The sequence below is a fragment of the Coturnix japonica genome, chromosome 10, assembly GCF_001577835.2.
Source record: "Coturnix japonica isolate 7356 chromosome 10, Coturnix japonica 2.1, whole genome shotgun sequence".
NCBI lineage: Eukaryota > Metazoa > Chordata > Aves > Galliformes > Phasianidae > Coturnix > Coturnix japonica.
Genome location: NC_029525.1, coordinates 8225426 through 8513783, shown reverse-complemented (window position 1 = coordinate 8513783; position 288358 = coordinate 8225426). Strand labels below are relative to the sequence as shown.

Here is a 288358-nt window from a genome sequence, read left to right as displayed (position 1 = left end):
ACTGAGCCCTGGGCAGCTGCTGAATACCATAGGAAAAGCAAAGGAAAGGGAGAGAAACCTTCGGTCAGGCTGCTATGAGGATTAGCTAAATGAAAAAGAAAAAAAAAAAGAGCTGTGTATCACTGAGATGAGGATTAAGTAACATACCCAATACTAATGTAAGGCATATTGTGCAAGAAGGAAAATGAACATAATGTGAGATTCAACAAATCATTAAACATTCGTGTTGGATGTTCCAACACATCGGCATAAATTTCAAAATCAGCCATAATGAAAAGTCTTTATGAGTAAAGAATCAAATCAGGAGTCAGCATTGGCCATTAGGTAACAAACCAGAGTGAATGGTTGGCTGGTGACAGAAAATCCAAATGGCATGAACTCAAAAGAATGCTGAAGGAGGAACGGATTAAAAGCAAAAGGGTGAAAAAATGCAGAGGCCAAAGTAGTTCAGACAAGCAGAAGACCACCATTAAATATGGGTAGACAGATCTCCATGGAGAGCATAGATCACTAGGAATGTCTTTTTTATCTGGAACATACGGTGCTAATTTCTTTGTACTTGGAACAAGTACAGAAAATTCAATTAAATTGGCTGAACTTGGATGTGTCTTTAGCAATGCTTCCAAGATGTTACTGTTATTTTGTGTTCCTCAGTCGACAACATTGCAGGTGTCAGACGTCATGGGGGTGCTCAGAAGAAATTACCTCTTAATTTAAATAAAGGTAAAAAAGAAGCCTGATGATCAAGCTATCCTCTTATCAAACGAATTTGAAAGTAAATCACTTTCTTCTGAATCTGTGGCCACTTCCAACAGCAGAGGGCTCCCTGGGGCAGGCAGTCTCACTGGGACTGATGCCCTGGTGACCAAACAACCCTCATCACTGATGAATGTTGACCCCAAAGTAAGTTGCTTAGTCACAAGTATTTCTGAGATGTAATAAATGTTGTACTGGTCTGGCATTTTTCATGCAGAAAAGACCCCTCCAGAGTGACAAAGGATCAAATGTGCTGTCTGGTTCCAGTGAGGAATATCAACCTACTGTTCTTACCCAGGTGCTGATGCAATACATACTTCCAAATCAAGAGAGCTGCATTTGGCTCAGGCATTGCACTAGATGAAACAGATCTGCCAAACATCTTCAAAAGCATACATATACTTGAAAAAGGAAAAGTATTTTGTTTTAGGAATTTTAGAAAACTTCACATTTCTTAACTTTTGATACTTTTGGAGCCAAAGAATGAGTCTTTACAGAGCTAAAGTGAGAGTCTGTAGATGGTCATTACCAAAATTAAAGCCAGCAGCAACTTTAGCTGAAGAGCTTTGCTGGATAATTTTACTCCTGTAAGTAGTTACAGTTGATTGATTCAGGTTCATAAAATGGAGAGATACATTCATACTTGATTGTAGCGAGTCTGCAGTGGTGTCTTAACCAGGTCTTTTAGTAACTAATGAGTCACTTATTAATTATTAGTCCCAGACTTGGAATAGTAACTGGACAGCTGTGTCTGTGTTCAGGTAGATACATGGGGAACTGTCAGTACAAGCAGCAAACAGTCTGTAATGCAGTCTGAGTGAAAAGCAGCCATGAGGCTTTGCTTTACATTTCTTTATATTTTCAAGCAGTAATTCTGTATCATAAATACAGCTGCTGTTGTAACTGCATCTCCTGGAGCTGAAGCAGATCTATGAATATCCTTTTCCTAATATCCTACTTCAGAGACACTCATACGTTGTAATCAGTGTTTTATATAGCAATATTTTGTAAGTTTGCAACTAAATGCTTGTGTTTGTTTTTAGAATAACAAAGAAAAGCATTCTCTGAATATGCCCTAACATTTTCTGCTCTCTTTGCTCCATTTTTACTTTGAATGACAACAAAAAAAATAAGTTATTGTAACTCAATCTTACCTCAGACAGTCGTGACTACAGAAAAAGGTATTATCCTATAGGATAAGAGAAAGACTTTAGATCTTTTTAGAAGTAGCATTTCAAAAGCTAACTATAGTTGGAAACAGACATTTTTTGTAGTAAGTGTTGGTCTTTGGTAACAAAGCTTTGCTCCAGTGATAAAAGACTCCCAAACAGTACTTTAATTGAAACTTTTTATCTGAATGTTGCCTGAACCTCTGCTAAATGCTACTTTCTTGCTTCAATTCAAATTTTCTTAATCTTCATTTTCATGTTGAATATTGGTACACTGTCTGCCTCATTATGCTAAAGAAAGATGAAGTGAGCTATTAACATGCTGAACAGCCTACGAGATGTTATGATATAGAATGTCATTCATTTTTATGAGTTGGCTGTCAGTGTGTGCGGCAATAAAGTTATAATTTCTCACTGACAATATGTGATGTCTGGAGTCGCTGCACATTCCTTATTAAAATTTCAATAATTGTAAATCAAAAGAAAGCAAATACAACTTCTATGAAATGGTCGCTTCTGAAAGTCAAGGAATACAAACTGGTGGAATGCACAACCAAGACATTATTCTTGTGGTACTCTAAGTCATCATCATCATCATCCTGTAGTTTTTCTTCTCCTCATGCACAAGGCAGGGCGTGCTTGGTAATGTGCATTGTAACATTTTCAGGAGTGCTACGCTTCTCTTGCTGTCAGTTCAGCCACGGTGAAGTATTGCATGGTTTTAGCTCTTCACCATCTATACCTTTATGCGGCTCTGAAAGCCATCAAAATATATCTGGAACTGCTTATTACAGCTGTTCATCAGTAAAGTCAGGTATCTCTGGAAGCAGTTATAAGGCTTGGACAGTGAGAAAAGTTAGGAGAGGTTTCTGACAGCTGACTTGCACACACCCCCAGGCAGGGGTTTCAAAGCATTGCTCATGGCTCTGCACAGCTGTGGAAAATGGCAGGGATGGATTTATGGCAGGGTCTTTAAAGTGCCTCAGAAGTTTGAACTACTATTGGACAGTACACAGGGAAATGAATCTCAAATTCCAAGTAAATATCTCCTGCATACATATAGCTGTGTAAAGGCTACATATATATATATATACTTTTATTGCTTTTATTATTATTTTAAGTCAGAAATGTAGGAAGTCTCTATCACTGTCCAAAACACACTGATCTTTCATTTTTAGCTTGAGATATCCCAGATGCTCAGAAGCTACAGTTGTTGTAAAACATGCCCTCAAAAGAACAACTTCGTGGAGTTCCTAGACACAGATCAAAGTGCCCCAGTCACTGAAGTCACAGCACAAGGTCTTGATGCTGTGGCATTTGGAATTTTCAGTTCCATTCCAAGTGGTGACTGCAAGTCACCACATGACAAGCTGAATAAATACATTAATCGTATGTTTATCAACAATGTACATGGGATAAATAATAAAATGGATACGTTCATGAACTTCCTGCAGGGGCTTTTAGGTATCTAGAGTTAGTCAGACTGCTGAGGTGGTATATAGGTATGATACAAATGTTGTGTAGCCTCTGCTCTGTCCAAACATCAGAAATGTCTGCACTACAGAGATGTATGCCAACAGGCAAAACTATGCTTTAATAATTTAATGTGTAACATTGCTCTACAGCTAATACTTAGCTTATTGTTCATTATTCAATAGTTTACTCAAATATATTTCACAGCTGCATCTGTCATGCTTTGTAAGTGTTAACTAATATCTTATTCTTTACTGTGCTTCTCTTCTAAATTGACTAACTCTACCGCAGCTAAAATTTACAGTGTAACAGCAACACTCACATGTCAGATATGATATATATCCATCAGTGTCAAATTTCCAGCACATCAGCATCTCAGATGTATTTCCTCTAGGCAGAACAGACAGCATGTGTCCATGCACAGACAAGCTACTGAGAAACTCACATACTTTTCATAAATAGAAGCATTTGTGCAGAATTCAAGCAATTATATTGGAAAAGGTGTCCCTTCACATCAGTTGTGTATCAAGTAATACGTTCTGGTTTTCCCAAATTTGATTTACTACCACAAGTGTCCTACCACTGCTGGAAAAGTTTTATAGCTACTAGAATAAGTCAATGGACAGCTGTCCATGTCTGTTAGAAAGTTCTCCACTGGAAAAAAAGTCACAATGGACTAAATCAGCCAAAAGAAAGACTCTACAGGGGGTTTTGTAATATTTTATCACTTCATACACTCAGACTATCATATAGAAGATTCTCACCTGCATACCAAGGCAAAATATGAAACCTAATGTTACAGTGAGATGAGACTGTTAGAAAAATCTAAGGAAATCTGGTGCACAATGCATGGTGTGTACCAGTTAAAAAAATATTCTGTTTTAAAGATGTCAGCTGAAGATAACTGTTCTAATGAGAGATATGACACCTTTCAGTTCTTTAGGGGTAGTCAAAAGATCTCCTGCTACCTGGAACAGCTGGGATGCTAAACACAGTCTGATTTGCTTGAATATATTTGATAGATCACCATTTGAAACAAAATACCTGAAAGCTCACTCTAATTAAGAATAAAAAAAAACAGTAGGTGAAGAGCCAAGCTTTGATGCAGAACGATAAACTGATGTTTGTACTGACATTTTGATATTTGGCAATACAGAGACTGCGTAAGTCATCCAGAATATCTGACTTTCATGCTTTCTGTTTATGTTGCTTCTTGGAAAAGATTTTTGGACAAAATTTTAGTGATCTCATTGTTTTTATGATGCTGTTTTTCAAAGCATTTTTAAAAGAGATTTAGTTACTGTGAAAAGACCTTGGAATGACAGAAATATTTATGATAAAAAATTCTTTAAGCCATGAAACAGATCTAAAATCATTTTCTTGTATACCAGCCTGTCATTGTTTTATGATCTGGTATTTTCTGAATGGCCCAGTCTAGAAACAAATGCTTCTGTATGATTGAAAAACTGGAAATCCTGTAATCCCAGCTGTGTTATGCAATATAATAAATGTGTCAAACCCAGGTATTAGTGGGGATATTCAATTTAGGATCCGTCAGAGATCTGAGAAGGGAAAGATGCATCTGCCTTAGGTCTGTGGCATATATAATTTGGTGGGAAATATCACATATTTTAAGGAGAAGGTAAAGAATATTGTGGTTTCACATTTTTATCCTTTGCATAGAAGGATGTAATACAGGCCACAGAATCAGGAAAGCCAGTGGGAAAGGTGATGATGAAAGAATGCTTATTGTAAGTCTCTGTACATTATGCCATAACTATTGAAACTGAGTCAATTATGCCCCCAGTGTTAAAACACACACACACACAAAGGTATGTATATACACTCAGGGTATCAGGGCACACATACACACAACAAGTACATACACACTCACACCCTAATGTACTTATTTAATCAGAAGACTTCCTCTGATGTTATCAAAGCCAGTCACAAAATTACAGTGTATTTCATTTGGTACAGAATGACCTATTTAATAGCAAAATTACTTGTGCATAATGCAGATATTTTAAACTCAGTTTAGTAAAAGCTATCTGAGAGTACAAGTACACTAAGACACACGCCTAAACAGAGAGGAGGTTTTAGCTTTGTAACTCTGCAGTTCCCATTATTCCTTCTCCCATGCCTCTGTGCTACTTGCAGAAGCCATCTGCCAGCCCAGGTTAGGCATATCTGCAGCCAGCACCTAATCAGACAGTGCAGTGCTAATGACTGACACCCAAAAGCACGACACTGACATTTTTCCTTGTTTTCAACCTACTTCCTAAACATTTCATTGACTATAAATTTGTAAACATCTAAGGTTAATTTTAATGCAATCACATGATGACCAGAGTAAAATCAGATCTAATATATTTGACTTACAGGGCTGTGTACCTTTTATGACTCCTCAGTTCAGTATGGAACAAGCATTTTACAAGATGTATAAGCATAATTAGTTTGGTCTTTTAACAGAGAACACCAAATCTTTGTTGTACTCAGCATTTAAGCTATCAAAGAGAAATCATGTATACAACAGCTAAATCTTTTCAGACTGAAGTACTTAGTATTCTTCCATTTAGCAGCACGTTATGAAGTTTCATTTAAAAGGCGTAATTTTACCAATTAGCTCATCCTGCTCAAACACACACATACTGTTGGGAAATATAAAAAAGGTTTATTAAATCAAAAGATATGGCTGCACTTCAACTAGCACATGGGCATTAGAGATCAAATATTCCCTATAGATTAATCCCCATGGCATCACAGGCTGATTTGGCTTGCCAGTATTACATTAGTAAACCATCTAATCCAATTTAGAACAGGCCAGGAATGTTCCATCCATTACAGTATTTCTAGTGTCATTAGAAGCAGACTGATCGAATAAGCATCTTAAATCAGCCTGCAGCATGCAAGTAAATCACCGTGACTTACCCAATGAGATTTTTTTTTTTTCAAATAAAGAGTTTTGCAAATTAAGAATAAAATAATAATAAAAAAAATAGAGCCATCTCCTAAGATGGCAGCTCTCTATGATTTTCATTTCTGAACACTTCCAGGCAGCAAAATTTCAGTGAGCATGATTACGCACTCTGTAAAAGCAGCAGTATAGAACACCAGGGGTTTAAAGACATGAGAAGCTCCTTATTCTTTAGCAAGCTTATTTTTATGAAAGGCAATGGAAAAAATACCACAATAAAGAGTAATAAACAAAGTAGGCTGATCAAGGGCAGAGTTAGGTACTACTCTCACTAAGAAAATCTGCTGTACAAAATAGAAGTAGCCATAGTAATCAAATCTATCAATCAAATATATTGCAAAGGTTCATTCTGATAGAAACGATTAAAAGAGAGCCTAAACTTTGTATCCACACAAAATGAGAAACACCGAAGTGCATCACAAAAGTAATATTTTCATTCTAAACTGGTACACCTGAAAACAGTTCTTCAATAAGGTAGTAAATACATGAATACATTTTTGGCAATAGTTCCTTGAGATGACGTAGCTATCAAAAAGATTTCAGAAAAGGGATAAACCACAGCTCTGAAAAGCCACATGTCAAACTGAATAAAATCATCCAAATAGCATGTAACCTTTGCAGCCCTCTGAGACCTATCACGTTCCACTGACTGGACTACACAGGGCTCAGTCGCACCATTTAAGCAATCAGCCATAAAGAAGAAACACTGCACTGATGCACAAGTTGGTGAACACCTGTTCCTATATTCTAGATAAGGGCTCTTGTCTATGTGAGTGATTCACCTTTGTTTAACTGCTCAGCTGTCAGTCAGACGGCTCCTAATATTGACTGGATTTCCAGCATAGCTGTGTTAGAAAGGAATTGGTTCTTTGTTTACTGCTACAGAAAAAGTAACAGCTACCCAGAAGTGAAGAAATGGACCCAGCAGGAATTGTTTTCACTGCAAATTGTCATACATATGGATCAAAGACAGTTTTGCAATGAAATTGTGTACAGATCCAGGACATGACTAATCCTTGCAAAGTGTATTAATGTTTAAAGCTTATAAGTTTTCATTCCTTTAATGAAAACAGATCTCCTTTACTTTTGAAGGAACACAAACACCTTCTGTGAGAGAAAAAGTTGAAGATGATTTTCAACACGGTTTACACAGAATTCCACACAAATTTCACTTCAAAAGTTAAATCTTTTCACAGTGCTACATTGAAAAGATCCAAGTCTCAAATTAAATCCATCTGAGAGAAATAAAATAGGAGAAATCCTAACAAACCCAGTAATCCATCCTTACACACAGTGACAAGCTTGCAATGAGTCTCTGCTCTTGCTCTTCCGTGTCTTTTTGATTCCAACAGGCCTGGCCCCTGCAAACCCTTCTCAGTAGGACATGAAAAACCATACTCAGCCAGCCAGAGCTTGGGAAATCTGTTCTATCCTTTGCTTACACCACTGCCAAACATTATTATTGTTATTAATAGAACAAACACAGATTGCAGCAGTAAATCATACTCCTCCCAGAGCTGATTACTTGTCAAATGTTTATCATCAGTGTAAATGACCAATGTACCTGATTAACAAAATCCAAAGGCTTGCTCTAAGGTAAAAAAGCCTTAGCGTTGCAATTTCTTTAAAGAACTTCCATTCTGTTTCACAGAATATGTCAGATCTACCAATTCAATTTCTGAATAAAAGCACAAATGCTTTGTCAAAGCAGGGAGTGAACCCTGGCTTGAATTATGGCCACATGTTGCTTTGCTCTACCACATGGTGATTAGGAGAGACACACTTTGTTCTTCCCTTCCCTTTTACTAGTCTTAGGCATTAGTCTGAGATGGTCAACAGGGAGATAGAGGGAAAGAAGTTCTTCTGACAGACAATGCTGTCTGCTACTAATGAGTCTTCACTACAGCTATAAAGTCATAGCAGTGACATTCTGGGCATTGAACAATCAACCTAAAGCATCAGATAAACGCACAGAGAGTAACTGAGAGAACTGACTTATGTGTTCAGCCATTGATCATTAGAATTCATGTAATAATAACTCCATTCAGTGCTCACCCATAAGATGGATCCTTCCAGATGTCGATGGAGTTGATAAGATTTGTTGTTTTTTCTCAGTATCTTCAAAATTCAAATTCAGGAAGACACAGGGTGGGCATCTGCAAAGAAAAAGCACAAATTCAGCATTAACATTCTTGAAGAGATATTTCCTGGTATAGAAACAAATGACACTTCTCCAGCTTTATAAAGTGGTTACAGTTCTTGCTCAGGAGACTGTATAGAGATAAATCTAAATTTTCTTCTGACATGACTTCTTCTAAGTTAAAGAGAGAGTACCAGAACAGGATTTTGTCCCGTGTCCATAGTACCAAGAAAGTTATCACATAATGACAGATTTTATATACAGCACATTGAAAGGAAAACTAAATGTTGCCATGACTGAGCTTACATCTTCAAGACTTACAAAGGCACTTGCTTCCCAAGGGAGAGAATTAAACAAAGAGGCAAAGGTTACAATTCTACACACATAAGTGCTGAATTTCACTTGTAACGAAGAGTATTTTTTGCTTACTACAGATGCAGCATCTCAAAGGAGTCAAGGTGTACCAGTGGGATGTTTCAATTGCTCTTCTACAATTTTGCAAGCTCCTATAAATTCAAACTAGAAGTTGTTTTGAAAAGGTTATGCTGGGTAAGTGCAAGGGGAGCACACACACACTTTTTGGTCAGCAAGGCAATTTCCTGGGGCAATGCACTGATCAACACATTGAACTGAAACATCTGCAGGATAAAGGATTGTGTCTGAAAACCTTGTGTTTGATGCCCATAATTGTGACAAAGTCATTGCATATTCTGTTCAATGCTTTTTCTGTTTCAGCGCTTTGTTCCTGTACAAAGAAGCTCCAGCAGCCTCTTAAATGTGGTTGGTAACTCAAAATACATTTGGGTAATCAGCCAGAGAGAAAGGCTCTCCTTCTGTATGTTTTGCTGTCTATCTATGAAGAGATAGAAAAATTAATTAACGCATATTTGCCATCTTTTCAAGGTTTTTCCTTGGAAAAAAAAAATAATAATAGAGAGAAAGAAAGAAAAAAGGAAAGCTTGAAATACTTTCTTTTAGCATTAGTCATTAGGAGTTAGTAATAGACAGGCTTAAAGTCACTTAAAATCCGTCACGTCTCTATCCAAGTAGTCAGTTTTACAGCTGCATACCGTTAACTTTTTAAACTATAGTAATGTAAGAATCTATTTTATCTCAAAATTGACTCTGCAGAGCTGTCAAATATGCTTTTCCTCTGTGCTAAACACAATAAGAAATATGTTACAAGCCAAAGGATTTGCTCTTATTTACAAAGCACTTTGTGCTAGAGAACATGCAGAAGGAAAGTAGACTAAGGCTCAGACACAAATGCACTCAGCCCTGGTAACACAACTCACTAATCTTGGTTAAAAAGGGAGTTCACTGGAGACTGCAGACCAAAGGACAAGACACCTAAATGAATGAATAGGGAATGTTGAACAGAAAATTCTCTCCAAAGGCCCACTTCTTCTGAATACCAACTCCACATATGAAGGTACCAGCAAGGACTATCTAAGCTCACACTTTGTGCATTGCTTCATCTTCACGAAGCAGCTCTGCAGAGAAGTATCATTGCTACCATTTTTTCAAGACTGAAGCCTTTGTCAGCATAGTTAGTGTTCTGCCCAGGTGTATCCACTCCATCAAGGCCTCTGCAATTTTTCTCTCTGCCTAAACTAAAGAAAACTTTTTGTACAGTGGAGCAGATCCTGTTTGAGGGGTGAAGGCAGCCAGCAGTGTGGACGCTGTTTGTATTTCCATTGACAATGTGGCTTTCATCTTCCTCACCCTGGAGAAGGCCTAGGGAATAACCCCATGCTTTCTGAAACAACACTCTCAGCTGTTCAAATGATAAATAGAAACTGGGAGCAGCCATAGCAGAGCAAGATTTCTATGCCAGTGGCTATCACTTGCTAAACTCAGTGATGCCCCTGTGTGCTTGTGCTCTGCATAGCTCTTCATCTGGAACAGCCAAGTGCAAGAACACCTTGTGTGCCCTTCCAGAATGGCTGCAGGGAGAGGAAGTGCTCAGCTCAACCAGAATGGGCAAACTGCCTTTCAGACTGTGCCAAGGCTCCCAAGGCATCGAAGAGGCTAAGCCAGGCTTTTGTGCCATTCAGTCATTCAGGTTTTCATCTTGGGGTACAGAATTCTTTTTGATGGTCTTAAAACACTTCTGAATGTAAAGAGCTAAATTTCCAGGCACTGTAACCATCCAGGCATTTTCCCTGGCAGCCAAACCTTACTGTTAGCCTTGCAGGTGATCTTCAGCACACAAGATGGTTCTCCATTGCTATTACAAACTGGGATGTTAGTGCACACAGGTGAAAGTACCTCCATCAGGACCATAGATTGCTAAACCTTAGCATCCCGTTTCATTTTAAGAACAGTCACTTCAAATACTTATGAGAGACAAACAATCTCAAAACCCTTAATTGCAGTGCTCATGTGAGATTTGGTCTATCTGAAATTTTTTTTTTTTTTTTTTTTTTTTTTTTTAATTTAAATGGTAGAATATATTTGTTGCAGGGGCTGGAATCCCAAGTGGAAAAAAAAAAAAAAAGAAAGAAAGAAAAACAAACAAAAAACATTTTATGATCTGATATGAGTCATGAAATCAATTAGAAAGCCTTCTACTGACCTCAACATACATTTCTATCAGAAAATGTTGCTGAGAACACATTTTATAGCTAAATTAGAAACCTTAGAATCAAAATCTTGTAATACAGAGATTTCAACAGATATTTTATTAGGGTCAAGCTAAAAAGGTGCTATTATAAACCTATTGATCTCTTACCTTTCAAATCAAGTGGTGCCAATAGGAGCAAAAATGACAAAGGTGCTCTGCCAGTGAAAAGGAGATCCCTTATGGGAGGCCACATGTACTAATCCTGTTTGTCTCGCTTGCAAAAGAATTCTTCAAAGTTAAAGCACTCTAGGGATTTATTGAGCACTTTTCAGTCTTCAGCTGGATTTAGCAAGTGAAGCAGTTTCAAAGCCTGTAGATTAGTACTACACAATCAGCCTCATATAAACGGGCATGACAAGGCCCAGCATGATGTTTCAGGCAGTGACAGTTTACATGAGTCTGAAGACAAAGGTACCATTCCACTCACAAAATAAGGATAAAAAGACTGCTCTAGACTGTGTGGGTAGAATTTCTTAGGAAGACAAGGCTTTACCCTGCTGCCTGTTGTCAGATGACTCCTACTGCACTTGTGTTCATCACAATGATGTTAACAGGATTGGCGATGCTTAGTAGCTTCTCTACAACTTGGAAGCTGCCTTGCTGAATAGTTAGATTAGTTATAAAGACCTTCACAGGTGCAGACTGGGGCATTTTTGTCATCAAATTCTGTTCCCAGGAAGTGTAACTGAATCCACGGGAGCCTTCAGTGGGTCTAGGATTTCACTACATAACCTTTGAGTACCAAAGATTTTCTCTCACAAGAGGAGCTGAAAGGAGCTTCTGAAGCCAAGACAATCTATGTTACCATTTACAGTCACTATTAAATTCTGTGTTCTCATGCCTTAGGCAGAAAAACTTAAATGGTGACAGGAAGTAAAAGGTTTTAAGAGTTATTTATTAGAAAGACAAAAGAGCTATGAAATTGTGGAATATGGAATGTATATTTTTAAAACTTTCAAACTTGAAAAAGGAGATTTACATAATTTTCATAATTAAGCAAAATGAGTGGAGGAAAAACATTAACAAAAAAAACCTGACATTTTCTTCTGTTTAATTATATTCCATATATTTTGGAACTGAGAGAAGTTCAACCACCTCCACCTGTTGCACGGATTCCTAATCAAGCATAAGAATATTAAAATCCCACAGCTAATTGAGACAGAGAATACAGTACTTTCTTACTAAAACAAACCATCCTACCCCTGCTTGGGATTCTTGGAAAGTCTGAGTCAACTGTTTCCTTAGATATGTGAGTAACAGTTCCACTGCCTTTAGAGAAAGAATTCTCAAAAAGATCAGTATTTAGTTCTTCAGTCATACAGTGAGATAAACTTCAAGCTCTATTTCAGTGTACATGTCTTCAGGAAAGCACGGAATCCTCAGTTTCCAGCTGGACACTGAATACTGCTGAGTATTACAAAATATTACGTCACATACAAGGCATTTGAGTCAAAGGGCCTGAGTTAGAGGTACCAGTATGGCATGTACAAGAAGAGTGATAGAGCTGTTCATCTCTCATTAGGTACACTGTCTACATCTCTACTGTTTTCTTACCACTTATGCCCATAAACATTAATATGATGTTAACATACTTCGCACATCTTTCACTTCTGCTTTGTTACAACTCTTGGGGTACCAAACAAGCTCAAAGAAACACCATTCTGAAAAACACTGCCTGCCATTTGAAAGACTGAAATGATCCCAGTACTACAACACAGCGCAGATTAACTAAACTACAATAGTTCACTGATTAGCAATCACTCTTACTTTTTACAGTTTATTTCTATTAGCCTATAAGCACACAGCCTGTGGTTTAAGCAGACAAGCTTACAACAACAGTAATGAGCAACACGCCGAGGTACTAAAGGCTGCTACAGACAGGAACCCTCTCACTCTTCCAACAGCAAAGACTGGGGCAGAATTTCCAATTGTTCAGGGGGATTCAGACTAAGTGGGTCACTTCATTTTTGGAAAGGAAATTAGCTGGATCACAACATTACTTCCACCCCTGGCTACATTCTAAATAAAATAGTTTGGAATTATGCAGTCAGGCTTGCAGATATATCAATAAAATGGAACTTTATCCTTTTTCCTAGTTACACTTTTGCAATCAGTTTGACAACAGTAGGATTACAGGAGTGTAACTGAGGACTGATTTTGCACAGTCAAAATAGATGACTTTGAACAAAAACAGTCATTTGTCAGTTAAAATTGCCACTACCTGTTTGTAAATGTTCACAAAGTTACAGTGAGTTTGGGAAGAAAGTTGATTAGGCAGTCTTGGCTAGTTGAAGATTCACAGCTGCAATAGCAATAAAAATGAATACTTATTTTTCAACTTAGTTTTCAAATGATTGGATGTCTTTTGTACAACATATGACTGAAAGTCATGATGCAAAATCACTTTTGGCAGCAATTTCCCATAAAGGTCCTGGTTTTAGGTAATATTATAAATGTACAGTGAAGTAGGGCAACATAATAATATGGCATGTCACATTTATTTGTAGCTGTAGGCAAAGAAAAATGAAGAAGAGAGAACAGATTCCACATAGTATTACAGCACAATAAAAATCTGCTCATTAGGTTTCATAAATTTCATTACAAAGTTTAATGCATACGTTTACATCACTAATACAGGCTGAAGCCTGTGTTACAAGGCTTTCAGCTGGAAATTGCATTGCTTTACAAATTTTCATCTGAAGCCCTTTAAACAACTATGTCAAAATGTGGGAACCAAATATGAGCAGCTACAGCATTCTGCCAGCCTCCAGAACATATCTTTATTATTGGGAGTATGGTTTGTAAAACATCAAAATCTGGTTGTTATACAGAGATTAAGGCTGGGATTTTTAGCAGAAGCTAAGGGAGTTAGGCACTCAGCTCCTTTTGAATTTCAATGAGTCGGGAGCATACATCTCCCTTAGGCTTCTTTGAAAGTCTCAGCATAAATATTAATAACTAACTTTTAACAAGCATTTGGTCATTGGTTTCAATCATCTCAAATATGCCAATGGCTATGTCCCTTTCCCACAAAGATCTTTTCCCATGTGACAGTTTTTGGCAATGCTCTTATATGTATAGTATCACAAAAAGGATCTTCTAAATTTCTCTCTATTCAGGCCCAACAGAATTTACACATGCTATTTATTGCTTAGATCTTTTGTGCTCTTTCTTGTATCTCCCTGAAATGCTGCATTTTAAGATTAACAGTGAAGTCACATTATGTAGTACGACTGATATTAATCAGAGTGAAAACAGGAAAGAAAAGTCAGAATGCAGAGGAACAAGGTGATATGGATATTCTAATCACTCCATGAAAACATGCACCTTGCAAAAAGTTAAATGCTGACTCGACAACTGCATTTAAAATGAGATCCAGTTTCACTTTAATTACATACTAGAACTACATTTTTCATATCTTTCATTTTTAATTCCAACACTACAGCTAAGCTCTAACACCTTGAAATGTGTGCGATTCCATGCAGTATGTGATGCTGAGAGCTATAAGCCAGCTCAGAGTTGTGCCAGACCACCACCTGAGAAGGTGCACTGTGCATGCGTGCTGTGATGGATCCAAGTTCTCCTGCAGTTTTGGAACAGCAAATATAATGCAGATTGTACTTGTGTGGGTATAATGCAGACACAAATTATGGTTCTGTATTGCTCCACTCTACCTTTTGTATCAGGGAAGCAGCTTGCTCCTAGGATGAAACTGGATGCAGTGCTCATGCAACTCCTTAGCAAATGTGATGTGGATGGAAGCACATTCCATCACTATTTCCTTTGGTATCTATTCTTCCTTTCTCAGAAGTGTACTGAGAGGCACCGACCCCACTGGGAGTGCTCAGATTTATCACTACAGGATGATGGAACCACATGCAAACACCGCTCTGCATGTCCTCATCTCTTCTGGCTGAGACTTCTGAATTCCAGTTTCACCCTTCACAAGGTGAAATATCAATAACTCATTTTAATAAGAAGGTGTTAGTCCTGGTTTTCTATGACCTTTATTCCTTACCACTTCTGAATGATGCTTCTGTTGTTCATTACTATTCTTCTTCTCTTAAGTTACTCCATCAATTTACAAATTTTAAGATGCATTTCTACTTACCCTAGTATTTCTTTCTTTTGATTCCATAAGAGGATTCAAACTGTGTCTCAGAGCAATAGCTTGCAGCCCTTGCTAAACACAGAGCAGTTTATCTAACCCAGAGTCTGGAAAATCCCACAATGCCAATCCCCCACAAATTGTTTCACAAATATGCTCTGTTTTATTAACTGTGCAAACCGGAGTATAGCAACTAATACTACTCTAACAGTCTCAGTTTACTTTCTATTATAACAATATTTCCATAGAACCATACATACATATCCTTGTATGCTTTGCATTTTCATGGAGTGTTACTGGCAGGAGATTTGTGGCTGTTGCAAATATTATATAACCAATATTGAGGAGAAAAGACAGTTCAGACTCCTGATAATTCAGTACATCTCCAGTAAGTGCAAAGAACTGCATCTGCTCACATTAGGGATAGATTTTGCTTTTTGGAAGCTATAAGGAAATAAAATATTTGCTTTCAAATTTGATTCTTCCACAGGTTCAGCTTTTGTTCTGTTTAAACTTGTAACTGTGACAATATAAAGACATAACAACATATAAAATTTTGCATCGCAGAGGACTGTGTAATCAGAATGTAGAAAAGCTGATCAAATCTACTTTACGTAAATAACAGAATCAATACATGATTTCACATTGTCATCTCCAAAACTCAACAAGCTATTTGCTGTCCTTAACACATTTAAACCATTATTTCAAGGGAAATGCCATAAATATTGAAGAACTACCTTGCCTGGGCATGAGATAGCAAACCACGAGTACATACATGACTGCCACAAAAAGGAAGATAAAGAACTTCTCTCCTTTTCAAGTAGGATAAGACAAGACAGAAAATAAAAGCATTAGAATGCAAAAGGAATTATTTAGACAGCACAAACTCTTCTCAGCTATTAGGACAGTTAAACATTACAAGAGCTACTTAGAAGGGCCGATGCGCTTTTAAGAGCAGATGAGTCAAATATCTGCAAAAAACACTTCAATTTTAATCTGCCAAGGAGTGGGCTAGGATGCCTCTCCACATTCCCTCTACACGTGATGCTATGATTAATAACCAGATCACATGCTAACTAGGTGTGTTACAGAAGGATACTGAAGTAATGCAACACAAGTAAGTTAAAAATTCTGCCTCTATTCTGAGGGCAACAGCCCTGATCAGAGTGAGCTGTCTGCAGAAGCAGAGCAGACCTCCAGGGAGCTCCCACACCAGTGCTATCTCTGAGCTGCACCTGCATGCAGGCTCAGCCTGCCGCTCCATGGCCTGGCAGGTATTTGCAGTTACACCATTCACCTTCTGCTCTGTGGGTGCATCACTCTGCAATTCAGAGAATCCTTAGACTGCTGGGGTAGGACACACAAAATCTCTGCTACAACATCATTATAACCTCCTGAACACCAGTGTGGCAAGACTGTGACTGTATTATGCTCAGAGACTTGGCGGAAGGGGTATATGTCTTTGTAAACAAATAGAGTAAGTCAACTATGACTAAGATTACAAAGATTCTATTGCATTAAACAGAAAAGGTAAAAAAAAAGAAAAAGATTGAGGTCCCAGAGGAGAAGAAAAGAAAATGTTAGAGAATATTTAGGTAATTAAGGTGATTCCAGACAGTCTAGACCTGATGATTTTCATCATAAAATATGCAGAGAATAAGCTGAAGGAATCTCTGAAGTGATTATCTATGGGAACTTGGAGAGAAAGAGATATTAAAAGGATAAACCCAGTTCTAATATTAAAAAGTGTGTGTATGTGCTGAGGGCTGTGGGGGGCAAGAGTAGCTGGAAAAATGTTATTGAATAGCTTAAGTTCAACTGCTAGGGAAAAAGAAAAAGAGTAAAAATCCTCCATAAACATCTGGAAGATTATAAGGAAGGCAGGTAACAGCCAATGCACATTTTGCAAGAACAAATTGTGGCCAGCAAATCCCATTTCCTTCTGTATGGAGGTAACCACCTAAGGGAGAAGCTGAGCTCTGTTTGTCACAGGTCTGGCTGTTTTCAAAGCTTCACAACAGGGAGATGCTTTCTAAGCTCATAGATGGCACCAAAGAGGGGAGGTCTGTAGGTACGTTGAAGAATGGGAATAGAAACCAAAATTCTGACTAGCTGAAATGGTAGTATACAGGTGGAAGGGAAAGAAGATAAAGCTGAACAAGGCCAAAGAGAAGAACTTTGATTATGCAGGAACAAGCAGAATCAGAAACGCAGGACTGAGGACAGCAAGGGAGTTAGGTAGTAGATTACAAAATGAGTGTGAACCAACTGCATCATGCTGTCTCAAAAAACAGGAATTGCTGCCTGAACTGCATCAGCATTCCCTCCCCCCCCACACCAATAATGTGCAGTTCTGAGGCCTCAGTTTTAGCACCATTCCTGAGTACTGCAGAGAGATGTGGACAGACTGAAGGTAATCTGGAGGAGGGCGAGAGTGAAAACGACCAAGGGACCATAAACTATGAGAAAGAATTTGATTTGTTCAGCCCAAGGAAAGAAGTGCGTATGGGACGTTTGAGGAATGCAAAAGCCTTAAAGAAGACAAGTGTCAGTTGCCAGAAGGAATGAAATAACGTTTGGATCCAGAGAAACAGTGCATATAATAGTGTAATATTGCAGGAAGGAAGATTTTTCTTAATGGTAAGGACACTAAAACTTGGGAATAGCCTCTTTAGTGAGACTGGAAAGTTCTTACTATTGGAAGTCCTGACCATAAACTTAGAGGAATGTCTGTCAGGGCTGATGTTAGTATCCTGCACATCCTTCAAAGGACACAGATGGACTGCAAGATGAATTAAGGTACCTTTTACCCTATTTATCTATAATTAAGGGATAACTGACGGATGCCATTATTCTATCAATTGGCATGAGATTTCCTAAAGCCCAAAGCTTTGTTTTTCTTATAGCTCTGCAGCTGTAAATAAAATCTTTTTCTTTCCCTTTACAGTTCTAACATATTTCAAACTTGGAGGAAAATACATCCATTTCTTGCTTTCCATTGAACCATGGGTTCGATGCTCTAAATCTAACACTTTTTCTTGTTTTGCATTAACATAAAATACTTCAAGCTGTTCAGAGATTGAATTTAATCCTCCTTACAATAATCCAAATTCAAATCCTCATTTCAATTATCTCTATATTCTGTAGAATCCCTCAAATGATTCAGTGCTGAAGTATTATATGTGTTATAATTTAAAACTCAGAAGTTATGAATGGAAGCAGATTATATCTTATTAAAATGTTAATTCCAGTCCTTTGAGATAATTGTAACTACAAGCAATTGGTTAATGTGTCAGAAATAAACACTGTCAGAAATAATTGAACAAAAATAAGCATATGGACCTCATTCACTTCAGAAAAATGATAGGAAGGCAGAATTATAGGATCGATTTCCAGCTGCACAGGTACAGGTAAAGACCTTGTCTCCCCCAAAAAAAATTTTGCATACTTCTTTAAGTATCTATATTTCAAATTTCAAACTTAATTTTCACTTCTGTATTTAGATATTGAGCTGAAATTCTAAGGCTTGACAACACAATATGCGCAGTGCTGAGTGATGGAGTAATGCCATCCTGACATTAACTTACTGTGACTGTACAACCAACACAGTTACCAGATACACAGGGCTAGAAAACCCTTATTTGTCCAGCTCAACCCTAGGCAAACAGTGACCAACTAACAGAGCATTTGGTGAAGGAACTGAGATTGCCCCGAATTATCTCATGACAAGTAGAGCTGAAAACTGTAAAAGTGAATATGAAAAGATAAAAGTTATTCTTAACAGTATCCTAACCAAACAAAATAAGAAAGGGAGAAAAAGTAAGATATGAAAAAGATGAAGTGTATTACTCTGAAGATGAATTCAGCATCTACATACAGATTTACTGGAGACAGTTATATTCAACACGGCATCAAGTCCAGATCCATTTATTGTCATGAGCAGCTGCACCACAATCAATTATATTACTTGTGTGACTAAGCAGAGAAGTTGGCCTTTACATAGGTAACAACAATTTCCAATTATTGTTAAAGTAGAAGTACATAAATCAATCCTACAAGATACTTTGAATAACGATATATGTAGGTTTTCCTGCAAGTAATGCCTCCTATTAATTTCCACATGGAGTACAACAGATACAAAGAGAACAATAACACTTTAATAAAATAGTTCTCAGATAGAAAATGCTGTTTTTTCAACATGGTCACCACCATTTTTACCAGCCATGATCAAAAGCCTGCATGTCATACTCATACAAATCTGCATCAGCAGAGATGACCTGTTGCCACTGCCAAAACTCATCACCCACAGCCTCACTGTGCTCACTTCCCTGTTTGGTCTCCAAAGATGTTTGACACATGAATGTCAATGGATGCTGTTTTTTCCACTTAGAAGAATCCATTTCCAACCCTTTGCTTCATATGTATTTCCATGTCAGACACCATTCTGTCAGACTGCCTTTCTGCTGCCATCTGTCACACAACAACAACAGGTAATGGAATACTGGTGAGAAATTTCAGCCTCTGCTGCCACACCACCAATACGCAGCTCCACTATCGCGGGCCAACATAATAAAACAGGACACATTACTTCCAAAGAAGATCCCATATGGAGTACTCACTATCTAATTCCCATCAAATGATATTGCATATAGAGTGGTCTGAGGTACCATATCATCCCCTCTTGACAGTCTTTTACAAACAAACAAACAAATCAACAAGTCAATGGTCAAAGCAAAATGCAAGTGCTAAAACACATTATTGTGATGCATCCCAGCACACTAGTAGGAACAGCAAAACAATGAGCAAACACAGCATAATCCTGAGGAGTGAAAGGTTTAAAGCACAGTGTTTAGAAATCCACACAACAGAATAGCCCCTGAACTCTAGACTTATTTTAGCATATATTTTTCTTCAAAATCTTCACTTAAACAGAAAATGCACACAGTGCTGTGCCTTTTTCCACTGAAAGATAACCTTCAGAATGTAAATCAATGCTCTTTTGCCCTGGTAATCCAGTCTTGCAGAAAGCTGTCTCCAGCTAAACAATATCAGCAGAAAAAGGCATATTAAGCCTTCACTCTTCAGTAGGGTATTCACCCCAGTGAAGTGCTCACTTCAAATCCAGGCTGAGATAATTTTAAATGCTACTAGCTCAGCCAATCTAAGAAACATCTGACTGTCTGCCTCAGTTGTTATTTAAACAGAGAACACAATGAAATTGTAAAGTTTTGGTAGACCTAATTATTAACACTTTAAAAAGGCATTAAATCATTGAGCTACTTTTGCCCCTGAACAAGCCAGTATTGGCATACTCCCTTCTATTATACCTTGCCTCTCACTGCAGAGGACATTGCAGGAGTGTTTCTGTGGAGGTCCGGAAGCACTCTGCATTGACCAAACGTATGTTGGAGGAGAACACAGCAAAGCAAAAGGTACATTCATACCCCATCATAACCTCTGGTTAAAAGCAAAATTGACAGAAAATGTACCATTCCTCAATTTACAATTACATGAGGTTACAAACATAACGGGAATATCTAGCAACTCAATCCATGGCTCTGTGGGATTCTGTATCATGGTACTCAGCTTAACAGCTGTAGAATTAACACCTCAACAAACGGTGTATCTTAAGAAAATGGAAACAGTTATGTATAAATAAATAAATATACATATACGTAGCAAGCTCTGTAGCAGCAGTGAGGTTTTGTACTAGCTAGCAGCTTGTTATTTGGAAAAAGAGTAAGGAGATCACATGCTTTCAAGGCCAACTGAACTGCTGCCATACTGCAAGATGCTTGAGCCCCATCCCAAGTATAGGAATTGCTGCTCCTACTCTGTTCTGTTTTCTCATAAGATGCAAAAGCCTGTTCCCTCCCACCCATAGTACGCTGCACAAGGCTCAAGGGTTTAATAACGGTTTCCTTTGAGCTTAACGTGATCAAGCCTTTATATAACTACCTCTCTTATTTATGTTTCAGGATTTGAAATGGGACACCTACAGTCAAACCCACACATTTTACAACCCCAGAAGCATCAAGGAAATCATCCGACTTCCTTGAAAGAAAACTGAAACAGTTCTCATTTTTAAAACTTCATATAAAACAAGTGAACTTTTCAAAATGACATTATTCGAAGAGAACACTGAATCCTAATACAGTGAGACAAGGATTCCTGAGGTCAGAAACATCAGCTTTACAGAAATGTCCTAAGGGATGCCTGAATGTATTATCTCAAGACCTTTAACCTCTCACTTAGGCCCTACTGCCCATCACTCCACTATCAATCCATTTCTAACATTTTACTTGGCTATGAACTTCTTGGAATGACAAGAGGATGATTCATAACATATAGTAAGGCTTCCAGGAAGCTTTTTCACTCAAGCTACAGGGTAAGTGAATCAGCCTTTTGCTTTCTCCCAGGAACTACTTATCTTCAATCTTTCAATTAAAGGTCAAAAAATGAAAGAAGACAGCTCAGTCATCTATTATCCTTTCCCCCCTTTCTTATTGTAAGCAGCTCTGTTCTTTACATAGCTGTGTCTTAACCAGTTTGAGATTGTTTTCATTGGTAGAAACACAAAAAAATTGTCTTGCAAATTTAAAGAACAAATGGAAAAATGTACAGAATTATGGCAATTCCTCTTGTGACTCTCTTGGACATTAGGTAGCTTAGATCCTCCTGACAGTAGCAAATCCAAAGCTTTTATCATAAATTATCAAATATTTTTTAGAACATCAATTTGATAGACTTAAAGAGAAATATCTTTTCCACCTACTTGGCCAGAAATGAAAATGCAGAAATGGGAAGTATGACTGCTCTTTGGCTTTGTTGTCTGAATTTCAGGGCAGAGGGGAGTTGGTTTCAGATTTTACCAGACATGCACATGTGAAAAGTAAGCAAGGATGTGGATTAGCATACTATGCCTATTTCATCATTGCCCTAAGGCCCTGTTGTATCAGCTCAGATGGAGCTCAGGTGGGTCACTGGGCAGACCTAACCCTCATTAAAGAATACACTTGGCACTGAAAGCCTCCATCAGGTCAAAGAAGTGGCTCCACTTGCCCCATGCCAAGCCCAGGCACAAGCTTAATACAAACACAGGATGATTCTGAGGAGGTCAGAGTCACGGGAGAGGAAAGCACGGGAACAAAAAATAAATGAAGGAAAAGCTGAAAAAAAATGGTGCTCTGGTTAAACCAAAACAAAAAACTGTTCTGGCATTCATAAAAATCCTTTATCTTGTCCCCAACTGTATTTTTATTCCTCAGAAACTCTAATCATTGCTGAAATAGGAGACTGCTGAAATAAAAGTGCTGTAACACTACACTCCCTCAGTTAGCTGCTTGTAAGTGGGCAAAAGCTGGTTAAATCCCCAATAGCTTTGGCTCTCTGCCCCAGACAGAGCTCATCATTGGTGAGGCTCTGTGAGAGAAGCAATGGGGAACCCCCACCTCTGTCAGTTTGTGCAGGCACCGTACATACTGCCTGGATAGGATGGATTACTGTGATACCTTAGGGGAACCACCCCCAGTCCCATCTCTGTGCTCACTAACATTGCGCTGCGGCCCAGATGTGCAGCCCCAGCAGGTGAGAGCCAGACCCCTTCCCCAGGAAGGAGTGTCTGGCAGAAAGGCTGGGGGCTAGTTCACATGGTGAACTACAGCAACAGACTCAGGAGAACTATGATTTACAGCAACATGATCAGCTTGTTTGACAGACGAGCCTATGAAGAATAGCAGGAACCAGCTGCTGAGCACTCAGTGCAGCCTGGCACGGCACCGAGCCCTGTGCAGGGGCTCAGCAGCATCCCTGCCGTTGTGTCTGCATGCCCAGCTGAGCTCACCGAGCACAGCCATGCTCAGTTCAAAGGTAATCTTGCATATCTGGTGAGGAAAAAATGATTAATGGTTAATTCTGAATTAAACTGTGAGCACAAGATTGAATTTCCTTCATGAATGACACTGTGTGTTAGTGTTAGTAGCTGTGTCACAAACCAGCTCTGTCTTGCTTGTTCATTACAAAGCCGATAATGGGACTAACAGAGCATGTGCACCAAGTGGTTGCTTTCTGCAGCTCCTGACTCGGGTTCAGCACAGCGTGCCCAGCTGACAATGGGAGTACTCAGGCACAGGCTCTGGATTTGTCACCTGGCTACCCTTGCACACTGCTGTACCTCTTGATATAGATGAAACAGAGCTGCTGTTTGTTCCCTTTCAAAGTGGGAAATGTTCTTTTAAATCGGTAAATGATCCTTGGCACAGTTAAAGGAAAAAGTTTACAAAGAAAATGAGTCCTCTCCATGACCTGAAAAAAGCCACATTCCTCTGCACCAGCTCTTCACAGCACTTTGTGAGGGTGAAAAAGACCTGAGTGAGAAGCAGGGCCCTAGTGAACTCCCTGCAACCATAGCACAGCTCCCCATCACCTTTCTAACATTTACAGACTTATTTTCTAGATGATTTAGAATCTAATCTTACACCTCCCCTCAGCCATGTGTTCAAACCTATGCACTTATGGTTGTGTATGCATCATTGAGATTTTTGCACGCTGATATGTTTTTTAGGGGTACAGTGATTCATTTCCCATCACTTGTTTATCATTTCCCATCATATTTCTTGACCTAGTACAAGCAGTCAATGGAACTGCACATTTACATCACATATGCCTCTGGCTCCTCTCTTTATAAGAATGGCCTTCTTTGAATTGTGCAATTGAAAACAGAAGTTCAGATGACTGAACTTTTCAGAGCTCATAACAACTCCTGACTGATACCCATATGTCATGGAATAGGAATCAGAAGCAGCATTTTGGTCTACTGTTCTTATTTCTTCTACATGTTGTGAGGATAAAACAGAGGGATAAATTACAAAGATCATATTTATTGCAGCGGTACTGAATTGACCCCATGTCTTTCTGTGGTGCTTTCCAAGTGTGATTTGGCTTCATGCTAAAGGAGTCACATCATCAGCACTTCATGGGGGCCTACATGGGGGCTGCAATGCAGTGGTTTCCTCTGTGCCCTACAATCAGAAACATGTATCTGCACCTTATTCGGCAAAATAAAGAAAAAATAAAATAAATATCAAATCAAAATCAATATTTGCTTGCAAATCTCTGCTCCAAGTCTAAGGAAGCCACCAAATATTTGTATTTGAAAGAGCTTCTAAGGATCAAAGAAGGTGTGGAATGAGGAGATGCAGCTCCCAAAATAGCCTATCAAGTGCTCAAAATCTGAAGGCACAAGGCTGGTGAAGTGAAACCTGTTCATCTCTTCCCATTTGTAGCTTTCAAGCTGGCCTCACCTTGACAGTATTTTGAAGGCCATGTGTGACTGGGGATGTCAAGGAAATGAATGTAGGGAAGTTATCCTAAGGATGAATTATTTAACAGTTTCAGAGGAAATGAGTAAAAAGCTCAAAGATGCAATAATATAATCAGCAATTTCATAGCAGGTTGCCCAGAATCAGGCCCAGTTACAACAGTGTAAGAAATATAACTGAATTCAGACAGGAAAAAAACCAAAACAAAACAATAACAACCTAAAACAAAAGAGGGACCAGAGCTATGGCAGGATAAGCAATAAAGGGTGAAGAATCTTTTGCTGTCTTTCTGCAGTCAGCTTTTTAGTAATCTGCTTTTTAAAATACATTGAATATGCTGGCAGACATCCACACACTTTTATATATCACCCACAGAAGAGTCTACCAGTCTATCATTCTCAATAGGCATTGAAAGGCAGTAAATGTCTCCTTGTTGTGTTCTGAAAGTCTTCCAGGTCCAAGCTATCACTTACACTGAAGGTTATATGACATTTGAGGAATGGAACATTTCCAAAACAAACAAAACACTCAGAGAAAAAGTACAGGCTGCGGATACATCGGATACATCCTTGGTTGTAACAATGCTAAGAGGACTCTGAAAAGAGAACAAGGTGTTATTCAATTGCTGGATTATTACCATCATTTCAGGATAGGCATAAAATTACATCTGACCACAGGTCAGACACACCACTGTCTGGAGCACAGTGTAATTACACCAGCAGTTTTCTTCTTCCTAGCACAGCCCAAACAGACCCACCAGCTCCTACGATCTTCCACATGGCTTTAATTTATCACATCTCCCTAAAGCATTTTATTCTTTTTGATAATGAACACCAACAATAAAGACAGCAGCTTCAAAGTGAACTGTCAGTTCTTTTACCCTAATAGCTCATGCAGACACCATAGGCTTCCTGTCAACTTTCAGAGTTCTTAAACGTAGAAAAAAGTCAAGGTCGCTCAAGAGAGTCAATCTCTACTGACAGGGAAAGGACTAGCAGCACATTATAAGAGTGGTTTGTCATTGCAAAAAAAAAAAAAAAAAAACCAAAAAAACAAAAAAAAACTTCACGTTTTCTTGGAACTAAAAAGTTGACCATGTACTATTTAGATATTCTGCACATCACAGTCATTGAGCTTTCCCCTGAATGCATATTTATACAGCAGGTGGCATTGTTAGTGAATGAAGAACCACACAAATGTTGAGTGACTCACTTTCCCAAATATCAAGTTGAAACCCCTTTGATCAGATGTTTCCTGCTTTGCTATTTCATTTTGAGAACAAAGTAAGAACTACTTGTAGCAACATGAGCAAGCAAGGCTTTCACTGAGTTCTAATGAATTAGTGTTTTGCTAAGCAGCTTTGTATCTTGTTCTTGGCTAGTGTTAAATATGAATGGCAGTGACAACTTAATATACACTTTCCCAGATCCTGAACATTAGTGTAATTTGAAGGGCCAGAAAAATGATTTCTGGAAAATACAAAGAGAAAAATACCTTGTTCTGAGCATGGATTATAATATATATTTTTTTCTTTAAACACATAAAAAAGTAGATGCAGATCCTCAGTTGTTCTTAGTAACAGTGGGCATGAAACAGCCAAGGAAAGTGCCCTAAGACAGTTCTTTGACATTTCCTGTGATATAAGAGGCTGTTTGGGAAGTATACTCCCAGCCAGCTGTGCATCACCTGCATTCTGCCAGCCACAGGCAGGGAAGCTGCTGGGTGTTCAGGAGCACGTGGTGCTCCAGGCAGCCCCACACCAGTGGTGCCCTACAGGACTCATTAGTTTGCTGCTTTCTGCAGCTCTTTCAATCGCGTCTCCCTCCGGTGATGTTGGAAGACTGGAAGAACATACATGCTAAACTCCTTCCCAGTCTTTGTGAGACACCCCGAGACTTTGACTTTCCACACATTACTTGTAAAACATCAGTGGCCTGTTTCTCCCGTTGCCCCTTTCGGAGAGGAAGTAATTCCATGGGCGAGAGAGAAATGCTGTGGCAGATGAGAAGGGCTGTTTCCAGATTTTTCTTTTCAACATACATTTGTCATTTTACACTTGTATTTCAACACTGCTTACCTGCTTTTGACTTTAATTAACTTCTGCTACTAACACTTCATATATTGCTCTGAGTTTGAGGGCACGATAGGCAAACATTACAATAGTTAAGCAGGTGAAAAATATCAACAATAAGCAGGGGATTTATTGTAATCAGTCAATATGCTCAGCCTTGCAACTGCTCAGTACTTTATGCTCCATAATTACATGGTTGCCACAGTGTAGCCATTCAACAGTGTTATAATTAGTGAGTAATTAACTGAAGAATTTGATGACATGCTGCAGAGCACAAAGCATGTGTGCTGTTGATAGCAAAAGAATTCATCACCTGTCTTCATAACAATTCTCTGAAGCCACCATGAAAACCCATTGTTTCTCATTTGTGATTTTCAGAACTTTCTGGGTGCTGTACAAAATCAGAGACATTTATAGATGATTGAGATCCTAGCACAGCAGTTAGGCACTATGCTGTTATTGAAATCGGCCATATCTAGTTGCTTCTGTGAATCTCAGCCTTACGTGTACACACGTATAAGGCTGTTTCAATACATCCATACAGTCAGAGCTATATATCTCCCTCTATTGGTGTGTGTGTGAATATATATAAACATATATATGCTTATGCCTGCAGGATTATGTTAATATAGCTGAAACATAGTGAGCAATAAAATAAAATAGCTGATCTGTTAGAAAACAGTTGAGTTAAAGGCAACGTTCTTTTCTTTAAGGTTTGTATATTAGTAATATTCGTCAACATACCTAATGAAGTTACTGTAGCAGAAATGCAGAGCAGCACAGAAAGCTTGTGCAAGCTTCTGAGCAGGAGAGATGTGAAAAGGCACAGGGAGGTCCAGCTGATCCCTGGCAAGGAAGTGCAGGATGTACGTGGATAGTAGAGAAGGGCTGTAGTTTTCATGCCAGCTGAGGGGAAAAAAATCTGCATGAGAAAAGCTGAATGCCACCCTGAAAGCTGCTTTCCGTTTCTTGTGCCAACTGCTGGCCTCTGCATAGGACCAGTGACACATTTCACTTTGATATTTTCAATCCATTGTTTTTCTGAACATGTTTGTTTTCTTCCACAGATTTTTAGGTTATCCAAATATTCCAGACCATTTAAAGTCTCTTCCTTATCCTTTTGTTAGAACAGCAGCACTGCTCGCTGTGTATGTCTGTACATAATCTCCAGTAATCTCTGCCAGCAGAGCGCTGGAACACCTCCCACTTGTGTTTTCTTTTAAGAGAATTATTTTACATTTTTTGGTTGTGGTGCCCAAAACATTTAGTCACACATATACTGGAAAGTAAGACATCCCTTATGGAGTGACTGTGTCAGCTTGAATTTGACAGAGTAAGGCAATGCGAGCTATTTGCTCTCCTGAACCGAATAACTGAATAAATAAATAAATAAATTCATCAGAAAGCTATCAAACATTGCAAAGCAATTACAGATGTAAACACAACAGTCTATAATTTCCCAGTGAATGTCAGGTTGGAACAGCGTAGGTGGTGCTAAAAACCTACCTGTGACTTTCTAATTAAGCCCTCATTACTCCAGCCTCAATTTTGGATTAGCCAGGAGTTCCTAAAATTTACTGCCATATGAAGGGAATGTGATCCAGTGCAATACCATCTCATCAGCTGTTTCACAGGCTGATTTAGAAAGCCCTGGTAGACGATTTTAAAGCAAACTTGGTTTGGTGGCCTGCTGACTTCAGGAGATGTAACTTTCCTACTTTCACCTTTTTAGAATCCAGATTTAGAAATTAAAATGACAAATTAAATGTTGGCATTCTGAAAAATTTACTCTGCAGTCCATAAAGCTCCAGCCATCGCTGTGGCCCTGGTGCAGCCTTCTGGGCAGGTTGGACACTCTGTGCCAGTCTAAGGGGCTGGCATGCCTTCTGCAGCAGCTGGCATTTTGAGTTGCTTTCTGCCACATGGTATGGCCAAAGCCCCCTGACCAGATGTGCTGCCCATGTAAACCTAAAGTGCACCTGCCTCTGCCTTGGGCACAATGATTGGATGCATAGAAAAATTACACTGAGCCCTCTGTTACCAGAGGTGGGAATACAGGAGGAAAAAATAATAATGTTTCTTACATTTAGAAGCAAAAGAGCCTGCTGTGTGTGAGGGATATCAGCAGGGCAGTGTGATAAGCAGATGCCTGTGTTTATTTGCAAAGCAGATTCCTCAGGAAGCCAGGCTGCCCTTGTGCTGCCCGGCACCACACCTCAGCCTCACCTTCCTGATAACCCGGCAGTGAGAGAGATTGCAGCCTTGTTCTCACTCTCCTTTTACAACCTACTCTTTGCTGTGATTGCCAAGAGGAGGACCTGTCTGGTAGTACTTAACAGGATTTCCTGTCAGCTTTTCATATCCGTTAGATACCAGAATAAGACTGAAACTCTCCTGCAAGCCATCACACAGAAATAACTGGTCAGCATTAAACCCAAGTGAGTCAGATTTTCACCAGCGACCCATGAACAAAAACCCACAGCCATGCAGCCCCCTTCTGCCTCCACCTGCAGGAGATGGAGGAAGGCTGTTTTACACTTGTTGTTAGCGGTGATCTAACAACCTCCAGCAACCACACTGAGGACGGGCCCCTGCCCGAAATGTGCACACAAATTGAGATGCATTCCTCCCAGCATGTCAGATTTATCATAGCTTCTCCACAAAGTGACTGTCACTTGCTTGCAGGCTTTTTGGCTGAGTATGAAGCTGACCTTAATTGTTTATAGGTGTTTCCAGATTAGGGGGGAAAAGTGCTGCCCAGACGATTCTATTAGCAAGCTAATCAAAAAGGAACACAGGGTCTGATGGCACTGGCGCTCAGCAAGCAAGGAGCACTTGGCCATACCTAATGCTTCACTGAGGGGGGCAGGGTGTATAAACCCAGCAGTACATCAATAGCAGGTGAATCAATTGATACAGAAATTAGATGTCATGTACAGCAACTTGGCCTTTATTGCTTTTCCAATATAGCTCATCTTTTCCTCTCTTCATTACCATTAAATAATACTTGGGATGTAGAGCTCTTTTGCAGTTTCTCTATTTAAAAGGTGGACTTTTATTGCACAGATATATATATTTCTTTTGTTCTTGACAAGAGTTGAGAACATCTATTTGCGTTTATTACTTTGGGTAATAAAGCATTTAGGGAAACAAATGCAGAAGACACTGCTTTAATCAAAACTGATAGCACTGAAATCTTCAGGCAACAGCAGTAGGATGCTGACAGAACTCCAAGTCTTTCAGCAGCTCTGTGCATCCAGACCAAGTAGCATTGGCTACAGAAAACAATGAGGCATTTCTGAAAGGTTTCTGACATGGAATTGACAACATGTGTGTGTCTTGTTTTTACTTAAGCAAATGTTCCCTGATTTCAAATGGAACACGTGTTTGTATACACATGTCTGCGGGACAAGGGGGACTTTTTCACTGCCCTCAGGCAGATTGGAAATGCTGACCTTTCTGCCAAACAAGGGTAAGAGCTGCAGTGAGCTCAGGCACTGTGCCTTGTCTTTGTCTCCAGTAGGTGGACAGCTGTCCTGTAAGTGCAGGTTTTCTGTCCCAAATACATCATTTCATCATATAGTTGGTCTTTAGTACAAAGTTGACTTAGACAATCTAAATGTCAGATACACACTACACTGTCTTCTTTTTCAAAACAAAATAAAACAAAAACCACACCCGTTGAGTAGTTTAACATCCTTAAGATCCTTAAGTCAACCAAGCCTAATTTCTGTGATGGTACCTACATAGTCTATAACTTCTGTTTACTGTGTTGTGAACCCAGGGAGTGTTAAAGCTCAAAGTGCTCAGAGATTAGAATAATCTTAAAAAGAGTATTCTCACTTCTAAGCATTATTATTGAAAAAAACAATGTATTTCCCCCAGGGACACACAGTTGAAGCGCAGGGAGGAAGCTGGAGGAAGTCTTGCCACAAGCCAGGCACCAACATCCTGTGCCATGTCCTATTTTCAGCTACTGTGTCTCTGAGAGAAGAATATGGGCATATACAACATCTCGTCTGGGTACCTGGGTTTGTCAGAAGATAAGAGATAGCACCCAGCTCATCATTTCCTATTCCCAGTTGTTTAGGTAACAATTCTCCACAAAATTTGCCTTCCCCGTGTGAAAGGAATTGGGAAAGAATAAGCAGGCATCAGCTGAAAGTCATTATATCTTCAAGATCTTCTCTGTGGATTCACACAAATAGTGTTCTCTGTCCTAAACAAAAGCATTAGGGCAATTACATTTCTGTGACAAAGCTCACAGCATGCCCATGGAGGGATCTGACACTAGTCCAGCTACTGGGCCTTGTAGAACAGTGCAACTTTAGATCTTTGTAATCCCATTATGGAAATGACAAGGGAAAACAACCCTACCTCAGCCTAAGTCAATGTCAGTGTCAATTTCTAGTGACAGCTTTTCAGTAAAATCATCTTTTCTAGGACTGGCAAGAAAAGAAGAACTACAGGACATTGATGCATCCTCCAAAGAAAGAGTCTACAGAGACAATTGGCATGTACTGTACTAATTTTACCACTTACAGGGAAATCTGAGCTGTAACCAAAAGATTTTCAAGGGCTAAAGATACATAAACACAACTGAAAATTTCAATATAAGACGTGATTTGTGAAACTTACTGAAGCTCAACTCATGTAATTTGCACAGGATCTATTCATTTCTCCTTTTTATGTGAATTTATTCTTTGGTTGTAAATTCACCTACAAGGCCATATGAAGAACAGGGCAATGTGCTGTACAGTAAAGATGAATAAGACATGGATAAAATTGCACTCGAATGTATTAGATCTTACCCAAAACCTATTAAATGTTTAACATATCCTTGAACCTGTCTATAAAACAATATTAATTTCTCCCTGTTTTTCAGGAAAAGACTTAAGGGCACACTGAATGAAGACAGTGAAACCTGTGGATTCTCTTCTAAGAATTTCAGCATCAGACTTCAAAATCTCTCTCTCTTTCTTTTTTTTTTTTTTTGGTAAAAAATTCCTTTTAGAGAAATGCAACATCATATACAGAAAATAAACCAAATACCTGCTGAAAACACCAAGAACCATTTATCCTGATTCTTTTGACTAGCTTGCATGCAGCAAAATAAATCAGGCAGATGTCCCACCCATGACAACCAGGAAAGGACATTTTTCGAACTGTATGAGCAGCTCAAATGAGTTTCAAGCTGGTGAGGGAAAAAGTGTGTGTAAAATCCTATTAGAAAATAATGGGATTTGTGTGCCTACTGTACTTCAAAAGACGAAAGCTCCCGTACTTCATTTCTTTACCAGTCGTTTTATCTTAAGCAATCTCTGAACCCTTTCTAATGCTCTGATGGGTGGGCTGATCTCATTTAGTCATATTAGCTGAGCACTGACAGTGCTGGCAGCTCAGACTGTGCACTTCCTCTGCATATTTGAAAATTTTCCCCCTTTCTCACTTTGTAAAGTTGTAAAACACATTTATTTCAGCTTAAGACCATTATTTCCTTTCTTTTCAAAAGCTATGCAGCCTGGTGAGATTCATTTCTCCCTCCCCACACCCCAAAAACATCATCATTGTTCTTTTGTTTTTGTTTGATCTAGAGGAAAATCTACACATTCACATGAGCAAACTGCACCCTCAGCTCTCAGCCAGCTACATAAATCTACCATGTCTCATAGTATAATTATGTGCCACACGTCCTCTATATGATGATATAGTAAAAGGCAGACAGTTTTGTAACTCATCAAAAAATGGCATCAATGTTAATTAGGATTAGTATATTAAGCCATGACCTGGCATACTCTCTGATTCAATGAACACACCGATGTTACCACTCCTAAGATTGCTCTCACACCATAGCAGATCTTCTGAGAAAATTGTCCTGAGATCAGCAAGCAATCATGTTTCTGCTGCCTCAGCACCAGTTGCAGAAGTACGAGTTTTGAAATGAGAACAGGGAGAAGTAAATCTAAGACTGCTGTTCTACCTCTAAGGGCAGTGTACCTTACTTTTTGCAGGAAGATCTGCCTTTAAAGAGCACTTAATAGATCAATGAGAAACAGTAATTTCTTACTGCTCTTAGCAATTATCTCTGGTCAGTATCAGTGTCAAAGGTATACTTCTACATTCAGTATCCATAAAAGACACATAGAAGCCATCATAAGGTTACCCAGAACAGAAAAGGAAGCAGTCAACCTTCTAAGAAATGAAATTTCACTACTATTCATTTCTTGTAGATATTCTATTTCCATAGCTTCAATTCTTGAAGGACATTAGGATTAACAGCATCACCTGGGGCAAAGACACTTCCATACAAATGACACCATGGTAATGCCCACAACACAACACCGGGGATTATCACTGATCTGGGAATGGCTCTATGCTTTCCATCATAATACCAAGGTAATTTGTAGCAGAAAAACCAAAGTACTGTGCACTGCTAACACACGTGCCTATGCCAGTAGGGTATTTCACGTCTAGGAGTATGTTAAACATAGTATTCTGCTTCTCCACTGCCTGTGACACGTATTATGTATCACATGCCTACTGGAAAGTTTAGTCTGATTCTTCCTATTTTTTTCTTCACAGGCTACAATTAGATGCTGTACATATATTCTGCTCAAAAGACTATGGTTTGTGTGCAAGGAATAAAAAAAAAAAAAAAGATGTTTTGCTTCCTGTTAGAGTCTGGAGAACTGTCTGGAAGGGATGACAGTAAACCTCAATGAAGTGCAGTTAAGAATATTTGCCTTTGGAAGTCCTGCTGGAGCAGAGATCAGGCTAGGTGGTAAAAAGGAAACCAGAAACCGGTATGTAAGAAAGCTGGGACGTGAGAAAAGACTATGAACACCATTGAGAAATGCAGAGGGGTTTTGGGGGACACAGCACTGAATGTGCCCTGGAAAGCAATTGTTAGAACAAAACTACTCTAGGGATCTAGAGTTCTGCAAATGTCTATTCAAAGGACACAGCAGAATTTTTGTAACCCAGGGAGAAAATGAAAGCTGATAGACTGAAAACCAAAGCTGGAGGAATCAGGTCACCCTTTTGTCCTTAGCAAGGGTAAGTTTGTCTGCAAACCTTTTATTCAGTTTTTCTCACCAACTGCATCCGAGCTTTTCCTGTTTAAAGAATTCTCCTGTTGCCATGTTCTACTTTGGTGTTCTAATAAAATGCAGTTGTAAGCGATGAGGATCATTTTGGATATTCCCACTTCCAAGAAACAGCCAGACAGGACCACTACTGTGCTCAGGCCATGTGGGCGCTTGTCAGAACTGGCATGGTTTGTTCTGTGCTCTGCACAAGCTGAGAAGAAGTGAAGGAGATGCAGATGGAGACCACGTGGGTGCATCTGCACTTGGCTCACTCCAAAGCACTCATTTTGAACACCTCAGCTCTCAAGCTCTGTTGCTAAAGGAAATTTGCTTGAATTACTTTATGTTGCTTCAACCCTATTGAGGCCTAATCCAGCGCCCACTGAGATGAGATAATTCCCATTGATTTCAATGGGCTGTGAATTACATCCTTTATTTCCTTTTTAAATCTCTTTTTATGTTCTTCTCTTCTTTATCGCAAGGCTCAAACCTGCATTTTCCCCCAAATCACAAATCTTGCTGCCCATGCACATCCCTCAATTGGATCATACTTGCTCTGAAAAGCAGTGCCAGCTGCTCAGGACTCACAGCCAGCCTTCATCACTCCTCCTGCACTTTCTGCTTCATTAATAAAAACTGACATTTTGCATTTCGATTGTAACATACCTAACAAGATATTTATTATATACACAGAATACCAAATATAGCGTTCTCTTTCTCCTGCTCTACAGCGTGGGCTTTTCTGCCGATAAGACATTTTATTATTCTTTCCAAACTCAAATGTGCTGAACCTTTTTTCAGGTCCTCTCAAGCATGCTAATTGCAAGTGGGCTTTATTAGTGCTCACAATTGAATTCTCAGGAAACATCAGTAGCTGTCATGATCAGTAACGTGGGATCAATGCCTGACCTTTTGCCTCTAAATTTGATTACGTGGTATACAGCTGAACAAAAAGAACTACAATAAAAAATCCACCAAACAAACACCGAAACCCAATAAACCAACAAACCAAAAATGAAACAAACAGGCAAGCAAAGACTTCCCAAAACCAACCCCACAACAGTCCATGTAACAACACAGAGGCAATTCTCTTCTATATTTGGTGGTTCTGATGCTCTACATTCCCATATCCATGTTGTTTTGATTACCAGGTTTCTGGTAATCATGCCCAGATCCAGCAAAAAATATAACTACATGCCCAGACTTCTACTGCAGCAATAAAATGTGCATAGAATATACAGTCTAGGAAAAAAAAAAAAAGTATCAGAACTGCAAAAACTGACCTCACATTTAGCAAACATTGATGTCAGCACAGATCCATGCCCATCCCAAGTTTTGCTCAGTCTTTTAGGGGCACAGTTCAGTGAATCATGACTGGGGGCTGCAAGAAAACCAACAGGAGGAAGGTCTGAGCCATTTTGTTGAACCTGGAAATTTCTCCACAAGCGCTGAGAATCAGAAACTGCTGAAAGCTCTTCAGAGGCTTCTCAGATTTGGCCAGGGTAAATGTGGCTGCTTCTGTGTGGGCTGGCTCCTGGCATGGGACAATGCTAAGACAGAGACAGCAAAGCTCCTGATGGGTCCCAATGCTCTGCCAATATGAATGGGCATGGAAAAAGGGGCATTATGGCAATTCATGCTCTTTGTCTTAAGCAAAATATAGCTTTTGACAGAGGTCAGCATGGCCTTACAATGGGAAGTTCACCTCTGTGTATTTTTCTGAGTGCTAGAGTTATTTCACAAGTTTGGCTTAGTTTCAACCCAAACCAAAGACTGTGGCGTAGTTTTCAGGTCCACTCAAACCAACAAATAAACTCAGGTGTGAGTAAAATTTGGCTGAAAGCTCTGGGTTTTGTTTCTTACACAGACACAGCACCACTCCCACCACTCCACAGGTGCCAGTCCTTAATTGCACATCCCCAATAGCCTAATCACTTCAAGTCACTTTACAGCACTGAGCTGCCAAAGAAAATCTTTTCTGTACAGCACTCTTGTCTTTCTGCACAAGTAGCAAACTTTGCAAAATCCCAAAGACCCTGAAGTCCACAATATCGTAAAAATCCCAAAATGTTAGCAAAGCTTCCCAGGCAAAGAAAAAACAGTTTTCAAAATAGGATTCATGATCCCAGATGAATTCAGTGCCATTTAAAGAAAGAAAAGAAAACAAACCTACACACTATTTTTCAACTACAGTAAAAATGAACTAAGTCTGCTACAAGATTTGCACTTAACCTCCAGGGTTCAGTACACAGGGCCCTGCAGCACTCCAGTGGCATGAAAGTGTCCCAGGATAGTCACCCAGATCTCATCACACATTTGCGCTCACCTACAGGAGATCTCAAGTTCAGAGACTGCCACATTTATTTACTTCCTTGCCTGTCAAATTGATGCGAGTCTCCTTCTTCTGCCTTTCAAGTGCTGTCATCTGAGCACACTGAATCAATTTCAACAAGTAAACTGCATTATGTACCTAGCTACACTCCAGTTTTGTTTTCTCCAGATTTCTAAGTCCATACACCATATTTAAGTAATAATATACACCAGGCATTGGTGAATGAGTGATTACTGTACTCTTCAGGTACTGTTATGTAGTATGAAATTGAAGGCCAGAATATTCTGCCACCTGAAAGGTGCAGTAATCCTGTAGAAATGCACAGAGGGGGATGCCCTCTATAACAGAATTCAGGTTCATAAACACAAGAAGCCAGGAACACTGGATAATAGCGTAATGTCACTGTGAGCCAGTCAGAAATCACAGTATCACAGTCTGGTGCGGGTTGGAAGGGACCTTAGAGATCATCGAATCCAACCCCCAGGATTCGAGCCTCCTGTGTAGCAGAGCGGCACTTCTACCACTTGTGCCACAGGGGGGATTTGAACCCGGGTCTCCAGTGTTGCAAGCGGTATTCCTACCACTGCGCCACTGGAGGCGCCCGCTTAAAAACTTTTCAAACAAATTAGCAGGATTATGAGATCTGGATTTTTATATAAAGTTTGTCAGAATCACTTGGACTATTTTACCTACATAAGATGATGCAGTCACACATTACCCCAATTGCAGAAAGATACTCAAACCATTCTGGAATAGGAGGAAACTGGTAACAGGAACAAAGAATACAAGGTCTTTACAAAGACTGTCCAGCTTCTCGAATAAGATGCTGCTGATGAGGAAATAACACATTAGACTCCTTTCCTTCTCCACTCAGCACTGTTCTCAAACAACAGTGGACATGCAGAGACGCCATCAGCTTTAGAATGTTTCCCATTTGGCTTGGCATCAGAGGTGCTTGCTGCTTTCAGTGCAGCCCCAGCCTCTTAGCAAGCAACTCAGGCCTCTTGGCAGGCAGCTACTTACAACAGCTTTAATGGTCTACTGCATCATACAAAGCAAATTAAAGAAATAGCTCCTCCCATTTTGACTTTAAACACCAAAGGTGGTCCCTGTATGCAACTCCACCATTGAAAGGACAGTCAAATTACTAAGTGTTTATTTTTTTATAATAAGTAGATGATATGAAATAGGATGACATAGTCTTAAGGACCCTGCATAAACACAATTAACTCATTAATCCAGGTATCTTCTAATCAAACAGAATGCTGCAAAAGAATAGCTCATTTATTCAGTTGACTGCTCAACCACTGTGTTTGTAGACATACAGACACTATTGCAGCATGAGGATATTCTGTTGCTGCACTGAGAGCTCAGCCCCAACCTACAGGTGTCCCATGAAGCCAGGATGCACTTGTGGCATCAGGGTTTTTGGGCTGCCTACTTTAGAGACGTGTCCAAAGGGTGCTGGTGCTTGTTTTAGCAGCTGAGCCAGAGTGATTCTGTTTAATTTAATGGAATTCAACATCAGAGAGTAGAGTTTAAACCAGTAAACAATTTTGAAAGTTGAGTAACATTTTACCATTTTAACTTCATTTCTTTTAATGATCTTTTCATTAGTGGAAGACAAAGATCCTGTATCTCTTCTCATGCTAAGCTTCCACTTTGTTTCCCAGCTTATCTTTAGCTCCTGCCAATACGTATAGGCTGAACAGATGCTATTTTTCCTAAATCCAAATTAGTACAGACAGTAATACAAGCACCTTGTCCTCATTCCCTTTCTCCCCAAAGATTACTAATAAAGAGTCAATTGCTTGGCTACTGATTGTACCACGTGCTCTAATTACTTGTTTAAATGATGGCAAACACATTAAATGAGTATTAAACAGTATTCCAATCAGAGATTTTTGAAGAGAGAAGGACAAGCATCGGAGGCATTTATTAATCATTAAACTAATCCTAAAATTAGCATGACTTTTGAGAATTTTGCAGAAACACCACCCTGAGTGAAAATAAAATCTCACAACAACTTTCAGAGCAAAGAGCTCTAAACAGGTCAGTTCACGTTCCCTACCGCCCAGGGGACTTCTACGGGGAATGCTAATGTAATGAACCAACAAAACCACAAATCTGCCTGTTCTGCAAGCTCACACACAGCACACATCCAAGTACCAAAATGTGCTTTGGTTTGAAAGGCTGTAGTGAAATACACATGTCACACAGCTTGCCTACATCAGACACACAGATTAGAGGACTAGAGCCTCAACCCAAAGAGCAACAAAAAACAGCCCCAGCAGCACAGGCATGTTTGCATAGTGACCCCTGGCACATGGGCATAGCCAGTGTGCCAACATGGGAGTTGCCCTCGACAAAGGGGACATAAGTGGACATATCAACAACATCTGCCTGCAACATTGTGGCCCAACAGAAGACATTACTTTCAGAACAGCCCTCACTATTTATCTTTTAAGAGAATACAACATATGTAATGATATGCACTTTTATTTATCAGTTTCCAACACAACAAAGTGCATACGGAGCGTTAGAATCTTCACAGCACATGTACAAATTACTACCTGGTGTCAGTCATCTGTCAGCTTAGTAGGCATTGCTTTCTTGTGGGCAGGAAGTCTCTGGAATTCTGTGGAACACATGTGTTCCTTTTGTTATTCTGGGGTAGTGGAGGTAGAATTGTGTCATTGCTTTTTCCTGATGCTTCTTAACACTTCAAATCAAACTGCAATCAGAATAATGAAGTGTCACTGGTTGAAACCAAAGCTGTTCTACATATTGTCAAAGATTGTTCACACTAATCAACAAATAATGGCATTGCTTCCTCCTCCATGCTAAATAAAATTCCCCTGGTTTTGGAACACAATTACTACTAATAACCATAGAACACTCAATGAGTTTAGGGAGACCATTTCAGTGACTGCCTGGAGACTTATTTTAGGATGAGCTGGGGAAGATAGATCTACCAGATGGAGATTATTCTTTAGTAATTAACTGGATTCTGTTCCTGTGGGTTTAGGGTATTTTCCAGTATCATGAAGTATTTTCCTTCTAATGATGCACCTGCATTAGAATGGTACTTTTTAAGCTTATGAAGAGTAGCTTAAATGTTTTAAAACTTTAATAAATTCACTACATTAACAACCATTCTTTAGTCTCAGAAAGAAAACACAGGAAATGATACTCAATAAACAATCTGATTAAAAGATTAAAGGAGGGATGATGAATACAAATTTATTTTCTAACAAAAACACACTCTCAAGTGAGTCATACCTCATGACTATTAATACAATTGTTTAAAAACCAAGCCAGCACAAATGCTGAAAACACTTTGTGCTCTCCAAGTCAGGAGCTAAACCACTTTGAAGGCTGTAAAAATTACTTGCTTATTGAGCTAAATTTCACCCAGATGCAGCAACATTTTTCTACTCAGATGACAAGTGAGAAGGCATAATTGTTACAACACAAATGTTGCATGACTTATTTTTGAAAACACTAATAAGAAGGAGAGGAGTGCAGGGAGGAAAGAAGAGCAAGATCTGAAGAAGCAAGTGAAAGTCCCAAGGTCAAATAAATCTCCACTACATTAAAAGTAAAGGGAAGGAGGAAGATTCCAATCTTAATTACAGACAAAATTAATGATTTGACTGACAATTATGTTCTTGCCTGGGACATCTAAGGGCACAGTTTTATCGCCTTGTCAAATATATTTGAACCAGACTTCTTAAAAAAGAAAGAAAAATTCAGCCAACAACACAAGAGAAACTCACACAAGTCCAGTTCATTATAGTGCATCTCAGTAGTATCCTGATTTATAAGACTGAAACCACATCACACAACATACATTTGAGAGGAGATGGATGAAATATTTCAGTACAGATAAGACCTATACCTAACCAAGTAGAAAACACCGTCCCAGATCCTTCAATCCAATTATATTTGATGGGTCCCTTACAATACTGCAGATCACCATCATTGCACAAGGTACCTTCAAAACACAACCTGGAATGCATATTTTTCCTCAAAATAAGATGAACAAAACCTATATATTTTATGCAACTGCATTTCTTTCTTGATGCATGAGGTTGAAACCGAGTTATTTCAGGCTACATTGCAACATAACATGGGCAGTGGTAGAGAAAAACTCTAAAACACCTGATTAAGCCTATTCCTTTTTAGCAAAATAATTAAAATTGTGCTTAACTTGAAGCATTTTGCTGAACACAGGGTTTTGCTGAATCAGACCTTTCCCAGATGCAAACTTTTCAACTGCCGCAACTGCAATCCTCCAGACTTCTGTAGGCTTATCTGAAGTGAAACTGAACTGAATTCCTTCCAAGTTTTGCCCATTACTGTTTCTTAATGTTTTGTAAGTTGTGCCAGTGACTCCTGGGATCCAGATTTGGAATGCATTTTGAATATTTTAAAACACAAATTTCCCCTTAAAGGAAACAGATGTATGCATGTATTCACTTGAGTTCTTCATAATTTGAAACAGTATCATTCTAAACCAATTTTACTACATACAGATGAACGTTTAAAATTATTATTTTTTTTTATCATGGCAAACTGCTGCTTTTATTATACTTGTCGTTTAATTCTAGAAATCTTCTTGCATAGAATTCTGTTTTCTTGAAGTGAATAATTATTTCTACTCTGCCATCTTGAGAGAGACAGAAAAAAATTGCCTATTGCTACATCCAAATGAACTATTTAAATATTAGGCAAACACAGTAAAAAATGGACTCCTAGAGGCTGACACTAATTTACATGTCTTCCATGTAGATGTGACTACAGGTATTTAACTCTGTTATCTCCAACAGTTCATGGTCTTGCCTCCTCTATTTTCTTTACCCATATTGCCTCCAAGGTCAAACTCATGATGATGAAAGTTCTTACAAAACATAAGATGGTTGGAGGTACTTTGTGCAGTATCAAACCAGGTCTTTTTAAATATAATTTATTTCCTCATCTGGAAGACTCCATGGAAGCACTTACAGATGCTGATCTAGTCTCTTTGAATAATCAGAATCAAGTGAAACACTGGACTAGAATCAGTGATCCTGACCAGTGCACAGATGAATGCCTATAGCAAACTAAGCCTTCACAGTGCAGTATGGCTCTTGCTCTTCTCCTTCGGTGTCTGTCTGCAGCTAACATCTGTTACAAGTTACAGTATTAACAAAGGCTTCTCCTCTAACTGTTATTAACACACAAACTCACAGTACCACTGGGGTGTACTTCTACAGAATGGCTGGCAAGGGAAGTCTGACAGGGTTGTTCACAAAAAAAGGCAGTTTAAATCACATCTGTGTGCTTAACTACTCTGATACTTCTTCTGGCTTCTCTTGGTAAACCAGAATGAAGGAGAAGCACAACCATTGTAGAAAAGTTTGATAGCAAGATCTTCCCACAAAAAGAGAAATTTTATCCTAACAAAAACAACCTTCCAAAATACTCATAGAACTCCAAGAGTGCTTGGAATCAAGATTTTGGGTATTTGGACTTCAAAGGATTTCAACAGTTTCTAAATTCTTGGAGACTTCTGAGACCCTATATCCCAGCAGTCTAACATCACTAGTCACACTTCTGCCTCTTCGATCTGCTTTCAATTCTTTAATTAACAACCTTCACGTGAATACCCACTCTTGGTAGTTGATGTCTTAAACACTGGGGAAGCAACCAGATACTTCAGTTTACAACAACTGGCTAATACAACTGAAGTTGTTATCTTGACTCTGCTGTGAACAACACTACACTTTATCAGCAGCAATTTTTAAAAATTTTTTTTCAATCTCCCAGTATTTTTCAGAATCATTCCCTCCATCACTGGTATTTTGGGAATGTGTTTACTCTCATAATCCAAGCTAGAAAAGAACTTTCAAAGCTAAGGAAAAGGTAAAGCTCAACACCATGCACAGGGAGCATGTGCTTCTTTCAGAAGCACTGCAAGTAACCTACCACTGCCCTGCTGGTAGGGAACATGCCTTATAGGAAATGGAGAAGTGAAACACTTCTCTCAAGTAACACGTTTACAAATTCAGAGCTGCCCACTCTGTTCCCATCATAGCTACATGTGCCTTGCATTATGAATTCTCCCCCCTTCCCTTAAAGAAGCACTAAGTACATTCCTTTCAATGAACATCCCACTCAGCAACAAACATCTGAGATACCCACTGACGTGGAGCACCGAGAAGATAAAACAAAGTCCACAGGCCAACCAAGAAGAGAACTAGTGAAGATGTCAAATTGTCAATATTTAGTAAACTTCATTAAGAAACCACTTGACACATATCTAAGCAGTACACTGTGCTTTACCAAGATTTGGCATCTCCTTAGACGAGCAAGTGAAAAAGAAAATTTCCATCTTTCACCTCTGAGGGAAAAACAAATGAAGGAAGAGAAAGAAAGGAAAAAAAAAAAAAAAAAAAAAGCCTGACAAAAAAACCCACAACCTCAAGAAGTTCCCAGGAGTACAGTAGGATTTTATTAACATGAATTCATTTTGTTTTGGAGAAAGTTACAGCAAAAGCATTCCTTTAGCAAGCACAATGCGAATTACATTTCTCTGGCATCCACCCACGTGTCTGGAAGGTGCCTCGAGAAAGAGGACATGTAAGTATCAGTGTTGAGGTCAGTATTTTACAAGTTCATTTCCTGAGGGAATTCACAACAGTGATTTCCTGCATCAGTTGACAGAAACTCTTCAAATGTATTGAACTATTGGACCCACCACACATATCTTTGGACTGTCACTGGACAGGGAGCAATTGTGGTCATACATGGCATTTCAGCTAGGGAAAATGCTGACAATAAGTTATACCTCCTGGGAAAGCTATGTGCAAGAAGATAAATGACCCAGGATCAAACAGAAAGCTTGCAGGAACAATACTAGATCTTTTGTCTCTTAGATTATCTTTAGCCCTGAGAACATCTAATTTAGTCCCTTTCTTACTGGTGTATACTAAGGAAATAACACTAAATAACATGTCGTTACAATCATACTAGTGAATTTACTGTGTTTTTCATTAAGAACTAGACCAAACACAAGTGACTTTTACAAGGGTAGCAGAAATTTCTTATACGAAAAGCAATAGCACACCATGTGCTGTTTTCTTTATACTGATTCAGTAAGTTGTCAATGATATCAGTTACAAAGTTTTGACAAGTAATGACTCTTCTGGTTCCCAATATCATTGCAGTGCTTGAAAAAATGAATTCTAATGAGATACTACAATAACAGGACATAAACAGAAGTCTGTGTAAACAGATTTAGAAAGTGGAGGAGAATGACAAAGAGCATACTTAAAATTTTAGAAAATAAGAGAACCAGGAGTTTTATTTTCATTACTCAGAGAACATCAGCTAGCTGGACAGCAGATGACAATGGTGGAGATAGCAAAATAAGCAGAAGTCCATGGCTAGGGTTTGAGAATATTCTGCTACAAGTGCTGCTTGAAGCATATTTATATAACAGAACCTGGCAGAAACTGAAAGACATTTAAAGCAAGGAGAGAGACCAATTCTGGGTAATAGTAGGAAAGCTAACAATGCACAAACAAGGCTTCTGAGCGGAAGAAGATGCCATTTCCACACAAGGGAATAAAAAGGATGAGAAGAATGGGAAGTGGAAATAGGGTGGCATTAAGCAGAATCTATGTAATTAAAAATGCTAATAGCCTCTTGGAGGCTGTTTCCAAAACAAGCTATTTCCTTTAGACAATCAAAACATCATCAAGTTAACTATGTGCAAAGCTCGATCTCTGCTTATTGCAGAGAAAAGATTTGAATGCTCTTGCCTTGAGGGTGGGTGGTGGAGAAGGAAAAGGAGCTTCCTATTTCTCTGTTCTATTGGCATCACAGCCAGCGAGGACAAATTAATACTTTGACATTCTATTAAATAAATATCTCCCTAAGCTCTTCCTTATTCAGCTTGACTTAGTGACAGTTTTAGAGAAGACAACCCTGAATCTTTGTCACAGCTGTAAACATTTTTTTTCCCCTCTTCTTTTTTTAAATACTATTTCAGGACCATAAAAACCAAAAATACATGTAAAAGAGACAAAAAAGTGAATTTTAAGTTAGAATATTCTTGTAGATTCATGAGTCTTTATCAAGGATATGAAACGGTGCATGCACCAGCTGCAGCTTCCATAAAAATACACGTTAGGATGGGCCTTTGCATTAGATTGGAGATGAGTAAAAATGCACCATCAATAGCACGGTAACCTCAAGGGTCTGTTCTAAATCAGACGATGTACAGAAAAGGTACCAGTATCTTTTCTAAATCATATTGCTTCACTTGAATGGATGGCAATGCTGTCTAGAAGTGGAGACTGGAACTATACAATTTTGAATCTTAGCATTAAATCAAAGTATTTGATTTATTTCAGTGATACCTTTCAGGATTATTTGATACAGCAAAGAGCTATACATACTAGAAATAGAAAAAAATACAATTTTTGGCTGCTACACAAATGCCAAGAAAAAAAAAAAAAAAAAAAGGCTTTGCAAATTTGAAAGATTCAGATAAGCTAATACAAGCATATGCTGCCCAATATAGTAAAGCTTCAATAAGAATAATAAATTTTCCCTTTTGTCATCTAGAAAGAAAAAAGGTGTTAACTATTTTCACAACTGAACCCCAGCCTTGCCCCTTCTTCCACTTCTCTTCTCCCACCCCCTAGAACTGTACAACCAATACTCATTCTGTCCTAAATTTTCCCCAGTCTTTCAGTTATCATTGTCTGGGTTCCTCAGGCAGCTGCTGATTTGTTTCCCTCCCTTCACAGAAGTGTGGTTGCCTTTCCTTATTTCTCTCTGCTCTTTCCTTCTCAAATAGTTTCCAGGTCTGATTGTATGCAGTTCTCAAATTGCATCAAAGTACAACTTCTTGTTCTCTCTCCTTCAATAAAATTTGTAACTGGACACTTCCATGAGCCATGAATTGGCTCATGAATATTTTTGCTCCACTCTTTAAGCGGTCTAGAAAACAAATACACCATGCAGCCCATAGTATCTTATTATGATAATCAGTGTAAGATAATCAGATGGGATTTTTTGCATATCTGTTGGCGTAACATTAATATGGATGGTCTGGTTTAAATACAGTTGATTCTAAAATGTGATTAAAGGAGGTGCCTGGTCTGAAGAAAACAGTATAATATATTTAACCGTGAAAGGAAACATATTTTCCTCAATGAAAGGAAACATATTTTCCTCAATGAACCTTAGAAAGTAATTATTCATTTCATCAAAGCAGAAAACGGATTAATGGCATTACAAGAACTCATGGGTTTTGGGGATAAAAGCAACAGAAAATAAGCAGCCCTTTCACTTAAATTCATGCAAATCTGCAGTCATTCACTATAAAACAAACAGCATTATCTAATTTCAGCCACTTCAGGTTGTACTGTACATTTGTACATATATACATGTATATGTGTCCTTTAAAAGCTTTTGAATCACCAGAAAATTTTTATTGGTACAACCTACTACTTGCCAAACTTGCTCTCCCCCCCAGGATTGTGTACATTTCCATTAAATTTTTTTATGGAGAAGAAAAAGGCTCGTGACTATTTTTCATGAAAAACTGAGAAACATTTTTCATTACACTGATGTCTTTCAAAATTACTTTCATGGAGAATCTGGCTTTTGTTCTGGTAGATGTTTTGAGATTTACAGAGGCCTACAGATATCTACACAATTTGTGCTTTTTCCATTCAAGTCATTTTTCTTTAGACAATTAGAAGTCATTTTTGAGAATATGACAAATTTTAGGACCCTTATTTGTGGATTCTGGTATACTAAATACAGTACAAACACAAGACAAGAAATAGCACCTTGCCATGTATACTTTGCAGTGTAATGAATTGCCATTCAGTCATTTGCTCTGACCTCTGATGGCAGTTCTTTACCTGGCAAATTTCCTTTCAGAAACAAGCTTGTATGTGGACTTGGACAGTGATGGTGTTATTCAGAGAGAAGCAAAAGACAGTTGTAGCTCTGTAGCACACAAACCAAAAATAAAATAGGTATTGAGCTTTCTATAATAGAGACATAATAAAATAATAAGCTCACCAAATACAGCATAAAACTGTTACTAAGAGAGCTTTTAATCTTTATTGGATCTTGTTGGCTCCAACTCAAATTAGGAGCAATTTCATGGATGTCAATGGAGTTATTCAGGTATAAATCTGGTTTGAAAGCAGAATCTGGCTTAACATTCAAGCATTTTTAATAGAGAGAAGGAAAAAACATCAGTAGTAGTTCTGAATGTTCTCATAATTAAATTAATATTGCAATTCACCTTGCTGAAAATGAGTTAACTTCTTTTTTTTTGTACTGAACTAAAACCCTACCTACTTCCATTCTCATCTGTGTTATCACAGAAAAACAGATTGCAGTTGACTCTTACAGCTGTAAAAATTCTCTCACAAATATACAAACGTAGATCTAGTTGCTGAAGCACCCATTTGAGCTATCCAGACTGACTAAAATTTCCACTTCCTGTGTAAATAAAGACTAGCCATATAAATGGGAGCTGAAGGACTGATTTATAACTGCCAGAATCAAAGTCTTTGCCATATCCATAGACCTGCACTTCTGTGATAGAATTTGCTTATGACATTTCCAAGGTTCAGCCAAAGTGCCTTCCATTAGGAGCCTATTAAAAGATACTTAAGAATTATCTTTCTTATTGCTTCCATATACCTATATTTCATTCTCTGCTTTCAATTACTCCAATGCAAATCTAAACTCACCTATAAGAATCTATGGAATAAACCTAGATATAAAAAAAAAGAACTGGGGACAGTTTAATCTGTTTGAATTTAAAGTCTAACTCCTGCTCCAAAGTTTAGGAAATGGGCTATGTATCACTTTAATATCTTCATTGTCCAAAGTGGTTCCTATATGGAACTTTAAGTATAATTAAATCATCTTGATTGCTTTATGGAAAAAGAGGCATATAATAGATAACACTTATTTTCAGAACTACAGACTCTGTAGTACTAATTTCATGAAAATGTTCTAGGAAATTATATTCTGTAATGCCCAAAAACATACATTGGCAGTGAATATTTAAAGCCCATACATCACTTTGTGTAGGCCATAATCCAGACACTAGTAAGCTTTTCTCTTCATCATCAGAACATCTCACTAAAGTTTGATCTCAGCTTTCAAATGTGGAATTTGAGTGAACCAGGTTAGGTGGGAGTGTTGATCTGATTTAGGGTAGAAGACTCTGCAGTGGTATTTGAATAGGCTGAATTGATGGGCTGCATCTGATTGTATGGTATGCAACAGGGATAAGTGTCAGGTGCTGGACTTGCAACATAATAACCCCATAGAGTGGTATAGACTTGGGGAAGAATAGCTGGAAAGCTGACCAGCAGAAAAGAACCTTAAAGGTCTAGTAAAAAACCCACTGAACATGAGCCAGCAGTGTACCCAGGTGGCCAAGAAGTCCAATGGCATCCCAGTTTGCATCAAAAATAGTTATGTCCTGCATGACCAGGGAAGTGATTGGTGGAGTCACCACATCTGGAGGTATTTAATAGATGTGTGAACATGGTGCTCAGGGATGTAATTTAGTGGTAGACTTAGTACTATTAAGTGATGGTTGGATGTAATGATATAAAGGGTCTTTTCCAACCTAAACTTCTATGATTCTCCTTCTGTCTAGCAGTAGCTTGCTTTAGCATCTTTCTTCCTCTGCTACAAATTTATGAATACCAACATACTGCTGTTAGGACAAAGCAATTTCATTTATTCTGCCCAAGATCAGAAAGTACTGTGGGGACTTTAGAAACTGAGTCTCCTGATTTTCATTTAGTGTGAGCTCCCCTATTAAGTCACACTGACTCCTCACAGAATATGAACAGAGGTGTTCTGAAAGGCAAAAGCATTCAAGCATGTGTCTGCTTAAACTTGATGGGACTACTCACATGCTTAAAGATATGCACGAGTTTAAGTTCCTTGCTGTATTAAGGCCAGCCTGCTCAGCTAGAATCAAATCTTCAGTCCATTAGGTCACTGCAGTGTTGTTTGCTTTTCACATTTTGGGTTTACTGCCTGTACTCCAAGTCTTAATTTCCTTAGTTTTTGGGCTTTTGGTAAAGCCCCTTCACCTGATGCTCTAATGTCTGCCCAAGGCCCCATTAACAAAAAGCCAAATACAAACTAAATAAATAGTGCAAATTGTTGCTACCTAGTTTTAACCCTTCTTCCCACTCTTTTGTCTCTGTCATATTTTCTCATTTACCATACTTCTCCCCCGAAACACACTAAAAGACATGACATTAATAGCTAAAGAGTCTGTTAGCAAATTAGCATAATATGAAGTTTGCTCTGAAAATAATGTCATCTATTAATTTCCATGCAGACTAGAACAAAGAGCACAATAGCAATATTTGGTAGAGCAAATTCTCCGCTACAGAGCACTATGTTTCAACATAGTATCCACCGTTAGCTATGTACTTTCACCAGTGATGAACAAGAACATACCTGCCACTTTTGTAAAAAATCTGCACCCATTTTTGCTTCTGAAGTGCATCATCCACCACCCTGCATCCACTGTTAGGTCTCCATTCAACAAAAGTTGATGAATGTCAATGGGTTTCCACTTTTCCACTTGGAGAAATTCAATTTCACACCTTTTCTTCCTGTGTACTTCCACCTCAGACCTCATTCTATCAGACTGCCCTTCTGCTGCCATCTGTCGCATGGCAACAAAATGCAACCGAGTATTGGTGGGAAGGTTTATCCTCTACTGCCATACCATCACCATCTGGCACAGATTTTAATTCCAGATCAGCCCTCGTAGATACAACACTTACATGATTCTCAAGACCTTTTATATAAATCCACTTAGCCATTTGCTAAAGAACCTCTTCAGCCTCACCAAGCAAAATCCAGGAAGAATTAAAATAGAGGGATTCACAACAGTTGTTGCCTTTTTACATTCCTTGATGACAAAAACCACTCCTAAATGACAACATCAGATACAAACAAGGTAGGTTATTATTTAGAATATCATGCTCAGGTTTCTAGGATATTTAGCTTGTACAGGTTTACTGCCACTTTGTCTGCTGGGAGGCCTTTATGTGAGTTGAGTGGCTTTCCCAGATGAAAGCAAGTATAAATAATACTATGAATGTATGTCAAGGGAGTCAACACTGTATTATAATGTTGCATTACAGAATGCTGTGTTGTCCTTTGCTTAAGAGACAAGATAGTAGCAGTCTTGAAGGAGAAAATAGAATGTTATTTTAGCTAAAATCATATTTTGAACAAAAATTTTACTTTCAGTTAATGCAAAGATTTTTGCAGTCTAAAACCAAATTAAGCAAAGGTGCTGCAGGGATGAGTTCCATGTAATTCAAATTTGTTCCTGCATGCTAATGCTCACTGAACTTTTGCACTGAACAAACTGATATAGCTTTCCCCAGAAAACAAAACCCAAAAACATCTGTGATAACAGACTCAAAACAGTAAGTTAAGACACAAAGTCTATTAGATAAAAACCCTGAGCCCTTTTAATGCACCTCACCTCCAAGTTCCTGTTTTCTTTTCTATGAAAAGATGCATGAGTTATGGGAACTATAATGTCTACACAACATACAAACTTAATTATCATTAAGTGCTGTTTTGCTAGAGTTATGGAGTACTCACTTGTGTTTTGATCCCTGCCTTAGTTAAAATTCAGAGGGAACTAAATGAAAAACAAAATCAACATTTGCTGTTGTCAACTAGTACATAAATTATATTTTTAGGTGCAAAATACTTTAGAGATATTACTTGAAAATATCTTCTAAAAATTGATGAAGATCAGATTTTCCACCATGATGTTTAGCTTCTTTGTAAAAGAACTCAGAATGGAAATCTCAGCTTCCAGACTATTTTGTTCTAGCAAGTTTTGGGCTACTACTGCACTAGCTCACACAGTGTAGCTTTTCTGAAGCAAATGGAATCATGTCCCCCTTAAGCTGCTGTTCACATCCCAGGAGCAGCTGCAAAGCTCCCTCTCTATTTGCCACAAAGCCTCCTTTCAGAAGAATTCCTATTAAAAAGAAACAGATAAAATTACAATAGCCACCTGAACAGCTTCCTATCCTTCTGACTGGTATCACCAAGTTGGTCCTCCCTTGTGTTTCTTCTCTCACTGTCAGTTTTATAACACTCAACTTCTACTGGCTCAGCCAGCACACTTATTCTGAGTTTATTTGGCACCTACGACTCAGAATACTAAGTCAAGAATGGTATCAAAAGTTTATCCTGATACACAGTAATAATAAAATAAAATGTTGGAGTGCCAAATTTGAGAATATATGCATACAAGCTGGAAGGTCTGCCTGAACAGTGGTATGCAATGTGACTTTAGCTGCTCTATGACACATGCATAACTATAAAAAAGTAAAAATCTGCTGTAATAAAACTCACAGGTACTACATGGTACACATATATTAACTACCACATGGTATGGAATAATGTTTATTGCAAGAGTTTATTGTCATCGATCAAAATCAGATGTTTTCACTGACTCAAGAGAACTAAAGCTGACAAACAAGAAAAGATAATATTGCCCAGTTCTGAAGGGCATTTACTCTGGGATATGTCATGTGAGAATGAGGAGGGAAATATGTTATGAATGTTACAGGATTATTTATTTCTGAAAGAAAATCACCAACATCTTTTCATTCATGGATTACCATTTCCAGGACCATTCAGAAATCAGTGTTAGCCTGCCTAAGTTTAAAATACTAAAGGCAGTGTCTGCAAGAACCCTGTACACTCATCACATTGATGGGTGGAAAGAAGACAGTGCTAGAAAACATCTGTTCTGTCAGGATAAAGAGATCCTAACTTGACAACAGGTAGATAGCATTTAGAAATATATTTTATGGCTTCTAAGTACCAGTCAAACTCATTGTGGTCACAGTTCATAAATCCTCTTTAACATACTTTGCCTTTCCTGAGTAACAGACACAAAGAAGAGGTGGTATGGGTTGTGGTGGCTTTTTCTTTTTCTGACAGATTTAAAATGCTTTCAGCAAGAAACAAAATCTGAGAAAATTTAAACAAATGTCAAAAAAGATTTCCACTTAAGAAACAGCCATTCCAAGCACAATTTGCATATAGCTGTTGGGTTACTGAGGAAAACTTATGTTTTGAATAAAGAATCTACATCTAGGTAGCACATTAGTGGAAAAGTAACAACACTCAGACTGACTTCTTCCTATTCCAGCTGATCAGAGAAGAGGATGCAGAGACATGGTATCTTAGCAATTCAATCCAAGCAAATACTTGCATAAATGCAAGTACAATTGGACCACATTAAGCTTCATCAATGCCAAAAAAGAGTTTGTTTCAGGAGGCTTATGAATGGCATGTATCCCAGCAACTACAGAATACATAAGAGGAAAACCTGGTAGAGGTTGTTAAGAGAGACAGCTAAATGAAGAGTTACAAAACAGCTAGAGGACAAAAGCTTATTGTATTTCATGATATTATAAGCATATCCAATTTCAAGGTACTAGGAAGTAAAAGTTTAGGCCCTAAATCACCACGCATTTTTCTAATAACCACACTGAACCAAATCATTCAGGCTTTTCTAGAAGGTTTTAAATGAAGATACTCTCTCTGTCTATCCTTTTTGCTGCTAGGATCAGAGCTGAGAGAAATACATAGAACACTTGTGTTCCCTCAGGAATATATGGAAGTGTTCAGAGATGACAGACACAAACAGTTCCTTCTGCCCAACACAGCAACCTACTAGAAATGCCCCTTCCTGAAAATACAGTAGACAATATTTCAGCTACATGACAACATGAGCCATAGAAGAAAGAAATGCAGATTCCTCTACATTATTTAAGTTAAGGGACTGCTTTCCATCTTAACAACTTGTCTGATCAGTTATTTTAATGGGCAGAGTTTCTTCCAGGATGCGAGGGAGTGATTTGTGGCTACAGCAAGCGGAGAATCTAGTAGGCTAGATTCTTCTGTAATATCAATTACGATGGCAGGAAATCAAAGTTGATGACAAGACCAAACCATCCAACTCTATTTCATACGCCTAGAAAGTCTGTTGTGCTGCCAAATATGGATCTTAGAAAGCAAAAAGGATGAAGTAATTTGGCCCTGATGGATAACACTGGCTGTTTTCTTACGCAGTGAAAAGAAAAAATAGTTGAAGGATCTATTGCAGCTCATTCAACAGGTTTATTCAGCTGGTGCTTCATGAATTCTGAAGCACTCTGGGGATACAAATACAAGAACCAAATCTAATTTTAATGTAAGATATTTACTTGTATGAGTATTTCCCTGTATGGAAAAGAAGCTTTCACTTGGCTAAATTCACGAGCAGTGAAAACAAAGCATCAAGGAATCCTTTCTATTCAGGAAATAACAGGAAACTTTCTCATAACAGACTTCATATGCAACATCTCCACATGGTAAACATATCACAGTATGTTGGAAATATGTTTGATGATCTTAATACATTTAGGACTCATGACTGGTATTTAGGACTCAAGAGTACATTTGATTCCTTGACGTTGGTGACACAGACAACTCCACTAAAACAAAAGATTATTCATACACATCACCAAGCTCACAGATAGGTAGTTTCACACTTGTACCAAGGATTGGTGGTACACTGTTATAGGTGAGTTAGCATACAGATTGCATGTAATTAATTTTCATTTCAACTTCCCTAATTGAGATGTAGCGCAATGCTCTATAGTACAGTGAAATAAAATGATTCCCCAATACATTTTATCAGACTCAAAATGGAACAAAACCTCATAGTAGTGATTTAGAGAAAGTAAACATGCAACTGGTCCTATACATATGTAGTATTTCTCCATTTGTGTTTACTTAAAAGATAGAAGTAAATGTTATTTTTATAAAAGAAAAAAGAAATTAGCTCACTGAGGGCTTAATTATCCTTTCTTCTCCAATGGGAATCAATGCTATTGGCAGCTTGCAAGCCTGTTCTCTTGACAAATCAAGTTGTTGGCTGAGGCGTGAAGTGTTAGATTATGATCGACTCAGCGTGACATTGTGATTCATGGCTACTATATTACAGAGGGAAAAGGGGGATTTATGCTTCATATCCACTTTGAATTCAGAGTGAAACAACTGAATCATTCTGTTCAACCTCAAGAGTTCATGTTCTACACCTTGGGGCTGAACAGCATTACAGACTTGAACATTTTATGGAACAAGTGTGATAAAATACGACTGTGAAATATTCTCCTCATATTATATATGTTTAAAGAATTACACAGAGTAAAGATTTAATGAGTGATTTTCATTAAAGTGAAGAAGGAATAAAAATGGAGGCAAGAATGAAAGAAAAAGGTGTATACTGTACAAGTGGAAAAAAACACTTTCAGATGGATAAGTGCAACTTTAAAATAGCTATGCACAGTCTCTCCAGAAGGCCAAACTTGTAAACCTAAATGATGTACGGATATTTCTTCTCCCTCATCTATCTCCCTTTCCTCACCTAACTAGCCATTAATAATATAATACAGACGCATCGCCATGTTTGAACAATGAAATAACATTAACTATGCCTGAAATTGTCTTATTTCCTATGTACTCAGATCAACATCTGGAAGCAACCACAGACACAGCAGAGGTCAGTGTAGCTGCTAAAATGATGAAAGGTATTGGTACCAGGTTCTATAGACCCATGATAAAACAAACAAACAAACATGCACTGTACAGGATTGTATTAATAGGGCCTACATCTCCCTCTATTCCTTCTGGAAAGTTTATGGCTGCAATACACCTATCATCATTTATCTGTGTACACAAAATGCATTTACATTTCCATAGGTTAAAAGAAGGTCTAGTTAATCCTACAGTTTGACCACGAAAGTAGAACCAAAGTCCATCTCCGAAATGTCAGAACTAAATTTCTATTTCAATATCATCTTTATAACAAGCAGAATCAAGGTGTAGAAAGTGGCACAGAGAAAACCCAGACACTTATTCCACCCCCTTTACTTTTTTTTTTTTTTTTCAGTGACCCAGTGAAATTATTTTCTCTTTTCTAATTAAATACAAATGCCTTTATGAGTTTGACTCAAAAGAATGAATTCTCTTCACCTAAGATTTGTTATAGTTTTTTTTACAGAGAGGAACCAATCATCTGAAGGACTTGGAGAAAGGCCAGCAAAGATAAGAAAGGAAAAATCTCCCCCTAATTTAGATATAAGGATTTTCTTCTATACATGTGACTTTTAACAGACTTTTTATTTTATTTCATTTTAATCTGTTACTACTATTTAGAAATGGTAAGGAAAGGGCTTATTGTTATTCACATATGAACAGCTTCTGGACAGCTAAAATGAGAAAGTATTGCTTATCAAAGTTTGATATTTAAAAAACTGTTAACACAAAAAGTTTTAAAAAGTAAATCTTAAGTTGCTGTTCAAATGGCATTGGTGTGAACATCCTAGGCTGGTATCAGATAATTCAATTTTAGCAGTCAACAGATATTACCCTCTAAGTTGTATGTTAAAATTTCATCATAGTACAGCTCATAATTTCTATGCATATAGAGATTTATATATTTGTGAGTGTATATACATACATGTATACTATTCATACATGCTTCAGATCAGTCATAGAAGGTCTGGAATTGTTCACCTTTAAAATTATTTAAAGCATAGTCTTATAATAAAGAGTATTTCCTTATTATTCTTTATTCCTTATAAACAAGACATCTCATCTCTCTATATATTTTCACATGTATGTCAAAGCTGACAATTTCTTTCCTGATTTTTTTGCTGCCTCAGCTGTTGTTTCAGTGAGTTGGATTATGTCTCTGAATTATTTCATTATAGCATCCAGCTGCAGAGAACTCCATCCAAGAAACACACATGGCTTTTCTACAAGGAAAGATAACAGCTCACCTTATCTGTGTTTATGATGTTTATATGTTTACCTTCTCCCATTACAACAGCAACTACCATCTATTCTCCATGGACAACCACAGAAACATTGCTGGGCAGTCTATTTAAATTGAGAACTGTGATCTAAACCATGTAAGAGGTAAAAAAGACTTCGCTATGACATGCAGATAAATCATTAGACATTGCTATTAATTTTACTATTTTGTCTTTTTCAGCACAAAATATATGTTGAGGAATTTTTGATAAATTTTCCAATTATATTTGTTCAGAAGCACTGGTAAGACAATCTGTGCTATTAATGAGATGTTTAGTGCAAATTAATCATTAAAATGGACAGTCTTTCCACTGAAATGAAATTTGATTTACAAAGTGTTTATTAGTACAGTCAGTCTTTGGAAATTACAGTGTTTCTTGGAAGATCTTCATAATTGCTTTTATTTAAGTTGTTATAAATGTTGTAAGTAATTTGTTACAAATTTAGTAATGCACAAAATGATCAGATGGACTGTAGTCTACCTCTGCATACCTCACAAGGAATATATAGAGAAGCAATCTCTAACTTCCTGTGTTGGGATGGTGAGCAAGGCAAAGTCCAGCAGAGCTCTGGCATTTTCTGTGATACTGAGGAAGGATGTGACAGTCATCAAATCAGAAGTTTAAAAGAACAAGAGCACTGATTGTCTCACTGGAAATAAGCTCTCCATTAAGAGCTCCCTGGTTACCTCCTTTCTTTCCCACATTCAGCATAAGATAAGGTAGAGAATTTGCTGCTGTTTTTTGTTTGTTCATTTGTTTTTTATTTCAGTTAAATAAACTAAAGTCTAATGTAGCAATTGCAGCTTCTGAGGAGGGGCAATTGTGAACACATTCTCCACAGACATGCTACTCACACATAGGTTTGTCCAACATGAGCACAAGTTAACAACTTATCAAGATATGCAAACACACACTATTGATGCTTCCAGTATAGCACAAACACATTAGTATCTCTTAGCAGAAACAGCAGTTCTTGCTTAACAGAAATATAGTTAGTCTAAACACACAATTTGCAAGGGAATTATGAAATCAGAAGCAGCCACCAGATCCTCTTGGCATCAATGCACTGTCTGGAGCTAATTGCTACATGCCACAATTATGTTTTTTCCCCAAGACATTTGCCTAGCCCTATTTTTTCTGTGATGCATTTTCAGATCATTGCCATATTTTTAATACAGGACAGCTATTCTCCATGCACAGACACACTCAACTCACATTCCTTTAGGAATTGACCCTTTCTCAGCTTTAGTTCATGCTTCTTGTTCTTGCATTTGACACTAGTTCAAAACATCTTGTAACATCTATCCTCTTAAGTCTCTTTGGAATATGGACCTCAAAAAATGTTGCTACTTTCTCTCTGTATTCCACACAATCTAGCCTTGTTTTGGGGGTTTTTTTGTTGTGTTTTTTTTTTTTTTTCTCTTTTTTTCAGGGGAAGAGATTAACTAAAAGAAAGTCACTACATTCTTGCAACATTATGCTTGCCATCTGCTTAATGTATTTTCCTGATATCCCTCAAACCAGCCTATAATTACTGCATTTCACTCACATCCTTATAAGTTGCCAATATCGTGATAGCAATCTCCTACTTGCCAAAGATAGATAATCACAGCATGACTTCCTTTAAATCAAAAAAGCAACAAAAAGAGGGTTGGTCCTTGATTCCTTTTAACAGCTATTGTCTTCAGGGTGACAGAGACTGCTTATGTTGGCCCGGTATTTAATGCAAAGTCCTAAGCAGGGATGGTGCAGTTCACCCATGATAAAATCCATCAGGAAGCTAAAGTTGCCTTAGCTCATCATTCATATTTATATAATCAAGTTTATTTAACAGACCCTGCCATATGCCAGTTATGATGGTTTGGTTTTGTTTTTTTAACTGGAAACTTCTGTAATTATGATTCTGCAAAAACACATTAAGAGCCAGAGCATAACAAAACCTCTAGTTCTTCCACTCATACCAATGTAGCTCACAGCAGACAAAATATCTAGCCTTTAGATGCCTATACCTGCTGATACATCTTCACGTATATATAGGGACTGAGATTTTAAAATGTGATTATTCAGCAGAGAAATAATTCTACACTGTCAGAACTTCATTGCACTCTAAACTCCAATGCTATACTTCAAAACATAAGCTTATTAAAACTCAGTAAGCTTTGACAGGAATTTATGTCTAAAGTCAAGGAAGAATGAAGATATAGTACCAATCTTTATGATGAATCAATGTTGTATGTGAGAAGAAGGTAAATAATGCATCTTTTATTCAGTCAGCATATAGTGTACCTTTACTGCAGAACAATTCCAACCCAAATTGTATCTCTTCAAATACAAGGAGCATTTAAAGGGCTGCATTATCTGTTCACTATAATTTGCATAAATACAAGAACAGTTGAGAACCAGTCTCTCAAGGACTCATGGCTGCATACTACAGAATACAGAGCAGGACTTAGTAAGAAAGGAACCAGTTTTGCAGATGTGCAAAATCCTCAGGAATTAAGAGCCCACAGCGCCAGGCTCTGAACTTCACTATGGTCTCTGGACAGAGCTTTAGTAAAGATTGTTAATCAATAATAATTATAATAATAATAATATCTGGAAAGAAAAGGAAAACATGCAGAAGATAATCAATTCTTTACACAGTGAAGAGACTGATATAGGGCAGCGCAACACCAGTAGACTTCTCCAATTAGCATAAGGCCTCATCATTTTTTCTCTCATCTGCATTAGTAAAAACATTATGTTGGGATTTTACTGCTTCCCCATTATTTTTTTTAAGCAGAGAACTGCTATCAAATGGTATATGGGATTCTCTGTGGGTTCTGTATACCAGTTCCTGAAGGAACAATATGTTGCATTCTGCCTTTGCTAAGGCGATGCTTCTCTTACTTTTCTGTGTTGCAAAATTGCTGTGTGAAAGAGCAGATTGCTGTGTCATCCACACTGCACAAATCGTCTGTAGCCATATTGGTGCTCACCATGAGCATATGTGAGCATTTTTCAAATGTCACAATAACTCGCCATCTTAAGATTAATATTAAACACCTTGTACCATATGGAGGCACATGAGAGAGAGCCCTTATAGATTTTACCTAGATACTGTAAGATTTGCTAGAGAGGACTTTGCTGTAAGAATCTTTAGTGTCTGCAGATAATAGATATTCATGCGGTTAAAACCAATATCTCTCTCCACAAACCCAGCTTAATTAGGTTTGCTGCAATTTTCTGGGATAATTTAGTTCTGCCTTTGTCTTCTGGCTGGCAGATTGTCCCTGGAAACCTCTTACAGAAATTCCCATTGACTGCAATGATTCTCTGTTAGGACAAAACTGATCACTGCTGCCGTCTCTGTTGTTGAACTCAATCAACAAAAGCTATATGTAACTCTTAACAAATAAAAAAAAATATCAGTAGGGTGAGAAAAGCAAAAAAACTGGCTGTTTGACACCAAAAACATAAGAATAATGTAATTAGCTCTGCCAGGACTTGTATCAAAGCGTAACAGATGAATCCTTCCCCATCCACTGAGTCACCTTGCCAACTTTTTCAATTAGTTTCTTCCTTATAAATCAATAGTGAAAGATTACTTCTCATCTAGAAGGTATTCAGTGAATCACCAATACACCATTACCAGCAAGGAGGCAAAAACATGAGGAAAAAGGCAACAAAATGCTTTTTGCTTTCTTCCTTATACTTGAGACTATTGTTTTTGTATTGTAATAAATGTTCCTCCTCCCTGCCTATCCTGATTCAAATGGATCACTACTGCACAGGGCATGGATGAAATGTGTTTGTCTCCTCAATTTTTGCTTACCTGTGTTCATAAAATTATGGATCTCTTCTCACTGTCCTTAAGATCTGTCTCCTTTTACCCCATACCTCCTGTCTCCTTATACCTTGGTCAACAGGACTCAGTTTTGATCCAGCCAGCTTGAGCTGTTGTTCTGCTATTCTTGCACTACCCTTCCTTACATGTAATTCCTTTCACATTTAATTGGAACTCCAGGGTGATTTAAGCAGGGTGAAATTCCTTGCAAAACTATCAGGTTGCTTATGTGTAATGTACAGCCCTACGCTGCTCATTCTGCTGCTTTTCAGGTCTGAGTTCAGTTCTGTTGCTCAAGACTTCTGCCAATATACAGTAAGACTAACATTCTCAGTTGCCCCTGTGGATTTGTACCTTGCATGCTCCTGCTGTATCATTTCCCTGTTCCCCTGCAGTTTCCTATTGTGCTTTCTGTAGCATTCTCCCCACTGAGGGCAGAGTGCTTTGTAGCCCACCTCGGGATGTGCAAGTGCCAGGCAGTCACTGCCTGATGGCTGCCAAGCAGAACCTACAGCATCTGTAGTCTTACAGTCTCTCTTGTACTACCTTCTCCCTATTTTGCAGCTCATTTTCAGGACCTACACAAGAACTTAACCTCTAAGACTTTAGCACTTCCTTCCAAGTTGGTTGAAATTGACCAGCAAATCTAAAAGTTACCAAAGACAGAGGAGGCAGCATACATAGTAATGTCTCATTTCTATTTGGACTACACAGTGCCTCAATTCAGATAGTGTTCCAAACAATTTATACATCATCTTGCTGCTTGGCTGCTGTAGCTCACATTATGCTGTCTTCAGTGTATTTGTTTCACCAGCATACATTTACCTCAACTTATTGAGTTCCACCATTCCACTACAGTTTTCAGGACATTAAATACTCCATAACATTAGAACAAAGTATTATGGTACAAAGCAAGAACATCACCTTTATTTACAACAGAATGCATGTTTTTGATATCAAAAAGCTGGCTAAAAAAATGAATTACCTTATGCAATCAAAAGCTAGCTCTGCCTTGTCTTATCTTTGATGCTTTTCAGTCTTTTTCTCAAAGATCAATAAACTCACTGCATAGAAATAACAAAATACAATACAGAGGCCTGGAAATGCTTAATGACAAAATGGAAAACACAGCTATTGAAGAGTGATTGTAAATTTCATTTAAGTATCTTCAGCTAAATAATGTCAAAGAGAAAACTGGTGTGCTAATTATTTCTTCAGTCTGTCTACATGGGTTCTACATAACATTCTAATAAGAATTGGAAAGGCTACGGTCTAAATTGCACACATTTTCTTGATTTGAATGTTACCTGATGAATAAGAGTATTATAAGGATTATGCCTCTTAATGACAAAGCTAATCTCCTGTGTAATAGCTGATGGTGATCACTGCTTGTGTTATTCAAAGTAAAAATGAATTTTTCTGTGCACTCAACTTCAAAGGATTTCAATTGACTAAAAGAAAGGGAGAAAAATACAAAGAAGACAAGAGCATGAACTCTGAGTTGAAAAAGGAGGATAAGCTCTGATTATGTCAATGTTTTGTGCAATTCAAATCTGTCAGAAAAATAAGAAGCATTCCTTATATTAAATAATTGATTTGAGATGAAAATGCTCACATTTCACAGTATGCAGAAGGACAAGTGCAAAGCTTTCAGTAATGAGAGCTCGTAAAAATAACAAAAATATCACAAATCCACATATCAAGTCAAGACTGCTGAATTGCCATTGTTAGGAACCAATAATACCATAGGATTTATTTCTCATTTGAAGAAATACTGTATTCTGTCCACAGCAAGCTATGTTCAGAGGCATAGCATATTATGTAAAGTGTTATGATTCATACCTCCCTCTCTCTTCCCCCAAAGTCTTACTGTTTTCTGTGGATAATGTACCTCACATCTGATTTATCTTTAGCTGAGAACAGCAGCGCTGCTTACTTGTACCCCTTCGACTCCTGGAAAGAAGTGTCCAAAGAACTCCCTGCTTTGAGAAAGTGCACACAACCCAGGAAAACAATGCAGACCTGTAGCTGCACCTGTTTTCTCTGTGGACATCATCAGTTAAAGATACAGAAATCTTCAACATGGGGAAAAGAAATTTAATAAATAAATGAAACAATTAAATGCAGCTGTCTGAATTCGGGCCAATTTATTTTCTGACTTAGGATAAACTCTCCTTAGAGCCCTTTGACTTGCAAGCTCCTTCTCTGGAAGGAAGAGGAGGGAAGACAGAAAACAAGAGTAAGCACAAGCACACTTGTTAAGTAGGATATTATGAAATACTGCAGCTCACAGTCTCAGAATGTCTAAAATGAAAACTTGTTGGAAGAGCATAATAAAAATAAAGCTGATAATGTGCTCCCCTAGGAAGAAGGAGCACATGCTGATCCCTGGTACCCAGAAGCCATTATTTCCACTGAGAATAAAAACAACTTACACAGTAAGATTCATCTCCTGCTTCCAGAGTTGATTTAGAGCTATCAGGAAACTTTCAAAACAGGCATGGCTTACCATGTAATTAGTGCATGGGAAATGCTGCTACTGAAACATTCCTATTTCATCATTTACCTCCTCACCCAAGAGCACTCATATCTGATCCCCAGCCCTGCAGTGCCCTACTCAAGTCACATTATTATCAAAGCAGAGCAATCAATCATATCTCACTACAGGTGACCATCAATAAGCACTGGAGAACAAGTCCTTGTTAGTTATGTGAAAATAAGTATGTATTACTGTGAACTTTTTTCCTTGGACACAATCATCTAATAACTCAAAAAATAAAATAAAAAAGAAGAGCGTTAAGAAGTCAGCATAAGACTGACCCATTAACTTAATATCCCTCCTAAGACTTGAAATGGATTTACAGGTACTGTAAGCAAACTTTAGGTTCAACATGATATCCTAATTAACTGGCTCATCGTCATTTAGTTAACATTATGCCTCATTTTATTTCTTTCATACTATATTAAATAATCATCTACACTAAAACTAGTAATCTCACTTTTAGGGAGAAAAAAAAGTCTAGGTTCAGAGCCTCGCCTTTCTGAAAATGAGGAAATTACACCAAATCACCATGTCCAGCAGATCACAGAACATGTAAGGATAAAAAAGCAAATGACAGCCCTACCTGATTAGAAAGAAGAAATTATTAGACGCAAACAAATACGAAAAATTCCAACTATCCATCTATCTTTCTTCTCACTAGCATTTCAACAGTCAAAGGTTTCCTCATAAGAAGCTTAGGATCTGCTGTGGAAAAGAGTACTGTTCCCACCCTCTCAGTAGGTTCTTCCTCAGCATTCAAGGATGGTAAGAAGTTGAGCTTTGCTGTGCTAACAAGTAATATGAATATTTCCAAAAAAAGATAGAAATATAATTCTATAAGAATGCCAATAAAGTGAAAATAACTAGGAATCCTTACTAAGAATTTTTTTAAGAGCAACAGAAAAATTAAGTTACAAACATGCATGGCATACCATGATTACACTTCAGTACAAGACAGTATTACTAACACAGCATTTTCTTTTTTTTTTTTTTTTTTTTGTGGTTTATGAGAATTCTCTATAATCTGAAGTTCTTTAAACTGCACTTCAAAGTTTCATTTACACACTGTAAAAATGATATAGTTAAGTTTTCAACAGGGAATGAATTATTCATTAAAGAATATAATGGTGTTAAACTCATCCAAGGAGCTATAACATTAGCATAAAGAATGCCTTATGTCACATTAATTTTAAAACAGAAAACATACAATACAAAAGATATTGAACCATGGATTTGTTTTTGGTTACATTAAACAAAAAGCAATTATTCTTGCAGCAACCTTTTCATAGCATTTTAATCATACTGGTAGGTATTTTACAAGCCATTTGATCTTAATTATTAATTGCATTGGGGTAGGCTGGGTAGAACATGCATCTATTCTAATTTTATCTCTGCTTGTGATGTTATGCAAAGATCCAAAACAGGGAAGTGTTTAAAAGGGAGAAAAAAAAATTTTTCTTTCCTTTACTTCTCAGTGAAGGGGGAAATACAGTTGTAAGAACAAACAAATCTTCACTTCTATGGAAAATTTAGAGTGATGAGATTCCAAGAGTTCTGAAGAGATAAAATAAGTGAAAAGAAATATTATTTCCAAAATTTAGTTAGTTGTAATAAACAAACATGGTTGGCTTTACAACTGTATATACATAAGAAGTCACTTTATTTGTAAAACAGTTCCTGTTTAATTCAATCTCCAGTTAGTTCTATTTACTGGTAGAATGCTTGATTTCTTAGTCCTCTTCCCTGACACAATGTCTGTAAAATGGACTGATTTCCCAGTTATTTTTCAGTCTTTTTAAACTAGCATTACTCGATTATTTGGGTAAATGGATTTAAAAATCATAATGAGAGATCTCTGCTTTCTCACAAACCATCCATCTTCTCAGCTTACTCATTCCTGCTGTTGTACAAAATGGGTACTTCATCAGATTTCTAATAGAATTTAATGAAAAGCTTTTATACCTGTTTTGTAATTAAAGCTAGTTTTTGAGGTCTTTTACATGTTTTGGACCAATCTAAAGGCAGGCAAATGTTCTTTCCAGTCAAGCAAAAGAATTGCTGCACTAGAAACATGGCAACAGCTGTAGCTGTTACTTACATTTAATTATTTTATTTACACTTAAGTATTACATTTACTTTGCTTCATCTATTCTACAGTTATATCAACCTCTGCAGTTTTAGGGGAAAAAAAAAAAATTAAAAAAAAAAAAATGATTCTGCAAAGTTGCTGAGGCAAAATTCAAGATAACCATATAAAATCTTGGAATTGCATTAAGGAATGAGGTATTTGGATGGCATCTGTATGGATGGCAGGTTACTGCTATTACAGTGCCTGATTCAGTCTTACAGTTCATCTCACATTTTCATCCCAAAACCTTTGTAGAGGTGGTAGTTACTTGCTCTTGTTGGAGTGTGAAGTGATTGGGCAAGCTGAACTCCTGTCCAGCCTAAGTTCTTAAAGTTTGCCTCAACCTTTAAGCCCTTCCCAGAAGGTTGCACTTTCATTCCCAACATACAATTGTAGTGTTTAACATAGCTGTTCCCTTGAAAACCACATGAACAATAAAATCCACTATCTCCCAGCTATAAAGAAAAATTGATGCCAGGGAATAATGTCTTCTGCACTTACTGTGGCATAAGCCTATGGAAACAACTTTGAGAAAGAAACTGGGAGTAACCATTAAGTAGTGCTTCAATCTGTTCATCTTGCAAGCAAAAATGCATTTTCCTTTTCCACAAAAACCATTCCATAATACTGATTATTTACTTTAGGTGCATTCCAGATCCTAAATCTCTAGTTGAAACCTCAAAAACATGTATTGCATGTAAACTCATTCAGCTTCCCCCCCCCCCATCCTGCAAACTATTTGAAACGATAGCCCTGGAAAAAAGAAAATAGTCCATTTGTCAATTATTTTAAGGAAACATTTGGCCTGCCTGGCCCTCCTACAAGTCCATGACAATGTCACTCCTCCCCCCAGATACCAACCTGCCCTCCCCCGCTAATCTCTCTCCTTCTCAGCAGTTTTTGAGACATAATAATTAATTGCTAATGCTTAAGACATGCTGGCATCAAAAATGGGGAAGGATAAAACCGATTCTATTTAGCAGCTTACAAAACAGCGCAGCAGCCATGGTGCCAACTGCAGTATATTTTTCCTCATTTAATTAAGAATTTCATCTATTTACAGAAATCTGCTATACAATTTCAAAGGCAGGATCAAACAATGAAATCTAAGGCTGCTTATCTCTTGGGGAGTACAGACTTTCCCCACAGTAAATAATGAATGCTCCAGTACCTCCAAAAGAACTCCAGGTGTTTCTGCCCAGCCTTCAGTTACTGCTATTCCTCCCTGGTAATTACTACTCGGAGACATCTTCAATCTAATATTTTAGCACTATTATGGGCATTATGTGAATCCTAATTCCACAGAGATTTTCATGGGTTTGAACAGACATTAGATCAGGTGCTAAACATACAGACTTGGAACTGAGTAAGGACACAAAATATAACCAAATCTGTTTTATGTTGGATGGAGGATAAGACACAAATTACATATGATGGGAGAATTTAATATTTCTTCTGCAAGATGCTCAATACTTTGAGAGAAAGTAATAATAAAAGCACATGATATCAGAGTCAGGCATATAGCAATCTGAGTAATACAGATGGCTAGTTGAAATTATGAAGAGATATCAATAATGGATAGAATACTGTCAGTGGATAATACTTCTGTGTTTCTAGATACATAGCAACGACAGTTGGTTTTCAGAGTCAGAGACTCAAATAATTCCCTTTTTCTATTGACTTGAGTTCTATTATACAAAATTATGGCTGTTTAGATACAATCTTTGTATCTGATAGATAGCAGTGCCATGGAACAAGAGTCACTTGTTCCTCCACTATTGAATGACCATAGATTCATGACTTGAAATTTATCTCAGTTTAAACAACTGTCACACATGTGGGGATGCAGAATCATAAACAAACGTACTTTAGACTCATTCTGAGGTTTGGGGACCTAAATTTCTTACATAATAACCTTGGATATATACAGCTGGGGCTCCAGTTTGTTACATTTAGATCAATCTTGCTCATTCAAAAACGGTGACCTTTAGAACAATGACTCACAAAGACAAAAAGGGAACATATACTGTGCAGAAGCTCACAAAGTGGAGATTAGGTAGCAATACGTAACAGAGAAAAGTATAGGCTAAGAAAAAAATATACATATTTTAAGAACTTTTAGGTTAGGTTTATGTTACTTCTCAAGCCTCTATGGGGTAAAAATCTGGTTGACCATAGCAGAACCAAGAAAAACAGAATAACCTGTCTCATTGTACTGTATAACAAAAGAAGGAAGAAAAAAAACCTCACAAAACTATAGAAAATTATATGAAGAAGGCATCTATATCACTTCAGTATGCACGAACACTTGGTTTCTTCTCCTATCATTCTCAACATTTGCTAGTTTCCAATTTCATTTTCAACTCACAGCAGACAATTATCAGTGTAAGAGGTAGAAGGGAAGAAGAGAGAACAGAAGTAGACCAGTTTAATTATCACACAGGTAGCAGAGGTTTATTTTGGTACTCTAGCCTCTCCTGAAGAGACAATGCTCCTGCTATCAGGCCCTATTAAAAATGCATTTATTTCATATTCTCTCATAAATCTCATTGTAAGAAAAGGAATGAATCATGATGCATATTTTGTGAATGATCTATAAAATGGCACTATAGACGTATGATCTGAATCACAGGTTCTTGTGGAACTGCATCATTACTCCTATTAAATGGACCTTAAAGTGGTTAATTTTTTTTCTTCCTCATATTATTTGACACTGAGGGAGTACACCTTCAGACTTCAGCATTATGAGCATCAGAAATATCAGATTCTCTATGATAGGTGAGAAGGAGGGAGACTTGTTTGATGTAGTGCTCTGAGGAAATTAAAGCAACTTAAAATTGTTGGTGAAAGTTTACATTTGAAGGAACCTCAGAAGCTGCATCCTAAACACAAACTTCCCAGGATGCACATGTTAATTTCAGCCATCATGTTTCCTTACTGGCTATGGATTTACTACAAAAACCTGATGATATAATATACTTCCTTTCTGAGGAATGCTCACTCATTAAGTCAAAGGGACAGAGTACCTTATAAACACTTTCTGTAGAAAGGTAGCAAGGATCAATTACACACCATATAAATAACACAGCATGGTTGCTTTCAAAATTGAAAGCAAAAAAATATGTTCAGTGAGATGCCCATGGCTCTACCAGGTGGATTTCACCTGAGCTACAGAAATATGGAGCTTTTGGAAACAAGCTACTAAATCACAGGAGTGAAAGCACACCTCTTACAGCTTACACTTTGATAATGCATCTATAAGCCCCATCTCTTTGAGCCTTGTGATTTCATAGGAGATGACCTTTCCTTATGAGTCAAGGGAGCTGCATAAAGCTCAACCCCTGAGGGCCACTGAAAATTAGCAGGTGTGAAGAACAGTCTGCAAGCCCACTTCCCTCCTTTATTAAGGATAAGCAAGCTCCCAGGAAAAAATCTTTGTTAAGGGAAAAGTACATATCAGAGAGAGAACAATCACAAAATGCTTTATTGCTACTGGGAATTACTGAGTTGATTGAATTCAGTCTTCCCTACCTTCTACTTTTTATATAAAAATTTTCATTTTTGAAGGTAAGAGAGGGTAGAGAGAAACAGGTGTTGACATAAAAAAAAAAAAAACAAAAAAAAAAACCAACCCAAAAACCCAGAGATTGAACAGAGCGAGGCCTACGGCTCAGCCACTGTGCTAGAGAAGTAATCAAAACCAGTACGGTCACACTCACACACACCCACACCCCCCTATCTGCTATCAGTCAGCAGTGAGAGATCACCTTATGTCTGAGAGAAAGAAAAACTTCCAGTTAGGACTAACTTCTACAAAGCTGGCTGTATTCTACCACATTTTTCTTTCTGCTGTATTTGCTCTTTATATGAAATTAATACTACCATACAATTACCTTCTGTAAAATCTTTTTCAAAAACGTAAAGAAAATTGAGTTCCTTTGTGCATAGTTTCCTTCACTATTTTTGCTTCTCTTCCTACCATTCCAGCCTGCATATGCACCTGCCCTTCAGTGTGCACCACCAAAGTAAGAATCTGTATCCTCTCGGATTCCTGCAAGAATTGGGCTGCGCTATGCAGGAAGAGTTTAGTCTCACTCAGGATCAGGGCAGCTGACCATACATTTCCTGGATGATAGCCTGTTCCTGAAAGGCTCTCTTCATATGAGATGCCTTTAAAAACAAACAAACAAAAAAAAAAAAACAAACAAAAAAACCCAAACAAACAAAAAGTCATATTCTTATAATAAAGTACTTCTTCCTTTAAATGGTTTGTTACTTTTTTGTATTAAAATACAAGAATAAACAAGAAAAGAGGAATGTACCTCAAGAATGCAGAGAAAAATGCATTATTAACATCCATAAAGTTACACTGCAACTCCAGATTGGATAGGGACCTGGACAGCTTGATCTAGTGCTGATTTAGTAGCTGGCAAACCTGCCTGCAGCAGAGGGTTTGGAACTAGATAATCTTTGAGTTCTCTTTGAAGTCATTCTATGATATGGTCGTACCATTCAGGAATGATCATTAAGCTGAATTCCTGATTCTATTAAAACCAACTCCGTCACTGTCTTAAGTGATACCAAGATTTCATCTACAGTGCTTTCATTACTCCTTCATGACCATTAACCAAAAGGTATGCAATACAGCTTGCCTCTGTGCTGCTGACCACCACATTCCCCTCCCCATGCTGTTCACCCTAGTTATACTAGAAATGTACAGTGCCTTTCTACAGAAGTAACATGAAAACTGCAGGCCTACTGCCTTTACACTGGAGCATCATAGCAGAACCAGATGAATTAGAACACACAAAGTGTGTCAAAGCACACATAGCCCTGTGTGCTTTGAGTAAATGATGTACTAGCTACTGAAATACCACTTAATCTGAAGAATTAAACAGAGAAATTCACTAGATGAACAAAGTGATTTTTGGTGTCTGCTGTCATTTCTGTTAGTTTGGTTACAGTACAGTAACTCTTGCAGTCTCCTCCTCCCACCCCAATCAACTGCGGTATAACTTGGCTCACCTCTTCTCTCAGCTACACAGAAGCAACTGCAAAATCAATAAGACGACCTCAAAACAGGAGAGAAGAAATTACATCTATTTGCTTTGGTCTCCCATCCGCTAAGAACAAACACACATTTCCAATATCATCAGCAAATCCTGATGTTTCATAAACACATTCTCCAAACCTATTTCTTTTCTGACAGTAGTGAAAAGGTTAAGAATGAAATCATGTCAGCTTAGCAGACTATTAAAGGTTTTGTCAATTTGGATCACAACCTTAACATTATTATTTAAATGTGTCTTTTGTATTTCACAGCATACAAAACAATATTATGGCGCATCGTATTTGCATTTATAATGTACCATAATTGTAAGAGTATGCCATTGTTCTGATGATAATGTTCATTGATCATTCATAATGCAGGTGGCTCACACCATGAATCATGACTTGCTTATCACCTTTCTCATTTCACCTGCTATTAGATGGCTTTATTGCAGATTGATGCCTTAAACTCACATTTTAAATTCCTAGATGGTATAATATGCCTCTTATGTACATCACTACATACTTACCTAAAAGTGAACTATTATTAAAGTCCTCATTTAGTTCTCATAACAATAATGAGCCTATTTTGTTCTGTATACATTTTGGTGATGCAAACTAATGTCAAAGGCATCCAGTTATCTTACACACCTACATACTTTAGACATGCCTACATAAGCCTAGAAATTGATGAAACCAAGAATTTCTGCATTATATATTTGTATTTGAATTTATTATTTATATGTAACATATAAAGTATATTTTATAAATATATATATAATAAATATAAATATATTATATTTAACATATGTATTAACGTATTTTAACATGCTGGTACTGTTTTTTTTCTCAGTTGAGACAAAATGCTCAAATATGTTTTTCTGGAGTAGAAGGTTCTTGGGAACAAATGAATAAGGGAGTACCAAAATGCTGATTGAATATTTGTGGACTGGAACTCAGTGGTGTGTTCATTCACTTGACTATTTTTTATTATTTTTTTTTTTTTTTTAAAAGCATCTGACAGTAATGATTGGGGTTCAGATAATCCTTTAGCTCCCTAACACCTAAATGACTGAGTCAGCCCTCTCAAATAGCTTTCCTTTTTCTTTCAGTTTATTACTTTCATGCTTGGATTCTGTGCCATTGTGCTCAGAAGTATTTGTTATATGAATCCTCAGAATGGTCAACCTCAACCAAGTGCACAGGTTAACATGCTAATAGGGCTGCATGCATGTTCCTCATAGTCACTCAGACATACCAAAGGTTATTTCTGACATACAAGTGTCCCAGAACAAGTTACTCAAACGACAGCTACTTGTCACATCTGTCTGAACTGGAATGTTAAAGTGACCTGAAATACCAATGCCCCTTGCAAGTCATTTTTTTGTCCAAAAATAGTTTTCATCAGCTCTCCATACAATGTTCAACTATGGTATGCATTACAAACATAGATAGGTATAAGCCTTCCATTAATCTTGAACTTCAAATGCTCATGGAAACTTCAAAGAGAAAACTGCCATAATTATTTTCCAAAGAGGAAAAAAAGCAGTCTAGTTTTAGCAAAACATAGGACTAAATTCCACAAGTAAGACTGATACAACATATAATAGCTACTCCATAAAGGTAAATTTATTGATGAAATCATCATTTATAGGAGACACTTCAAATGTTTTTGCTTTTACTGATGAAAATATTCTCACAGACCTGGATTAGAATCTATAGTTTTTAAATTTGGAGCATGTTGTGTTTTCCTGGGTAAACTGTTCACTAGTAAGACCTCTCATGCTAATAGGACCAAGTAAAACTAAGCTTTTCTCTAGTTTTGGCTGCATTTCTGAGAAGTCAGTCTTGATGCCCTCCAGCAATTACATTATTTCCTCACACTATTCAATTTACTTGCAAAATTAGCTTTTAAAGAGCCCCTGTTACAAAGCTTCTGAAACATTCATAAGTGCAGTGTTTGGGCTTTTGCCCTTAAATGACCAGTTGACAAAGGGGCTTTACTTACCCTGCACTGTTCTGTGAAAAGGGAGATTCTATTCTTATAACTTATGTACACAGCAATGTTTTGGTTATGGTCTATGAAACTGAAAACTCTCTTTATGAAGAGTTTGTGCTTGTTTATATATGGGACACTGTGGAGAAAAAATGGCAAGACCTCAAAAAGGGAAAGCTTTACCTTCCAAAGTCTAAGAATAGCATTTCAGACATGCTTGTGGGTTTATATATTACTCTTATAGCAATCGATTTTAGAACAGAGTTCTCCAAGTTGAAAGGGACCCACAAGGATCATCCATCTCTTGTCTCCACATAGGATTACCAAAAAAAAAAAAAAAAAAAAAAAAGAAAGAAAGAAAGAAAAAAGCCATATGTCTGGAAGAAAAAAAAATGTTTCTGGAAGAACCATAGAATTGAGCCAATGTTTTTGTTTATCTGTGTGATATCAAGGCTAATGGATGAATCTGGAAGGTATCCTTGTAGGAAAAGGATGACACTATTCAGCACTATGGAAACCTGGGTAGCTGGTCATCGTTAGAAGGATTTATCTCTATTTACACTGACTTCCAAAGAAAGTAGCAAGACAAGAACCTACAAGGATTCATGAAAGTTCATGTTGATTTTCTGATAGAGAATTCAACAAATAGACAATGGAGACATAAAAGCTCTTTAAAAATGGGCTTCCAGAGTAACTAAGTATATACACAACTTACTTTCTGCAGTGTTTTGGAGTCTGGATAGGCACTCACGCTACTGGGTTATTTGCCCTATACCATCCCACTTTTATTTTGAGTCTGGAGATTTACAAGCAACCAGAAATTGACAAGAGCACCAGTACTATTATTTAAGTTACACAGATTCTCAGAGACTTTCCCCTTGGAACTGAAAAACTTAGGTTGGAAGAGATTTCTGATAATTCAAATCCAAATTCCTGCTCAAGTCCAAGCTGTGGGCAAGTCCAAGCTCTGAGTATCACATCAGGAGAAAGAGGGGTAACTTTCCAAGAGAAAGGTTTTAAATAAAAGCTTTCACAAAAAGATATTGGTGGGTGGTGAGGGGGAATAAAAAAAATAAAAAATAATGCAGTTCTCATCCTGGCTTCATGACATACTTCACATGCATTGGTTTCTGTTGTAGCACTACAGCCACTAGATCCTACTGTCTCTCCAACTGTTTGTGCATATAAACAATGCCAAGACAAATCTCCCATTCAGCTTTTTTCCCTCCCTGTTAGCGAGTCCTGCAGTGGACAAACATCTCCAAAATCAAGCCAGTCTGTTTGCTCTGCAATGTATGTGTTCATCACCATTCCTAACCAAAACCAACTCTGCCATTTGAATACTCAGTTTCAGAAAGATATAAATAAACAAGGAGCCCACAGTAATAGGAATGCAATCTCATTGAAACAAATATATTTCATAAGATTTGTGGTGGTGATTTTTTTTTTTCCCAAGGTTAGCTGGATGCAGAATAAGGTATCTCACTTAGACTTAACTCTAAGAAAGAAAATAATTATTTACTCTGGAGAAATTCAGTGGCACCAGGACCTGCTGCTTAGTAGAAAGTGCTTTATTTGCATTTATTTTTCAAATAATAATACTAGGAAGAACATTGTAGCTGAGGAATTATGTTTGTATTACAGCTTATTTTCTCCAATCATAAGACTCGCTGAATTGTACCATGGAGGCTTAATTTTTCACTCTGATTTTCTTTTTCCACGGTTTGCAAATAGTCTATTTATAATTACTTTCAATTAACTCAGCCTTAGCCGATCAACAGACCATAAACTGAACTTAAACTGTTATGAGCTGTGCTTTGTGATGAGAATTTATCCTTACATTAAGTGTTAGTTCATTAGAAAATCTGAGCTCAGGGAATTACAGGAGCTAAATACAAGTTTAAAATTCATGGCAATGCGAATCTATCTAAAATGTTCAAATTTCATTGCAATTATCAGTTAAACGCAAGTCCACGGATGATAGCTGTTCTGCATAGGTCCTATTAGGATTCCTTGTATATTTTTCGTTTAAAAAAAAAAAACACAAAAAAACAACATGCTGAAAATTGAGACAGCACTAAAATTATGAGTACAGAGTTGTCCATAACAGACACATGGCTCAGCATTAGCTGTATTCTTCAGTAGGTTAAGAGAAGCCAATGACCAAAACTGTAAGACAGAGTCAATATTTTAAAACACGTATCATAGAAAACACAGAAGATAAAGGAATTGCCTTACAAATGTGATTATTGGGATACAACATAAATACTGGTTCCCTATAATGAGGAAGCCGTTGATAAATAAACAGTATTGGGAAGGAGGAAATTCTCATGCTGGATCAATAACATTTATTGAGGGAAATTTAGAAGATATTTATAAATAACTAATAGCCTCATCTGCTGGAGCCTTGGGAACAGAGAACACCTATTCCCATTAGATAGAACTGTTTGGAACTGAAGGACAGCCAGTACAATATCAATGACTAGAGCTGGCCACCTGTTGAAGAGAGTTTCCCAAGTCACCTTTGTATCCCTTTAGGATTTCACTGCTAATGCCATTATACCAGTGATCATTAACATCACATTTACTAATAGTGACCTCATTCTCCTTTGTTCAGAAATCCAGGTAGAATATACTCTTCTCTTAGTGCCACAGAGCTACATATATAGTGATAATGAAAAATTAACATGCTCAATAAAAAGTACTCCAGCACACAAGAAAACATAACAAAAATAAATCCTTTTTTTTTTCTTTTTCTTTTTTTTTTTTTTTTTCTTTAATCAATAATATGTGGTTTATCTGCTCTAAAGTTTGAAGAACAGAACCTATATTGATGGCATGGGAAATAGTAGTTACTTTTTGTTTTAATGACGTGTTTCTGCAGACATCAGCCAATTATTTATTTTTCTTCTCCTGGATGTCAATCCCCTTTCTCTTGGCATACATCCTTCACTATGGAATGTTTATAAGTAACTTTCTTCACAGGCAGCTGCAAGCAATCAATCTAGGCCAAACTGCCCCTTCTCAGTTTTATTCTTACCTACAGGCTCTTCTCCAAACTGTTACTCCTTTACATGTTCTACTCCAGTGAAGCTTGTATAGCAATTGAGAATAGAAACTCTAAATACCAAAACCTGGACAACAATTGATTCTTAACAGCTATCATGAGCTACATTGTAAATAAAAGTTCACTAAATTTTGTTGCAAAAGCAATTCTGTAGACTCTGTCCTCTTTAAAATTCATGCTGTATACCCCTTAGAATGATCAAACATTGTATCTAGAAGAGTCACATAAGTACATTCTTGTTTATGTTATCCATTGTTAAATATATTTGCAAAAGCAATTTGTCCCTCAAATGATCTATGGTTGGCAAAAATGTAATATGAATATCACAAACCGTGGATAAAATTGTCATTTACTAGTTTCAATAGTGAATCAAATTATGCCCCATTTGAAGGCCATAACAATAATTTTAGTTCTTATTACCCGATGTGAGGATAATACCGAACAAAAGAGACAAAAGGAAGGGACTGCACTTCAATTTCTGACGAGTAGGATAAATATCTAAAAGTTAATATCTGTTTGGTTTTTTTCCAATGTTGATATTAATGTAATGCTATTACAAAATGAACATTTCCATTTTTACTTAGAGATATCAGTGGCAACAATGAACCAAATAACAAGGTATTATACATGAATGCAAAGTAGTAGCATAAGCAAATTTTGCAGTGACTGAATTATACCAGTAAAAGGGTTAAGTCATTTGTAGGGCTACATTTCAAGTAGCCAACAAATTTCAAAACATTCATTTGCCATAACAGTTTTCATATTTGGCAGCAACTGCAGACAGATTAGCTAGTCTAATATTCCCTTCATATTTTCTAGTTTGTTTTCATTTGTAAAAGCTAAAGAGACACATAGTGAGACTAAAATCCAGTTAAACTAATGCTAGAACTTCAGTAACTTGACTAGGCTGTAAGCCTCCAATTTCTAGGGGATTAGAAACTTGAAGCAATCATCACAATATGTAATTAGAGAAACAGATTAATAAAGCAAGTGCAAGGCTGACAACAAAAGTAGCAGCAGATCCAAAAACAATAACAGCTTTAGCAGGGCAAGACAGCACACAGACTGAAGCTGTATTAACACCATGCCTTCTCCCTTTAGAAACAGTGGTATATACTCCTAAATACCAGAATTGCAACATCTTGTTTCATAAAACAAATCTCTAGCAGTGTCAGATCTTCAGTTAACAGTGCTGAAGAACATATGAACTTGCACCTAATTGTGTGAGGCTTACTTATCTCTGGATGTAGAAGAAACTTGATGACAAAGACCTTGTTTAACAGGATTTGAGAGTGAAAATTCCAGGGAAAGCTTCTGAAGTTTTAATAAAGATTCTAATAAATTATGGACTACACATCAGTAAAGTTGTTCAAGACCCTCCCTACTTCTAAAACATCTGCAACTTTAACTTAGTGCTAAAACTTTAGACATCAGATTTTGAAGGCCTGCAATTACAGATGCATCTTCTTGTTAGATCACTCCTTAAGTAACTGACAATATAAAAATTACCTCTAATTACTTTATAGAAAATGAACATTTTTACATTTGATCACAATGTTTAAATGCTGTGATTGGGATACAGCTGCAAAAACAAAAGTGCTACCAAAATGTGTTACCAGATGTCTCGCACATTCCTGACAATTCTTTGTACTACAAACAATAACTCCGTTGAAAGCACTGTGACAAGATACTGTATAAAATAAAATAATAATAAAAAAGAGAAGTGCTTGGTCTGTAGCCTCCTTTTTAATGTCTGCCCTTTTCCTTTGTTGGGTTTTTGACCTAAAGCAATTGAGAAATAAATACGAATTTTGTATTTTCAGAGGAAGGCATCAAGGTTTCAAATGAGTTTTAGGTAATGATACACTGTAAATAAAGTGATATAATAACTGACTGTACCAGTGTATAAACACACATATACATACATCTGTATGCATACATACAAGCTGTCACACCTAAATATATCTTTTAACAGAGACAACTTTGGAAGATGCTCTTAGAAGGGTCAGTCCATTTGTTTGGATGAAAACGTGCTCTCTGTATTTAGGAGACTAGTCTGAAAAATGCTTAGTACACGTGTTTTTTATAAGCATTTGCATCAGTGATTTTCATATGGTGTTTCTGAGAGTGACAATGTGATCTTGTATTCAAGTAGGTCTTAAAGTTACAGAAATATATCAAAGAACATCAGAAAACTATCAGCTCAGACTTCTGATCAACTCAAAATTTGACACTTTGGTCCTAATTTCATATCCTCTATTTACATAAAATTGAGTTAAACAAAAACTGTTTTTCCTATTAGAAGTAATAATTGCTATAGGGAATTTGTGGGAAGATTCAGAACAAAAGTCTGCTTTCACTTTCTGGTATTCATCTACTCTACATGTGAGGATAGAAGATACACCCCTACAAGTTGATGAACAAAGACTATGGAAAGACACTGCAGTATTTTTGGTGTCAACTGGAGGTGGGAAACACCAGGTGAATCCTGCCTTTCAGTACAGCTTACAAAGGGAGCTATAGGTAACCCAGTAACTGAGGACAGGGCAAGACCTGACAAGCAAGTTTTCCTTTGCCTACAGAAAAATCTAAGAAAAATATTAGGTAGAAGAGTTGATTCTTTCTTGCTCTTCAGATTTAAAAAACAAAAACAAACAAACAAAAAAAAAACACCAAAAAAACAAAACCAACCAACAAAATAAATAGATGCAAACAAGGAAATCAAAAGGATTTTATGCTAACAGCTCAGTGGATGTAATTTTTGTCCTGAAGTTTTGTACGGTTTTCCTCTGCATTGTGTTACAGACAGACTCTTCCCCTTCTGCTGGGGAACCCTACCTTCATGGGGTACAAGATGTTTTTGGATACAGCACCAATGAATCTTTACCATGGCAAACCATATAGTCATACACAGTTCCATTGCCAAGTCCTCAGTGTGAATCACTATTTCTAGGAGGCTCCTGCCTGCATACAGGAAGCATCTGTCCATACCACAATGTATGCAACATGTAATAATTTCTAGAAGTTTCCATTCTGTATTTTTTTCTACTGGCCGTCTTTGTTAAAGGGGCAAAAATCTTCCTATTTTCTTGATAAAACTATTCACTTTGTTTTTAAACAACCTGCAATGCATCTTCCTGCAAGACATAAGTAATTTATTAGGAAAACCATTTCTCCCCATCTTTCAGTTTATATTATGCTCGCGTGAAGGCTTGCATTTTCATTTTTACTTTTCCCTTTTCAATTTATTCAGGTGGATTCCCTTTATTTAGAGATCTTTCCCATAATAACAGAAGTCATAATGTGCAGAGTTCCACTTTGTTTATGAAAATACAAACAGACATTTCCCAGGTGGGCTGAAAGCCTGTTGCTTCACCTGAAGGCCTGACACCTTCAAGGAACACTACAAATGGTCATTGTCCAGATCCATTTTCAGCAGTTCATGAAAAATAAGGCAGTTTATCCTGAGATTCAGCTTCTAAAAGTAGTGAGGGAACTATATTCCTTTTCATTGTGAGCTTTTTAAAGTTGAAGTACGGCAAAGTGAGAGCAGACAGACAGAGTGCCAGAAGCCTTCCCAACCTGAGGCAGCTTTCAGCTGCTGTCATCTGCTATTGTTCGATAAGGCAGAAGTCCACTGAGAAAGTAATTATGTGTGTCAACAGCTATGCTTGGTTCAAAAGGAGAAGAAAGTCCATGACAGACAAGGATTTTAAATAATAATCATAATATTAGTGGGTTATAAGATTAAAGTGACTATGTACACAAATATGTATATATGTTTTAAGTGATCTAGGGAAAACTCTGCAAATCACAACCACAACATAAATTGTTTGCTGTAGCAATCTATGCATCATATAAAGAAGCACGATCAGCTTAAACTATAATGGGAGTGACTTAAACAACCTTCCTAATGCATAGCTGTCTCCATGACTATGAATTCAAAAGTACAATAGGGTACACTCAAGGGTTTGTCTGCATATTTTAAAGCAAGTCTTGTTATGGATCTTGATTCAGGTGACTGAATCCAAAGTTCAGTACTGGGAACAATGAATTACATTATTGAATTGAAGCAACTTTTCTTTTAAATTAATAGGATACTGTATGCGTGCTATTTATGACAGCACTAATAAAGCCAGCTTGAGCTCAATAGGCAAGCTGGTATTTTATCATCCATCTGAAGCTATCTTATACAAACATTAACAAGCAAGCCCCAAGATCTGGGCTGTTAGGACAGTGTTGTACATCATAATAAATATGCTACCTTCACACACATCAAACCCAACTTATCCCTTGCATTCAAGTCAAATATGCAACAACATTAAAACACATCTCTTCCCCTGCCTATTCCTGCCATTTCTTAAGTCTGTGGATTTATTTCCTTAAAATTTTTCTTTGGCTTAATGTATTGCTGATGCAATATATCCTTTCTCATCTTGGGAATTCCTTATAAAGATCCCACTTCAGTCCAAGAACCTGTATTCTTTGAAGGTAGAACCAGTATATGCTATAAGGGGCCTCAGACTGTCATAGTACCTATTGGTATTATTCATATATGCCTTCTCTTTACTAGCCAGTTAGTGTCCCCCTTCAAGTGTTTGCAAGAAGGTTATTTACTGGCCCAGTCTTACTTCTGCCATAGCAGAAGCCTTATCATTATTCAGCCTGACATTACCTCACTGTAAAAGATATCAAATTAGGGATGTAAGACAGATCTACAGAATTGCAATTCCAACTTTATATAAGCATTAGCTAACACAAACTCCACAAGATATGGCATTAGTTTTGCAGCAAATATGTGCTAAGTCCTGCTCTCTGAGCAAGAGTTATTTCAAAGACAGCTCTGTGCAGAATTCAGACTGACCTTGGCCTATCAGTTTTGCTGTAACATGTCTCAAGCTGAAACATGAGCTTAGATACAGCATCAACTAGAGAACAAATGATTTCCACCCTCTCCCTTAATTATTTATAGGTCACTGTCCCCTTCCTTTTTTAGTGTTAGTATCAATGTTACTGGAACACTGACTGCAGTACTCCAACTGTTATATTGCCTCATTGTGGAGCAAGAACCTGGAGACAGCACAATTTGCGCACGTTTGATCTCTGCATACAAGTACTTTCTCCCCTATTTGCCAAGAAATATAACAGACAGACAAACAGAACAGGGATGAAGGCAGAACAGTTCCTTATATGGGACTGCGGGGGGGAGGGGGAGATGGGGAAAGCTGGGGAAAAAAAAGAAAACAAACACAGGGTAAAGACTTCAGACCAGGAGTGGAAGAAAATGTAAAAGCCTCTTGTATAACTAAAACTTATGAGACATAAAAAAAGAGAGAGTTCCAAGATCAGAAACCTAGATCACATGATAAATGTGCTGCAACTGTACTATTCTCTACTTCCATTGCAGTCATGAAGCTCCATAATAACTTCATGAGCTGTATTTACAGAGACAGTGATTTAGTCAAGTCTGCATAAAGCCAAGAAATCATTACAAAGGGGCAAATATCGGAAATTAACAAAGAACATGTATAAACCTGGCAGACTAAATAGATGCTTAGCTATAATTCGGTGAGGGCTTGGGGACACATTAACACAGACCTGGGGAGCAACTTGTCAGCGGGCAAGTATTCAAGCATATGGTGACTTTGCACTGAAACAGGCACAAAGATGCCTAATGGTGTGTTAAGAGCAATAGGAATATTTTGCCAGCTTAAATATGTGCTATCTTCTCAGAAAGGACCCACAAAAGAACATTTTTAGGGACTACACCTGAAGTAATTATACAAGCACAAGGATAGAAAGCGGGATCTGGGAAAGTCCAAACAGTCTTGGGGCAACCATTTAGTGCTATTCAGCAGGTATGCTGACAGGTAGTACTATAGAAAAATAGATGAACTGATAGTGGTTGATGGGTCAGGAATTCTCCACTCCCAGGTACACTATTCCATTTTTCCATCTTGCCACAGTTTTCTTCCTCTCCTCCCACTTTCTTATCATAAATAGGAGTAGAATATGCAAAAGAAGGAAAGTCAGTTGGGTTGGGTACATTTCTGACCCAAGTCACGCTCCTGTACAATTAATGTGTATTGTTAACACCTCATCCCCCACACAGCTACAACACCCTTGCTCAGCCATATGAAAAATCATATTACTTCCCTGAAAACGTTAACTCAGCTTCTATATCAGCACGGTCTAATTCTGTTTTTCCCTTCAGCGCTCAACTTGTTCCCAGTACTGTCTGCCTTACATAAAAGAGCTAATTATCCCCAATCAGATCTCATATGTGTTGTGAAATATAGGGTGAAAGACTTGCTAATTGGAGAGTTCCTTCCCCTCTTACCCTGCCCCCAAGGCACGCACAATGCATTTGCCAGCAACTGCTTCCCCAGGTCCCTTAGTGGTGGAAAGCTGAAAATCACAGTAGGTTCAGCTGCCCCCAGCACTTCGAGTGATCCCTGAGCAGAGCTCCAGTTACTCAGAAGATACCAGGGGGCTGGATTATAGCTGAAACAAGCTTACAGAGGAGAGCACTTCCGGAAATATCATTGAGCATTCTGAGAAATGGTAAGAATGCTCAATGAATATGACAGTGGATCCTCCTCCATTCCACAACTGGAAAAAGAATAATGTGAATTTAACCTTGCACAAAATTTTCTCCTTTTTTAGTCTAATAGATCTCTCCACATGCATAATGTTACTTTTAAAATGAAAGTGTCTGACCACATAAAGAGAGCAAGGGCAAAAAGCATGGCATCTTTTAGAAGAGTCTGTCTCATGAAATCTTATTGCACCCTCAAAGAAAAAGATAAAGAAGAACTTAAGTAACAAGAGTTAACGAGCAGTTTTATTTTCTTCCAGCAAAGGTCATCAATCCCACAGCAGAAAATTAATCCCAATTAGTAATGATATTTTGTCTTGATATATCATGACACTTTTGATTTACTGTGTTTCCAGGATGCAGGCAGCAAATGTTAATGATTCGGTTTGCTGGGAATTTATACTCCTGCTCATTTCCCATTTGCTGATCAGTTGCAGCTCGTCAAGACTTGGCTGCTTCAACTAATGAACTGACGGCCTCGCAGGAATAATGGTGTGTTCTGCAAGCCTCATTTTTTTTCATGCCATCTGCAAAAATGCAGGTTCTTCTCTAAAAAACACCATCCCAGCAGCCAGGAAGGAGTGATTATGATCATATAAATGTCACTTGTAATTTGTATTTCACTTGTTTAATAGTATTATCATTAAATGAAGATTTCTGTAGAGAACAAAACTAATTATAGTAAATTCAGCATTTTTAGGAGAAACATGGGAAGGGAAGCATACCCAGCTTTGTTCATTTCTCAAGCAAATTTTAATAGCAATGATGTATTTTTACATGATGATTTATCTGCCCAGCTGGTCTAGTTTGAATTAGAGCTGCTCAAAATGCTTCTCTGGAGGCCTGTGCAGGCAGTAAACATCACTTTTCTTACACAGACTAAAAGCAAAACCCATTCAAAACTATGGCAAATATTGTACCAAAGGTGTGAGGAAACTTTCAGTACTTACAGCAATAAGTTTTATGGATGATTATTCTGTGAAATGGCTTATCTAATTGATGGTTACTGAGAGAGTTTGATAAACACCTTGTTAAGCCTATTAAAAGAAAGGTCACTGATTTTCATGCAGACTTTATGGCATACTATGCTTGTATTTAAGCAATGCTTAAATCAGCATTAACAATGAAGTTTAGGCACCTACATCCTTGAATCCCCCTAGCTTCAGTGAAAGGAAAACCACTAACTACATGTTGAAGATCTGATCTTTTTCTAACTACCACAGAAGAATTCAGTGGAGCTCTCACGGATTGCATCAGAAAAAAGCCTGCACTGGGCTCCAGAAAAAAAGCATCATTCTTGAAATTTCAGTTGTTTACTTGAGTGTTCTACAGGTTTCATTTCAAAACACAATTGAATTAGCAGTCACTTTCCCAACTGTATTAAAGCCATTTCTATTTCATGAATAAGGAAAAAGAACTGCCTTCCAAATTTTGGAGCCAATTTTCTCACGTGTTAAGGGAGCTGGATGGAAACTTTGCATGGAAAGTGAATTAAAAAATTGATATATATTTAAAGCTCATAAAAGGAAGAAGGTGAAAAACATTTGATAAGCTCTATTTCTCCCCACAAAAAAAAAAAAAAAGAAAACACAACTTTTTCCTGAATGCAGCCAAAACTAATACAGTGCTGCTGCACTGATATAAACAATTAATTACAGAGTGCTAATCTGCACAGTCTGTATCTTGAAGGTGATTAAATAGCTGAAACTCCAGTTCGCCTGCATTAGGCAAAGCAACTCTTGGTAAAGCTTGTGTAGGGCTCCCTTGGCCCCACTGATGTCCTTGGATTAACACTGTCTGTGTTTTAAGGTACAACACTCACTCAAGAGGATATATTCCATAGAGAGAAGGTGCTAGCAAAGGAAGGAAACTTCAGAAATATAGCTCTCTCTAGAAAGACACATCAAATCTCTACAGTATTGCACTGACATCAAGACAGTTACAAAATTATAAATAATAACTTCAAGTAATTTAAGCCATGAAGCAGTCTGAGCTATTGAGATCCCCCAAGCAGATGGTCTGACACAAAATGGGCATCCTTCAGAGAATATGCAAAGCTTCAGACAAAGAGCATCTACAATCACTGTTGCTTTTTTTTCATGGGATATTATTGCTCTGCTTTGCTGAAGATTTATGGGCTGAAGAAAAAAAATATCTGATTAAGATGCGCTTGATATGCCTCAGAATAGCAATTCCCAACCTTTTCATGTAATACTATATCCAAAGCCCTGGTTTCCATGAGATGCCCTCCAATCAGCTGCATTCACCTTACTGAAGGCTGAATGCTGCCCATCCTGATCTCATAGCTCCCAGCAGAAGCTGGCCTGGTTTTCTCCCTCCCTTCTCCAGCAGAACTTCAGGCAATGTCACACATTTGCAACTAGTACTTTTATACTAAGGCACCCCTTATATGTTATTAGAAACAACATGATCATCCTAATTACAGAGGATAGAAAATGTTGTACTGATATATACACATGTATGTTACAGGGGAAATATACATTTTTATTTTTTTTTTAAATCAAGTTCAACAGAAAGGAAGGCTGGATTTATAACCCCTCAAGGGGTGAGGACAGGGGCTTGCCATTAGAATAGAAAGAACAAGAAATATCACACAAAATGCATCCCTTACCATTTGGGAAACATTTTCTTTGAAATTACTGCTACAAAACCTACTATTCAATCTGTACAAGCAGAGGTCTCAAGAAAGGAGAACATAACACAAATGCAGATGCGCTGTATGGAGTATGCTATATTGCTTATGTATTGCTTTGGTATTAAAAATCTCTGCAAAGGAACCATGGGATGGCAGTAGTTAACACATTTTGAAAATCTTATTTTATTCATGTACCAAAAAAAGAAATCAGACTGGAGCAGGTTATACCCTTCATCAGTTATGGGAAGTGCTTCTTTCCCAGGACATAGCACAACCCTTACAAGAAATTCAGTTACTTCTTGCTGTCCACATCTCTTTAATAAAAAAATAGAAAACTAGAGGAACATTTTTGTCTATTAACATTCCAGGTTTCTATGTTTAGAAACTCAATCAAATAAAATATTTAACGATAAATACATACTACATAAGTAAGCCTTTTATTAAACTGTTTTCTTGGATTTCCAGTTTAAGAAAAATAATAAAGTTTAAAAAAAAATAAAATCAAGGAAATCTAGAATATAAAGTACTGTTTTTAAAAGTTTTTGACATTCACAATTCAGACAGCCTTCTCACACACCCCCAACCCAACAAGACCAATTAGTTTTTTTAAGCTTGCAAAAAATTCTAGGATTAAGTGGTACCTGTGTAACTCATGACCTATTTCTGAGAATAAAATGCTGCCAATATGCCTTTTTCTCTCTGCCTCCGAGGAGAAAATTCAATTTTTAATGCAAAATGTTTAAAATGTCTTAATGGAAATAACAACTTGAAAGTGTGAAATACCCTTTAAAACAATTTAAATTAAATATCATTGTCCTTCCTACAAGGCATTACCTTTAATTGATTTAATTTTAATTTGTTTCTTCCTAGCACAGTAATTGCCATTGATTCCAATTAATATTCAGCTGGCCTTTCTCTAGAAAGAATTACTGGCCAATTAATTTCTCTCAGATCAGACTTTCTTTTGCTGTAGCTGTTATTTGGGGTTCTGGGATACTGTATTGAGGCCAGTGGTAATGGGCAACACACTACCTGGGCAGAGGCTTAGCACCCCTACCTGCTCACTTTGGAGAAAATTTCCAGCTTCTCAGATCTGGCACATGGGGCAGGCAGAGCTGGAAAAGACCTGGAGCATTTCAGGAGTTGTGGATGAATTTACAGCCAGGATTAAAGTGGCTTCCATCCTACTGCTAATGACTACTGGAGGGCTTGGAGCATATCCTGTCCACTAATTCCTCTGAAATCCTAGTGCTATCCAGTAATGTGAGCTCTGTCATGGACACAAATGGTACCAAGATTCATCTTCCCATGTTCCATACATTTGAACTGACTGTTAATGAATAAAGATTTAATACCATAAACAAGAATATACCTCTTATGTTATGACGATTCCAGATTGTTAAAATACCTTACATAACTTTCAGCATATGAATAATATGCAGAATAATTATAATGGTTATTAGTAACCACCTTTGTTTTGAATTCTGGAAGACTTAGTTCTACTATCACTATCAGCCCCCCATAACAAAATTTGCTATTATCAAGCATTAAGTAAATTACAGAGTAGGACTTTATTGTCCTAGGACCTAAACTGACAATCTCTTTACCCAAACAATTTTCAGCTCAAGTCCTCATTTAAGTGAATTAATCAGTATTTCTAAGATCAAGATTAAAAACAGAATTAGACTCTCGGTGCACTCAGATGGTGCACACAGTCTTTCTGCAGTCACAATTCCTATCTTTTTTTCCAGCTGATGCAGGCACATCAGCTAAATTCCTTCCCTCAGCAGACATCCCTGTCTACAGAAGGAGGAAAGACCTTCCATTTGAGCCTTATATCCTCTGAAATAGCCTTCTCTTAGTTCACCTTAATGAAGCTGACCAATCTTTAAGTTCACAGCTACAAAAAAGAGAAAACCGCAACTGGAATCAATGGAGTGAGCAGAAGATGAACAGAAACAGTTTGCCATGTAAAGAAAACCACATGTAAATTTATTTGCATTTCAGATTTCCCTCTGGAAGCCTCTGACTTTTAGACAGGTGGACATGAACTCTGTATCCAAACCCACTGCAGACTGTATAGTGTTTTCCACAGTTCTGTATAATTAATTGCTGGAAGAAGACAAAGTACAATATATTAATCATTATTTGGGAAATTCAAGGTATTTCACAGACTGTAACAGTCTGGGGCTCTACTGTTTTATTCTGGACAAATTTCTAATGGGCCAAGCCAAGTAACCTGTAGATTGTGTACCAGAAATACACTCTTTCCTAGCCAGTTTCCCCAGAACCTGCTGAGTCTGTTGGTAGACAACTCATTCTCATACCTACAATCATCTATCTTCTAAACATCCACATCTTAATCATTTTTTACTCCCAGTTATGCTATTTCTCAACAGTACGCATAGGTTTAGCTATAAAGACACTTCTTCACAGTAATACAAATAAAGTGCTTGCATTTTAAAGTAACCTCTTATATCCTGGTACAATGAAATCTTCTTTCAATATAGGTGGGTAGACAGACAATAATACCAAGGTCAGAATGTTGGTTTTTATGAAAAATATCCAACTTCTATGAAATAATTTCACACACACATTATACATTCAGCCCCTCAAAATAACTGATACAAGCAAATGTGAATATGAAATGAGATGATGTGATTCTTTCAAGTCATCTCAGGAAATTGCAAGTCTTTTTGAAATGAAAAATCCTCACAAAGTCAATCAGCCATTGCTGAGAGGTCAGCAGGGAGCTATGCTGTGTCAGCCTCTCTGCTCACTGGGGCCAGTAGATGCAATAATGCAATGATAGACCAGAATCAATCACAGGGATCTTCATAAAATAAATAACCTCCTTACAATTATTTCAGACTTGCAGCATCTTTTCTGAGGTATTTTCTCACGACAACGTCAGGCTGAGCAATGATTCCATGAGTCCCATTACCTGATCTATAGATCATAACCCACCACCCAAAATAATTGCATTTAAATTCTTGTTAAATTTGCTTGAGATCAATAGAAAATCTGCTGTTGACTTTAAGAAAACAAGAGGAAGCACTAAATATGCCTTTTGTTCTATGTGTGTGACATTATTCAAACTAAGCTTACTGGTTTCTAAATTGCAGAAGTCTTCAAACATTGTACATACTGGGAGCTGACTGTAATTTGGTTTATGGGTATAGATTCACAATTTGCTTTCTTTCAGGCACATAAGGAGCTAAACACTATTACCTTGACAAAAAAGAAAAACAACAACAACAAAACCAAACCTCTCCAAAGCAAAAGACAGCAGCAGAGCGGAGAAAACTTTCAAATTAAGAAATGATTTGACACTCAGCTTGAATCTGCTAATGCAAATATCTTCCATTTCCCTTGGGAAATTCCACAAGGGATAGTGTCATTTCTAATTTCTTCAGCCAAATCCCATTACTCAGCAGTTATCATGTTTCGAGCCCTCCCCAGGAGATGGGGAACAGGCATTTCACACTATTGGTGCAACCCATTTCTGGGCAGACATGCCAGCAACTCTGGTTTCTGGGATTCATGCCAGCAAGGATAAGTCTGCTTGTCAGTATAAATCCTATGTATACATAGGCTATAAACTCGTGCCAGCTTTTTTTGTTTGTTTGTTTGTTTTTCCCTGCCATTCCAATTCAATGAAGCTCTCCCATTAGGTAGAGTTCTTCCTTTTTACATTGAATTGCCCTTGGAAACCACAAGGGTTTATAAGTTCAGGGAAAGAGGAATTATAATACAGTGTAGATCTGAACTAGCTTTGCAGACCCTGTGAACTTCAGCAAGAGTTCAGGTCATTAAACAAAAAACATAAAAATAACCCCATGCTCCAGAAGAATACCTCAATCTTCCTCAGACTGCAAAACAAACAGTGACATTTTACCCTCACTGGTACAACCTTTACTTCTTATAATGTTTTAGAGAAGTGGGGTCAGGTTTTTGTGCCTGCCAAAAGATATGTTTTGCACTTGCCACCCACACAGAAGTATCTGTTTGCATATGGTATTTATGCCACTTTTGTATGACATATGTTTGTGTGTTTAGCTCCCAGAATGGGAAGTCTTAGGCAATGGGTAGGAGGAGGAACAGCAAGCCAAACCTTCTGCTTTTTTTGGAGTGGAAGAATTATAAATTTCCAAATGGCTTCAGGTTTTTTTTTTGGTTTTTTTTTTTTTTGTTGCTCCTCCCCCCCCCCACCCCCTTCTTCCTCCTCCTCATGAAGGATAAACAAGGGCAAAGTACAGACAGGAAAGAGACAGCGACGAGTAGGAGGACTTTATGTATGCATATGCACACACATCTTATTCATTGAAAGCCAGTAACAAGAACACAAGATTTATCCAAGTCCTAAGTGTTAGAGGTATTAACAAGAGGAAAAAGTTCTCAACAAGGTGCCTAGACTAGAGACAGTTGCAGTAGCTTCTTAATTTTTAAATCTAATCCAATGCAGGGGAAATGTGAATAGGAAAGGACAAGTAAATCATATAAAAAAAATGAACAGCCTAGTTTTTTTTTACCCCCAAGAACACAGTTGAACAACTATTTTTACAAATAGCTTCAAGTAAATGCAACCGTGCTCAAGAAAATAAGTGTTACTGAAGGTCATTTCCATAACACACTACTCTCTCAGAACATTTCTGGCCCACAACGCATTTGCATAAACAAAATGAACACATTTAACGTTATTTCCCTGAATCCCTGAATCATACTTCTAGCACAGCTATCCATATCAGTATGGCTAAGCAGTGTGTCTACATGGTGATCAGAGGAACACCTCCCTCTAACCTCCAAACCAACCAAACATAAAGGAAAGCCAACACATCTACAGACCTCTCCCCTGTTCTTTTCACACCTGAGATTGCCAGCTAACATTAAGGTGACAGCACTTCATTGTAGGCCCATGTAGAGGGCCATAGAGTTTAAGTAACATGAGACCAAGCAGCCTATAGTAATTTAAAATTCTACCAAAATTACCACAAAATAAATAAATAAAAAAATAAAAATACTTTAAGTTGTGAAATTGAAGCAATGGCTTTGTTGTAAATCTCTTCATACTTCTTTTACGTAAGTATATAATATGTAAGGATAGGAGGCAGTAGATACAGTTGTCTTTAACCAGCTTCAGATCACCCAAGAAAGGCAGCAATCACAATTCAGTAATAAAAAAAAAAAGGAATAGCTTACCCATTCCAAGAGCCAGTGCTTGCTAGAGACTCTAACAGGTGCTTATCTCCACATAGAGATATTCCCCTTTTCGTTGCCAGCCCTTAAATGAGGTTGGGGGGGTGGGCCCTTGGTCCTTCTGGTTGCATAAATAAATTGCTTGCACCTGTGCTCCTAAGTCTGGCCATGCCCCTTCACCAGGTGCTGAATCACTTGTTCAAACCATGATCTAATGGTTTCCATACAGAATGTAAAGACAAAGAGAAAGCCAATACAGTTATCCCTGGTTCATGACGGGGAAAGTTGTAGCAGCCTATTGGATATCCAGTATTCTTTTTAAACATGTTCCATCATTTTTTCCCCTGTTCACTGCCTTTCTTCTGAATCTTTCCAAATCCCTCTATTCAGAGATTTTTTTCCTCCACACTTCTCAGCCTGGAATCCTCCTTTTTTAGAAAAGAAAGAAATAAATACTTTTTTTCTGAACCTCCTTGGAGTCTCAGTACAGAGTTACAGAGTTTCTTCCATTCCACATAAGTCTTCAGTCCCAAGTTTCCCATTCCCCAAACTCTCCAAAGCTGCCACACCTTTAAGGGGAAGCCCTCTTACTATTAAGTGTCTTTTTGAATGGTGAAAAACAATCTTCACAGCACCAACATATTCTCATTATGAAAGTAGATAAGCAAAACTGATAGTAGACAACAGTCCAGGAAATTCAGGAAAGGTTTGTGCTAGGCCTGTTTGCATATTTTCTAAGTTCAGTTTCCCATAACAATAACCAAAAACATACAGAGTTGAACATATCTATTTCTCCTTAAAATTCCAGAATTTCAGTACCTTATTTCTGGTCAGAGCCTCAGCTGGACAAGTGCCTGAGACTATTTTCCTCCCTGTCATATCACCACCGTTAACTAGGCAACTTCTACAATTTCACACTCCTGTGTGGGGCTAAAAGTGGAACTAACAGTATGAGGATAGGAGAGAATTCAGTTGCTGGAATTAAACATGACATGAAATCCAACTTGAGTCAAATCATGAATCATCTGTGCTGTTCATGTCATTCTACTTGTTTTCATTAGGTTATGACAGACATACTCTTTTCTCTGCAGAATTTTTCACATTAGAACTATTCAGTGTAGAATTCTGAGTAGAGAAATACTTCACTCAGTAAAATAACTTTTTATTTCATTTCTGCTGCCTGAAATCTATTGCATTAGAAGATATAAATAACAGAAGTAATGAATATCTAACAGCATGCTGCCTCATGGCCACTCCTGCTGGATGTACCTTTCCAGCTGTTAAGACTGTAAAACCACGTTACATTTAGCAGGGATACATGAATGTGCTGAACCTATATTGGAATAATTCCCCAAAAGGCACGGGCAGCATTATCCCACCATGTAAGTCTAAAAGATCTAAGTTGGCTCTGCCACCTGTCTTTTGGAAGTAAATCTGTGCATTATAATCTATTCACACAGTATTCTGTCTCTTCTGCTTCTGCTCATCTAGAAGCAGAAGGTTTTGCTGCCTACACTACAGTCTCTGTCACTATTGAGAAACCCACTTCATACTAAAGTTTCTTCACTACATCACAAATAGGCAGTGGAAGACTACATTGTTTTGAGTGCTTCAGTCACCAGTACATCTTCCACGCACTGGCAGTTCCACACACTGCCAAGTGAAGTCTCAGACCAACAACGAAGTTCTATTGTTCCACAGGTCATGGATTGAAGAACAATTTTTCCACGACTGTCTTTAGAAATCAATCTATCTTCTAGTTTGATTTCTATCTATTCAATTAGATATATGTTTTTCTATCCATCTTTAGCAAGAGTGAGCTTGTGCCATTACCATTCTTAGATCTGCATGCTCTCCATTTACAAGTGAGCATTTGAAATGAGTGGGAGGTATGTTAGGTGGGGTGAGGACAATATCTTTCTTTCTATTCCAGAGCTTGCCAACAGAAGCATATGTAGGCTGGGCAGACTCCAAAAGTCTCTCAAGCATATGGAACACCAGTTTACAGTGTGCTTAGACCTCCCGCTTGATTTGTTATGCTGGCAGAGCTCCCACCACCGGCACCTCATTTCACAGTCAGAATTCTTTCTACCATTACAGCTACTAGTCAAAGCAGCCATAACTTGCATGCAACATCACAAACAGTTTTGTTCCATGATTAATGATGTAGGGATTTATATACATCCAAGTTGAAATTACAAAGTATCACGGGGAAGTGCTGGTGCTATTTTTTATTTTATGATGGTGCTGACAGCATTAACTTCAACTTCGCAAGCATAAATAAATCCAAGAGGTACAAATGAGGATGAAGCTCACTTCAGACAGGTGCTGGAACTGTGGAAGTGAACTGCAGTGTGATCCATTTCAAAACTTTTAATAAATGAACCTAAACAGTTTGCAGTGATGCCGAGCCTGGAAAAGGACAAGGCACAACTGGCAGGTTGGTACATTCTCCAATCTGTTCATAACTGCCATCCAGCATTTAATCTGGAGTCTGTATATAGCACGTACTCAAGTGACCTTGAAGTCACTCCACAGTAGACAGGAATGAGCTAATGCTAGACCACGACATGGGGGCAGGCACTCATACCTGAATCCCATTTTCCTGATTGTCTCTTCTCTCTATGACTGTTCACTCTTTTGACAGCTCTAAGAATGTAGTGCTGAAAAATATCACTCCAGGGTTGAATTTCATCCCATAATTTCACCTCTGCACAGTGAAGTCCCTATTTGCAGATACTGCAAATTAGCATTTCTGCGTGAAAGCAGCCAGACAGTGTTGATGTACTCTAAATGAGAAATCACAGTGATCTTCCTCACCTAGTTCATGTACTGAAGAACAGCACATTAGATTTAAAGAAAGAATATATTTAAAGAACCAAGACCGTGTCAATTTCACTTATGATTTTTCCCATGAATTCTTCATATTATAGCTCAGAAAGGGCATCAACTTACTATATGCCAGACCGGTACTACTATTATAGACTCATGTTAGAGAAGGAATCCTGAAGGCTGAAACAGTTTCCAAAGCTGAAGTTATAGCAAACTATTTAAGAGTAGGAAACACCAAAGAAAACAACTTATTACTTCCTCTAGTCTCATGGCCATTAAAAGCTGTTAGGAGAAAGTGAATTCACAAGAAAATAATTTAGGTTTAAATCACCTGGTTTATTTGTATGGATAACATTGCAGCACATCTTTTCTTACTTTTGACTCAGTTCAGTTTCACCGCTATTTTGTGCCTCAGACTTCTTGTAAAAAATTTTATATTTTACTACCATCTCTATCCTTCCTCTCACTATGATGAAATCTTGAGCTTGCAAATGTTCAACTTCGCCTTCTATTACATTCTTAATTACTTTTTTTTTTTAAAAAAAAATAAATATGAAGATCAAAGTACCAAAGGTTTCAGAAGTTTAGGAATAAAATAGTGTTTTGCACTTGCAAAGCTCTGCTCCTAAGAGGTTTACAAGATACATTAATGAATTAAGGCTTTTTATAATACTGTGAGTGCTGAAGTGTGATCCAGTCCTTCAGTTAGGAGATAACAGCTTGGAGAAACAGCTTACTATATTTTCCTGTGTCTCTTTGGGCAAATCATTTAGTACCAGGCCCATAAAGATGTGGAGCCAATTAATTCCCTATTGAAACATGTGGTAAGTTAGACACTAATACAGAAGCCCAGCATTTAAAGACCTCTGTGGATCTCAGCCAGTTCATATTTAAAATAAAAGAATTCAAAAGGTGTGGGTATCAGGAAATAAATACATGAATAAATGAATACAAGACATTCACAGCCCAAGCCACACAAAGAATCAGAATCGTTTAGTTGGAAGAGATTTTAAGGGCCATCAAGCTGAATTCCCCTGCAATGAACAGACGTCCATGGCTCCATCAGGTACTCAGAGCCTGGTCCAGCTTGATCTTGAAAATCTCCAAGAAGGGGTATCTGACACACCTTTAGGCAACTTCTGCCAGTGCCTCACCACCTTTATCATAAAGAACATTTTTTCTTACATCCAATCTAAATCTTCCTTCTTCTAGTCTGAAACCATTTCCCCTTGTCCTGTCACAGCAGACCCTGATAAAGGATCTGTCTCCATCCTTCTTTTAGTTCCCCTTTAGATATTTAGATGCTGTTCTCAGGTCTCTAGAGGCCTCTAAATCAGGCTGACCAGCCCCAGCTCCTTAGGCTTGTCCTCGCCTTGTGTTTGATGCCTTATATTGTTTCTCTGGCCCTCCTGTGGACATGGTCCAACAGGGCAGTGTCTGTCTACTAATGAGGACGCCACATGTGGACACGGTTATCAGTGAGGTCTCACCAGCACAAAATAAAGGGGCAGGATCACCTCCCTTGACCCACACAGAAAAAATTGTGTGTACACAGATTAGATTTATTGAACTTGTAAATACAGTCTGTTCTGTACAGATTGTTCAGCACCAGAACAAATCTTGGAGTCAATATCTGAAGAACAGTCCCACTGTAATGTCTATCTAATACAGCATCTTACCCTTCAGCTGCAAGCAGACCTGAGTGGGAAAAAGCTCCCAAATAAGTTCAAACTTCTTTTGATTTTGTAAAAACTATCACCTTCTAATTGCCGTAATGTTCCCTAGCGCCTGCCATTTTGCACTCTGATGCTACTTCTCAAGTGATCAAAGGCACAAAGCTAAGTACACCCTCTGGGGAAAGGAATGTGTTTCTCAGTTTACCACACCACACCTTTTAGTCCCCTGTTGTCTTTATTATTAAAATCAGCCATTAGAACAGCCTGTGCTGCTGTGAACATCACCTCACACAATGTTATGCAATCAATTTATTTATTTATTTTTTTAGCTGTTCAGTAAAAAAAAAGAGAATAAAAATTTACTTATAAAACAAAAATATTGCAAATTCCATCTTCCTACCACATACTTGTATGGACGCACAAATTTTCACCTCCTTTCAAGCCATAACTGAGTCATTTACCTGGAGCTTCATAAATGGCACAAATTGTATGTCGTGTGCATGAGAATGTGTGTGCTGTGTTGATACAAAAACAAGGAATGGAAAGCAGAAATACGCAGCAGTAGTGTTCTGCTTTTCAGTATCAACACACTATACAAGATGGTCACTGGACCAACCCTTGTCATTTTAGTACTCTGCAAAGGAACACTTACAAATAACAACATTAAGATGAGTCCCCTCTTTCTCCCCCTTCTCACTGCAGTTAATTCACACAGAGAAGTCTGTCCTACTCAAGATCCATGAAGCTGCTGAGCTAAAACAAGGGCCCTGTTCTCAATGTGCACAAATCAATATACTTTCATCCATTTTAAGTGAGATGTACACACTCTGTCCAAAGAGTACAAACTGAACATGTCTCTCCTACAGTTTAACCAATAAGCCCCAGCTGAAATCTAACCTAATTGGGCTTACACATTATTTTTACAGTTTAGCCTCAGCTTGATATTTCATTCTGGAAGGAGAGAAATTTATAGAACAATATAACAGAAATCTCCCACACAGCAGCGAATATATTTGGACAGACAATGTAGGAAGTCTATCAAAGAAGGTAGGCAAAAAAGCTCAACAAAACAAAGGCTCAAACACAACAACAAAAACAAACGCATGCTTTTAAAAAAGCTCCATGTCATCACCATTCATTGCAAGTCAAGAAATACTCAGTCTAATCATCATATTACATAGGCATTGTCACTTTTACCCTGACAAACCCTCTGAAAATTCTTAGCTGTGGGAGTTAGGCAAATACACTGCTACTGTTCCATGAAAACAGAGCCTAAGGAAGTTAACTTTGAATCATTAATTATTTTCTTCTATGGAAACTGAGGAATAGCTGAACAACAGGCTACTATTTAACATCCTAACACTTAGCAAAGGTTCATGACAAAGCTGAAAATATTAGTATTTCATGTATGGTTCCAGTATATCTTCATTTGTCAAACCAATCACAAAAATCAGTAAATCAGAAGAGCTAGTAGGATCTCTGTAAATATAAACTAAAAGCTGTAGTCCCTTTGACCCCAGGCACTTCACATTACCAGAATTCCTAACAATAAATAGAGGGTATGACAGCATTAGCGAGCTTTGTAGCTTCCCTATGGATACTGTCATGGCAATTCGTAAGATGAAGACATTATTCAGCATCTGAGAAAAGAATTATTATCTCAAAGGAAAGGCTGGAGAAAAATTAGCCCAAAATGCACTTAAGCAGGATTAGGTAAGAGAGAGAACCCGGGGCACTTTGCAATCATATGCTGGTCGCCTTCATTACTCACTAAAGCAGATACACACAGCAGAAGATGAATTGTTCATGAAACCAAGGCTTGGCCAAAGTGTTAAATAATACATAACTATAGCCCACTCAATACCAAACCAGCATAAGATGCATAAGATTCTACAGGCTATCTGTGAAAAGATAAAAGAAAATGATGTCCCACTGGAGACTTCTGAAAATTAATGAGGCTGTGACTATTCCCATAGCTGAGAGGGTTGGTGGTTTTTTTGTGTGGGTTTTTGGTTCTTTTTTTTTTTTTCCTTCAAGATGGATTGCAAGTGTGCTAGAGCAAAATGTACAGCTAGTTTTATGCTCTACAGACTTATATGCTTGGTATGAGAAGTAAAGAGATAAGCCAGGTTGTAGCCATGAGACCCTAATTAAAATAAGACAATGTATTTTAACACTTGTGTGCATTTGCACTGCGTTATAAATCTGCACAGTATTTCACTGTAGGTTTTTTCTGCTGGTTTCTGTTATATTTCTGTGTGATTCATTATAAAAACAATAAACTAGCAACAAAAACAAGACCCAAAACATAAATGCAATTTTCTTTAGTCTGTGTTGTTTTGCAGCAGCTTATAACTACTGTTACTTTTCTACCAATTTTCCCTTTTCCATTCTGTTAACTGTGCCCCATTCCTTTTGTGTAAGTGGTGCTTTCACTTAAACTACCATCAACTGAGCTTCTTGTTCTTCAGACTGCTTTCTTACTTAGCGTTGATAACACTTCTAAAAAACTCTAGAAGTAAAGTTTCTTCATTAGTTTGTAAACATAAGAATAGAATCTTTACAATGGAAACAACAGAAAAAAAATACAAGCCATGTTAAAATACAAATACCCCTTCACACATACTTTGCCAGTATATCTCACATGAGCTAAGAGGTGAATGGCATGTCAAACTGGCCAGAGAAGGCCAGCAAGGATGTCAACCATTACGTGCCAAGGAGTACACACAAAAATCTACTGGTAATCCAAAACTGTCAATTCACTTAAGCCATTTGACAACCAACTGATAAGAACCTTTAATCATCACCGCTCTGCTCCAGAGTCAAACAAGCAGCTGCTTCAAATCAGACATTAAATCCACTTTCTAGTCAACAGATCAATTTGAGGTCCACTACTGAAGAAGCAAAAGATTAAAAGACAACATACACAGTCAGCGTTCAAAATAATAACTGTAGTGAACTGTTTTACAACACTGCTCTTGAAACACACAATAGCAATATATGCTGATTTATATCCTTCAGAAAGCAACACAAACAATTATAACTCATTCAGTTGTTGCTTCCTTCTATGCCAAGTCTTTGTAGGATTATCACATGAGAACGAACAAACTTTTGCCCTGAACATAAACAATGTCACAGCAAGAAGTAAAACATCTTACCAAAAAGAGGCAGCAGTGTTGAAACCAGCCTCATAACAACCCTCTGAGGACTGCAGCTGTTTCTCTGCCAAATTTAAAGGCATAGTAATCACATGCTGAGTAAATATGTCAGTGCTGTTAATGATTCAAATTCTATCAGTAAGGAATGCTGCCTTTAGATAGCTTTTTAATGCCAGAGTTCATTTTTGGGGACAAGGGGATGAAACAACTTATTTTAGTATTAGGAATTTTTACACTGTGTTCCTCTCTCAGGAGTAAAGCTACCAATTCCAGACTTGCCTTTGGCTATTTCCTGTTAGATGTCAATTTACCCAGTCTCTGCAAGTATCTTGTTTGATCTTCTCTAGTAGCCTATTTGCTCAGTAAGGCATGGAGGAGGACTGACCCTGCCATACTCTTCCTCTGTGCTACCAGATTTAGATCACAGAACATCCCACAGCACATTTCCCTGTACAGAATGCCAGGGGAGTGAGAAAAGATATAGGGAGGGGCTGTGTAGCACCATGGGCTTTGAAGTCAGGAGCAACCAGAGTTATAGGCACTTATGATGACAGAAATTTTACAGAGGTGGGTGAGGGGACATTTTAGCAAAATATGCAAAAACAAATATTTATTACTCAAGTTATGTAGGCATGTTTTCCCTCAAAAATAATAAAGCATGGACAGAATGGAAATCTACCTTTAAGAAAATGTCATATAAATGTTCTGGAGTATTTAAAACATCTGGATGCAGCCAGCAGATGTGGCATGAGACCCAGGGAAAATCAATACTTCTGGGACAAATGTTGGAGGCTCAGCAACTTCATGTGGCTAAAGGCCAGATTTAGGCAACTAAATTCCAAGCCAATGTATCTCTCCATGTAGAGATGTGCACTGTGGTCCTGTCTGAAAGTTATGTCTTGATCTGATGGCAGCTCTTTACTAGACTATTCATGGACCACACACAGCTGGACTAGGAAGTCAAAAGCAGCAGCAGCTCCTCTTGTTTGCTGCTGGCAGCAAAACAAGTATTTTGTTTTACATGCATTCTTACATATTTTTTGTGTACCAGTGACTTTGTTTTTGCACTGAGAACAGAGTAAAATCTTGACAGTCTAACAGGGAAAGTTGAAAAGCTGGAGCAAGATCATTCAATCGGAGTGAAAAACGATCAATTGAGAAAAAGTGATCTTTTTACTGACGTTGAAAAAAAAAAATAAAATGACACATTTACTTGGTTTCTTAAAGCAAACGATGCCAGAAAACAGCACCACCAATTCACTAACTACAATATACTTTAGTGTAATAGTAGTGTTGCTGAACTCTAATGGATTACAGTTACATTACACTACTAGGGGTCTTTACAAGGAGAGTCTACCAACATTGATTAATGTAACAGCATTAGTTTCATTTTATCCTGATTTTTTTTCTCATGCATATGCCTTCAAACATACAAAGCTGCTGCAAACAAGTACAGTGCTTCTTGCAATAGACTATTTATAGACATATAAAATGCATCAGACATTAAGACAGGTATGTTATACTGATAAATATGTTGACCAAAATTAAAGTGACACCAGTAATACACATGAAAGAAAAGCTACTTGCTGGGTTGTAAAAATAGCTGGAAAGGTAGAGGGCAATTACTGTGGCAAAGAGATGGCATAAGGCCAACTGTCTCTGGACAATACACCTCTAGATACTTGCAGACTAAGTATGTACACGAGTGACACAGACCTCCTTCCTCTCTCCAGCCACAAGACCCTTCTCCCCAGAATATAGCCCAGTCAAACTGACATTTTATTTTGGAAAGGAGTGGATGGAAGAATCTTTTGTGGTTCATACAAACCATTCCTTTAGTATTTTACAGTGACATAAGGCTCTGCTTAGACTGAATTGTGTCAGTTTTTTTCAACAAAAATAAAACCCTCAAAACCTCAAATATCTGTTTTAAAATATTTCAGCTTTTCCATATACTAATCAATTTCTGGTCTAAACTGTTCTGTGAATTTAACCTGCAGTGTGAAGTCTGATCTCTCCAATATTCCATAGTCTGTGACATTACTACTCATCAAGAAAAAATAATCACTTAGATTTTGCTACCAAGAAACCTAAAGAAGAGGAACAGCACCACAGTCATAGGCACTGCATGCTGTGGGACTGAAAACTAAAGAGAGATTTATATTAAAAAAGCTGTTAACCAATGTGACACCCACTACTCCTGGCATGAGGAAATAAGATCAGGAACAAAAGCCACGTATAAATAGGTACAGTGCAGCTATCAGTTCAGATTATAGCAAGACAAATTGTTTACTCCACATAATGTACAAGACTTGCTAGGAGAAGTAAAAGATGCGTAACACAAAGGCTGAATACAATATAATAAAATCACCCTGAGAATTAAATTATTTTAATTTGCATGAACTCCTGAGACACTCCAGCCTAGCCTCACTGGGGTAGGTTTTCACACTGGTGGTCTGCTGACACTTATACTGCCAAGGGCATAGCTGGAAAAGAAGTGAATTAGTTGTAATCCATGGCTCCTCTTCATCCTAAGAAATACAATCTGTAGGTTAATAACTGGAATTTTACCTTTCTGGACTTTGAATTTTCCCGAAGTCCTTTGATGGGTGGTGCCACTGCAAGCAGAATCTGACTTGCTTTCTAGCAGTAGTTTTCATCAGCATTTGGGTTTTTAGAGGCATTTGGACCTTATGAGACATTAAGGGTGCTGGGTGCTGGAGTGGAAAAGCTACAGGGACATCAGATTCCATGGCATTTGGTCACAACAGGCATTGCCAAAGATGCAGCAGAGCGGTGTGGGGATGAACAGACACAGTTCAAGTAGCTGAAGATTCAGTCTTTCTGTCATTCCCTGAAACTCCCACTCCTGAAGTTTAACTGTGTCCTTGGCCCAAATCTCCCTTCTTACAATTGAAAGACCTCAGTTGCTTGTGCTAAATATTGCTATGTGGCCACACAAATGCTGTCTTTAGGACCTCTGGGTCACCTCCGTTTCCCGTGCAATAGGCACACAGTGATGACAGTCATCTCTTCATCCTGGGAAAGCCCGTGGGATGCCAAGAACATTCTGGAAGAGGGTGAGCAGCTCCCTGCAGCCTGAGGGGAGATACCAGTAGCTGAGGGGCCCTTTGCTTTTCCCGCCCCCTGTACCAGGACTATGCATCAGCACTGGGGCTGCCTCTGCACAAGGAAAGCTCCGTCACACACTGAACAGAGCTTTGGCCTGGTATGTGGTGAACTCAGGCTTGAAGCTGGCTTTGAGTCTCTCACTGAGCCTGTATCACCTGCCAGGGCCATTTGTTTCTCCTTCTCAGAGAAGTGTCATCTTGCAGCTTATTGTGCTCAAAAACATCACCTGAGGGGCAGGGAATCACATCTGATGCTGTCGTACCTGACAGCAGTGGTTGAGCCATGTTGGGCCTGCACTGGAGCTGTACAGAACTGCCTGGTAACCCAGCAGGATCATGCAGGTTAGCCTTCACCATATCTCTGGTGAACACAGACCGAGCCCATGATTTATGTGGATGGAACAGGAATGTCTCTGATGCCACAGCATCCCATGCTGCAGGGTTCAAGAGTGACAGACTGCATGAGTGAGGAAGGAGAAGTGGCGGGAAGCGCAGAGCAGGGATGATCTGCTGAGGTGAAGGAAGGGCTGTGCTGATGCCCTTGTATGTGTTGCGAGCAAATGATGTGCCAGACTCTGATTAGTGCTTCCCCAGCCCAGATGGCATGTGGGAAAGCAGATGCTGTGTGATTCCACTCACTCCTGGAGAGGGCCATCCTTTCTATATGTGGCTGGGGCTGGGGAGAAGAGGTGACCCCAACTGGGGACTGTTTCACTGTTGGCAGCAGATCAGTGACTGCTCTCTGGATCTGCTCCGCTGACATAAGTTTCAAGCAAAGCAGTATTAATTTGCTTCATCTCCTGACGCTCAGTCTCATTATTCATACTGCTCTCCTCTTTATTTCCTTAAGTCATGTTTAACAACACAAAGTTCCAAATCTTTTTCACCTTTACATGTATGAGTATAAACACATCTGTCCAACTAGGCAGATGCCACTCCAGTGAAGACTGAGAGAAGACAAAAGGGAGCAGAGAAGTGCCCTTGATGCCAAATGGCATAACACAGCTTGTACTTCTTGATCCAGAACTCACAGAACAGAAACCACAGAAGACCCTTAGAGTGATTTAATCCAGTCTTCAGGCCAAATCACAGGATCATTCATCTCTTCATTGACATAACTGTGAGTAGTTTGTGTACCTAAAAAACTTCCAGTGTTCTCTTCTCTGTACCATCCTCAGGTAATCACTTTTCACAATCTACTTTTATTGCTGGAACATATTTCTCTATGTCTAACCTTAAATTCAGTCGCAAGAATCACACGTTAGTCCTTTTGCCATTCACTGGAGTTGTGGAGAAGATGTTATTTTCTCTATTTTTACAGCTTACAATAAATTGTTATTCTGTGAGATCAGCTTTCAGAGAGCCTTGTGTCACCAGGCGTAGGGCCACATCAACAGGCTGGTTCTGTCCTGCCCCAGTAGCACTCATTCGTCCTGAGATTTTAAGTTCCCCTGGGAGGCCATCAGCATGGGCAAACTATAGTCAGTCCTCTCTCATGTGCAGCTCCTGCAACTGACATAACACAATGGCAGCAGATACAGGAGAACTGTTACCTGGGACACCAGAAATGGCTATATCTTCCTCAGTGTGTGTTTTCCAAAGTGGTAGAAGTGGCTTCCATGGTAAACTGTCTTTGCTGTGTATTATCCAAAAGTCCATGAATTCATCTCATCTTCTTGGTCTGTGTACAAAGATACACATTAAAATATCAGTCAAGAAAACACTCCATCTTCAAAGTAGATCTGCTAAAATTTAGTAAGATATTTACAAAATTTATGAACATTGAATATATCCAACTTATAAATCTTTCTTACGCATTATGTTACTGCAAACTCCAACATGCTTCAGAAACTTACTCACTAATTGTGCAATCATTTTAAAAATAATTTTAAAATTGAATACACATACTTCACACTTAGGATGGAGGTACATATGTTATGGCTACAATCCTTTCTGCTGAAAGATTATGGCTGGGAAAAATCATTGAAAGGTTTGGTAACTGAAGGTAAGTTTAATAAATGTCTGATAACACTATAAAAATAGTTATCCATGCTTTATTTTAAGTACTTTCCATAGGAACGGTCTGTAGTAATTTATGTGGATATGGTTTTCAGATGTCTGTTTTTGCTTTTAAAAAATAACAAAAAAATCACATAAAAAGTAAGTTACTTGAAGGAAAAGGTTTCTATTAACCTCCATTGAAAGCAGAAGGTCTAAGGCCATACCACTGCGAAAGATCATCAGCTTCAGTACAGTTCTCCTTGTCTTCTCCCATGTCATCACAGACTGGGAGAAGAAAGACGGTGATATTTTCTGACCTCTTCAAAGGGTGTGTTGACCTGGTATGTGTCGATGAACAGGATTTTGGAATACTACATAAAAGCATCCCAATAAAAGTGTGTTGTTTAAAGAAAAGTTACTTTAAGAACATATGAGGGACTTCAGAACCCATATGCCAAGGAATACTCTGTTCTCTTTAAAAATAAAGGGTATGTTTACTGTCTGGAAATTTATGAACCATTAATAATTAAAGTTCACCTGACACATTAATTTTCTTCCTAATTTGGCTACCTCTACACTCAAGAACACCTAACCTTTCCTTGCACAGTGCAACTCATCAGCCTGTGAAATAATTAGGCTGAATTTTCAGAAGCACTTTTTTATCTTGAATCACAAGTAATGAATACGTACACATACTTGTAAACATTTCTATGCTTTGGCTTGTATTTGCAGTTCGATGCATGGTATGAAAAGAAAAAAACCTCTTAAAATAGTTAAATATAGTGATGAAATTGCTTCTAGAATTTTTTTTTAATTAATTTTCATTTGTATTTTGATGAAGCCCAGCTAAAAGTTAAGACCATGCACTGCCCAATTTCTCCACTCTGGAGACACTCTCTGTGCCAGTGGGAAGAAAGCAATGAATGCAAAATAACATTCAAACACTATTCCTAGGGGCTGAACTCTCAGCGGGGCCCTGAAGGCCCATGTTAGCCCTACAGAAAAATAATAAAATAAAATAAAATAAAATAAAATAAAATAAAATAAAATAAAATAAAATAAAATAAAATAAAATAAAATAAATAAAGGCTTGAAATGGGTGTGTATAGCGCCTACATCTGCTTCTTAGTCATAGTGAAGTAGTAAATGCACTAAAAATCAGATTGAGCTGTGCAGTCTTGAATAACTACAAATATTACTGATGGAAGTCTGTTCTAAATCTGCAGATGTCATTTGCCTGTTTAAAGCTACACTTACCTGCTTTGCATCTGGATACTCTTCGCCCAGAAAAGGAATTGTGAATAACTACTAATATTTATTTTGGAAGCTCAGATTTAAGACCTGTACATATCCAAACACAGAAGAATAACATTTGACAGACAGTGTTACAGCTTAAAATTTTGTCAATACTCACACTGCCAAATTTCACGTGTGAGTAGCCCCAGAAAAAAATAACAGCATCTGAGGAATTGTATAAAATCTGCAGTGAAGCGAGGTCACATTAATCAGTTAATCGCTTTCCTCTAATTACTATTATCAGGGTTTGTTCTATTTCTGATGTTCAATTTTTCAGTATTGTAGCAGTCACAGTGCTGGATTGAACCATGACTATTCAGTGCACAGGGAAACTGGAGCACATGAAAAGACAGATGTGTGCATGCATACACAAACAATTTCCCTTTAAAATCAATATTGGATCCCCTGTTATTAAATCTGAGTATCAAAATACACTCAAGACACATTTCTGTAATTCCAAGCAGCAAAGATGTTCACAGAGTGCAATGAAACCACTAGGAACATCACTAGTATTGATTAATGTGATATGACTGAGGGCAGAAATTAAGCTGGGGATAGGGGTCTCCATTAAAAATGTTTATTGCTAAGTGCTCATGTATCACTTCAGTTCCTCTGCAGATCTCAAAAAAACCCCAACAACATTAGAACCTTCTTCAGGGAAAAAGAAAGTCATTTAGCTGACATATTCATCAGAGAAATTTTGCTTCCTTTCTTTACCCCAATCTTATTCAGGGTGCTAAGAGTGCTAATAAAACCTGATAGAAGTACCAGTTTGGGAAAATAGTTCAGTATGTGCTTAACACAAAGCAACACTTTAAACAAAATATGTGCTTTTTTCAGTCCAGGATTCAGTAGACTGAATCTCAGAGTGGGAAAAACATTACCATTATATCAAGTTGGATACATCGAAACCGCTCCCACCCTGCCAGCCCTTGTATTATTCTTACCCCCTCGAATCCATTAACTTATCCAGCAGCTCCACAAGGCTGCAATCAATTCAGAAAAGCATCCAATAACAATTAATGTTACACTGAGAATAGAGAACTTATTGATACCATCCACTCACCTTGCCACCTCCTCCAAGCCTGACAGTAACTTCAGAACCTGATTGTCTGGCAAAGACAATTCACTAAGACTCACCTAGAACTGTGTGGGTATTTATTTACAGCTGCTCTGAGGTTGCTTGTTTTTACATCCAGGGTCATATAAAAGAAATAACTCAGATACGAACCTAAAATTTTGCAGTAAACAAACATCTGGGAAAGTAAGATGAGATTCACTTTTTAAAAGTCAAAAAACAGTTAGTGATTTTATTGTTGTTTTTTACGAGACAAATTGAGCTACAACAGCCTTGTAATGAAATCTGCTGTGTTTACCTAAGCTTCTAATCAGAGCCAGAGGGAGGGATGAGAATCAGGAAGAATTCTTGTGACCCTTTTTCTGACCTCCTGTGAGCTCTGGATTGGTTTCTGCTTGCTCCTTAGAGTTCTGTTGAGTACAGTTACTCTAAACACTGACGTTTGTTTCTGTTTCATGATTTCTACTTTCTCTTGGCATTCTGAGCAAACATCAGAGCAGCCTGCAGGAGCTCCACACCTGGCCTCAAGGTCCACAAGCCCAGCCCACAGGTCTTGATTAAGGGGAAGCAAAGCAGCCAAGAAGTATGTGCTGCTCCATTCATCAGAGTTGCCATCCACACAAATCAGGAAAAGAACAACTGTTATCCTCACTTCACCACTGATGAACTCTCCAAAGAAAAACTAGGCAAAGTAGAATTGTGAAGAACATATACATTTCTTCAGTCCAAAGCCAATAACATTAACTACAGTTCCCATTTTAACACATGCAGGCACACACACAAAAACAGAGTGAAATAATATTTACTCTTATTTTTTAGTATTTTTTCACATCCCTGAACACAGTAATCTGTTCAACTTGTTATTTTTTGTTAACATGATAACAGAGTCAGTGCACTGGTACCAGAAGAGTCAGCCCAGGGATACTGCCTGATGCTTGCACACAAGCCCTCAGTGCTTGTAGCAAGTACGGCAGAGGAAAGAAAAAGCTAAAAGGCTGGAAAAACAGGAATGGAAGCAAAGTATGTGTGAAAGAATGAGAGCAAGAGAAAAATCCAGTTGGGCCAAAATTTGCTGTTTGCCAAAAACAAGCTAAGAGATCTATTTCCAAGAGAAATGAGTCAAACCAGGGAAACAAAAATAATAATGCTGTGCAACTTAAAGCAGCAGCTGTTATCTGAGAGAAAACACGAGATGAGTTAGAAGACACAGAAGATTAGTCTTTTTTTAGTTTTCAAATAATTATGTTTGTGAAGCTTTTGGCTGAATAATGTTTGACCTAATCACATCTGTTTTGACAACTTAAAAGAAAGGCTCAGCAGCTGTAGCTGGCAAAAGAATCCTAAAATCTGCAGACACTATTCCAATATTTGGGCTCTTGTCTGAACAATGTAGGGATAGCATAAACTCCATACCCTAAAAGTGCCTACACAGTGCATAACCACTTACAGACTAATGCTGTAGTCATTCAGCAAACAAGTCTGCTTCTAAATTCAGCTGTTCATTGGCTCAGCCTCTGGAAATGGAAACCCATTATTCTGATGAATGTAAATTTACATCATATTCTTGCAAACAACAAATTGAAGCCTTTTTGATGACACCCAGACACAAAGGTAAACAGTGGATTCTGGGGAGACATGAGTGCTGATAAGCCAGAAGACAACGTAGACAATCTCTCAACTAAAGTGAAGCCAAGCTGGCTGAACTTTCCTTCAGTGAATACAGAATACAGAAATGACATCTTACAGAAAGATCAAATATAACACATAACTTTTCTTATTACTACACAACTAAACAAATAGCTAGTGAAAAAAAAGGAAACCACCAAAAAACATGATCTGGCTAAGTGATCTAAAGTTTTGTTGTTGCTGTTGTTTTGAACCTCCATAACCTGCTGGGTTTTATTTAGCAAGAATTTTCTGTCTGTCTAATTTTCATTGGCACATCAATTTTCTTGCAGTTCCTGATTCTTTTTTAACATCTGCTGCTCAGTTTGACAGTATTAATTTTGGATTTTTCCCCAGATCAGATTAGTTGAAGATTGTGGTGAATGCTGGCAAAAGATCTGAGTTTTCTGTCTGACATAAAAGTCGGTGCTTAGAAGAGACACAGCCACAGCCCATTTATTTGTCTCTCTTTCCTCATCTCCCTAATGAAAAAAGGCTTTCTTGAGATTTGTAATCATTGCTATTATTGTGCTTCATATTAAAAACCAGAAAATGGTCAGAGAATTGTTATACATACTAATAAAGGCAGATTTTCTTCTCCCACCAGATTTCTCTCCACCTTTGCATATGCATAATTTATCATAAATGGCTATTGTATCCAGTGTTTATAAGTAAAAGCTATATGCATACATGGTGAAAATGTAATTTTTTTGTGTGTGTGCATAAATGCTGAAGCACTATTCTGTAAATACTACTGAGGCAGGCAGGTTTGGATGGGGCGTACATGTGTTGATAGATTGCCTATCCAGAATCACAGAACACCAAAATATGAACATATGCACTACTACATCATCTTTTTTTTGTTGTAGCTAATAGTTACAGATGGGTGCTCTACTCCATTAACCACTTCTCGAACATAGCCCTTACACCAAGGAGTTTACAGTTTGTGTTTAAGGAAAGAGATGAAATGCTAGCAGGAAGAGTGAACTGCGATCCTCAAGAAATAATATTTGTCAGTACGATGAGTGGCAGCATCATACATTAACAACATGATGCTATTTTTGCATAGATGATGGCAATTTAGACGTTTGAGCAGAAGAATGAAGCAGCTTTGGGAAATCCATTTGACCATGTTGTCTGTTCTGATTTACCCTCAGCAAGCAGCACAAACTACTGCTCGCTCCCTTCACAGTGGGATGAGAGAGAGAATCAGAAGGTAAAAAGAGTGAGAAATCATGGGTTGAGATACAGGTAAAACAAAATCTGCACACTTATGCACAGCAAAACAAAGAATCCATTCACATCCCAACAGCATGGCAGATATTCAGCCACCTCTAGGAAAGTAGGGCTCATCATGAGTAGCAAGCTTTTGAGAAGACAAATACCAGGTTCTGAACATCCCCCACCTCACACAGCCTTGAGAGTGTTCTGACAGGCAAACTCTGACTCTGTTAAGTGTCTGCACATAATCCTTCAGACTTAAACTACTGATAAATCTGGGACTAAGAGTAGACCCGGTCATTCTTAAACTCCTCTCTCAGAAAAAGTTTAGAAAGCAAAGGTATCCTTCGTGAGCCTCGTGACTCACCAGGAGGGCTTCCCCAACTAGATTCACATCTGATTTGTACCCTTAATGTGTAAAAAAATAAATCAGGCTGACCTGAAAAATAATCTCTACAGAGACTAAGAAATCTTGATTTTCATAGAGGCTGATCTTGCCTGATTTACAAACAAACAAACAATAGACATCCATCATGCTGTTCCTACTGGTTCTGAAAAAGAATTATTTTGATTTTTAAACACATTGGAGGTGTTCAGACGCTGTTAACCAGAGAGATCTGAGAACTATCTGCTAGTTGTTTGTAATTTATTGCCTGCTATTGCATATTAGCAAAGTCTGTCATTTAACTTTGTGTAACCCATATGCTTTCACAAGGCACTTGACTTTTATAGCTATTCCATTTAAAGATCAGCTGTCCTCACTATGTCAGTTCTAGATCTTTTGATCCTTATACTTTAATGTACTGTGCTGTTGAAAGTTAGCAGAGAGCTGCTAAACATACAAATGATGTTTTAGCTTGATTAGCTCTGGCTTACCCTTCTTAGCAAGGACTACACATAAGTGTATGCAAATATTATTGATTCAGAGTGACTGATCTATAATATTGCTCTGGAGGTGAATTATCACAAAGAGCCAGAAGAGCTAAGTGCCCTGTCTAGGCTATGCCATTAGCAGCAAGACTTTGGGAAGGCTTATTTTTAAACTACAATATCCCTGGATTTGGGGGATTAACTTCCTCTGACTAGTCACAGACAGGCTCATTCACAGCACTACAGCTTCCCATTCATTTATGTATCCTAGTATGAAACATACATTTTCTATTTGTAGTTGAAATTTTACACGTCTTTCTCTACATTTTACTAATGATGTTTAGGCCACCTTCATTTATGCCACAGTCACAGTACTTACCTTTGTGTTTTCACTTCACTGAATGAGCATTTACAGCAAAGAATATGTCTTGCTCTATCTTTTTAAATGTGTGACAACTGCTTCTGTTTAGTAGCTGCTTTTCTTGCCATAATTCATTAAAAAACATGTGCTTTTGTCTCATCAAGTACTCTAGGAATTAGAAGGTAGATATTTTTGTGTGTATATATGAGATTTAAAGCTTGATTCAGAGCAATTCCTAGATAAAAGTTGTTTGCAATCCTTAAACACTGTTGCTGCTCAGTTAACCCTGCTGACCCACTCTGGAATGGGCAAAAGAACCAGATACAGGTGGCTGCCCTCAAAACTCTGACAAACATGAATCATTTAAGTCTGAAATTTTATTTGCATCACAGAACAGGCCATTCTATCTTCAGAGTAGTGTCTGGATGCTGAGCCATGAAAACAGAGCAAAGCACTGAAATATACACAGCTACTGCACTGAGCAAGGCTAAGTGGCAAAACTATTACAGTAAATGATAATGTATGTGCCCCAGGAGGAAGTATACAATATTAAAGAGAACCAGCTATCCAGGCTCTGGGAAGTCTAAATACAGAGTTTCCATCCCTGCGATTTGCTCTTGGTAACACTTTTTTTGTGTGCAATTAAGCATTGAAAATATTTGTCTATGTTTTCTTTGTCAATACTTTCAGCATAATTTAAAAATTCCATTTTGCTGGAAGAAAACATTACTGCAGGAAACATATAAGGCAGCAATATGTTGTGAGATGAATGTAGAAGGCTTGCAGCAAGACTGTTTCATGAGAAACTATGCCATCTGGAGCATTAAATATGGCCATGGCAGAAGTTCTTTCTAGCAGGTACCTCAAACACAAAGGATCACATTTCCCTGAAACTGGTCATAGCTGACTCCACATTTCTCAGTAAATTGAATGGCCTTTGCTTGCGGCTGTATCTGTGCCGTCACGCAAGGAACAGATTGACTCTGGCTTGTGACTGTTGGATTACTCCCTGGAGTTGACAAGTGCTCCGTCTTAGCCACATGTGCTTTGTTCAGTCTTTCAAAAGCCCTTTAAACTTTCACTGATGAGAGGTGGCTGAACTGCAAAAAGAGCCTTGCTTTGGTTTTGATAAGCAAAAAGTAGCTCAGATGCTTCTTTAACTTAAAGGTACACATAAAAGTCTAATCTGGGAAATTTACAGAAGGTATTAACTACATATATTTTGGGACACAAAGCGAGGAGTCATTTTTTATAAGCTCTTTATGTTAGCAATCTGGCCTGAACTTTGCTTTGAAAGGTGAAAATTTAACAATAACTCTGGATGCTTTGGTTTTGTTATTTTCCAGGATCTCTTCAGTGTGGAAGATGATGGTGGAGAGGAGCATACCATGTGGGAATGAATGTATTTCCCATTATTTTCTATCCTGCTGCACTCCAGGCTCTTTATCAGTTAAAGAGTTCATCCTGTTTTGTCACATAGCAGAGACAGCAAAGAATTCCCCACACTACAAACAGTACAGTTAGAATCAGTAATTCCTCTGGGAGTGCACTTTGGGTGCGGTCACTATGATGCTTATTTATTCACTAGAGAACATATTTTGAAAAATCTTTACATAAACAATGCAGTAAATATTGGAAGCTGAAATGCAAAAGACTAAATATGCCTAGGGAAAATGATAGGATGCCAAAACACACTTGTATTCATAAACAAAGGACTTACTGTCCAGTGATCATAGGTGTTAAACAGATCAGGAAATATCCCACAGTCAAGAAACTCATCACTGATACCCTTTAGGAAGAAAAGGCATTGTTTCCCATTCAATTAGGGAAAAAGTCTTGCATTTATTTTACAATTTCTTAATTTAATCTGAGGAGCTGGCTTATCACAGCATGAAATATTTTGCCTCAATAAAGAAGCTTCATACCAATTCCAATTCTTTTACAGAAATGGCACTTCATTTGCATCTGTAAAAGGCTCCAGAAACCTCTGGAGTAGAATTCTATGCATCTCAGTAAAATTTCACCCCTTTACATCTGGTTGGAATTTGGTCCCTGATATCATTTTCATGTTTGTCCTACATAAGTGAGGAACTGTGAGCAAGCACTTTCAACAGGGATCAACCATCTTTATCAATGCAGGAAGAGAATTACTTCATTCTTGTCATTAGACATGGTCTAAAATATGAGGGATTTCAGAAAAGGTTCCTCATTGAGAATTGTTCAGTGTTCTTGCTTTTTTCATTTGTCTGCAGACAGGTAAAACATATGCAATATGAAATTATAAGCGCTTCTTGTGTTGTTCTGTGAATGACTGAATCTTGAAGACCCAGAAATCCTCCTTGTTTTTCAGCAAGGTTTTCATCATCAAGAAGTCTAGATGGATCAGATAAGCTTTCTTACTTCAGGGTACTTAGCCAAACTGATCAAATGCGTTTGCAAGTAGACCCCTTTCAGACTACCAGCATTTCAGTCTTTCCCTGCCTGCTTGCGCATTGATTTTTTTTCTCTTCTTGAGTACATAAAATGTGAGCTTTTAGTCCAGGCTTTTGCTAAATTGCCACAGTTTCATAAGAGAATAACAAAAGTGAAAGATTTGGCAGTAAGCCTCACAGAAAACTGTTCCCTCAGCTCACGCAATATCATGAGTTGTGAGGACTATTTGAAAGTCATTAATGCAGAATTCAGCGTGCTGTCTAATATACTGCAGTCTGCATGTGATGAAGATGTCTGTCTCAAAGGCAATATCATACAGGGTAATATAAAGATATATTGTTGACTTTTTTCAAGACCGTAGCCAAGGGAGCTGTGAATGTTCAGTCTTGTTGTCTTCTTCAAATTTCATTGGTTTTTAAAATACACCTTTACTAAGCATCCAAGGCTAAGTTCATTGTGTAATACCAACTATCTACAATAGAAAAGACCAAGCATGTTTTGCACAAATCTTTTCCAAAAGCAATTGGAATAAGCATGTGATAATCATCAATGACACAATTTTTGGAGAAAAAATAAACACTTCTGGGTGAGCTCTCTCTCCATAAGAACAGGCCCATGAAGACCTGAAGCGCTCACAGTCCTGTATTTCCTGTTTGCCTCAAGTAGAAAACAAAAATTTCTGGAAAAGCTGCATATTCTAGAGAGTAAAAGGGTTGACCATGATTCATTTCCACTGATACTGATGTCTATGACACTAAAACCATTAATACCATCTCTATTTTTCCCATGATCTGAAAAAAATCCTATCACATGTAAGAACAGAATGTAGGCCCACAACATTATCAGCCCCCATAGAAAACCTGCCCTGGCAAGCAAACCTCTGCAATATTCTCACTGCTCACCTCTCCACTGGCTGCATTCCCTACATTAACACATTTTCAGGAAATGGTAGAAAACTACCATATCTGTGTAAGCCAGAAGAGCAGCTCTTTGTCAGGAATCCATACACAAGTACACAAAACTAGTGGAGAAAATGACAGACGCTTTGATATCTTCACATATCTTAAAGGCTTTTACTGCATCAGGCAGCCATAGTGCTTGTGTAGCAAGTTCATCTCCTTCAGCAATCAATCAATATCGATAAATCCATTTTGCTCAAAAAACACAGTCAAGTATTAGCTGTGCTATTTTTGGCAACAACAACAAAAAAAAAAAAAAAAAAAAANGTGTTAGCCTTCTCCGCCCAGGAGGCTGAAATTCCCCTCATGAAGGGCCCTCTAACATTAATTGCAGAGACACAACCTGCCTTTTTATAAGACAAATTATTAATTTCCTTAATCCATCATCAGGAAATGGAAGGCTTTGATGCTTTAATTCCATTCCTGTGACCATGGCAACAACAAAAAAAAAAAAAAAAAAAAAAAACCCACCAAAAAAACAACAGACGTTTTCCTTGAATAATACTTTCTCAAAATCACCATAATTTTCAGCAGTTGCGAAGTAATTAATCCTGCTAACAACCCCAACCCTCATTTTTACAGATAATTAGTAGGTGTGGGGTTGCTAGTCCTTTCTATCATAGTTGGAAAAATCCTTTGTTCTCAGTTTGCAGTTTACATGACAAAATGTTTCATGCTAAATTTATCATTGTTGATTATTTGCTTGAACGCTCTGGATGGCCTTTTGGGATTTTTCTGGAGTCTTGCTGGTCTGTAGCTTGACAGCTATACCACAGTAAAACAAAGCTATGATTATACACACTAGTAAACAACCCCCCTTCAAAGACAGGAAAAAAAGAAGCAGGATGGAGACAGGATGGAAAGCTGAAGACGATGCAGCAAGCCTGTTTCTAGACTGGGGATCTGTGTTTGGTTAGACAATGCCAGGGACAAAATCAGCTGCTGTGCCCTATTGCTGTCCAGACTGAGTGACTATTTTCATATTGGCACTTTCTCACAAGTAGCCCAATACCACTACCCCATCTCTGCGTGTAGATGAATCAAACAATACATTGATAGCTAATAAAATAACTGTAGCTTTGTAGTGTGCATCATGTTAATACTATAAATAAATAAATAAATAAATAACAAAGCATTTATTTCATTATTTCATTTTCAGGTGAAGAAAATACTAGGTTGTACATGGGTTGAAAAAAGTCTTTTTTATATAAATCTTAAGGAACTCATTCAAGTTTAAAAGTAAGTTTTAATAGTGACATAGCTTCTGAAAAGGTAAAAAAAGAATGAGACTGTCAGTTTTAAAGCAATTAGAGAAACTAGAAAAAATCCTAAAGCAATCATGCAAAAAAAAACCCACAAAAAACTAAAAAATATATGTATAATCTATACCTATTGACACTCAACAAGCCTTACACAATTTGAGCCCAAATTTATGCAAGACACAGTGTAATCAGACAATACACAGATATCTTTGTAATATATCTGTTGGTGTGGGTGCATCTTGGAATGTTTTTTTTTTTTTTGCAGTCTGTAATGAGTGAATATATCAAAATAAAAGAATCTTTTCTGTTTTTTTGTTTTTGTTTTTGTTTTTTTATGGTAAAGGTCACTGTCAGTGTCTGTTTATAACTTAGAGCTTTAACAATAAATCATCATACTGCTTTGTTTTAAATTAAGGCAAGAAGATTAAAAAAAACTAAGGCAATTAAGTGTAAGAAATTCAAATGCAGTATAATTGGGGCTGCAAAGTACCTTCAGAAAGGAGAACTTTACTCTTCATAAAATATAAAACCTTCTTTAATTTATATTAATTAAAATGCCAAATGCAGATATTCACAGGTTTATATACATTTAGAATGCAATGCAATGAAGCACACAGATTTTGACTCCAGCCCATACTCACAGTTCCTACTCTCTGCCTAAATTTTGGCCAGAGTTTTATTGGCCAGTGCACTAAACAAGTAGGCTCATCACTACACAAATCCAATTTAGAGCCAAGTCCTGCTATCCCTACTTTCACATCTGCATATAAAGATATAAGCTGTTTTAGGAAACAAAGGACATGAAAACTGTAGAAAATCTATATTTTGTAGGAAGAAAGAGGAAATCTGATAGCAACAGGCCTGGGAATAAAACAACATCTAACAACATCAAGTACTTCTTACTCAGCTGGTGAAGAGTTCCTGACATTATACATACAGAGTACATCAAATAAGTGCTGCATAAATTAAGACATATTCAGCCATCAGTTTTCCCATGGAAATTGCCAAAACTATAAGTGAAGCTAGATGCAAAAAAAGAGAAAAAGGTCTTCTCTCATTAGCCATAAAAAATGATAACTAGGCCTGGGTTTCTGCAGAACTCCCTTTCAGCTCAAGATTTCTGAAAAGAAAACTTGGCTGTTGCGGAATCTGGGGATATTGGAGCGTTAGCCAAGGCACAGAGGGACTGTAGAGAACAAAGGTAGTTCTTAGGAAACACAATAATTTTTCTGTGCATGCACACCAGCAGCATGTCCAGCATACTCAGAAGAACCATGTCGAGCCCAGTGTGCACACATTATCTGGACAAAAATTCTCAGAGAGAAACACTGGATTCACTGAAAGAAAGTCAATTTGCCTAGATATTATCCAGAGAACTTTCTTGATTATAGTTTGTTAATAGGTAGTTTGGTATTCATAGTCACAGCGTCTCAGATAAATATGAAAAATGTCATTGCTACTTTTAAACTTGCTTTTAATTTATTCTCAAAAGAAGAGAAAATCAGGTAGAATTCAAAAGAGATGTCTCAACTGACAACAAGAGTTATGTCTGGCTGAGTTTGACTGCACCAGTATACTTTTTCACAGGCAGTAAGGTGGGGATTAAATAAGCACCACAGGACTGACTCACTTTCATTCAAATTCATTCTTATGTAAAAAAGTAAAAAGTAAAGTGCAATTAGAGCTTGGATTTTCTCCAAGGAGTGCTAAATAATGACACATCTTCCGCCTTTCATTCAGATGTTTAAATAGCTTTCAAACAAAACTTGATAAACATTTTTTATATTTGGCTTTCAGATCCAAGAGAAATGGCATTATGCCTCTTTAACTTAAATCCTAAAAAAGTCCCAGCAAAACAACAAAGTAAAAAAAGCAGGGAGAAATATGTACCTTTCATTTAGGCAAGACTGGGCTTAGCCTAGCTTCAAAGGGTCTAACTCTAAGCACTAAAAAGCAAAGTCTATGTTAAAGGTATTTTCATCTTGTTTTTTTCTCTCTGGTCAGTGAAGGAGGGGACTTGGAATCAATCTGAGGCCTGCCTAATTTGTGGAAAATATAGAGGGATTATGCCCAGCTCCCAGTAACTTCTGACATTAGAGCTAAACTAATCTACATTCACCCCTCTCCTGTTCACCTGACTGCTCCAGTACTTGTTTGGCCTCACTGTGAGCCCTTTCAGGTAGTTAACTAAATCCTGCCATCCAAAAATTGAAAGCTTTCCTGTCACATTTAGCTCCTTAAATCAGCTAATACCATAGCAAGACGTCAACCTCAGACCAAGGCTAACAATGCACCTGGAAACACAGTTGGAGGTACATGGGGTAAAAGGGAGAAAGAGCTCCTGGCAGGAGCTAACTTAATTAGAAGAGAAAACGGACACCTCTATAAGTGACTTGAATCAAGGCTTTCCAAATGTAGGGTACACATAACAGAAATCCTTTCTTCCCATTCTTCCCTCCTCAAAGGAGGAATACTTCATCTTTCAACTTAAAAGGATGCTTGTCAAAGTAAGTCATCATCAGACCTCCAATAATTTCCAGGAGATATCTCCAGATGCTATGGGAACTAACACACAATTGGCTGAAACGGACCTCATGGTATATATATTGTTAACATGATTAATTAATCAGAATGTAATTAACACTTTGCACTTAATAATGTCCATCTTCCAAGGCACTTCAAAAATATAAATTGATTAAGGCTCCTGAGCTCATTAAAGATGTAAATACATGTTTGTCAGCTAAGACAACTTCTGCTACTTAATTTATTTCTTGTGTTTGGAGATAACTTTTATAACTGATTTATAAACCTCAAAAATAAATGTTTGTAATTGAAACACTGACATCTCCTTAATCTTAGTGCAACCAACAATCATTTCTGTAATTTATTTGCACAAAAACTGTAGAAGCATTGACCAATCCCTCTTACGTACTACACTATAGACAGAAATAGCTGAATTAGAACAACAACAGAAAGAAATTAAGTCCTTGAACACCAATTAATTGTTCCTCAATTAGTTTATAATGAACAGTTCTTGACGCATGCAGCGGATTTAAGTTCCAGTCAAATCTCTCTCTGGAAGTTGCATATTTAATGATTCTCTGAAAGCCAATACATACTGTATATTCTTATCTCCAGAACAGACAATTTCCTTTTTGGAACCAAATTAAACAGCATTACTTAGAAATACTTCCTATTTTAATATTGCAAGAACAGTAAGAGTTTGAAATTAAAGAAAACTCAAAGCATTTTTTGGCTTTTTGTCTTGATAACACAAATTCATCCGCACAATCAAGTACGTAATTATACCCCTCGTAAATCCCCATCTTCAAATAGCAAAGGGAACATATGTGTAATCATACAAAAAGTTTTGCTAGCTGTTTTTTCTATTACTTGGCAAATTCTAACAGCTACATTATTTTAGGTGATTTTTTAATTCTTAAATGGCATTAGAGCAGAGAAACAATAACTGGAAAGAAAGCATGTGTCACTTGTCATATAAAGAATAAAACAGTGTCCCTCTGCCTCAGAAAGTTTATAATCTGAACAAAATACACTATGTAAGTTGTCTACTGAACTGCTGCTACATTTCAGTGATGCTGGACAATTTTTTTCCATGAGATTTCTTAGACCTTTGTTTTCAAGCTCTGTTACAAAAAATAACCTATAGGCTTCACTATAAGCACACATTAAGTGCTAAGATTAAAAAGCTTAAATGCCATGTTAACAGAGTTTAAACACTCACCTTATATTAAAGAGCTGTAAAATCAATTTCATTAGGTTTGAGTGTATTTACACATAAATTGACATGTATCGACACACACATTGACACCTGAGGCAGTACTAGGAAAAATAAATAGTTGGCCTCATTGATTATAATCTCTGTGGATCCCTTCATCATTTTAATTACAAATTCATTTGATTTTTTAAATTCATCTAGAGTAAATGAAGATGTATAAAATTTTAAGTTATGGCATCAGCCCTTGGGCTCAGAACAGCTATGACTACTAGGGAACTCCAGGCCACAGCCAAGGGGCAGCTATTTTATGTCCTCTGCCCCCTAAGTTTACAAAAAGCCACTGCAGCTCCATGTAGAGTACAGAGTAACTTACAGTTTCTTTAAGTTACAACTGCCTAAAATATTTCCCAGAACTTTCAATGTGTTGCTATCATGTTTAAAGCTACCTTTAGTGATTTTTTATTTAGTAACCTCAATTCATTACTACATAGTTGGTTTAAAAGCACCAAAGGCCTCTTTCTGCGATGAAGCAAAGGAGAGACTTTTGGTGTCACAGCTAAAATGGTCCTTAACATGGAGGATATCATAGCATAAGAGCAGGGAAAGCAGACCCTCTGCTTGTTCTCTCGCCTTCACAGGGTATCTCCTAATGTTTGGAGGTGGGAAGGTGAACTTGGCACAGTCTGACCTTGAGTTTTCAAGATCTCTGTCTGGAATGGACTTGCTTCCACTTTACACTTCTGGAATGTCTAATCTAATTAAGCTCCAGCTGTCCTATCTGATCATACAGGCACTATGTCAAAGCACAAAATGTAGCAAGATCAACTACATTAGACAACAAGTTACCTCCTAATCACATTATTCTCTTATAATTTAAGGCAGTCTGGAACAAAAATATAGTTGCATGAATTTATTTAAATAGCAAGCCTCTGGATAACTTCTCATGAGTGGCACAGCTTTTAGCTGTTTTTTTTTCAGTCTGCTTTCTGAGATGGAAAATAAAGTTACTCAAGTTACTTTTTTAATAACAATTTGAGCAATACAGCACTCTCCACAGAAAGCTATTTCTGTTGAACGTGTGATTCACTCCCTTAGACACTTTAAATAGATTTTTATTCTTACTGTCACTGGAAATGAGAGTAAACATCCCTACAGTTGCAACATGACAACAGTTCTGAGTTAAGACAAGGGAACACTTACATGGTTCTTCAGTGGAGTCGTACAATTTGTTTAGATTGTAGTCAGTGCTACAACCTATTTAGCTTTGAAAAAGCTCAGCTTCTGATCACTATGTCACTCTCCGTTTACAACTTGATCCTGCATCAGCCCATAGAGGGACCTTTTATCTAACTAACAGAGCAGACATGGATATGTAAAGTTCCAAAGGCATCTTCAGTGTGCTTACATACTGCTAAATGTTGCTTAGCGACGCAAAACTCCTTAGCATAAAGATATGCCAAAATCATTCAAACTGAATTTTTGCTTCACATGCTGTGAAAAGGAAGGGCAGACAACTCTCCAGGAGCATAAGGCTCTCCAAACTTTCTTTGTAATACTCTCTTTTTCTTTCCTTTCTCTAAAAGAGTGTCCATGCCCCAACTTCACATGGAGAGAAGTTCCATTTGCCATTCATCTAAAAAACTCAAACAATGAGAAAATTCTATCTCCAGCACTTTTTCTACAGAGATTTTTGAGAACATGCATAAACCATGAAGTGCCTGCTCTCAGATCATTTCTGACTAACAGAGGGCTTAGAGCAGTTATTCTTATGCTAGAATGAAGTCTAACATACTCACAGTTCATACACTATTGCACTGGTCCATTTTTCCATTTCCTTGTTCACATGAAGGCTCCAAATTGAATAACACAAGGTGCTTGAGTTTTAGTCTAGGTCTTCATATAGGAATGCATATTACCTGATGACTTTAAGGAGAAATTTACATTTCTCTAGTAGTACGTACTCATGTAAAGAAAATAATGCCTCTACAGACACATTATGTATTGCAGGTATGTTCTAGACAACCCGTTCACGTGGAATATGTATTAATTTGCTTTAGACTTTTGGACTACCCTTAGTACTACTGCCACCGTTCTCTGTTGCATCACATACATCGTTTGCAGCCAGCTCTCTGTAGTTGGGTCTCAGACAGCTTTTAAAGGACTCTTGAAATTACAAAATTTTTACATAAGACATGTATAAATCATTTTAATATTTTAAAATACAATATACCACTCACCAGGCTTCCAGATCTATTCTGAACTGTATCTGTGCGACAGTAAAACATATTAGTCTAATGACATACCAATGTGGCATCAGTGAGAGACACCCAATTAAAATGTTTCATAAAACTTTCTTCATCTCTTGCTGGGTACAGCTAATGAACAAGGACAGGGACTTTCTAAGAAGAGAAGAGAAGAAGATAATCATTTCCTGATTCTGGCCCTCAGCAATTGTGGTCATCTGTGAAATTACCTTTTCTGTAAGCAGAAAATTCTCACTTTCAATATTTAACAGAAGAGTGATGGAAAATGGAAAAAGCTTCCTTTGTGAATCGGGATAGTGGTATTTAAAATGAAATCATTAATAAAGTATCAATGATATATAGAGGCTCAACTTCATTCCAGAAAGCATGAATACTTCATTGACTGTTAGATTTTTAAAAGAATCCTGTCTGTACTTTGCACATGATTCATAAAAGCTTTTGCTCTGTAATTTAGATGATTGCTATACAGAAATTGAAAAACAAATATGAGTGGTTTAAGGGTGTAATATAGCACAGGCAGAGACTTTCTCCTCCAAGGTACGTGGCTACAGATTGCTTCTCTATTTTTAAGTGAACTGTGGAAAGAGTTAGCCTCAGTCCAACTTATATCCTAACAAATAAAAGTTTCTGAAAGAACACAACTGCACTGGTGAGAACCTTCTCCAGTCTCCAGCTTGTCCTACCAAAAAAAGACAAAGAACTGCCACTGTCACTGAGCCAAGAAACAAAATTTACTATGTCTGATGTTTTCCCTTATATAGTAAAACAAACGAACAAACAACAACAAAAAACCTCGCACTCCCCCACCCTCCTTTTCTCTTTATATATATATTTTTTTTCTTCTGGTTTTGTTATATTAAGATGTAGTTTTGTTATATTAAATCACTGAACTAACTAGTAAATCTATCCATCATGTTATAACAAGGGTTTCATATTATGGAATTTGTACTTAGTATGACACTTTTTCCCATATTGTTGGAAGAAGGTCGTATGCTTGCAGCCTCATCAGCTGAAGGTCAGCTCTGGACTGTTTTGCTAAAGGGATATTTGCTAGCTGCAAAAACAGCAGAGCATCTAAAAAGAAATCTGCTGGTGTGGAGCCATGCATAAATTAATAGAACAAATTTTGTCCTTATTTTACCCTGTTCTAGGAGCAGGAATAAAGGTAAAATGCACAGCACTAATGTAGTTTGTTGGTGTCGCTAACTAATGCTCTATCCTTGTCATAACCACTTTCACCATTTGCAACTCTTGTTGGCTACAGTGAAAGCCAGTTGGAGCTGGGACTTAAGACATATGGAAAATTTTGTTGGTATGTGGGCAGTAATCCAACAAAAAAAAAGTTTTTTCCATTGCCATATGTGACTATTTTCTCTGCTAAACAACCCATCCATCCCATTAGTCAAATGGTGTAAACAATTTTCTTGACAATAAAAAAATGATCATACATCAATCAAAAAGAAAGTCAAATGTGTGCCAAATACCACTGCAGCTGCATATGCCTCTTTCTTAACTTTGTTTTAATTGATATAACTCTGGCAAAAGCATCCACATACTCAAACAACCTGACTGATGGAAGGACTCACACTATGGCTGATAAAGGGTCAGGAAACTTTCACTGGAGAAGAGTAATTGCATGTAAATGTGTGGGGTGTTCCTCTGGTAATGTAGAACTACTGTGGAGTTCCCACCACAGCACAGCTGTTCTATGCAAGATATTTTTAAAGTTCTACAAATTAAACTTTAAAAAAGTGTCCATATAATTACTGAAGAAAGAAAAGACACAAAGTAGGAAGTAATCTTTATAAAGGCCTGTAAGCTTCTTGTGGGGCTAATCTTCAGAGAAGAGAAGCATCAGCAACCAAATTTTTTGAGTAACTTTCTCATTCCAGAGAGCACTGAAATATCATCTGACAAAAATATCCAGTTTAGTCTTCATTTACTTTTAATGGTTAGATAATAATGGATCATAAGTTTAGTTTTAAGAACAACTGCAACAGACAGTTTTTTAGAAGATTTTGCAGGCTACAAGCTTGTCATTTGTCATTACAGTGATTTTTCAGGTTTAAATATTGCATCAATTTTTTTCTCTTCTTTTCTTTTTTTCCCTTCAGTTAATTAGGTTAAATAAATCTCAGTACTCTGTTTTCATCTTGAATTCTCTAATACTAAAAAAAGTAGCTACTTTGACCAGGTTTCTGAATTGAGCAAATCTTCTGAAAGACAGCTACTTAGAAAGCTCACTGAGTAGCTGTCATGGACTTATATATGACTGTTGTATATGTTTCTTGGCATTGTAACCATGGCTGCTATGCATTACTTCATTGGAAAAAGGAGAAACTACTACAAATACCCACTTAAAAAATTAGTATACTTTTTCTTTAGAAATTTGACCTTACACTCAGCATCATTCCTATAATACAGCCTTATGTTTTTCAACCTGGAACTGTGTGAGAACACGGGCAAGTGGTTAAATTTCACTTAAGTTTTAAACAGAAAAATATTACCATATTCTCCAGCTGTTTTTTCCCCTTGGGAGAAAAGGGGTGGGTGCTGTACCGTGCCAAGAATCATGTTGTGGGAAATGTTGGTACAATATCAATAGCAATGTTTTATTATTTGGCATGCAAGATTTTGGTAAGTGGTTTCAAAGAGTAACTGTAAAAATTAATGTACAACAATATTTCAGAAGTTAACGGTGCATAGAGTGCACTTCAATTTCAACTGTCACTTTTCAAATACTCTTATCAAAGAATGTCAGTCAAAAAAAGATACCAGTTGTAAAGATGAACATGTTCCAGTGACTTCCCTGATCAGAAAACATACACTAGACTGACGGGCTCCCTGATAAAGCAAAAAGGTTTGAAAATTAAATTTTTATATAGGAGAACCCACACCTGTGTAACTGCAGGATAATACTTGGGAGTGATATTATTATCTTCTCATTTCACAGGGCTTCTCTTTTAATGGCAATGGTCTGATGGATAAAAACAATCTCTCATGGAATCTTCACAGAGGAATACTGAGCCATCCTGTTTTTGCACCTAGTTATATTGCTAGTCAGCCATCTTGGCTAAGAATGAGGCTAGAAAATAAGAGCTTTAGGGCACACATCTTGTTCATTTTACTGTCTGCCAGAACTTCTCATCTTTCTAGAAACTGAAAATAAGATCAGCTGCAACTTTGTCCAAAGGAAGTACATTTACGTCTTAACATGACAGCGTTCAGTTATGTCATCTACTCACCCAGTCTGGAGGGGAAGATTCAGGTTGAAGAAGAATTTATTTTCAGAAAGAGTTGTTGGGTGTAGTAACAGGCTGCCCAGGAAGTGGTAGAGTCAGCATACCTGGAAGTATTTAAGGAAAAGGTAGATGCAATACTAAGGGACATGGTTTAGAGGAAGGTGGACAATTGGACTAAATGATCCTATAGGTCTTTTCCAATCTTATTGATTCTATGAGTACCAAGCTACCCTGAATTATTCTGGCAGGAACAGCTTGCTATACAATGATGGTAAATATTTTAAAGGTTTTCCTTAGTAATGAAAATTGTATTTCACCATATCTTAACTATTCACTTTTAGAGATACACAAAAAAATACAGTCTAAAGCAAGATATCTTCCAGGAAATGAGATGATTAATGTGACAGTGGTGGGTGAGTTTTGATATGTCAACAGTTATTCATTAATTTCATACATGTGCACACAAAAAAGTGAATGTATGTATATATAGATAACTATACTTAATTAATTGAACTAAAGTGTATTATATGGCTGTGATCTCAGATGATTAAGAGGGGTCAATCCACTCAATATTTTGCAGATTCATCAGAAACTATTAAGCAATTCTAACAGTTCAGTAGATGGCACTCTTCTAAATCAGCTGTAGACAAAGATCTTTAGGTAGTGGTTAGCCAGAAAAGCTGAAATAAATTTTGGGCATTGAAAAGTCCATCTGATTTATGAGGACAATAGAAATTTTAATCTAATTTTCCGAGTGGAATATGACTATATATCACTAGTTGTTGGACTTGTGTTTGCCTAAGACATGAATGCCTTGATGCCTTCAGACTGCATCTCCACACTCTCTATTGCATGTTCATTTTGTAGCAGAGGATTCAGTTTTTAACAGAAAGAAGATGAAGCAAAATAACTGTTATCCATTACTGCTGAGTTACTTATTCTTAAATGAACATAGGATGCTCCATCAATAAGAGTGGCAAATAAATAAATAAATAAATAAATTACAGAGGAGCTAAATTTTGGAAACAACTGCTTTCCTTCAGGTAATTGCTTATGTTGCAAACAGCACAAAGCTTCAAGTTAATACTTAAGGTTAATACTAACCTTATATGCAAGATCAGCAAAGTAAGTTGGCAAGACTGTCTTCTAAAAATGGTTTATTCTAGTTCAAACTCATCAGGTGGCAGAGATCTCAGATCAATAGCATTTTGTTTTCCATAGTCCTGGAACTGATTTTGTATTTTAAAAACAAATTGAGAAAAGGTTCCTTTTCTCAAGGAAGCTTTGTATCTTTTTTCTGGTACAAAGCTCTTGTGCCACGCAGTCTCTTAAGGAGATAAATCAGAAGACAGTACTTTGGTAGTTCCTATTAAACAAGTTTGACAAGCATATTTAAGTAAGTAGTAAATTCAGAGAGCTGTACAACTGATTTGAGAAAGCAAGCCTACAATGCCTAAAAATAATATTAAATGTGCATGAGCTGTAGCATGGTCATATGTCTGAGAAACTGGGGGGCAGAAGCAGCTATCAATAGCCATCTAGACCCAGTAGATCTAGAGACATCTTTGCAAATATGGGGGTTGTAGAGTCCCAAGAGATCAGTATTTTTTCAGATGGCCGTTCATGAAAGTGTGTCACTTTTCACTGTATCTTACTGAAACTATGGGGCAGAAAATATTTCCAGTGTCTCAAGGCTATCTAATAGAAAGTATGTAGTTAACCAACAGGAGTGATTTCAAGTTCTACATTCAAATGCAACATTTCAAAAAATTTTCCTTTATTGGTTAAAGGAATTACAAAAACCAGCAGGAAATGGAAGTTCTGAAGAGTTTTAAAAATCATCTCACTTTAAAATGCCTTTTTGCTAAATGATTGTGACCTTCAGGCCAAAATTTGTCTGCGGTTGCATCTGTTCAAGTGAAAACTGTGCAAGTGGAAACCTTAAAGGATAATAAGTAGTATTTTCAATTCTATAAAATTCTCAGGTAATTGTGAAATTTAGTTTAAGATTATTAGCTCTTATCAGTGCCATGTCCTCTAGCAAGTTTTCCAGGAAAATGTATTATTCTCAACCCACAGAAGACTCATGGATCTGTGGTTCAGCTCTTCAGTTCTCTATCTGGCCATGGATAAGGCAATAATACCATGTTTAAGGGCTCCAACTAATGTTCCTATTCTTCTTTTCTAAGTTTACAGATACTGCAAAACTTCTACAGTACAAATGCAAAAAAAAAAGTAGGCCAACTGCTAAGACAGAACACAAATGAAGATATGTTCAAATATCTTGTAGATATTTGAACTAGATAAAATTACGATGTGACTTGGGTGCCCAAAACTCAGAGGTTCAGAGACCAAAACAATTTCAACTTCCCTAAAGTTAGAAGGCCTGTAAAGGAATATGCATGGACCATTTCCTTTAAATTAGGGTCCCTTAAGTTTAATTCAGATATAATTTTAATATCTTACTTCGTTATATTTGTCCACTTTTAAGTTGTAGTGCAGTTTGTACCATTGCAAAGACAGTAACAGTGAACGTGGCATCTGCTCTCCTCAAGCCAGCCTCAGACTCTGACAACCACTTTAAAACATCTTCATTATTACATAAGATACTGATACTTGTTTATTATTTTATTAACCCAGGAGTAAGAAAACAAGATCTCACATAAACAATTAATGTTTTCCAAAATCTCATAATCTATAAGTACTTCTGAACGCACTCCTCTGACTGCTCATGCATGTATCTGGAGGTAAAATACTTGTCAGAAAATAGCTAATTATATCATTTCCCACGAGGAAGAAAATCATTAAATTTAATTAAAAGATTTCAACTCCAGTCCTGTGCACTGAGGTTTTCTTCCCATTGAATTTTCTGCTCTGTGACTTAAAGTGATAGGCTGAACACTCACATTAGGAATAGGTCTCATCCCCAGTTCTGCTTTTTGCACAGTATTTCTTGAAAGTTATTTTGATCAAATGAGTCTCCCAGTCAGCACCACATCTTTCTGTTTCACTTCTTCACTCACACAAGCTAATAAACAAAAACAATGTGAACTTTAAAGTTCATTTCTCCAACTTGTGCCAGTATGCCTCACACTCCAGGTAGCAAAAGTCTCACTCGGCAACATTTGGTTTGACATATTAATCAACATAATGGCAAAGGTCCCAGGAAAATCACAGAGGAAAACTGAAACAAAATGCTCAGCTAGAGCTGATCTGGGCATGTCGTACAGGATGAGCTGAATAGGTTCAGAAATAAAAATGCTTTTTTTCTAATCCTTCACACATTTTTGAAAAAAGGACAAATTGAATCATTTAGAATTTCCAGAAAGTTAAAATAATCAATGCTAGAAATCTACACAGTTCTTGCTTTTGTGGAACCATGCACTAGTTATTAAAAGTATGTTTAGCACTACTGATGCTAATACAGGTTTGCTCAGAAAATCTGGATATTAACAAACAGAGAAGTATCTTATACGTCAATGTGATGCCATTGCATAAGAGATTTTCTCTTTCTGTCTGATGAAGACAGATTGCCATAATTCTTTTATGTTGTTTAAAATCAACAAAAATTAATATATAATTGATAATAGTATCAATGCTATTTCATCTTGTCACTTGTTTTGCACTTCTGATACATATCAACCCAGACTAAAGTAGACACCTTATAAGTAAAGATAAGGTTTCCAATCAACACTTTTTGGACTGGATAGTATTCATGACAGCTCTGTTTTGTTAGGAACAAATACCCTCACACACATACAAAGCCATAACAAAATCTGGTTAAGAAAAGTAGGGGTTTTTGGAATATTAAACAAATTAAGAGAGAAATCCTGAAAAAAATTGTGGGAAATTATGCTTTTTATGGAGATGCTCTAACAAGGAAGCAGTAGAAATAAAAAGTAAATCCTACTCCTCACTAAGACTAGTGGATTCTTGACCCTTCTTGATAAAAAACTGAGTCTTCCTCACGACTCGTTAATTTCTTCGGCATGTGTGTAGAAATACTCACTTCTCTAAGGTATTGAATCACAGAAGGCTAAACAGATAACTGAACACCTGTAATCCTGACTGGTGCACAGCAGTTTGCTTTCAGGCAGGTTAAAATGTCATCTTCTGCCTTCCACATTTGAATATCAGAAAAAGGTAGAATTTTTGTTTGTTTCTTTGCTTTTGTGTTTATGCAACACAGCTAGAATATGCCAGGCATGTGGACTTCTCTCAAATAGGCAGTGAAATACTGAATTTACTGACATTCCTTCTTTCAGGTGAAGGACAGGAAGAATTCAACAACATATGGCCCAGCAGTGCACTTGAAACTCCTGCTTCTGGACTGCATTGTAGAGAAAGCTGTGGAAGTTGGCATTTTACACGAGGACCTCCACCTTAAAGGCAAAATAACACAGCACAGTGGAAAATCTCACAAGTGCACTGGAAAAATGCTGGAAGAATAAGAGCAACACAGAAAGACAGTTTTTCCTTAGGTGGAGGCTATATCCTGTAATTAATAACAAAAAGAAAGGAGGCAGCCCCCCACTTTATGTAATTCAGAGCATACACACTTAAATCAAAGTCAATCTCATTGTAACATTGCTGAATAACACTAGCGATAAAGTTAGGCCATAAATCTCAATACCATTGCCTGTTATGATGATGACGACTAATTTATTCCAGATTGAAGACAAGGGGTTATAAAAACAAATTTATGGCCACTGTATTTATTATAATTAATTCTCTCCACAGTGAAAGCACAATGTTTTGGAAAAAAAAAAAAAAAAAAAGAGTGACCTTTTTAGAAGTGCCTCATTTAATGGATCATTGTTGTATTATGGAGCCTGGCTGCATCCCACCTTTACGAAGTTAAACTGGGGTTCTTATGCTTCATAAAGTGATGATTTCATCAGTCACATCAGACCTGGGTAATTCAACATTCACACCTTGTTTCTTTTAAATATCCTTTTTGTCACCAGATAAACAAAGTTGGACACTTCTGATGTAAAGTAAGAATTTACATCCAAACCTGCTTGCTTATTCTTAAGCAAGTTAACCGATATTTCTTTCAGCAGGTGTGTTATTGCACCAGACTGAGCTGGCAGGGGAACACCAATCTCCTTACCAAGCCCTGCTTCTCTCAAGTATCAGAGCTCCATGCTTCCATACAGAGTAATTACTGCTCAGTCCTGCTGACATTAGTACTAGCTCTGTCTTTGACTGGAAAATAAGAACAACAAAAAACTCCAAAAAACAAAACAAAAGCAACAAAACCATCTCACAGGGATTCAATATGCAGGGGATAGTTGGGGTGTGCTCCTTCAGGTTTCCAATAACTGACTCAACTCTCTGCCCTCTGCTGTCTCAAAGCAGCAGATCAAGAAATTTGTGTTGTCTAATCATGATGAGATGGACTAAAAACTGTAAGAAACTTCCTAAAAACAATATTCTGACCAATAGCTCCTTTCCTACAATGTCTGAGATCATGCTATATCTAATAAAATAAGACATTTTTCTTAGAATTGTATGCAAACTACTATTTTACATAGATATGTACGTAACATGGATAGAATTATACTAAACACGTGAATTGGCTTGCACTATTTCCTCTCTAAAATCTATAGTACTGTCCTTCTAAAACAGTAGTAATTTCTGGGATGTGAATATGATTTTAATCAGCACAATCCTAGTGTTTGCAGCCTCTGCCAAAGAGGTAGCTCACTGTAATTACTTTCTCAATCATTCCCCATAAATCAAGCACTTCAGGCAATGCTCATCTTTGCTTAATCACTGGAAATAATTTAAATTATAAATTTTAAAAACAAGATCGTGTTAGAGTGCCATCTTTATGACTTATTTCCCAATAGTTCCATTTTGTACTAAATTTTAAATTGTGCTTATATAAAGAAACTAAAAAAAAATCAAGGTTTTATATGTAGCATAAAAGAAATGTTGCACTTAAGATGTTCTATTAAAGCTGTGGCTGAGTGAAAATATGCCAGTCTCCTAGCTATACATTTTTGCAGAGGAGAAAAGGGTGAACGGCTTACATTAGAAGTGTGCAGTAAACAACAGAAATAGAAAGAGAATGGATGGATCTGAAAAATGTCAAGAGTCAGCAAACATAAAACAATTTAGATTTTATGATCACTGGCTGAAAGTAACGCCTAATCTTCAGACCCTTGCTCTTTCAACTGCAAGACTTCATCTAGTACCTAATGTCAGACTACATCACAATCCAATTGCTACAAAGTCTGTGGAAATTATAGTTCAAATAGAGAGATGCCAAACCACAGGGCTCTGGGCCTAAGTGTTAGTTCATTAGAAAATAAGATCCTAAGCTGCCCCAAGAAAACCGTTTGAGAGAATCAACATCATTTCCATAATAAACGTCTGGCCTTAAAAACTAACAGAAATTAATACTCCCTGCCTATAGACAACTAATCAACAGTTAAAGACATCATGGCTTTTTTTTCTTTCTTTTTTTAATCTTAGTTTCATCTCATATGTAAGACTCCAATCTAAAATAATTATGTATTGCAGTGTTTCTAGCCTCTTTCTTTACTTTCAAGTTAATGTTAACATGTAGTAGGGAAATAAATAAACACCAAACAGCTTAAGGAAATAAGAATGAAAATAAAGATAGGAAAAATCCATGGTCGAGGTGGAAATCTTATTCTAATCTAGGTAAAAAGAAACCTGCTGTCCACACAGATTTGTGAGTTGGGAACCAGACTGCAAGAGCGGAGATCCAAGTTCTGTTCTCCACCTAGTTTGATGCCAATTAATTTCCGGCTCCATTTCACTGTTAATTAGGCCTGTTCAGAGTCCAACTTTCCCAAGTCACAGATTGCCAGTAACCATGTGATCATGCAAATGAAGCTCCGCTATTAATGTTGCTATTTAGCATGGAACAAAAATAACAACAATTTATACATTTCCACTTTTCATTCACTCTCAGTAGAAACAACTAGATGCAGATAAAGTGAAATCATCTGGGTTTTCAATAGCAAATTCTACCTATAGCAACTGAGAATCTGCCTTCATTAAAGACAAGGTTATCAGAAACCATAATCTTTTCCAGAGAGTCGATTATGTAAACTATTAACAATTCTTTTCCCTAGACAAGTTTCTGGCTCTCTGTAGAATGCAAAGTTTCATGGTGAAAATAAAATATCTTACCAAGCTACTTTGGGGAAAAAAAAAAAAAAAAGAACAAATAAATTAAAAAATTGGGAATTGCAATTCATAATAAGAATCAAAATCTTTATATTTGGAGATAGAATCAGTCAGCTATGTACCCTCCTCAACAGTACTGCATTACAGCAGGAAACAAGTGCTTTATTTTCTATAAAGGAACTAAGGGTTTACCTACAGTTCCCAGATCTCTGCAGAGGTGGATAGCCCTGTTTATTGTGGGGTAGCTGATAGCACTGGCTATTAACACTGAATTGCATTTTTTTCTGAGCACAAATCAAAGTTTGATTGCTATACTGTGAATATGAATCACTAACTTCTGCATCTTTTGGAAACACATCATTCCAAGTTCATAAAAACCAAGTTTCTCATTATTTTTCTTCTTCCTTTTCATAAATAAACTACTTTATCATAAGATATAGGCTAGTTGTTGGCAACTCTATTTCTACCTCTACTCTTTTGATTTCAGGATGAATCCTTTGACATAGGGCTTTATTATTTTTTTTACTGTATTTGAATGCAAGAAGGGATGCTAACTGTATCTCTTGAAGAAATGGTTATACCACATTATAATTTTTTACTTCATCCATACTGCGTTTACTTGTTGGTAAATCTCATACTCAGTTACTGTTATCTGTTATCATGTTATCTGTTGATGTTTTAAAAAGATTTTTCTCTTCAGAATTGCCATATTTAAAAACAAACAAACAAACAAAAAAACCTTACTGAATTCCAGGGAAGGATACCTATTCAAATAAATGGGGGACAATTCAAATGTTAGACATTAAAGAACATCCTTTAGGAGGATCAAAAACATGAAGTAAGTTGTAAAACCTAACAAATATTTCTCCACTGAATGATGTTCACTTGAGACATTTACAACAGAGGCATCTGTTGCAAACATAATGTTGAAGTCAGTATGTCCCTTTTTTTTTTCATTAAAAGCATTCAGGGGTTTCTGTTTGAAATCTAGTCAGTGGGATTCATGAGAAGATCCTTTTTCTACACTAAAGTAATAAATTAATTTTGCAAGTAAGAAAGTGAGAAGAATAACTAATGTGAACAAAACCGTCCGTAGTCATGATGGTTATTATCCAGCTACAGAGGAAAAAACCAAACAAACAAGAAAAAGAGAGAGAGAAAGAATGGCACTCAGAAATATATGTCTTTCTTCCTCCAAAGAAACTAAGATAACTCTAGATAGCCATTTTCCACACACAATATAAAAACACCATTGTTAGATGGGGTAATTCCAAGATACTGAATGAAGATTTTGAAATTCTATTCAGCAAAGACACTGCATGAAACCTTCACCAAACAAATGGATTCAAAAGGAGATCAAATGATCCTTGAATGCATGGACTCTCAAAGTTCATGTAACATGGGAACAATCAACTGAATATCGATTCAAGGATTTCTTGTGCATTTCCTCATATCCAGCCTTTCATAAACCCAGGGGACTGATTCTCTTTTTACACCCCCTCTGATCCATTTATATGCTTTTGCTTCACATCTGTCTTAATGGAAGGATGCTTCTAGTGCCAAGATTTTTATAAATAGCAGCACTTAAATCCATGACAAGCACAATTCACACTGCTGTAGTCAATGGAAGTATGTCTCTAAGGCTTTGTAAGCTGTGTATAAAAGTGTTTCTTAGGCTGAAACCTGGCATGCATAGATTTCATGAAAACAGGAATCTGTAGTTCTCTTTAGAGGACAGTTAGATGAAAGGAGTATGGTTTTATGCTTAGCCAGGGAGACTACTATCTCAGAAACACCAACTTATCAAGATCCCATTTATTTTTTGCTAGGTAATTACACATCTAGCATGCATGTGGAGGAGTAGAAGTACTGAAATGTGAAGTTCCTCTGGATGAGTTTTCAGATCTGGAAGTGCTTTGCCAAAATGAGACCACAAGGTAAGTAAATTCATGACCCTGATTGCCACCACAAGGTATATTGCCCTGTTCATATTCTGTCATGCCTATGCTTTCTGAAATAAGTAATATGCTAACAACCACAGTAGCTGTATCTAAGAGACGTTAATCTTCCTACTAACTCTCACAAAAGCAGAGAAATTGCATGCTAAGGTTAAAAACCTGAGCTATAAACACAGATTTATTTATGCAGGTAAGTATTTTCTATTTTAGCAGAGAAGTGCTTGCACTATCCTCAATTTTACACTTCCATATATTTTTTAACATACTGAAGACAGAGATTTGTAAAATGTTCTTCATAATTAAATTTTTTGTTTCTATTATGCTCTGGTTTTACCTCTGCTTTCAATAATTCTGTCAAAGATTCAATAGCTTGACTGTCCAAAAAATCATTTATGTCAGCCATCACGAACTGTTAATATTAGTACATAAATAAATAATAGCTCCTTCTCCAGTGTTCTTCAGTTTGTATTTAATGCACCATGAAACACCATTGGCCTTTGCCAACTTCACTGTTGAGTGGGAAGAACAAGGAATGTTGTGCTTATCCTGAGCTCTCTCAGGAGTCCCTCCTCATTGTCCATCTTGGGCTAAGTGCCAGTACATGTGCAGTGCTTCAACATCTTGGTATTGAGAAGGACTAATTCTATAGCAGATCAGACACACAACTGACCACGGCCTTATGAATCCAAATTCTATGCTCCCATGAGTATGAACAGACTGTCTCACCTAAATCACCAAAAACCCAAGTCTATATAGAGAAAGAGAACACACCTCCACATGCAGAGCTCAAGAGTTATTACAAGTGGAACTGCCGTGCTTTACACGAAACCTGCTGCTGTGTCAGGACTGACCTGCTTGCTCTTGTTGAATCAGAATGAGGGAGGAGAGAAGCTTCCCGCTGAGGTCTCACATGAGGTTCCTCTTCTCTTGGCATCCCCTGCTTCTGAAAGTTAATAAAAGAAAACCACTTATTATTTGGCAGTAATTAGTCCTGAAAAGTGCTTTGCAAATACAGCTAATTGATTAAGTAGCCTGTGCAAAAGAATCAAAACACTGGTTTTAATTAACGTCCTTAAAACCTGCATACTTCATTACTTCACACAGAGTAAAAGAAATCCTTTTCATCAGCCAGATGTACAAAAGAAGGGAGAAAAAAAGTAGTACAGGTTAATTTCTCAGTGAGTCTTCTGTATTAATTATGCAGCCTTTTTCATCACCCTGTGCAAGATTTAACATTAAAAATATATATCTAAAATAACTTGCCTACATAAACAAAAAAAGGCTTTCATAATCTTGGTTCCAAACTTTACATCTGTACCCATCTTTAGTTCAGAGGAATAAGTACATGGATTCAGTGTCTCTAAAAGCCATGCCTGCAGGTGAAACCTGTCTCCCACCAGCGATCTGGCACTGCCAGAAAGAGCCCAGAGCATCTGTGACAATTTAAGCCATCCTGGTTTTCAGCTCAGGTCATCTGCATCTGTTTTATCAAACAGGGCAAACATTCACATCTTTGACTTTCAAATACATGCACTTGGGATTGGTCAGCAGTGGTTATCTTTCTCAGGATCACAATGGTTGAAGTGTGAAGGGACCTGTGGAGGTCACCCAGTTCAACACCCTGCTCAAACAGGGTGTAAACCCAGAACAGGTTTACCAGGACCATGTGCAGATGCTGAAAATCTCCAAGGGAGGAGTCTCAAAAATGTCAATAGGCAATCATGCATCTAATACAAGTTAGAGAAACTGCAAGGCTCTACCATTTCTGCTCCCTATAACTGTAGACAGATACTAGTTAGTCAAATGAGGTTTGGAAGTGATCCAGACACAGCATAAGCCATAAGATCTAGTGGAATTCAAGAATGGCTTGTTAACACATTAAAACTTGCCTAGACGATGGAGACTACCCCACCACATGCAAATTAAATGATGACAAGCACTAGCTGACAAAAATTTGAATATTTGCACAATTTAAGCTTTTTTAAGTTTACATATTAGAGAGAAGACATCAAATACATACAATATACTCCCCCCCCCCCCCCCGATTTTTGCAACAACATATGCCAGAACACAGAATTTGGGAATTCAGCATAATTCTTTTTGAAGGCAATAGCATACATTTTACTTTTTCTCATGGGCAAAAAGTATAATACTAACCTACTGTGTACAGAATGAAGTCCTGCACATATTTCTCATGAGATTTGTTGTGTATAAATGAAGAGTTAGAAACGGTAATAGAGAAAATGTGCCTATATTTTCGTATACAGATATAAATCTTTTCTATAGAGATATTTGAAGGCTAGTAAATTGCCCCCTGCATATGAAGCTTTCTTTTTAAATCTTAAGTAAATTCCACTGCTTCTCTATTGCATAATGAAATAGCCAATCATGCTGAGGAGGTGATGTTAAGCTTGCCTGAGCTTGCAGCAATGGTTGAGAAGATTTCATACTTCAGAAATGCCATAAAATCCTTCATCACAAAAATTCAATTTTTTATAATCCCCAGGAGTCTGTATGCTGTATCTAACATTAAAATCTCAAAACAAGAAACCAAGCCCAGACACGTTCACCTCCCATTCAATCCTCTACCTTCATTTAGCTCTTTAAAACTTATTGTTCTTTTTTCTTCAGTGTTTTCTTTAAATTCTGATCCAATGTACATATGCACATGCATATAAGTATATGAAATTTATTATTTTTTTTAATGCAAAATGATATCTAGTCCCAGTTTTGCCTAAGAAATAATTAATATAGATTCAAGCTTTATCATCCAGGTTGTCTGAAGAATAGCACTTTCAAAAGACAGAATTCTATTTTTCTAAACAAAGTAAATTAAGAATCGATTATTCTATATGCAACATTTACTACAAACAGCCATCACTAAAGATCCTCAATTGCATTAGCTTAGTTCAGATGTATTTACTGTAATTGTTTTACAATATAAGGCTGCACTCCATTCTGACAAGCAGCATGTAGAGTTCTGACAAGCACTTGCAGTTTTGCTGCAGCGTGAGAGCCTGTGCTAGACTCCTCAGACTGAGCCTGCCTTGGTCTTCACACTTGTAGATAAAAGTACACAAAGTGAAGAAACGTGTATGAAGAATGGTATCAACAGGGAAGTTTTGATCATAGCATCATGCTTGAGACTTGTACAAAGATAAAAGTTATATGTTGGAATGAATTTAACATTACATCCACAACTGTTATTCTTTGATATTCCAGTTACCAGCGTTCCATGCAGCTCTCAGTTGTGATGGAATGCAGGAAATAAAGCAGTATTTACTATTTAACACTCATAGGATTCATTTGGCAAATTAGGCTGTCCATTGCCAATTGAAATAAACTCTTCCAAAGGAATAGAGCTTATCCAGTAGATAAGCTCATTTCTGGGAAGACTTGGGCATGAAACATCCTGTTTTTTAGGGAGGAAAAAAAAAACAACAGCCTCTGTAGCTAACAAGTGTTTTAATACTGCCCTTTTATCTCTTCTGTGGCCTTCACTCTTTTTTTACTTGTATTATGTCTTTCTAGATTTGTTTGTCCATTCTTTTCATGAAAGTAATAGCTATTGGAAATTTTTCCAGATTATAAATTGGCCAAATTACTTTCACCCAATGAGGAACAGACCTTTACCTTAATTCAATCAGAGTAATAGTGAGTTATATCGCAAATAAACACAAACTGTTCTTATGAGCACAGAGTTTAACATTATTTTCTAAAACATAATTGAATGCTATTTATGGCAGTAACTAAAATTCATTATTGATATTTATGTTATATCTCTCACCAAAGAGAATGTGATCAAACCAATACAGTCTCATTTACTAGATATCTCTCAGCAGAATTCAGATATTCACTATATACTGTTTTGATATTTTTATGTTTTACGGAGAGGTCATCGTGTTAAAGAAAGACCACTCTCTGAAAAATAATAAAAAAATTTAAAAAAAAATAAAAAATAAAGAAAGAAAAAGAAAGGAAAATCTATTTGCATTCTGAATAGTTTCCTCTCTGAGGTAAATGAGCAATTGCCAGTTCCACTCCAAATTCCAAAGTGTACACTGAAGTCAAATGAAAACTGGATGAATGATCAGACCCAGAAGATTGTGCCCTGTTGAGTAAAGTCCAGCTGGAAGCAAATCCCTAGTGATGTATCCAGGGGTCAACAGGTCAAGCAGTGCTGTTAAACATCTGCATTAATCACCTGGATGATAGGAAAGAGTGCACCCTCAGTAAAGTTGCAAATGATACAAAACTGGGCCAGATATGTTATGCTGCCATTCAGAGGGACGCGGACAGACTGTAGAACTTGGCAGAGAGTACTCTCATGAAGTCACAAGGAAACAAAAAGTCCTACATGCTGCAAGAGGCCAACTGGAAAGCAGCTGAAGTCTTCCTTGCACACAAAGTGGGTCTATACTATCACACAGCTACTTGACTGAGGAAGAAGAGTAGCAGGGATGACTTGGAGGCAGAACTGTTCATGTTCTTGCCCTGTATATACATGCTTTGCCACACTGCCCACCTGTATGTGTCACCCTCAGACAGACAGCAGCACCAGCAAAGAGAAAACTGGCAAGAAGTTGCATCAATCAGATGCTAATCACGAATCTTGAATGACAAATGTCAGATGTAGACAGACCAAGAATAAGAGATGCTCAGTAGTCAATTTTCCACTTAGGAATAACCCAATATTTTCAAACACTTAATGTATGCAGAGCTGAAGATAGGACTGTATATATATTTTTTTTCCTAACTACTCTCTTCCCTTTCTGAAGCATCTAGACAGGGAGAAGAGATAAAATGTGCTGTCTGAAAGGTGTATATCCTAGCAGCTTGCCCTCACATTGCTGGTCTACCTGGCTGAGTACAATACCTCACTATAGTTTCCATCAGTGCTGACGACATGTTTAGGAAAAAGACTTGAGATCTCTGAGGTTCAGTAATTGGATTTGGAGCCTTTAACCTCCTGGTCATAGGATCAGATTCAATTCCAGTTCATAGCATCTGAAAATCATTATCATCACTGATCTGTTCAGTGGCATATGTGAAATGAATGTGTGGTTCCAGTCTAGCTGCTAGTGGGAATGAGTCCCTTGTTGACCCTCTCAGTAGAAAAGCAGAGGATTAAATGAGTAAGGAACATTAGTTAGCTTTTTATCCAAAAGGGTGGTCTCTATGGTCAGAGTTGAGACAATTTATCTGGCGCGTTTTACTGCTGCTTGCTCTGCAGTAGTCTTGACGCATATAAAATTTCAGGCTGCAGTTGTACATGCTTGGAACCTTAGAGTTCCTACATTTATTTTGGATTAAAAGAAAAAAAGAACACACACACAAAGAATAAAATCTGCATCCAACTTTCGTTTAGATATTTGTTCAACTCAGCTGTGTTTGATTCCAGTGTTTCAGAAATCTCCACAGGCCAGGATTGGCCAGCAGCAATGTAAACTGGATCTGGTTAGGGTGCCTATATCCAGAAGTAGTTGTGGCTTACATAAAATTGAACTACTGAAAATGTCACCAGAACAGAATCCACTGCCTCTTAAGAGATCTTAAGATTTCCTCACAGGAAGCAGAGCATCAGTTTTCTAAAAAGAAACAACACCAAAACAAAACTAAAAAGATGTGACGTTATAAACATCTACCTGACCTTACAATCTCTTATACTCAAGTAGCTCTCGACCTGTGCTAGTATCTGCACCTACAACTGGGGCACATGCAAACACTTGTTAATAGAGAAGGAAAGCACAGGCAGCTGATGAACCTGGCTCTCTCATATATATGATAATAGCTTTAACCTTCAGCAAAAAAAAAACCAGATCACCACAAAATGTTTGCATTACATGCTAAACCCCCATAGCTTGTGGGGTTTTTTTGTGGTTACTGTTTTTTTTTTTCTTTTAAAGCAGATTATAAAGCCAGTCATAGTTCTCCCAGTGTCAGAGGTGGGCTAGTTTTTACAAAATACATGCTAAATTCAAACCTTTGGTCCTCAGCATTTTAGCAAAAAAATAGAAACAAAACAAAAATCCCCCACATTCCGGAATTTCATCATTCTTGTGCAAACTTTTTGACCTTTTGAAAGCCAAAGTTCAAAGACCACGGAGAGAGAAACAGATGAACTAAAGTGGAAAAACAATACTTCACAGAGATGCAGCGACAAGGTTTCAGAAGACTTAGGAACAACAACAACAGAACACTTCTTCTCTTGCCTCTTGCCTTACAAATCATTCACAGAATCCCAAATGTAGGCAAAACATTTGCTGAATCTCAAATGCAGTTCATATGGGTTTTAATGGGTTTTAACTTGTTTGGTGTGAATTTTTTATAATCAGTTTTTAGTTTATTTGTATTGGGTTTTGTTTCTCATAAAGCATCTGTTCTTGTGTTGCTTTTTACATGACTGGCACTCTCCTAGTGTAAATGAGTGGACTGACATTTGTTGGATTGAACTTCACACAGAGCACCTGTGAGCAATATGTGGTGCGTGTGACTTTCCTTCACAACTCTAGTAATTGTAATTGTTTTTGGCATGATATTCCCTGCCACATACTGTAACTTGACCTTTGCAAATAGTCATTTCATTTTTATGCTTATAAAATAGAGTAGCTTAATATTCCAGAAGAATCTAGTCCTGTTTACCCACAGAAATACAGATAAGTTAATAGCAGTAAATTTGTTTTTCAGTCAGAGCTCACTAGCAACTTTGGGAAGGCAAGTAGCATTACTATTTGAACAAGGCAGGAGGAACAATGTGGGAAAATATATATTTTTTAAAAAATTTTAGTTTTTAGGAAATAAATATAGTTTGGACAATATCTACTGTTTTTTTATGTTTACTCAAGCATATAACATTGTAGTAGATGTTACTATAGTAACACAGCACTTATATTCCATAGTAATATTTTTTAATAATAAAATGAATACCTTTTCAATAGCCCAACTGACAAGCTTTGCAAATGCAATATCTAACCCACTGATTAGATATTCCTTTTCTAGGGTAGAGCTGAGTTTTCCCCAACATTCAGCTCAAGGAATAAATGAGGGATTTTAAGCCAGCAGAACCTGAGTTCTTTTTTCATAGAAAGCAATTAGTCCATACTGCTTTATAAATGGTGAAAGATATGCAACAGCACTACTTCAGAATTAACAGAGGAAAAGAATTTCCTTAAGGAATTACATACACCCTGACAAGAATGTTAACCCTGTTAATAAATCTTCAAGCTTTCAGGTTGGTACATGCAGTGTGTCACTCCAGCAATGAGTAGAAATTTCAGCATCAGACTGCAAAATGTTGACAGCCATAGCCATTCAAGTGGTTGACTACAATGAGAGCCTATAGCTTCAAATGTTCTGAACAGGAATTTTTGCAATCTAGAAGTTTTTTGCTACATGGAAATAAACATTCTGAAGGTTTTTACAGTTTATTTATCCTTCCATCAATGGTAACTGAGCACTCAGTTCCTATCAAAGTAGGGGGAGAATACTAAGAATACTAGAGGACACTGGTTAAAGGCTGTCCACATCTCTTCTCTCAACAGGTAGTTTGATCAATAGCGCATAATTTATTGAACCTGTCACTGCTTTGTTCTGTAGTAAAAGAGGTCCATATTATGTAACCATCCTGGCAACACTGACATAGTACTTACTAAGAGACACTGCAAATGAGGTTTGGCAGTGATCGCTTTCTTCTGAAGTGCTTGGAAGCTACAAAGCCACAAGTCTGTGTTAAGAATTTCACCACTTAGATTTCCCAAAAGGAAACAATATAAAGGAAAATGGGATCAGACTGCAAAGTGCTTACGGTAAATGAAAGAGCTATGAGAAAACATGTGGTCTCATTCTTCAAAAGGTTGGGTCTATTTTATATCCATGATAAAGGAACTTTATAATGCCACAGCATCTAGGGGAGCTCTAGATTAAATGCGAATCTGGCCTGTGATGGTCAAGTCATGAAAATTCAAAAGCGGTTACTTATTACTACTCACCTAAGTAGACTTCTGGGCATGAATGCAGTTCATACTGGATAACTGAGTAGTCTATAACAGCTAAGAGCCCCTCAGTGAAAAAAATTAAAGGTGAAGTCCTGACAGTAAGAAATATTGTTAACTGGAACTTCACCTGGTATAAACGAGGATAACAGAAGACTGTGCAAAGCGTCTGAGTCACAGTGGCTAATAAGCCTATAGAATATGATACAAACAAAGGAAAGAAAATATTTCATAGTTGGCAGTAATTCTTAATGTCTATGTCTGCCCCATTTTAAAGCCATAAAATGAATCGAAAAATGCCAGCATCAGCTTCAAAACAAAGCAGAATTAGGCCCAAGTCTATGACCTTTTCTTCCTGCACAGCTATATTCAGTAAAATGGGATCTATTGGTTTCATTTCCCCAGCCCAGTATCCAGACAACCCTTCAAGCAGAATTATTGCTTCTATTAAAATGTGTACCTTCTTCTAACTCTTCTCGTTTTCTCGGCTTAATATGAAACAATTGAGAGTTATAGCAGCACATTAAGAAAGAATTATCATTATCAGCATCCTCAGAAGTTCTGATTAATGTAACTATCTCTTCCCTCTAACTAACGATGCCACTGTATGTACTAGTCCTTCTTGATCAGCTGTGTAATTGAAGCTTTGGAGAGTGCACTTCTTTTTTCTTTTTCTTTTTTTTTTTTTTTGTCAAAGTGGTCAGTAACTCCTGGCTGAGTAAAAGCATTGCTTTTCAATTAATACAGGTTTCTAAGTGAAAAAACACATATGACAAAAAATACAACAGGCCATGATTCTAAAGCCATCTGCTTCCAACAGTGTATTACAGTAATCCCATTTACTATACCTACTATGGCAACTCATATTCTCTGAAAACTGCATTGATGAGGGCATTAAGACAGATTATCCCCCACGCTAAAGCAGATACAGGGGTATCATTTTTTTTATACATGTATGTACCCACAGAGATGCAGCTCCTGCACCATGGAAACAGCTTCCTAAAAATGGGAGGATCAGAAAGTCAGGGCCAAATAATGGGGAAAACAGGCCAGAGGAGCTGCCTGGCCACAGCAGTAGCCCATACAGAAGTTTCCTTTCTGAAGATCACAATGTGAGAGACCCAATGGCACAGTGTTCCTCACTCCTTGCATCACAGATGCCCTGTTCACTTAATTCTGGGCTCCAAGGAGCACGTTATTTCACAAGACAGCTTTTAAAGGCTGAAAGGAAGCCTTGGAGCCCTCTATTAGTGTACAAAGAGGCTTAAAGCCTAGTGACATCCACCCCCATTCCAAACAACATTAAGAAAAGCAGTTTGGGGGTGGCACTGGTGTTTTGAAAAATGGCCAATAAAAAAAGAGAAAATTATTTCATTTTTGCTCTAAGCCCCTGTGAATATACTACTAATACATCATCTGTATAGATAGGTGCACAGAAAGAACAAGTACATTCATATGTGTAGCAATGGAAGCAGTAAAAAAAATAAATGTTACCCTTCACAAGTGAACTTCCATTTCATTTGGCAAGAGACGTTTTCCTTTGAAACATATTTGAGAGGCTGGACAGAAAGTCAGTGTTGTTGTATTTTATGCTTTTCTACTCTCTTCAGGGGGTATGGAGGGAAGGATATTTAAAGTTGAATTTGAGTACAGGGGGACGTAGTTACTTGGTACAAACCTGATCTCCCTCCCTTTTCCTCCTAACTCCTTCTTCAGCTCTGTACTTTTTCTGATTAGGGACCCAAGTGACTGAAACAAGCGCCAAATTACCAGCCTGAGGCTAAACTGCACAGCAGCAAAATTCCAATTTTAAAAATCTGATTGAAGAACATGGGGCTTTATCTACATACCAGTGTGTGTGAAACATAAATGTTTTCTTCTTTCCTCCCTCAGCCTTGTGAGCAAATAGAGAATCCACTGGAAATACTCAAATGAGATCATATAAGCTGATAAGAAAACTCCCAAAAGCAGAAACTGTTAAGTCTGTAAAACTACAGCAGTGCCTGTGAGACAAACTTCATAAGACATTGTGCTTCCAAAGTCCCCTTTGTGTATACATAATGGCAATGTGAGCTGCTTCTGTGGGTGCACACAACATCTGTTTGCAGGGACCGAGAGGATTCTGCAACAGAGTCCCTTCACAATGTGCTCCTTTGACATGAGGAATTTCTATGTGGGCTTTTTCAACACCTCACATCTCTTCTGTACTATACTTTTGGGCACAATTACTTGTCTGCAATCTCCCACCCTTCCTGCAATGTGCTCCTGTTACAAGCTTCCCATTTTCCCTCGTAGGATCTCAAGTGGCACGATTCACCAACCTGACTGCTGTCTAGTTGAAAATGTATGCATCCTACTTTGTTATGTGGCATTAATAGAGTGAAATCACTGTGTGTGACTAGAAGCTCACCTAGGAACTCAAGATAATCTTTCAAAATAGGCACACTACATGCCCAAATACATGTACAATTAAGGAGCAAGGGCCTGCAAGGCTTTCCAGAAAGACCTATGCCCCACCGCTTCTGTCCAAGTTTAGAGAAGAGCACATTTGTCACATAAATGCTACAGAACCACCAGCCTCAGCTCCAGGGCTTCACTGAATGGTTCACTTCTCTATCATCCCAAAACATAGTTCATCTTTGCAAGTGGGTTTCATGCCCTGATGCTCTTTTGATTCTAGCTTTTTGTGTGATATTAAGCAGATCTGTTTTAGAGACCAGTATCAGGTATTTCTTGGTGAATACAGATTGATGTTGCCATAGACAGGTGACCTCAAATGCTTGTGCTGGAACAGGAATGCTTCTTGAAAAATTAGCTGGGATTGTAAGATCTGAGAAAGATACCAGCAGCACAATAGTTAAGAAATTTAGCTTTTACTCTGTTTGCCTCTATAAACAAAGTTCCATACTCCATGTTAACCTATGTAGTGCATTTTGCAACTCTTTTCATTAACCATCATGCTCAAACACTAACATCATCTCACCTACAATTTACCTGAAGGACAACGGCATTATCCCTGGAGTCACTTCTCTTTCATTGTTTCATCTGCTGACAGCAACCCTCTCCTCTCCTAACACCACTCTTCTATTTAACTCTGTGCTGTCAGCCAAATAAGCAGATAAATAAGAAAATGCACTGCACCATCAATACACTACAGACATATCTCCTCTGTGCTACACACGGTGGCTATGTACACATGTAATTCTAAGTACATAAAAGCCTTCTTTATCTTCTGCTAACAAATAAGCATGGATTTACTAATGGACTTAGACCCATTCATTTGCAGCGCTTCACTGCAGCAGTGTCTGCAACTGCCTCTTACCCTGAGTGTAGCTGTATCCTGTACTGGTATCAAGGCTGGGTTTTTTGGGTAGGTGGCTCAAAACATCACTTTAGTCCCCATCACCAGGCTAAACTGCACAGGAAGTTTACATGCCACTTCAAAATATTTCTTGTTAGGCCTGTTTGAGTTCATTTGAACTAATATTAAAAAGCCCAGGAAATCTGAGGGTGAGGAGGTTTTCTTTTTAAGTAAATGGCATTTGGATTAAGTTACATTTGGAAGAGATTGCCAGGAAATAAACAGGAAAAAAGGGGCAAAGAATAAGTAACACCAAACAAATCAGACTGTAAAACAGAGAGAAAAGACTAGAGGAAAATCAATTACAAAAGGATTCGGGAGAAGAAAGAATTGTAGAACATCTATTTTTCCATGCACATGCTATAATCTATTTTGGTCATTATACAGTTCAGGAGTAAGAGAATAGGATTTGCCTCTCTAGAATTAAGTAGATGAGCAAGCAATAGGAAAAGCTCTACTGGGAACAGAACAGGACATTCAAGTACTCTCACAGGCCACTGGAGATACAGCAGTTTTCATGCTATGCATAAAGACTACCAGCAAAGCTTTACAAGGAATTCAGCCAGCTGAGTGGTCTTAAAAACAGGTAACACAGAATCAAAAGTGCTGGTTGCTGTTTCTGCCAGGCTGATTTTATTTATTTATTTATTTATTTTAATATGTAAGATATCAGAATGAGCTGGAAATAAGAAAATCCTTAATTAGGTTGTGACTGCTGAGGGAACAGCCCTTTGACAGTCTTTTTTGGGGTCTTTCCTGCTATCTCATAGATTACTGTTTATCAGAAGCTTGCAACGATTTTGAAACATAAATGTTTGTCTTTAGAATAATAATTTGGAGACATAACATTTAGGTAAGGTGACCAGTGCTTTCCTAACTGCCTTTGCAATTCTATGTAACTCTGCATATGGAGGTCCTGGTATAGGTCACATGGATTAGACAGAAATCATAGCTGTTTGGCTGGATGAACACAATTATACTATTAAAATTATTTAATCAACCATTTAGATAATCAGTCAAGAAATGATCAATGATATGAACAAGACATTCATTCTCTCTGGTGAAGAACTTTCAAATCTGAATGACATGGCAAGGAACACGTGGGAAACACATTACTCTTCAAAAGAGTCTTTAACTACATTAATTTAGGTATGTACATAATTACAAGACTCCAGTATGAAAAGAGCAGAATCAACGAAACTACTTTTCCATCTAAAATGAAACTTTTGTTATGATAAGTGGCAGATCTATTTTTAACCTTCTACACTCAGTTCTATTAACAGAGTAGTTAAACAACAAGGTACAGAATAGTTCTATACCACTAAAAATATTTCTTATTGGATGGTAGATTGAAGATTCATGTACTGTGTTAGTGGGAAGGGCAGGGGTCATATCTCTTAGTCATAATGGAAATGTAAAGAAGAAAATCCAATGGCATTTAAGGAGGGAAAGAAAAGGGAAACAAAACATCAAGGAGTAATTGGGGTCACATCAACTGAGCACAGAGACATTTCCAAAGCAGTCCAAGTGAGTCACAGGCAGCAAGAGTGAAAAGAGAGGGGCAAGTGTTAAAGCAAAATTCATGTGGCCTTTTAAAGCTCTTCTGGCAGAACAAGAAAAGTAATTACACATTGTCTCAGCAAACATCCCCTGCATTCCCTGGTGTATTCTCAGAGAAATCCCAAGATGGAATTTTTATTGTAACCTGCATAAATGCTGTGCTGGTAACCCACTCCTTTGCACTACAGTTTTTAGAAGGTATCAGCCTCAGAGCACTGCTTGAAACACATGCCCTGTGAGATCTGCAAGGGATGGAAGAGAGGACCACCTGAAATTAGGAGTGTGCTGGGTAACAAGACCTCAGAAAGAGAAAAAAGCTGCAGCTCCACACAGTGCTAAACTTAATTTGGATTCTATAAAGTCATGAACATATAAAGTCTCCTGGAGCTTGAGAAGATAGAGGATGATGAGGAATCTCCCTACTGTCACACCCAATGTCATTGATCCCAAGGCATTATTATACTCCTGTCTGTATGCAGGAGCAGCTTCCTCTTTGCTTTGCCTACCTTAGTCCCTTTCTACAACATCTAAATATTTCTTGAATGTCTCCAGGGATGGTAACTCAACCACTGCCCTGGGCAGCTCATTGCAGTGCCTGATCACTCTTTAGGAGAAGACATTTTTCCTAATATCCAACCTGAAAGTCCTTTGGAGAGATACAAGTACATACATATAGGCATATGTGCACATGTGTACACATACATCTAAATATATATTTAAAAAAAATAAATTTACGAATAGATGAATTGGAGAAACAGTTCACACAGATATTTGCCAGTATGAGTATTTTTGGCAGGATACTTAGGCTTGAATGCAAACAATAGTGCTATATTACAACTCCAATAGTCACTATTGCAACAATTTGTATGAGACTTTCATCTTTACAAGTCTGAAATACTGTGTTGTCATGAAGTGCAACATGAAAAAGGAGGTAGTTGAAATGAATTTGCCAATTTGGAAGGTAAAGCATCCATTTTTAATCATCTATTTTTTTCCAATTATCATACTAAACAACAACAAACAAACAAGCCCAAAGACCTGCAAATGGGATGTAAAGAGAAGTGATACTATTAAAAGAATAAAATTAATTTTTCTTATAAATTCTTTATCCATGTACAAGTTGCCGGTGAACAATAAAAGATACTGAAGATTGCTTCAGAAATTAGGTCTTGACCTGAGTTGTTGAAAAATAGCTCAGAGCAAATTGAAAACATAAATGGATTAGGTGAAGTTTCAAACAATAGATCAGAATAATGAAGACAAAGTTCATGTCATAACAAAGACTAATCATTAAAATTCATGAAACCGTCTCTACAGAAAATAGATAAGTCACTCCACATCTGGAATGTTATAGATAATGTACTACAGTGCTACAGGAAACTAACATACATGCACACAATAAAATCTATTTTCAGATTTAATGATGTCATCGTGACATCTGCCAGCAAAATCAAAGAAATTCAGATCTAAGATTGGCGTGGTGGGTACTATCCCTGCTCCTAGGACCTCAGTAGTGTGCACAGGAACTCTGGGATGAGTTTAGCTGAACAAAGCATTCAACACTGAATCTGACTGTAATCACTCCCGTGCTTTCCTTAACAGTTCCACAGATGGCTGAGTTCTCCAGTTACACCAGCAATTACTCACCTACCTTTGCTGAGTATCTCCAGTTTAACTGGAGTTTAACTCCAGATTGAGATTAGAATTTGATTCATATGAATTAGTTGGATTATACCTGTTTTAAACCTAGAGCATAAGCAGAATCTATAGTCTCTGTGTTTCTGAATTCTCAGATCACAAAAACACTTTCTGCTGCATGAGCACAACTCATGCCACCAAGCAGTTGGGCAAACTGATAGCGAGGGTTTCAAAACTTATTACTTTAAATGAAACTACTGTTCAGGAAAACTGATGGATTTATAGTTATAGCTTCAAAAGATGAATCTAATTTAATGCCATCCTACAGATAGAGGACAGGTAGCAGCATTGCTCTCCCCACAACATCTGATCTGATTGCATTCCATTATGTGCTAGTTGGCTGTGTATTTACACCCACATTAACGTTCATTGCAGGTAAATAGTAGAAACCAGTTTTTAATGAGAACTGTCGTAAAACTGGTATAATTTCCGGTAGATTTAACCAGTCTGCAAATGTTGACTGCTACTGTAATATTTTACCTAGCAATATCATTACTGATTCTTTGATATACACCAGACTTGGGCTGACATGTAAGTACTTGATCAGCTCACCACTATGCAGGCGCTTCAGCCACCACCATCTATTTTTATCAGTCATGAAAACACTTGTCAACAGAGCAATCACTCATTCTGAGACTGACATTGCTGCATCAAGCAGTTTATACTAGTCCAGTGCTGCAATGACATTTCTTAGACTTGTATTTTATGGACATTTTGTTTCTGGAATTTCTGAGGGTAGGAAAGGACTAAGCTGGTTGGTTAAATGATTAGAGTACTCCCTAATACTCATCCATCCAAAAGACATAAGCCAGTTTCAACTGTAAAAATCTATATATGGGCAACAACCTTATTACTACTGACAACAACGGCTTATTTTCGAAGTTGAATATGCGGCCAAATAACGCTCTAGATGGCAGGTAAGCTATATATATTCAGTATTTTACAACATACCTAGTCTTATCTAGTCTAATTGTAAGAGAGAGAGAGAGAGAGAAGAAAAAAGCATCTTGCAAGTATGCAACCTAGATATCATCTTATCTAGCAGAGCCTAAAGTAATGAGATATCGCCAAGTTTTCATTGGGAATGAAAGACAACTATATATCCTGGGTCAGTGTCAGTCACTGCCATGAGCCACTGTGTGGCTCAGCACATAGATTTTTAGAAGGCATTTAACTGCTTGTAAGCCCTATGAAAATTAAACCCCAACCCTCCCTTAAACGCAGAATCAGAAAACTAACAGCATACAACTGTGAACAAACTGGATGCTTGAGATTTTATAGAATAAGATTGATTGTGTCTATATTGCATGTTATTTCCATCCAAAGTTATATCCTTGATTTAAATGCAAAGACAATGGGACCAATTATGGCCAAAGCTGTCATCACACACATCTTTGAAGGATGAAAAAGGGATTTGGATCTGAAAAAAATGGCAGATATGGCCAATATCTGTCTCTTATACATCACAGGCAAGTCACTTGGATTTATTCTTTGCCTCTATAAGGACAATATATCTTGGTTCATCTGAGTCTTCTATGAATTTTGATGGAAATAACCAGTAGAATTAGGCCCACTCTGCATCCTAACAACAGCAGTTAAGATGCAGACAAGTAAGTTTTTGCAGGTATTACCCTGTTGTCCCTCTTGTTTCTCTTGCATGTTTCCCTGTTAATGGCCATCTTTACTTTCTCTCAATATCAGTTTTGTTGTTGTTGTTTGTTTTATGCCTGTATTGCCTCTTTTCTTGGACAACCATATTGCTGCTCACATTCCATTGGTGTCTCTTGTCCTTTTGTCAGTATATTTTTTCTCTTTTCCTGTACCAAGCAGGCATAATTCAGTTGACTTTTCCCAATTTCTCTCTGCTTCTACAGAACTAGAGGCAGCAGGAAACTAAACAGAGAGCTTTTGTCATGGGCATCATTCAGTTTACCAGCCCTGCATGATGCTATATAGAAGGTTGGATAGGGCATTTCTGGAAACCCTGCTGTAACTACTGAAGGAAGAAGTACCTCTGCAATACAGACAAGTCATCTAAGAGGCACCTGAAATTTTGTTGGCTGATAAATCCTATTTATGTAGTATGGGCTCACAGGAAACTATCTAAGCAACTTTTACATCCATCTCAGGCAATAAATCTAATGCAAATTTCTGAGATTAATGCTTAAAAATAACGTGAATGACGTGGGCTTTTACTCAAGCTACACAAAGCTCATAATACTAAATTGAAAGCCATGATGACTGTGGGCATTCTTCACTGAAACTCTGTGCAGCTAAGGATCATATCTGCCCCCTGTTAATAATTGATCTTCTACTGAAATTCTCAAAGTGAGGATCCAGCAGCAGACAAACCAGTGTCAAATGGACAAAGGTACTCGTACCCTTAAAGTGACAGAGATGAATCTATGTTTGCAATATTAATTTTAAAAGACTTACAGCATAATAGATTCACACTGGCTCAACGTATATTTTAATGAATTAATTCCTACAGTAGCACGTACCGGAAGGAAAGGGAAAACATAAAACTAGTGGTATAAAAATTAAAAAAAACTTGGACATTTAAAAGCACTGAAAGGCTATAAATTCGCACATTGCTACTCTTCTCACCTTCAGTATTGCTGAGTTCATAGAACTACCTTATACAAACTTTAAACACATGATGAATATTGTTTTATGGCACCTACAAATAATAAAGGATTAGAGAACAAACACAAAAAAGGTAACTGACTTCAAGGCATCAACAGCTGCACTTAACACTGGAGGAGTGCCCAGAACAGTTGCTTTGAAATCCCCGTTTTTTCTTGATAAATATGTTATAGAATCATGAAACAAATCCCACAGACAAATTATGACTACTTATCTCTTATGTGTCATTCTCTTTTACATGCTTTATTCTTCCTTGTTAGTTTGGCATTGTTGCCTGGTTTCAGTACTGTATCATTTGTTTTTATGAAGTAATTACAATTGGAAATAAGTTTTGTAAACCTGATTTACATCTCTGCAAAATCTTCATAAACTCATTACAGCCTTAGCATTTCTGGTTTAGCTCTGGGGCCACTAAAGGCATTTTTTACCACATTTATTTGGACAGCAAGTCACTGAACTCATAATCCTGTTACAATAGTTTCTATATCCAAATGGCTCTCCTTGCCTCATCTATTTAGATACTTGAGGTTTTCATTCAAGCTGCTATGTTGTAAGAATAACTGGTTCTGTCTATTCTTTAGTCTTTAAGAGCTGAAGGAGAATACTCAAGATCTAATATAACGCTACAGTTCTCTACCATAAACTTCTACTACACTGAAATTAAGTGATGCAAGCAAAGGTCATAATGGGAATGCATTTGGTAAAATCAGTGGATTAACAGTGACTGAACTGAATCACCACGTTGCTGAGTCACCAAATAAATACAAGCAGTCACCATGCAGCAGACACCGTCAGTACACCTCATGCAAGGAAGGAAGAGTATACCGGAATAAGGTAAAATTAAATATCTGCTTTGTTTCATACTTGAAGTTTACCATTGCATTTTTTACATTCTGTATATCTGGAATGTTTTGGGCCATAAGAACGCTTACAATTTCACTGAACAGAAACAAGACTGAGTCAAAATCAAAAACTGATTAAACAAAATATAGCCAAGCACCATAATCTGCTGAGTGAAAAAGGATATAAATATCAATCCATAAAATTTCAGTATTCTCCAGGCTTTAAACTGGATTTACTGAAACTCTTAGATGCCCAGTGCATGGTATTAGCACATGCTGCAACAACATTGGAGCCAGAAGGACACTGCATTAGAGACAGACATGGGCAGAGTTCTCATGGAAAGACTAACTTACGCTCTTGCATAAATATTTTGCACCATAAAATAACCAAAGAGAATCTGAAAACTTCCAAGGGTTTATCATGACACACACTGAAAAATCATTGAAAATTTTCATTAAGTTTGGACTTCAAATATTTAAATAGCAATTAAAATATTTCAGGTGTTACGGAATTGAAATGTTATTATTAGGATGTCTTAGTACTGAATGCAGTTTTAAAAGTTCAGCTTGACAGGATTATTTTCAGTCCAGTAAAACATTTTGATAATGTTCAATATTTAATTTATCCTGAAACAAAAATCTCATAATTTGCCCTCTGCTCTTTTTCTTTCAAGTGTTTTTGTTTGCTGGGGGATAGCACAGCGTGGGGAAATAATAATAAATCCAATTGGGATCTCCAAGGTGGGATGTACATGAGGGAGGCAATATATAGTACAGGAGAGCAGATGGAAAGACAGGTTCAATAATGACACCACTCCTCCCTACAAACCAGAATCATTGGTTACCCCAGCTTTCCATCCTTTCCATCCATTCTTTCTGAATAGATGGTTAAATTTAAATCCTGAAAATCTGCACAGATACAGAAAACAGTCTGGACACTGGCTAAAGTTTGCTAAGAATCCAGATAGCACATAGAGTTGCCTTCCCACTGAAAGAGAGTAAGAAAGCATCTACAAGGAAACTCAGTATGATATTTCTAGAATATATAATCTATATACAATCATGATATGTTAAAATAATTGTTGTTATCTTCTAAGGATATAAACATGGCCGGTACGTAGACAGTTTTAATATCTTTTCATCAGACCAAATGACTTAATTAGAAGAAAACAGACAAGTTTTCAGAAACCCAAGCCCATCTCTAGTAATCTCTGGAATTGTAGGTTTAAGCATCTATTTTCCCCCAACCATATCAGTTACAGAAACAAAAGATATTAACCCTCACCAGCAGCCTTGCTTCACTCAAAATAATGAAAAATTGTCTTCATATAGGTTTATGCTTAGGTATGGAAATAGGGAGAAGAAATAAGGTTAAGAGCAGGGAGATTTTTCATACAGCTTGTTCTAATATCCAAGCTTGCAACACGAGCTTCCAGCAAAACTGTATCATTCTCAAAGAAACAAAATTATTCATGAGGAGACTCTTTTTTTTTTTTTTTTTTTTTTTTTTCCCCTTCAATCCAGCCTTGTATTTTATGCCCATGAAAGATTTCAATTACCTGTTAAATGCAGAAAGCTGATTAAGGGCACTGTGTATCCTCCATCCAGCCCCATCAATAATACTTAAGCAATTATGCAAAATTATTATTCATTCTTGTTAAGTGTTGGGGGTCTATATAACAACATCTTTGGAAGGAATGAAAGCACCACAGCACTTGCCTACTTAGCCAAGTACAGAGTCTGCTCTTCCAAGAATCACTGGAATGCATCACTTCAAGGCATTTCAGTTGTGAATGCTTCAAGTTACATGTGAAGGATATCGCAGTAAATATCATCGTGATTATGCAAAACCATCTGAAGAGCTCATGCTGATGGAGTACCTTAGAATAAGATGGGCTGTAAATAGGCATAGCTGCCTGGCCGCTCTGCATCCTGTAAAAGCTGCAGGTTGACACTGCTACTATGTTTTTTATACAATGGGGTACAGGCAACTCCAGGATCACAGTTAGACTGAAGTCCTATTTCTCAGTTGAGAGGGAGATAGGCTGCAGCAGACAACACTGTATCTCTAGAGAAGGATGAGAGCCTACAATGACCTCTGAGAAGTACCTAACACCTAACCTAAACCTCCAGGTTTTAGTTTAAAGCCACTGCCACTTGTCCTATCACTACTGAACTGTAAAATGAGTCCCCCTCTTGCTTGTGAGCTCCCCTGAAGTACAGAAAGGCCACAATGAGCTTTCTCTTCTCAAAGCTAAACAAGCCAAACTCCCACAACCTTTCTTCATAAGAAAGGCACTCCAGCCCTCTGATTATCTAGGTGGCCCGCCTCTGGACCCTCCTCTCTTAACAGCTCCACATCCTTCTTGTGCTGAAGCCTCCCCGCCTGGCCACAATACTCTAGATGAGGCCTCACAAAAGCAGAATAGAGGAGGACAACCAAAAAAAAAAAATAATCCAGTTTTCTCAGTTCCAAAATCTTCAACTAAACGCCCACTTTATCACCTACCTGAGTAGCAGCTCTTACTGGTATTTCCCTCATTATCTTCATATGGAAATCAGTAATCAAAGACCCTCCCTTAATCCAGCATCAACAATACAGTACAAGTTTTTAATCAGGCTTCTTAGCAAGCCTCCTTGAAAAGGCTGCCAATGCTTCTAATCCAGCAGTTAGGCTTGTCAAAACATGGTAGCTTTGGACCATAAATCCTCCATCATGTACCTGAATGGGCTTGTTTGACTGGGAAGGAAGACCAAGCCTTTCTAATTAAGAAAAAAAAGAGGGAAGAAGGAAAATCCCACAAACACAGATTATTGAAAAGTGCACAAGTGAAAAAAATCAAGCTGATTTAGGGGCAAGCACCAAATGGAGTTATTGACATGAAAGAATCACTCAGAATGAGATCACACCACACTGTGATCTCATTGTCGGCAGGATGGTTGAATAGTGTGTCTGAGCTGTGCTTGTATGTGCCAGTGCAAGGGATTGAAAGACCAGGGCCCACGAATCAAGCACTAAATACTGAAAACAAACCTTTGTTTTTCTCTTTGTCTATCAAGCAACTCTGAAAATGTCTGGGGGGAAAAAAAAGTGGCTGCAGGCAAAGGCAGAAAGATAGTGGATTTAGGCAAAATAGCCCTGAGACTGGGGTACAGAATGCATATAGGACCATGCAGCTCTGGTTACTAACAGGATGGATTATTGCTGACAGGCACACAAATAGTACATATTATAAACTGTATGGGATGGAAGGTTTTAAGGCACTGTCTGGGTCAGGGGGCACATACTCACAAACACTGCCGACCCCAGCCTTTCATCTCAGAAGAACCCCATGGTTCCAGCAGCACAGCAGCCTCTCTCAGGTTTATAAAAAGATCCTGTTGCTAAGTGCGGGTTTGCTGGTAGACATCTATATGCACCACTTGCCAAAAGGTGCCTTTTCCTCTTTTGACTTATTCAAACTTCTGTAAATTACCAGCTAGAAATTCACTGCTTTTCACAAGTTTTAATTAAGATTGCTTTCTCCCTGCAGGATGAGAAATATTGGAAATAGCCTGAAAATGAGTCCCCTTGTTGCCAGGTGAGTTTCTCCAAACACACCCAGCCTCGATAATGAAGTGAAATTCTTATTGTCACTTCAGGTGGTAGCTAATTAGTATATTTTCTTAATTAAAATGCTTTTCCTATTGAGGTTTTCTTCATGAAGGCCAACAAGGGCATTTTGTTGCTATGACCACTGAAAATCAAAATGTCCTATTAGAGGAAAGGGACATCTGCTCTGGGATTCAAAACCAGCTAGAAACTTGCTGGAAACAACATGTGCAACTGCAACAGCAACTGGATTGATTCAAATGCTGAGCAAGAGCTTTGAGACCAAAGACTTTAAAATACAGAGGGACAAGATCTCAGCTCAGAAACTAAGCAACAGGAGAGGTACCACTCAAGCCCAAATTAATGCACATACATCGGTTTGATGTACAGCTTTGTGCAAGCTTGGGACTGTTTTCTTCATTTTTTATTTCTTAAAAATGCCTTTAAAATTCCCTACTTTTTTTTCTCCCCTGTTGTTTTAATATTCATAGATCTTTAAGTTATAGACTGTTCTAAACTGATTTTGTGGCTCTGTAATTAGCAAGTTAACTGAGCCCCCATAAACCATGCCTTCAGGAACCCAAAGGCTTTGTTGTGGTGGGTGGGCTGCGTACTTGTTGGGCAGCTTCATTTTACTGTTCAGCACATACTTGTAGAGCTTGTGAAGGCTGCAAGAGCTGAGAAGGATCACTTTTGGGGGACTGGTTTAAGGGCAGAAGCAAGGTGGGTTTCATAGGGTATTATTGTTGCTTCAGCTTCTGGAACTTCATCCCCCTGCTTGTTCTTCCCTGGCAGTGCATGTATACCTATTCTCAAACATTCACCATAACACAGAAAAACTAAAATATGTGAATTCCAGCATTTTGATTCATTTGTAGGAAAAAATTTAACAACTCTTCCTTTTTTCCCCCTTTTTCCTGTCAGTGGTGTTCAGATAACACAGAAACTCAAGTCTTTCAAACACTTCAAGTTACTTGAAAGTACCTTGAAAGTGCCTCATTCAGCTTTTACTGAGTCTGACTCTTCCTCTGATTCCTGCAGAATGTGGAAGTAGGAGAATGCTGCTCTGCTTCCATCTGTCTCTTTGCACCTGAGAGCACAGAGAGGAGCTGTCATGCTGCAGATCTCCGTCACAGCCCTGAGCTGGGGTCACAGCTGTCTTTCACCTATTAAAGATAATTCTAGGCTTTGTCTGCTGTGTGGAGTGTTTCCTTCCCTTTTCTTTCTAGGTGTAACGTATAGCCTTGTCAAAGAGTTAACTATACTGCAAGTTCTCACAAGAAACAGAAGTGTCAGTGACTGAATACATTCACACCGACTTTATAATAAGTTTCTGTGTGTTTTTTTACTTTTTTTTTTTTTTTTTTTTTTAAATAACAATTTGATGACTTGCAGAAGCACTTAATTTTCCCCTCTGGTGCTGTAGCTCAGGGCTGTGAATCAATTTTCTCTTGCCTAGCCATAAGTGAAATCCTGGCCCTACTAAGAACTCCTTATCCTGTGGGAGCTTGTGAGTGACATCTTGGGAGGGCAGGAACTATGACTGTCCTTGAGTATTGAAAGATAAAGGGAATGGGTTAAATTCCAAATAAAGGAAACATCTTACAGGTTATACAAGGAATACTGACTTGACCAGTGCTGGGAACAGACAGCTGAAAGCTGTGGTAACTTCAAGATAAAAATTCCAACTTTATAGTGAAGACTGAATCATTCTGATGTAGAGCAAGTGAAATATCCATTAGAGTGCAATATTCTGATTTTAAGAAAATAATAATGCAAGTTACTCATTTTAACTAAACATAAACAAAGTTGCAACTACGACCCTAAGCAAGGATTTTGTATAATCTGAATCCTATCTAGTAATTCTCTGGGGCTTTGTAGCAATCTCTAGCACTTTCTCTGGAGCTTTGCCAGGAATACTGCAGTGATTTCTCAGGATCCTGACCTCTAGACCTTTTCCAGGAATTCAGTGGCTACCAGAAACTCAGGGGCTGCTGCCTCCTATGGGTGCCCACTGTAATATACTGCAGAGTGTGAACATACAGACACGTCCTTGAAAGACTTCATTCAGTGCAAAGTCTTTGGCATCCCTGCTGCTGCCCTACTTTCCAGGCTTGCTTGGAAGATTTCCGTCTGCTCCGTTTTGCTCAACACATCTGAAGAGCAGCAGTAGGCCTGGGTTTGGGTCTAGCATCAGATGTGTCCTTGAGTGACCGTGCCTGCATAACAAAAGCGACCACCCATTCCTGCCAATGCAAGGAGCTTATAGCTGTTGAAAAGTTTCCTCAGGAGCCTCCCCTCCCCACCTTCAAGTCCACCAGCCCCTCTGCAATTTTCTTTTCAGCTCATGAATGCTAAGCTGGTGAAAACAAGACACTGATACAGCTTCCCACCTGCCCAGGGCAATCACCAACCAGCTCCCTATATCTGTGTCCCTGTATAGGCTGGTCTTCGTTTGGCTAAGCTGTGGATCCTGTTTAAAACTGTACTGATCAGTACATTAGTGTACAGCATTCAAATTTATGTTCTGGATCTTAAATTTCTATACACAAGGAGAGGCTTTTCCCAATGTGTTTGAAGACCACTATAAAAATTACGTTCTTTAGAATTAATTGTAAAATTACTTATGCAGAATCAGAAGTGAGAAATCTTTGCTTTTTAAAAACTCTTCTTGGAGTCACGTGCAGAAGCCTCCCACCCCCAAACCAGAGCACTGAAATGCACTTGATGTCTTCCTAATTCTCTGAACAGAAATAAACAAGAGTACTATATAAGAAGGCAATCAGGAAGAACTGAAATGTTGCCAGTTCCCAACAGTTGTTACTTGTATAAAATTGCATGCTATTACCTAGTATTACTTAAATACAGAATAAAGATTGTCTTGTGCAATAAACGCATCCAAAGCACACCAGAAGATAACGTTTTCATGTTGGATTGTGCAGTTTCAAACTTCAACACAGTAGGATTTTTTTATAGGGAAACTCCAAGGAGTACATAGAATACTTTGATTTAAAACACCATTGGTGTTTGGAATAAGAAAGACATTATTCTGTTTTCTCCATGATGGAAGCAAATTATATTTAAGAGTCTGGCTTTTATCTCCGCATTTGAAAGAAATGAACTCAGCTTTTGACAGAAATCTTAAAGGTACTTCTCTCCCATATGAAATCTGAAGCCACAACTTACAGAGGACACATTTGTTAATTGCAAGTTCTATTTTTGACAGATGTTCGATATGTAATAATGATCAGCTGCTTTGACTAATCCAGCCAAATCAACAGCTTTAGACAGAACTCAAAGGCTATTTCAGGGAACTCAGCCAACATTTATTTCACCGGATTCAAAAAGAAAGCAACGAAAGCTTGTCTTCCATCCTCATAAATCCAAGCATACAGAAAATAAAACATGAATTGTCACACGCTTTCCTTAATCAAGCTGACCAGAGCTACTCTAAATAAATAAATAAACTGAGAAATTATGGCTAGCACTGTTGCCCAGGGGCTCAATATTTACCAGTTTATGTACCATCTGAGCTGTTTCCTGTAATCAGCCAGGCACATGGCGCTTTTATTCTCAAGAGACATGATCACCATGACAACTTTATCAGAATAATTATGAAACACAACACTTGGGGCACACAGAATTTGGACAGAGGCTTGGAGTATTATTTTGTTAGTTATTCCTTTATCAGCACTCTAAGTGCCCACCGGAGAGGAGGAAATTAAAAAAAAAAAACCTACAAACCACGACTACTGAAATCACAATAATAAAAAAATAAAAAAAAAAATCTTTACAAAGAGAAACGGAATAAAGTCATTAGGCTGAAAAATGGGCAATCAAAGAAGCTATTGCGCTTGGCAGATGGAAAAGCAGCAGGTGCCATAGAGCGATGGGACCTTGCTTCCCATCATGCACACACTACAATGATGCAGGCTGACAGGGAAGGGAATTAATGTGTCGGAGCAGGTACTTTCTGTCCATTAGCTGATTCTCAATACATCCACAACAACTGCTACCTCCAGCTCTTTGATAAAATGACTAACAATCCATTGTTCAAGAAGTTTTATGAAAAAGGACAATGTTGTGTGACCTGCCTGTCACCGTCCCAGATTAACAGAGTATAAGTGACCAAGTAAACATTTCTGTACCTCAAACTGGGATTAGAGACTTCAGCCTATGAATAAATTATTTGAATGCAGATGTTTAGAATACATTAAGGTAAAGCACATTGGACAGGCTCCACTGGGGGGAAATACTGATGAATAGAATTTTCAAGCCCAAATTAACTCTGGCAAAAAACAAAAGCAGCGTGCAAAGCACGATAACACACTCACACCTATATTTTATCTAGGAAAATCCCCTGTTACGTTAAGGACAATTTCTGTATGACAAACTCCATTGCTCTGGTGGCCCATGACACATCAGTCAAACTATTCTAGCGTGTTTGCATCCCTCATTTCCATCACAAGTAACCAAAAAACTGACCACAGAACTCAGAAAAATAAAAACCAAATTGATATAGATAGTCCAAGAGCTTTCAATTTGTTCAAGTCAGCCAGTCCCCTCCAATGGCCATCTGTGCTTTTTGCTGCTAAGTTCAAGGATATCTAGAATGAAAAGTACAAGAAATACTGCTGGCAGCAATACAGTGACACTCTTTGAAGTCCCTGTTTCTGACACAGCATTTCTGAAGAGGCAAATTCTGCCGGAGGTACCAGCCTCACCATGATTGGAACAAACTTAATTTTTTTTTCCATAAATGAAAGGAATCTCTAAGAAGGACTCATTAGTATTTATCAGAGAATACAAGAACAAAAATTGGAGTATGTGGTATTTAATATGAATCTGGCACAATCATATGCCAGGCTTCTTTTTGACACCAACACAGAACATTACTGAGCATTGAAATGACTTCTTTTGGAAATAATGGCGGCCTTTGAATATACTATGCTTTGAAATTGTTTCATTTCTCAATGATTTACAAACAAAATAATGATTTAAGAGTCCTGCAGCTGCTTCCAATTCTTTACATCACACAACATCCGAAAAGGCAAATCACAAAATAGAAAAGGTGGAAAATTCATCCAGGCTAAACCCCATTCCCTGTAGCCTCAAACTACCGTTGTGTTTGAGGGTGAGAAATGCGAACAGGAGTTAAAAACAGAGTGCCAAATTCCATTTGAATGGAATGGAATATATAACATTTCATGTTATAACTTATATTTAATGTATTTTCCCTCTCTATTTTTGTTGCTATATAACACCTTCGAGTGAAGAATTACATACATTTAAGTATTTCAGTTTAGTAGAAAGGTCTAATATTTTCTGAAAACATCCTTCTGAACCCTCTTAGTTTAGTTCATTAATAATTACAGTAAATAATGAGAGATAATTCAGAGGTGTATTTTACTTTTTTTAGAAGAGAAGATCCACAGGCTTATTCACGCCTTTCAGAACAACCTACTAGACACAGATGAAAACCACTTTTTGAAGTCCTTTCTTAAAACTTTATAGCATTTTTTTCTTCCCCATTCCCCTCCCCTCTTCTATATTAAATAAAACAAAGTAAATATATCAGAATTCCACCAGAACTATTATTATTATTGCACCAAAAACACAGGATACGACTTTTGGGAATTTTTTAATGAATAAAGCATTAGCTGCCCCAGCCAAAGTGAAATTTGGGGTAAAGCCAAAACAACCTTCACACCTGACTTATTTCAGAGGCATTTGAGATCCAGCATAAGCATAAGAATCAACACTAAGACAGAATGTAGTCAGAAGGGTCATGGCAATTCCAGGAACAAGTACACATGTAATTAGAAACTGTTTCTGCCTCAAGCACATATGCATTTAAAAGGTAGATTGAGAAGTAGATGGGACCAGGGAGAGAAAAAAAATACCACAAATGTGAATAACTCTTATCTAAAAGCTTAGGTAGAAAGTTAAATCTCAATATGCTTTTGCATCAGCTGTTAAAGCAAAAGATTTCTGGCTGTCCAGATCTTGGAAATACTCCCAAACAAACATAGCATATAAAATTTAACCCACTCAGATGCCTCCACTTAATCTGATAATGTGGTTCCAACTGTGCAATGCACTGCTGTACCAATATTTACAGTGCTCAACTAAAAAGCTCCATGTCATCCCAGAGCCTATCCTAAGGGGTGTAACTAAGGTTCAAACATGATCTACTTATTTGTATATATTCCACTTGGAGTAGCCGCCATTTAACATAAACTACTGGATACACTTCCAATTACGATCTATAAGAAATATTTCTGGTAGCATTTGGCACGATATGTCTGAATTCTCTACCTTCTCCCAGGGATTATTTGCGGCCCGCTTTGCTCTGCAGCAAGATGGAATGAGAGAGACCAAGAAAGAAGGATGCATACAAAACGTCCTCTAACCAGCAAAACTAATGGGGTATTTAATCCTAAATCCATATCAGAGTTCATTTTGTTGTTGCACACAGTAGCAGACCAAAATAGAAATTACAAAGAGCTTTTCCTTGACTTGTGGGTTAAGAGCTTTTTGCTATTGCTTTTTTTTGCCCATTTAAAAGCCAGTTAAACTGCCTGAAAAAACTGAATGTTAGCAAACATAATGCCATGTTACACAGAGCAGTTCAGGATGCAATGACATTAACGCTGACATATTTGCATGTAGCACGGCCTCCTTGCTATACGCTCATTTATAATCTGATCACATGTCCACTTTAAAAAAATTCAGCTCTCTCTGTGAAATGGATAAAATACTATTACTAAATGATATGCGTAATCATTCAGTGCCGTTACTACTGAAAGGTGATATTGCAGTGACATTGAGAAAATTGGATCTATTCTTCATACAATTATATAGCTACACTTTCACTCTAATGCCATTCTAATTGGAAAGGAGCACTGAAATGTGAAACTGGGTGCATTTCAATATCTAATTATCACTCAGTAACTCATTCTCAAAATAGTTTTATGGAAAAGACAGTTCCCAAGCATGCTATTTTAATTCTGAAGTCTTCACCAGGATCCTTGTAGAAAACATTTTTTGTTCACTATTTTCCCATATTTCAGTTGTACCATTGGGAAGAAAAACAAAACAAAACAATAAATACATACAAGTGTGATTTGGTCTTGCTCTGATAGAAAAGCACTTGCATTTACCAGGCTGACAGTCAAATAACTGAGAGCATGATTTATTTGCTCTAAAGAGTTATGGTATAAAAACAAATTAAATCCAAAAAAAAAAAAAAAAGGCAATATAAAGGTAGCATTTTGTATAGAAGTTATTTGCCTGATACAATAAAAGAGATCATTTGACTTATTATAGGTAAGATCAGTATGAAATGTGATACAGAACCATTACAGTTCTTTAGCAAGGTTCTTCTCAGTTGGTGTTTCTCCCACAGGATTTAATCTGTTGACAATCAAACACAATTTAATTTTGATAACAGAATATCTTTGGGTGGATTTTGTAATGAAAAGATTCTAAAGTATAACACAAACATGGAATTTGAAGTTTGTGATGCCGAAGCGTGGGTTTTGTGTTTGAAAGGAACAGAAGCTTTTACAGAACAACACCTGAACTGACGAAGCACAAGGATGCCCTGCCTGCTTGTATAAATTAACAGCAATCACCTGCTGAAAGTCTCCTTTAACAAATCCAGCACGCAGCAGTCAGAGATAGGTGGATCCCAAGATGCTGAAAGCCCTGAATTACTCCACAGCTCTGTATTTTCACCATTAGGTTCGAACTCCTAATTTTCCCTGCATGTTAAATTGATTTATTTTTATTTTTTTCTTTTGCTCTCTCCCCTAAAGCATAATTTAATTTAGAAACAAAATTCTTTTCATTACCTAATGAAAATGCTGTATCAGGAGGTGACAGGAAGAACAACTTCCAGCCATTAGGTTATCAGCACCAGGCATCCCATACACAATCCAAACATACTCCTCTCTGACTGATCCTAATTTGTAATTATATAGCCTTTAAAGACAGGGGGAACTGCAAAAAGCTTCTCCAGACATCACTACTGTGTATCATCTTGTGCAGCACAGAAAGGATGATAAAAATACAAAAATGAAACCACTGATTTCTGCAAATTGAATAAACATCCACATCTGCAGCCAAACAGATCTGCTGTGAGATGGGCACAGTTGGGGACCTCTAATATGTGCAAGCTGCCGGTGAGATAAATGGAATCAGAACAAATCAGGACTCCTCTACAAGGTCTTGTTGCTTTACCATTCAAAGTTGTCATTACGCACAATACCGTATAACATCAGTGCTGATCTGTCTGCCACAGGGTCAGTGTAACTGTTAATCACCACTGTGCTTCAAAGCTAAGGCTGCAAGGTACTCGTATAAACATACTTGGAATCTTTCCTGTACAATGAACAGAAATTTCTTCTATTACAAGAGGTACGTTGCTCACATGCAATTACTTCAAAAATATTTGCACATTAATTTTCATAAAAGTCCTCAAAATCAACAGGGAACTTAAACGAGGGATGCATTTCAGACAGAAAATTCACTCAGAGTCAGGAAGGGTTCAGCTCTGTCTTACACATTCTCATATTGCTGTAGTGTTTTTTCTAAAGCAATCCTGTGATAGTTTGGAAGCTCAGCCTCACCTGGTGTCATCTGCAAACTTAATAAATATCCCAGTAGCCACAAACTCTGAAGGGCAATTTGACTCCTATTCAAAAAGGCCATTTTTAACTGCCATTCAATTAGGGTTGTTCCAGGGCTTTACAAATGGCTTCTGGAACCTCATACATCCTTTAAGTTCCCACAAATAAGCATGAATGGCTCCAAGAATTTCTAAGTTCCCCGGAGAAAACTCTCACCAGACAGATCCTAACTTTATCCACAGGTCTTCTATTGTGACTTATTTCGCATTACTTTAATCGTATGATTTAAATACCTGTTGGAGGAAAACAAGGCAAAAAATAAATTTCAGCCTGCTAGACAGTGTCTTCCACTATTTCTCCTCTGCTATTAAGGAGTAAAATAACCAGTCATGTGGTTTTTGCCCCACAGATTTCTTGTACAGTTTTATAATCCTGGCTGGTGGTCTTTGGCCTTCCTCATATTTTCCTCACTTATTTTCACTTCTCTCAGAGTCCTCCTTAGCAATTTGTCTTATTTTCCACCTTCTGTACAATTCCTTTTCGAGGTTCAAGCCCTTGAAGAGTTCATGATTTAGTTAACCTTCACATCAGTACAGCTAATGTCTGTGCCCTTACTAGAAATTGTCTCAGGAGCTGCCAATTATCCTTAATTTCTTTCCTCTTGCACTGACACAGAATCCAACCACCATCATAAGGATTTGAAGTATCATTTTTTAAAGTCCTGTATTTTTAACTTCTTATCACTGTCTTTCTCTGTATAAGAATCCTCAACATTTCAGACACAGCCCATGTTTCATGTATTCATTTTCACATGCCCACTTAGAGTGGCCGCAATGCCATACATGAGCCTCCTTTGGACTCTTCCTTCATACCTGAAAAACTGAAACCTCCTTGGAAACACCTGAAGCAGATATGGGGCCACCCAGATTCCTTTCCTGCATATATAGGTGGGTGGCTCACGACCTGCACTTTCCTCCCTTCTGATCATCAGATAATGTTATGGTATTCTCTGGGTCTATATTTTGCTACATTCAGAGGAATGTATAATAAATAAATAAATAATCATCATGTCCATTTCCCATCAACTGCTTCATTTCTTTGCCTCACTTCTGTCTTTCTTTTGTATAATTCCTTTGATGTATATGGGAAAACAACCTATTCTTTTTCCTCCTGAATAATGCATGCTCATACTTAAATTTCCAATACGTTATTTAAAAATGCCCTCCTCACTACCCACATAATTCTCACATTATAGTACTCGAGACACATATGCCTTTGGCACGTGACATAAGAGCTATCAGGAGCATCAAGGGTATGAAGGATGCCTCAAGAAATAAACGCGATAGACTCAATTCTCCCCGTACCCCAGCATATATTGAAATAATAGCAATGCTTTAATATGGGTAGCCATAAGGAAAATGTTTCTGACAGATGGATATCAGGAGAAAAGAGCTAAAAACAACTAAGAGTACTAAATTAATGAAAAAGTTTTAAGAATCGCAGTCTGTTGCCTAAGTTTGGACTGCTGAGCGATTCTAATAATGACTGTTTGACCATACTATTAGATTGTATATATTCTTTTTTTTTGGAAAAAAACCAACCATACGCCTCCAAATCCCACCCCAACTGTATGTATTTACTACTGTCCTTGTAGAATACACATCAAGTTATTAATGACATTAAAAATGTTCAATGTTTCATATAAGATGGCATTGCAGTGAAGGCAAAGGACAAAAAAAAAACCATTCATTTCATGGAAGAAATATTTTTTTTTCATGGAAAATGTTGTAATTGTGGATCTGACCAGGTTTCTGACCAAGTTCTGATTGGCAGTGTTTGCCTCAGAAATTTGCTTTACCAAAATTGCCTTTTTACTGGAGGTGATGAATGCCCTCTCACAAACTTGTACAAATACGCACTGATTATGCAACAACCAGCACAAGGAAAGCATCAGTACCATGCTTATTAATCACAGATTTGCTAGCTTGTAGATTATGAAGGTGTTCTGCTTTATAAAGCTAGTCAAAGTTACCATGAGCTTCTTTTGAAAGCTTGCATTTTTCTGTGAAGTTCCAGTGAACAAAAAGCCAAGGGGCTTTGACTTGACAACAACATATTGATATCTTTATTCATCTTCTTTTCACATATCCTGTGGGCATCCTTGGGAACTAAAGCCCTCTCCTCAGGAGTCATATCACTGCACTGTGAAATTCAGTGTACCCCCAGTCATCTTAATAGGTCTCAACTCAACTGTTAACTGCTTTTGCCCAAAGGATGACAGGGAACTTGACAACCTCATAGGTTACATGAGAAAAATCCGCTATGAGACAGATTAGCTACACTGGTACATTTTCATTTCCTACTTCTGATTGCAGCAGGGCAATTTTTTCACCACAATGGAAAGCATCCCTCCAAGTTCCATATAGCTATAAACTACCTGAGTGGAAACAACTAAGAGATTAATGCAGTTTCAAGAAGTCAGCCAGGGAACACCAGTTCACTGATTATTTAAGTTGCATTAATGATGACAGCACTCAAAACTCAGATTGCTAAGCTGAAGTATAGCCATAAAAGGAAATCCATTTAATTTATGTATCTATTCTACCTTCACTTTTATATTTTGCCGGAACAGGAGAATCCCTTCAAAAACGATGCAATTCAAAACCTGTGTCTTTAACATTCCCAAATAATTCATGTTGATATCAACCTCACAAGAGAAAATACTATCCAGAGAGCCATGTATATCATCTTTCTATGAAGATGCTAACAGCATCTATACTCCTGATATTCACACATGATAGTAAGCTTTCAGTAAGTAGTGCTTAGAGAATGTTACAAAAATCACATAAGTAAAACTTGATTAACACCATACAGCCAGAATGTAATTCTGAAAATTCCTCACCAGTATAATCAGAGAAAGCAGGGTGCTTGTACAATCACTACCATCACAGGCCTTATAAAAACAACTCAAATATAAAAACTAAATGTTCAGTATTATCTCATAATCTTGTAGACAATATCTCTAAATCAAAAACTGTGAGTTTACTGATTCATGCCTTTTACAGAAACTTCTCATCTTCCTCAGCTGCTTAATGAGTGATTGAAAGGGGAAGGGATTCGATTGCTCACCATTAATCAGCACAAGAAGTAGCCCTACAAGCTCATAAATTGCAGACAAATCATTTACAGTGATGTGGTTAGGATAAGTAGCAAGAGACAATGCCTTAACACCCCTTCCTCCTCTTCTGAGAGAGGTGACAAGTGTCTGAATATTAGCACTTCTCAAGTTGAGCTATGCTATTCTGGCCCTTACCTTGGCAAGTTCAGTATTCTGCTTAATTTGCCTTTCCTCCTTTTTAACACTACTAAGAAAGAAATTTCAGGACAGAAAGGCAATACTTTACAAAGCCTTAAATTATAATTTGATACTATGAAAAAATACCAGTCATTCCACACTTGATAAGTTATAGGTTGCTTTTCAGTGGATGCCTGTCTTTTTTAAAACCATTTATGTTTTGTTCTTCCTTTCCCCCTCCCCCTCCCTGAACTAAGCCTGAATGTCATCTTTCGTTTATCTACATGAGTCTCAACACTAATCTTAACATCTTTCACTTATCTTACAGATCTCATACAGCTCCCTCTAAATACATAGTAATCTCTGTACGCTTTGAGAGTCACAGGTCAAATGTATTTATAATTGATTGGAATGAATATTTCACAAGAATAAACCATTCAATAAACCTTTCTTCTTCTTCATATTATAGAATATCAATAAAAGATTTTAGTGTCTATGAATGATGTCATTTGAATCACTGAAATACATGGATCGATTATGTTTACCAACAGGACAATTTTGCTTAGTTAAGATATTCAGTATACTGTCTGTTCTCTGACTGTGCTAGCAGAAGGATTGCATTCAAAATATGGTTGCTCAAAACAGAACATTGCTAAAGGGAACTGGAAAATGAAGACATTTCTGCAGTCACACATGAAGAGGACTCAGCTGTTGGGGAAAATTGAATGCAAGAAAAGTGTGAACAAAATTTAGGCAAATTATTCTGGAAGGTCAGAGGCACCTTTCTTTTTGTTCCATTGCTACCATGATACTATTAATACTACAATTTCTGTGTTACTTGTTTATTTACCGGAATACCTACATTACTATAAAGTTCCTGGAGTGTTCTAAAACAGTAACATTACTGCATCAGAGACATACATACAGGCTTCATTCTATGTGAGAAAAAGAGAAAATAAAATACTTCCACTTATTTACTGGAGCCAGATATTTGTTTTTAATAAGAGGGAGTCAATATCAAGCATAGCTGTATTCTCTTCCTATTAGACATATAACCTGCCATCTTCTACCTTTGCGGCTCAAATACAAAGTGACCTTAAAGATCTATTCTGTAGTTCCAATAAGTTTTTCATAGGATTCTGGGTTTTGTTTATTTTTTTTTCTTTGTTAGCTCGGTGTGTATAAGGTAATAAACAGTGAATTACTATGACCCATGGAATTTTCAATGGCCTCCTTGATATATTGAACTGCCTCTACACATAAAACTTGGCAGTTGTTACCTGTTTTCAGCCTCAGGTCAGCCATTAAAAAAATTCAATTTTGTAAAATAATGATGAGGTTTGGGATAATCCTCCTCCATTTTAGGGAACATAACTTCTAAAGCAGGTTGCCTGGGACTTTTGACTTCTGGAATCTGAACCATTTCTAAAAATGGGAGCTACTGAAACAGAAAATTGAAAGGCAACATCTATAAAAAGGACAAAACAAAAGTGCTTGACACAATACACGTTCGTTCTCTGGAACAGAGGATAATTTTGAAGCTGATAAATCAGCATTAAGGTAGTAAAAAAAAAAAGAACAAAAAATGACAGTGACTCAGTATATAGAAGCAAACAGCAAAGACAACATCAATATCTTTAGAAAAGAGCCTTACAGCAACTGATGAAAATTTGCCACTGTTTTTTTTGACCACAGTCTAATGACAGGTTAATAAAAACCAGAGCTTGGTCTGAGGCATCAGGCTTAGGCCCCTAAATCCTCCTGCCAAGAAGCAGCAGCTCTCTGAAATTGTCAGGTTTTCATTTCATGTCAGCTTGTGTCAGCAGCACACATCAGGTTCACCCACTGCAGCTGAACACCAAACTGAAAGCTGAAACACTCACACTCTTTTCCTAATGCTAGGCCCAGCAGGTCATTCATACACTTCCTCTGTATCTGAATTTAGCAAAGCAATGTCTACAGTAACTCCTACAAACACCAGGTTTACATGTTAGCTTGAAAAGGATATTATTTGTTGGTAGGAGAGGAATGAAAAATGAGACTTGATGTTGCCGATTTTAAGATATTTTTAACCTTGATTAAAGAAATTTAAAGAACAGAAATATGTAGAATAAAAGGCTTTTTTCTTTTTTTCTTTTCTTTTTTTTTTCAAAAATCATCTGCATAATATATTCCACTACATAACCTATGTTTCCATCAGTACTCATCCTTTCTGAATGTACTTTTTGTTGCACCAACAAACTCATTACTACCAATTGAGAGCATTTCCTTTGTTCTCTCAGATCTTCTGTTATAAAGCTGTTCTTTACTCATTTTGCCAATTGATTTTGGGCCTGAATGCTTTCCAGACCCCATTCTTTCCTTTGATAGAAAAAGCAATGTAAAACACTTCATAGCCCTGTGATTTCTGCAGCTTTCACTGGTATTTCACTTATTATAGTGAATTATAGATTCCAAAAGGTAACTTCTTAAGCAGAGGTACAATAGGAGGAATCCTTTTACCATAAATATAATTGTATTAATTAATATAAACTTGTCAAAGTTAATAGCTAGAAAACTGTTTCCAAACACTCAAATAAATCAATTAAAATAACAATTCAAGAGAATCAGTAAAAATGTAACCTTGGCTAGGGACCAGCATGGATGCTCACAAAGGAAATCAGACAACATGAAGAAGTACAGAGAAATAATCTGATCTCTTTCTGCTTCTGATAATTAAAAAAAATAAAATTAAAAAAAAAAAATTGGACAGCTCTGCTTCATCAGGAAATGCTGAAATACCACCACTTGAGTTATCTTTTCTCTGTGGATAGTTGTTACTTGCCCTTGGGAAATCTAGTTGCAGTAAGATGAGATGCAATCTTGAAAAGAGGAATTAATTTACCTTTGTCTTTGAGGGACAGAAATCCTGCCAATTAAAGAAAGTGAGCTAAAGAGGAGTTTTGCCTTCTCTTTATGCTGACTTTAAACATTTATATTTCAGGGTAGCCATAAGAGTACATTAGATATGATCTCCTGAGCTATTCTTGGCAGGAAAAGTCCTGTATTCTTACTCCATGGACAACTTTTTTTCTGAAACATTCTGGATTTTATAGAAGTGTCCTGCCACAATTTCCACCTGTTGCTGCAGGTTCTGGTACAACACTTACAGATGAATGATGAGCCAGTGATACTGATGGTGACACAGGTAACACAGGTAAGAGGAAGCTACATGTATCTAGTCCTAAGGACAAGGTAGGCACTTGTGCTGAGTGGGCAGCCGCAAGATAACTGATACTGCTCTCAAAGAAGCTTCTCTGTCATCAATGAATTTTACCTCACTCATCTCAGACCAACCCTTTTTATTTAGGTTTTCAAATATTTATATTTGAAATAATTATATTTATCATGTTTATTTTTCATATCAGTGCTCTACAGACTGAATACAGAAATCAGCTTCCGTTTTCAACTGCTTCAGTTACTTAAGTACACAGTGCATTGTTTTGCTCCAAAAACCACACAAATCTCACCCCAAATCCCTGCTCCAGCCAATTCTAGAGTGAAGAGTGGCATACTGAGATGTTACATATCCCACTGGGTTTGGTGGCTGAAGTTACCATCTGGAATCAGGAACCCTCAAGCTGCTGCTGAACTTCGGAGCTGTTACGATGTGATTACTTAGCAGTAGCTATAGCCACGCTTTTTCAGAGTTGCTTATAGGATTCTCTGAAAAAGACAACAGGGTTGTAACTAAAACTGCCAAAGAATTTTCCAACTCAATTGCTTTGTTTCTGGGCACTACCATCTTCTAGACCACAACAACTATGGGACCCTTACAGTTTTCCAAGTACAAGTCACTGCAGATAATTAAAACTAGCAGAAGTGTCCATCAGAGACATACCTCTGGTTCAGGAAGGCTCAGACACAGAAATTATTGAGAGCAAGTGAATAATAGTCTGGCAAATCAGTGTATGCTTCCCTTGTCATCACTGGATATTTGCTACTAGTAAACAAGACAGCATGCAAGGGTACACAAAGGTTGGCTGTATTTACTTAAGAGAACAAGGGAATTTAGAATAGTTAGTCCAAAAGTAATTTATGTCTCTAACATCATTTTTTTCTGTTTTCAAATGCAATCCAATTTTGGCATCAGGTAGCTGATGATTTTAATAACTTGTCTGGATAGCAACCGTGCAGAGTTAATGACAGAATTTAAATCATGTTTTATTTCAGAAATCATTTATAGTAATCCCACTATTCGCTGGCTTCAAATGACATAATTTAAAATTCATCAGTGTTCATATCCGAGTTCATACTCTAGCCATTACAAAATCATGGTTATGCTCCCCTAATTACATTGCTTTTATCAGGAAACAATAAATTCATGCTTCAAATAATTTAGTGATCAAACTTTACCAAGCCCTTTATCTCAGTGTTGAGTATCATAAATATTTAGTCATTTCGCATTAACACTGTGGTGGAGAACAGTTTTGTTTTTTTCCTGAATTTCCTTAACTTGGATGCTAGCAGACCTAATAGGATTCTCCTAACCCTTCAATGGGGGAGGTTCTCTGCAGAGATGCCACATGCAAGACTTCTCAATGGTTAATGTCTGAGTTTAGATAACCAGGAAAAAGCATCTCTAACAAACAGGCAATACATCCTAACTGCCCGTATTTAATGAGAATTACCTTATTTGAAGTTAGTCACTATCCCAACCAGATGCTTATCTTATTATAATCGTGAAAATATTTAATACATATGCTTTATCAATCCCATTTTCATTAAGCAGCTTTCAGTTAAAAGTACGCAACTCTATTCTTTTAAATACAAGTGAGCAAAACTTTGAATTATTAATTCTTGTTGATTTACTTGTTCCTATGCAAATTTCATGCTCTCCTCATTAAGAAAGCCTACTGCATTAATTGCTGTGCCTGTAGATACAATAACAAAGTGCAGGTAGTGATTTAAGTTATGCTCCCACAAGGTCAGCCTGTATAGAATTTTAAAGGAATTCCAGAGTAAATGAATTGGAAGAGACTGATTTAAATCAAAATACTATAAGGGCTCTGTTCAGCTGATTGTTTTTTTTTGTTTGTTTGTTTGTTTTATTTTTTACATGCAGTGTGGTGGTTTGGGGGAAAGGCAGACTATTAACTTCCTATGTCTTATTAACAGGACTTTGGCCTTACTCAGAAGGAGATGGCAGTTTTCAAATGGTAAGTGATCTCTAAGGCACACATTTAAGACTGCGAGGTACTTTGGAATTGCTTCTGATTTCATGTAGGCTGCACAGAGGTACATTTCCTTAGCTTTGAGAAGTTATCTTATTTACCATCACTGCGAGGAGGGTGCAGAACCTGTCCTGTCCGCTTACTTTCACATTATTCTTATAACTCTTGCGCAAAGAGAGCAAACAGTGCTTCTATGGGGGCACTCGGAAGGCTATAACTTCTTCCACAAACCAGAGCTTGATTAACAGCATTTTTAAGTCAAGGAATATGGGCAGGAAATTCAAAATTCTGGGTCCAAACCTCAGTGAGGTCCCTCCCCATCACTGTACTGCAGCCTCCTGCTTGACCTACTTTACTCCCAGCCTGACAGACTCAAGCTGCTTGGAATGTTGTGCCCTGACTTAGCTGTCCTGAAATTCATTTTGATCATGTTACCTTTTGGATTAAGAAGCTTCATCGACCTTTTCTTTCTTTCTTTTTTTTAAGAGCAAGGATATAATTTAAAAGTTTTACGTATTATCTTCAAGGTACTTCAAGCCTCTCATCCATGTTATTTATAGGAACTGATCGATGCCCATGTTCCATCTTGGAGCTTGTGCTCAGACTCAGATTACTGTCTGCCTTGACTCCTTGTCCTCTGTAAAAATTCAAAAACGTTTCACTTTGGCTCCTGTTTTTTGCAGTTCCTGCCAGGATTCCATACCAAAAAGTACAGCAAAGTACAACTGTTAACACTGTATGTGTGTTTAATTGTCTTGCCGACCTGGGATAGCAGAAGTGCTTCCGTGGAGTGAAACAGCTGATACCAGGACTCAGCACTGCACTACATACTTCAGAGATTCAATTTGGACTAATATTAATCTCATGGATTTAATGCTCATTAGCAATTGGACTAATAGAGGTGCATTTCTGGAACATATTTTCAATCCAGTTTCAGTGGAGAGGAATCTGAATGCATCCTCCAATGCACACCAAAGCATACTAAACGTGGACAGTCAGCAGATTCCTCTTCAAAAGCAAACTGCTGAAATACCAATACAGATGCACATTTCAACTCCTCAGTGTAAGAAGGAAAAATTAACACTCCTTTTTCCTTTTCTTCTTTTTTTTTGGGGGGGGCACATTTATTCTATGCAGGTGGAGATTTCAGAAGTGATTATTATACTGTCCACTTCAGAATACAGTGATTGGGCTCTTATGCTCCTAGGTTGTTTTCAGCATATACAATGCAACTCCAGGCAGACTCTGCTAAAACACTTAGCCCAGAACAAAATGATAAGGCCTCTTCCAGAATCCTACTTCAGTGGCTACAATTTAGATTAAAAGACACTGCATAACTGGCTCTTCATATACACCACTAGGATAAGGAACTTCAACCACTACAATTTGTCCTCCTACAAAAGAAATAAAGAAGCTATCACAGTTAATATTGGAAATATGAGTATTTTCTGAACCATTCAGTAACACCATCCAGCATACATTTTAAGCACTTTGACAACCTCTTCCCATTCATGCCCATACATTTAACTACTGATTGGATACAGTTGCAGAGTTGTCAAAATAACATAACTTCAATTTTCAGTCATTTGCCCATGTAAATGAGGAGAGGACATAAAGCAAAAGCTGCCATAAAGTTTGGTCTCCTGAGCTGTTGGCCTGAAAGAATACGCAGCTCCCTAATTCCTTCCCTTACAAGGAAGTCTCTCTGTTTTCCTTGTGCCTGCCTGAAACAGGCAGGATAAGGTAAGACCAGTAAAGAAAGAGATTAGCCAGAGTAAACTGTGGCTGTGGTGCTTCTTCTATTCTTTGCTTAGTCCCCAGCAAACTGAGCTGGTGCTTCCACATCCTTGTACAGTTTGACAAGTGTACCTGACTTTCCTATCACTCTTCTCTATCCTTTTTCCTCCTTGCAACACTTCAGGATCAAGCCTCATTTAATAAAGGTTATCCATTTCATTGGTGACAGCAATTGCGAATATCACAATTTTGGAGGTTCCAACTGGATGTATCTCCAAGAAGCCTAAAACTGTTACGCTAATATCCACCCCCAGCCATCACAACTTTCTACATGCCTCACAGTGGAAAGCCAAGAACAAGAACTGTCACAAACCAAGTCACTAATCCTTTTTTGAAGATCTTGCTGTAATTTCTTGAGCCACATCACAAAATTGTTATTCAAGTAAAACTTATTGGAATGGATACAAAGATGGACCACATAAAAATCAATAAGATCAATTCACAAAGCGTGTATACAAAAAGTAGTGGGATCTTTAAAGTATGCAGTTTTAATTGGACCCTTAAATGATGTAAGTAATGCTCTTAGAAGAAGATGCAAAGCTACTGGGGATAACAGGATAGCAGAAACTCACTGTGATTTAAGTTGCTAGTACACCCACATCATACTATAAGCATGAGGGAGAGGATGAATTGCTTTAACAATAAGACTGATGAGAAGGAAGTGACATTTTGGTATGATTCATCACTTATTGAATTTTATTGAGAGGTGGGCTGCTCATTCTGAAAGTCTTCAGCTCTAGGAAGAAAAAAAATATTTGAAGAGAAACATTCCACTTTCCAATGAGATCAATAAAGCCAAATCAACCAAGACAACTGGAAGAAGGCTACATTGCTGTTGTATTTAATGGCAGCCTGTGACAGTGAGTGCATATATAAGCACTCTATTTGCATAAATACACTATTCACATAACTGGGTGATATGTGTACACAGATAAGTGCACACACAGAAATCAATAAGCAAACAAAGGATTTCCAGAATGTGCAGCCCAATCTGCATTGCAGACATTCTGAACAACAGTTCCATCTCTTTATTCTGTAATGTGAGATTTATGGTGCTCTAAAGCCCATTTATATTTTTTATCTGAATCAACCTGTTCATCCCTTGCTGCTCTGCCTTCCCAAATCAAATTCAGTCAGTTCTCCCCAGCTCTGTCTGAATGTTTCCTTTGATTGAGTGATGTTATTTCTAGAAAAAACACTCAAATCAATTTAATGCAAATTCCTTTTCACGTCCTGGTTGACCCATCAGGACATCGACAATAATAGATTGAAGTAGTTACTTCCTGAGGCAGATGACTCATTGAGTGCTTAGTAATCAATTTTCATCGTTGTGACTGCATAATCTGTCTTTGGGGTTCTGTTACGTATCGTGACTAGAATGCCACAAAATCCTGGATTGCCTGATACAGAAAACGAATGGGGAGCCATGAGCCATTCAGCCATTTTAAACTGCACAAACAAGAGTTGCATGTAATACAAAAACGGTCTAACTGTTCTTAAGCACACCACTGAAAGACAGGCAGGAGGCAAACCCAGCCAGAATGATGGTGGTGCACTAGTTTAAATCCATAACATCTAAGCTCAGAATCTGGTCCTTGGGAATGTGAGAGTTTAACAATGTTGTGAAATCAGAATCAACTCAGTGCACTCAGCTTATCTTTGTGATGATCCTGAAGGTGTAGGCATGTGAAAACTGCCTCCTAAGTAAAGAGGAAAGTTCCATTGACACTTGGAAATGTATTTCTTCTAACAGTTAAACTGGATAAAAGCTACACAAAGCTCAGCTGAGAAAAGGACTTGAATGAGCAAGTCATTACCAGAATAACAACTCAATACTTGTCAATAGCAAAAAACTACCCACTCTGAAAAACTGGGATGATCTACTTGTTTATTAGCAAATGAAAGCGTTTAGACAAGAAAATAGATGGGTGCTTTAAACTAAAGCAATACTGTAATCTCCTGTTCAAAACACAGCATGCTCATAATGCCACACATAATGAAATGTCCCCTAACTTTAGCAGTCAGCAGGTTCTGTGGTTCAGAAGCAGACTGAGTAACACACACTGAAATGGCTGGATTTGGCATGCTTCACATCCAGAAAACTAAACTTCTGGGGCTCCATCACAAGTAACTTTGGCTAGTCTATTTCTGTTTTGATGCTTAAAGAGCAAAACCACCATAGAACCCCATAAGATCCCCAAATAGACCTCTCATATCCCCATAACGACCAATAGAGCCCCATAACCTCCCCATATCCTTAGCATACTCAAGGCTCCCTGGAAAAGCAGTGGGCTTATGTAAAATCCAACAACTGCCTCAGCAGGACAAAATGAGGCTCCTGTTCTCATTCACAGCACACACTTAAGAACCCCTTTAAGGAACAGGAATAATTCTTATAAGTTAAGAGAAACAGAGAGGAATATTGGTAGAAGACTGTACTGTAAATGGACAGAGACATGAACTAGCTGCTCCCTGTAAGTAAGCTCCAAAGGCCTTGTATCAAGGCCCAGTTAACCAACGCTGTCTGTTCAATGTCTGTGTATATAACTTTCTCTAATATAGAAAAAGGCACAGTAATCATGTTCTGATCTGTGGTAATTTAAGAGTCCAAGAGAACATGTAGTAGCAGCACGATCACAGGAGTGAGCTCTGATATTTCATATCACATAACAGAAAATCTGGTAATTATCAATGAAGTAGCTAAGAGCAAAAGAGAACCTTTCCTAGAGGAAAAGCACACAAAGATTCTGGAAAGCGGAACCACAGATGCACTTAATAATTGCACCTGCCTTAGCTGCATTTCTTTTTGATCACAGTTATTATCTCCACAGGTAGCTGCTCTTTTGCCTTCATGACATTCCACATCATGCCACTAAAATAGACTTTCAAACAGGTGGGGGTTGGGTGTTTTTTTTTTTGTTTTTAAGACAGTTGCTAAAATAAAAAAAGAGTAAAATGAGAACTGATTTGCATTGTTTGCTTTACCCTTAAGCACTGTTGCAGCACAAGCTCGCCTCACATTTTCCCTTTTATCTGAAAATCTCAGAGCAAGTGACAAACTATATGCTCCATCTCCTGATGCTGATAACAGCGGACACGAACAGAAAAATGAAAAGCACTACCTGCATTCTGACTTGACCATGGGAAAGGCAGCTATAATGCAAGATGTATGATTTTAAGTATAGATGAGAAAATAACACTAATATTAATGACACCATCAAGACATGAGCTGGTGAACAACATATTCAATTGTGAGCACCCTTACTGTGGAAAGATAAACTGGATTGCACACAGGAAAGTGTTGCATTCAGTATCTGAGTTCTAGAGCCTAGGATCTGAGCAGTAGAAAACCTATTTTACTTGAATGACAAAGCTACAGATAAATAGAGACCAGAAATCCTAAGATTGTTTCTGAGAACTGAGATCCTTAATGAGCCTTCTGTGTGTTCTGCATGATGGCATCCCCTCAACACAGAGATGATAATGCTCAAAGCCAAACTGGTAAAGACAGACTTGCAACGGATATCCAGCTCCTTTATTCATACAAGGTGTTACTTAAACATAGAACAAGCATAGGAAATTTTTAGCCCTTTAAGAAATCTGACTGTGTGATCCAATCTTACCTTTAGACCATCCTATAGATGTGCAGTGAACAATTATAAAGAGTTAATTAAAAAGCAACCGTTTGAAAGTTGATTCTAAAGGCACTGATTTTGTTCTACTCTCTTGACTGACACTGGTACCAAAAGGAGCTCTGAGTACTCATAATAATTTGCCCACACCCACAAAAAATAGACGTTAAGAATGTTTCATTCAATTATAATTGGAAAATTCCACTTTTTCTAACTTGTCTGTAAAATTAACATTCAAAAGATAAATAGCAATAAATAGTCAAAGTTTACTGAAAATATCAGTCAGGGCAAGCAAGGGAATGTTAAGAAGTATCATAAAGATAATTTATCAAACTGTTTGCAAACCACAAAGTCCTATATTCATAATTATTCAGAAAAAATATCTTTCCTATCTCTATTTTTCAAGTATAACAACCTACTGTAATTTATGCGAATAATCTCAGTTCTGTATTATTACAACTCATCTCTATAGTGACGCATTAGTTAAAAAGCAGCATTAAGCACAAAGTGCTACCAATGTAACCATAGCTGCAGTGGAGTGGAATATAATTAACCTTTACGTGGTTCAGATGCATGAGGTTATCAAACTTGCCACTTACAAAGTCCTTGTGGTTGGTCTCAGGAAATGATTCTTTCTGTAGGTACTTTGCTGATAGCTCAGAATCTGCACATGCATACATACATCATGTAGAATGTAGTTTTTCATACTTACGGAGATGTTTCATGGGACTGGACATTACTTAATGGAAGGAACAATTACTGATCTGCTTTAAATATATTTACCTTTCCAGTAACACTTCAAGCTTTTAAAAGTTACATAACAAAGAGAAGGCTTTTATAAGGGAACATCTGAAAAAGTAAAATCCTTGCAAACAGCACAGACATTGTTTAAGGGTATCATACTAGAATCTGAGAATAAATGTATGTCAGGAGTTAAAGACTGGAAGAACTATAAAAGTTAGGTAGCAGACTTTAGCAGTTAAGTAGTGGGAATTATTGGCAGTAAAAGAACATGCATCAAAAAAAAAAAAGAAAGAAAAAGAAAAAAACCCACTTAAATGCTAAAAAAGAAAAAAGCCCAATTTCTGGCAAGTTAAATATAGAATTGTTAAAATAGGCAAGAGGTGATGTAGAATAACACTGAGAGGGTGGTGAGGCCCAGGTATGGGCTGCAAGAGCTGTGCATCCCTGGATATGCCCAAGGCCAGGCTGGGTGGGCCCTGGGCAGCTGAACTGGGGGCGGCCAGCCCACAGCAGGGAGCTGGAACTGGTTGAGCTTTGAAAGCCCTTCCAACACAAACCATTCTATGATTCTGTGAATAACTTAGTACATGCACAAAAGCTAGCAATAATTTTTTTCCAAAATGTACCAGAAGGAATAAGCTTGCTGGGGAGTTGCTGTGATCAAGAGGCAATCAAGGCAGGAAAGGGCACCCTGCCGCTCCCAAAGAAAAAAACCTTCTTTTTGTGCGTCTTCATTGAAGACAACATCAGAATGTACTAACAGCAGTGGGTGAGTATGAGAGAATGTTCCAGTCATAAGGGTTTTACAGAAATAAAAAGAATGGTAGCAAATTCTTAGGACCTGAGAATACTTGCCCAAAAGCTCTGAGATACCTAACAGAAATGTACTGCAGTACACAACTACTGCCCACAACAAGAACCTGTTCCTGCAGTCGAAGAGATCCACATTGTGTAACCAAAAGCCACATTACTGAGATATGTATTAGCCTCCTGGCTACAGTGCACAGCTCTCTGGTGAGCTGGAATTTTCAGAATGAAAACAGAAGGACAGAACATGGTTATTCTGCTGCACTGACAAGAACTGTTGGAGATGTGCCACTTGTATTGATCACTTTTTCATTTTTAAAATGGTGATGGTAAATGGCAAAAATAAGTAGTTGGCAATAGCAAATTGTATTTATCATTAGCACTGTAAGCAAAAGCCAAATATTGAAAGGACACAGGAAGTGGAAAAAAAAATGTGGTCAATGTAAGAAATGAAATCAATGCCAACAGTGCTAAATACCACACTACTGAGTGAGACGTACTGTACAGTACTCAGCATAACAGAGAAAAGTATCTAAGAGACTGCTGCATAGCAGCAGCTGGCAAACACTGCTGACTTTCGTACCTCCTTGTTCTATACAGAAAATCTCTCAGAATCAGACTTGAAAACTGGCACCAAAAGTTTGTCTTTTTTTATTTCTCTCAGGTAAAGTAGCTTCTAATGCTGTCAACCTGGAATTTGTATGAAAACTAAATATTACATTTAAATAGAAGCAAATAAATACAATAATACAATGGCAGGAGAAACGTTTTGATGTATTGATTTTTTCAGTGTTGATCTTTGCCTCCATATTGGGAGAAAAGTAAAAAAAAAAAAACCAAACAAACCAGCACTTGATGTACTATTTCTGAGCTCACATAATGAAGGTGGAAATGGTCTGCTTTCTCAGACATAAATACATTCCTCTTCTAAAATGTTTATAGTTTTTTTTCTATTGAATTAGATATGAAAGATGTAAAAAGCCAGGATGGCAAATGTGAATATAATTCGAAATCCAGATCATAACAGAGGAGCATTGTTAAAGTATATATCATGTTCTTAACTGAGGTTCTGTGGAAAAAGGTATTCCCTGTAGCTTATTAACTCAGAATATTTGAAATGATATGGTTGGTTTTTATAGAGTCCTCAACTATTCTGCTGTTTTACATAGAAAAATCAGGCTTATTTCCATTGCTACAGCATTAAAAGAGAGAGAGAGAGGGAAATGAGCTGGGGAAAGAAGAGGAAAAAAAACCCCATAATTTACTTTCAGGTTTGTCCAATTAACATTTAGCAAGGTAAAGTACTTGGTGTCTAGGCTTATGCTCCACTGAGGACACTGTGCTTACAGTGCAGTGCTATTGCAATATTCAAAAACTTGCATCATTGTCTTTAATTTTAGAATAGAGATAGCACATACTGAAATCAAACCATCCTCTTTTTCCTTGTTAGAAAATGTCAATGCCAGAGCCTAGTTAAGTATGCAACTAAATTGACAGGTCTTGCCCATCAAACTATATTTAACAATCATAGTTCAGCAAAGGTGAGAAGGGATAAATGTGTGCTTTCATTTGCTTTTGTCTCCCAAACTCCAGGGTCACTGTACATAAGAATTTCATACACATGCTTCTGACTGTGTTCACGTCCTTTATTCTCAGGATTTACCAGTGGAATAATCTGGGTTATAGCACTGAAAACCTGCTGGTTTCTATGCTTTTTACAGAATGAAGTGACAGATCACTAAGTTAAGAGATGAACGGATAGCTGGCCATATTCAGTTCCTATGAAAGCATTCATAAACTAAAAACAAACCCCAGAGGAAAACAGAGTTCAGACCACTATGAAGAATAATTGCCTTTGAAATAGCTCATTGGTTATCATGATAACAGTAAATAACCAGTATGCAAACAAAAGCTTTGGTGACTGTCTTCTCATCCAAACCAAGCACAAGGAAAAAAAAGAGCAGTCTGTGTGTTTAGTTTAACTACAAATAATGATTTAGTATCATTCTCAGGGGTTGGCTTTCATTCTTATGGCTCCATGCTTTGTTCTAAGAGAGCATATCAGTGTAATGAAATATCTCTGCAGCAACTGGCCTGCAGTAACATTAATACGTGTAGTCAGTAGAAAGCAGAATCCCAAGCAAGATAATGGGATTTCTCTTAATTTTATTTGCCACAGATGTAGTTAGCATGCCAATGTTCTTCTTGCAGAGATGCTACTATTTATGTTTTGGTTGCTAATTAACATAGTCACTTAGAGGTACATAATGCTCCTAGCTCAGCTACCATTCCACATAAATCTAATTTGGTCTTTAAGAGTGGTGCTATTTCCATGGATACAAGGAACTGCCTGATAACAGCACAACAGTCCAATGCACCTGGCAAAAACGTGAAGTTCTGCATCCCATTTGGTGCCTGGTAGTGCAGAGGAAGAAAGAACTGAACTCAGTGCAGCTAACAAATCACTGTCTTTCCCAGTTACTCCTCTGGCTGTGGAAATTCAGTAATCACATATATAACATATATACATACACACACACACATATATATATATGATATGGAGAGGAAAAGTAACCTGTAATGAAAAGGTTTTCAATTGATTTTGGAGGTTTCTAAACTAGACATCAGAATGGATGGTCTGTGTTGAAACAAATGTTAAGCCTAACTCCTAAAACTTCATGTACGAAGTGACATTTCAATTTTCCTCAGCTTTAGAAAGCTTAATTTTACAGCTCCAGAACTCAGTCCTGGAGAAGCACGTTCTAGCTGTGATAATAAAGTATACAGAGTGAGAATATGGACAACACTGATAAGAAGGCACTAATCCTTATCCTCTGTGAAAAACAATCCAAAAACAGACTTCATTCTTATGAGAGAAAATATTTTAAATATGATTGGGACTTAACTAGCTTTCAAAGAGAAAGGAGCCCCAAATCATTCTTCTACTAATGCACCATATCACTGGAAAGCCACATGATTTAAAAGCTACTCACAAGCAAGAAAAGAAAAATAGCAGAAATTAAAATATATATATATATATATATATTAAAGCGCCTTTGAACAGAATGATAGCAAAAAGTAATTTGAAGAAGTTTTAATTCCAATGAACTACAAGATCCTGTTGGAAAATTGCACTGGTTCTGGAATTCCTCCTTTTAATTAGTTTCTGCATCTTGCTTACAACTGAACAGCACAGGGTTTCAGGGCCTCAGCAGAATTCAGCTCATAAAGTTCCATTCAACTCACACCAGCATAATTTATAGTCAAACTCTGCACCGCAAAGAACATAATGTTAATGATCTTAGAATCTGTTAGACCTCTGAAACAACTGAGAATTACTGCTCTGTCTGTGTACACATTGGAAACTCCCCAAGATTAAGGCCTGAAAAATGAACTTCTGTCATTTTTCACAACCCAATTAAATATGTCAATGTCTCGAGGGGCAATAACTAGGTCTCAAAACAACACTACCAGGCACAGACAGGAAGACACAAGAAATGTCAGTTTCCTAGCCTGGTCCATCCTGAAAATACACCCTACAAGACATCACTTCACTCTTCTAAATAGAACCCCGCAATGGGAACAAAGCATTAAAATAGGCAGCATTTATCACAGTAAAATCTTCTCACACATCTCAGATGACCTGCAATTTCTGATCTGCTGTAAAAAAAAAATCAGAATCCAGCAGTAAGACTTATCAAGGTCTATTGCCAAACTCAAAATTTAAGCCAGCCAAGATCAGAGAAAGCTCAGAATTTAATATAAGATTTTAAAACACTCAAATGCTTTTGAAATAGTCCTTTTCAGAAAGTGTGAAACCCCAATTCTCCTGCATTACTAGCTGAAGTGAAAAGAGTTAAAGTTTTCTCTGTAACACATAATCATCTGAATTTTTAGATGCTCAGCCTGAAAAAATTACAATATTCACCTATAACTTCTTATATTTCTCATGTTACCCAATCTGTCAAGGATATGAACTTACACAATCAAAGCATTCTGCAATCACAAGTTCTTTTCTTCTCCAAAGACTAAGCAACATTTTCTTCCCTCCTGGAGAACAGGTCTTTAACATTTACATGTTTTAAAGGCAAGACTTGCACTTATAGAAAGCATTAAAGCCTCATAGAACATCACTTTATAGCTGCATGTACCAACATCAACAAAAGAACACCTGTCAGAAAATAAACATCTCTATCTTTTCCCCTAAACCATGAGAGAGTAATTTTCAATGTAAATGAGACCCGAATATTTTTCTCCTGCCTGGCAAGAATCTCACATGAAAAGCAAATGAAGCAAGAAAGACTGACACTATTACTCACTAAAAATAGAAATGTCTCACATGCTCAAACATTTGCTTAGGATAAACTTCAAGAGGGCAAGATAATTAAACATATATATCTGCTTTTTTTTTTTTTTTTTAAATACACTAAGATAAGAATATTTATTGACATTAAAAAGCAAATCTTGACCTTATGATTTAAATGCTTGAAGGCCAGAATTTATCCCTTCCACTCATGTTTAGAAGATGTATAGAAAAATGCGCATGATTCTAAAGTACACTCAAATCTTTAAATGTTAACAGAAATGTTGTAGGACATTACATGATAGGCACCAGGCATGCAGTATTTTCAGTTCAACATAGATAATGCTTACACAATACCCCCACTAATGGGAATCAGGATAACAGAACCTCAACCATCATTAATAATGACTCAGGAAATATTGCTGCAGAGTCATTTGGTTTCAGAGAAGCTACACAACTTGACAGTGAACACCACAAAGATCATAGGCAATGAAAGAGATCCAGAAATGTGTATTTTTTTTCTGAAGCCTTGTTACGTTTATAGCCATTCTAAACTTTTCTGGGACTTGACTGCCAATTTCTGAATACTCTGAAGTCAGCTGTTCCAGATGTGCACTATTCACTCTGTGCTTCTGGACACTATGAGGATTATATGCATTTTTTTATACATATGTGCAAGCATATATGTACATTACATACTATCTATATATTAAAAAAAAAGAATATCATGCACATAGAACTGAGAAACAAGGAATTAAGAAATGCAGGCAAGCAACTGATTCCTCTACAGCTCAAAACAGGGAAGTATCAGCTTGCCAAAACTTTAAGCAGCACAGAAGGTAGTACAGTGTTGCCTACAATGATAATAACGTAGAAAGACACCAATATTCCATAGAAATTTCAACATCCTTTGTTAAGGTCTGTATTCTAGGGCCAGAATCTGTGGTAGAACCCAATGATTTTCATGCTGAGTGAAGAAGAACTGGAGAAAAGTTTGCTTGTGAGAGTAAAATACTTTTGGAAATAACCTCAGTAGTCAGTTCTGCTAAGCCTAAGCCTCAAGCCATTCTTCTAGTGATGGTTTTCTGTGTAAAGGGCAGTACATAAAAATTGTACATAAAATAAATGGTATCGCATCTATACCAGAAAAGACATGACTCCTAATTTTTGAGGATCTGGAAAAACTAAATCACAGAATCACCAAGATTGGAATAGACCTACAAGATCATCCAGTCCAATCATCCACGTAGTGATATATATATATATGCAGACATTCTTCCACTTTTTAAGTCATAGAGTGCCATTTGGGGGCAATTATTAAATCTATGCAGTGGTTTGGGTTTTTTTGTGCTTTTTTTTTTTTTAAACACATAAGGTAGAACTATTTAAAAAAATGTTAAAGCCTTAAAAGTACACACTTGTAGAGCCTTACGAGGAAAAAGATTCAGGAAAGAAAACTAAGCAATATAGTTTCTAATAAAATTATCCTGATCCACTTATTTATTTAGGTTTAAATCCCTCAACAATAAAAGTGCATGTACTAATGTTTATGCATACAAATAACTCCCAGACCTCAGCAGAACTGCTCACATGTCTGAAAGTATATATGTGTAAAAAAAGCAAGTGCAAGCCTGGCTCATTACTGATGAAATGCTCCCTAAACTGAAGATGATTAGCCCACTAAAGTGAAGAAAAAAAAAAAAAAAAGAAAAAAAAAAGAAAACAATGTAATGAGCTGAAAAGTAGGTGGTTCTGAATGAAATTATTCCAGTGCCCACTGCAGTTTTTGGAAAGACTCCCATTGACTCCAATAGTTTTTAATCAGGCTCATATTTCCAAATGTCTCAAAAATTACTCAGCCTTGGAAAAAAAAATAAAAATTACTCACTGCTAGGAACAGATACAACAATTTCCATTACGACACCAGCAAATTTTACATTGGGTTTGTAATTCAGTAAAAGAGTTTTCTCCGATTATCATAAAAATCAATAGATTTAGACATATATATATATATATATATATATATATATATATATATATCTATACACACACACACATTCACACACATACATATATAAAGATTACTGATGCAAACTAAACTTCCAGATTCCAGGAACAAATTTGAAGATGTTTTTGTAAGCTGGCATTGATTTTTCTCTGACCTTTCCAACTGTAGTCATTGCATCTTTAGGTATAAATAGATACACAAAGAAATAAAACTGAATCTTTATGAAGCTTTTAGAATCTCCTTAGACAGAAAATTGTACACATCTCCTATATTTGTAGAGCTCTGGTTAAAAAGGAATTTTCAGTTTCTCTCCAAACCTCCGGTTCTTCAAAAGGCTACAGCGAGAAGACCTTTAGTTCACACAATGTGATAGCAAGTTCAGAGCCTGAGGCACTGCTTTAGCAAAGTAACCACATGCTTCTACCCAAGAATAAGGGAAAACTCAAATATTTGAGTTTTGATGTGCATGAAAATACGATGCTGATACAAGTCTAGGTTTGAAGTAGTTTAATCCCTCGATTGTGGAAACTGTATTTGTAACAGTAAGCCACTAAGATGGATTTGCTTTCCTGAAAAGTCTGTTTAAATGTTATAAGAGATCAAGAGGGCTGTTGTCCCATACAAATCCTAACCCTAGAAGCTGGCTTATTACCTACTACATAATTGTCAGGCTAAGAAAATGTACAACTATTTTGGGGGGACCTATCACTTCAACTCATCTCAGATCCATCTCAGGGCATTATTAAAAGTTAATTAAAAAAAAAAAAAAATTAAAAAATAATAAAAAATCAGATTTTCAAAAGAAAATTATAAAGTCTAGTTTTTTCCACTAATCAAGCAGCAAGTTTGTTTTCTTACTCATTGGAAAAAATGTATTAAAAATGGACTTCCCATTAGTCTTCAGTTAATCCAGTTAGCACTCTGCATTTGTATAAATAGGGACAGATCTTGGTCATAAAGAATAACACTATACAGGATAACATCAGTAAACGAAACAGATAGCAAAACATATCCAGATTAGAATATCTACCAAATAGGTTTCTATAAAGAATAAAGGTCACTTTAAGGTGAAGGCAGATAAGCAGGCTTGGTTCCCTTTGATCAGTTTGTGCTGAAGAAAGGAATGTATTTGGCCCTCAATCATCTAATAGCCAACTGGCTCTATTTCATACACATTGTGGCTGCTGGGTCAAAACAGTGGCACTGATTTGCTGGTTATGTTTTTCTACTACACAAAGTAAACTGATGGACGCTTCTGAGATCTGCCTTCAGGTATTTCAGCTAAAAGTCATGCAGGGAAGTAGGTGCTCAGAAGATTTGGTATCTCTCATGAATTAGGTTCAATTAACTCCATTCATTGGACAGATGTCTTCTGTCTCTCAAAGTAATATGAAGATGAATGTTAGCAGGAAAAAGAAGTCCACAGAGTAGAGGTCCACATGGATGGGACAGATTGGGGACATTTAGCAGAAGCAAAAAGCAGCCATTCATCATGTGTTCTCATGTTTCCCTTTTCATTCCAGCACTTCAGAAGTTTCTTTTGCTTAAATGTATTTGATTAACTCATAACACGTGAATGAGAAGGTAGCACCTGGACAACACTGAAGGAATTAACTGTAGTTTCCCAGGTTTCTGGATGGTGTTTGTATCTTTGTGGGTTCTTATTCAGAAATGAATTCTAAATAATCCCACTGTTGGCATCAAAAATTGACTGAAAGGTTACACAGCATTTGTTAATCATTGTAATTCTCTAATAAGCAATATATGAGGGCAAAAAACCCAACATATATTTCCCTAAATATGAAATAATGAGGAGGGAGGGGGGGAAAAAAAAAAAAAAAAGAGAGAAAAAAAATAAAAGAAAAAGAAAGAAACAAGAAATAGAAGCTTCTCCCATGCATTTTTTTCACAAATTGAGGCACAGATTCCAACCTGAAATTCCTTAGACTGGTATAAAAGGATTCTTCCTCCCCCAAGCTAGGAGATGTGCTTTTTATCCTTTAAATAGTCCACTAGCTGTATATATTGATACAGTGTTTCCTTCTCCAGCCCAAGGAAGATTTTAAACTTTCAAAGGATTACAGGATTTTATATTGTTAGTGGATAAACCTAATCTTCTGCTACCCATGTTCTGGAATCCCTACTAATGAAAAAAAAAGAAACCAAGGATTAAAAGCTAGTGGTATTACAGCTGTCAACATATCAGCCTTAATTTTTCACAGGCTTTCACATAGGTACATTAATGTGTCTGGAGTCTTTTGCTGAAAGTCCTTGATCAGTTTCCCAGTGATAAGATAACTGAAAGTTAGATTATTTTTTGTTAAATTATAGCACATCCTTCTAAGTACACTAGATTCACTTTAAATTTTTCTGTCTCTCTCAAGTCATAGATATTTGGAAAGCTATAGCCATATGGAATGGAAAGGAACACAAAGGGATCATGGTAAGAACTGTTATTACAATATTGACCAGCAGTTTCATCTATCATAGTGCTCTGGCAGTTGTTGAAAGGGGTGAAACATAAAATGTGTTATGAGGTGAAGATTACCTTTTTCCCCATAATGTTGAAATAGTGAAATTACAGCAACAGAAATACACATCAATATAAATTATTCCTATTGTATGTGGCTGAGCATTAAAACAAACTTAAGGTCATTAAGTCGGGGTCAATTTAGTGAAGCTTATCCTGAAAGTCCATGATGCAAACGATAGGAGACAATGTGACAGCAGGTGATATCTGCAGGAAACCAGAGAGAAGTCAAGAAAAAAAAAATGAGCAATGAGTAGGCTGGAAGCTGGTGGAGTGGAAGTAGTGCAAGCTGGCCTATTTGGGTCCTCTCCGTTCCAAAACATTTGCATGAATACATCAGTAGTTTATTCAGCCACTTTTGGGAGAAAACTTAAGAAATATACACTGACCCCATGGCAGTGAGGCATCTTGGGGCACCTGAGAAAACATGGGACTTCACAGCGACCCTGTGTAGAGAATAATCATCAATCTCTAGGGTAGGGAAGGCAGAATTTCTCACTTTCCTCCACTGAACTCCAAGAAAGAAAAAACAAAAAAAAAAGCCAACTCCCAGGCAGCTACCTAAATAGGGTATTGAAGTTTCCTCTCACATACTCAGATTATTCTTGAATAAATCAGAGTAAAGTGCTCAAATAGAACTGTGCTGGGTGGGAAAAAGCAAGCCTTGGGAAAATTCTCATATCTCTCTTTTACATTGATCCAAGAAGCTAACAGGCAATTACCTACTGCAGCGGTACACTGCCACCTAGAAGAAGCACTTCTAGACATTACAGACATCCCATCTGATTATTAAGGAACAAAAATGCCATCACACTGGCCAGTTCTTTGCAGCTTGACCTTTGAATGTTAAGTTGTCACCAATATGCACACCTACCAGACAAATGACTGTGAGAGCAAAACGCAGTGTGAGACATACAGCTGAAGCAAGATACAGACTGTTGTCAGAAACTTAGAATACCTTTCATGTTAAAACGTTAACCTACATTGATTTACTGTATATGCATATCTTGCTATTGTGATAATAAACTGACAAAAAAAAGTCTTTGAGGATCACCAAAGAAAATAAAATTCTTATGGAGGTTTTCTGCCTGTGAAAACCCTTTCAGAAATACAGAAGTGCAAGTAAGAAAACAATGCAAATCAAAGAAGTCAAGAGAAAAACATCATCTGAGAGCATCAGAATGCTATTCCACATTTGCGGTTCACTCAGCCTAATATATTTCTTCGCCATTGTTTGTTTTTTTTTTCCTAATACCACTTTTTTAAAAACCATTTAAACTAATCCTATTCTATTCTAAATTAAATGAACCCCTATCCTGTGAAATGGACAGTATATTTCAGGTGGGGAAAGAGGTGTACAAATGGGGAGGACATCTGACCATGGTCTATGGAGCACAATTACATCTCCATACTGCTGTCACATAGGCTACAAGTCTACCAATGATTTCTTTCATGTTATCAGAAAGACACACATCACATTAAAAAAAGGGGGGGTAGGAGGGGAAAAATTGAGAAAAAAATATTTAAAAATCTACCAATTTTTTGTCACCAGAAACACCCGATCATCTGATGCGTCAAAAGATGAGAGGTTAAAGCAGAGCCTGCTGGATCTGAATGCCTTAATTCTTAATGCTTAAGTTACATCAACTCAGAATCTGACCTAGGAGCTTAGTTCAGAAGCAAGTGTTGTGAACGCCATGTCAGAAGCAGGAAATGACTAAAAGGTCTGGACCACAACTACAATGAAATCTAAAGCCGTTTCACACTGTATATAAAGGATTTCTTTTAACAAGGAGTTTCATTTTACTCTTTGAATGCATCCCTGTACAAATGAACAACTTAGCATTTGCATTTAATTTAATCTGCTTTGTAAATTTTATTGATGAATTAATTCTCCCTCTGAAACAACAGAACTCTTTGTCTTGTACTTGCAGTTGAGCACTTAAATAAATAATTAAGAAAATCTTAGCCCTCAAATCATCTGAAACAACGCGGAACTATTGATTAAGAGAGCATAAAATGTGAAAGGTTGCTATTTTTATTTTTTTACCATCCCTTACTACCAAATGAGCACTCAGTCTTCCTTTATGCCTATGAAATCTCTGCAAAAACACAATATAGTTTGCGAATGTACTGCATAATGTAAACAAATGAAATACAACCTCCATATGAATATTGATATCGATACAGTAAATACTTTAGTGTCACACTTTCAAAGAATTATTTTACTGTCTAATCCAAGAATTATACCACAAAGAAGTCTTTCATCATATGATATGAAACTCAAAGCAAGTCTGGGATGAAATGCTTTATCAGAAATGATGATTATGCTGAAAAGTGCAATGAACCATTTAGTATTCGGATAGTGGGAACATGTGATGCTTGCTTTCTGAACAAAGCAGACTGTCTTTTAGAAATGGATGAGCAGTTTCTGGCTAAAACAATCCTTTCTACAGACTTTTGCATGGAGATACTAAAACATGGAACTCCAGGGGACTGAGAGGTCACTGCACAGCACTGAACGCTGTGGTCCTAAAGGCAGCAACAATTACACTTCTATCATTCCTAAAACAGTTTCCCTTCCTATTGAGAACTCCAACAACTGAAACTTTTAAACTTCTCATACATACATCATTATCCTTGATTTAGAAAGCACTAACTAAAAAAAAAAATCTATCTTTCTTACTGTGATTCAGGTGTGTTATTTTATACTCACCATAGAATTGGACTCAAACTTTCCAATTTTGCAACAATCCTACCGTACTTAAAATTTATCTTGTCCACTCTCACATCCCTCTTCAAGCTAAAAATTCTAATATTTTTAGTCTTCCTTCAGATTTCATGATTTTTGGACAAATCTTGCTCTCCTTTGGTTGGTTAGTTTTTTATAATTGGAATAACAGCTTCAGTTGACACTGCTGAATTTCATCCTACCTTTTTGAGCTGTTCTTTTGTCAGTTGATCACTTCAGGTTTTAATTTGTTCTGCAAAGTATTGTCTGTTCCTTCAATTCCACTGTTTCCTTCCAGCAAATCTTACAAACATTCTGTTATGTCCCCTGGGTCTTTCATTATGACCTTTTCCATTAGGTTTTACTGAACAAACCAAAACAAGGAATTGAAAAGTGATTTCAACCAATACTTCTTTGTTTTGACAATAAGCTATTATTTTATGACTATTTTTTTGTTATCCAAACAGCTTTTTGTTTTCCAGAGTAAGTTTCATTTTGACTATACTTCTGTACTGTGTGTATGGTGACAATAATGAAAAGATAGTAGTAAATATCCAAAAGGTTATTTACAGGGAAAACTCACCTGTATGGAAGCCTTCGGTCTGCTGGGAACCACTGAGGCAATCTCCACCGAGGAGCAATCTCCAAGAGATGCTGCCTTACTGGTGGTCAGCCCTTAAATGAGGTCTAGAGGAGGTGGAGTCAAGCTCCACCCCTTCAGGGTGTGCAGCTAAATTACTCTCACCTGTGCTCCCACAGCTGACCCAACACTTGCCTCAGCTGATTAATCAGAGGTTCAGGCTGTGATTACCAATTTTCCATACAACTGTGTTTATAAATACACCTTCTCAAAAGGCGTAGAAAAGGTTTACTAAAATCACGAGCCAAGAAAGTTTCTCTCTCCTTTTATCAGACATTTCCTACAAAGTTACAGAGAAGAATTATACTGGTTCTTGACAAATCCTAGGTTGGGATTATTACCCTTCTCCTTTCCTTCCATTTCAGATACTCATAAAACAGGACTGGAATATTGCTCAGGGGCTCCTTTTTTCTCTTGCCCCTTTCATTTTAATGAGAGTTTTAACATTTATTCTTTTCCAGTATTTATTATCTCTCTTGTTCTCCATAACTCTTCAAAGTTAGTGTTCTCAGGTTGCTGTGGTATCCCTATTCTAGACTAGATCTCACACCTTTCTACACAAGTAAAAGGAAACAAAAAGGCAATTGCATCTTGCTAGGTTTCAGTTTATATCAATGATAGTCTGTCCTATAAATACTCAAAAGCGTGAGGAAGGATCCTGTATTTATAGAACAGCTTCTGGCAATGTGTGATGCTGAGATGCATGTAGACTTACGTAGGAGGTGTGTAGGAGCAGAGGCAGATTACAGATTCTTGCTTTTGATAGGATATTTTTTTCCCCCTCCCTCCCTCCCTCTAATCACCTTGCTTTTGGAAAGACACATAATAAAAATCTCCAGGTATCTCATCAAATTGTGGTTTTTTTTGACCCTCTGCCCTTTTACTATAGAAATTTCCATAGAAAATGACAGCTTGGTCCATGTACACTGAGCAATAACAGCACCTATTTAACAAAAATATGAGCAAACTGCTAATTAAGGCAAGCTTTCTCATATATCCTCTCCTTTTCTCTGTAAATTGCCCATAGCCAATAAAAATATTCTTTTTTTGTTAAATCTGAGAAGAAAAACCCACTGAAGAAAGGGAATCTCTTTAATAAATGTTACTTCTTTCTTAAATTAGGTAAACTTTCAGGGTTGGTTTTTTTTTCCAAAGTCATTAGAGGTTGTTTACCAAATAAATGCAAGGAAGAAGACTGCTTTTATTTTTATGTACAAGTATTTTGTGTTAAATTTGTACCTCTTTCAAGTATTTTACTCTACTGAACTACTTATTAGCCTCAAATTACCACAATCTAGTTCTGTCTACAGTATAAAACCTTCGAGATTAAAAGAAGTGAAGCATCAGTCTTATGGCTCCCACAGTTTAGACTCCAGATACACAAACTAACAACTGAATACAAGCACCATACCATTTATGTTATACAACAGTAAAGCAAATGTAAAGAAAACAAAAACCAAATACCATGTCCATCCAAACTCCCCAAGCCTGCATTCTTCAGGGTTTGATTGTATTGCAATAGAGAATTAACTGAGCAAACTGGAGAAAAATCAAGCTACAGAATGCTTGGAAATCTATCTGCTCATAGAACAATAATCCATGGTCATGTTGAAAGGATGAAGTCTGAATGAGAACACTGCATTATTTATAAGCTAATTATGAACATGAGTATTTTTTTCTCTGCACTGTGACCTGAGGCTCGAATGCCAAGAAGCCTGAAAAAACATGATGGTTCAGATGGAATTAACTTTTAAAAGAACATTTTCACAGCTTCGGGTCTTTTTATGAGCATCAGCATGGCTAAGGAAGATGAGCAGAGTGGAATCACTAGAGAAACTTTCCAATTAAGCAAACATTTAAAAAAGATGTTTCACCTTTAAACATTTATTCACACTTGAAAATAGCAATAAATAGCAGAAAGCTAAACTATACTCAAAACTTCACACATAAAAGACAGATGTCTATCTTTGACATACAAACTGTGGCTGAAAGATGGATTTTACCCAGACATCCTCCCCTTCTCCTGGCGTATCCCTGAGTGATCACCTTCCCATTTGGAGCAAGGCATAGGCTACATGTCATTGCTCATTACCTGGAAGGAATCAACCACCCACATAAATATTTTTTTCACTTCTTCACTTTGTGTGTTTCAGTTGGTAATGGTGCTCTGCCTTGATATTCACTAAGATGGCAAGATGTCTGTATTCAGATGATGAAAAGAAAATGAAGAATATGTTGCCTACAGAAACACAGGAAAAAAATACACAAACTAAGAGGCCTGTACTGGACAAAAGCAGCTTCCAACAGAGAGCCATAAAGACTACTTCAAGGATTCATTCAGATAATAATCGCAAAATAGTCCTAGCACACTTTTGATTTATGTCCTGTACTTCCTAAAGCACAAGTCCTCTGTTCTTAAAATTCCACGCTATTTCATAAGGCAGCTGTTGGGAAAGCAACTGTTTTTTCAAAGGATCTTAGAAAAAAACAGTCAGAAAATAAAAACCACATATTATCATACCCACAAATTTTTCCGTCTACTGCTAAAACCCATTGCAACCATTAAAACCAGAGAAAAAAACAAGTTTGTTGTCCAGCCCTCGTGCCTGCCTATTCTCAGGATGTACATCCCCTTCTGCACCATAATCCCGAAGACCTGCATGGCTACAGCTTTAGTATCATTGTTCGCTCTTTGCACACACAGTGATTGTGGCTCATTCCTTCCCCATCCGTTTGCAAAAAAATCCACAAAACTGGCCGTTATTGGCCAGCTGTCAGTTACAATATTAAAAACCTGTGTGCCAAACAGGCATAGCTGCATCAGCCACCAGTGAATTATTTGAAGACCTGCCAAATAATAGCCATATCACCTCGGGTGAACCAGGAAGTATCAGAGCCAATGTCAAAAGCAGAGCTAAGCCACCAATATTTTTTTCCCCAAATGAACGAGTTCTTCAATCACAGCTTAAAACAATTCATATAAAACATAGGGTGGAGCACAAACAAAGTCATACAGCTAAAAACTAGAAAAAAATAGAGAAAGTCCCAGCAGTACGGTCACACTAGTGAAAATAACTAATACGAAGCACCAATATGCCTTCATAGCAAAGAGAAACTAGAAGCCTCCCAACCATGTGTAACGTTTTCTTTATACAAACAAACAAAAAATAAAAACAAACAAACAAAAAAAAAAGCTGTCATTTTTAAAGGAAATAATCCTGAGCAAATCCAAGTAGGCAACTCACGAATCAGTTAAGTTATGTCTCGAGGTGCCCATCACGAGATTATAGTAACTGTGCGACTCCCAGCATATTTATCTTCATTTCTTTTCACAAAAGTCACTACTTTTAAAGTCAAGTGTATTTAAGTTACACTGTCAATTTCAACAGGACAACCCTAATGTCAAAATTTGCCTCATCATCTGTAACTTTTCCTTTTTTCCAGATAATGCCTGGAACTGCTTTTTGTAATTGAAGTCACAAAACACTTTGTTTGCCCTGTGGACAAATAAGATGAATTACAGCAATAATTTAAAGCACCATTGCTTCTTGCTACCTTAATCACAATCAGATAAGAATAGGCAAAACTCACAAGAATTCTATCTGGAATTCTATTGTCAGCTTTTATCTCAATGTTTGACACTCATTAGTGGGAACTTCTTCACATGTCCCTCCTTGACTGTATCATTTTCAGGAAGATCTTTAATCATCTAATCCAGTTGTAACTGATAGTTGTTGTGAATAAATCTTACTGAAATGTATTCTGTGGCCACCTTTATTCCCTACATGAAATGCACCCTTCTTAGAAAACAGCCACGCGTTCCTCCAAGAAGAAGATAGCAGATTTCACACCTCTGCCTCCAGAGAAGGAAACAATCCCCAACTACTGCCACTCACTTCCTGAAAAGACATGAGCAAGTTATGCCATGATGCCATGCTTTATTTGCGCATCTGTGAAGTCAGGCTGTGTAATTACTTCTCACAGAATCAGATATGCGTTAATTAACGGATATGAAAAGACTCATGTTAGAGAAAACACTAAAGAAAACATATTTAGCTTGTTTCTCAGACTATTCAGTACGTTGGGTACAACAGTATCTGATGCACTGCCTTTATTCCCTGACAGAGATCCTTCACACTACCTGAAATTTAAAACATGTAATAGGTCTCTGTTTCAATGAAACTAGTGCAATCTAATGTATGGAAAGATTTGTAGCAGGAATAATTTTGCAAGAAATTTTCTCCCGGTTTTACCATTTGTTTTTTAAGGAAAAGAGCAGCAACTCCCTCTAAAGGGGAAGCCTGTCCTAACAGGAATGCACCAATTAAATCTCATCCTCCATCTTTGTATCTCAATCTGAGGGTGTCATTTTGCACCATTGATTTTTAAGCAGAAATTTCCACTGAACTCAATGGGGATTTCTGTTCAAAAATCAATGACACAGTAGGCTGGGGTATTTAAATTAACCCCAGACTCTGCTTTAAATCTACATTATTTCCTGCTTCTTTTCTGTGGGGATAAAGACTGTTATTTTTATGTCTCTACCGACTACATTCTAAGAGATTAAATTAGCCAGACCACAAGTACCAAGTTACCTTTTTTCTTTCTTTTTTTTTTTTTTTTTTTTTTTTTTAATATTTTAAAGATAAAGCTTCTTGATATGTTCTCCATAAAACATCACAGTGGTAGAGACAAAGTGCAGTTCAGCTGTGTAGTGGGGGAGAAAGCAGGATGCAGCAGACTCATAGTGAGTACTAATACACTGGGAAAACTAAGAGTCTATTGAAACCAACCTAGAAATGTGGGTCCTTTCCAACCCTGTGTATTGCTTTTCATTCACTCTGTAGTCAGAGCACATGGGAATTTGTTTGAAGGATGTTTACTGTACTTTTGCAAGCTCCTATGTGTGATGCAGTGGTTTTCACTCAAATATAAATCTTCTGGCTCTCTATAGAGACTTTGGGACTATTGGGATAAACACACACAAGCAATTTCTTCTCACTGAAGAAAATTAGAAATGTCACTTTTTAGAGTATTTGTTTTCTTTAGAGCAGAAAATGCTTTCTACAACCTCATTTAATTAACTTATGTAAGAAAGAAAACATTCCTATAGCTCCTCCAATTGTTTCTTCTAATTTTCCTGAGTGGCTTCCTCATTAATTCACCATAGCCAATGCCTCATCCTTTAGCTTCAAGGCTTTATGTTATTCCTGTGAACCGCAGTCATGAATTGGTTTGGCCCCGATGGTTTAGAATTGATTCTACTTTATCCCCCGTGAACAAAAACTGTTGAAAGGAATCCAGTTCTACATGGCCTGAATCATCCCTGATCAGTTCAGCTGAAGGCATTCTACAACTGAATAACAAAATTAGGGATCAGGAGCAAGTTCATTCTTGCACCCGTGTAAACTGGGGCATAAAGGATATTTTTGAATTAGTACTGCCTTTTTCGTAGAGGAGTGCTTGCGTGTGTTTGTGTAAGCAGATTTCATTGCTCAGAAGGGGCAGACATCTCTCCCAATGGCACTGAGAATGAATTATCCTGGAAAAAAGCCAAAACCTTACAATAGTCACCAATAACTTTCCTGAGGTAGTTCTGCTTAATCCACTCTCCTCTTTCCCCTCCACACACAAATGTAGCAGTTGTTGAGGCTACAGGGACACATAGGTCACACAAATATACTCTTTCCTTTGTTTTAAAAGAATGAAATGCTTATGGCAATGTGTGCCCCCTCAGATCCTATGCAAATCAATGGTAGACTTATTGACTTCAATAGGTTGAAATTTTGGGTGATTTAAGAACACTACAGCAGAACAAACTGTGAAAGGAAGAGAAAAATTTTATGCTGCTTCAGTGAGCATCAGTATTCATATCTAAGGATCTTGCTGCACATCTCCTTTGCATTATGCCAGTTGTATATGCAAAAAGAGCAGTAGTTAAAGTTGACCACTTTTCCATTTGAAAGATCACTTGAGAAGATTATGTGTAACCACAGCCTCTGATACTCCTTCAAAACACTTGAAAACACAAAGGTGAGAATTTTAACACATACTTGATCTCCAAGAAGTAGCTGGTGCAGAATCTAGTTCCAATGATCATCAAGCAAACTGAGTTATCATTAATCACAAACTACAATATCCTGCACTTTCCTGTAGGACTTCTGCTCAAAGAACTGGTCTACAGCAAATGTAGTCAAGCAAGTTTGCTGTCACTTGGTGATATAGTAGCATCTAGTCAGCTCTAACACAGGAGATATACAGAGTTCATATAGTGAATAATGCTGCAGGCACTGCTACCTTACTACCTTCTGAATTGAGCTGTGATGTTATTATAGTTTGTTCTAATACGGACTTTAGAGAAACAATACAGGACCAGCCATTATTTCTGAGACTATAAACACAGTGAGCACAGAAGGCTGAAATCACTTGGAATGCCCTTACAGACAAGGGTCCTACAGCAAGTCCGTAACATGACTATTGTTCCAAGTTTTACAGCTATTAGCTCATTGTAATGATAGTGGTGCTGAGAACTAGTTTTTGGAACTAGTTTTCCAGTTCCAATTCAATCTAAAGATTGCTATGGATCTTCTCAGTATGGATAACCTTACATGAAGGATGAAAGGGGCTGTAGAAGTACGTTTTAAATTATTATTTTAAAATCTGCAGCTTGTTTTAACATCCCAGTTGTATGAATTTCATTCATTCCATTGTCCGCTATCCAACTTGATCAGAAAAGCAATAGAAGCCTGTGCCTGATAAGTTCCAAGTACTTGCAGAGCTCTATCGTGTCTTGTTCACTGTCCTATTAAGACAGTGAGATATTATCCTGATCTTAGACAGCGGGAAAGCAAGACATTAAGCAGGATATTGTAAAAGTGATGAAATTGGAAGAGAAGATCTCCTGGTGAAAGCTAGCTGAAATTTAATCAAAGAAACCTTGAATTATTATTCAATTAGTTAAATAAATATGTAACTAAATAAAGAATAATAGAATTCCTTCCTACTATACTTTTCAAATGCTGAAAGACATTAATAAGCTTCATGAAACTGTATTTAAATCTTAACTTCCTCCTTTCTAACAGTACTGTTTAGGTATGATACGACAAACCTTTGTTTTATTATTGCTTTAGGTCCACAAAATCAGACATCTCCTAATATATACTGAATGTTTTTTCCAGAAGGAAGTAGCTTCTGTTAGTATTTCAGTGAAACTGTCTGATATCACTAGTTACTAAATACTACTACTGCAGATACATCCAGAAATAATTTGAAATACAAAAAACCATGTTGCAGAACTACAATAATAATTAAACTAGATAGGTATTCCGAAGAAACAGAACTTTTAAATGAGGCTTGCAACAGCTAGGATCACAACAGGTGACAGACTGGATAAGGATACCAGAATAGAAGCGAAGTGTAGGCTCTTGGGAATGCCTCTAAAAGAAGCTGTTTACAAACAGCCAAGCTATACCCTGTGAGAAACATCTGCTTTGCCAAGCAGCATGCCATCAGTTGGAAAGATAATACTGCAAGTAGCATATAATTTTCACACTTTGTGTAAACATGTGTATAATAACAATTCACTCATAACTGTCTTTTTCTTTCTTCAGGAAGAAGTAACCAAACTAACTTCTCTGAAGTTGACCTGAGTTGTAGAGCAAACGCCCTCTGCAAATACATTTTTCTGCAAACTCTTCACATAGAGAAACGTGTGGCTGGAATGTTTTAGTTTCCCTTTTTATTCATCTTTTGAACTGAACTTCTGAGAGGAGGAACAAGCTCAGCATAAGTCATCTGAGGTGTTTTCCTTATGGTAAATAAGTAGCTTGTCCTTCCTATGAAATCACCCATGGGATGTTGGGAATAAACATTTTTTACAATATAAAAATCAACATCCAGAAACACTTTTGTGGCCTGTAGGATCTATCACAGTTCAAAATCCCAGTGATTGTCTGAATTTTCCCTTTGTACAGCGCTGTGTAATACCTCAAATTCTACAGAGCAGTCAGGGACACATGCTTTGAGATCTACATATTAATATTCATTTCTTCAAATGCATTATTTTCTTTAGAGAACAGAGTAAGTCAATGAGGAAGATTAAGTTATTACTCCATCTTTACTGTCTGTCTTCTGAGATGTAGAACTGCAATTGAAGATACAGAGAATAAGTTTTAAGTTACTTATAGCTATGGCCAAGAGAGGTGATACAGGCTTCTCTTCTAGTGGCTTTTCCATCTGCAACATATCACCACAGACCAAGACCTCTTGTAACAAAGAGACTTCCTTGTAAATTAAACTGCAGTCGTTTAGAGGAGTATTTAATGCCACGGCAGGTGTGAGACACATCCAACATATATTACCTTCCTGTTCAGCAATGCGAATCTTTCCCTTGTGCAGCATTCTTGAGAATCCCAGCACACAACTCATCTGCAGTGCAAGCTCTCTTTCCAGCTTCAAAGCACAGGATTTATATTATGATATTGGCCCGTTCTAGTGGAGTGATTCTGCCCTACTTTTTGACTTGAGCTGTCTCATCCATTCTCTGTTCTTTTCCTTCAGGTTTAAAAACACAATGTACTCAAAATGTGAAATTTACATGAATGCATGTGGGATCCATGGCTTGATTGTACTGTATTCTTGATTCTCTTGCACTTCACCCATTAATCTACATCTTAAGATCAGTAAATTTTAATAGTGACATTTCTACTGTTGTCTGATCCCACCAGTACTACCTTCTCCCCTTCCAGTCCTGCTATCCCCATTAGTTATACCTGTCCCATCCCTCATTCCTGCTGCCCCCCCAGTGAGGCCACAGCCTGCTAGAAAAAAAGATTCAAAGTGAGGCTCTGAATTTACTGTCTTGTAGCTATCCTTGAACATTAGTCCCAGGAGATTCAGCCTCACAAAGTAAAGGTTCCCTGGGAACGCTTATGTTGCTCCTGAGAACTTATGCTATAAAGCTCAGGCTCAGAGTTCCCCTTTGTGAACCTTGCATAATGAGACTGATAAAGCACAAGAACAATGGAATAAATCTTCTCAAATAAATTAACTTAAAATATCTTAAAGTATTTATAAATTTGATTTTTCTGTCTACACACACCAATGAATCTACAGATCAGTCATTTGGAATGACATGCAGTGGGTACATTACTTCCAGAGTACAGAAACTTAAAATTAAGATACACAAATAAAGTTTTGTTTATCAATTGACTCAAAATTGTATCCCCCTTAGTACATACCAATTGCACGTTGTTACAGGATGCAGTTTTGTCAGTCATTGCATGCTGATAATGTTAGAATGACTAGTAAATAAACATTAATTTTTAAGCTATACAGCTGCAGAAGATTTAAATACTCTCTTTTTCTTCTAAATGATATGAAGCAAAAGTAACTTGGACATATAATGCAATCAGTTTTATAATTGACAAGCACGATTACATTTTTGCAGTAAAATTTATGCCAGAACCTCAGCAAATTATTGCCTAATGCCATATGAATCTAGAATTAATGAAGAAATTGGAAAATAAACAACAGCAGCAACTTTAAGTACAAAAATCATCAAGGCATATTTGAGACTAATGTGATTAAGAACAACATGATGTGTGAACACAGATTGCTTCTTGGTTCAGCATTTCTCATCTTTGTACTACTTGCAAGACTGCCCAGGTTGTTTTCTGCAGTATTGCTAACCTACTTTAGAGACATTACATGCCCATTCCCCTTCCTAATTGGAATTAAATTTATATTCTTGGGATTGTATTCTCTTAGTGCAGACAGATTAATTTTTTAAACTTGTTTGTTCTGGAATTAGGTGAACATGAGTTTGCAATATTTTATAGTCATCTACATATTTTGAAATAGAATATTGCAATTAAGTGCATGCGTACAGAATTAGAACAGGTTCAAAAGGAATGAAGAGCATTCCACCAAATGAGAAAAGATCAGAAGGTACGTGTGCAACAGCTACTCTGCAGACATACTGCAAAACTAGTTAATGGCTGTCACGGGTTCTGAGGGGATGTAATGTAGAAGCATCGATGTCTCATTTCAGTTATTGGGAAAATAAACAAAAACTGTTAGACTGTCTGTGAATAACAGCCCATATAGCTTACTAAAACTTCTCAAGAGGTACATAATTTTGTAGCTACACAAAAACATCACCCCAACCTCCCCCAAAAACAGTGTTATATTCACTAAACTTTGAATTCACAGAGTTTTCAGGCATTGAATCTGAAGTGCCTCAGAGCAAATTTAGTCGATGTTATCCCATATCTCAATAGTACAAGCTGACACAGACCATTTAGGACTACTGCCCAGCTGGGTACGTACCTCCCAGCTGACTGAGCACAGCACCAGGAGTGCCCACATTGTATCACAGGACCTTGTCAAGTCATTCCACCCTACAATATCTTCTATAGCCACACAGATTGAATAAAGCAAGCTCACGTAGAGGAATCAGGTCACACTGTGATTAATCGGTGGCTTCCCTACCGTTACTATGCAGGCTGCCTTCTACAGATCATAGAGACAATAGCCTCAGGAGAAAAGCAGGCAACTGCAACACCTGTATTTATGACAATCTAACAAAAATGCCAAATACACAAGGCAAATAATGCGTGCATAAATTTCAGTCCCATGTTGCTGTGTGTATACATAAGTTATATATTCACAACATTGTATATTATGCATAATATACATAATGCATAATACATTAGATACGTATATAAACAGGAATAGGCTTTCCTGCTGCCCAGCTAATGCTCCCAGTCAATAGATTCCGTCTCTCTCCCTTTCCCAGTAGGGCAAATAAACCCAAACAACTAGTTGGACTTGCAAGGACTTTCTGATTAAAATGAAAGCACTCAGCTGTACTGCTGCAATTAGTTACAGCCAAACAGGTGTCTGTTAATCCAAAGATTGAGTAACATCTATACCCGAGCAGACTTTTGCATAGTAGACCCAATATTTGGTGGGAAAGGATCTTTCTCTGATCTACAGTAAAATATTTAAAATATTTTTTAAAAATCCATTTGGATTTTTTAATCATTAGACCTATCATTTTCAATAAACATTAATGAGAAGCTAAGACACATTCAGAACAGAAGACATTTATCTTGTGTCGACATTCTATTCCAATTATACAAAATGCTTAATGATGTAAGTCTAATCACTCCCTGGAACAGATAGGGTTCCCACAGACTAATGACAGCTCTTCATCAGTGGAAGACTGTTAATCTGATAATTTAAGGGAAATGTTTGTTCCAGATTTCAACTATTTAAAAAATATTTTATCCATAAAAGAGCAAGCTTATATTACAGATCTTAGGTTTATGTTAATGATTTTACAAATAATGATTCTGTCTTTTCTAAAGAGTCCCTTCAGTGCTCTCAATATACTTTCTTACATCTGCATATCACTGATCAGCTGTGGGATTTAGTTTTAGTAAAATTTTAATATATCTCTAGGAACTCTTCAAGTGTCAAGAAACCGCTGCTTTCTGATTTTCACATTCTGTTACCATCAAGTAGACATTTTAAAAGCATATAAAAATACACAGCAGTCTCACTGAAGAACGCGTTTAACATTTTTCCTCCAGATTTTTAACCTTTGCCCTTTCCGACATATCCCAGCATTTTGTCTGGTTGGGCCAACAAAGATAATGTGATTGTTAGTTATCAGTTACCATTTGAATAGATGGGCTTCAATGAAACCATCATCTGTGTTTGAAAAAGCAACCGTGACATTTTGGGGACAAAATGCAACCTTTCTGCACTTTAGTAGAGACATCGTAACAATGGGGATTTCCTATTTTTTCTAATCACCAACAGCAATGGGAAGGGGAGATGGAGAGAGAATAAGTTTAGGTCAAGTCATGACATTTCTGACATTCACGGGATTACTAAACTAGCTATTTATTCTTTGAGCAGAGGATAATCACAGCTGCAAGCCTTCACTGCCACAGATGAGCTACAGAACCTATTACAGATCCAAATATCTTTGCCATTGCTTCCAAATAGCTCAAGGTTTCCTGAAGCTGTCAGCCTACCTAAATAAGCATAGAATATATAAAAACTGCATGGAAATAAAGGCTATTTTAATATCAAAAGTGAGGTGTCTCTTTCTAGAGCAGCTAAGGTGATTCACACAGCTTTTATTTTGTTTATTTGTTAAGCACCATTGGAAAGCCTCAGTTTTATATATACTTTATCAAACATACCTGTCTACTGGCTTTAAAAAAAAAAAAACAACAATAATGAACTGTAGATCTAATTTGCTTATGCAAATCCATGTGCAAGATTCCTCCATATGCACATGAAGCATTGTTTTCACAGCAACAGTTGTTTACGTCAGGGAACCTACTGCAAGTTCAGACTGCCAAGTTCAGTTGTAGTATACTGTTAGTAAGGTTAGACTGAGAAAGAGGGAACAGAGAAGTAATTCAACATGAGTTTTACATACCTATAGCTGGAGAAGCTGTGATTCTTAAATTTGACATAAAAGCCATTCAGGACAAGTAGAGAGTATTAGAGTACCAACAGGTACAAGACTTCCAGGCAGCACCCTGCCTACAGCTCTTCTCAAGTTTTTGCAATGACTGCTGGGTTAGCATCAGATCACCTGCATCATCAACTCGTCCTCCACCAGCTGGTTCACCCCATGCAGCCTATACTGCCAGCCTGACAGGGAAGGCCCTTCTGTGGGATGTGCAGCAGCCAGCAGGCAAAGAGCATTCCAGCTCAGTCTCTAACTCCTGGCATAGTACATCTGGTGAAATGAAACAGCACAAAAAATCTTGTACAGCTCTTCAAGAGAAAAATTATCTGTAAAGTTCACTGCCATTAAATTACAAGCTAGTACTGCTAAAACAGGCATGTGGAAGTGCTCCCACTCATTTAACTGGCAGCAGGTTTGAGCATTCTTAATCTGTAAGGTCAATTTGACCTTCAGGAAATCGGTTGAAATTCATATCAAAATTAATAGAGAATTCCTTTTCAAAGTGTTGTAGGTTATGTCTTTCACTCCCTTCACTATTTTTTGTAATCCATTGTGATCTGTCACTGGGGCATTTGCTGCTTAGTTATGTACATCTAACCTCTTTGAGGAAGCAGTTCAGTTGTCAGATAGTAAGTATCAAGGGGGGCTGATAAAAATTTCCTTTCAACTAGGAATTGACAGTCTGTACTAGTATCTGTTCTGAGACTGGAAAGTTAAAATCCACCTGCAGTCAGGAGTAGGAAGAACTCTTAAAAGGTTCCCAGCAGCATGACCTAGTTTTCATTAAGTTGTTGTTCTGAAATTAAAATGCTAAATAGATGCTATACAGTAAAGACATTACGTTCTCTATTTCTCTTTCTTTAGGAGAAAAAAAATATGTTTGTGTAAACTGGTGGTTAGAAAAGGTTCCGGATTAACAGGTCCAAGGAGTAAGGCCCTTCATTTACAACCAGGAAAGAGTGTATGAAGAGTAACAAGAAAAGCTGCTTTGCTACAGTTTCTCAATTAAAACCTCATCTGTTGGGTTATTGTTAATCTGATCATAACTTGATTTCAGGTAACATTTCAGGCACATTTAACATTTGTTAGAATTAGGTGATTTCCAGTTCACTATCAGAAATAGTACAGCTAACATACAGATGGCCCCAATTATATTTCTGTTAATGCATCAAATAACACCATAATTACCTCCTACTAATCTGGACAAACAATGGTTTGGAGAAGGGCAGAAGTTTGATTATATGAGCATTGTACTATGAAGCCTTCGTTTTGATATTGAAATTATAAAAACACAAAATCTCAAACTATTTCCAAATCCAAATCTCACAAATAAATAAAATACACAGACACAAACTCAGCACCATTTCATGCTGGCACATGTGTAGAAATGAAATGAATGATCTAGACACACATACACACAGATTGCTGCTGCATTTCCTAGCTTTGATATGGAGATGATCTTCCCTACACTTCTTCCTAGTGCAGCCATATGAGCTAAAGAGACTGTGAGATGGAGGCAAAACAGCCTGACAAGAAACATCTAGCTGGTACAGAATAGGGTGAGTATAAGCCATGTATGACTGATGAGTGCTTAAAGAGGAATAAAGAAAGGAGAATAACAGCTGGAGGATGAAAAACAAGTTCTGAAGTAAATGAAAGCTACCATCCCCATGTAAAGACAAAACATAGAAAGCAGAAACAAAATAGAAAGATCAAACAGCTGGTGGACACCCAGAACAAAGAAATCTCTCTTTGAAATGTGCAGTCTCTACAGCTCACAAGGTATCTGCTGAGCTGACTAGAGAGAGCTTGTGAACAAGTACTGCATACCACAACTTACATCATTTCATTGGTTTATGTACCCAGCTAAATGAGTTCATTCACATAGTTTGCTCTTTTGATTTATCACTTTGATAACATATTGCTATTAAAAAATAATAATAATAATAACCTTCTGCTTTAACCACTGGGTCAGAGGCTCTGTCACGCTTGGCTTGCTGCTTTGAGCAAGTCAGGATACAATACTTGCACTTCTTCCTAATCCCCTTCTATGCAATTTATGCAGTCAATAACAGGAATAGCTAATGGCTACCTACCTGGGCTGTCTGCTCAGCGCTTCTGTAGCAGAAAGCTGGACTAAAGAAAGAATGAAAAAAGATTTGGAATACCTTAAATGTGGGTGTGCATGTCCATGCAGAAATGAAATAAATATTATTAATATATATTATTTTCACGCACTTCAAATTTTTGAAGCCCAGTTCTGAAACAAAATCTCATTTTCAAGCAAAACCTTTGTTTCAAAGTATTTAAAACATTGTGATGAAATCAAAATTTCCTGTGATTCTTAAATGCTTTTTATTCAGCTGAATTTACTTTCACCTTCAGTCAGAATTTCCAGTGTGCTTCGTTTAATCTCACACTGCAATCTTCCACATAAAAACTGAAGTCTCTTGCTCCTACATCCTACTAAGGCTTCTTTATTTCAAAGGAAGAGCTCTGAGGTTTTTAAATAAGGGAAAAGTATTTGGGAATTTAAGGATGAGTAACATATGTATGGGAGATTTCTCTTAGCCCATACATATACTTTTTCATACTAAAGGCACTGACAGAAGACCATAACATACAGTCAATACTATGTGTGAACAAGAGGAATACCAGGCAAAAGATTACTGAAATGTGGCATATAGATAATTGCAACATTTTGCCTGCTACCATCTGAAATATCAAAAGGAACTTCAGTGCTAGTGGCAGGATGGCTTAGTATCATTGTCATTAGAGTGATACAGTAATAATTTGTTGGAGCACCATGGAATTAACAATAGAGCAATAGAGCTGTAAGCTCAATGGACCAAAAAGTATTACATGTGAAACATTTCTGGAAAATGAAACAAAAAAATGGATGGCAAACTGTAACCAAAGAGTAGACTATAAGGGGAAATGAAGGGTTTTTAGCAGGATAACTTTGTATTGCAAACACTTATCCAGATAGTCCTGAACAGATGAGATTATTTACCCAGCACCTGTAAGAAAATAAATAAAATCACACCGATCTGTTGAAAAACTGAAACATCTGGGTCAATACAGGTTTAAAGTAAAGGATTAAATGCTTAATCCAAAGTATACTGAAGTTCATGGAAGTCTTTCAACCAGCTTTAAAGAATCTCAAATTGAGCCCTAAGAGACAGGGAGCTGCGATTAGGATGCCAGCATATTTCTGTCTTGTAACATTTCAACTTGCAGCTGCGTGTCTCTCCTGCTTGCATCTTTTGCACAGCTCTATTTTTTATTTCTTGCCTCTTTAAAAACAACTAGTTCTATCACAGATAAAGTGGCTAGCTGGATATGACAGCTTGGAAAATCACACAATTCATCATTAGGACAGACAAAACGGTTCCAATAAAATAATTACCCCAAAACTCAACTAGAATCTCAAACCCACTGCATCCAACTGGGTGATCTCTTCTACTGAGCATCCTGGGTTCACAGGCACACCAGGCCTGGTTAGGCTGAGAGCAATTATCACACAAGAGGCAGTTATTTTGCACTAGCCCTACAGAATAGAAAAAACTTGGCACCTATTTATGCTTTAGAGCTTCCACCAGGCAGCATTCAGCTCTGCCACGTCCAACCAGTACACAGCCCGCACGTGCACTTGGCTCTGAGCACACCCGCACCAAGTGGATCTCAGTAGACAATGCCATACAAACAGGTACAGTTCTCCATATGCTCTGTGGTTTTCATTTCACACTGTGCCAGGCCCTGTGCAATCCTGCAGTTTGTTCCACGAAAGAACTGTGCACAAACCATTGCACAAGGACAGTGCCAACAAGGAGCTGGCTGGCTCTGCAGGAATTGTCACATATATGGCATTTTCTGGAACAAGTAATAAGTAAGACTAAGCAAGTAATTGTTAATAAGCTGATAGAGAAACAGTGCTTCTCCTAGGCCTGACAAAGCTCTGCAAAACTGAAAAATCCTCATGAAATAAGCATTAAGTGGAAAATTTTACAAAAACATATTTTTCACAAACTGTAACGTCCTCACTTTCTTTCTAGCACTCTGCGCCAGCAGAAAGGACATAAAATGGCACCTGTACTGATAATCCAAAGCAAAACGAGACCTGACATCACTGGAAAGAGCCTGAACAACTTGATTCACAACCATATTACTCCCAATTCATAACACTGTAACTCTATTGCTTTAAAGGGAATTTATGCCAGCATAAAACTGGAGTAACACAGCAGTAAATCAGGCTCAGAACTTAATATTCAGGCTGGTTCAGCTGAATTTTATTTAGTGCAGGTGTTCACTTAATTTTGATGAGAAGATCTGGGAGGAGGTGACAGGGTACAGCTAGCTCATTTCTACTGCCCGGCGGTCTCGAGTCACCATAACCTTGGCCATATTTCCACGTACTTCCAAGACTGCTGAATATCTGTTTCCATTTGTATAGTCTTCAATGCCTTCACTTAAATCTCTCTACAACTATTTTTTTTTCTTTGCTGTATTTACAGTACCTCAAAATCAGCAGCAAATGGTACTGATCTAGTAATTAAGGGACCAAAGAGGTCATTTGGAACTTTTATAAAGGGATAAAAGCATGCAGAAATGCTCACAAGAGAGAACAAAGACACAACAACAGGCAGCAACAGTTTTAACTTGACTGACAGTTTTCTGCAGTGCAATCACATCCATTGTCTGCAAGCCACAGGTGCACAGCACATGGAACAGACAAAAATGCAATTGGGAGTGATGACAGTTAAGTTCTGGGCCCACGCTTCATTCATCTCAACATTCATTTGTGCATCTGTTATATGCTGAAATCTAGTCTTCAGTTTTTTTAAATTATTTATTTATTTATTTTCTGAATTCAGAAGCACTTAAACAGGCAAAGATCTGTACCAAAAAATAAAGTATGCTAAGGATGATCTGGGCTTCAAGAGGAAGGTTGCTCAGGAACTCAAAATGCAAAGTCATTGTATTTAAATAGCCAGATAACTCAGCAGCTGGAACTCTGTCTTAGTAGTAGTGGATAATCACAGTCCAGCTTCAAAGCAGCTGCCAAGTAAGATGTTCATCAACTCAATTTTCAACAAACAATCAAATCCACAAACACAGATTTCATTTTGTGCAGAGTGGAAAAAAAAAAAATTAAAAAAAGAAAAGACTATAAAGGAAAATTATTACATGTGCTGTAGTAATGAGTGCTAATATGACTGATTTTACTGTTGATATCACAAATCACGTCAGTATGGATTACACTTGTATGATGGTTTTTTGATCTTGGATGTTCTCTCCATCAAAAGGGCACTTTATGAAATTAGATGCAGGCTGACCTCTTATTCTTTGTTTTCATCACTCTCCAATCAGTCGGTGGAAATTAGCCCCCTGGGAATGTTTGATTCGCATTGGCTCTCTGTGTTATTTCAGCTGTGAAAGATGCTAATGAGCTAATATAAAGTTTCCTAGTGGAAAATACACATATGTTGCTTTAAATTTTTGGCTAGGAACCAACATTTCATCATTTTAGGCAAGGTCTATCATTGTACTGCAGCAAGAGAAAAAAAAAAAGAAAAACAACAACAACAACAACAAACAAACCAACAAATTAACGACAAACTCAGTCCACCTACAGGGCAAAATCCCATACAATCTCCTTCCAGCAAGTAATGCAGATCAGTGCACATAATTTGCTGTGGAAATTAGTTGTCAGATTATGTTCACTCTTCTCCCAGTTGGACAGAACAGGGCAACATCCCAAGAAGCTTTGAGGATAATTAATTTCTCAAAGGAAAAAACAACACTAAATTACCCAGGTTTCACACGTTCTTGAGGAAGTCACCTGTGACCCACTGACAGACAAACAAGTGGTCTAATGAAAGGCAAAGGTACACAAAGGAGAGAACTTTCCAATTGTTAAGCTTCTGTTTTCAGGAGCAAGCCCATGTCTTCTTGTAACCACAGCTCACCCCAAGACAACGAGGAAACTTGCAGACTTTAAGAAGAAAAAAATATTTCACGCTGGCTATGCTGTTTTCAGAATTTCTGATGATATTTCAGACTAAAAAAAGTCCCCGTTCCCTTTGTTCCCAATCACAGTCATCACTTTTGGGGAAATTCAGGCCAGTCCCAACACAAAAATGTTCAGAAAGTCTTTCAAAAGACTTGTAATGCTTTAGACTTTTCCAAAACAAAATCATTCTTTTAGAAGACTCTTTCTTTCTGATGTAACAATCAATTTAAGTATAAATCTTAAGCAACTTTGAGGTTTCAGTTACTAAATATTTTGTTTTTTCAATGAGAACAGTGCTCTTCCTCTATTCGCTTTCTGAATTTCAGAACAGGACATTAATTGCAAAGTAAATTAATGCTGCTTTGGCAAGGAATATTCGGAGACAGAGAAATCCACAAGTTTTCAAAGTTTGGAGCTTTTTTCTTTTTCTTCTTTTTTTTTTAAATATTAATTTCTAGACTGACTAACTTGAGCATTTTTTTGCAGCTGGCTAAAGCGTAGTTTAAATCATAGCATTTGGATCCAGATTTTTGCAAAGTTTGTAAGAATTTGGAGCCGAGGTTTTTGTTCCGTTCTTTTCTGATGACATCTCAACTGCCAGCCTATCCAGACTTTTTATTTTTTTCCTATTTCTAACATTCAAGAAGATATTTTTATACCTATTTCAGTTTATTTTTTCAGGACTTTACTGCATAAGTATAATTTATACTTTCCAGACAACCTAATATTAAGGCTCTGAAAAGAACAAATGAGATTAGTCCCTTTTCCTGAGCTCTGAAGCTGCTGCATGAGATGCTCATTGTCATTAGTGAAAAGACAAATCATTCTTTGTCTCTTAACCACTTTAGAAGCTTCCTAGAACTCTGCTCATTGACTACATAAATAGCAAATACATCATCCAGGGCTCTCAAAACAGCTACATACAATGGCATACAAATCACTGCTGATCCTTCCAATATGCCATTTGCTTTATTGAGAGGGAGTGGATTCAGAAAGAAGAAAGGAAATTCACATTGCTACTTACAAATTTTATGTTTCCATTATTTCATTTCTTTTCTTTTTTGGCTTTCTATTATTTCTATCTTTCTCTATGCTATGACAGCAACTAAATGCTGGTAAAATGATAATTAGTAGTTAAATTATAACCTGGGTTTTGCTCGCTCTTTTAAATGTCTGTCTGAGCTGATCAGAGATCATCTGGACACTCTTGTAAATAATATTTTAAAATTACAGTTATTTAAAGACTTGTCACTCTACATTAAGCAGCTTCTCCAAAACAGCTGGGGAAACAATTCTGGAGTTTCACATTCCGTGGCTGTTTGTTCCCTTACTCACAAGCAGAATCACTGGGCTGTCTGCAGTACCCACATACACTACTACACAGTTTCAGTATGCAACAGTCCTAAAAGCACAATATTCAAAGGACAGGGAGTGAACACTGCATTGTGACTGTATGTAACCCGACTGTGAGCATTCAATGTGTGGTTATGAAGGACAAACACAGACTTCTATCTACATATCTTTGCATGGTGTGGCTAGATTCATAGATACTCTACATAAAGAACACTGATAAGACTCTTCTGGACACAACAGTGGCAGGTGCTTTTTAACTTTTTAGCATAATTTCTGGTAAAGATGAAACTTTATAAATGAAGCGTCCCCATCTTATCTAACCTTTCTTCACAGAGCTAATAGAAAGATCTACTTAAAGATATCCTTGTTCCAAAATACTTTAATCAAGAAAAAATACGTTTTTTACTACTCCGTTATCTTTTATTGGCTGTTTCTAAAATAAGCAAGGGCCTGAGAGTGTATTCTGTATGATTGTTATACTGCCATATCCATTCCACTTTATTCATGAATATCAATACAAATGGCTCAGAACAGAAATGCTTTGCTCATAAATTACAGTGTATTTTTTCTATGATTACAGTAATACCATGTCCTTTTGGAATTTCACACATCCTCCCATGCATAGAAACAGAACCATTTGTATAAGAAACAAAGATAAATTGATTAATCATAGTAATTCCTCATCAACACAGTATGCACTTATATCACTAATACAAGCAAAAGGGATGGTGTCTCCATTCTTTTTTCATCCATAGAACAAATGAACACCAACATTAATTTTGTGATAATGGTCTGAACTGTTCTTTAGGATTGTTCTGAGGTACATAAACTGAAATATTGGCCACCTTGAAATCGCTGGGTAATTTGATAATGAAGTTAAGTGAGCTCAAATTTCATCTTTCATCTGCCAGCTATCACTATCACATGCAACATATGCTAATTCAAGGATTCTGTTTAGTGTCTCTAAGAAAGAATATCTTCTAATTTTACTGAAAGAATGGTAGCATGACCCTGACTTTGTCAGGTCTGTACAAACATGTAATGGAAATAATCACTGTTCTGGCAAGTTTCAAATAGATATTCCCAAGTAAATGGGAAGTGTTAATCATTTCAATTAACTGTATGGGATATGGCAGGCTTCAATTAACTGAGTGGGAGGCTTTGGAAGAAAAAAAAGGAATTCTATGGGTCAAAGAGTAAGTATGAATCCAAACTTCTACCAGTTTTATCTCATACTCTTAACTGACAATATTGTTTCTTCTTTCTCCTCATACTCATTTCATATGGTATTTTCAACTGATAATTTCACAACATGTAACACCTAAAACGAACATATACAATATAATGTTTCTAATGATTGTTAATGCTGACAGAATCATATTGCTGCAGTTCTGAATAATGCTAGGACCAAAAGTTTATTTCCTTACAGCTCAACTGTTTTGCCTATGGCATAGCTCTTAGAAATCATGGAAACATGTCATTGAGTATAAGCTTATGTGCACTGTAACCATTGAAGGAAAAGGTTCAGGCTATTTTTAGGTTTGTGTGCAGACTGAAGAGAAGGTAGTTTTTTGGAGTCGTATTTATTACTTTCTCCATTTCAAATAAAGATTTAGAGATTTTTATGGTGCTAAAGCATATAATATTTTTTCTGTTCCAGTCTTCAGTGTTAGAGCCAATCTCCATCATGTTAAGGAAGTTTGACTTGCACATTATGAAGGACTAAATTTCAAAGACTACAAAGGCAATGAGAACTGTGCACAAATAACTGAAGGCTCTAGGCCCTCAAAGTTTACCTACAAATTTTTGGACTAAGTTCCAAAAACAGCCACGGGCAATATGTCATTTGAGAAGGCACAAAAAATGTAAACTATTTAAACTACACCAAAAGCCCACAACTTCTGCCCACATAAAGTAGGTTAAGTGCCACATACTACTTCTGTATAAACAGCCTTTGCCATGGGATTTCATTATCTTCAGTGGCGATTTGATCAGGCTGCAAGCCACTCCCATGGAGATTCTGTTCTCAAGAATTTCTCTTAAGTCACAGTCCAGGGACCTTCAATGGGAACATTAACAGTCCCTATGGAGTTAACAGCAAGATGGAGATAAAAATAAGAAATAATTATGTGCAATTATTTAAGTCAATTCCCAGACAATTCTTTGTTCAGCTGTTCCTGACCTTTGATAGTTTGTATCTTCAGGAGTACAGAAGTGAGTTATTGTTCAAAAATTGTCAGACAGTAGCTATCAGACACTTTGTACTTCAGGCATAAGAGGGGGAAATTCAAGTGGAATATGGCTATCAATCATTAGTAGCAACTATAGTCCTCTATGAACAAAAAAAGTTACTCTCAAATGTGAAGAACAATAAGTGTACCATGATAAAATATTTGCTAATGATAAAAAGTAACTTCTGAAAAAAATGAAAGTATTTATAAAGGAATCCACAGATTAAAGAAAGTGGTTTTTAAATGACTACCAAAAAATGAAAATGCAGGTCTGCTTCTGGATATTTTGTGAATAGAAAACAGGCCTAATTTTTTCAGCAAACTGCTGGTTTAAGAACAATATATCTTCCTCTTGTGCAGAACAAATGGCACAGTCCTAAAAGACATGATAATTTATGTCCTCTAAACTATGGACTACTTAACAATAATTTTTATTTAGAATAATTATTACTCTACAGAGCAAATGAGAAATGAAACACATTTCTGAAAAATTGTATTTGCCTATATTAATTTTATAGTAGTTATAATCAGACACCCATACATTTATTAATACACTTTTTATGTCTCAGTGCTTAACTGTTGAAAGCCCACAGCAAAATATATTTGATCACCATAATGAAAGTGGCCATACACCATTTATAATGCATGCAACAGACACAGCAGCATAAGACCACAGTACATTTTTGGCCTATATGAAAAACAGCATGATCTTAAACCTTTCATCCCAATAAGACTCTCCAAGCATTAATAATAACTCTAATCCCTTAATCATTAATTTTCCTGGGTTACAAATCTGGAGGTAATTAAGAGCAATGTATTACTGCCTATGTGATAAAGAAAATGTCATGCTGACGTGATTGATAATGTTTATTTAAACTAGAGATGCCTGATGTCTTCCAATGACACTTCATTCAAATTTTATTACTGTTTTAAGCTTCCAGATAAGCTTTTAATTTCCCCTGTTGTGACTCAGTTAAATAAAACTTAGGAAGAATCTGAGAAGCATTACATGAAAGAACATTGCTACAGTTTTGAGGTCTCTAGGCTATATAAGACCATTGAAAATAAAATTGGATTTAACATTTTCATTTGCTGTTAACTACTGTCAGGGATTTAGCTAGAAAGCCAAGTCTAAACTTTTATAGAACATCTAACACATACCTTACAATTTGTTTAACAGAAGAATTAGACTGGATAGAATATATCATGTATCTTGTAAAAGGCTTTCACTGCAGTAGCAGTAAGCCTATTACACTACAGATACTTGTTTCTTTGTTTAAATTTTAAGGTACTTTTCCCCATAGATACTGTGAGACAACAGTGAATTGGAAAGTGTATGACAATGTTTTCTTCTTTCTTACTTTAATTCTTAAACAGAAAGGTTAAAAGTCTCTTTCTGTCATTTTCAACAGTATTTTCCAATCTGCAAGCATGGAAATTTATGAAACAATAGAGACAATGGCACAGAAGTGAAATTTAAGAGAAATACCTTCTGAAAATACTTTGCTGCTTTAGTAAGCATTAAACATGCGAAGAAAAAGATTTGTTTATATATAATATTTATGCATAAGCTCAGCCAACAGCTTAAATGGCATTCTTTTACAGGTAGAAAACAATCAAAAGGAAAAATATACGACTTTTTTACATTCTCAAAATTTCATTTATGATCACAGACAAAGGAACATTAGGAAATCTGTTCATCTCACATTGCTGTTGGGCTTGAGCTCTTTTTCACACAAAAAATACTCTACTCTTAGATTTTGACCTGTGTAAATAAAGCTGAAACCAGGCCAAAAAAAAAAAAAAAATCATTTATATGAATCTTAAATTGGATATATTCACTTCAGGTGCATTGTCATTCATCATGGGCAGAGCATACCTGGCAGTAGGGTGGCCTTATGAGCAGTAAATTGAGTGAAATTATTATTTGAATCAATGCTATGTGAAGATAACAGTCTGCAATAATCCTATTTAACAGCTGTTAATCATCTGTTATAAACCACAGTTCAGCAAATTTTGATCACACAACTGAAATAGCTTCCTAATATAAATGAAAATGTATACCAGCTGATGCACAGAAAGATATCTTGAGATGCACAACTTAAAGTTATTGTTGGCATAAATTCCATGCAAAATTCCATGGAAATCAAAAAACACTCATTGTATGCAAATACTGGGGTAAAAGTAAAAAAACAGTAAAAAAAAAAAAAAAAAAAAAAAAAAAAAAAAAAAAAAAAAAAAAAAAGTAAAGTAAAAAGCCAGTAAAAAACTCACAACCCCACATTATAATGTTATCTTTATTTATAAGCAAACATTAGATTTATATTTATTCATGGCAACGTAATGATTATGTTAAGACCTTTGTGTCTCTCATTAGTGTTCACATGCACGTGGGCTAAGACATTAGCAATCAGTCTGTAATACCATTTTTTTCCTACCACAACAAGAACAAGGCAAGGAAAGACACAGTTTCAGTTGTGAGACAAAAGGATATTTCTCCCTCTTAATTCTTTCTACTTACATCCATTTCTCAATCTGAAGCATGCACTGGAAGAATTTGTTTTTCTGGAATATAAAGCATTCTGAAAAGGAAAACTAAACTTCATAACTGGTGTCTAATATCTTAGTTGTACCCAAGCAAGAACTGAAAACTATTGGTTGGGAAAAGTCAAAAATCTGAGATTCTCCTAGAAGAGAATGGAAAATAAGAAAGTTTGGAATGGGCTCACTCAGTTCCTTGCTACACTCTTTTGGAAGTTCCATTTTCTCTGGAAAATATCTTCAAATCTTTCTCAATGATCTTGTTCCCTTCTCTTCTAAACATCATGCCACTCTAATCACATAGTTGAACAGCTGGGTTTTATCAGCTGAGGTCATGGCTTGTGGAGTGTTCTTGCTTTGCAAGTCTCTTTGAAAATCACTCACAGTCACACCTTGACTGCTCCCAAGGTTCTTATCTGAATTTTCTCCACCTCAGATTAACTTCACCCAGGAGGAGGCAGTACAGATACATAAAGTCAGTCTACTAAGGAGTAATAGTGAGCCAGAGTCAAAAGGCAGCTATTTTCACCACACTCCATGGGATTCAGGCAGACTCATTAAATCATAGAAACGAATGCAGCAAACTATTTGAGATTGCTGATGCACACAGTAGATTGCCTGAGTATGTTAATTACTGCCCGTGGCAGAATATATTTCCAGTAATGTTAACACAGAATCTGGAAATAAAACATCTCCTGGCACCACAGCATTTTCAGATATCACACTCAGAAGTAACGAGTTAGGACAAGTTGGAAGGAAAAATAAAAATGTACCTTGAAAAAAAGCATTGTGTCCAACAATCACAGGAGAAACATTCTGTACCATCATCTATAGTGCTTAGGTGTGAAGCAAAACTTAGTCCCTTGACACCTTTTTTAGACCCCGGAGGCACACTTATTTACTTTACTTTCTGCCAACAAAGTCCTTTATATTTCATCCAGTAAACAGACACAGAGCACCTGAGGCTGCACAACACAAAGCTGATTGGAGCTTCACCCATGCCAAGGATGAGAACAGAATTCCTGAGTGAGGATGTCCACCATCCAGCTTCCTTGCAGAGCCAAATCTTTTGTAAACCATTTTAAATATTTTCAAAAGTTTTTTTTAAATGTACAGAATTAAAACTTCCTGTGTCTTAGCACTGGAAACAGAAACTGAAACCAGATCTCTCACTGTCAATCAAAAAGATGTAGGGCATTTTTGTACCTTAGTACCCTGCAAATAGTTTTTGGTGATTACTATGTCAATAATTACTAGATTTTTGCTTTTGGGATAGAGGTGTTTTATTTCTTGCATCCTGTCAAACTACATTTCTAAGGAAAGTATTAACCACTTGATTAAGACAACCTTCATAAGCAGTGTATATAATCTGTAGGATATATACACTATCCAAAATAATCAAAACAGCCTCAAAACTATGCAATTTCACTTTAAAAAGCAAACAAATAGAAACTGGCATAGCTGTTCTATTCTTAAAAACAGTCTCTGCTGAATACTTATAAATGTATTATATCATAGCATAGAATAAGGCAAAATTTTTCAGCTTCTGGAGAACTAACAGTAACTTTTATAAAGGAAAGTCATCTTGAACAATCCATTTGAGTTCTAAGGAGGACTCCATAAGAAGTAGTCAAAGATAATTCAGTTCATGTGATCTTCTGTGTCCCACCTCTCCAGTCCAGTCTAGTGAAAGCCCCTGATTAGGCAATGACGGTTAAAATAAATCATTCATAAAAACTTACAAAGTGGAATGTAGAATCTGTTGTGGAAATGCAGGGCAGCCATATTTAGAAGCCTTTAAAAAATCTTTTAAGGCCTGCGCTTTCCAGTGTATTTACAAAGGGTCTAAAAATCAGAACTTTTAAGGAGATGCGTGTTTGCTGCACATTCTATTTTTGGTAGTAATATTAGGAGCAGCTTCATGAAATAGTCTCTTAGGAACAACTGAGTGATGACACAGCAGCTGACATTCATTTTAAGTAAAAGTGAACTAATGCAAATAAGAAAAGTAATTGTGTCTATACATATATAAATATTTACATGTAAAAACATAATGGGCTTTGAATTATTCCAGCTGAGAACAAAATCCTAGAATTATGTTACGTATTACAAGGAAATGCTTAGCTCCATGATCAAAAAGACCATTAAGATTACTTGGAAATAAGTAGACAATGCTAAATGTGAACTTTGCCTTAGTTGGACTCCCAAATTCTATGGGAATTCTTCCCTCTTATGCTTGTCTGATCTCAGTGTTATGTTATCTATGATGTGCTGAGAAATTCAGTTGTATAATTGCAGAGGAAAAAAAACTCAAACAGATATACAAAGAAATAAGTAATTTCTGAGTGTAAAATGAAAAGGATATGTTATGCATGACCTATAGCTATGCATATAACAACAAAATGTTATTTATTAACTAGTCTTTATTTTTGAAATGTAACTCTCCTCCAAACAGTGTACTTAATAGTATGTTTTAATTTTGGGTTGGCCCAGACAAGGTTAGACAATTAGACTCAATGTACTTTAGGTCCCTTCCAACTGAACTCCTCTATCCTGTTATATCTCTCAGATGACGAGGTTAATAAAATATTTGTTGCACCACAGAGAGAAGGAAGAGCATCTCAAGGAGCTCAACTATGCTGCAGGTGAGGGGAGACCTGACTCAAGAGATTGTTGTTCACCAAACATCAAATAGTATCAACATAAAAGACTGGATACAATGAACTCCCAAGTATTTTATAAGGGGACTTCTAATGATGACTGCCAATAAAATAAATGCTAACAAGCTACTGGCTGATTAAAAAAAAAAGAGAGAGAGAGAATCCATACTTATTGCACAATACAAACGATTCCTGTTTGGATTTTACTATTTTAACAGTACTTAAACTGATATTTTTAAACAAACTTGTTCCTATGTGTTTCTCCATAATGCCTTCTAATTTACAGCAGCTCAGGAATATCATAATCATGAACATTTTTTTCTTGTTTAAAATGGATTTAAGGAATAGGAATTAATATTTCATGTCAGCTACAGAATCAACCTATATCAGCTCAAGCGACTAGAGAGATCTATAGTCTGCAACCACAGGTAGGTTCACAACCCTAATCTTGTGGAGGTTACAGTAATCTTGGCATTGTTAGACTACAACGTTACCTTGTATTCGAAAGGAACCATGAAGTAAAAACCATATAACAGAAGAATTGATGTTCTTAACCATTGTACTGCTCTGTTGGAAAATAATAATAATAATAACCTATTTAACCTGATGCTATAACATGGTATAAAGACAATTGGCCATGGAAATGTTAACCAAAAGTTCCAAAGCACTGGCTTCAGATACAACATCATAGATTCAAGCAGCAACAGAGACCATCACAGTATCTTTATGCAAAGTTATCTGGACATTATTTCCATAAACACACCTGAAGCTCCAGTTTTGAGTACAGGCTTTGGATACAGAGTATAGTAACATACAGAAATAGCCAAACTATCTCATGTCAGATCATATTCATTCCACCTAAATGAACAGAATTCAAAGATTCTTTAATATGCGCACAATCATTAACCTTATTGGCAAAAAAACAACAACAACAACAAAACAAAACAAGAACAACCTGCTTAATATTCTCTAGAAAAAACACTTACTAAAGCAGATAGATACAGTCTCAACAGAATTTGAATCATCTCCACTAACATATCTTGGTGAAAGATAATTATCACTTCCTCAGTTCATCTACTACTGATTCAGTGCACTCTATTAAGAGGAATGAAAGATATGCAAAAGCTTACCTATTCCTTTTCTTTCTTAAATTATTCGAGTTTTCAACATGTTTCATTCATATAGTCATAAGAGAACACTGAAATTGCAGCTCACTAGTATTACAGATATGTCTTTAGATACTGATGGATACTGATGGTTTTGTTTTAAGACAACATTTTATGAAAAGCGAAGGGCAAGTCTGTAGCATCTCTATGTAAGCAGATTTCTTTTGCTTATGGGTAAACTTGGCTCACACTTTTCTATTACCTAACGGATTATTTTTTATATCAGCTTCAATTTCAACTGTACCTGGTGCAGCTCTTTCAACAGGTGAAATCAACCATGTAAACTAAACTCAGCTTGAATCTTGAAGTATGTTATTAAGTTGTGTTAGCAACAGCAGCCCAATCAGCGTAGCCTTGACTGGTAGGAGATTCATCTTAAATTTCTGAATGAGTAAAAGCTGAGGATGAAGCTAAGGAAGACCACCCCAATGCATTTAGCAGAGGTCAAGGTATCTGTAAATATAAGCTACAAAAAAATTCTCATAGTAAAAAATGAGTGATTAAGAAGTGTCTAAGAAAATAGATTTTCATAAAAGCATAGACATGTAGCCAGCAGGATCAGTGCAAGCAAGAGAAATACAGCTGTTTTGTACTTTTAAATCACTATGCCTCAGAAACACAGATTCAGTTCAAGTTATACAACCCAAGTAAAAGCAATCCAAGATATGTTGAGTATTTGAGGTTGTTTGCATGTGGAAACCTGGAGGGATGTATTTACCAAAGGCTTTATTTTGAAAGTAAGAGAGAAAGGAAGAGAGAAAAAGTGGAAAGGAAAAGGCACGCAGTGTCCTAATACTGCATTCAAATGAAATCCCAAATGATAGTCAAATCTTCCTTGAAATATTTATTTTGATTTCATTTGTGGTTACTTACTTCATCTCATGGTTATTCCTTTAAAATTTGGAAATCAGCAATCAGATCAAAGGTGTTGAAATTTGAATATAAGGAAATAGCCTGAAACATTTCCCATATCAGGACTAACTCCTCATTTACTTTTCTATTTAAGACAGGATTGCTCTGCATGCAAATGCGCTGATGCTTACAGCAACGTTCCACCGATAGAATATCAGCATGTTATGAATACTGATGAAATTCATTTTTGCTTACACCACAGTACTATATTTTTCCCATTCCACTGTTGGGTGCCTTCTGATTCTAGCACAGGACTTGTGTGCATGGTTTTTCCAACATTCATTACTGTCAGTTCTTCAATTGCATCCAGTCCTTGTTTGGATATGGTATACCAATGTTTTCAGGCTTACTTTAAAGAACATTTTAATAATACTCAGGTTACATATAGAATTGTCATAAAGGTAAAAACAAAGTCAATGAGATTTTATAAATGATTGTTTCTAAGACTCTCAGCAGATTGGAATGATGAATTCCTCTAGTTACAAAGTAAACCAAACACCCAAATTCTTTCAATGAGATTGAAGACTCTAGACAAATGTACAAAAGCAAAAATATTTGAAATTGAAGTTGATTTACTGCAGTTTCTGGCCTTTGGACTTTTCTATCTTGGGGCATTAAAAGACTTCCAAACTTTGTATCATTCATGCATCAAGTGTGCTTGCTCTGCAGTTCCCTGTTCATTTCTGGGCTTGTTTCTGAACTACAACATTACCTATGCACGTTACTTTCTGTTTCATTTAATTCATTTTTATAAGGAAAGCAAAACTGATATGGCAACAGTTCAGTTTATATTGCAATGGTTTCCTGGTGCAATCGTACATTTTAAGGTTGAATGGAATTTTACTAAAATTGATCTGCAATGACTATTGTACTTCATATCCTAGTTAAAAACTACACCTCATTGAGATATATACAAATCCATTCAACATGAGGTAAAAATCTTTTTCTAAGTAAGAGTCCTTTTCTAAGTAGAGTCACATGCATCTGTCTGCGTGGGCTTAAAAATCAGTAGTCCAGACAACCTCTGGTTTTAATTTCAAGAACATCTTGATTCTCTCAATAAAGCTACACATTATCAGTTGCGGTGGATATTTAGCATTTCATGAATGCTCTGTGCTCTTGATACACTGCTGACAAATAGTGTTTTAATTCTAAACTGGGAAAGCTATATATTGAGTTCAGATGCATCATACATGCATCACCTCCTCTTCTATAAAGAGTACTGATATGAAAGATAGAGCATTATCCAGAAATAAGCCATGTAAGCAATATCTCCGTTATGATGCTCCCTTTGACTATGTGGTATGATTCTATGTTTCTATGATTCTATGATATCTCTGAGCTCACACCTGAACACTACTTGCTGGTAGAGTGCAGCAAGGTGTACACAAATTAATCTCTTTAGAGTAGCTGTCGAGTCAGTTCACTTCAGCATCAAAATTAAAATCTTAAGTTGCTTTAGCAGAAGGAATAACTTGAGTAGTACAACCCTCAGCTCAACCTGAATGATCCAACAGATATAATTATGTCCTTTCCTACCAGAGTTTTAGCTGTCTACTGAGATGCTGCTAGATTTGTATTTTGACCAATCAAGAGCTAGTTCAACATTTGCATTTATGACACCACTCCCTAAGCTCAAGAACTAAGTGTGTTCTTCCCTTCTCTGCTAGGGAGAAAGCCACAATATGATTCTATTTTAGACAAAACTGCACCATAATATGCACATACAAAGAGAAATAATCTTTACAGCCTGTGATTTATTGATATAAGCCCAAGTGCTGCATGGTCCTCTGTCTATCTCTGCATATAATAACAGAACACTACAATCTCACATCAAACCAGTCTGTGTGATTCGAAGTGGATACAAATTTATTAAATGCCATAACTTCTCTTTCCTCCAGTCGCATAAAGTCTCTGTTCCTTTTCAGTACCTATTACCCCTCTTATGACCTTTTACTATACAAATGCTCAAATTGTTGCTTCTTTTTTATTTATTTTTGTATTCTGTGCCCGTGTGACCAACCGTAAAAAGAATATTTTGATCATCTCTGAATAGGACATGTGGGTGCTATAAAAATAAATGAGCTATGCTTATGAGAAAGTTCAAATTATAGTTGGATTTTTAGATTTATTTTTTTATTATTATTATGATCATCTTTAGTTTTAGCACTAGGTTGAACGATATTCCTATGGTACACATGCGAAGCCTCATCAATTTTGACAGTACAGTTATGCAAATATTCTTCCTTCAAGTACCTTAATGAATAATTAATATTGTGCTTAGAGATCTGGCTGAAAGCACCAATCAGAAAGTCCAAATAAATTGGATTGGTATTGAAGAAATTGTTCCCCATGCTCATCAAAAAGATTACTATTTCTTTTAGAGAATAGCTTTAACAATATGAAATAAAGCCCTCTTGGAATAACCTGCTGATATCTGCATGAATAATCAGATCAGCTACAACTTATCTGTCATAGTGCTGGCTGGTTTTGAAAGGCATCTTCTGTTAAAGGTATTATTTTGTAATGACAGAAATCAAACCAATCTGGAAAAAGTAACAATCTTTCTCCTACTTTTCCTTGTTTTTTGAAATAGATATTTACAGCACATCAGTTAGAAATTAAAAACAAAAAAAATACAACAGCCTTTATTTTACTGTGGGAAGGACAGAATGTTGCTTGTCAAAAGTCGTTTCACAGTAACATATTTTAGTTTTATGTAGGGAATGTTAGCTCTCTCTCATTATAGCCTTCAACGATTTAAGTTTCAACATGGTTCATGAATCATACAGATACTTTATAAAAATGATGCTTATTGGGCATACTGACACTATGTGTACTGTTTTCAAGTTAAACACAGTTCTGACTAAGAAAGCGTAGCCCTTAGGGAGCATACTGGAAGGCAAACTTGTGACCAAGAGACGTAGGAGAGATGTTATTATGGCAATAACTACCAGATAAAATTACCAGCACTGAGAACTCCTTCCTATAGATGGTGAAACGTTTAGATAATCACTTATTTAAAATAAAACACTGAACATTTTTATTTTACATTTTTATAGATAAATTCAGGTAACTTGGCTCTCTGGCAGTTTTTCTAAGATGGCATTCACTACTGAATGTTCCATGTTCCAAAATGACCAAAAAAGAGTATTTTTCCTTATTCAACTAAATGTATTATTGTTATTATTATTAATTATTAGGAAAAAGGCCACAAAAGCACAGAAAAACTTGCAAACCTTATCTCATCTAGCAGACAACCCTACCACTCTCAGAAATTTGCAGTACTTTTATCCGGCTTGGCCTGTTTTTCTGTAACTCCTGTAAAATTGATCAATTTGTGTGATAAATGATAGGCAGCCACTCCATACTGACTATATTTACTGTACTGTATCATAATTGCACAAAAAACTGTGCTTTAAAATTTTTCTTTCCTGTTGTGGGAAAAAAGCTTCCATCAAATTGAAAAATTAAGCTGGTTTCAAGAGGAATTTGGTTTGTTTATACGCATACAGGATTGCTGACTGGGAAACAGTAGCTGAGAGAATACATCTAAACCAATGTTGTGACTTATACCAAAGATTTTAAAGCTCTTAGAAGACCTCACATGAAAGAATTAAGAATACGACATTAATTACTGGGAATAAAAATAAATATGCAAAAAACATAGCAAACTATATGAATCAATTAAACTCTTTATTAAAAAATGTTGAAGAACTGGAAGCAGAATTAACTTTGCCCATTTGCTGATATGTTCAATACAGAAAATTACATAAAGGATGTTAGAATCAAGCCAAAACTTTTCAGCACTCAAGTGGTAGTGCAGAACACTGCTACTTTATTAATTCATTCATGAATATATTTTTAAAACCACTGAAGCACATGGTAAACTTATTACCTTAATTGGTGAACTTAACCTTCCTCTACTCCTCACATCAGTGAGGGCACTGACAAGAAATAAATGAAAGGTAAGAAAAATAAATTAATGTCAGCAGGCAATGTCTCAATTTTTACCATTTCCGGTTGTTATTAGCACATCTAGAGGTCATATTTTGGCAATTTCTCATCCTATTGAAACTCCAGATTCAATTCCTCTTTGTTAATTCAGCTTATTAAATGTAGAGCACCCTTGATTTATGCATCCTCATCCATAATCATCACTGAAAAAATGTAAATATTTTGTTGATGGCTGTCTATGCTGATGATCAAAAGCGACACAGAAAATGACATCTTATTTTCACTGTCAGGCCAAAGTATATTAGGATGAAATAGAAATAAATTGTTTTCACCACAATGAAGTGTGACAGGAAAAAACAGAGGGTAACAGAAGATCGTAGGCATTGATCTTATGAAATACCTCAACTACTGAATGAATTGTTTAAGGCTAAAATCTTCATATTGAGGAAATAGCACTAAGACGATTAGTAAATGATTAAATAAATTTATAAGATAAAACACCATGCAGATATAAGATTAGAATGCCATGCTTGACTCAAGATCAAAATTGGATCTGCTCAACAGAGCAGGAGTTAGCTGAGGAATTCCTATTCCTGTCTACTTCTGTGGTTTTTCATTTTAGAGGACATCTAAATAAATCTGATGGAGTATTCTGAGAGAGCAGAACTGTGTAACAATTAAATTAGCTGCTTTGGTTCAAAAGCAACATTTTCTCCTGAAAGGTAATCAAAGCCCACTAGATGAAAGCATCTTCCTCAGCTTTATTCATAAGCACACCTTTCCCTTTTACAACAACACAACCTTCATACAAAAATAAACACGACTTTAAGAAAAAGCGCAATGTCACAAATTTAGTGAAATATAACCTAATTTATGTATTTATTTGATTCAACCAAAATTAAAAGTCCGTTTTGCTTAATTTGGAACAACTTTAAAAGTTCGTTTCTTTCACTTCCCCTCTCCTCTGCTCCCTTTCTAATTTAGGTCAACATTTAATCCCTCCCCCCAAAATTGTATCCCCACCCACCCTGGTATTCCCAACGCAATTTGTCTGTATGAGTTGTATTGTTCTGTAGCACCGCGGTAGGACGATTAATTCGAACAGACTACCTGTGTACGCAAACAAACGCCTCCATGCTGCTCACACCTAAAGGCAGCCTACCAGCACCCCGCTTCTGCAAACACTATGGCTCCAGCCAGCACTGAAATGCAAGCTGCCTATCCTTCACACTCCAGTCTCCTCCCTTTCTGTATTTGAGTTTTGCCAGCTGCTACCATTAATTAGCAGCCACCGTGATGAGCTAAGCTGTTCCCTTGCTCACACAGGCACTGTTTTGGATATCTCCCCAAGCAGACAAGAAAACTGCCCGAAGCCACACTTTTCATTCAGATGTACATACTAATGGCAAGGAATGCTCCAGTAAATGATCCGCTATTAAATGTCCATCATCATCAAGAGCTACCCCTCCGCTCACAGCTGCATTTTCTCATTTTCCCTAGGGACCACTCAGGAAACAATTTTGCCCCTAAAATCTAAGTACCAGGTCTTGAATTTGTAATTGGACTAACAGTCAGATAAGGCCTGGGAATTCTCTGTGTGTGTGAAAGACCTGCACTCCCCAGGGCATGGGGTATGGCCAGAGGACTGTTTGGACAATGCTCTAAGATACAGGCTTTAAATTTTGGGTGGCCTGGCGTGGAGCCTCGAGCTGGACTATATGATCCTTATGGGTATCTTCTAACTTATGATATTCTATGATTCTTGCCTTTTTGGGACCTAAAGCAGGACCAAGAGAGAATTTTAGCTATTTATTTATTGGCCAGTTCTGCTGAGTTTGTGCCTTCTTGTGAAGAAGCTTTGGCTTTGCTTATCCAGTCCAATGAATGACTTAATGACCGTTACAGTCATACTTCTCCCTCGTGAGCCACTAAGAGAAAAGAATGCAGCCCTTGTCCTCCCTGTAACTCAAGATCCTAAAAGATTGTGTCAGTGCATATTGTCCTCTGAATGTAAAATAAAACACACAGTTAACAAGAGCTAAGAAAAAGCAAGAAAAAGGCCCAAATTCAGAAGTTCTAAATAAACACAGCCCTAAAATGCAGGTTTAGGAATTGATTACAAGAGTTTGTCTAGGGAACCTCCTGCTCCACAGAAATATCCCTATCTAAGCAGGCTAAATGCATAAGCAAAGCACTCTGAATATGAAAGATGCTAATTTTGAATTGCACTGATCATTATACTGTATTTCTGCATAGGATGTGCAGCATCTTCTTGAAGAGCAGCTTAACAAGATCAATGCAGGTATAAATTTCTGTGTAGTGGAACTCAGTTGGGTTTTGTTGTTGTTGTTTTGTTTTTATGGTATTACATTAATTTACTTTTTAATCTGTTTTCCTCCTTGGTTTCCTCTGCAGGCATAGATCACATTCTAGTCATTTTCTGTAAAAGTTTCATTATACTGTGTTTAATAAGTCAGAGAATCTGGCAATTTTAGTAGCAAATATGTTTTAACGCTTAAGCATAGCACAAAGGAATGCATGCATTCCCACACCCGTGCACTGCCTTGAAGAAATCAAAATGCAAAGCACTGATTTGCACTTGAATGCATTTTTCCTCCATCTTTCCCATTCTCTGCTCTCTACACAAAAGACAGTCACAAATAAAAATAAAAAATAAAAATAAAAAACCACCTCCAAAACAGGCACAACTGGCTTCAAATAACCGTTCACCTGGTCACAAACAAATACAAACATTCACACCTAGGTTCATGTGCATTCTGTTCTTTTGCCTGGCTTCTGGTAGCTACTGTAACAAAACACAGCACCCAGACTACAAAAAGGAACTACAAAAAGCACTCTCTTCCTATCCACTTAATAAAGCAAAATACCACAATATTTCAGAGCATTGGAGTCATATTGGTCAGTATAGAACACATATGGAAAATCATTCCAATGCACTGTAATAGTGCAACTGCTCCCAGTGACACATGCAGTTATTTTGCATTGGTCCGGACACGTAATGCTTAAATCCACTTTAAGCTTATATGATTAATTGGATTTGAAAAGACAAATAGCAGTACTATGTAGTTAATAATGTTTCTCCCTGAGAACTGGAGCCCAGCTGTGTTTCTATCTAAGGAACACAGTGTTTCTCTTGCTCAAGACAAAAAGTTTTGAGAATCAAATCTTCTATTTTATTTGCAGTGGATTGGGAAGCAAGTGACAGCATGATGACCATAAGCAGCAAAAGTTGAGGGAACCTCTGTGTAACTTCTTCACCTCTCCACAAAATATTGCTGCTTTGGACCCCCTAGGCTAGCATTGAGCTTTGTAAGTGCAAAATCTACTGAGACCTTGACAATGTAAAATGCCACAAATGCAGTCAAACCTGCACTTCTCAGTACTTTTCGAAGAAAAGATGTTCACTTCTTATAAAAATCTTTGACATATTCAGCATTTCTGTCTTCCTGTATCAAGGCACAAGGGCCTCCACTTTCAAAGAACAACACGAAAACCAGTAACATTTCACCCATTCATTGCCTTTCATCACCAACATGTACTGACACACAAGAAAGAGACCACTCTAACTTCGTCTTGAGTGAAATTGGTACCATGCTAACAAGAAGGCATGCAAGGCTCCCAGGTTCTCTTAAAAACTTATTGAACTCTCCTAGGACTAAGAACATTTCAAAAAAAAAAAAGCTTTGCTGAGAAAGAAAACACATGAGAAATGCACAGAATCTGAGTATTATAAATGATTGCTGCTTAGAATGAGCGTGGTATCAGAAGATATTCATATTTCTTAAGGGGAAGGGAAGGTAACTGGCTAAAGGGCAAAAGCCCCATAGCGTTATTTAAAATGTCAATTCTAGATTATATTTTTTATTTTTATTTTTACTTCCCTTAGCCCATGTGGAACAAAGTTTCTGATCTTTTCCAGTCTTTTAATACTCTTTCAACTATTCTAACAAAAAATCACAAAGTATTCAAGCTAAAGGCACAGTCTTCATCCAGACTTGTCTCTCTGGAGAGGCTGCTGACACCAAAAAGCCTTAAAAAGTACAGTAGGAGAGAGAGAGAATGTTAAGACTGTAAACCTTTCTGAGGTTAAGCCATGCAACTATGCTGTCTGTATGATGTTCATCTAAAGCATTTAACTGTGCTGCCCTCAGAGCGTTTGCTGTTCTATATTATTTTATTTTTTCCTTAAAGCTGGTTCAAGTTACCTATGATCACACCTACATTTCTTTATTAACTTGCGGAAAACAAAACTTTTGCACTTTTCCCTTTTTGGAAATGTCATGAGATGTTCATAAAAGAAACTTGCGCTACTGAAAGACAATGTCATTTCACAAACCTCCTTATACCTTCATATACTGTTTCACCAACATGATTTCTACCAGCTGTTGCCCTAGTGATTTTGCAGATGATTATGTGGACAGATGGACTTTCATACTATAAACATGCAGTAAAGGAAAATCCACAGTTTTGTCCTGCTTCAATTACCAGAATCCGCAGAGATGTCAAAGACATGCTATTCCCCACTTGACAATATGCTTTGATTGCTAATTAATGCAAACAGCTTGTTGTCTACAGTAATACACAATTACTTCTCGGTGACCAAATGGCTAACAACCATTTCAACAAGCAATTCAGAAGCCAAAAGCATTCCATAAATAAGACATTGACACTGAGCTTGTGTACTTTTATTTAAAGATGTAATATTATAGCCATCTGGAAAACTGTTTATTTAATGAAATGCAGCAACATTGTGCTCACCACCTGTTAATTGGCAAATTATCAGCAAAACAGGTAGCCAAAGGTGGGGGTGGATCCAGTATTGAGGGGTGGGAAAGAAGGAAGAGTCAATAACTGACTACTAATGCCTTCTTTGGGTCACTCACTTTTGCTGCAAGCTCTGAAGACCTGGCAGTGAATTATTGAGAACATGGGTGGTTCTTCAGCACAAAAACTATAGCAACATAAAGAGGCATTCAAACAAGTTTGACAATTGAGAGCTGCTCCATGAAGCAGCATCTGAATGCTAATTAACTTAATTTCAGAAATGGCCTCCTTGCACAACTGAAAACATTTCCTCCAAGTGCAGAATAGAAGTTCTGTGCTCACAGCCCTAATAGTGTTCATACAGAAGGCTTTTGGCAGAACTAGGTGATCATAAAAAAGATCATCTAGAACAAAATGAGCATGAACTGGATTTTACATTCAATAAAAACCTTGTTAGGATCTAAGTACATGGTACCTGTTCAGACAGGTACCTGTTCAGACACAACCAAGACAGATGAAAGAACCTGGCCAGGATTTTAAATTACATTTCTAAGAAGGGTTTAAGTCTTTAGAGAAGAGAGTATCTAACATCTTCTATTGGCATTTCCATCTTGACACCTTAGTGTCTAAGCTCTAGTAACAAATCACACAATCTGCAAACAGTAAACAGGGCAACATTACTGTATTTAGACTTGTCCCTCAACACCATAACACAACTACAAGGAAAGCATTCCAGAGCCTTTCCTACAGTCCTGAAGCTGCTTGTAGAAACTTGTACTGAACTACACCAGATTAGGGAATACACCCGGTCTTTAAGTCTAGTATGTTCTCTAGACCCAGTTGAGATGCTCTGGTGCTACCACCAAATACCAAAAGATAGATCAGGTGCAGTTATTTTTACTACCATAGCACCTAACTCCCATTTTAGGGCAGAGAGTGACATTATGTGATACTGCAAGGTGACCTTGACTCCACTGATGTATGGCATTATAGAAGCAGCACAAGTGCAGAAGACAACTTGCATTTTCCTTGTAGAGTTAAACCAAGACAGTGAACTATATGGGGACTCCAGGAAATCTTCCCTCCACTTCATCTAGGCTTTGTATCTGAAGCTTCAGTCCAACATCCCAGTCAGAGGTGTGTGTCACCTCAAATACACAGAGCACAAACAGATGATAACATTTTTATGGCAGTGCTTTTCTTTAATATATAATAAAGATATAAGAACACATAATAAATAAATACTAAGTTATTTTTCTGCTTCAAATTCCAACAAATATTTTCAATTGCAGATTATTTTTCCTTTAATACCTTGAAATAGAGATGGAAATTTTTATACTCTAGTTCTGAACACAGATGAGAGAGTGCATAGTTGAAAAACAAGCTATCAATTTGGGTATATTACCTTTGAATACTAATATCACAGCAGAAGTTGTTTAGAAGTTCAGAGTAGGCAGAAATACTGTAAGCCTTTATCCTTTTCATAGATCATGTTATACTTGCATGTTAACAGTAATTCTGATTAAAGAATACCATTCCTCCAATAACTGAGATTCATTTTATACCTTCTGCAAGAAGATACATACCCTCTGCCTGGCATATATGCAGTGAGACCACTGAGACACCTCTACTACACAAGTGAACAAATTCAAGGTGGGATCTGAAAAAGCTGCTATGTTGAAGAAGTGTATATAGAATTAAAATCATTATCTCACAGGATTTTTTAACATGTTGAAATTCATCTTATTTTGAAAACTTCCATGTAATGAGACAGAAAACAGACACAAAAATAAGAACATGCTCCTTTACAGCAGCACTAACTTTTGCTTCATACGCCCTTTCTCAGGCAAATGTAAAGAACTTTTCTTAGTATTTCCTTTATTATAATTTCATATATCCTATAAGAACACCTTCAATCACAGTGTTAAGAGTTTACTTGTTCTTCTAGAGCCAAAATCCACTTAATACAGATTGTACTGTAAAGTAGTGAAATAAATCTCAACCTCCTTCCCTCCCACCCCCCAAAAAATGCTCAGAAAAACTAGTAAAATAATGTGAAGCTAATTCACATGAGGCTCCAGCTTTGTGTGAAGGCATAGCTTAGAACTGCTAGACACCACCAAACAGAATTTTCCAGTTCACCAGTCCTTACTCCAAACTAAATAACTAAGGTATCCATTCTTTGTCACCTGTAGTGACATAAAACATCATCAAGACATACAAATGCTAATTTGCAGAGCTCAGACATGCACGTGTATGTGTGATGAGGGCTACTCCAAAAGTAATGCCTCCTATTTTATTTTGTTGTCACACAAGGTCGGAATTGAATATTAGTGGTATGGTGTCAGGGGGTGAACCTTCACACCAATATTCCGTTACATTTTGTTACTGTGCAACAGATGGCAGCAGAGCAGTAATCTGACAAACTGGTATCCGACATGGAATTGCGGATGAAGCAAAAGGACTGAGCTGAATTCTTCTGTGCAGAAAAAAATGGCACCCACTGACTTTCATCACTGCTTGCTGAATGTTTATGGAGACCAAACAGTTGATGTGAGCACAGTGAGATCATGGGTGGTAAATCTCAGCAGTGATTACAGCGACATGAAAGACAAGCCATGTTCTGAGTGGTCATGAACAGCTATCACACCAGAAAACGAAGAGCATCTCAATCAGTTTATCTGTGGAAATTGGCTAACAGAGGTAACTAGGTTGAGAAATGGTATTTTGTAACTGAGAATTTGCCCCATTGCGCTCTTTATATCTGCTGGAGTTTTCATGGAAATAAATAGGAGGCATTATTTTCAGTGTGACATATGTATATACAAAAATCAGAAAGGGAGGCAACACTGTGTCCTATAATGGAGACAATCTGCTTAAAGCAATTCTATTCCTCCTTACCTGCTTTCCTCTTCAGCCAAAAATGCCTTCTCTGTTTCTTGTTAACAGCCCCAATGAGAGCATCATTTTTCACCTGTTACTGATGCTTTCATCTATACCTACCTTCTGTTTCAAATACCACATTTCCAGTTACTTTGTCAGAGGAGCTGAGCATTTTTGTAGTCTGCCCACCAGCTTTTTGTTAAAAGCATTATTCACTCCCTTGCTATGTCTCATTTAAACATCCAAACTGACAGTCTATTAGATGCTCTGGTGGCAGCTTCTTAAGAGATTGAGGCCTTTTGTGTGTCAGCCCCCTGACACGCACAATCTACATGTAGCAGAAAAGTGACAGACACAAAGAACGTCTTATAAAAATTAGGGAGTGAGAGAGAGATTTGCAGAGGGTAAAACTGTTCTGAAAACATGCATCTTCTCTGGAAACAGGGTTTCTGGCTTCTCAAGGTAAAGTAGCTCTTTGGATTTTACACACAATCAGATTTCAGACAATTCAAAGGACCACAGACCTAAAGCCAGTGTGGAGGAGTTTTAACTTTAAATGTTCTTTTTGTTTCTGAGGGCATTAATACTGTGATAAGTGATCCCTGTAATTTCCTTGTGCTGCTAGTGCTGCATCAGCAGGTGGCAGAAAAGGAATCAGAAATGTCACTGAAATTATCAAAAATGGGAAGAGAAATAAATCTTTGGATGCCATGACAAAGCCAGTGAACTTCATACAAAGATCCTTTCCGAGGTGTATGAAATTGACGTATTATTAGTCTGATAATGTAGAACTCAAGTTATCTACTTCTGTAAGTAATAGAAACAGAGAACAGATGCTCTACAGAAGGAGCTTTTACTTTTATAATGATAGAAACTACAGTCAGAATAAGAATGATGATGCCAGCAACTCCTTAAGGGGTATTCTTGTCAATGGTAAGCATTTCTTGATCTTGCCTGACTTAAGGTCATTGCTATTATTAACTTCTAAGATCATTCTAATATGACAGTTTATGCATTACCAAAATGTTATCCTCCAGCCATTTCCTTTAATAATCATGATCACATAAATAAATGAATTAAGAAACTCAGATATATGTAACTCATATGCCTACTCACCTATACGAAGCTCAAATAGCAGAAATAATGGACAAAAATCACACAGTTTCATTGCTGTAATAGGTGTCATAGAAGGAAGCATTTCCCTGTAGAGGAAGAAAAGCTCTAATTAAAACATTGCTTATAAATATACATATATATACACACACATCTAAAAGGACTACAAAAGCAACCTTTCTCTCCTACTACATTCTATCCTCATAAACATTTTTCTGTCAAAGGCATTTATTTCATACCGTTGAAAGTTCATGCTGAGATCTCTTCTCTGGTCTAAGTTACTCTGCCTTATTCCTGACCGGCCGTAAAGTTCATTCTGACAAACATCTTTCATTTATCTTGTTCACTAAATTTGCTGCCACTGCAATACAACTATTAATACCACCCGTTTCTTTGTTGAGATTCAGTTCCTTGTAATTCTTATTTTCACATGGATCCTTACCAAACAAAGAATTCATTTCCATATGATGATCTGCCATGGATTTGCTCTTTCTACAATTCTTAATAAACATCAAAGTCTCACATAAACATAAAACTGTAGACTGTACTGTCTGCTTGCTCATATATATATGTGTGCATATATAAGCTGAACTGCAGATGTAGATATGCACCTTAGCTTTTTCCAAAAGTGTTTCAGAACTAAAAATCTCTAGAGATTAAAATCAACATTATAGATATTCCAGTTCCTAATGCCTTAATGTTCCATCAAAGCATTCTTTTTAATAAATATTCCTACAAATTTATACAAAAGTTGTTGATATCTGTATTTGCCAGTTTCTAAAATAAGCTTGTTGCAGACCTTATCAGCCTACAGCCCTTATTCTGACATTACAAAATCACTATTTCATCATTCCATTCATTTTGCCAGGGTACTAAACCCCTTGCCATTTTGAGCCCTGCGTCTTCCCTCTCCAACCAAAGCACCAATATGCCCCCAAACTGCCTGATTCATCTAATTTTTCCATAGATGCATCAAAAAGCACAAAGTGAAGTGGAACTCTGCATTTAACTCTGCATGACTGGCAATTTGGAGGGACATTTCGCACTCAGAAAACACTGCATTCTCAACTACAAACCACAGTTGCAGTATCCTAATAATTTTAATAGGCGCTCTAATTTCTTTCAGTACAGACTTTTCCTTGAAATACTTTCCTCTCTTAAGGCTTTTAATTGCTACTCGCACATTTTAATAGCATTGCATTCTGCTGAGTTGGAGATTTCTTGTTATTGTCATATGGACTGGGTGAAAATAATGAAAAAATAATCTTCTGTGAGATAAAAATAATTGCATAATAAGCATTCAGCAGGTTACTTAAGGACTATCATTCAAACCCTTACAATCTGTTACCTTACTACAATTTCTAAAAGGAAGAATCAATACTTTTGTCAAAACATAATCAAGAAAGACTGCAAAATATTTTTAAAACAAACTGTGCTTTATATCCACTCTTTCTTAAAATTAAATTATTGAAATAAATCTAATTGATCTCTGAAAACCTGTCAGTTTCTTCATGTCTTTAATCATGTAAGTGAGGACTTTGGGAAGTTTAGACTGTCTGCTTTGTTTAAAAGGAATTTAATCTCTTATTCTTCTACAGACTAATAAAAAACAAAAAAACAAAACCCAAAAAAACAGTACTTAAATTCCAATGAATTCTACATTACATAAAAAAGTCAAAAATACACATTCTTCAACTGAAAAGCCACTGTATTAATGGCTTCAGCTATTACTAAGAATTCCTGTAGGCCCTCAGCAGACAATATAAAATCGGACAATCTGAGTTTAAAGACTGCCAGTAGAATTGAATCATTCCAAAAAGCCTTAAATTATTTTCCAGACAGCTATACCACTAGAAATAGGGCTATAATTCTTTCCATAGCCAAAAGCCAAGAACTGTATTATGCAACACCTTAGTCATCCCTAATGTGCATCACGCTGAGCCAATCATCCAATATCCTCTGCCAACTTTAGGGTGAGAGGTAATTTAACCTCTGTACCACCTCATTCCTCTCATGATTGCAAGTCTTATAAAAATTGCAAGATTATCATGAGAATAAATGCACATTAGGCAAAAGAGTATAACTCCGCCTTCACCCTAATTTTGATATAAAACACAAAAGGAAGAGTTTTTCTCCTAACCAATTGCATCATAAGGTGAAGTATCTTACTTTACATTAAAAGGTACCATATAACTATTATAGGTTCAGCAGCAGACATTTAAATAACTTATTGATAATCTTTTATTCCCTTAATAGACTATTTCATTGTAATGGCCAACATCATTATGAAAGAATGCAGTGAGAGTCAGCTTGGGTTACTCAATAACCTTCACTGCTGGAGGTGTTATTTCCATCTTTGCCTAATACATCTCTCACTTTGACTACGGAATTGTTCATTCATTCAGTGAGAGTAAATCAGTCTCATAAACAACAGCCTTAATACACATACATCATCACTGTACAGTGAGAACTCCAAAATGCTTTTCATGAGAATACATGCAACATCAGACTCAACATACTGAAAAGATGGAACATCGCAAGTTCCCCAAACATTCACTAGTTTGGGCAGTAATATCAATAAAACATACCAGCTATGCCAAGTTTACCCAGTTGTTTTTTGTACTTTATTACAATGACAAGCATCATTATAAACAAGGGCCTGGCTATGACTACACAGCAAGGAAATACTGTTGACTGCTGAAGGAGCACCAGAAATTAAACTCTTTCCCGATGGGATAAAGTTCCCTGTGCATCGCAAAGCATCAGACTAAAGTCATATGGAGTGACAGAGGCCTCATTCCTGATGATAAATTTGAGGGGATATTGAAATAATAGAGGGGAAAATAACTGACTTTGACTACATTCTAGCCCCAGAGTCTCTAGGGGTGTACCTGTATAGAACTTATAGCCAAGTCTATGTCAGCCTTCGCTATTTTTATTCCAGCGTGAATGAGTTGAGCAGCCTTTGACTTACGAATGAAATTATACTTCAGCGTTTGGCAAATGAGTACCACATTCAGGTGAACAGTGTAATTTAAATGAATGAATGAATAATATCTGAGATCAGATTTGTTGAAGCTAAATGCAACTTAGTTTCAAGTCACTTGATGAGAGTCATTCATAGAGTGACTACATCCAAGCTAATCAGAAATAAAAGAATATACCAAATTGAAACGACCACCCTAACCTGCATCAGCAGTGCCAAATCTGGCACTGAAAACTTCCTCTGCACATCTACCTTCCCAGACACTACTGCTTGCTGCCTCTGGCTTGTCTTTTCCCTCTCTGTCATAACCTGGAAAACATTTATCTCCTCTTCCTTTTTTTGTAGATCAATTACTGAAGGACACTAATTCCTCTTACCTAGATTACCTAGCTCTTCTGAACTTCTCAGTAACCACTGTGTATTACTCATTGTTCCTCTGCTCTGCCCACATTCCATAACTCAGTTTTCACTTATCGCTATCACTGTGTTTCATCCCTGCTGAGATCTTCCAGTGGCACAATATTGGAATGAAATTTAAGGTTAACTGAGGTTGCAGATAAACTATTAAACTTCTGACCAGAACATTAAAACTGATATATGGAATTAAAGTATTTCATCAGTTTCCTTGGTCAGTGCAGAGTTTATCAGCATCAGAAGATCCTATACTTTTAAAATCATTAACTTCCGGTAGGAATTCAGTGGTGATAAGCCAAACTGAAAACAAAATGTCTTCATATTCTTGATGGAACAGAAATCTGACATTTTCCATTTCTTCACTTTTCAGTCAAATAAAATCTTCTCAGTGATGCCCCTTCTCACTGTCCCTCTTCTCTGGTGTATATATATATATATATATATATATACACTACATCTCAAGCCTATCTCAGAAGTACTATATACTCCATTGCATGAGCTCCGCATCGCTACTGGGCACAACCTATTTTTATCACCTTCTCTTTAGAATTTTCACCCACACCTTAGGCACAGCTGACACATTACCCAGTGGTACAATTAACCACAGGAAAGTGCTGAATTTGCACTTAAAATACTTACAGTTATTTGATTTTTGCAAAAGGCTATGACAGACATCTTATTTATTTTTATTGTGACAGAACTTACTCAAACCATCTAAAATATCACTTAAAAATAAAGACTTGAATAACTCTTCTAGAATCCTTTTACCAGTTTGTAATTAAAACCATGGAGCATACTAGCTGTAATCCAGTTATGCTCTCCACTGCATTCCTGCATGTGAAATAAACAGATTACTTACATGTCTTCAGTGATTCTGTTTCCAGTTTCTCCTGTCCCAAAGCAAAATACTGTAATTCCCTTTTCCTTTCCTACCAGTGCAGAATTGTACGTGATGCCTTTCATTTTTCATAAGAGTTTATGAGCCGAAAACTAAACTGTACAGAATTGTAATCTCTCTTCATTAGCTGAAAGTGAAAGAATATATCCACGGATATCATGCTCTTCTTACAAATACAGAGTGCATATTAGGGGCTAGTAGTGAAACAATTAAGTATACAGTCATTAAGCTTATATGCTAGTTTTGCAGCCATTCTTTCTCTACAAATATTGTATTTCCAACAGAGTAGCTTTGAATCTTTTCTGTCAGTGGCAGAACCATGTTTTGTGTGGGCTAAACATTCCTGTTCTTTTATGTCTTGTACAGATACATACAATGCAGTGTTATTTTCATTGAAACAGAGCCTTTTTCCCCCCTTAGGCCACAAAGAAAGGAAAAATAGCAGCAGCTAGAGGTGCTGTGAGTTTTCCATGAAGGTTTAATCCCAGTCAGCTACCACCAAGCCTTACATTTTTCTGGTGCTAAAGCAACAATATAATTTGCTGTCATAACCTTAAAAAGTGAATATTATAGAAATTAAAACAGAGTTGCTGAATTCCTGAGTCTGTAGTAATGCCTTCTAAAGTTACACACATAAACAAAAACAACAACAACGCCAGGAAAATGGAGTAATCAGAGTTGAAGTTGTAAATAAGAAGCAAAATTTCCACAGGAAGATAATTAGACCTTAACATACTTTAGCCAAGAATGAGATGAGTAGCCAGGTGGTGGTGGTGGTGGTTTGGGTTTTGTTTTGATTTTGTTTTCACCATTTGGATCTCTTACCTCAAGATTTAACTTGGTCCTCTTTACAGGTATAGTCTAGTCAAATCACTGAAAAGAATAACAGTAAAAGGAAAATTCTGGTTAAAAGCCAAGAAATGGGAAGGCAATCTCACAGAGCTAGAACTCATCAATACCCTACAAGGCCATTGGAATACATGCAATTCTGCAGACATCAACCAGAAATGCTCTTTTATGAGAAGCCTCACTGAAAGGCAGCACTCATACTACAAGTCTTATGAGGACTGCTGGAAAAGCCTTACAGGAGCATTCCTAAATAACCAAGAGTTTATTTAAAAACTTAGAAGAAAAATAAATGTAGAGTACAGTTGCAGAACAGACAAGATTTAATAGAGAAGTTCCTGTCTCAAGAACAGCAAAAATTTTTTTAAATGGCTTTATATTATTTTTCTTATTTCCACACAAAGGACAAGTATTAACATATCTACAGAGAAAAATTACTGAATTTTTCAAATGCAGACAAAATATACAGGAGTGATAGGGTAATACATACAAGTTCTCTATAACTATAAAACAGAGATTTCACAGGACTTTTATTATTTCCTCTGTGCAAAATCTGCCTCACTGCTGAGGCAAACACTAGTCTTTTAAGCACAACAGTATGGCTGAAATTTCTGAAAAAGTCTTAAAGAACAGAGGAAAACATCAAATTATGAAACTCTCCTATTTGGAGAGCATTCTTTCATTTTTCTTTACATCACTTGTTAAAGAAGTTTTTGTTAACCGCTGACTGTGGTATGGATCAAACTCACTCTTTCTAGCATGAGGTAGTGCAAAAACGGTACCTACAATAGGAAATTCATCACACTGAAATCTAATGCTGACATCTGTGCTCCCTCAGGGCTTCAGGTTTCATTTGATGCCAGAGGCTGCATCACAGCCTTGCTGGCTGAGGTTGTCACATGGAGGTGATGAATCAATACACATCCTGGCTATTTTTGCTCAACTCAGTCTCCAGCCCCCAGATGGGTGGATCCCCACTGCTGCCAGCTGGTCCTGACTGCTCTGTCCACCACCAGCTGAGTCTACACTCTCCAGCAGCTCTCCTTCTTGCTCAGCCAGCTGGTACTTTCCATCCTACATTTCCCTATGCAGCTTAACTCTACAGAAGAGGTGACATTTACAGATTACACAGGAGACTCATGCAGTGCTTCTCCAGAGACTGTAACCCATAATTCACCAGTCCTTGATTTAAACGAAGAGCAACTCATGAGTCAGAATCATAACCTAACTCATATGTTCTGTATAATAAATAGGCCAGGCACAACACTGGTAGCCAGCAGCTCATAAATTTGAGTACCAGCTTTGATGTCTTGGAGCCTAGAGAAATTTTGGCAGCCTTGAAAGTGTTTACCCCATGCAAGTTGGATACCTATGTTGAGACAAAAAGAAAATTCTATTTATTTTCTTGTACTGAGTAATATCTGCAGAGAGCGAAACAACAGGCCAGAGGTCACCCAGCACCACTGAATATCCAAATTTCAAAAAGAGCTTTGAATAAACAACCATATGCATTCATTTTCTGCCCATAGTCACTAAACAAGTGGACTGATTTAGGAAGGTATAGGCTGTTGTCAGTCCTTGGACAATCTGTGGGACTTGCTCATGAACCCAATGAGGATTGTGCGGACAAGTAAATAATTGCATTATTCTACACTTGTATTGTGCTTGCTTTAGTAAAACCTGAACACCTTGCAGTCTTCCCCTTTAAAACATAACTCTATTTTTGTATTAAAGTTAACACTTCAGAAACAGTGTTCTCATCTAATATGAACACTTCATAATTACATTTTTCTAAAAAGCTGTAATAAACTTTATTTAAGCAAGTGCTTCCCATTTTATTGCCAACCCCAAACATTGTTCATTTGCAAGCACAAAGTGTCCTCTTGACACGATAATGAAAGTGCATTCATACATGTCAGCTGGAGCAATTATGTACTTCAGATGAATACGCAACAAGTATTATTCAGTCTTTTCTGCTGACATTTTTCAAACATGATGTGCATATTAAAATTAGCACTTAAGGTATGAGCAGAGTTTGCTAACTGCAGATTTCTCAAATATCTCAAACTTTGGACAACAAGGAAGAGTATGAGCAGGGCATCTCTTCCATAACATATTCAGATAGATCTGCTTTTGCTCAGTTACTTTTTCAAATACATAATATGGAAACAAACAAAGAAAGAAAGACTCAGAAAAGACCCTTGAGCCAATATTAAGACATACCAATGTGTCAACTTGTTCTCAGTCTACTGGGCATACAGGATGAATCTACTTGCCTTTCACTGGAGCTTTATTTACTGAGCCACTAAGCCTAGCCTTCAGCAAAGCTCACTGCCTGGTGTTGCACACCCACCAGTGAAGGCTTGGATAGGAACTTCTAAATGTCTCTGGAGACACAGAGTACATCATATTACCTGGAGAAGAGAGTTTGTAGGAATAATGCTGGTTTATAATAAAAATTAGAAATTGAATTAAAAGAAATAAATTACTTTGGAAATGGATTTTAAAGGACTGTTTTTTTCCCTGCACCCCTGAGACGCTTCAAAAATATTTCATCCCCAAAGTATTTCTGATAGGAACTCATGTGGTTTCTTTCCTTTTAATTAGCTTTTAATTTTTGTGTTGCTTTTTAATATCCCCACAACCATCAACAAATAAGTTGAAATTAATAAAAAGCAACTGTTCCTAGAACAAAAACAAAAACAAAACAAAAAAAAAAAAAAACAAAAAAAAAAAAGAGGTTTCCATAAAATAGAAGTCAGCAACAGCAACTCCAGAACTCCAGCCAGGCTGCTTTAGTGGGAATTCACAGTTGCAACATCAGTTGCCCCAGGACCCCATATCCCCAGATGGCATATGACTAACGGTACCCTTTCACTTCTATTTTGCAGCTGCTACAGGGATCACTCATCATCTGCAAAGAACTTGGAGAACCTGAAGCAACATTCACAGGAAAATTGCCAGTCTTCTGCTCAGTGTATGTTGTATGACAGATAAGAGTGTGTTTGCTAGCAAAATGTATTCTCACAGGACAGAATCTAACAGCAGACATCAAAACTGCTTATCTCTGCTTCATCTTGGCCATCCTCAAGACTCAAAACAAAGTAACATGACAAATCTCCTTGTCTTGCTTACAATATCTAGCTTTTTTTTTTTCATGACATCATTCCACTGTAAAGAACTGTTTTTATCTTCATTTAAAGAAACATAGAAACAGGGATTATCTTTGTAACCTCAACATGATTGATTACAAGCTCAACCATTACACACGGCAGATCTGCTACATTACATGAGTGTTCAAGAAGCATAAGACAATCCAAATTTTTGGTACAGGGAAAAAAAAACCAAAAACATCATATTGACATAGTAGTTAAGGTTCAGAAGCATAAGAAGAAACAAATGAACAAAAACCGAAAAAACAGAACTGTGGTACTGCAAGACTAACAAGTTGATTGAAAACAACGGGAGAAATTTCCAGTGAGAAAGGAAAGATAGATTATATACCAAAGTCATTTCTCCAGTAAATCTACATATTTTCACCAATAAAAGTATAAAGGATATTCAAACAAACAGGTTCATTCATAAATCCTAGCCCTGCTCTTCATACAGATCAAGTCCTGACAATTCCTTCACTGAAGCAAACCCCCCACACAGCAGGTTTAATGCCTCTTAGCACCTTGCCAGGTTTAGTACAAATTCAACACATGACACCAAAGCAAGATCTTATCCCCTCCCAGGAAACGCCATGGAGAAGGCTGTTGCTCCTGAATCAATAAATGTGGCATGGTCCTTCTGCTCCCTTTTCCCAGAGATAGGCGGGGGGCAGCAAGAAAGTATGCAGCTCAAGAGAATTAAAATCTAATATCTTCAACATGTGAAAATGCATTCATAATTCATTTGAAAAATTATATATTTGGATCAAATTAGTAATAATATCAAGATGATACAGAATTGAACTACTTTCTTAGGAAATGTCCAAGGACATAATATATAACTATATTCAAAGTCAAAAATCATGTGACAGTCATGAGAGGAGTGGGAGGGCAGGCACTGATCTGTTTTCTCTGGTGACAAGACCTGAGGAGATGCATCACAAGAGGGTCAGGTGGGTGTGAGGAAAGGGTTCATCACCAGACAACGGTGGGCATGCAGCAGGCTGCCCAGGGCAGCAGTCACAGCATCAAGTTTCTGGATTTCAAGGGAACTCAGGCAACACCTTTAGAATTATGGTTTTAACAGTGGGAGATCATACATGGAGCCAGTAGTTGGACACAATCCTTATGGGTCTTTTCCAGCTCAGAATATTGTATCATTCTATGGTTCCAAATAACGAATGTAATACCATAGAAAATGACTATGATGCAGTATCATTGGTCTGAGCTACAAGGCCATTGGGTACCTACACTTTGTATGGGGCAGGAAATGCAAAAAAAATAAAAAAATTAAAAAATTGACCATCTACAAATCAAATCATTGGTATACTCCACACCATTAGAGATGATTCATTGATTTCTGTTATCTTCATACACTATACACTACTATACACTTCAGATGGCAAAGTGCACCTCTTAGAATACTATGGTTGATCTGTAGGCTTGTTACAAAACTAACCATAAGTCTTTAGCATTATAACAATTTCAACTAGCATCCAAAATAAAGTTTTTTTTTCAGTTGTTGGAAGTACACTCAGATCTGATTTATCCACTGCAATCTCTATATGCTACATGAAAGAAAAGCTTTTAATGGATTTTTCCAAAAGAAGAAAAAAGAAAGTCCCAAAAGAAATAAAAGCTCACTCTTCATGTACTGTTTTATATTCCACTTCTGAGTAAATATTTACACCACCACAGAATGGCTAGTCTATAAGCCAAAATCCTCTGCTTATCAATAGATCAGCTCTCTGTACACAGAGCCATAATGCAATGTCCCCTGGTGCTGTCTTTCAAGTGACCTTAACCTGACGTGGAGATGACATGCATAGAGAAGAGAATTTTATCTCCTTGAGAGCTCAGTGCTTGAACTCTTCACAAAAACAAAACAAAACAAAAAAAACCCTATAACCAGCCTGACAGCATACTCAAATGATACTGAGCTGCACTCAATACGTTTGTGATTGGAAACATTCTTCACTAGTGACATAGATTTGTCCTTAGTTTTGTGATTTTCACTATGCTAGAGACTCCTAACAGCATCGTCTTTTCAGTTAAGGTTGTTATTTTTAAAAACAGATTTTTTGTCCAACTTACCTATGGATGTGCAGTGACACTGATGGAAGGGTAAATCCTAGGGTTTTTTTTTCCAATATATTCTTCTTTCATTTGACAGACTTAAACTTGGAGTCTGCTGACAAAAAATAGAATCAATAGAAACATTTATCTACAGGCTTAAAATGATTCTATCAGATATACTAAGCTAAGTATAACAGCAAACCTGAGGAGAGTTTTCTCATCTCCCATATGGGTTACAGTTTCACAGGATCCAGCAAGTCACTACATAATACAAGATGCTTAAATTCAAAGCATATCAGAACAAAAAAAAAAAAAAAAGGAAAAAACCAGGATGCAACAGACATGAATTCATGCTCCTGCATTATGCAGTATATATTCAGTGAAACTCGTGAATCTAGGACTGACAGAGCTGCCATGCACATATAGCACAGGTAAACCACAAGGTTAGCTTGCTTTACCACAAGACTAAGAGCTTTGCTCTTTCTCCTTGGTACATGACACGTCTGCAAGGGATGCTCAGAGCTGACCAATATTCCAATATCTAACCAGGAAGAACAGAAGATAATTAGAGCCCAAAATTGGACAGTTCCAAGGCTTCTACAGTTGCACTTGTCTAAACAAGGAGAAAGAAGAGTATGGACCAAGCTGAAAGATGTCAGAGATCCTAATGCTGTAAAACTGAAAAACACATATAGGTAGTACGTGTCACATCAAAATGACTTGCCTAGGAAAGCCAGAAGAACAGTAGCCTTGCCCAAAACTGGCATGGCCTATCCATTAGAACTAACAACGTGAACATAAGACAATTGAAAATATAGGACAAATAATTAAAACAACAACAACAACAAAAACATTAACATCAAAAGCATACAAATATATTACAATTCCCAGTAAAGCAATCCAAGATTAAGTGCTATCACACCCTTTTATCATGAAGCTCTCCAATGGTGGGCCGTACAGATCACACAGAACAGAAACTTCATCCAATAAGCTGGGCTGTAATGGCCCATGCCCCAAAAAATCAATGTAATCTATGCACCCACAGTCACACAGATCATCAGCCAAGATTAAGAGTTCCTTATTGAGATCAAAGAAGTACAGAAATTGATTTTGTTGTGCAGAGTGATTCCTATGTGTCATTTCCCTGTTAAATTCATGGTTTTGAACCAAGACTTCGTTGTAAACTAGGAGACAGAAAGCAAGAAATTGATACCTAACAACTGGATTAATACAATTAAATTGTATTAAGAATGTGAAAGCATACAAACCTTTTCAGTCTCAAATTCTGAAGGAAAGAAACATCCACATTTTCTCATAACATTTTTATTAACCCTATTTCATTCTTACAACACTGCTTTACATTCCATCAAATGACATAAAAAGCAGTTGAAAGCAGATAGACCTTTCCAGTAATCCAGCTAACTGTGAGCTGCAGTATTTTAAGATGATTTGTCCCTGAAGAAATCCTTAACTTTTCTTTCCCTCACTCCATTCTTCAAAATCTTTTATGCTCAGCTCGGTAAAAGGCAAAGGATCACTGATCAGAGCAAACACTGCTATAGTTGTATGGAAGATGTTGATGGTAAAATACGGTTCACTTGTTGAAGTATATTGAGATAGGACAGCAGGAAATGAGAAACGTTCCACCTGTCTGTTTCTCGAATCTTGGCTTTTCACAAGGCTTTCTTCATGACTTCTATATTATGTTGTTCTTTTTGCCTTTGTATCCCCCAGTGGAGAGACATTTCTAGGCTCATTTCAGAAATGTCAAAATAATTGAATCAAAACCAAGAACAAAGTATTACAAGAGCTGTGTCTCGATGAATTTATTATTAGAGTAATTGATAAGAGTTCTTAGATTTCCCAGTAGACTCTTCAAGCTCAAAAACCAAGAACAGGGCATATAGAAAAATACACATAATAATACTAATACTGTCTTCACCTTTCCCAAGTGCTCACTCTTATCATATATAAATCTGCACAAGATGAACTGGAGCAGATGCTTATTGTTTTATGCTGTTACCAAATAAATAATTCTATCCTAAAGCCCAGTTTCAACTGCTGTAAATTAGAAATGATTCCACTATAGTAAGGATAAAATATAGAAACAGGATTCCTGCCCTTGAAAAATTTAAAGTGGTTACGTTGATAAATGATACTGAAACTACATTCTTTTATTTAATTAGCTTTTACAAAAGTTGATGGAAGCCCAATTGCAGATCTACTAGTAAAATTTAGCGTAGAATAAACAGTATTTTAAAAATTGTTCAATATACACTGATAAACTGTTGGTCTTACAAAGGATATGCAAGTAAATTCACTGCTATTTTCAACAGCTACAATAAAACAGCAATATTCACTGTTATCTGGAAAATTCATGATGGAAAAGAAGATGCCAATTTTCAATGACTTGTTAAAAATAGCAAAAGGATAAAACAAGATTCCCTGTGTAATTTAGTGACATATGCCAGAATATGTATACTGTTCCCTTGCATGTGCCAGTACAGAGAAAATATAAGCTGGTTACATCAAACAAATGTGTTACACAAGGTCAAAATACACTATGCCACTGATATTGGCCTGTAGCAGGTTTTAGCTAGAACTAACGTGACATAATTCTACTTCTGCAATAAAATTATGGATGAGAAGGTTAAGAAACACACAATTCAAAATTTATTAAAGGATATCTTTCTTAGCTGACTAGTACAGTATTTCTAAAATAGCCCTTTGGATTGCCTTCAGAAAACTGGGAAAGGTATTATGTTTTGTAAGGAATTTGAGATTAATATTTATGTGGTATTTCTAAGTTTAGAGGAGAGTTCGAATTTTTGCTTAATTATTTATAGATGTATGTATTAATATTTTTGTATAATGGCATAATAGTATTTTAATTTGAGGCTTATGCATGAAGTCGTATTCACATTACCTACTAATTGCCATTTTGCATGCAGATTGAAACAGAACAGTCTTTTGAGAGAGTTTATACAAGAGCATAACAACTTACTCTGACTTCTTGTCTTTAGCAGCCTAAATAATAGCACACCCCTAGGCAAGCGGTACAGCAGCTATTGGCAGAGTGATAATTTATGCCTACTTTTTTTTTTTTTTTTTGTCTTGTTCTGGGACCTCTACAGCACACAGTGCTTTGTAACATGCTTTAAAAGAAAGAACAGAGGTAATTTTTTAAAAAGTAAGGGAAAATGGGAAAAAAATGCTGGCCGTATTTGTAGGGAATGATCATATAGGTAACAGACATTGCCAGTAGATTGCTACCTTAGTGAATGGATTCTGTAATTATGAGAGACTTGCACTCCAGACTTTCACAAACATGGTCTTATCCTAAGTGTGACACCAAAACTGAGGAATTTAGACTTTTTAATAAGTCTTTTCATCAATCAGAATCTAAAGCTTTGTTTCTTTAACTTTAAGCTGTTTGTAAATGTATAATCTGAAGATCAAGCTCTCTTATTTGAGACTTATTAGATTTTGACACTTCATTTCTCTTAGGAACCCAGCATTCACAGCACATCCTAACTTCATCCCTTTTCTTTAATTATAAAGGCATTCAGCACTGTCTTTTGCAAACTATGATCTTTTGTACATCTTCTCCATAATTACAACAAACTTTCTCGCCCTTCGGCTGACAAGCAACCTTACAGGTCTGTCAGGTTTGTGGTGATAACGTCTTATTCTATAACACCATATGAAAAGCTGTCCTTTGAGAATCAGAAGTGTACAATATGCACTGCTTCAATGTGTAAAGATAAGATTAAACTACAAGGAAGGCAATTAAATACTTAGATCATATTAATAAAAGCATTTCCTGTGTTTGTCCTGGTGTTATCATTGCCTACAACATTGAGCAGTGTATTTGTTTTGCTGACTAAAACATGACCTGAAAACTCATAAAGAGATTAAGGAACTATTGCTCAAAAAAGAAGGCCTAAACTACTTTTGTTCAAGGCATTTTTACCTTTGTTTAATGAGAAATTTCATACTTTACGGGAAAAGAAAAAAACATCAATCTGTCTACAAACAACAAATCAGCATAAACTTTTAGTTTTCCAGTTTCCAGTACAAACTGCAATCTCACTTACAGTTATGGTATCTGCCTTAAAAATAAATAAATAAATCTTTGTGATTTCTAATATCTGTTATATTAGTCATATAGCTTCCAAAGCAACAGCAGCAAGGAACTATCAGGAATTCTCTCAGTTAAAAGTTTGAAGATTCTGATATAGTAGCCACAAACACGTTGCCTAGCAGTATTTCAGAAAATAAATAAAAATTTGGAAAAATGCAACTGCATATACTGAGAAAGTAACTCAAAGGAGAGGTAGAAACCTGAAAAGCTTAAGTATTGTTGGATGGAGCTACCCAGTTGTAACTTTGTCTAATACAAAAAGACAGCATGGCAAACTGAAGAAACATCTCCAGATATGCTGCTTGATAAAGAAAAGGTAGCTGAATGTTTTCACTCACAACAGGAGGACAGATCTATGCTAAGACTGCTGTGTTCTTTCCAATATCCTAATGATGCTTCTGAACACCAATCACAAACTGAAAAAAGCTGATGATTTGCATTAAGGATGTCTGCCTTGGGGAAACAAAGACCTATGGTTTTTCCATATTTCTTCCCATAGCAACTAGCACAACAAGTCCTGTTGACTATCATAGAGCAAATAATACTGAAAACATTGTTGAACCTCATTAGATTAATGTAGGCCCACTTCTGCCCAGGTCCCTCAGCAGGCCGTCCCATCCTTCTATTGTATTAACTGAAGCACATAGCTTGGTGTCATCAAACCTGCAGAGGGTGCTCTTGATACCATAGTCAATATCACTGATAAGATGTTGAAGAGCACAGCTCCCAAGACCTGTGGGATACCACTCATGAACAGCCACCATCTGGAAATAGAGTTGTTGACCACAATCCTATGGCTGTTCATGTTCAACCAATTTTTTATCTACGGAATAATCCAGCCTTTAAATCCATATTACTCCAATTTGGAGATAAGGGTGTTATGTGGGACCATGACAAAGGCCTTGCACAAACCCACATAGATGACATCAGTTGCCCTTCTGTCATCCACCAGTTCTGTCATTCCACCATAGAAGGTAGTCAGGCACATTCTGCCCTTGGTGAAGCCATGCTGGCTGTCTTAGACAACCTCCACATCATGCATGTACCTTAGCATAGTTTCTGGGATTAACGTATATTTATGAATAAATGTTTATAAAATATTTAAGACCGTATATTAATCTCTAAGGGAAGCACTGTTCACAGTTTAATAACAACCAAAACTCTTTTGCATTATGTGGAATCAGCTAAGTAGAAAGAAAAATGATTATGGATCAAAACATTTAATTCTTGGAAGGTAACTTTTAGCTTTGTCAGATAATTAAAAATGAAAGTTTCAAATACATATGAGTACAATTGTTTCCAATGTGAAAGAAAGAGGAGCATGGTATTGTTCCAGTCATATCTAAATATTATGATATAATGAGAAAGAATTCTTATTTTTAAGAAAAAAATAAATATATTGTTCTTTTATCACACAATGAAATTCAAGCTTCAGCACAGCCACTGTAGGCAATTAGCATGCTTACTAGGAATTTTGTAACATTTTTAATTCTGAGTTCTGCTCAACTAACAGGTTTTCTGTGCTTAAATCAAGCTGTATTTTTTTTTCCATCTTTTGTTCCCTAGATTCATGTAAGTGTTTCCCAAGCAACTACCTACTGACAAGCAATTACATCCAATTTCTTAATAGCAGAAAGCAGGAAGACTATTCCTGCATGAAAAGTAAGATTTTAAATTGTTGCTTTTGTGGCAAGATTTTTAGTATGTTGCACATAAATCCACATACACAATTACAGTCACAGTGTAGCCACATAATAACTTGATTAAAACTTTGATTAAAGGAATTAAAGTGAGAGAGACTGCAAAAGATACCTTCCTTAGATTTTCATTTCCATACATCAAGCAATGTTAATGCCAGAACTCTGCCAAGTCCATGCAGTGCTTCAGCACACTGACAACATCCCCATTAAAATTAGGGTCTTCAGTCTATATTAAGCACAGTCCTGTGGTAAAGGACAGGAGATTGCTTTGGTGAGCTCTAGCATGGCTGGTATTCCCCTAATGAGGACCACATGCTATCTTCCAGAGCCCAGGATCACCTGGAGGATTCATCAGGCCCTTGAAGTCACTTGACCTCCTACTTTGCTGTAGCTCACCTTCCATAACTCACAAAAATGAACGTAGTCCAGCAAAAATTTTTATTCATTACTTCAAACTCACTTCCATTTCTATTTTGCTTGCTGTGCTGACAACATACAGACCTCTACAAAGAGATTTTGTATCACTGGGAATGAAGTTGCTGCACTTATGAACTAAAAAAACATCAACCACTTTGAGAACTTAGAATTTCAAAGCTTAAATGGGATTCCAGGTATGCAAATGAAGAACAATAACAAGTTGATTAGTTAATTAATATTTCTTCAGAGGGTAAGTTGAGTACAGAATGTGTTAGATAAAAAATCATTTTGGAGAAAGGCAGGATGTAGATAAAGATTTCTTCATACTGAACAGGAAAAACATTTTGAACAGTATAAAGTCAACATTAAAAAAATATTTTAATAAAAGCATAGAATGGTTTCAGTTTGAATGAAACTAAGATTATCTAATTCCAACATACCTGCTATGGACAGGAAGACCTTTCCACAGAATTTACTTGCAAAAACAGAGTAGAAAGTACTCACTATTTAGGGCTTTTGTTGAGAGCAAGCTCATTTAGTGCAGTTTGTGCAAGAAATCTAAATGCTTGTAGAATATTAACAATGAATACAGCATTCAAATCAAAGCATTTGTTTCATGCAAACAGAAGCTAGATGTCTGATTGCTTACTACCCTTTGGAAGCCCAGCAAGCCCACAGCCATGAATCACCTGGTTTCTGGATGCCATTTTAAGAATAATTGCTACCTTGGCTTTGTTTATTTAGAAGAGTGTAATTTAGATCCTTCCAGTTTTCATTTGAATATAAACTTCAAAATGAAAATTAATCACAGGGTTTATAAGGCTGCATGACTATTTTTCCTGAAAATTATTGTGTATTCATGGTTTCCCTCACTTCCTGTTAACTTAAGTTGCTTATTCAAGATGGAGGTTAACAAATAATCTCTAGGGACACCCCAGTATTTAAAGGTCATTTGAGAATATCTGATTGGAATGACTATAACTGAGATTAGTTCTCTACTGCAAGAAATAAAATGAAAAGGGCAAGTTGTTCAGGAATGTAAAGGAGAAATGCTTGAGAGTATTTGCCTTATTTCTGGACAAAGCAGTGCAGACTCTCATAGGATCTGATATAGAGAATCTGTGAGAATTATTAAACGATAGCTTTTAGATCAATTTTGCTCTCATTCACAACATATATTTAAGACCAGGGTTTGTTTCACTGCTTTTAGAGGTGTGAGGTTTTGTTTGTTTGTTTGTTTTGTTTTGTTTGTTGTTGTTTGTTTGTTTTTTGTTTATGTTTTTGTTTGGTTTTGAAAATACTAGAAGAGGCTGTATGCACAAACCTCATATAAAGAAAGATTTTTATGAGTAATTCCAGTCACCATGAGGAAATGAGAAAGTGCATAACATAATATATGACTACACTTATATACTATAAAGCCTGAACAAATAAGCTGTTAATTTTGTTAATTTTTCTCTTGCATCCTTTTTATTTTTTTATTTTGTTTTATTTTTGGTGGGGAGGTTTATATTCTGCCAGCTATTATCTTGAGAAAAATTGTAATTGATAGGTTCATTTTCATTTATGCCTAAGGAATTTTCACATTATTGTAAGCTGGAAAATATTAGATAATTAACACTGGTGATAAAACTGCATTCACACTGATTATCCTGTTCCACGTATATGCTTAATTGTCAACATTGCAATAGCTTTAACTGCAAATAGACATCGTCCATTAGCCAACCAGACTGCTCAATGAGAAAAACACAGTCATTCTAGCTGTTATTTGGAGGATGAGAAGAGCATAATTACCATTTAAATAGGCAGCTTTACTTTTCTTATCCACTTGGATTCTCCCCACTGGTTCTGCCCCCCTTGTATTTGTTTTCAGTGTTTTCAGCCAAGGAAACAATATTACTTACAATAACAGTGATACTGAAGTCTTCCAATGTACCGTCCATCCAGAACTCTATTATTTTGTTAAGATAGAACAGAAATGTGTTAATTTCCATTTCTGGAACAAAGGAAACAAGAACAGAGAGGAGTAATTTTGCCAGGTGGTTGACAGCATATATTCTGAGTTATTTGACAAACGTTATTAAAGAGGACTGAAGGAAAGAGAAAATACACTTCCCAGATCTACACAGAAAAGAAATCTTTACTACATGGGTCATGTTTGGCTAAAGCACTGTTCCTTCTGTCTTTGATTCTGGTTGCAAACATCAGATGAAAAACAAGATCTGTAGAGCTCCCTGTGATCTGTTTGTGCGCACATTTTCTGATGGGATATCCATTTCTTCAATAGGATTGGTGGCAAGTAGAGGAAATCTTCCGGCAGAGAAGCTGACAAAAGATTTATATCTTTCCTACCTCTATGGAATCTCCCCCTACACACAAATGCTGTTTGAAATTTTGACAGTAATTTCTTTATTGTAGGACCCCCTTCACATCTGAGAAGTCTGACCTGACTTCAGCTACCTGGAAAGTCCCAACAGAAACTGAACCAGTCTCCTAAGCATTAAACAGTTTCGCCCCCAAGCATCCAGTCCTAGTCCCTCTGCAGGTTCCATTTAATGACAGAATTATATTCCAAGCTATTGGGCATTTGTGTTCACTCAGTCTAGTGTTTCAGCCTTCTCAATCTATCATCAGTGTTATTTCCCCAGATGGTTGTTTCATATTTTATTAGAAATGACAGCTCTATTATTAACAAGAAAAAAATATATATAGCATGAAAGAAAAATACAACTACTAGCTATAAGAGCCAGGTGCTGAAGAATGTGAAAGTTTTATCTAGTGACACATAGGTAATGGTTGGATCTGTAAAGTATTTTTTACTTGAATGGTTTATTAAAACTGACACTGGTACCACAATTACTAACAATTATTTTGTCAAGAATGTTGATTCCCTTGAAAATGAGGAAGCCCATAGGAAAAAAAAAAAAAACATAAAACTTAAAAGCAGCTAAAACCCACTTTAGTAGGGGTCACCTTGGTTCTCAAGACATTTGTAAAGATTTAAGATTTTTCTCTTCAGATTAGTATTTCAGATTGATCACTGCTATGAATCACTAAAATAAATAACATCTTTTTTATGGTAGCTTGTGTGAAATTAGTTCATAAGCTGGGATCTCTAGTGACCAGATGTCCCTATCAAAACATCATCATCATATCTACTGTTGGCCAGCAGATCATACTGCTTACATCACAAATCAAAAAGCAATCCACTGGGGAATTGCAATGGGATAAGCCAGACATGCATTCCATCCTCTTTTTATTAACTTTTCTATTATTAGAATAACAACTGATTATAAACACATCTTCATTTTAAAGTTAACTTGAATGTATCTCTAGCTCACTTGATCTAGATGTAAACTGGAGCTTACATCTGGATACATAACTCTCACCCTTTAATACAATGTTCACTGATCAAAATAGTGAAGAAAATAATTCTGTGGAGGAGTTCTGCATGCACTGAACATCACGAATCTTAAAATACCTCCTTCTCATCCTGGGTACAGAAATATAGCAACCCCTCATCAGCCCTCTGCAAAAGAATTCATCTCATCATTTGTGGGGTTTTTTTTCGGTGTATTTTTTTTACAGTATGACCCAGAGTTGCATTTCTGATCCTAATATCTAATGATGTAGCATATGCACATCAAAAGTAAACTGCCTAGGTTATATTAGATCATTGCACTGGTGGTGACCTGCCTCCTTGCATTATCTCCAACAAACCATGGAAAATCAGACTTTGAATAAATGCCTGGAAACCCTAGACAAATCAGAAGAGTTCTTCATGTTTTGCTTGGAAAAAAATGTATTTGCTGAAATGATGAGGATGTCCAGTAAAACTAAGAATATAGCAAACTTATTACATACTTTACCTTCAAAATGAAATGGGCATAATCATCCATATCAAATTACTAACGCAGCTAGACTTTCCCTATGGGAAGGTTTCAGAATTCATAATTCAGAAGAGTGCATTCACATGAGCTATATTAGCATAACTATTGCAATAAAACCATAATAATAGGAGAATACCAATACATCTGCTTATCTAGTGAGCTTGCAAAGAAGCTGTGCTAATGAGTGAGAAAGTACTATTCAAATGGAACAACTTAAGTGCTATTTCATACTGTGCCTTTTCGTACTTCAGAGTACACTAACACAAGAGAAGCAACTTAAAAACAAATCGCAGCCATTTTAACTTGGGCGATGACACATTTTGAGTCATTCCATTTTTCCTTTCAATGATAATATGCTATGTTCAGCAAGCAGGTTTATGTTTCCATTTTAACTTTCCCCATTTTTTCATAGATATAACACAATGGATGGGAATCAGCCTGACTTACAAGCTTCATGATTTTCATTTCATTAACTAAGCCTTCTCCAATGTTTTTGAATAGACTGTTATCAATTTCAATATTCCTTTTGGTAATACAAGGACTGGGGGCAAAGAAGGGGGAACATAAAATAAGAAAACCAACCACACGAAAACATAGACCATGCATATATTTAAAACAAGTTTTTCTGACTCGATTTGGAAATATCGATAGAGAATCCACCATACCCCAGTGCTCCTGATAACTTCCCCTCATACATTTTATATTAGCATCCAATCTGAATTTGTATCATTCCAGCTCTCAGTCAATCACTGTTTCAACATTTTCTACTGGATCTTAAAAAAACTCACTTGAGTTATATACTGTAAATAAGTTATCATCTAAAAATTAAAGTCTCTGATTTCATAAGCATGTTCTCTGTTCCACAAATTGTTTTAAGGGATGAGAAAATAGATAGTTCAAAATAACCTTTTTCTACTCTGCACATTTTCTGATGTTGCTATCATTAATGCTGCTTATAGAAATTCGTTCTATTTTTCTCTCTACCTAAAACAACAAACACACTTGAATTATCTCCACCTCGACAAAGGCAGGCAGCCAAAGATCATATTATATGCATATGCCACTGAATTGTTGTATATGCACAACACAAGAGATTCAGGTATCTGAGGATTTGATTATGCCAACCAAGGACATTAAACTAGGCCACAGCCTTGTTAGCATTCAACACTTCCACTTGCTCATAAGAACAACCTAGAGACTCGAGATCAAACAAACAAGATTCCGCAGACACACAATCAAAGCAGAGGTGCTTCTCGTGACCACAATGAAACTACCACGGGCGACATACTAATATTTTAAAGCACCTCTCACTACAGTCAAAAATCTAATTTAATACCTCCATGTTGTACTTTTATAACATTATCTGAAAATTTTCCTGAAAGTAGACAAGAAAAAACTGAAACTTTTCAAAGCAGAAAATCTAAACTTCAAAGTACATAATTATGAAAAGAAGCATAAACTAGATCAGGCTTAATTCACATAGGCCATGCTTAGAAAGCCTCGAAAAAGCCAAGTGGCTTTCCCATTTGGAGATCTGAAGTACCAATTTAGTGACTAATGTATGTGGAAGATACTGAAAACACTGACTCCTGTAGATCAGGATTTCAAAAGCATTTTAAGAAGATGGCAGCTAACAAAACTGAATCACACAGACACTAGGTAAAAAGCAGCATCCATCCAAACTATCCATGTGTATTATTCTTAGGAAATACTACAAATGTTGCATATATGCCAGGCTTCCTGAAGCAGACTATGGCAGGTCTTGCAGTCTTTCCAGAGAATATAAACCACTGAGTATTTAAAAGCATTCATTAATCCTAAGTGCCTTGTTTACTGGTTGCTCAACTCAGCACATAGTAAAACAAGTTTGCAGAAGTTTCAGACCTTATCTTGGACAAATAGCAAAGGATTGCAATGCCTTCAGAGACATACTTCTGCAAGAAGTCCGAAGAATACTTTCTGCTGAACATTAAGGTTTGGTCTACATAGATGTTTTCCTGTAAGAAGATTTATTAGGAATGCAGTTCCTCAGGATATGAACAGAAATGTTCTTTCAGATATATCTGGAGCAACTTAAAGGCATTATTTCCAGTTGGTAGGTGAGCAACAGCTTTATAATTCACTTCAGGATAAGTCTGCTGGCTTATTCCAACTGCTCAAAGTGTCACAGGTTGCTAAGTTTACTTTGGTGGATTATGGAGCACAACCACACAAAGGTTAGCAGACAGTTTTGAAAAGGCAGCAGAGGACTGATCATCTTTTTTGTCCGATACGTTGCTGAGTGCACAATGGAAGGTCTGAGCCAATGAAGCCGGTTCTGATTTCAGAAGATTAAAGTGCTTTCCCCAGCTGTGCCATGAAGACAAATGTACTCAACTACTTTGGACAAAGTAGTAGGCTACATCTGTAGCCTAGTTGAAAGTAACTGTACTTGCATCTTCTGCTATACTAGTTTAAGTTAATAACCACTGGACACTGCAGTAATTTCTATACCATATTTTTCTGCAGCTTTTCTGTTGATGATATTCACTTGCTGTACTGGAAGAGTAAAGACCAACTAACCATACCCTTGCAACATTATAACCTTGCCCAACAGGTCTCTTGTCCTCATATCATTTTAAACAAACCTGCCGTAGTACACTGAGAGTTCTGAGTTAGAATACTGCTCTGATGAGTGTTGATGGGCTGGATGAGTTCTTGACATTATTTGGAGAGCAAGATGGATTTGCAACAGTACATTGAAATATGAGCTTAATAAAGAAAACAGCAATTGTGTGCCTGTAATTTCACTGATTACAAAACACAGCTCACAGCTCTCCAAATTACAGTTTATAGAGATGGTATCCTGAATTTTTAATCCCTGCGATTCTAAGCATCCATTCACACGAAATGTTTCTCCACAGCAGAATATGAATTCCTCAGTATTTGTTTTACATAGTCTTAAAAAAATTCAAACTTCTTTTTCACTAAAAGCCATGGTTTTTAGAATAATTCCCTCTATGGGAGGCTGAAAGTGCCAGTTTCAGTCTGTCAGAACCATATCCTGTTCTACCATGCTGGACTTACACAGGACAATCTCATGAACCTGTTAAGTAAACAACAACAACCAAAATACCTGGTGCTATACAACAGTATAAGTTTAGTAAAAGGATTGTCCAGGACTGAATTAAGGAGAAAGCAGCTGAGAAGTAACACTGCATTTTGCCACAATAGTAGAGTTAAAAACTTACTCAAGAAATCTGAGCCTGTATTTCATTATCTGAAGTCTCAAATACATTATGTTCTAGAGTTAATGCATATTGTTGTACAAGCATTGTTCTTCAAGTTTGTTTGCTTGAAAGGAGACAGGGCAGCAGTATTAAGAAGAAAGCTCTTTACATTTTACTTGCAACTGCAAGCTACAAACCAAAACAAACATGTGGAATTCTGACAGTTAAAGTACCTTTGTTGTTTTTAAAATCACACACCTGTGGACAGATGAAAGCCTTTTCTCTGCCTGGAAGATTTGTCTCATATATACATGTGACAGATACAAAGACTTATTTTCCATGCTTCACTCCATCATGTATGGTGGCCAAAGAAGTTACAAGGTGACATCAGTCTAAAAAGCTAGAAAGTTATGAATACGTTGGTAGAAATTCCCTTAGTCTTGAAGTATAATTTGTCTTATTAGTTTAAATAATTGCTATGAATAAAGATTTTACATTTTTTCCTCAGCATAAACCCATGATGCTACTGAAAAACATGGTTGTCTTTTATGTTCACCTGCACTGTTCCTTCTTTCCTCCTAGGAGGGAAAAAAACAAAAGAGAGAAAGAAAGACAAAACAAACAACATAGACACCATATTTTTCTGCAAATAAAAGGGGAAAAAAATTCTTGTACTTATCCCAGGGAACATACTTACTCTCAGATATCCATGAGTTAGAAATAGCCAGCTTGCTCCCACCTCAGCAAGAAGCTAGACTCAGCTGCTTGCAAGTGCCTTAAGAAGAATCACACTTCAGTAAGTACCTTTTAATAATCTTTCTACCCTTTTTCTTTCCTTGGCAATTGTCTTAACACTTTCTACAGACTATTATGGAACTCTATCAAGTACTTTACCTGCATTAGTGATGTTTTCTCCCCATTGGGGAAGAAAGTAATTATTAAAATTTTCAAGGAGAAATCGTCTATAGAGACTGTATATAAAGAGTAGATTATCTCCATTAGATGACTTCTTAGTATTAGATTTTTACTACTATTTTCTGAATTCTAACATGAAGATAGGCAGAACAATTAAAAGCCTTTACTATCCAACACAAAACAGAGATCATACTTCAAAACCACAGTCATTTCTTAGTTACATGGCTATATACACAAAATAGTCATGCACACCAATTTCAGGTAGGGGACATTAGTCAAGGGGAAGGAGGTACTTTCTTACAGGTCCAAAGTCCTACATTTTGATTCCTCTTTCAGGACAAAATAAGAATTTTCCATCCCTATTCTCTTTTGCAGAATTCCTTATTAAAATCTGTTCTACTATAATTCTTGGGACAATAAAGTTCTATTAAGATTAAATGCATTGTTTCAATTTTGAGACTTGCTCAGTCTCTAAGCTCAGTTCAATCCTTGGTCTTTCCACTGAGAAATTTTCTAGTTTTAAAAATATTTTATCATAACTTTCTAAATATATTCCCAAATTATACTTATTACAACATGAAAAACAGGTATAAGATTTCAGTAAAATATACAAAAAATCTTCCATGCCAATAAGGATTCTGTCCCACACCATACTAGCAATCCAGCCAGGCACAGCTGTTCTAGTATCCATCTTCCTCACCACTCTCTTTGCTGCCTGTACAACCACTCCCCCACCCATCTACTTATTAAATGCACTCATTAACTCCTCATCTGTAGCTTGTTAACACAGCTCCTACTACAATTGCAAATCTAGTTCCTGTTCTAAACAACACAAGATTTTTATTTGCAGACTCAGTCATCATTAACTCAAACCAACAATTCAGCCAGAAGAAACAACAGACTTAGTGAACCCCAGAGCAACAGTTACCAAAGCAAAATTTCAGAAATGTCTTGAAAGTTACAAAACAGATAACAAAGATCTACTTGTATAATGCTGCTTAGCTGTATAACTTCTAAAAGGACCAAACATCTTTTTCTCACATGGTGGAATTCAGTTCCTTGCATCCATGTCAGACACCAACATGTCAGACTGCCCCTCTGCTGCCAACTGTCACACAGCAACATCACATAAAGGAATACTGGTGGGAAGGTTCAACCTCCGTGCCACACCATCAACATCTGCCTCTGGCACTGAAGGTTAACATCATAAAATAGGAGGCATTTCTTTCAGAGCAGCCCTTGTACATACGTGGCCATTCCCATAATACAGAGTTCTTATGACAGAAAAAAACAATGACACTGTGCATCTCGAAGTAATTCTGTTGTATGCTAACTCACTTTCCACCCACATTGCTTATGCAATCCATCCCATTTATGAAGAAGAATTTGTACTTCTTAGCTGAGTAAATGAAATCGAAGACTAGCAGCAATCCCAGGCAATCAGAAATTTTCATACTTGTTACACACTCTATAAAGTAGACATTAGATAGAATTAATTAATATTCAGCATATCTCAGCATCACATGGTCCTTCATTTCCTTTCTAGCACACGCACATTCATTTTGCTTTATCTACCTGTTGCTTTATTAATTTGCAATATAGCTTATCTTATTCACTTATTGCATGAGAAGATTAACAAAGAGAATATGTGCCAATAAAGATACACAGCAGCCTATTTCACCTTTGTATTACTTTTATACACATTGCCATGTACCTATTAAGATAGAACAACTCTGCTCCCAAGTATTTCCTCCGAGTTCTTTCCCTCTCCATCTCTCTAGGCTCAATTCATCTGACTTGTACTGTAAAGTTACCTGTTGCCCATCATCAGTTCAAGAAATAAAATGAGTTTAATTGCAAAATGGGAACCAAGCAACATTTATGGCAGCACCATCAGAGGAGGTGTGTCTGAAAAAGTGATGGGAGCTCATGGCTTAAATCCTGCTTCAAACATTCAAAATGCAGCTCTCTCCTGCTTATCCAGGGAGTTAGACTATTTAAACACTGGCTTTGATAGTCGACAATTGCACTTGCAGAGAAAATCTGTATGCATAAGTGCACATTACGACCAAGATCATGTATCAAAATCATTTTTCAGCAGTTTTCTTGTATTTTCTGTGTATCAATCACCCTTTTTGAAAAAAGGAAGCCTTCCTCCCAGGCCTTTCACAGAGAAACAAACCCTCTTAGACATCCCTCACTTTCAGATTACGTGGAGAGTGATGTATGCCCCTGTTGTGAATATTCCAGATTATCTCAAAAATATGGGGCAATAGATAGAACATGAATGACAGCAGGCCTGCAGTCAGCACACTTAGAGGAAAAGGAGGATGGAGGAGACAAAGTAATAGCAGTAAATCAAAGTGTTCTGGCTTTCCTGGATTTCTGTGTAACATCAGGTACATCACAGCTGAGACTGGAGTGGAACCTGAGTAAACTTGAGTTAGATTTTTAATGCACTTTTAGAACTTAGTGTTTCATTTTCCAGAAGACATTAAACATAGTAAATTTGTAAAAGATCTCGAAAAGGCTAAACTGGGATTAGCTGATAGACCAGGCTCCCTCAGATCAAAACAAAATTCAAGCACACACTGTTTCTGGGGAGGAGCAAAGATCAGTCAGTGACATTCTGTGTATTATTTCCTCTATCAGGGAGATGGGGACATTCAAGTCAGTATTTACATATCCTTCATACTAGTGCTAATGAGTGCTAGGAGCATCTCTGGAGAAAGTCGACCTTTTAACTTTCATTTGTTCATGTGTGAGATTCTTAAAAAAGCACTACACTTCTTCAGTAATCAAATATTTAAACATTGGAATGCCAAGATGTTGAATAGGTTCAACACAGCAAAGTGCAAGGTTTTGCATTTGGGCCGGAAGAACCCCAGGCACCTGTACAGGCTGGGAGGAGTGGTCCTTGAGAGCAGCTTGGCAGAGAAGGACCTGGGAGTCCCAATGGAAGAAAGGCTCAACATGAGTCAGCAGTGTGCTCTGGCAGCCCAGAAAGCAAATGGGATCCTAGGCTCCATCAGGAGAGGGGTGGTCAGCAGGGATAGGGAGGTGATTGTCCCTCTCTACTCAGCTCTTGTGAGGCCCCATCTGTTGTACTGTGTCCAGGTGTGGAGCCCTCAGTACAAAAAAGACATTGAGATTCTGGAAAGGGTCCAGAGGAGGGCCACGAAAATGATCAGGGGGCTGGAGCACCTCCCCTATGAGGACAGGCTGAGGGAGTTGGGCTTGTTCAGCCTAGAGAAGAGAAGGTTGCGGGGTGACCTCATTGCAGCCTTTCAGTACCTGAAGGGAACTTACTCCCAGGAGGGGAGTAAACTATTTGAAAGGGCTGACAATAGCAGGACACGGGGAAATGGTTTTAAGTTAAAAGAGGGAAGATTTAGGTTGGATGTTAGGGGGAAGTTCTTTACTAGGAGAGTGGTTAGGCCCTGGAACAGGCTGCCCAGGGAGGTTGTGGATGCCCCGTCCTTGGAGGTGTTCAAGACCAGGTTGGACGGGGCCCTGGGCAACCTGATCTAGTAAAGGTGTATGTTTGGTGGCCCTGCTAGGCAGGGGGGTTGGAACTACATGATCCTTGAGGTCCCTTCCAACCCGGGTCATTCTGTGATTCTGTGAAAAAGGTTACTTTATGGTTTTACATTTTGTTAAATAATAAATAGTTCTGTATGTGTTAAGGCACAGTGGTCACCTGTGGATACTAACACATGGTATATATTAATTTCAAACAACATCTACTTAAATATGAATAATTAAATTATACATAAGAGAATTGTTGCTAATATAAACTGAGACACTACTCTTGACCTTTTAGATGAATAGAATTTGCTCATAGTGGAGTCTGTGAGATCAAGCTCAATTAATTGAATTGGCTACTTATAAGGCTTCAAAGGAGAAAAGAGTCAAGTGTATTTAAAACATTATATATATAATATATACACAGTTATCTCTGAAACATTTATATAGTTAGTATGATATTCCAAAAATACAGAATTTTCTCTTCCATATAGGCATTTATTATTCAGGCTGTCACAGCTATGCATTTTGTCATATCTACCATGGAACTATTTGTTCAGTTGGAAAGACCAAATACAGCTTTAAAATCCGTTGCACAGTACTTCAGCTATTCCTACAGATACCACAGGGTGGGAGCGACTCAGCATGTCTGAACATCTTGCCCATCTTTTTTTTCTCCCCTCCAGCACATTGACCATTTCCATTGTCTCCGCCCTTGGAGATGTCTCAACAAATAAAATCAAGAAAAGTCTGACACATGCTCCCATCAAAGTCTGGCTCACAGTCCCTGCTAGCCAGAAAACCCCTCAGGATAAAGCATTGGTGACACCTCTGTGCAACACTACATAGCCCCTCACTCAGAACTTTGCCTAAAGCTGACAGCTCCAATTGTGCAAGCAGAAAATATTTTATAGCCAAAAAACTTATCAGAGGTAGTGTTAGCTTTGCATGCAGAAGGCTAAGTAGGATATTCAGAGTGACAACAGAGTGACAGTTAAGTATAAAATAAAGATAACGAGTGGATAAAGGAATTAATTTACATCTATGTAATGCAAGGAACAGATTCATTGTGGTATCATAACTCAAAGGATCAGGCATAACATCTGCCACACGGTTAGAGGTGGTTATTTTAAATGAGAACAAGAACCCTAGAACAATAATAACAGAATAATATATAACACGACATGAAACAGCTACACTTCAAGAAATGTATCACATTTTACCAAGGTTACTTAAAGCAGCTCAACCACTGATAACCCAAATTTCTGCAAAAATCTCCATCACAGAACAAACTAGCAGCAAATGATCTATGCTGAAATCCCGACTCAACAGCTCAGAACTTCAGCAGCATCTCCTCTAGCTCATTTCCTTCCTTACTATTTATTAATATAGTACATGCAAAAAAATACATGGGTCTGATTTGATTGCCTTTATATGCAAAATTCCACAGAACACTAAAGAGAGCAAAGATAGAAACGTGCTCCTGCTAGGAAACCATTCTCTCTCCTCATCTCTTCTGTACTAACAGACTGTCTTAGAATCATTAAGATGGGAAAAGACCACTAAGATCGTCTAGTTTAACCATCCATCTACCACCAATATTGCCAATGTCGATCATTACACATGCCTTAGGATTTAGTATCTTTCAAAATCTTCTAATCTGATCCATAGGTATTGGACATTGATTATAAAAATATTCTCTAAATAATGTTACATGTATTGCATCAGTCACTGAAAGTCACCTGACTGTGCAATGTAATCAGAAATACAGGTACACTCTTTGCCTTGTGTTTCCACTGCTAGTAGCTGTTCAGCCTGGAAAACAGAAGACTGAGAAGAGATTTTATCAGTGCTTATAAATATCTAATGGGCAGGAACAAAGTGGATGGGCCAAGGTCTTTCCAGTGGTGCCCAGTGACATGACAAAGAGAAATGGGCACAAATTGGATGGAATATGAAAGTACCATATGAACAGGATGAAAAGCTTCTTGACATTGAGAGTGGCAGAACACTGAAGCAAGCTGCCCAGACAGGTTGTGGATCCTCAAAACCTGCCCAGACACTTTCTTGTGCAATCCACTCCAGGTAACCTGCTTTAGAAGGAGGTTTGGACTGAGTGATCTCCAGAGCTCCCTTCCAATACCTGAATAAACCCCTCAGATGGCTTCTGCACTAAATCAGATCTAAATTTTATCTGAGCAGCATGTACCCCTTTTTACATCAGTCATTTTCCAAATGAATTCTTTACACATAAGTTTCTTACAAAGTAATAATGAAGTAATGATATTCCAGGAAAACGATACTCTAGCTAGTCAAAAACATTATGCCATGAAGGCACATCTAGATTCACTGCTAAACAGGTCTCTTGAATTTCCTTCCTGGAATACCCAGAGGACCAACACCCCATGCAGAGCTGTCTAACACCTCAGGTTTTGCAAGGGTCTAAGACTTCACAATTTTTACTTTTTTTTGTCTTTTTTTGTCTAAAAATTCCCCTTCTTTGTAGACAGGGTTATGGAATGCAGCCAGTTCTGTGCCTGGGGCTCTCACCAGGAGTAACTGGAGCCCTGACAAGAAATACCCAGCTCTTCACAGCAGACAGACAAAGACAGAATTTCCAGACTTGTGCATCCCATCCATCTTAGGCATTGCCATATACTCCAAAAAGTATATGCAGGTGAGAAAAATGCAGTTGCTGAATCAGAAGGCTTGCAGTGCTTGCTCCAGGTACTCCCCAGGATGCAGCTGTTCTTATCTGGCTGACATTGAGGAAAGAAAAGCTAAAATGGATAACAGCCTTCAGCAGGACTGCTGCTGGCAATGGAGCAGGGAGGATGGCACGCATATAAAGGTGGAATTATAGGATTAGCTGTACAAGAGATCTGGAGTCACATCCCATATTGTGTAGCTGTCCTGCAGCGAGAATGCAAACTGATCAGGAAGAAAAGCAGATGAGTGACACAAATATATACCCCAAAATTGTACAGGGCTTACAGGCCCACACTGAGTTTATCAGTATGAAAAGATTTAATGTACAAATCTGAACAAGCAATGATGACTGCTGTAAATTTATGTGCTAAAGAACAAGCAAGAGTAAAGAGACCAGTTCATCTGATACTCTTAAGCATACAGCACTGTGTTGCTGGTGATGCAGACACCATTCAGACAAAGACGAGCATGAATAGGATTCATACAAGAAACAAATAGTACCACAAGATTAGCCTGTAGTACAGTCCTCAGATACTTGAGGGAAGCTCCAAAAGTAATGCCTCCTATTTAATTACGTTGGCCCATGACATTAGAGGTGGATGTTGATGATATGTTGGTAGAGGTCTCTTGCTACCAATATTCCGTAATGGAATGTAATATTCTGTTGCTGTGTGACTGATGGCAGCAGAGGGGCAGTCTGACAAAATGGCATCTGACATGGATTTGCAGATGAAGCAAAGGTGTGTCTCTCAGTTTCTCCATGTAGGAAAAGTGGAACCCACTGACTTTCTGGAGAACAAAGAGTGGATGTGAACACAGTGAGGCAGTGGGTGCCTCAGTAGTGGTTACAGCGACGTGAAAGACAAGCCACACTCCAGACAGACATGTCGATTTTTACAAGTGTGGCATCCAGGCTCTTATTCATCGCTGGAGAAAAATCATAGCTAATGGTAGTGACTGCATTGAGAAATGACATTTTGCAGCTGAGGATTTGCTCTATCAAACAGCTTTATTGTGCTCTTTGTATCTTTTATAGTGTATATGAAAATAAATAGGAGACATTACTTTGAGTGGCATACCGCTGTGGAACTACATCTCCATCTGTACAGTATTACCTATATTAAAATTTCCTTACAATAAATCATCTAGAAATAATTTATGGCCTTCTATTTCTAGAGGGAAGTGCTACTTAAATGATATAACACTGTAATAGTATAGAACTGTTCTTGTATAGGACTAATTACAAATAAAAAATTCTCATTCCCACTATCATCTTCTGTGGTAAAATGAACATGTAATTCAGCAGAAGCCTCATATCATACTGTATCTCAAGCTGATTTGCTGCACTTTAATGGTTTCGTACATGTGCCAGTAGAATTTAACCTGAAAAACTGTATTAACTTGATTAATGCTTGGTAAGATCTTGCTTGTAGGACACAACTGCTGCATCACCGGACAACATTCAGAGCTGAAACTCCTCACTAACACATTTAGAAGAAGCTATTAAATAAGCCATGCTGGCAGTCTGTGCATCCATTTTCACCAGTTGTGTGTTTCCTTTTCAGTATTTTAAGATCTAGTTTACTGACTATGACAACACAGAACATACATTTAGATATTTAACTGAAGACATGCTGTTGTGCAAGAAGGATGTCAGTTGACCTAGGTTTAACATCTCTTGCCACTGAAGGCTAAATTAGTTCTGTGAAAACTGCTGAAGGCACAGAATTGCAATCATGACTGACTGGGAAATTAGCCAGATATCTTCCACAGCTTCACAGGAATTTATGAAAAGTGTGCTACAATTTCACATAACTGAGTAGCAATACACAGAATATACATTTTCAAATAATTATCAAGCAGAACTACTTTTTTTCCTTTATGTGGATGAAGCTTACATTGTTCTTCACACTAAATTGTCTTAAGGCCAGCTGAACTCTTTATATTTTTTTTCTTTATGACTCTTATATGTCTATGATGTTGATCAGATTTAAGCAAGACCTGGACTATCCCTGTCAGTGCAGTGTGCACATGCTGTCCACTTCCACTAGGGAAATTCCCATCTATGGATATAAAACCAAAGCAAGGAGTGATGTAGTAACTGGCCCAGAGTAACAAAACGACCTTTGCAAACATGCCAGAGAATCACTTAAACACAGGAGTCCTTCTCCACAGACCTACTGCCTTGTTGCTGAGCACAGTTTCAAACTCACATGGAATACAACCTCAATTTAGCAGTGGCATCTTCAATTTTAACTTTATTAATTTATTAATAATTTTATTAATGATTACTTTTTGTTAATTTACAACTTATTTTAATTTACCCCCATTATATGCTCAATAATATATAATAAACACACTTCAATAAACTTAACAGTTCTTTTGTTCTTGTCACATTATGTTCCTTCACTACAGAAATAAGTCAACTCGTGGTACTCAAAACAGAAAAACCCAGCAAGCACACCAGGCATTATTGTGTAGGTCTGCTGAAGTCACAGAGTGTCTTAGACAGGCCTATTATTAACAATTAGCCACTTATTGTAAATTCTAGCTGACACATCTCATTAAATATAGGCCAAAACAGACTTTGGTGATCGAACCTCATTTTTAATAGCTTCTCCCAGCGTTCTGCCAATTGTTGTCAGGAAGCTGAAAATTACTCCTGCCACTAGGATGCCCACTTTATTCTTGCTGACTGCTGAGAAATTTCAAAAGGTTGGCCTGCCTCCTCTGTGCCCGATAAAGAGTAGAAACCAACCATGTGCTCATGATGGCAAAAGGCTTTTAAAAACCTCTCAGCAGTCAGCATGAAGGGAAGAGGAGTAGGGGGTAAAAGAAAAAAAACATTTCCCATTGTTGTTTCTTCCACATAAGAGCCCAGAGTGGTTTGTGACATTGACTGCCTCCTTCTAACACCCAATTTAATGCAAAGAAGTGGGAATGAACAGTTGGCCTAGTATCCAGAAGCTAAATGGCAATTTATTGTTGAAATGTCTGCAATTACAGTCCACCTCCACAACCACCCTCCAAAATAAGTCATTTTTTCATAAATCTCAAAGTTACCCACATATGTTTTTTAGACCTACCTTCATTTTTAGTTTGTTTTTTTTTCTTTACCTTCCCGGGCAAGTTTCCCACAGAGAGCAGAGATTCTGGCTACAGTCAAGTGTGAACAACTTCAGGGAAGTTTAACTAAAGCTACTGGAGTCCTTTGTAGATATCGTAAAATCTCTCTACAAAAACATAAGTTTAGCTGCAATAATCTTTTCAGATTAACTGCTTCCCACCTCTCCTGTACAGCATTAGGTCTCATCTGCAAACCTTCCCAAATAAACTCATAAGTCAAAATATTATGCAACACTTATGAATCAAACACCAACTTATTACTACTTTTATCAAATCAGTTAAAAATCAATGAGGATTGCATGAAAACCTACTTAAAAGAGAGGTAAGAACAAGAGTGAGCCAACAGTGCTAAACTGAGGAAGTATCTAATTTGAGTTCCCTGGCTTAGTGACAGAATAATTTCAGTAATTATTTTGTAGGCTACTGTTCAACAGGTCCTACAGCATTGCAGAATACATATTTCAGTAAATAAGTAAATTAATAAAATCGCTTCCTAGACTCATTATATACAGTCAGATGATCATACTTCAGTTGTCAAGACTCTAGATTTCCATATTTGACCTTTTTATTTTTTAGTTAATGTAAAAATACTCATAGAATCATCATAGAATCATAGAATGGCTTGGGTTGAAAAGGACCTTAAAGATCAAGATCACCTAGTTTCAACACTCTGCTATGAGCAGGGTCACCAACCACTATACCAGGCTGCCCAGAGGCATATCCAGCCTGGCCTTGAATACATCCATAGCCAAGAACCTTCTTTTCTATGAGCACTGTTCCAGTTGGAAACATATCTGGACATTCTATCATACAGAAAGATCCTCAAATTCTCCAATCTGATTCACGTGGGTAATTTAGATAATTAAGTAAAGCTGTTCAAAAGGCAAACAAGAAACATCAGAAAAGGAAGCCAAGCAGACTATCTTAGCAACTACTTCATGCCTTCTACAGTCACTGAAGGAGACATTATGGCAATGATGATCAGGGTAAAAGATGACTGGAGCTCGGGGGATGGAAGAAACCTGCTATTCCAACTTCATGATGAGCTATGGAAGGCCACACGGCACCTCCTGTAACTTCAGAGATGGCACCCTATCACTCTGAACATCTCTGTGTGAGCTGAGGTAACTCACCCCTACGTCCCCTCCCCCCCCAGGCCAATCAGGAACATGACTGAGGTGGGATAGCATTCTCTCTTAGAGAACACAGTCCACATTTGCTATTATTATCTCATCTTTAGGAGCCATTTATTGCCTCAGAATGACTTCCTGGCCTCAGTTATCAATCAACAGCTGCTGCTTGAGAAGAACTGGTTGCCGTCCATAGTCTACAGGAGACATCAAAGGCAAAGAGTAATTGCTGTACTGAATTTGAAAATAAGAACTCTAAATGACTATATCCTATTATTGATGGAATGATGGTTGGGGTCAGGTCAAGCTGCTGGAACCATAAGGATCTTTGAACCAAGCTCTTACCAACAGAAATCATGCACAGAACTGTTTCCTTCAGTATTAAAAAGGTCTTATTGAGACTCACATTCTATCAGCAGAACCATATATGTGGTATTGTTCTCTGAACAAGGAAGTGAACTAAAGCTTATAATTTCTTGACTAACTTCTTATTAAGAATGAGATCAGTGCCAAAAAGCAATCAGTAGATCCCCCAAACAAAACACTTAAGGTTGTGATTAGAATCAGTCATTTGTATTTAAAGTAATTAATGCCTTGCTGGATGAGGGCCCAGTGACCTCTCTTGTGGACAAAGAAAGATTTAGTCTAGCTAAATCCAATAAATGAATGGTCATTCTTGAGAACTGGAAGTTTATTTAATGACAAGATTTAAGATTCTGTTTCCAGTGACTGAAAAATGCCAGCAATTAAGCTATGAAGATTTGGGGGCTAGAATGTGGCCGATTTTCCATGCTTTCTTATTGGCATCTGGATGCTGCACATATTTCAATATGTGACTAGAATTGTCATTCCACACTAGTAATGAGGGCCAAACCTTAGCTAAGACAGATTCTGATAACCACATGCATAGTAAAATAAATGATTTATCTGAATACTTCAGTTTCTCTGGCAATACCACTTGTCACAGCCTTATTCTGGTGATGAGTTACTGTTTTCATGTACTGTTTATCAATAAAAACTAAGGCATTCTGGCAATTTCTTTAGATTTTGTTATGGAAAATAATAGCACTTAGCAACAGCAGTAGGGAACAAATATTCTCACTCAATTTCAAAAGAAGGATCACATTTATCTTTTAAAATTTGACACAAAGTTATTCTCCTTTATAAATATGAAAAACAGGATTTAAAGAGCTGAGCAAATGAGCCCCTTATTTATAAACAAAGACACTGTCAGGTTCATTGAGTCCACAACAATTATATAATTTAAGATTCTTTTCTGCAAGAATGACCTATGCAATATTCCTTACATGCTTTTTGTTTTTGAAGTTTCTCATCATCTTTCTTTTTCTACTTAACTACAGCTTGCACTGATAACATATACACTGTAAAACATATTATAATATATAAAACTGTTTTTTTCAGACACATTTTGTCTAAAATCTTCAATGACATCATAAGTAATTGTACAACTTTCAACTTAAAAGCTGTCTCTTAAAATCTGTTTGTTTGTTTTTTTAACTTAAAAAAAAAAATTAGCCAAATTTAACACGTTTTCCTAGTCTACGAGGACAAGCCAGTACTGGCTGCTGCTGTTATCCTCACACAAAACATATTTTCAATTCTGTAGGATCACCTCAACTCTGCAGTTACCACAAGACATAATGTTCAAGATAACACACATACACACACACAAAAAAGTTTAGTAGCATCCAGTAACAGTCAATGAAAAAACCTATCAGTCTTAAAAAAAAAAAGTTTGAAAAAAAAAATATTACTTTCCCATATTCACAAAGGACATAACTAAAATCCATCTCTTATAGAAGGTTGTTTCAGCTTGATTAGATTTTTTATTGTTATTATTATGAGCTCCTTGTTAGAACAGGCACATATAGAATTTTTCTCACTACTAGATGAAAGCAAGTTCAAAGTCAAATTTAACTTTGCATCTATCTTTCAAGATCTACTATGCATAAAACACTAAAAGCTTCACCTAGTTTGGCCTCATTATATCTTCCTTAATTGACTCTTAATAAAAAGACTGTGTTCCAGTATGATGTATATTAATTGGTTTTCAAGAACAGAGCCTTGAAGCAGTATAGATATCTCAATTAGGGACGCACTGCAACATAAACACAAAATGTAAGCCACTTCTGATTTCCAAAAGATTGACTCACAGCTTGAACTAATGCACCAGATTTCTAGGTCTATTTTATATCTAGGCAGTAAGGGAAAAGTATTTCTATAGTAGATTGATTTAATGCTGCTGAAGACTAAAGTAGGACTACATTTTGAGTGTATGAAAGGCTGTCACAGGCGGAAAGCTTAATTTATCAATTTGCCAGTTTCTCAGGGGAGGCCATTAATGACAACAGCATGAGACTGCCTTTTAGTAGGATTCATTGGACTTATTTTCCTAACCTAAAAAAAAAAAAAAAAATTATGACTTTTCCCCCATAAAATATCAGATCTGTCAGACGTGCAAAAGGATGACAGGAAATGCAGCTCAAAGCACAGAGAGCACTATATGCTCATCTCCAATTTTCCTTCTCATATTCAGAACTCGTTCTAAGTGCCATAAAGACAGCATACTTAAAAAAGAAAAAAAAAAACTACAAAGCTCTGTATAGTCACTTTGCACATAATAAGAAATTGTGTCTTTTAAACAGCATGGCTTTGCTTAAACCTTCAGATGCACAAGCAGAAGAACTCAGCAGTAACGTATCATGAACGAGTCAGTAACCACTCTCTCTAAGTATCATGGAGCATTTGAGTTACTTCCATTTAACTCAGTTTAAGCTTCTTAAAATAAAATAACAATCTTCACACAGGAGGCCTTTAAGGTAATTATAGAAACATGTGCAGCATGACCAGAAGAAAACTGCAGTTACATATACAGTTCTATCCTAGAAAAAACCTTAAAAAAATACACCTGAGTCTTTGTCCCACTGATTCACATTAAGTCACCATCTGTGGAGATTTCAAGAAATGTGAGGATGTGGCAGTTGGGTCGTGTTTTAGTTGGCATGGTAGTGATGGGTTGATAGCCGTACTAGATAATCTTAGAAAACTTTTCCAGTCTTTGTGATTCTATGCTGACAAAAATGCACTGTAGCTTCAGTCCTTTCCTATGACCCCACACCCTTGGTCTTGCAACAGGTTCAGAGAAAGAGAGACTGAGAAAGACTCACTGGAAGAAGGGAAATCTAAAGTTTGCTTGCATAGATAGAAAGGCTGACAAGGGAAGAAGACAATGGTGCAGTTCCTTGGATTTCACCCTTTGTTCAGGTGATGTGATGAAATGAAATAGCATAACCACATTTAAATTCTTTGTAATTTCAAAGAATTCAGTGTGTCCTCCCAGCTGTCGTTACCTCTATGAAAGAGGAAAGGAAGGGATATTGTCATCTGTGAGATAACAATCCTCTTTTACCAGGAAACTCACCAGTGTTTTTTATCATAATTTTTCTGTTTAACATGTGAGGATAGATGACCTAAAGCTTTTTGCCTCTAGATTATTAAAACTTTGCCACAGGAACTGAAGATAAATCAAAAAATACTGAGGGCATGGGAAAACCTTCTAACACCTTCCTTTTCAATTAACTTACTTATCCGTCTTCAAGTCAGACTGCAACAATCACTGAGAGAAAATTTGTGGGACTAAAGTGCCACACCAGCATAGACAGAAACACCAATGTATTTCTGTCAACAGATACCTGTTACCAGAACACAGACAGCCCTGAACAACAATGTACTGAACAATAGCCACTTTTTGAGGCTCTGAGCTCTTTCACTGGTAAATAAAGAAAATTCAAACCTCAAAACCACATTGCATAACACAGACTCAAAGCCAGTGCAGCCCATAAGTGGCATTTCAATGACATCCACCCAAATACTTGCAAGACATTGAAGCTATTACCACAGAGCAATTTTTGCATACTCTGACACACCACCGATTGTGTGCTATTTGCATATGTCATTGGAACGCACTAACAGCTAAAGTAGTCAGGAGAACTGATTTTTTTCTCCTCTCAGGGAAAGTCAAGGCTTTCCATCCTCCCTAATGGTCTCCGTGTGTCTCACTCACTGTGATCCTCAGACTGTGAACAAGAGAATTAGGGAACTATAAGCCCCGAGACTGTGCGTGGCATTCTGAATAAGAATTCCATTTATTCTTATAAGTCCTCATTTTTTTTTCTCTATTGTGAAGAAAAACTTGTGTTCCTGAGAGATAATTCTGACCCTGTGGCCTCAAGAAGTAGATTTTTTTCCCCACAAAAAGACTGAAGACAGTATCTATTACTATTCCAGCTTTACAGATATGGAAACAAATTTCTAAGGCAGCTAATCTCTCTTCTATATAATCCATCTTTACAGGACTGTTCTAATACTCAGATGTGGATAGAAGTCAGTTCATTTTGAAATCAGTGACATTTGTTCAATCTTTATAGATCTAAACCTGGAATCAGCATATCTTCATATATTGCAGTATATATTGCATATATACTTGCAGCCCTGTCTCAAAGACTCCACTTGGAATCATTATCCAACTGGTAAACTCTGATTTCATTCCCTTCAGATGTTTCAACAGCTTATGGAGCTGTTCTTCATAGGATGTGGATCAACATCAGTCAAATCATTTAGGTTTTTGTGGTTTCTCTAGCGGAAATGGTAACCAACCTTGTTTTGAACCACACTAAACTAATCTTGCCTTTCTCAAAATAAATAAATAAATAAATAAGAGGATGCATGAACAGAGTCTAAGTCCGATCTTCTGGGTCTGGAGAGAGATGATGAACTATAGGGAACCAGTAAGAAAGTACTTGGCCTTCATGATCCATTTGATTAAGCCATATGCTCTAAGGTCTTTACAAGTGTTACCACATGCTCCTTTTTCTCCAGAACTGGAAGCTAACTTCTCTCTTGTAAACCCGCTTCCCTTCACAGTGCTTTCACCTTACAAACCCAAAAGTTGATGAGAATTCCATGAGTAGAAAGAAGAGCAATGAAGAGGTCAGTCTATCATCCAGTATCACACCAGTAATTTTAAAAGCATTTAGTTCCTGAAGACTACAGCTCCTGTCTGCTTCTAAATCATAAAGAACCTCCCTTAAACACATAATCTCTACAACATTCTGAGGATTTGATAGGGACATTTCTGCAGAGGCTTACACTCCTTTTGAATGCAAGGTGAACATTAGTTTCAAGAAGTTAGATTTAAAGAAGTGCACAGAGATCTGCATTTCCATGTCCCCTCTTTCTTAGCAGCCATTTAACCCCACTCTTCCTTTTGCAAACAAGAAAAAAATAAAAAAATAAAAATAAAAAAATGAACAAGCCTCTTTCACAAATTAACTAGCAAATGTAAATGTAAGCACTCTTTGCCCAGTACAGAATGCATCTGAATTCCATCTATACCATACTGCTTCATGCCAATTACTTTAATTAGGATGAGATCCAAGACTTGCAAGAGAAAGTTCATAGAGTAATTAAGAAATATATTTTCTCTTCAGTGCTCTACTTTCCTCTTTTCCTTTGCTCATTTTCCTGTTTATCCTCCCACCCTTTCTCCATTCAGGAAGCTTCTCTTCCTGATTATTTAGCCATTTTGGCACCAGAATTGTTTTACTTTCACCTTCAGGCAGGCAAGCAAGCCAAAAGGCTGTTTTCATTTAATGCTTCCAAGATAAGGTGTAAAAAAAGTAAAGAAATTAAAGTGAAAGGACTTACACTAGTTTAGAGCGCAGTTGGGTGCAGTGTGGCACAACGCTTTGTAGTGCATCCTATTACAAGTAATGGCAAATTCTGCCAAGAAACGCCACTGTTCATTGCTCAGGGACCTGGGTAATCTCACACAAATGCAACAGATGTACTCAACAATGAAGGAAAGACAGACTGGGTTGCACAGACATTCAGCAGGACCTGTAATCAGCATACTAACACTGAATGAAACAATGAGATGGGTGCTGTCTTAACAATACCAGCAGAAGTCATGCAGCTGTAAAGGTTTGTTCAACATTAATTTTCATTTCAATAGCTATCCAGCATCAATCTGCTTTAGAGTTCAGAAGGATTTACACCAACTGAAGGCAGGTTTTAATAAACATGCCACAGAGTAGCCAACACTTTTCCCACACACTTGGCACCTTAAACCAGAACACATCAGAATAAGGCTGGACAAATTTCCATGCAAAATTCTTTGGCTGCAACAAAACGCCTTCTGGGAGTTTTGCTGGACTGCCAGCATTACAAAAACTCATCACACAACTGGTTCTTAAGTAGAAGGACTTTTCTCTCTTTCTTCTGAAGAACATATGAAATACCCACTGGTTTCACATTCATCACATCTTGCTGCGAACTATAAATATTTCATTGCTTGGCAAAAGAGAAAAGCCAAGATAGGTGTTGTTTTCTAAAGTGTATTGATATTCTATAAGAGTTTTACATGGGGTTTTCTTGACTTAAGCCAAGTTTAAAAGTCAGGCATGTTCTACTAGTCATACAGATGTTGACATTTATGATGACTGCTCAAAAGTAATGCTTCCTTATTTTACCATGTTAGTTTATCATGTCAGAGGCAGATGTTGGTGGTATGGCAGCAGATTGAATCTTTCCACCAATATTCCATTACATTTTGTTGCTATGGGACACAGCAGAAAAGAGTTGATCCGATAAATTGAAATCTGACATGGAAGTGCACCTGAAGCAAAGGTATAGTATTGAATTCCTCCATGTGAAGAAAATCATACCCATTGACATCTGTCAGTGCTTGTTGAACACTGATGGAGACCATGCAGTGATGCAGATTTTAATGAGCAGAGCATGAAAACTCTTGTTGATCACTGGAGAAAATGCATAGTTAAAGGTGGTGACTATGTTGAAAACCAGTGTTTTGTAGCTGAGAATTTGCTCTATGAAATATAATTATTGTGCTTTTTGTAGCTTTTGTAGTTTCCATGGAAATAAGTAGGAGGCATTACTTTTGGAGCAACCCCAAATCAGCAAGGGTGGAAAAGACCTGTAGACTATGTTACTACAAGGTAATTTAGAATTAGTTAGTAATCATCAACATGCATCAGAGCTTGGCAGTTAAATTATGTTGTAAAAGAGCATTCCAGTTTTTAAAACATTTCTTAAACTGATACTAAAAATCAGTTTAGGCACCATACATTAATGTTAGCACAATTAGAACGATGGTCAAAGCAAAATGACATTAAACGCAAAACGTCCCCCACCACTGCAGCTATAATGAGAACTGAATTTCATTCAGTCATGAAACTTCTGTAATTTTGTTATACCATCACATGTGAAACAGAGCTGAAATGGAGCCTTATTGAAAATTCAGTCATTAAGAGCTTGACATTCAGCTGTCTGCTGGCAACTGGAATGTCATCATTGATTTTAGAGATTACTGTGGAAACAACACCTGGTTTTAGACTTGCACCAAATAATTTCTGAATAAACATGCATTCACTTCTGTGCTATACCTGAATACAGACTTCAGGGGAATAAGTTGGTTCATGGAGTTTCACAGATCACTGTTAACTAGGAAATAAGTTTATTCTTTAAACAGAAGGTTACTGATTCTTAGCAAGCATAAATTATTTATAGGTTGATTTATGGCAAATGAGAACTGTGCCCTGCCTCATTAGAGGATGATTCAGTCCTCACTTTTGTAGTATTTGGCAGTACCTCAGGGAGGGATCAGATTATAGATGCTTTAAAACTGGAATGCGTCAGTGTGACCTAAATTCAGTCAAAGTTAATGTAGTTATAGCGTGCAAAACCCTTGGTGGGACACTCATGAGACAGTTCCTGAAGGGCTCTTTTTGGTTTATTTAAAACTTGTTTCCAGGTGATTTCAGCTAAAGTGACAGAAAATGAAATAAGGTACCAGGATTTCTATCAACTCTGTTATAGGAAGTTTACAGCCATTCCTTGGGCACGATACCTCGAATCACCTTCCCCACACAGGAAAAGCCCCACTACTGCAGAGAAAGCCAAATGGTAACATCTGGTTTATGGCCCTTACAAACTTACTCTAGTGAAAAATCTGACATATTGTACAAGTTGTACAAGAGTCCAACCACTGTGCAATTCTTAACACCTTTTGCATTGAGGCAAGGGAACGTGATATGTTAGGACAGGGTTGTTTTGTTTTTGACTGGTATAACAAGTCATCATTTTTTCTGACATAAATGTCTGAAAAAGGAATAGAAATTATTCCAACTTATAAGAAGTTTGGCCCATGAGCAGAGCTGGATTTGGATCTACAATGTAATTGTGAAACATATACAGTTTTTAAATTTCATGAAAGCACGTGTGCATCATGCGCCAATTTCTGATGAATCTGATCTTTTCTGAATAATAAAAATTAACAACAAATGGAAAATACTTCTAATTAACTGGACACATATATATACACAAGAGATTGAAGGTCATGTTCATATATAATTATAATGACATTATTTACATTTCCAGAAATATATGTCCAACTTCTCCCACTGTACCCTTATACTAACTACATAAGGACATAATTACTGTATTTAATTGGAAATAAACAAAACATGCAAGGTTTCCTTTGTTTTAACTTCTATTAAGTTTTCTTTAGTTTTAGTTATTTTTCTGACAAGTACAATTTTCTCCAGAAATATCAGTATTAATAAAATATGCACAGTGGAACAAAAGTACCAACTTGATGCTCAGTTCCAGAGTCCCACATGCCCTATCATTAGTGGCAGACTGATTGTTTTCTACATCTCAGCAAAACACACCGGACTAATTATAATTCCACCAACAATAGAGCTGAAGAACACAGATTAATGATCAGCAATTAAAACATCAACAACATCACAAACAATCATGTTTCATACTGTTAATTTCTGTTGCCTGAAGTCATGCGATTTCTCTTTGGACCAGAAATACATAACACAATCATTACTTCCAACACAAATAAAAAGCTATCATATTACACGCAGAGATTCATGTACTGTAGCTGGTTTACAGTACATAGAAAGGAATACACTCTCGGTGTACTGCACACATGTAATAAGACGTATCAGTGTAAGATCTGAAACCTCAAAGATCATGTCAGTCACACTGTTCTATCTAAATACATGCAGCAACAAAATCATATTTTAAACAACCATAAGCTTGGTGTAAACAAAGTACACCAGACAAGAGATTTTTCTCACAAAGCAATTTTGTCAGGTTCAGCTGAAAGAGGTACAGCTGTGCTACATGTTTTCTTAGAACCTGTAACATCATTGTAATCCTTTCTGTCTGGTGCAGCATCCAATTTAATCAAGTCTAGCACAAAGCTCATCTGATGTCATCTCTCATTTGTGCACCAGGAAATCAATGGATGTAGCTGCAAATCACTGCAGTAGGTAACTATAGCTTGACCTTGCACTTTGAGCATTTGCCTGCAGAGCTTACATAGGCCAGTGCTCCGCAGTCAGCGTGACTTGTGGTAGCACACCTGGACTGAACTTAAAACAGCCCTTTTGTAGAACACTTCCAAGGGCATCCTATTAGCTGTGGTACAAGTGATTTTAAGACTGCTTTGCACTAACATTTTCCCTTCTATGCTCAATATTCTTTGCAACCTTTTTCACTTACTGAAATTTAATGCTCCTGGAGATGATGGTAGATGAACTCAGTAAACTGAAAAATAAATGTATTATTTCTTTGCTGAATGTCTCACCTTTCCCTGATCTGAGATGTGAAAAAGCAAGCTGGGGACAGCTTTGATATAAAAGAACATTGAGCAGTGTCAGAAAAAGAAGAAATGAAAACAGACACATGAATGGCACCAGTCATTTTCAGAATGGAAATATTTCACTGAATCACAGAATGGCCTGGGTTGGAAGGGACCTCAAGGATCATGAAGCTCCAACCCCCCAATTTTCATTCATTCATTCTCATGCTGGACAATCTGAAAATTCAAATGAATAGTGAATCCAGCTGAGTCATCCATGAATAATGTTTGTTATGTTTAAAGTCCTCTCCATATAATTCAATGAGGCAAAAGCAAGATAACAGTACTTCAAGTACTCTTATTTAATTATTTATCAAGAAACAACCAAATGGCCTCTCACCAATTTAACAGATATTCTTGACAACTACTGAAATATCAGACAGATATGGAGTAAAACATCCCAACAGAGCAGAGAACACAACCTGTCACTGTCAAAACTAGGTACGTATGAAAGATGGAACAGATGCAGAACTATGAATGGAAACGTATATAAAGAAATTCACTCATCAGCTCATAGAGATTATCTGCTTGGTACAGTAAATATCAGACCATTAGGGATGTCATAGAAGTGGAAAGGAAGGTGCTTTATTCACCTAAAGAACATTAAAAATAAAAACACCTCACTCTTTTCCAGTTTTTCTGGTTTCTCTCTAGCATTCCTAATTCCTGATCTATGCATGTAGAATTAAACCTATTCAAGAGCCACATGAAAAAACACACAATACTTCCACCCTAACTTCCAGAAACAGTATTTCATTATTGCAATTAAATCCATCCAGTATACTTTAGAAAGAAAATGAAAGTTTGGGAAGAAGTTAGCAAAATTTATCCTTAATACATTATCAGCTCTGAGGGCACTGTCATTGAATTCTGCAAAGACAGGAAAGATCTGGTTTCTGCCAGAAGTATGGAGGTTTCCACCTGACACCAAACTCATGGCATAAGGGCAAGAATTACAAAGAAAAACCAGAATGCCTGTTAGCATTTTTCAGACATGAGCACTGATGGCAGAAGGCCCAGTTTCAGACAATCTCCTCTCAGATCCAACTGAGAGGTGGAATAGAGTTAGCTTCATATTCATAAGCTGCTTTATGGGTCTTGTTGAGATGCTCAGACAATGGGGCTGATATGCTCAGCTGCTTTGCTTGCATATAAAAGAGTCTGGATATCAGTTTTACATGCATTTCAAAAACAAAGAACTATGATTCCTAAGTGGTTTTGCCAACTGGAGGACAGATGAAGGCAGATCTATTCATGAACTCAGCTAGCAACTCAGGCAGCAGTTTCCATATATTTGTTGTAGAATTCTTTTATTACCATGTTCATTAACCTTTCCTTGAGTGTTAAAGTATTCCATTACACCTTTACTTGTGCAGAATGCTCAAGCTGTGCTACTCCTGTTCATACAAATTCACAGCATGGTGGTATCCAGTTAAGATAACCTTCAAAATGGCAAACAGAAATTTAACCGCTCTGGAGCTCAGTGCTGTTGGTACAACTTCAGACTGCTTTGCTGCAGCTCCAAGAGAAACTTAAAAAACCTTCTGCACTTGAAAAGTCAGACTAATATTCACCACTAGAGAAATTTTTCTTCACAGTACCAGTTCCTAACCATACATTGTTTTGCATTGCGCAGACATTTAGAGGTCTTACTCTCTATTCAGGGATCCTAGAGCAGGGGTGCAGATGTTAAAATTACAGACATTAGGTAACATCCACATCATGATTTAGCTGGCCTCTACTAGATCTTTACTTTCTCAGCCAGAATAACATAACCTTAAAAGAGTTACTAAAGGCCTCCCCTCAAGGCACTCTGCCTCCACTATTTTTTGTCTTTTCACACAGCTAGACTCTCATTCAACAAGACGATGGAATGAAATCACTTCCCATTTTTCATTCCGGGTGTAAGCTTGCCATGGCAGATGTCCCCAAGGAACTTCAAAAATATAGAGAAGTTTTCTTAACATGACTTTCAGAGGCAAATAATTAGACATTTGCTCTCAGAATAATACATTGAATCTTTCAAGAAGTATGAAAGCATAAAGAAAGATTTATACAGTGGTTTCACAGTCAGCAGAACAAACACATCTCATCAAAATGTGACCTATTCAAATGGCAAGTAATGTAGCAAAGAAAGATCATCTCTTAGCTGAATACATGTTAAGTTCAGCAAAACTGTCAAAGCTGTTTAAGGCAAACAGCCCATTACAGGCCAAGAGCATTGTAAACCATTAGCACTGCCAGGGTAACGTGGAATAATTTCTCCAGGACTCAGAAACTGACATATTGTCATTTGACTTTTCATCAGAAATCTACAGATAGATCATCTGTGCAGATAACACGCTTAGCAGTAGAAAGTTCACTCTGTCCACAGAGAAGATAACATATAAAGTAGGTGAAGGGCAAGCTTGAGGAAAAAAAAAATAGAGCATCAAAACCTCTTACGAATCTACAGCTCTGTGCAAAATTCTGCTCTGAACAGAACTTAAGAAAAAAAAAAAAGCAACCTTAAGACTGGCAGAATCAGGATACTGATTTCTCTGTCAAGAGTAGAAACAGCACTGACACTCAGCAATAGAACTCACAATCCCCCGAAGAACAAAATTAAGTGATTAAGCTGTGACTGTATCTTACTATGCAGCTGATCAACATCTCTCCTATTACACAAGAATGGACAGAAAACACTTTGGGAAATGCCAGTATGCACCTTAAGGTAAATCTGCTTGATGAGTATCCCATGTCTATGCTCCTAAGGGATCCAAAACAGTACAAATGCTGCAGTTGCACAGGAGAGCATGCAAAGAAGATACATTCTGCATTGTTATCTCACTTTTATCTACAATAAATAAGCATGAGCCCAAAAAGATTTTCAAAACCAATGACTGTTACAAAGCAAACGAAAAACCTGAAGTTCTTCAAGAACAAGATCATCCACTCTACCTATCAGAACAGACTGTTTCGTACGCTTCCTACATGTAAGTTTAATGCCAGCAGAGTGCCAGCAGCACCTTTAGAATAATCACTGATTGACTCCGGCATAGGGTAAGTGCCTCTTTATGGCAAATGCCAATGGACTACAAAAAACAAATAGGTATCACACAGGAAACAAGTAGAACATGAACACCTTGTGGAAAAAAAAAATATTCCCTCAGACCTTCAAATGTAAAATGGACTGCAAGAAATCAAATAATCTGGCACTTTCCACTCTCAGTGACTTTATCAACAATTTATTATCACATCTCATTGAGTTCTCACTGGTTTGATATAGCAACAACTCTGATGAAAAACAAAGAATGAAGACTGGGTTCAGAGTGCTCAAGAGACTGAAAACTTATGTTCTGTGCCACTGGACTTTTAAAATAAATGTTTTAAAGAGCAAAGACCTTGAAGTTGTTTCGCATCATGGAGTACAAGATTATAGTCTGCTGCTCTTCAAATTGAAAAGCACAAATTTGTACCGTTGAACACACGTAGCAGCACAAGAAAAATAGCAAAGTTTTTGTGCAACTCCTATTAAAAATTTACCTGCTCCTCCATTTGCCAATCAAAATAAATAAACAAAAGCTGTAAATGTCCTCAGCTACAGAAAGCAGGTTTATGGCTTCAGCTGTAAACTCCCTTTTCTTTTCCCTTTCCAAATTGGTTAAAGGCTAAACAAAATAAATACATTTGTGACTTCACTAAAATAAAGTCCATATCAGCACAAAAATTAAAAAGACTGAAATTTCAAAAGAATTCTGAGTATTGATTCCTAATGTATCTAAACAGAATCCTTTGTTTTTAAACGTCTTACTTGTTTCAAACATAGCAGCTCATGTTTATACTTGTTTATGGAAGTGATTTGAGTTGATTTACACTCCAGCACTCCTAGAAGTTCAATTTATTTTATTACAAAATCAATTAAAACAAAAAATAAAATACTGGCTAATGCCTGTTTCATGTTAACTCAGACATTTTCCACACCTGCTTTTCAAGGCTGCCAAATAACAAAGTATTCCATAACTCATGCAGTTCAATTCCTTGGCAATGTTTTTATTTAAATGCCATATGCCAAAGGTTTCTGCATCAAGGTACAATTCCATTAAGCCTTACTTTGAATTTATCAGGAGATCCTCTGGCTGCATTTTATGCAGATCAAGTCTGCTTTGACATTCAGGTTCAATACTTATAAAAATGACTTTCTTTAAAATCACAGTACTCAAAGATTTTTCTGCCCAAAGGAGCTTCTTTAACTTTCAGGCTGTACTTACTTGCTTGTATTTACGTGAGTCTTCAGCAATGCCAACTCTTCTACATATGGCCGTAATGCTTATGTTTTTCAATTCTTCTCCAAATCTTGGAATTTTGTTCAGTTGAATTCTATCTCTAGAGGGCACTCTTTCATCCATTTTCTGATAACTTGCTCTGCTGGTATTTTGCAGGGAGTAAACACTGCAAAATTAAAAAAATAATAATTTTTAAAAATTAAATTTGCTGTGGATACATTTACTTCTTTCCCATATTTGTTCTATGAACACTCATTTAATTGAGCTTCATCAGCAGAAAAAAATACAAAGTGAATTTTTAAAAACCTTTATCAAGCCCCCCACCAGAAACTAGACAGGTTAGATATCAGCATATAATGAGGAGAATTACAAGTTTATTAGTGATAACTGAATAAAGAACATGCATCCTCGAGATTCAAGGCATCAAAATAAATAAGCAGCCCTTTGCTCTGTAACATCTAATAGAAGCAAAGGAGAAAATCTTCATTCTCATCATTTATTATTATTATTTCCCCCTAATTGTTTGATGGTATTATATTTTGAAGCAAGTTTACCAGAGAGATAGAAAACAGACATATGCACATTTCAGAGGCATGGTGACACACTGGAACAGGTTGCCCAAGGAGGCTGAGGATGCCCCATCCCTGGAGGCATTCAAGGCCAGGCTGGATGTGCAAGGGGGTTGGAACTGTATGATCATTGTGGGACTTTTCAACCCCAGCCATTCTATGATTCCATGATTCACTACGGAAGAAGCTCAGTTTCTTCTGCTATTTCATAGCAAGCGTGCCAGATTTTACCTCATAAAAGATAACACTGCTTATACCTAAGTGAAAAAGAATGCATTCTAACTTTTATTTCCTGCTGGATACATCAGAATATAAGCATGCCCAAGGGTGCTGCAGGTGTAGCAAATCACATAAAACTAACTCAGAGAACAGCTTCTATGTTTATACACCACGATGAAAGCGAGGCCTTCCTGTACCACACAAAACTGTAGTCCAAACTGACATGGCAATATCTCAGAATAGGAATAGAAAAGGACTGCCCATGTCCAACTCAAATCTCAGAAAATTATCTTAAATAATAAAATACAAATCAGACTAAGAGAAAGTTTCATGTTGGGTCTAGAAGATATTTCACTAATAAAAAAGCACAAATGGAAATAAATGTTACTGTATGGCTAAAGAGTCATCAGAGGCCATGGATAAAAAACAGGTAGCCCTAGCTACTAGCTACATTCAAATAATTTCAAACAAAGGATAAAGAAAAAAGAGATGTTTTGTGAATAATGAATTTCTTCCTTGACAATTCCATTCAGTACCTTTGATACTGCAAACATCGAAATATTATTATTACAAATAACTGCAAATATATTTTATTATCTCTCTTACAAAGTTCATTCATATGGCTAATCCAGACAAGTGTTGTACCTACAAAACAACCAAACCCACACAAACCAATGGTCAGTGAGGACTTGCAGTGAGTGACAGACTTCACTGAATCAAATGATATATTCTAAGACATCTTCCTGAGACATATCAGCACAGCTATTTGCTATTAAAGTTCAAATATTTGAAAGAAGAAAAATGCAGCATTTTCACTGTTGCAGTCTATATGGATGAACTCTCCTAAATGACGAACATTGGATTCTGAAACAGTGAATGATACAAATATGCTCCCCATTCTCTGTTAACAACTTTCCAAAATCCCAAATTCTTCTTCCACAAGAGGAAAACATCACCAAAAGTTTTTAGTGATTTACAAAACCACTCCTCCATGCTGGAAAATAATGTTGTAGACAATGCTTCTTTTTGACTATTTATTTTCCACTTAAAATGGCACTAAGGGCACACTAAGATAACAGGAAAATAGAGTACATAGACAGGATAAAACAAAAATTCCTCTTCAGGAATTTGCATTACAATGTAACAACTATGAAATCTAAGGAATTCTGTTTCACTGATATCTGGACGGTGACAAGACCATTTCTATGAGCTTAGAATTGTTTTCATATTTTTACCAAAAACAAAGGAGAGGAAAGAAAGAAGCACGAGTTATATGAACTACTTTTTCCCCCAGCGATTTGCATTGGTGTGTGGATATAAAGAATAAAAAATAGCACAGCTATAGATTAAGTATTTAATGACTTAGATTAATCATGCCTGCATTCTAGGATGGGAATCAAGTTATAAAAACTATTTATTTATTGCTATAAGTATAATGAACTATTACAGGATCCACAAATTCCATCCCACATTCCCTCAACCTCCTGACAGATAATAGATTGAAAAAATGGTTGAACAGTCACTTTCAATAAACTTTATTGTCCATGTTAGGGTCATCCCAGCAGAGTGAAAGTCAGCCTACAGAATGCCAGAGCTAAATACAAGTATCAGATAAAAAGGAGTGCAAAGCACAAAACTGCATACACAAAGGCCCGACATCTAGGAATGAACTCAGTATCAGTTCCTTGTTTCAGAGAAGTCCCAGCAGGTTACATTGTGTTCTGCTTATCAGATCTCCAGAACTAAAAACCAGATTAAACCAGCATAAAAAAATATTACTAATGATATTTTAGAGAAGCTACCTTACTGAACAAGACAACAGTGATTATGAATCAAGGTGCCATTAAAATCCTAAAATTCAAATAAAAGGATGTCTCCAGTATAAGCTTTTGTATGTCTGGAGAAATTGAAGTTCCACTCTTTTGAAAACTGGAATAATTTTAATAGTAAGCCTAGCAATGTAAGAATAGTATTGAGTTCCTCCTATACCATGTACAATTCTTCCTCAAAAGGCCCCTGATACCTTAGTTTCCTCGCCTGGTTTTCAAATGGATCAGTGACAGGAATGCAATAATTCAATCTGCTACAGACTGAGGAACATGAATCAGATCAGCACAACTTTTTGAAAATATTTTGAATATAAATTCTTATACTCGTATTCTTGGTATTCTTGGTTAGGAGGCTCTGATCCAGCAGCTACAGTTATGGAGTTCCCGCAAAGATCCTGCAGTTGACTGAAGCCTCCTGACAACATGAATTTAATAATTACAGCTTAGAGAGAACATGCCTGTGAAAAATCAAGATCCACCAAGAGATTCTCTACAGTTTCTTTCCTACTTCCCTTATTTGATGCTAAGAAGGAGTATTCACATCACCTAAGATGACCTTTGTTCAACCCACTTCAAATGCAAGTAAATCAAAATAATATTCTTACTTGTAAAATTTATTGACAATACATATGAACTTCTATTTGGAATTTTAGTTCATTTTCTGAAGAATAATATGAAACCTAAACAGGGATACAGGTTATACACAGTGGAATAATGTAACTATGGATAGACTTAACTGCAAATGTCAAGTGTTCTCACATCTCTGCTTGCCAACTCAATGATAATAATAAGAAAGATGAAAAGAATGGCAAACTTTAAGGGAAATCTATTGAAAGTACAAAAGTCAATATACACCCACAAAGACAGAAAAAGCTTTCATTCATAAATATTATTCAATTATGCCTGAAGCAGCGTCTCATCTGAAAATCCTATTTTCAGTAACATATTCCACTGAAAAAGCTCTGCCCATCTGTGCTGTACGTTTGTCTTGGCCTGAATCATCCACTCCCGAGAAAAAGGAAGAGCAGTATTTTATAATGTTAAAAGATTCTGAAGACTTCCTTTACGAAATTCTATGCATTAGAATGAAGTTTTGCAGATTGGCAGAGAAACTTGAGTCTTTTGCACTCTCACTGAAAAGCCACATGTTGTACAAGTTGAACACTCTGGCTTGTGCACAGCCAGTACTACTGGGACTGCAGCTGCTGCACTGCCCATTCTTTCAGTCAGTACTGAACATGCTCCAGAGGCCTGAGTCACTCTCAGCAATTGCAGCTCAGAGCTCAGTCGATGGTGGGAACCTGAACAAGTGCAGAGGACTTTTCTGCTCTTTCAGTGTTCTCCTTGCTAAATCGAAGACATATAGAAGAAGCAGCTCCTGAACTCATATATAACAGGAGGAACAACATCAAACCTTCTGGGAAATAGACTAGAAGAAAGTGCCTAAATGGTGAAAAAGAACTGGAGAAGGATGGAGAACAGACAGACCAACACCTGGACCACTTGGCTCAAATGAAAGAAGATGGAGAACAAATGGAAGTAGTCAGGAGCAAGTAGATTGATTCACTCAGCATAGAGACTACCAACCAAAAAAAGCCCAGAAGAGACAAAGTGATGTTGAATAAGTTCCAATTAGGATATCTGGTAGTAAGGCTGGAGGGAATGAAAGACAAAAATGAAAATATGAAAGTCAAATAGTGTAGTCAGGTAAATAAACTAGGTCTGGGAAAATACAAGAAATGAAATGCGAGTGAAAAATCTATTGTACGAAGACACGGATGGAATTAGTAAAATGCATAAAGAAATGAAGGAAAAAGCCAGTGCTGGACAGGTTGGAGGGCACGCAGTTACTCCCAGAGGAAAGAACAGAAACAGATTTCCAGGTCTTATCTATCTTTGCTGACATAATTGCCTTTGAAAGCCATTGGAAATTACCTAAATCATTGAAAATGCAAAACACAATAACAAAATAGTTTTGCTACTCTTGCAATGTAATGTCATTCCATAACGTTTAAGCTTCTACAATAAGGAACCTCTCTCTTCCTTTTCTCTTATTTCCTATTGCATTCATTACTTGTATATTTTATTTCCTATGGGACAAGTTCCCCAAAACTTCTCTATCACTTTCCCTTTTGAGATTTTCCAAACCTTTGTCTGACATGATTGCTTTAAGTCCTAGTAAACCCTAAGCTATGGTGACTAATACTTGCTTATGAATTGTTTATTTTCTCCATGCCCAGATAAATAAAATAGTTCAGGGAATAATCTTATTAGAGAATTATATCACAGCATGATTCCCAGAGAAACTGTCATTCAGTTGGTCTTCCACTATCCTTTTTTTCCTCTTTTGTCACCCTCTGTTAAAGTTCTTGCAATGAAGTTAACCTCAAAGTGTCATCTGGAGTTTCATATGCAAAGAGCAGTTGTAGCCACATGTAATACAGCTGAACTTGTCATTTTAAATGAGACATAACTGCTCACTCAAAGAACATGCATTTTCCTCAGGGTTCTGTGTATTTAACATAAGAAATGAAGGAAAGCAAACACTTGTGCAATTACACAACTTCTCACCATCTACTACCTGCCAAAAGCCATTAGTATCACTAGTAAAGAGAAAATTAAGCCAAATGTTATTTTTACATCTGCTGGAGATCTTTTCAGAACCAAAGTATTGACATACAAGAGACCAAAAAGGTAGTTAGTGGTTTAACAGACCACACAAACGGTTTAGAGAATAACAACTTCATCACACCTGTAAGAGGAGAGCTGGCACAAGGAACAGCTGCTTCACAAAAGGTTTTCAGTTTGTTCAATATGCAGCAGTAGAAGACAATATTCAAAGAAACCAATTACATTTTAAACGGTAAGAAAAATAAGATAGATGACCATTACATAACACATGGTGCACCCCAAAATAATTTTAATTGATAGATAATAAAGCTTAGCTATTAAAGATAAACCCAAACAATATTACATAAAAAGGGAAAATAGACCAACAACCCTGGTTTGCATTTTTCTCTTGCCATTGAGGAAACAGTTACCTGGGTATTTTCTGGAGTCTTTTAATTTTTCTGACACAACAAAATTAATGAAGAAAATAAAAATGTGTAAAAAGTAGAATATTCAAATGAACAAAAATAAATAAATAAATAGCCTTCAAACATTTGATTTCCATGAGTGTGCATGAAGGCAACACAGCTCACACAAGACACTTCCAGGAGCACTATGATTATAGTTCAACAGTCACTGCACTAATCTTGCCTAACCCAAATCCTATGTCTGCCTCAACATAGGAGGAAAAAAATTCAACTGCTACTGCAGTCATTCTGAAGAGAGAAGTCCTCTATAAACAGTATGGCATTTCCATTCAATGTTTACAATTACTTAATCATCATGGCTGATACGGGTATAAAAGTATGCAATAAAGTAACTGCATTTTCAATTTGTTCTTGTTTCAATAGATTAGTTAGAAATGAAGCAATTCCCAGATCAGTGGTATCTTATCCATTTAATCAACTGTCTCCAACTTTGGCATGTAATATCAAAGGACACTAATAAAAAATGGACGTTAAAAGTAATGAGAAGCACAGCACCTAGTCTGATAAATGTATAAATTGCTTGAAATTTTATTCAAGGTCAAGCAAAAGCTCCAGTAGAAAATTAGCCACAGAACTCCTGTGTCCTAATTCCCAGCCCTGATAATCACAACACAAGCATCCCCCTCAAAATCTAAAAGTGTCTCAAGTGCCAAATGTTCACAGGTGAATCAATGCGATTTCCTTAGGATTATTAGAATAAAAGATTCTGATGGCAAAATGCTCTTTGAACAATTAAAATAAAGCTTCTTTTAATATTTTCCTTCCACCCATTGCTTCTGGCTTGCATCACAGTAGCTCTGACAGCTGCATTTCAATTTACAGATTTCAATATAGCCTTTGATAGGTGTTATGTTTTGTATTTGACTGGCTTATTTCAGCATTTTATCCTCCTAAAATTCACTACTCAGCTGGATCTATTTTTCACTGTCAACGGTCTGAACAATATGATCACTTAATGTGAAAGGACCTATGATGCAGTATGAGAGAATGACATGTCACAGTGTCAAATTCTGCAAGATTGTTTGTATCACTTAAATTGATGTGACTGAATCACAGCCTGGAAAACTTAATTTTGTTGGAACTCGGTACTAAGTTTTGGAAGACATTCCTTAATTGAAAAATTCCTTTCTAATGAAAGTATGAGGTGGCAAAAAGCTGGACTAGCAGACTAGATCATTTGAGTCTTATTAATAACATGAGTTCATTTTAACTCAGCGAAGCACATAATTGGCATCAAGCTTTTTGAGATCAGCACTCTTCTCTGCAACTCAAATCTCTAATACTGAAAGACTTTTCTGATGTTATGGTAGATGTTTTTATTATTTGCGTTTTTAAATTAGGTTACCGTTAGATAGTTCCGTCTAATTATAAGCCTGCTGGTTTTATTGAGCCCAATGATATCCACTGGCTAGTGACAAATCTTTATAAATCTAAACCTGAATTCTCTGTAATTACTCTGCAGTCATCTAGTACTACGGTACAGAGATGAATGGGTTCCCCTGAGATTGCTCCACCTTGAACAACCAGAAGGGGGCACTGGGGTCAATTACTGCTTCGGTTGGCCCAACAGCTGCTGCATGTAAATTAGTTTACTAGGAACTCTGAAAGTACTTTAATAACATTTATTTCAATGCCTTTATCTCTGCAGTTCCAGCCATTCCTTATGTAGGACAATGAAATTCAGAAGTAAACTGGGCTGAACTCATTGGAAATGGTCCCAGTCATTTAGAACAGCAGTCACTACTGTGCAAGTAAAGAACTTCATAATGCTTGCTATATGGAAATGACAGACTTTACCTCCAAATAATTGATAATTAATTTTCTTTAGTTAACTGATTACCAATTAAATTCACGTTTCTTATTTTACTTTCCTTGTGTTTTTGGTTTTTTGTGTGTTTTTTTGTTTGTTTGTTTTGTTTTTGTTTTTACACTAGTTGAGAACCTGCAGCTCTATTTCTGTATCTTTATTTTAAAAGAAATAAGACTCACTACAGAGCTGAAGACAGAAACAATCTTAACTACATGCAGGTATGCTAAAGTTACTATCATGCATCACTTCACACAGGTATACAGCCCTCATTACCTGAATCTTCTATTTGAAACAGAAGTAATGTATTGGAACACTCTAACTATAAACATACTAAGGTCTTTATAGTAGGTTTTTGGAGCTGTAAATGAGAATTAGCTACTTATGTAGCAATAGAAAACAAGGATTTTGGAATTTTCAGAAGGCCTCAACATGTTATGCTTAAGCAATATGGCATTTTTTCTCTTTTTATTAGGTTGAAAAAGTTGGGGAAGGTAGCAAGAATAGACAAATATGGTATGGTTGATGCAAGTAATAGCTTCTGCTTTCAATGGTTTCAAAACAGGACAGTAACCCTCATGTCTCTATGGCATTATCTCAGCCCTTACTATAGCCTGAACCTCGAGTATTGCAACAGAATATGAACTTGCAAGTCCAAAACCATGATTCCCCTTTCTGGAACATCATGTCACAAGAACAGAAACTTAGATACCTTTCCATGCTGATTCTGTGAAGTCTTATATGAGAAACCATATACATAATTATATGTTTTATGTACACACAATTATAAATAATTTAAAAAAATACATAGGGTATCTTAGATTCAGTGGATGTCCTTCAAGAGCCTAAAAAGAGCATATAGAAGAAGGTGGCAAAAATAAACAGTATCTTAACACAAATCTCGTGAGTAATATCTTAGCCAGTATCTGAGGTCCTTGAATTTTGAAGTCATAACCAATCATGCTGCTTTAACTATAGTATGCTCACTTATCTCTTCAAGGAATTGCATGAGAAACTGAATGCAAAATTTAAATCCAATATGGATTACAGCATTTAGAGAATGGAGACATGTTTTTTGCACCTGCACAGAAATATCCACACTGCAGAAACACTACTGCTCTGTTTGCTGAAATTCATTC

At 37.1% G+C, this 288358-nt stretch overlaps 1 long non-coding RNA gene across 1 annotated transcript; it reads right to left on the bottom strand.

Moving 5' to 3' along the window:
• Window positions 1-121283: 121283 nt before the first annotated feature.
• LOC107318712 lies at window positions 121284-241027 on the bottom strand. The gene is made up of 5 exons (XR_001557453.2): window positions 240929-241027; window positions 235662-235709; window positions 230542-230627; window positions 131257-131348; window positions 121284-121384 (listed from the first exon to the last, which is right to left on the bottom strand). It is a non-coding gene; the product is annotated as an uncharacterized LOC107318712 (long non-coding RNA).
• Window positions 241028-288358: the final 47331 nt, after the last annotated feature.